The sequence below is a fragment of the Urocitellus parryii genome, chromosome 7, assembly GCF_045843805.1.
Source record: "Urocitellus parryii isolate mUroPar1 chromosome 7, mUroPar1.hap1, whole genome shotgun sequence".
Lineage (NCBI taxonomy): Eukaryota > Metazoa > Chordata > Mammalia > Rodentia > Sciuridae > Urocitellus > Urocitellus parryii.
Window position 1 is genome coordinate 137,278,645 of NC_135537.1, and position 287,375 is coordinate 137,566,019.

Sequence of the window (287,375 nt, forward strand, 5' to 3'; positions counted from 1 at the left end):
CAAACTCATTCTATGAGGCCAATAATCACCTTGATCCCAAAACCAGGCAAAGACACATCAAAGAAAGAAAACTTCAGACCAGTATCTCTAATGAACATAGATGCAAAAGTTCTCAATAAAATTTTGGCAAATCAAATACAAAAACATATCAAAAAGATTGTGCACCATGAAAGTGGGATTCATCCCAGGGATGCAAGGTTAGTTCAACATACAGAAATCAATAAAAGTAATTCATTACATCAATAGATTTAAAGATAAGAATCATATTATCATCTCAATAGATGCAGAAAAAGCATTTGACAAAATATAGCACCACTTTTTGTTCAAAACACTAGAAAAACTAGGGATAACAGGAACATATCTCAACAATGTAAAGGCTATCTACACTAAGTGTTAGGCCAACATCATTCTAAATGGAGAAAAATTGAAGGCATTTCCTCTAAAAACTGGAACAAGACAGGGATGCCCTCTTTCACCACTTCTAGTCAACATAGTTCTTGAAACATTGGCCAGAGCAATTAGACAGACAAAAGGAATCAAAGGGATATGTATAGGAAAAGAGGAACTTAAACTAGCACTACTTGCTGATGATATGATTCTATACCTAGAAGACCCAGAACACTCCACCAGAATACTTCTAGAACTAGTAAATGAATTCAGCAAAGTAGCAGGATATAAAATCAACACCCATAAATTAAAGGCATTTCTGTATATCAGTGACAAAGTCTCTGAGAAGGAAATAAGGAAAACTACCTCATTCACAATAACCTCAAAAAAAATAAGATACTTGGGAATCAACTTAATGAAACAGGTGAAAGATCTATACAATGAAAACTACACAACCTTAAAGAGAGAAATCAAAGAATACCTTAGGATATGGAAAGATCTACCTTGCTCTTGGATAGGCAGAATTAAAATTATCAAAATTACCATACTACCAAAAGCACTATACAGATTTAATGAAATTCCAATCAAAATCCCAATGGCATTCCTCATAGAAATAGAAAAAGCAATCATGAAATCCATCTGGAAAAATATGAGACCCAGAATAGCTAAAGCAATCCATAACAGGAAGAGTGAAGCAGGTGACATCACTATACCAGACCTTAAACTATACTACAGAGCAACAGTAACAAAACCAGCATGGTATTGGCACCAAAACAAACTGGTAGACCAATGGAACAGAATAGAGGACACAGAAACTAACCCACAAAATTACAATTATCTTATATTAGACAAAGTTACCAAAAATATACACTGGAGAAAAGATAGCATTTTCAATAAATGGTGATGGGAAAACTTGAAATCCATATGCAACAAAATGAAATTAACCCCATATCTCTCACCATGCACAAAACTTAACTCAAAATGGATCAAGGACCTAGGAATTAAACCAGAGACTCTGCATCTAATAGAAGAAAAAATAGGCCCTCATCTTCATCATATGGGATTAGGCCCCAACTTCCTTAATAAGACTCCTATAGCATAAGAAATAAAACCAAGAATCAATAAATGGGATGGAATCAAACTAAAAAGTTTTTTTTCTCAGCAAAAGAAACGATCTGTGAGGTGAACATACAGCCTACATCCAGGGAGCAAATCTTTACCCCTCACACATCAGATAGAGCACTAGCCTCTAGGGTATATAAAGAACTCAAAAAGCTAAGCACTGAAAAACAAATAACCCAATCAACAAATGGGCCAAGGACCTGAACAGACACTTCTCAGAAGAGGATATACAACCAATCAACAAATATATAAAAAAAATGTTCATCATCTCTAGCAATCAGAGAAATGCAAATCAAAACTACTCTAAGATATCATCTCACTCCAGAAAGAATGGCAGCGATTATGAAGACAGACAATAAGTGTTGGCAAGGATGTGGGGGAAAAGGTACACTCATACATTGCTGGTGGGACTGCAAATGGTGTGGCCAACATGGAAAGAAGTATGGAAATTCCTTGGACATCTGGGAATGGAACCACCATTTGACCCAGCTATCCCTCTCCTTGGACTATACCCAAAGGACTTAAAAACAGCATACTACAGGGACACAGCCACATCAAGGTTTATAGCAGCACAATTCACAATAGCTAAACTGTGGAGACAACCTAGATGCCCTTCAGTGGACGAATGGATAAAAAAAATGTGGCATATATACACAATGGAATTTTACTCAGCAATAAAAAAGAATAAAATCATGGCATTGCAGGTAAACAGATGGCATTGGAGAAGATAATGCTAAGTGAAGTTAGCCAATCCCCAAAAAACAAATGCCGAATGTTTTCTAATATAAGGAAGCTGACTCATGGTGGGGTAGGGAGTGGTAACATGGGAGGAATAGATGAATTCTAGATAGGGAAGAGAGGAGGGAGGGAAAGGGAGGAGGCAGGGGATTAGCAAGGATGGTGGAATGTGATGGACATCATTATCCAAAGTACATGTATGAAGACACCAATTGGGTGTCAACTTACTTTACATACAGAGATATGAAAAATTGTGGTATATATGTGTAATAAGAATTGTAATGAAAAAAAACAACAATAAGTACATATATAAAGGCATTTATTAGCGTGAACATACTTTACACAAAGATGAAAAATTGTGCTTTATATGTGTAATAAGAATTGGAATACATTTTGCTGTCGTGTGTTTAAAAAAATAAAATCAATTTAAAAAAAGGAAAAGAAAACACCATGCTAAGTGAAAATTTTAAAAAAGAGTCTGGAGAGAAAAAAAGAAATAATCAGTGTTTGACAAATTAAATATGTTTAATTTGATCTAAATATTATGCAATGTATGTCTGTTTCAAACATAACATGGGACTCCACTTACACACATGATTTTTATGTTTTTATAGACCACTTCAAAACTTTTAATTTTTAAAAAAATTAATTATTAAAAATATTTATCATGGGATATCATGTATTCATATATGGGATTCCATGTCCTACACACAAGAGCCTTACCTGGACACAGAACAAGTGATAACACAGCCAAAAGGATGGTGTCACCCGAGACATACCTAGAGCACCATGCAACAAATGCTTCAACACCTACCATGTGCAGAGCCTGATAGAAGACACAGAGAGTTGTTACATGACTAGTAGTAAAATGGAGGGGGGGGGGCGGTGTGAAGAGGTATAAGGTACTAGCAGAGTTAGTGTAAAAGTAGTAAAATAACTGAACATTTACAAAGTATGCACTATTCTTAAAACAATAGTTTTAAGAATTTTTCAGATACTAATTCATTCAATTCTTATTACTTTATGAGGATGTCATGAGCATTATTATCATTATTATTATTATGTTGAAGAGTACAGGTATTTTAAACAACAGTCCAGGGTCAGTTAGAGGCAATAAGTGGCAGAGTCAATAAGTGGTAAAGCAGCCAACAATCTTCACTATTGTCCTATGCAAAAGGTGGTGACCCTGCTGAAACAGTGGGTCCTAAAATCAGAGATCAATGATCATTACTCAAGGTTATTCTAAAGATGACTCATGCAAAAAGCAGACCAGAAACATTTAGGCCTTTTCCATCTCAAGAATCCTGAAATTTAGGGATCTAGATTTTTAAAATTACAGCTTCCACCCTAATCTTGTCCAAGTCAAATCCTATGGAAAAGAAGAAATAGAATTCTTTTTCTTTGCCACACTTAACAGCAGAAAGACTTGAGCATCTGATGGAAAAATACTAGGAGTTCAATTGTACCATAGTCCTAGCAGCTCCCAAGGGGACCTTCCAAGTTTAAGCTGAACAGCAGAAGAGAGGAGATCACAAAGAGGGTGGAATAGGTCAGCCCACAGCTCAGACCCTGGAGACACAGTCTCCAAGAAATCTTTTCCTCCATCCTTCCTTCTGGGGAACATTACTATTGGGAGCCACTGTGGGCCCCCAAGGCCCCACTGGAGGAGAGTCAGTGAGTCCCAACAATTACTCTGATTTTGACCTGAATAAAGACCCAAGAGAGTCATGTTTCAAGAGACTTCATAACCTAGTTACTGATTCCCAATCTTCTCTATGCTAAGACCTACCCAGCTTCCTGGAAGGGGAAACTAGACTCTTCAACCTCAGGCTCCATCCAGAACAGCTCTTTCTGCCCCTTCTGCCCCATAGGTCAGAAATTGGGGCCTCCTCTTTCCAAACCATCCTGGTCCTCTTTCCAAACCATCTCCACTTCATCCACAGAGGACCAGGATGCCGCCCTCTAGCATTCCTGACCCCCAGAAGGAAGGCTAGCAGATGCTAGACCAGCTGCATGCAAACTTCCAACTTGTGGAAAAGCAGTGAAGGTCACAGGGCCAGGACACTTCTTGACAGCATCTGAGCTGACTCCCCAGGTGAGGGCTGTGGACGTTGGACTGAGGGTTTATGACAGCAACATCAAGCAGTACAGCACCACCATCTGCACCACGTCCATTCCCTCCCTTGACCCTCAAGAGGTAAGTTGAGTTGTGATGCCATTTTATCAGGTTAAATAAATGGCCAAAAGTTACACTGAGAGGTAGCAGTTAAACCAGGGCACAAACCTTTCTTACTCCAGATTCTAAAGTTCCAAAGATGCAATACCCACTCACTTCACTTCTCCTGGGGTTCCTGTTCATGAACACAAGATCATGAAGAAGTAGCTAAGACAGGCTATCTCACTCTTAGGTCCTATCTGTCTCCAGGGTCACAGTTTGTGTGGCATGTGCTGTACATACACTCTCACACAGTGAGTGGTCTTAAGAGAGGAGATGCTGTCTACTCCCATACTCACTTGTGCCTGGGAATGAGCCTTTCACAAGGTGGTGGTTTCTCCTTGTCAAAGCACTAATAAGAATCTAAAGCACACGAAGGATACCTCCTCAGCCATCTTTGTTGTCCCAGAGGGAAGCACTTGGCCTTGTCTGTCTCTGAAAAATTGTCCTCAGCACCATCCCACTCATGTCACTGACTTCTCGGAGCACACACATGTCCCAGGAAGTGGATATTGGTGGCCAGCAGTGTTTGAGAATCTGACTTCCCTCCAGTGAACTCAAGGCTCTGACTCTGCCTCTAGCTTTCTTGTGGATGCACCTCCCACTCCTCTGCCTGGTGGGCTAAGGGTCTTTTCACCTCCTTCTCCATAGTTTCCAAAGAAATCTTCTCTCCCTGTGACCACACTCTAATATTGAACACTGTGGCATGCCATCCTGAAGTCCCTGTGCTCAGAAACCTCTCTCTGCTGGTTCTCTGATGCTTTAGTTCCTGCACTGATTATACCATCCATCTCTCCTATTTTGGTGCCACTCTTTCTTACTTTCTTGAATTAATTTTTTCTTATCACTGCGAGGTTATCCCTACACTGGACTGTCAGTCAAAATGTTGCCACATTCATAGGTCATTTAATGTACATGCTCAAATACATACATTTACACTGAACCAACCAGAATGGGTTAGTGGACCCCACAGCCTCTCTATTAATCCTTAGTACCTAATGAATAAAATATAAAACTCTTGCATTGGATCAAAATCCTCTACAATATAAAACTCAGACTTCTTTCCAGACTGATATCTTCCCTGGCCTGGCCTGTACCCTCTGCTCCTGATAAAAATGTATAACGTATATTTTGTTCTTTTTTATATAATTTCTATTTGGCAAAAATCTTCCTGCTGCTTTTTCCACAAATTAGGCCAGCACTTCAACCACTTTATTCAGAACTATTAATCAGTAAGTGGATCTATGTCCACATCATATGTGCCAAAAAAGCACAAAAACTCCATACCCTACCCCTGAGAACCTACCTAATTCCTGATTACAAACCCCAGGGGACTAACACAGCCTCACTTATGGCATATAATTCTTGCTCTGAGGTTTCTTTTTCTTTTTCATACTGCAGTCTTCCCATCTTTTCCTTTTAAGCCTGGCTATGTGTTTGATGGGGGTTTTATGTTTATATTGATCTATACTTTCTTGTGTTTTTTAAGAAAGGAAGCTGTCAACATCAGCTTAGTCAGCCATATTGCCAAGAGCCCAACCTCAAATCTTACATTCTATACCATATGAGATGGACATAGTCTCTGAGCCTCCAGGTTTACAGAACCCTTTGAAATCTGAGGCATAGGGATTCTAGATGAAGAGGAGAAAAGACAACATAAAAGACAAACCCAAACTTCTTTAGAGGTAGAGATGAGAAAGCACATCCTGATTAGATATGACAGAGGTAAGTAGACCTCCATCCCCCATGCCTAATATGTAACTCACATATTACTGTAGGAAACACTGAGAATTGGTGAAAGAATTAATTATATATTTAGGGATTTTTTAGTACAATTCTATTAGGAAAAAAATGGTGAATTACTTATGAAAATTCAGACTACCACAATAATTGATCACAAAAATGGCAAAGTAACATTCCATGTGTGTATTCTTGATGGTGGGTGTCTCTCCTGGAGGAGGAGAACTAGGATAGAGTCTCCTCCCTCCCCTGTGACTCTATCATCACATTCAGCATCCTCCATATTTGCATACATTTGGCACAGAGATAGTAGAGGAAGCCCAGTACTGGAACACATAAGCTGATTGGCCAGAAGTTGGTCACATGAACAAATCTCAACCCAAGGGAGCCTGGGAAATGTAGTCTACTTGTGTCCAAGATGAAGAGAAGAGCATGGATTTAGACAAGCAGCTAGTAGTCTGTCATAGATATTATGCCTTAGACTGCAATATGTGTCAAAGAGGAACCTGTGATGGAGCAGTGAAGGAAGAACTAATGATATTTCAGTTAGAAGACTAAGATAGTCTGAGCTGAAGCACCGAAATATTAAGGAAAAAGACTGAGGTATGTAATCACTATTTTAAGTGAAAAAACAACACATCATATGTATAGATAACAGATAAATTGTCTGGTTGTGCTTTGAACATCCCATATGAGGGGAATGCAAAAAAATAAACCAGGATTTTACTAAAGAAATATTAAGGGAAAGGTTATTATTGTATGCAATAAATAATACTCCAAAATTATTAAAATGGAGGAGCCAAAAACATAAAATGGATGTTTTCTTATCCCCCATGTCTTTCAATCTCATTCTAAGTCTGAATGTGCAGTGTGTGGGGTTTGGGCAAACAAGCTGGAAGTTTAGCTGGATTTGGAAATATCAGGCCTGCCAAAATAGACCTGAGAGTTTATTGAGCAGTAGTTGTAGCTACTGTACAGTTGCATAAGTCACCACAAGAAAAAACTAAAAACCAAAAGAGAAGAATAAAAAAGAAATGCATGGTGATTATGCATTCCTCCTATAAGCTCATATTTGAGGGCTTGTCAGATATACAATCTCTTAAAGGAGGTGGCAAAAGTCTACTTTCAAAATTCGACACCGGAGGAGAAAATTCACTGGGTTTATTTTGGTAGAACCTAAACCCAGAGACCCTTGAGATTTACAATTTCCCAATGCCTCATACAAACCTATTACCTTATGGGGTCTGGGATCACTCTGTTTGGTCAATAGAACAATTCCACATTTCAAGGTTAGTCCATCTTCCAATAGAACCTTTGCTCTGGAGAACTTAGTCAAAAACTCCAAAGGCTGTCTGTTCCTTATCATACATAATCAAATCAGTGTGTGATTCTGGCTTTAAATTATCAGGTCCTTGAGAGTAGGGACTATTCCTTATCCACTGAATAAATGAATGAATAAACTGTATTTGGCACATATTTGTGATTTTTTTGCATAAGGTCTAACATGGACTCTAGGCTGTAGAATATGAGATTTAATTATGAAATGATTGAGTCTTGAGAGTTTAGGGGGTGCTGACAGGGGAGGATGAGCACTTCTGATTCACACGTTGCTCACTTCTCAGACATGAGTGATGGAGTGAATGTCAATTAGTCCCAGAGACCAACAGAAATGTTTCTTCAAAGTTTGAATATCTCTGGATTTTATGAAGGCAGGCATTGAGAAAGCAGATCACTGGAGTTAGAAGTGCTGCATACAGAAGATCATAATGCACAGTAATGGCACTAATAATTCTGGACTCTTCTCGCCTTTCATGTTGAAGGAACCATGAGGGAAGGAAACCAGTCTTCTACCATGGAGTTCATCCTCTTGGGAGTCACGGGTCAGCAGGAGCAGGAGGATTTCTTCTTCATCCTCTTCCTGTTCATTTACCCCATCACAGTCGTGGGAAACTTGCTCATCATCCTCGCCATTCTCTCTGACAGTCACCTCCACAACCCCATGTATTTCCTCCTGGCCAACCTCTCCCTTGTCGACATCTTCTTCTCCTCTGTAACCATCCCTAAGATGCTGGCCAATCATCTCCTGGGCAGCAAAGCCATCTCCTTTGGGGGATGCCTGACACAGATGTATTTCATGATAGCCTTGGGTAACACAGACAGCTACTTACTGGCAGCAATGGCATATGACCGAGCCATGGCCATCAGCCGCCCTCTTCATTATACAACCATCATGAGTCCAAGGTCCTGTGTCCTGCTGGTGGTTGCATCCTGGGTGATTGGAAATGCCAATGCCCTTCCTCACACTCTGCTCACAGCTGCTCTGTCCTTCTGTGGCAGCAAGGAAGTGGCCAACTTCTACTGTGACATTTCTCCCTTGCTCAAGCTGTCCTGTTCTGACATACACTTGAACGTGAAGATGATGTACCTAGGGGTTGCTGTTTTCTCTGTGCCATTACTGTGCATCATTGTCTCCTATGTTTGTGTCTTTTCCACAGTCCTCCGAGTTCCTTCCACGAAGGGTGTACGCAAAGCCTTTTCCACCTGTGGGTCTCACCTCACAGTTGTTTCCTTGTACTATGGGACAGTCATGGGCATGTATTTCCGACCTCTGACCAGTTACAGCCTAAAGGATGCTGTGATAACTGTGATGTATATGGCAGTGACCCCGATGTTAAATCCTTTCATCTACAGTCTGAGAAACCAAGACATGAAGGCTGCTCTGAAGAAACTCTTTCACAGAAGAAGCTCTTCATAACCAATGTGAGGTCATACACTGCATACCCATTACCTTATGGGGTCTGGAATCACTCTTTTTTGGTCAATAGAACAATTCCACATTTCAAGGTCAGAGTGCTCACCACTGGGAGGAACTTGGAATTCCACCTCCAATGTTATCTCTTACAAGAAGCTGCCTCTAAACTTTACAGCCATAAATTCCTAGTCTCCAAAGTCTTATAACCATTTAGTGAAACAATTTATGGAAATTATCACTTTGACCACACTGCTATTTCTGTTGGCTGATCAGCAACACAAACTATTGGGTTCACATCCCCTCTTACAAAATTGACTAGCACGGTAAAGTTGAAAAAAGTTTGAGCCTAGGCTTCTACATCTACATATTAAAACAATAATATCTGCCCTGCTGGTGTCACAGAGAGTGGTCATAGTAGCTCATGCTTTGAAGACTACAACTCAGCATTTTTATTTGACTAGTATGCTTAATCCTGCCTGCTAGGCTTGCAAGTCTGAGGGCAGGAGCTGTGAAGATAGATCAACACAAGACTATGGTCACAATCCTGGTCATATAAGGTACATCCAGTAAAAGCTGGCAGAGGTGGAATGGGTGAATGACAATAATGTCTCTGATATGTAATCTGATAATGATTACAGATAATCAGAGTGGACCTGATTTATCCATCCTTAAAATCTTTCAGGAATTTGGGAATATACTTTTGTGCTTCCTTCATATTGATTAAAATAGACTGTCTTTTAAGATCATAGAATTCTCCCTAAAATCTTACTAAAATGATGATAATGTAGGTTTTTCATGGTTTAAAGGAATAATGATTCTGATCTAATAAATGAAATCAATTCGGGTATAATTAATTCTAATACAAAATAAAACTACAATGGTCAAAATCTTAGGTGCCATATAACAAATGAAGAAAAAAGAGCAGTGTTGATAATGACGTAACCGGGTTTCTCCTGAGTGGCGCAAGAAAGGCGAGGCTATGATTCTGGCCATTAATTCTGATTATGTAGGTAACATTCCCAAAACAGAGTTAACCCAGCACATCACTGAATACCCACTAAGGGACCCCACAATCCAAGTTTTGCTCTACTTATGAGAAAATCAGAAGACTTTCTCAAAACATTAATGACATATAAATGATTCCTCATCAATCTTATTTTTCCAAATAAAATGGCTTGAGTATATCTTAGAGAAATACACAGGTTGTCTTATTATTCAGTTTTTTAACTACCAGGTAAAATATTTATTATCTTCCATATATAATTCATGTTGCCAAGAATTTGTCCATGAATTTTTGAAGATGATGGTACTCACATTTTAACATGTTCTGGGACCCTAGAACACCAAGGATGAGAACTATCAAAATTACCATCTTTTGAACCAAAAAGGATTTGATTACAACTTAATATAAACTTGTATGAATGAATGATCACAGGATGCAGTAAATAAAGGTATTTTATCAGGGCATTTTCAAGGTTAGGCAATGAAAATGTCACATATTCTCTGTCTCTCCCAGCCTCAATGTGAAGGTTTGGGATCTGTCTTGTTCCCTGCTCTACTTCAGCACTTAGGACAGTTGACATATAGTTACTGCTTAATAAAATTGTGTTAAATGAATAAATGAATCCTTCAATAATATGTTAAAATATGTATACAAGGTTAATATTTCTGCTATGGGTATAACTCAATAAGGTCAAATGTAACAAAATATTTCAAATATTTTCTATAGAGAAACATTAAGTGCCAAAGAGAACACTATAGAAGAAAACCTGAGAAAATATATATTCTTAGGAGAAGTCCAAACACCTAACTGTTGAAATCAAACTCACATTATTCCTCTGCATTAAGTTAGATAAGGGAAGTTGACCTTCCTTTCTTTATTTCCTACAATAATCATAAGAATCTATATGTACATGTATAGATTCCATTGCAAATAAAAACTACTGCCCCTGTCTTTCAAGTCATTGCCTGAGCCATCTTCCTTTGATTCTGTCAAGCATGCTGTCCTGAAATAATATTAACATAGTAATTTAAGTTACTCTATGTAAGCCCTTAGGATTGACTAAGTTTGGAAAAGCCTTGATAGCTTTTATGTTAATGAAGTTTCCTTAGGATGGTTAAGGAATCAGAAATCACATCTGTTATATTTAAACCAAAAACACTGAATACAAAGAATCTGATACAAAGGTGCATTCTGAAAGACTAATAAAAGGGAAAAGAATGCTGAGGTTGCCCAGTGATTATTAAGTGCAGGAAGTGACTTTCTTCAGAAGGTGGTATCAGAACCTAGGGATGACCACATCTCTGACACTGTAATCTCTGAGGACCACTCAGCTGCCCCTCAGTCTTTACTTGCAGAGGTGACTTCTATTTGGGGGAAATATAAACCCTCAAAAGCACTTTTGGGGGCAAGGGGATCTTATGGAGTTGCTATTTGTTTTATTTGTTGGTCATGGAAATATTAAGAGGCATCCCACACAAAACTCCAGACAGTCCTCTTTGTCCTCTATCATATAGCAACAACGTGATGTCCTTGCTCATTGGGGTTAATCACCCTCACCAACAGAGAAATCTCTTTTTTTTCCCCTGAGTAGCCTACCGAGACACACTATAATTTGTTTGAATCTTAGCAACAAAACATTAAATTTTCAAAATTCAAATTCCCAAAGATTATTATTAATATCCTTTTTATAAGACTGTAAACAATTAAAACAACCAAAAATACATTATTTTCAAGAATATACATACATGCCATAAAAGTTCATTAAAAATAAATGACCACAGGGCTCAGATGAGAGGAAGTTTGAGAGGGGATAGTCAGGGGAATGAAACTAGGGGTACCAAGTGGTTAGATGTAGGATATGAACACAGTCCTAATTTTCAGGCTTGATAGCAAGTTCCAGAGTGTTTATCAAATTATGATAGATAGAAAGATGATATATAGATAAAAGCTCTGCATGAAACAATGATGCTTATCTCTCATCAAGGATTAGGTAGAGACAAAAAAAGTAAGGGAAGAGAGAGACATAATGAGGTCGGGAGTTTAATCAGACATCTCTAAGAGCAATCTGGAAGATTTCAACATATTTCTGTAGCATAGACTAAATAGCACTCCTTTACAGATAAGAGTCATATTTTTGAAATATTAAATGAATTATTCCATGTCTTTTACTAAGAAAGATGCAGAATGTCAAATCAACCATACCATTTGGTCATGCAGAGAATTAAATCTTGTCATTTTCAACAGTATGGATGGGCCTAAGGACATTATGATAAGTGTAATCAGTCAGGCACAAAAAGACAAATACCACATGATCTCACACATGTGTGGAATGAAGATATAAACCCTAAATACAGAGATAATGTGGAAATGGAAACAATTGTGATAGCAGCAGATGTTCAGGGTTTTGAGGTTGAGCCACTAATAGGAAAAGGATGCCTTTAATGACAATAATGAACAAAAGAGTAATTTAAGTCTAATTAGTTCCATCTGGAGTGTGTTTTTAAGAATTCCTGTGGCTGTTGTGGAGGTTTTAAATTAAAATAGTAGAATGAACACTTGAAGCCTGGGAGCAAGAAAGTAACAAAGCATAGGTCAGAGTGGAGTTGATAAGTTATGGAAATACATGTGGGATGGGCAGAAGGTGGTTAATGGGTCCTATGCTGTAGTTAGATGGATCAAGAACTCTGAGTGAGCTATTGCACATGAGGGTGATATAGATCACAGTTATTACTGTACATTTCAAAAGCTAGAAGAAAGGATTTTGAATTTTTTTCAGGTTTTAAAACTTTTTATTTGCATATTTAAAAAATTGTGCATTCCAGTAACTAAAATCATTTGAACAAAAAAAAGAAGGCACTCTGATTAAACTGCATTTTACAGGCTGCAGGACACCTTGGAACAGCTTGGATCTTCCTCTAGAGTCACCATCCTCCCACCCAACATCTTCCTTCACCAACAGGCAAGTTCTTTTCTTTCTCTGCCAGCCAGACAGGCAGATGGGAGAGGCAGGCCTAGCCTTTGTTGTCGGTAGTTCTCGATTTTTTGATGTGAAAAGGAGCAGCACAGTCATTTAAACTTGATCCAACCTCTTTGCATCTTACAAAGTTAAACAGCTAAAAGAAGTAAAATAAGGAGGTAATGCTTGTGGAATAAACCGTGCATATTGGCGGTGCATGCCTCATTACTATTTGCCTGCTTGCTTCTCCTGTTCAATCATTTCTTTTGAAGGCAGAGGATTTTTCTCCCGTGTTTCTGTCTTCTGCAGTTTGGACTTATCAAATTTCTTGATCTCAGCCATATCAGACATGGTCTCAGAGGAAGCAGAGCAAGAAGCATGAACAAGAGAAGTCTGATCTGCTCAGTGACCATGGCCAAGTGGGGATTTTGAAGTTTTAAGATAAAGAAATGATAAATATCTACAGATTTACTAAATTTATTTATTGGTTTCAACAGTTTTTTGGTGGAATCTTCAGGGTTTTCTATGTATAAAATCATGTCATCTGCAAACAGGAACATTTAACTTCTTTTCCAGTTTGGGTGGTCTTTACTTCTTTCTCTTGCTTAACCCTGGTCAAGAGTTTCAGTTCTGCATTCACTAGGAGTACTGAAAGAGGACTTCCTGGGTCTGCTCCAGACCTTAGAAGATACACGTTCAGCTTCTCCACATTTAGCACAATGTTCTACACAGTCTTTATTGTGATGAGGTACGTCACTTCTATACCTAATTTGTTGAGGGTTTAAATCATGAAAAGATGTTGAATTTTACCAAATTTATCAAGGATATCAGTTTGTAGTTTTTTTAAATTAATTTTTAAATGTATATATGATAGTGGAATGAACACAAACAACAATAAGTATTGTCGAGGATGTGGGGGAAAAGGTACACTCATTACATTGCTGGTGGAACTGCAAATTGGTGTATCTAATATGGAAAGCAGTATGGAGATTCCTTGGAAAACTGGGAATGGAACCACCATTTGACCCAGCTATCCCTCTCCTTGGTCTATACCCAAAGGACTTAAAAACAGCATACTACAGGGATACAGCCACATCATTATCTGTAGTTTTCTTTTTATTACCATAATTATTAGCACATTTAATTGTTCAAAATAATGGGTTTCATTGTATGTTTTTATACATATATTAACATGCACATAACATCCTCTGATCATATCCAGTCCCCTTACAAGCTTTCTTTTTTAATTTTTTATTTGTTCTTTTTAGATATACATGTACAGTAGAGTACATTTTGACATATTATATACGTACATGAAGTGTAACTTATTCTAATTAGGATCCCATTTTGTGGTAATTAAACATGATGTAAAGTTACACTAGTCGTGTATTCATATAAGAATATAGGAAACTTAGGTCCTATTCATTCTACGGTCTTTCCTATTCCCATCATCCCTCCCTTCCCTTCATTCCCTTTTGTCTAATCCAATGAACTTCTATTCCCCGCTCACCACCTAGTGTTAGCATCCACATATCAGAGAGAACATTCAGCCTTTGATTGGGGGGGGGGGGATTGGCTTATTTCACTTAGCATCATAGTCTCCAGTTTTGTCCATTACTGGCAAATGCCATAATTTCATTCTTCTTCTTTATGGCTAATATTCCATTGTGTATATGTACCACATTTTCTTTATCCATTCATCTGTTGTATGCCTATCTACTTTCACATTGCAGACACCATGGCTTAGCTATTGTGTATCGTGCCATGATAGTCATTGATATGCTGGGATCCTAATGCATGCTGACTGATTCCTTCTGGTATGTACTCAGGAGTGGTAGAGCTGGGTCACGTAGTAGTTCTATTTTTTTGCTTTTAGAAGCACCTCCATACTGTTATCCAGACTGGTCATACTCATCTACATTCCCACCACCAGTAATGTTCTGTTTTCCCTGAATCATCACTAGCATTTCTTGTTTGGTTTGGTTTGGTTTAGTTTTTTACTTAATATAAAACTAGTCATTCTGACAGGTGAAATGAAATCTCAGTGTGGTTTGATGTTCATTTTTCTGATGACTAAAGATGTTGAGCGTTTTTTCGTGTGTCTATTTGCCATCTGTATACTTGTTCTTTTGAGAAGTGCCTATTCAGCTCATCTGCCCATTTTCTGATTGGATTACTTGTATATTTTCCAAGTTCTTTATTATTTGGGGTACTAATCCTCTGTCAGATGAATAGCTGGCACAGATTTTCTCCCATTTTGTGGGCAATCTGCCTCTTCACCCCATTATTTTCTTGTGCTATGCAGAATTTTATCCATTTCTTCTAAGTTTTCCAATTTGTTCTCATATAATCATTCATAACAGTTTCTAATGATCTTTTTATTTTTGTGGTATCAGTTATAATGTCTCCTTATTCATTTCTTACTTTATTTATTTAAGTTTTCTCTCTCTTTTTCCCCTCTTGGGTGGCCTGGCTAAAGCTTTGTCAGGTTCATCTTTTTAAAAAAAATGTTTAATTGATCTTTTGTATATATTTTTTAAATTCTTCATTTTGTTTACTTCAGTTCTGACTTTTATTTCTTTCCTTCTCTTAATTTGGGTGTGATTTGTTCTTTATTTTCTAATTCTTAAGTAATGAATTATTTTTACCTGTATAAGGCAGTTGTGAATATGAACCATACTAGATATTTGGTGATACAAATAAATTAGTGTTAAATTTTTAGGTGATATAATGGCCTATCGCTTATTTCCTTAAGAAATACATAAATATATAACTCTTAAGAGTTTCTATTTTTATAGATACACATAGAAATTTACCAGTGAAATAATATATAGAATTTGGTTCAAAGTAATCTAAAGGAATAGGGGATGAGGAGGAAATTAGGGATAAAACAAGCAAATCTGGCCATGAGACAGTGACTGTTAAAAAGGTGACAGGTATTTAAATTGACTTCATATTGGCTCACTTTTTTTATTTAGCTAAAAGTGGTACTCAAGAAATCATGAGTTTGATGTATTAGTTTGGGGGAGATTGTTTCAAATATATAACCTTCAAAATAAAATGTAATGGATACAAAATGTGATATGTACTATATCAAAATATAACATAGACATTATACAATATAACAATTGTTAAAGAATAGAGGATGTAGCCAATTAAATTGATATTAATTTAAATTATTCAGTTAATAAGAACAGATATTATACAACAATGAAATATCACCTCACGCCAGTTGGAATGATCATTATCAAAGAAATAAAGGTGTTGGTGAGGATTGAAAAGGGGTGCCGTGAAGGGACATGAAGTTACCCTGGCAGGAACAGTGACTAAAAGGAAATACAGGTTAACTTCTGGAATGCTAGCAGTGTGCCTTTCTTCTAAGTACCCATGACTCTTCCATTTTTAAAAATTCCTCCTTCATTTTCCAGCTTCATTTTATTACCTAAACATAAGCATAAGAATTGCTGTTCAGCCTGTGTCTGATAATTAGATTTGGAGTTCTCTGGGTCAGCTGTCTCCACTTCTCTCCATCCCCCTTTCTCTCCCTCTCACGTCTATTTTGCCTTTCACATCCGGGGGTCCCTACATGATTCCCATGTGTTGGATCTTGCTTTTGAAATCTTATTTCCTCATATATCTACTTATCTTTGTTTATGTGTTGGATATTATCCTTAAAAAATATTGAGAAAAATAATTTGAGGTCTAAGGAACATTGTTTTCCTCCAAGCATGATTTTTTTTTTCAGTTGCTTTTACTTTAGTTTTTGAAACAACTTGAAACCATCTTGAGCCAAGATTAGTGTTTGAGATTTTCCAGATCTCTAATGGCTCAAAGCTGGGTTTCAGAATGTGTCGATTCTTCTTTATTTTTCACTTCTCCTTATTCGTAGGGCAACTTTTAGGACTGCTGCACAGTAATGATTTGTTTACTTCTTGTGAACTAGACTCATTTCCCAAGATCTTTACCTCTAAATATCAACATTGGAGCAATTATCTGTGTTCATCTCAAGAAGCTGTCTTGGGATTGCCTCCCCAAGGCCTCTCCAAAACTGATAAATGGGCCCTGTTCAGCCCCATTCTACATGAAACTGGGATCCAAGCCTCAGTTCTCAGATCCCCCAGACCAACTAGGGCATAGAGAGCCTTAAATTCTGTCTCCCTTTTTATAGGGACCGAGACCCAGGGAAAAGTTCCTGCTCCTCATCTTTAGCTAAAAACACAAGTCATTAAGCCCTGTTCAGAAAATTATGCATTAGAGTCCCTTATGCCCTTTTTATCCTGTAGAGGAGAAAAGTGGAGACAGCTGAACCAGAGAACTCCAAGAACCGCACAGAGCAGTGGGTAAGGTCAGTGGGTAAGGTCTCAGGCTTGCCTTCTCTTCTCTATTCTATTCTCTCCTCTTCTCTCCATCCCCCTTTCTCTCCCTCTCACCTCTATTTTGCCTTTCACATAGTATGTAATCTAACCTCTTGGTGTTTAAAGTAATGTAACAATCCTTCAGATCTTTTAAGTGCTGTATGGTTTTCAAATTACTGCCACATGCCCTGCTGCCTGTGATTCCCACCACCTGCAAGAACAGCTATTCAGGTGAGATGAGGGAGCTCCTGGAGGTTGTGCTCTAGTAGAACGGACAGAATGGAGGAGGTGCCAGAGCCTCTGCGAGTCTGGAGTCCTTTTCCATATTGCCCCTGCAATGTCCCCCTCACAGTTGAGCCACATAATAGAAGGGCTTGTGCCTCCAAGGACCATCTGAGCACACCACGGTCCAGAACCTACTCACTCTTCCAGACTCAGAGCAGAGTTTCCTAAGAATAGAACCACCAGGTGCTTGGTTAAAGAGTCTTGGTTCTCAAAATAGAACCAGGACTTTAAGGGAAAAGGACAGGAGATCAGCATTCTCCTCTGAAGCCCCACAGGTGATCCTGACACTCAGTACTAAGTGTGGGAGACTCTTGCATCCAGCACTAGAAAACAGAGGCTTCAATTCCTCTGAAGGTCCTCTGGCTTTCTCAATGGTGTCATCTGGCCCCGACTGTCCCTCGTGTCATGGAGATGTCCCAGAGAGTCTGAATTTCAGGAGCCATAGTGGAAGGAAGTAGTTTATGCTGGAGTCTAAGGAGGTGAAAGAACTTTCTCCATGGCAGAAATAAGACATGATGGCCCAGGCTACCCAAGACTTTGGTCATCTCAGGGGGAATGAAAGTTCCCCCTTCCATTTGCAAATTCTTTTTGTAGTTGTTGTCATTTAATTTTGGTTTGGGTTTTGGTTGTTTGTGTTCCTGGAGATTGAACCCAGGACATTGCATTTGGCGAGCTATACTGCAGTCCCTTCTGTTGCAATTCTTTTGTGTTTTTTTTTTTGTTGTTGTTTGTTTGTTTGTTTGTTTGTTTTGTCATTGTTGATTTTTCCAATACTGGGGATTGAACTCAGGCGTTCTTGATCGCAGAGATACCCCACCATTTCTTTTTTTTTATGTTATTGTATTTTTATATCTTTATCTTATTTGTTTATATTTATGTAGTACTGAAGATCGAATCCCAGTGCCTCATGCATGCTAGGCAAACATGCTACCACTGAGCTACAGCCCCAGCCCCCAGTTCTTTTTATTTTTGAGAGAAGGTCTCACAAAGTTGCTAAAGCTGGCCTCAAATTTTCAATCCTCCCGTCCCAGAGTAGCCAGGATTACAAGCATGCACCAGCACACCCAGCTACAATTCTTTATTCTTTCTAAGTGGCAAGCAGCCTCCTTTTTGCTGGGCCACAAGTTTCCAGGTTTTCTCCTTCCTCTAGGTGGTGGGCTAACACAAGGCAAACACACAGCTTGGAACTCCTAGCCATCACTCCTCTCCGCCATCAAATCACACTGCGTTGTTGGGCAGATCCTCAGCTCAAAGCTGCACTTCCCCACTGCAAGAAATAAAGCTATAAACCATAGGAGAAGTATATAAGTAACAAATAAAAGATTCAGGATACAATCTCTAGAAGTTCCACTAAATGCCAAAGGACCACCACATCATTACTGCATATTATATAAAGAGACCCCTAATCATTACCTCCTTGCACTGAAAGTATTAATCAGCTCTGAAATAATCTCTCAGCCCACAGGCTCCTGCTGCCTGTCTGCGTGTCCTCTCTGATGGGAAATTTCCCCACTTCCTCCCCAGCAAGCTTTGCTTTCTCAGCACTTAGATCCTCCATATAACAGCCTCACTGTCTTTATCCCTTTCACACCCTCATTCCTGACCTGGATGGCCCACACTCCTTTGTACAGGAAGCCCAGAATGATGAGTTCCCGGGCTCTCCTCTCTCCTGTGCAGGGCCTGACGCAAAAGAATTGCCAGCTCCACATGCTGGGCCCTTCTCTGCAGTCCCAGGGTGGGCTGAGGTTGCTCCTGTCTGAAAGAGGGGCAGAAGCAAGCCCAGGATGGAGAGTAGATATTGGAAAGGGCTGGGAAAATATCATAAATTAGAGGAATTGGTCAATAGGACTCTCTCAGTCATCCCCAGTAGCCCCTCTAATTTATAATAAATCTTTAATGTTCAAAGAGTGTTTCCACATACATCATTTCTTCACAATTCAATGATGTTGCTGAGGCAAACATTATTACTCTCAATATGTGGCAGAGTAGTTAGGATATGGAATTTGGAAGCTAAAGGGGATGCAGTCAAATACCAACTCTATTAGTTACTCATTAACCTCTGAATCTCCGTCACCTCATCTCTAAAATGCAGACTATACTATGGTATAGTATGTATTTATATACTATAGTATAATATATATAAATATCTACAGCACTTAACCCATTATCTGGCCAACTAAAGGGTAACAGTTTGCTCAAAAAAAAATGCTTGTATGTGTTCAAAATGCTTGCATGTGTTCAACTGGGATTTGAATTCAAACCTCTGACTTAAAATCTTCTTCCAGTGTTATGGCCTACAGTGGGTATCTTTATGGGTATACTATTTGAAGTTTTTGAGCTTCCTCTATGTGTAGGTTAGTGGTTTTCCATAAATTGGGGAAGTTTTCAGCCATTTTTCTTTGAATTTTTTTTTATCCTTTCTCTCCTTATACTTCCATAAGATGTTTGTATACTTAAATGGTGTCCCACATTTTTTTCAGTTGTTGTTCATTATTTTTTTCTGTTTTGAGGTTTGTACCATTTGTATCAACCTATCTTCAGAATTGCTAGTCTTTCTTTTGCTAATTTGAAACTAGTATTGACCCTCATTCAAAATTTTAATGTCAATTATTATATATATCAAAACTCCAACATTCTCATTCATTCTTTTTTATACTTTCTTTTTATTCATATTCTCTCTTTCACATGACATTGTCATTAAATGTTTTTGTTTTTGTTTTGTTTTTTATTTTTTTTATTAGTTGTTCAAAACCTTACAAAGCTCTTGACATATCATATTTCAAACATTAGTTTCAAGTGAGTTATGAACTCCCATTTTTACCCCAAATACAGATTGCAGAATCACATCGGTTACACATTCACCTTTTTACATAAATGGAAAGAGACCCTCATTGTTATAAAAAACTACATAAAAGAGGTTGTGAGGGGAATTGGAAGGAAAAACAAGGAGAGAAATGAATTACAGTAGATGGGATAGAAAGAGAAGATGGGGCGGGGGAGGGGGATAGTAGAGGATAGGAAAGGTAGCAGAATACAACATTAAATATGTTTAATCATGCTTTCCTTTAACTTTGTGACCATATTTAATGGCTACTTTGGGGTCTGTTTCTGTTCAACCTGACATCATGTTGTTTTCATAGGCCTGATATCTGTCATGGCTGTCGATCATACATTCCTGTTTCCTTTCATGCCTCATTTTATTGTTTAATTGGAACATTTTACATGACTTCTTATAGCTCTCCTCCTGCGGTTTATTGTTATTTACTTATGTAGTACCCACAGTCACCATGAACTGACAGAGGTGTTGAAAGGACTCTCTGGCTAGCTTTCCCTGCCCACATTCAGCTGTTTAACACCACTCATTGCCAGACTTGGCTATTTCTTCCTTTTTTATATTCTAATTTGTTATACATGACAGAAGAATGCATTTCAACTCATATTACACATATACAGCACAATTTTTCATCTCTCTGGTTGTACACAAAGTAGAGTCACACCATTCGTGTCTTCATACATGTACTTAGGGTAACGATGTCTATTTCATTCAAAAGCATAAATTGCAAAAACAGACTAACTCCATCAAATCTGACTTCTTGGAAGGAATCATTTGTCTTGGGTCAGTGATTGGTACTTGTCCTGGCTCCTGGCTCTTTTCTGCTCACTAGCTTGCTGCATCACTAAATCCATGAATCTTCCCCCAACTGCCTTTCGTCACAACCTCCACCACTCTCTCTTGCAAAGTCAGTTCCATGGAGGAAAATATTAAGAAATGCCTGTTGTAGGGCTGATTCTAAACCAAGGCAAAATCTCTGATTTACAGTTCTTGAGGTGGGTGTGGTGAAACAAGCAATCTTCTGGCGACTCCTCCTTGGGACTGAACACTTGAGAGAAGCAGGGCAGCACCCTGAGGTCCTCTCAGCTTCCCTCTCCTGCCAAGGAACTACAGCTCATTGAGCCTGATCCAGAATGATTAGATCTCTGTATCCGCAGCACTTACACCAAGTTACAGCCCCCTTCCCACAGTGAGGGCTAAACAGAAGTCTCCCTTCTCTTGACTACATAGGACTGAGATTTAACCCCAGCAACAGGTTACAGAGGACAGAATAAGAAATATCAAAGTCGTGCTTCTCTTGGGGAAAAAAAATCCCTCCTGCTGCAGAAAAGGGGAGAGGGAGCTGCATGTTCTGGGTTGCAGCAATCTAGGATCTGAGTTGGGAGATGAGCGGTTCTGGTGCTAATGCCACAGACTAACCCACCTCTGTTTACTTAAATAGATGTTTATTTGTGTTATGCCCTTAGTATCATTTCCAGAGGTTTGAAATCATTCATTTTTTTTACAATTTTACTCAAGAGTGGGTTACTGGAGATCTTCACAGTCATGCTGGAAGTCAACTGCATATTCCATTAGATTTTCAAATTTAATGGTCTTATTCTTTACTCAAAAGCCAGATTCTTGATAGTGAAACAGTCTCTTTTGATAGATGCATTTGATATTCTGCATACTATTAATATTATGCACTTAATTTTTTTTAATTTTCTGTTTTAATTAAGTAAGTCCTTTGCATAAAGGGACAGTTCACCTGATTACTTGGGATAATACCTCTATTTTAGACTATTCAATCTATTCAATGACTATTTTAATCTATCTTTTTGCTTACAGAGAAGCAGACTGGAATTTTCTATCATTTCTGAAGGGTAGTTGGAATAGTCACCAAAATTAAATGTTAATTATATAGGCACAATAGTTACAGTATGAACTCTGAGATACAAGGAAAGAATGAAAGAAAACTGTGAGAAAAACAGACATAATTTTTAGAAAAGACACTGTATCAGAAAATGCAATGAAACATCAAAGAATATAAATGGTACATTTTTAAATCTTAAGAATAAATAAAAAGTTATGCACATTGAAAAACAAGATTACCTGAAGTTGGCAATAAATTTTAATGTTGACTTGGAGAAAGATGCCCTTGCACATTGTTGAGTGACTAAAGATGAAAAAAAATTGAAAGTATGCCCATTAAAATGTTAGAAGTGGTTGACTAGGAAGAATTTAGGATGACTTTCTTATTCCCAATTTACAATTTTCTATATTGCTTGAGTTATTCACAATAGAATTTTTTTTCCTAATCAATAGATTTCAATGCCATAAGAAAGCTATTTTTTGAAAAACAAATTCCAGGGAACTTCTTTTTAAATTTATATCTTACACTAATGCACAAATTTCAACAAATTCCAAACGTTACAAATTGATAATAAATGAATTCTAGTTTAATATGAAACATAATGCAAGTCAAATTATACCAAAAGAATAAAAGAAGCCAACTTCATTTATAAATGTGGGGGACAAAAGGAGGCAGGAGGGTAGGGAAAGAGGAAGTACTGGGGACTGAAATGGAGCAAATTATATTCCATGCATGTATGATTATGTCAAAACAAACCCCAAATATTATGTTTAACTATAATTCATTAACAAAAACACAAAAATGTAATGAGCTGACACAGTAAAAAAATAAAATAAAACAACAGCACTGAGGTTGTGGTGCACGCTTGTAATCCCAGAGGCCTGGGAGGCTGAGCAGGAGGATCACAAGTTCAAAGCCAGCCTCACAATTTAGTAACACTCTAAGCAAATTTGCAAGGCCCTATCTTAAAATTTAAAAATTTGAAAGGGCTGGGGATGTGGCTCTGCTGGTAAGTGGCAGAAATCAAACTTGATTGCAAGTATCCTGAAATTCCATTGTAACTAGTAGTCTTTTAATTGATTGTCTTATTTTTCCTAGATATATCATCATATTAACAAAATAATGATAACTTTCCTTACTCCTTTCAAATATTTTTATTTCCTGATTTCTATTTTTGAATTAAACTATTTCTTATAAATGTATAGGCTTGTATTAAACATCATTTAAAAACCTACACAATATTGGGCTGGAGTTGTGGCTCAGTGGTAGAACACTCGCCTAGCATGTATGAGGCTCTGGGCTCCATCTTTAGCAACACATAAAGATAAATAAATAAAGATATTTTTAAAAAAAACCTATACAATATCATATCATTTAAAAACCTAACAATGTAATAACATACTAATCATTAAACACCTCAAGAGTATTGCTAAGAAGACAGGATTTAATGTGAGACACAGATAAAATTCCTACAATATTGAGCATGTTAAATTAGAAGTTGCTGGAATGATTACATTGCACAAAGACTTTTCGAGTTCTGTTTTTGTGCCATTATTACTTTATTGTTTATATTTTGTAAAAAGTATAAAAATATTTCAAAACTTTTGTGAAATAGTCTGATATGTCATCCAGTTACCCTCAAACTCCTGGACTCAAGTGATCCTTCTGCCTCAGCCTGTCATATAGCTGAGACTACAGGTGTACTTCAACACAACCAGCTCTAAGATTTATATATACATAATGTTTTTCTTGGTTTTTGTGGGGTTTTTTGTACCAGGGATTGAACTCATGGGCACTCAACAACTAGCCACATCCCCAGCCCTATTATTTTATTTAGAGACAGGGTCTCACTGAGTTGCTTAGCACCTCACCTTTGCTGAGGCTGGCTTTAAACTCTTGCTACTACTACCTCAGCCTCCTGAGCTACTGGGATGCAAAGCATGAGCCACCATGCTTGGATCTATAATATTTTTAATATAAGGGAAACAGTTAATTTTTTTTACTTCATGTCCTTATCCAATAGAGAGCATTTGGTAAGCATTTTTTGGTGCTCCTGTTGCAGAGAAGTGGGGAATGGATGGAGGAAACCAGAGTGGGGACTTTGAATTCCTACTCATAGGGCTCTCAGAGATTCCCGAGCAGCAGCAGATCCTGTTCTGGACATTCCTGTCCATGTACCTGGTGGCTGTGGTGGGAAATGTGCTCATCATCCTGGCCATTGGCTCTGACTCCCGCCTGCACACTCCCATGTACTTCTTCCTGGCCAACCTCTCCCTCACTGACCTCTTCTTTGTCACCAACACGATCCCCAAGATGCTGGTGAACCTTCGGTCCCACAACAAAGCCATCTCCTACCCAGGGTGTCTGACACAGCTCTACTTCCTGGTCTCCCTGGTGGCCCTGGACAACCTCATCCTGGCCGTGATGGCATATGACCGCTATGTGGCCATCTGCCACCCCCTCCACTATGTTACATCCATGAGCCCTAAGCTTTGTCTCCTGCTGCTCACTGTATGTTGGAGCCTATCTATTCTCTATGGCCTCATTCACACTCTCCTCATGACCAGAGTGACCTTCTGTGGATCCCGCAAGATCCATTACATCTTCTGTGAGATGTACGTCCTGCTGAGACTCGCGTGTTCCAACACCCAGATCAACCACACAGTGCTGATCGCCACAGGCTGCCTCATCTTCCTCACCCCGCTAGGGTTCATGGTCATGTCATATGTGTGGATCATCAGAGCCATCCTCAGAATACCCTCAGCCTCTAACAAGTACAAAACCTTCTCCACCTGTGCCTCCCATTTGGCTGTGGTCTCCCTCTTCTATGGGACACTTTGTATGGTGTATCTGCAGCCCCTGCATACCTACTCCATGAAGGATTCAGTAGCCACAGTGATGTATGCTGTGGTGACCCCCATGATGAACCCTTTTATCTACAGCCTGAGGAACAAGGACATGCATGGGGCTCTGGGAAGACTCCTAAGGAAACCCTTTCAGCGGTCCACTTGAGTGTAATTTGGAAAAAGGACACCGAGGTTGAGACATGGAGATATATTTATATCCAGATATACCCAAATGTAACTAAGAGGTTTCTCTCATATAGCATACAACTAATATATAGGAAGTGAACAGTAACTGATAAAGAAGGTTGGTCACTGGGCTTTGATGGTCTGAAAGAGAGAGAAATCCTTTAGAGATGAATCAGCAGAACCAGCACTTGACCTAAACTTTGGCAGGTAGAATGAAATATTCATTCAATAATTCATCAACTCATCCTACTGGCGCCCTCACACTGGGTTACAAACATGAATGTGGAGTTCATAGTCTACTAGAGAAGTAGATAATATTTCAGTAAATGTAAATGGATCTAATATATCAGTTTAAATGCACTGTTCACCAGATTGATTAAAAAGTAAAATATAGATATATTTATTTAAGAGAGATGCTGAAAGCATAAAAATATACAAAGCTTGAAGGTAAGGGGGATTCAACAAGTATGTTTGGAGTCTGAGGCAGCAGGATCACAAGTTTGAGGACAGTCACAGCAATTTAGCAAGATCCTGTCTCAGAATAAAAAGAGCTAGGGACAGAGCTCAGTGGTAAAGCACCTCTGGGTAACAACAACAACAACAACAACAACAACAGATGAGAGAGTGATGTCATCAAGATAGTAGAATAGAAGTTTGTATCCTTCATCCCCCAGCACAAAGACTGATTTATCAACCGTCCAAATATAAAAATACCTTCATAAGAGCTCTTAATCCAACTGAGCTTGCAGTAGAGCACAAAAGCAATAAAAGATGTATTGGAAACTGTGAAAAAAACGGTTTCATTTTACCTTCATGACCCCTTCCCAAGCTAGGACAGTTCAGTACAATGAGATACTCTCAGCCCACAACTTCTCCCATGAGAAGACAAAGCATATGTTGAACTTCCCTGTTTTCAGGGTGCTATCAAAGAGGACCATCCTATCATGTCTCACTGGTGGAACTGACATAGCCAGAACCCTGGGCAGGAGCTTCCACCATTCAGTGCACAGATTTCAACAGATGGCCCCCTGTCCCTAGTAGTGGATTTCCCCATGGCCCTCAGCAGTTGACCCACCTCCATACATGCCCATGTGTAGACCCTGCCTGGCCTACCTGGAATCTCTGACTGGGCTGAATGGTGAAGAACTTTTCCCATCAAAGCCAATCTGTAAAGGAAGGAAGAGGTGACTGCTTCTTCAAATGTGCACTTAATAATGCGGGGCTCCAGAGGTCACGAAAAATCAAGGAAACATACCACCACCAAAGAACAAAATAAAGCCCCAATAACCATCCCTAAGGAAATGGAGAACTATGAACCACCTGACAAAGAATTAAAAAAGAGGTTCAGTGATCTACAAGAGAACACATATAAACAACTACACAAAACCAGGAAACCAATTTCACATGAATAAAATGTGAAGTTCAACAAACATAAACTATAAAAAGAACTAAACAGTAATTCTGGAGCTGAACAGTACAATAACTGAAGTGAAATAAATCAATAAAGAGCTTCAAGTACAGGCTGAGTATGGTGGTGCACTCCTGTAGCTACTCAGGAGGCTGATGTAAGAGGATGGTAGGTTTGAGGTCAGCCTGGCCAACTTAACAAGATCTAGTTTCAAATAAAATAAAAAGTGCTAGGAATGTAACTCAGTGGTAACTTACCTAGCATGAACAAGGCACTTGGTTCAATCCCCAGTACCACAAAAGAAGGAGGAGAGGAAGGAGGGGGAGGGGGAAGGAGGGGGAGGGGGAAGGAGGGGGAGGGGAAGGAGGGGGAGGGGGAAGAGGGGGAGGGGAAGAGGGGGAGGGGGAAGCGGGGGAGGGGGAAGAGGGGGAGGGGAAGGAGGGGGAGGGGGGAGGGGAAGGGGAAGGAGGGGGAGGGGGGAGGGGAGAGGAGGGGAGGAGAGGAGGAAGAGGAAAATGAAGAAGAGGAGGAAGAAGAAGAGGAAGCAGCAGCAGCTGTTTCAAGATCAGACCATAAGAAAGAATCAGCTACTCAAAAACAGGTCATTTTAAATCATCCTGTTGGAGGGACAAAAAGAAAATAAGAATGAAGAAAACCTTATGGGTTTCTTGTGGGACACCATCAAGTGGTGATGTCACGTAATACATTATGGAAGTGTTGGAAGGAGAAGAGAAAGGAGCAGAAATCTTATTTTTTTTAAATAATGTGACATCAACAAGATTGTGGACTAGGAAATCTTCATTATATTCCCCCACTACCACAAACAAAGTTCAATTAGCAGCTACCTCCAGATAAGAACACCCAAAACTTGGAAACAAGCCTGAGACATCTGCATGGACCACAGAACCTAGTAAAAACTGCATTAGAAGAGTTAAGTCTAGTCTTACTTTATCTACATCACCCTTGTCCTCCCTCAGGTGGCACAGGGCCATAAAGAGAGGATTCCCCTTGGCCCACCATTCTACAGTAGGAAAAGAGAACTAAAGACAGACATCAGCTTCCCTAGCAATCCATGATCCCTCTCAGGAAGCCCATTTGGTCTCACTTCATGGAGAACACTACAGGTAAAGGTATAATTTGATTGCCTGGAGTTAGACAGAAACAATGATAGGAGGCATTACTCATATTCAATGCTTGGAACTTGGTGGTAGCTCTATGCTGTGGCCAATGGAGGTGCCCAATTAGAGGTGCCAGTGGCATAACCCACCCACAAAGCCAAGCAGGCTGCTCCCAGGGCCAGCCATGGTGAAAAGTTCAATCTGGTTTCAGTCTCTAGACGTTCAACCTCTACACCCTGCATCATACCCCACTCCAAGGCCCACAGGCCCTGCCCTAGAAGAAAAATACCCTCCACAAAGTAATTCAGCAAGGTGCAGAAACATGACTTGTGCCAACTGAGCATTCAAAGAGTAGCTCAGCTCAGCCTTAAAGCTTATCCCAAGACGTTGCCCAGGGAGCTAGATATTTGCCCCAACAACTTTCAACCAATTATAGTGGGTAGATGTGTGCCATTTGGGCATTCATACAATAGTTCAACTTAGCCTCAAAGTTCACCAGAAAACCCCACCCAGGGAAGGAGATGCCTGCCACAAAGCCTTTCTTTTAGCAAAGTGTAGGAAATAGACTTGTACAACCCAGAAATTTAAAAAATAGCTCAGCTCAGCTTCAAAGGCAACCCTTAAGCTTTCACTCAGGCAGGAAGACAATCTTCAGCTGTGCATTTCTTCTGAGACTAGCAGCTGGTCCCAACCATCCTGAGCAGTAACTCGGCCTAAACTTGGAACCAAATCTGCAACTCAGCCCGGCTGCAGAACTCAGATAATACATCTGGTCATGGAATACATCCTTTGTTCCAGCCCAATCAGAGGTGACTGCAGTGTTCAGCTAGCAACTTTGCCTATTGCAGAGCCCAATGGTGGAATTGGAAAGTAGAGCCCAGTCAGCAGCTCAACCTCACAGGAAAGTCTTTAGCCCAGCCAGTGAGAACACCTCACAGCAAGCTCTGCCTGCCCTGGCTCATTACCAGCCAATCCATTAGAATCATAGGCTAGGCATAATAGTGAAGGGGTATCCCTACCAAAGAATGCCTGCAAAGGATGGGATTGGTGGCTATCTCCTCAAATACAGACACCAACATAAGGACACAGGATTATGAAAAATCAGGGAGTCATGACAACTCCAAAAGAAATTAATAAAGATTCAATAGCGAGCCCTAAAGAAAGAAAGACCTATAAAATAACTGACAAGGAATTCAGAATAATTCCCTAATAGAAGTTAGTGAATTACAAAAACATATGGATAGAATATTAAATAAAATTTTAAAAACAATACATTAAAAAAATGAGAAACAAAGAAAGAGAAACCATTTAAAACCCCAGTAGAAACACTAGACATGAATAATATAATGAACTGAAAAATTCAGCAGAAGGTTTCAACAGCAGGCTACTGAGTAAAAGAATCGGTGCGCACCAAGACAGAACACTTGAAATTATCCAGTTGAAGGGTCAAAAGAAAAAGAATGGAAAAAAAAAAGAAAGAAAGAAAGTTCCAAGGATTATGGTACACCATCAAAGAGACCTTCAGGAGTCCCAGAAGGAGAAAAAAGAAGAGCCAGAATGTGTATTTAGAAATAAGGGGGTTCAGTGTAGTATTTTGATACATGTACATAATAGGTACTGTGGGGACAGGTGCATGGAGTACTGCATACGTGGCATACATTAAGGACACCTGAGTGGCAAACCATTCCCCTCGTGCTAGGCGCATTAGTGGCAAACCACTTACCCCATAGGCACAGCCCTGGGCGTGAGGCCACATGTTGCAGTCCCAGAACTTGCTCCACAGTCTGATCCTTGATTAGTCACCACCAAAACAGTTGACCAGGCATTGTATTGGTGGCTGCCTGTAATCTGCTCAGTTATTGCTTGAGTATATATACATGGTAACTACGCAATAAAATCAGACCTGCTTCCTGCTTGGTCTCCGGAAGTCCTGATTTCCTGACTCCACAGCCACACTCTCCTCTACCCTGTTCCATGGACCTCCTCACTGGACAAGAGAGCCCATGCAAGGTACTAATCAAATCAGGGTGATTATCATTTTTATTCCTTATCATTACTTTGTGTTTGGAGCCTTTGGGCTCCTCTCTTCTATTTAGTCATGAAAATCTTAACTTCCCTGATTTGATCACTACACACTCTATACATGTATCAAATTATCACAGTATATTCCACAAATTTGTGTAACTAAAATAATAACTAATAAAATAAAAAATAATGGTGGAAAACCTCCCAAATCTAGAGAGAGATGCCAATGCCCAGAGACAAGGAAACCCAGAGGTCTCCAATCAAATTCCAACCAAAGAGGAGTTCACCAAGACATACTCTCAAATTGTCAAAAATCAAAGTCACAGAAAGAATACTGAAAGCAACAAGAGACACAAAACATATCACACTCAAGGGAACCGTCAAAACAGCTTCCAACAGATTTCTCAGCAGAAACCCTGCAGGCCAGGGAGAATGTGCCAAAGAAAAAAGCCTGCTAACCAGGAACATTTTACCCAGCAAAGTGGTCCCTCAGAAATTAGGAAGAAATAAAAACTCCCCCAGACAAAAGCTAAGGGAGTTCATCACCACTAGGCCTGCTTTATAGTAACTGCCAAAGGGAATTCCTTAAGCTGAAACAAAAGCTGCTAATTAATAACAAGAACATGAAAGTGAGGGCTGGGGTTGTGGCTCAGTGGTAGAGCACTTGCCTAGCATGTGTGAGGTACTAAGTTCAATCCTCAGCACCACATATCAATCAATCAATAAATAAATAAACAAAATAAAGATATTTTTTTAAATGACACCATTTTAAAAAAATACTGAAGAGATCAAAGCCTCCAACAGAGTAATAGGAGATGGAACATTAATTGCTATGATTTGATCAATACATATTTCATACATATATTAAAATATCACACTGTATCCCATAAATATCTATAATTATTACATGTTAATCAAAATTTTTAATTTTAAGGATATATAAATATTAACTACCCTTACCATTACAAACTATAGAATTATAGTATATATAAAATTATCACACTGTACCCCATAAATCTCTACAACTGAAAAAATAAAAATAAAATAATTACAGATGTAGCTCATCAAAATTGTTTATAGTAAGAAGAAATTAGAAGTTTTTATGTCTAATGATAAAGGACTACTTAAAATTATGGGAAAAAACTCCCTAATACTATAACACTGTAAAAGTGATGTGTATAAAACAATTTAATCACTATCAAGAGAGTTAAAAGACAAAATCCCAGACTGGGTACAAAGCTCACTGGTAGAGCACTTGCCTGCCTAGTAGTATGCACAGGGCCTAGAACTCCCAACCAAAAGAAAAAAAAGACAAAATCACAACTATAATTATTTATTAATAGATACAAATTACAAAAACAAATGTAAAATTTTGACATCAAAAGATATAGAATGGCTAAATAGATAAGGGGTGAGTAGAGATCCAACCATATGTGGTCTACAAGAAACTTGCTTTACTGTTAAGGAAATACACAGACAGAAAAGGGATTTAAAAAAATAATAAAAGATATTCCAGGCAGATGGAAACTGAAAGAGAACAGGGATATGTTATTCAAAATAGGGGGCTGGGGATGTGGCTCAAGCGGTAGCTCGCCTAGCATGCGTGCGGCCCGGGTTCGATCCTCAGCAGCACCACATACCAACAAAGATGTTGTGTCTGCCGAGAATTAAGAAAAAATAAATAAATAAATGTTTTTAAAAATTCTCTCTCCCTCTCTCTCTCTCTGTCCCCCTCTCTCTCTCACTCTCTTAAAAAAAAATAGCAAAAACAATGCTGAGCAGGAAGTGTGAATCAGGCGATATAGCGATACCAGACTTCAAACTATACTACAGAGCAATAGTAACAAAAACAGCATGGTACTGGTACCAAAACAGGCAGGTGGACCAATGGTACAGAATAGAGGACACAGTAACCAATCCACAAAACTACAACTATCTTATATTTGATAAAGGGGCTAAAAGCATGCAATGGAGGAAGGATAGCATCTTCAACAAATGGTGCTGGGAAAACTGGAAATCCATTTGCATCAAAAAGAAGCTGAATCCCTATCTCTCGCCATGCACAAAAGTTAACTCAAAATGGATCAAGGAGCTTGATATTAAATCAGAGACACGGCATCTGATAGAAAAAAAAGTTGGTTATGATCTACATACTGTGGGATCGGGCTCCAAATTCCTCAATATGACACCCATAGCGCAAGAGTTAACAACTAGAATCAACAAATGGGACTTACTCAAACTAAAAAGTTTTTTCTCAGCAAAAGAAACAATAAGAGAGATAAACAGGGAGCCTACATCCTGGGAACAAATCTTTACTCCACACACTTCAGATAGAGCCTTAATAACCAGAATATACAAAGAACTCAAAAAATTAGACAATAAGATTACAAATAACCCAATCAATAAATGGGCCAAGGACCTGAACAGACACTTCTCAGAGGAGGACATACAATCAATCAATAAGTACATGAAAAAATGCTCACCATCGCTAGCAGTCAGAGAAATGCAAATCAAAACTACCCTAAGATACCATCTCACTCCAGTAAGATTGGCAGCCATTAGGAAGTCAAACAACAATAAGTGCTGGAGAGGATGCGGGGAAAAGGGCACTCTTGTTCATTGCTGGTGGGACTGCAAATTGGTGCAGCCAATTTGGAAAGCAGTATGGAGATTTCTTGGAAAGCTGGGAATGGAACCACCATTTGACCTAGCTATTCCCCTTCTCGGTCTATTCCCTAAAGACCTAATAAGAGCATGCTACAGGGACACTGCTACATCGATGTTCATAGCAGCACAATTCATGATAGCAAGATTGTGGAATCAGCCTAGATGCCCTTCAATAGATGAATGGATTAAAAAAATGTGGCATTTATACACAATGGAGTATTACTCTGCATTAAAAAATGACAAAATCATAGAATTTGGAGGGAAATGGATGGCATTAGAGCAGATTATGCTAAGTGAAGCTAGTCAATCTTTAAAAAACAAATACCAAATGACCCCTTTGATATAAGGGGAGTAAACAAGGACAGGGTAGGGATGAAGAGCTTGAGAAGAAGATTTACATTATACAGGGATGAGAGGTGGGAGGGAAAGGGAGTGAGAAGGGAAATTGAATGGAAATGGAAGGCGATCCTCAGGGTTATACATAATGACATATAAGAGGAAAGGAGGGGTAAGACAAGATAATACAAATCGAAGAAATGATTTACAGTAGAAGGGGTAGAGAGAGAAAAGGGGAGGGGAGGGGAGGGGAGGGGAGGGGAGGGGGGATAGTAGAGAATAGGACAGACAGCAGAATACATCAGACACTAGAAAGGCAATTTGTCAATCAATGGAAGGGTAACTGATGTGATACAGCAATCTGTATACGGGGTAAAATTGGGAGTTCATAACCCACTTGAATCAAACTGTGAAATATGATGTATTAAGAACTATGTAATGTTTTGAACAACCAACAATTAAAAAAATAGGATTTAGGTCAAAAACTATAAAGACAGACAATTACATAATTAATACAATTAATAATGTAATTATCATTACATAATGATAAAAGGATTAATTCACCAAGAAGACAATTGTAAATGTCTGTGCACCCAACATCATTAAGTGATCTCAATGCTGTGACATTATGGGGCCTCAATGCCTCACTTTCAACAATGAACAGATCATCTAGACAGAATATTAATATAAGCACTGAACTTAAGTTACACCTTAGACTAAATGCACTTACCAGACATAGAACATTCCATCAAGTGCAATTGCAGTCAAGCATATAAGAGCCTTGGCTAACTTTCTTAGTCCATTTTGTGCAGCTATAACAGAATGCCTGAGACTGGGTAATTTATTAAAATAAAATTGTATTTCTCACCATTTTGGATACTAGGAAGTCCAAAATAAAGGGCTATCTAGTGAGGACTGGATTGCCTTGTTGCTGCATCTTTCAGAAGGGGGGAATGCTGCACCCTCACATGGCAAAAGGTGGAAGGGCAAGAGAGCTGAAAGTTAACCTGACACCTCACTTATAAGGGCCTTGACACCATTCAAAGGAGGAACCCTCAAAGCCTAATCACCTCTTAATACTATCACATTGGCCATTGAGTTTCAACACATGAATTTGGGAGGGAATACATTCAAACCATAGCATCAACCCAACAGGGAGATTTGGAGTGAATACTGACCATATAGGCCAAAATGGACAGTCTTTACACACCTGCCTCGCTCAGTCAGCTGTGGGGACAAGTGCAATTAAGGGCATCTGAGTGGCAAACCACTCCCCCATGCTAGTACATGAACAGCAGGCTGCTTACCCCGTAGGCACAGCCCTGGGCATGAGGCCATGTGTTGCAATCCCTGCGCTTGCTCCACAGCCCGCTCCTCAATTGGTTGCTGCAGGGACAGTTGGCCAGAAATTGTATTGGTGGCTGCCTGTAATCTGTTTAGCTACTGCCTGAGTATATATACATGGTAACTGCACAATAAAATCAAGCTTCCTGCTTGGTCTCTAGAGGTCTTGATTAGTGACTCTGCAGACACACTCTCCTCTACCCTGTTCCATGGACCTCCTCGCTGGACAAGAGAAAGGCCATGCAGCTTGTGCCAGAACAGGGACCTGAGGTAAGCCTATAAGACAGGGTGTGGCTCCTCACAGAGTGGTGAGAAAGGGGAAATGGGGAACCTACCAAGTTCCACCAAAGCCTCGTAGCTGCAAGTGCTGTGCACTCTCTTATATACTAGAGGTTTAACCCTGAATAAGAGAGAAGCCCAGAAGTTCTGGGATATAAACAAACACTAACCCATGGGTCAATGCTGCTGATGTTTCTGGTCCTACCATATGGGACAAGATAATGGCTGAAATGAGACAGGAGTATACTTTACCACTACATTTTTTTCTATTGTGGTGGCCATTCAACAAAGTTTAGGGGACCCTGCAACAGACCCTTGCCATATAATAATGGCCCTGAGGGAAGATGAGGCTGTGAAAGACAGGCAAGGGGAAAAAAGCAGGGGTGACCATCTATCCCAAAGCAAGCAACCACAGCAGGCACAGGAAAGCAGGTGTGAGAATCTACTTCAAAGCAAGCAACCACAATAGGAGCAGGAGGGAGAAAGGCAGGAAACAGTACCGCTAGCCTTCATGATGCAGGAAGAGGTGACCACAAATGGTGCAGGTGCACCTTCTACTGACAGGCAAAGGTTATAACCTTCCCCGAGTCAATGGCAGCTGCCTCTTTATGAGGCAATGCCAAAGCCAGCAGGGATTAGGACAGCTTAGAAATGACCAGGCCACCAGACAGGCCCAAGCCATGGCCTCCCAGAAACCCATTCCAGGAGGCCAGAGGTCCTTTTAAAGATCTATGTAGGGGGGCTGGAGTTGTGGCTCACATGTATGAAGCACTGGATTCAATTCTCAGCACCGCATATAAATAAATGAATAAAATAAAGGTCCATCAACACTAAAAAATATTTTTTTAAAAAAAGATCTACGTAGAATAAGAGATGAAAAGTAGGGTAAGGGAATACAAGCCTTCCCAGTCAACACGGCCCCCACACCACAGCACCCTGCCACTTGGTATCCACATTAGTTGGGTACCCTGAAGGAGTTAAAGAAGTAAAAGAGAGGCCCCAGGGGCTGTTTGCAGAGCAAATGCTAGAATCACTCAGTCTTGAACTTAATTGCCCTCAAGACTGGAAAGACCTAGCCAGAGCAGCTGTTGAGCCCATAACATTTTTGAAGTGGAAGGCATTCTTCTATGGTGAATGTGAACAGCAGGGGGATCATAACCACACCACAAATGTTAACTTCCCACTGAATGCTTGCAGGAATCTACAGTTCCCCTGTGGTACAAGCTACAGACCCACCAAATTATTTCAATCAGGTGTGGCTCTATGCTCCAAGAGCCTGGAGGAAGTTGCTAGCTGGGGAGAGACAGTTTCTACACAGGGCTTAAGGCAGAAAGCCACTGAGGACTTGCCACAATTTATTGACAGAGTAAACAAGGTGATAAAAGGGAAGATGTCTCATGAAGGAGCTAGAGTGGCCTTTAGCCAAGGAGTTGATCTGGGACAGACTAAATAAGGAACATAAAGCAGCAGTGGCACCAGTATGCAATGGCACACTGGATGATGGATTTTGGCCATCCAGGATATAGGGACACTAGCAGCTCAAGCCTCAATGCTGGCCTCAATTATGGCAATTGCATAAAAGCAGGACTAAAGAGGCTTGCAAGGCTTGCAGACAGCTATTCAAAGACTGCAAAAAATGTGCACCCTTTCTTCCTGTTGACCCTTTACAACCTGCTGGAGTGAACCCCAAGAGTCAAAATCTAATGCTTTATGGCAAATGGATGTCACTCATTTTGCTCCCTTTTGGAAATTTAAAACATATTCATGTAGTTACTGATATCTATTCAGGCTGTGTAATGGCCATAGCCTCCACAGGAGAAACCACAAAAAGGCCATTTCCCAGTTATTAAAATGTTTGGGAATTGTGGATGTTCCCATATCTATTAAAACTGACAATGGGCCAGCCTGTACTAGCAAGACATTTCAAGTGGTTTGCTATGATTGGCATATATAGCACTTAACTAGGATCACCTACAACCCTTAGACTCAAGGCATCATAGAAAGAACACACAAGTAATTAAAGGCCATGCTACAAAACAGAGGGGGGAAACTAAACCAAGTCCCCTCATGATACCTTGAACAACACCTTATTTGCTTTAAATTTTCTTTCACTTTCAAAATTTTCTACAGGCACAGCAGCACATAAATATGTTCCCTGCCATGGGGCCCTCACAACTACCTATGGTCCCATGGAAGGATTTAATAACAAATGCATAGAATGGTCTGGGGCCACTCTTTGAGCCCAGGGTTTGCATATATTAACAAGGCCAACCATGGGTTGAGGATTTGTATATATTAACAAGAGCCTCATGCCATCTGGGTGCCTGCCAAAACGTCAAGCCCTGGACCCCCAGAGCATCAAGCAAGAGATGAAGGAACTGACTCTGGAGGAAAAACCCCACAAAAGACTCAACAATGAAAATATCCTTGGTGGCCAATATTGGTCACGTAAAGTAACCTGGGGTGATCGTAAAGGTCTTGTTGAACAAGCCACCAGATTGGCCCCTTTGCCTTGTGGCAATCCCATCCCTAGGTCTATGATGATGGTCCTATTGTGTATGGCACTCACTGCTAACAGTGAAGCCTCCCATTAGGTAAACTGAACTTTGGTCATTAGACCACCCCTTCTGGCTGTTGCTAACTGAGAAGGGGCTTTACCTAAGCTCTTTTCCAATAATTTCAGCCTTGTTGATCCTGATTATCCATCCAGGAGGTAACCATACCCTGGAATACCAGCATTTCCATACCTACTCTGCCCATTTGTTTCTCTGTAGTAGATAATGAGGCCTATAATCCAGGCAGTCCCCTCTGTTTTGCTCTTGCCAATGAAACTATTGTAGATAACTATAAATAAGTCATATGTTGGGCTATCTCTCACTGACCTTAGAGTTATAGTTAATGCTACCTTTAGCCATAGATTCCCCCATGGCAAATGCAAGAAACCCTTGCAACAAACATGCCCAATAATGCATTTTGGAAAGCCCCCCCCCCTCAGATAATGATAGCATCCCATGGAATCAATGTGTCATTGACATACCTTATCTCCTTGATAAGAGGAATTTCTCCAGGGAATAACAACATCTATGCACCTGGAATGTAACTGATGTGCCCAAAAACCACTTAGGCTACTGCAGTACCTGCTACATGGGACAAGCTGTTACCAACCATTATTCAGGAAATCAGTATGGCATGATGGATATCACACCAATATTGCTAGCTGCTAGACCCATCAAATGGGCAGCAGCCAGATGGATGAATGGGTCTATATTGAGTCCAGACCCTGACCAGGGATTTGCCTTTGTGCCAAATTATACTCATTCCTACTATGAACAAGCTTGTGTTATGCCACCCTTTGCCATGCTAATAATCAATGATACTGATGGCATAAATATCACTCATACAGAGATCCCTTGTGCAGTCAATATATCCTGCTGGCTCACAAATTGTTTAACCCCTGCTATAAAAGCTAAACATATATTTATCCTCAGAGTGCCCCCGGCAATCTGGCTTCCAGTGAACCTGTCCAGAGAGTAGAGGAGTCCATGGGACATGGAGATGAAGAATCTTCTGAATGAGATCCTACACTGGATAAAGCATGCAATTAGCCTCATCATCGCTGGAATTATTGCCCTGGTAGCCACCATCACCATCACAGCCACTGCCGCTGCTCACTCACTCAAAGTATCCAGACTGCTCAGACTCTGAACAAGTTGTCTACTGCCATGGCAGAAGCCTTTGCTAGTCAAAATGATTTAAATAAATTGTCCTGAGCCTCTATTTTAGTCATTCAGCAAGAATTAGACCTCCACCAGGAACAACTAGATATTCTGGTTATGTTGCAAAGGCTCACTTTGTGAGCCTGAATTTCATAGTATTTGTGTCACCCAATATGCTGTTATCTGAAAATGTAACCTTACACTTCTCCAATTTTTCTCAGTGTATTAAGGGCACTTGGGATGCTTACTATGTTATGACTATGCATAACCTTACTAAGGCAATTGTCAAAATCAATGAGACTAAGGTGTTTATCTTGGTAACCTCTTCTTTCTTCCAGGGATTAACTGAACACTGGAAAAACCTGAAACCAAATTAACTAATCCTTATAATGCTATTATCCTGGCCCTATGTTTATAATAGTGATAAATTTTTCTTGTGTTATGAGACACTTATGTAACCATGTAAAGGCCACCAAATGAAAAACAGCAATGCTGGCTGAAGTCCTTGCAGCACAGTCAGAGGTGGGAGATGTGAGGACAAGTGCATGGAGTATTGCATAGATGGCATATTTTAAGGGCGTCTGAGTGGCAAACCATCCCCACCCCCAGGCATGAGTGGCAAACTGCTTACCCTATAAGCATAGCCCTGAGTGTGAGGCCAGTGTTGTAGTCTTTGTGCTTGCTCCATGGCCACTCCTCAATTGGACAGTTGGCCAGAAATTGCATTGGTGGCTGCCTGTAATCGGCTTAGCTACTGCCTTATTATATAAACATGGTTAGAGCTGGAGCTGGAGCTCAGTGGCAGAGCGCTTGCCTTGCATATGTGAGGTACTGGGTTTGATTCTCAGCACCACATATAAATAGAGGTCCTTTAAACAACTAAAATATATTAAAAATATATATAAAACTATATATAACTAAAGATAACTATATATAACAATATATATATATATATATATATATATATATATATATATATATATATATATATACACACAATAAAATCGGACCTGCTTCCTGCTTGGTCTCCTGGGGTCTTGATTAGCAACTTGCACTGCAGCCACACTCTCCTCTACCCTGTTCTGTGGACCTCCTCACTGGATGAGAGAGAGCCTGCACAGTCAGCAGGTATGGGCTACCCTGTAAAAGCTATGACCTTGGGAAAGGAGACTTTCTGAAGCTAAAGCCAACCCTGGGCGATCTGTTAACCACACTCCCTACAATGAAGGAAAAGTTTGTTCTTGAAAGGAGAACTGTCCTTAAAGTTCATCTTCATGTTTCCACAGACAGGCCGCATGTCACTGAGGATTTCCGTGTGTACAAAAACTAGTAAGGCAGTTTGTCCATACCAACTCAGAGTCTTCTAGACTCTGGATGTTTACTCTGGAGTGTAGCTGCCATTTAATGTGCTTGATTTAAAAAAAAAAAAAATTTCATTGTTTAACATAACGATACATAATAGTAGTATGAATAGCAGAGTTTGGTCTATTTCATTCCCTGGTAGCTCTCCTTCCCCTTCCCCCCCTTCCCCCCTCCTCGCCCTTCCCCTAGTCCTCATCCTGTACTCTAAGGTGTCCCTTCTATTTCAGGAGATCCAATCCCCGCCTCCGCTGCTGCATTTTTCTATCTTCCACATGAGAGGAAACATACGATTCTTGTCTTTCTGAATTGTTTATTTCACTTAGCTTGAGGTCCTCCAGTTCCATCCATGTTTGATATTACGTGGGGTTGGGTCTCCAACAGTGAGCACTTCAGAGGCCCTAGAAGGTCCCTGCTCTGGCTGGGAGCTCCTAGCTGGGGCTGACTCCAGCCCGCCTAGTCGGGGACAGAAAGGTAGGGGCTGCCCATAATGGTCTTCCCTGTCCCCACGCAGAACTCTACCCCAGCCTCAAGCTTGGTCCACTGCACAGCACCCAAGAAGGATCCTTTCGCGACTCTTTTTCCTCTGTGATCCACAGGAGAGTGTGCTGACTCCTCCTGCCCGGCCCAGTTTCAGCTCTGTCCCTGGAAGTTCTCAACCTCGGCCATCCGCTTGCCGCGTGTCTGAAGTCAACAGCGATGTAAAAAAAAAAAAAAATATATATATATATATATATATATATATATATATATATATATATATATATATATATATATATATGCCTTCAGCAGCGGACCTGGACCACAAAAGCCGGCTCCAGAGCTGCGGAGAAACCCAGCGGCTGGGGAAGGCAGACCTGGGTCTACTGCCAGACCCTATGCACGTTGGTGGGCGGGGGGCGGGCCAAAGACGTACACCCACCCTGGACCGATAGCCAATGAGGAGATGGGAAGGGCGGGCCTGCTGAAGAACCAGCTAATGAAAAGCTGGAAAAGGTCGGCGCTCTAATTACCCTTCAGCTCCGCCGCTGGCCCTGGTCCTGCGCTTCCGCAGGTGGCGCGCGCCACCCAGTGGCGGTGGATCAGAACAGAGAGCTTCCTAGAAGGAAAGCTAAGATCCCGCTGTTCTAACCTCGGTAGTGAGTGCTCCCCAGTTTCAGAGGGAAACAGGACCCTGTCAACCCTCTCCTCCCGCCCACTGGGGACAGAAAGCCCTGAACTGCCACCCTTCCTTAAAATTAAGTCATTCTTTCGCATGAAAGGCGCCCGCCCTGCTCGGAGCTCGCCTCTGTAAAAACATTGGATTAAAAGATTCTAAATAAAATGATAGGAGCATAATTCTAGGAGTAAGTTACGAGAACAATACATAACGTCAGTGGTCTATCAGTCTTTAGACGACCAGTCATTTAATAAAGTGCAACATGGATAACTGGTTTTAAAAACAAAAAATAACTTTTCAGAATTAAAATAATTTAGTAAAGACTCCAAACCATGGCGAATCTTGCACTGTGTGGTAGGCGAGAATCATTCCTATTCAAGTCAAGATGAGAACCCAATAACTTACCTCTGTGCTCACGGGTGTTATTTAATATTTTGGAAAGCATGGGCAGGATACAAGACCTTAAAGGGGGCAGAAGCAGTTAAAATGGGGGAATTAGGTGGAAGGGCAGAGGGACAAAATACCATTGCAAGTGAAATGATTTATACTTAGAAATCAAGAAGCATTAAAACCTAGAGAATTCAGTAAGTTATCTGGGGAAAAATATTTATATGTGAAATGTATAAGAGTATACAGGAAAAAAAAGGAAAGAAGGCTATAGCTCTAGTATGTGCTAGCATCAATGACTTAAAAGATTTTGGAGGAAAAAATCCCATTCACTGGAGGAAGGCAGGTATTTTTTTAATATATGTAGATGATATGATTGTATTATTTGCAGCATAGAGTCAAATGAAAGTTATTAGTAGCAGTAAGGGAATAGAATGATTTGGGTAAGTGCAAAATCAATATACTAAAATTAATACATTTTTGTATACAAAAAAACAGGTAGCAAATAACAACCAGGGTAAAAAGGATCTCATGTATAACATCAGGAAAAAACAAACAAGCCTAGGAATAAATCTACTAAGAAAGCATTTTCATCTATAGGAGACTGGAGTATTTTTTTTTAACTTCAAAAAATACAAAGTTATATCCTATGTGCGGACAGGAAGCTTCAATATGGTAAAAATGTCCAATCTCCTTAAATTAAAACTTGAATGTGACCCTCATAAAAATTCTTTTAAAAAAGGCTTTGGGGAATTAGAAAAGCTGTTCTTAAGTTTATATAAAATTATATAGTTTGAAGGACAAGTTGGCAAAAACCTGAAAATATTCAAAGGACATGTGTCCTCTGTCATAGTAGTACCACTTCTAGGCATTTACCTTATGGATATACTTGCCTGTGTGGACAAAGACATTATGGAGGGGAAAGTTCTTTGTAGTACTGCCTGCCATTACAAAAGACTGGATGAAACTGGTTAAATAACCTCTCATACATCCATGCAACTATTGAAGATAATGGGGCAGCTGGGCAGAGTGTTGCATGCCTGTAATCCCAGTGACTCCATATGAGGCAGGAGAATCACAAGTTCAAGGCCAGCCTGGGCAACTTATCGAGACCTTGTCTCTAAATTTTTTAAAAATGTAAATAAAAGGGTGACGAGCTGGGAATATAGTTCAGTGGTAGAGTGTCCCTGGGCTCAACCTCCAGTACTTAAAAGGAAAAGAAAAACAGTAATCAGTAGGAGGCTATATCATCAGTATTGCTTTAGCACCATTAATGGCCCATGTTCATTAAACTTAGGTTATGTGCATAAATCAGTTTCATATGCTGCTTTTATGTTTAATGAGCAGTATTCTATAGTAGGGGGAAAACAATTTTAGGGGAGGAACAGTCTTTTTGAGGGCTCAGGGTTTCAGAGGTCTCAGTCTATAGGCAACTCCATTCCTCAGGGCTCAAGGTGAGGGATGGGTAAGTGCAAAATCAACAGACTAAAAGTGTGTTGAGGGAAAGTGTGATAGAGGGAAGTCGCTCACATGATGATCAAGAAGCAGAAAGAGACTCCACTCGCCAGATTCAAAATATGTATCCCAAAGGCATGTCCCCAATGCCCATCTCCTCCAGCCACACTCTGCCCACCTTCAGTTACCACTCAGTTAACCCCATCAGGGGATTAATTCACTGATTGGGCTAAGGTTCTAATAATCCAGCCATTTATTCTCTAAACCTTCTTATATTGTCTCACACTTGAGCTTTTAGGGAACACCTCACACCCAAACCATAACACAAGGGATTGGCTATTAAATAAGTGAAGAGAATGCTCAAGAATAGAGGAATGACTGAAATAAGAAGTAGCTACTAACCCTAGGGCTGTGATAGAGTGCCACAGAAGAGCTGCACCCGACCCAGGACTAAGATCCATCCCTGATGGCCTCAGTCCACTGGATGGGAAAGTCATTATGGCACCACGTTAGTGGAACTTATGGGAAACCCATCCTCTATTCACAGGTAGATGTCTCACTGGAGGCACTCCACTATAAGGCCACCTGGGTACTGAGAGGTTGGGGTCAAGAAATGGCTGTTGGCAGGAGAAACCACTGGCCCTTTGGTGCTGCCAGCTTCTGAGAGCAGCAGGCACTGTATGCTGGAGGAGCTGAGTGTGCTGTCAGAACCTGGTGCTGAAGGTGCCCAAGAGGCAGGAGCCAGACCTTGAGGTGCAGCATGCACTGCAGGAGCCTGCCAAGGGAGCACAAAGAGCTTGCCAAGCAAGCACAAAAGAACCAGAGAAGCAAGTCTTTCCCTCCTGCAGGGCTTCTCTTGCACCATCTACTGTCAACGCTTAACATCCTGCTGCCTAGCTAAGGGAACACATTTAAAGAGCCTAGATTTTCACATTCTAGGCAGTGATGGGAAAATTTAGGGAAGAGAATAAAGCTAAACAAAAAGCCATCACGACTCTATAAAGAAAAGATCAGCAACCCCACAGAAAGAAAAGAAAGAGAGATGCACAGAGAAAAATTGAAAGCAGAGGCAAGAGATAAGAAAGGAAGGCTGAGACGTGGTATTGTTGGTAGAGCACTTACCTAGTATGTGCAAGGCCCTGGGTTCAATCCCTAGTACTACCAAAAATAAACAAAAAAGACACACAGAGAAACAAGCAAGAGAGCTTTTGTTGTTCTTTGTGTGTTCTTTGACTCTAAAAGACACCCTTGTATCTTTTTAATAAATGCCCCATGTTTTTTTGGCTTAAACTAGTTTGATCTGGTTTCAAGCCCTGCAACAAAACCATCCGACTCCGTACTGGCTGGCAATAACAAAGTTCTTGAGTTAAAAATCTTAGATAATAATTGTTTCATTGCTGAGTCCTTGTAATAGGTTATTGCTGTTTGTATCTGCAAGAGTTTTGACCTTTCCAGGTTTTATAAACTCTTTTTCCTTAGTGTAAAATACTACAGTTGAAAAGTTAAAAATATTTTTTCATCATATTACACTGTTACACTTCAAGTGGCATAGGTGGGTTTCACCTGGACCCCCACTGTCCATTTTCCCTGCAATGTTTCCTCAGATTCCTTATTAGCAATAAGTTCTCATAAAACCTAATAATCAGTATTCTAGAACAAAGTCATAAAGACTCCTTTGATAGTCTTAATTTTTTTTCCTAATGTAATGTCTTGCAGGGGGACTCAGTAAAAATTCCCTCAATTCAATCATTGGAGCAAGTTTTCTAGACCATCTTTCTTACAAAGCACCTGTGCCTTTCCTAAGATGAGCTCACTTGTGTCTGTTTAATCACTCATTTGTATGTGTTCGTGTGGAGCTGATTATAGAGCAGTTTGTTTTTATTAGTTTTTTTCAAATGGGCTGTTTGGTGTTATTATTCCACTGGAGGGAGCCAATTTTTCAACTCGGTCTTTAGTCTTTCTACTGGAGTTACTAGTTGATTCTGCCTTTAACATCATTAGCGATAAGGAACACTTCACCCATGGGTGTGAGCATCAGCTCCTTCCAGCAGCTTTTTTGTTCCTAGGTTGGTGGTAGGTTTCTGCAGTCTCATATAATTTGCTTTGGTTTGAAGAAATATGCTCTAGCTATATTTTAATTTTGATTTAATTTTTGATTATTTCAGTGTCTGGTTTTCCTTCTCACCAGATTCCTTCTGTTTCCTGAGAGATGTTCATCTTTTCTCTGAATGTTCCTTATTATAGGATGTCCCTGTTATTCATGCCCATATCATCCATTTTCATCTCAAACTATTCCTTTCAAGCTTCATGTTTTAAGTATACTTCTCTATTCTCTCCCCTCTACTGATTCCCTTTCATTTTCCTATAAGATCCTGTGTCTTGCTGGGACAGATATTTTCCCATGGTTGTGATCATGGTGCTAAGGATCCCCTTTGGTAAGGGGATGGGCATCTCTCTACCCCTAGTATCCTCACTGAGCCCCACCCCTCTCTCACTGGGCCTGAGGCTACGGTCATAGAAGATACTTATATAGACTGCAACCTGGGTTTCAGTGAAAGACTGCAGCAGAATCCCCCATGTGCTTGTTTAAAATACAGATTCTTGAGCCCCACCCAGATCAGTTGAATTGTAAACTCTAGAGCGGTCCCTGAAATCTGCATTTTTAACAAAATTTCTGGGTGATTTTTATGTACCCTGAAGCTGAACTTCTAGAGAAGAAGGCTTCCCTACATGATGTTCATGCAAAGAACAGTATCAGTTCTGAGAATGACCCAGCCGTAGGTCTGGTCTAAAATTAAAGACAACTTCTACAAATTTCTCCAGACCCTGACTCTCAGGAGGCATCATCTCTACCTGGAGAAATGGAGACTGAAAGTCCCCTTCTCTGATCATTGCTCTTAGATGCTATCACTGTCTTGTATTTTCTCTCTGGAACTTTACTCTGGTTCCCATAAACAGGGCATGTCAAGGTGAACCATTAAATTATTGAGGGGAGACACCATAACAATGATTCACATTCTAAATTCAGAGAACCATCAGGGTCTCTGGAACCAGCCACAGAGATCCAGCAGATGTGCAGAGAGGCACCACTGGATCAGGACCAGCAATGAAACCAACACCCCCCCCCTCATTCCCCAGGCAACACAAGGGGAGGACTGGATCTATGAAGAGGAGCTGCGTCTGACTTGTGTGATGGTTAAGGAGTGCCCAAAGAGCTGGGAAAGCTTTATTTCTGGGTGTGTCTATAAGGGTGCTCCCAGGAGAGGCTGGCATTTGAATCAGTAAACTGAGTAATAATCACCTTCACTAATGCAAGTGGGCATCAGCAATCTGTTGAGGGTCTGAAAAGAACATAAAGTGGCTTGAGGAGGGCAGTTTGCTGTCTCTGCTCAAGCTGCAGAGACACCCATCTTCTCTTGCCCTCAAACAACATTCCTGGTTCTCAGGGCTTCAGACTCAGACCAGGACTTATAACATCAGCCTGCCAGTTCTGGGGCCTTGGGTTTGGACTGGAATTCCACCAAAGCCAGGCTTCCTGCTGCTCCCACCCAATGTGCTGAGCATGGCAGGGGTAGTAATTTTAGTCTCGTCCTAGAATCATTCGGGAATCTTCAGGTGAAGAACTCTGGCTAGAGGACTCCCCAGTGACCTTGCTGAACTCATCTTAGAACTCAGACACCTCAGCCCAACCTTCCATCCTGTATTTCTCCTTCATTCAAGGTCAGACCTGCCTCACAGGAGGCAGCTTTCCACCTTCTCCAGCTCCTTCCTCACTTTCTCAAGGGTCTTTCCCCTAATAAATGTGTCACTCCGGTCTTGGTGTCTGCTTCTCAGAGTATGCAAACTACCCTGTGTCTTTCCAGGGACAGTCCCAAAACAAGAAGTCTCTTTTGCCCTCCTCCTCTCTAATGTGGAAGTGTGGAAGAGTTAGGGAGTGTTGGTGGGAGGGCAGACCAACCACTTAGCAAAGGAAAATTGCACCAGAGTTAAACAGGCAAGGAAGAATTTATTCCAAACCATTGAGATAGAGGTGAGAGATTGAACCCAACTTTGAACATAACAGGGACAAGTGAGGATTTCTAACCAATTTTCAGGGTGACTTTCTAAAGTGTAAAATTACCAAGAGGAACTTGGTTAGGTATCAAGAGTGAAGGGTGAGCACCTGGTTTGTATATCTAGGCTAGGGAACTCTCCAACTGGTTTAGCAGGACTCTTAGCTAAAACTGGGCTTAAGGGTAAGACTGAGCCAAAAAGAGACTCAGGAGCCTGAGTAAACTTCAGTCAACAAGGGAGTCCCAAAGCAAAAGACTGGTCTTACCAGGCCAGCCTACCCCAAAGATTGGTGGGGACAGCTCTGAATTGAATGTGATGTTTAAAACAAACAAGACTGGGCATGAATGAAATGGGATTGGTTTAATAACTGATAGTGCAACATTACAGAAATAGACTATGATGTCATTATTGGACTCAGAAGCCCAGAGGGCAGAGAAAGGCTGATCAGCACACAGCTGGTCAGTAGCATCTTAGGACACAATAGGCACTCAAAAAATAAGACTCGGGGGAAACCTGAGCACAGCCTGACCATACTCCTCAGCAAAGCCTTCCCCTGTGCAGAAGGCAGAATGATCCCCCAACACACACCAATGACTGCTGTAAGCTGTTGGACCCTGAGGTCAATGAACAGATTTTTTAGAGTCCTAAGACTGAGCCCTCAAACTGGAGGATTGCCCACCTTGTGGGAGAGAACATCTGAAGACAGATACCTAGACTAACAGGTGAGCTTTCAGAGCACTAGCAGGGTCTGAAGGTTTGGAGGGACAGTCGTTGGCCCAGCTGAATGGCATCCATGCCCCTACAGCATTTTCTCACACAGACAAGAAGTGTTCAATCTCTACAATCCTCCAGCCATAAGTGACATCTCAGCTTCTGGAAAGAAAGGCTGAACCCAGGAAGCAGCCAAACCATGAGGTACAGACAGACCTGGAGTGTTTGTGTGAAAGACGAGGCTTCACTTGCAGCCATGGTGATAGAACAGCAGGAATCTAAAATGCTGAGAAATAGGAAGCCTTACACTGCAGGCTCAGAGAGGTGCTGCTTAACATGAGTAGAATAGCCCCAGCCCAGAAGGGTACAGACATGGGTTCCAGAACAGGGACTGCCAACTGGGCAGGGAAACCAGAGAAAACTGGTATGCACTCTACCTGGAGCATTTGTATGCATTCAGAACCCCCAACAGTCTAGAACTTACCTTCATGTTGACATCAGCCTACTAGATTTGGGTTCCAAACTGAATTGCTTCTGAGCCCTTACGTTAAATGGAAATAATAACATATGTTCATGGGTTGTTTGGATAAGTAAATGAGAATAGAGTCAGTTCTGTTATGACACTTGTTTTAAGAAGGGGTTTCCCTGAGTGTGATGATGCACACCTGTAATCCCAACTATTCAGGAGGATAACCATGGTACCAGATCTCAAGTTCAAGGAGGATCTCAAGTTCAAGGCCAGCCTGGTCAACTTAGTAAGTCCCTGACTCAAAATAAAAAGGGCTGGAGACATGGTTCAGTGGTAAAGTGCCCTTGGGTTTAATCTCCAATACCACAATAAATAAATAAATACACCAACACAATTGATATAATAGGGAATAACTTGAGTGTAATGCAAATTGTACTTTTGATTTCACAATTCATCCATGAGAAATATGTGAAAGTAGAAAACTGGACCCAGCTAAACTGAACTTTACAGGCACACACAAAACATACATGCACCTCAAACATCTATCACCTACCTCTACATACTGTGTGTGCTACAGCCACACCCATCCATATCTGGTGTTATCATCACCCATCCAATTTCAGAAAAAAATCCCCTCTACATCTTCATAATAATTCGTAAGTGACAACCCTTCTAACACCCACCTCCACAATCAAACTTCAGGCCTTTTTCAAGCTCAAATGCCTTATGTATTATAATATTTATGTATTTCCTAACCATCAACATGTACAAAATTATTACCATTTTTATTAAGTATGGTATAAATATAACCTTTTATGTTTATGTGTCACTGATAAAGTTTTTGAGTATTATGCACCTACCCCCACTTTTTCCCATTAGTCCTGTGGTTGCATGATTTCACGCAGTGTTATTTTTAGGAACTAGAATGTCATAACAAAACTGACTACATATGTAAAACAATTACCACATGGTCAGCTCGCAATAAATGTCATCTGGTACCATGGTTATCATCATTATTATTGAACTTCTGGTGATTAAATAATACTTGCCATTTTTTCAAAGCTCTTCTCCAATTATGAATTCATTTTTATCTTTATGCTTTACACATGGGTTAGATTTATGAATATACATAAAAGAAAATGCAAATCAAGGGAAGTAATTTGCCCAGGATCACAAAAAGAATCCCTGTCAGATATTCAAAGATTTGTTCCTTTTCTTCAGTCTTCTTAAGAAAAAAAAATTGTTTACAGGTATTACTTCTATATCTAGACCCAAACAGTGTAAAGCAGAGTGTATAAAAGAGTATGGCCGGGGCTGGGTCTGTGACTCAGTGATACAGTACTCGCCTGGCATGTGTGAGGCACTGGGTTTGATCCTCAGCACCACATAAAAATAAAATAAACATATTGTGTTCATTCACAACTAAAAATATTTTTTTAAAAAGGGGGGGTGTGACCATTTGGGGGTCAAAGAAGGACAGGAACAGAGGTTTTTTAGTTATGAAAGAATCCTTAAATAAGTGAATCAGTAATTTGAGAAAGTTGGAAAAAGGAAGAAAACTGCAGGATAGAGATAAATCAGTGAATATCAGGGTCTAAACTCATACCTATAGATGCAAACAAATAATGGGAAAGAGTAAAATGGTCCAGAGGTGGACAATAAAGAATGGTGAAAACTGTGGTGTAATCAGGTCCCACCCAAAAAAGATAGACTCCAGTGAGCTCTGATGAATTCACACCTGACAAGTAGATTCAGCATTTGATTTTTTAAGAGAAACAGAAAATTGAGATTTTTATGTGGAAATTTCTAGGTATATTTTTGAAAGTTGTGATTAGTTTTGAAACATTGATGACTCATCTTAAAAAAAAACTTCAACGATTTTCAAGCCAAAGTTAACAGATCCATAGGCCAGCTAATATGCAACCTCCAGTGAACTGAAAGGTGGTACCCAGGCCTGGGGCCACCCGCAAAAGAAGTTGGAACACTGATGGACACAAAATATGTTATTTATTGTCAATTTCTGCAAAGACACATTTAAGCAACAAAATATACATTTGTCAACCTTTTAGAATTTGTTTTATACATTAACAAATACAATATGCTACCATAGCAATAAATTAAATGTACACTATTTACATTACATAGGCAGTCAGGGTCTACAAATCACCTCCTCACTAAGAGGAAAGAAAGAAACGTCATCGTCACAGGGGTCACTTCCAAGCTACACTTCTTAGGTTCTATCACACAGGAATCTCTTCACATGAGGACGTCAGCACTCCCTGAGCTGGAGTGTCGAAGGGTAACACCCATGACAGGGGAGAGTTGGCACACATGCTAAAGAGTGGGAAGGGGGGTTCACCCCTCCAAGCAGAAATATCACAAAATCAAAGACAATGGCAATTAAATTCCAGTCTTCCAGCCAAACATCCTCTCCCCAGGGCTGATAAGGCACAGGACAGAGCCTCTGTCCCAACAGCCTCTCAGTAGGCAGGACTCAGCTGCCTGTGGCCCTAAGTGAGGGTATCTTCTTCCTCACAAAGGGGTACATGGCCCAGCATAAAGGAGAGGGGTGGGAATAGGGGTGGACGAGGGGCTGATGGTAAAACAGACACTGGAACTGGGTAGAGGAATGCCCCCACAGGCCCCCACCAAGCTGCAGGGGCAGCCTTGGCAAACTTCACTGTCCTGCCCTTGACTTTGATAAGGAGTAGCTGGAGTGGGGGAGGAGCCAGAGGGTCCTGAACATGGATGACTGGCCTGGTCCCTTCCAGCCCCTGGAGCTGTAAGATCTACTTGAATCCCCCACCATTCCCCACAACACAGCTGAATCTATAGACTAAGAAACAAATGAAAAAGGTAGTGTTTGAGTTGGCACCTTCTAGGGTCAAGGTAAGGAAAGTGAAATAGGCCATGTCCCGGCTGATCAATTGAACCTAGGTTCCTATTAATCACTTTCCTTTAAGAATCAGAGAGAAATGAGAGAGTTTTCTTTTACCACCTTCTGTCTTAATTTGCAGCAAGGAGGCTGAGGGTGGTGAACTGCATCTGTGCCCTGGCCTCCGCCACCTTACAGACTGGAGCTGAAGAGCAGAGGTCACTGAGGAGCAGTTCCCTGGAATCCTTTTTCCTCTCCATTCTCTTTGCTCAAATCAAATCCCGGGGTCCTCACTGACCAATCCAAGAGAAGAGTCCTCCTGACAGAAAATAGCAGAGACCAAGGACCCACCAGGTGCTGCACCTCCCAACTTGGCTTCCCCCAAACCTGGAAGGTCCAGCCACTTTCTCTATGAGTCGCACAGCTGGTGCAGAGGACAGAACCCTGGGCTGCAAGTTCTAGTCTCAGCTTTGCCACTAGCTGGCTATGGGTTCACTGGGGCTAAGGTTTCACATGTGGGTCATGACATGGTTGAATGAGCCGGTAAAAGAAGACGGAAGGCTTGGGCTTAAAGACTATGCCCAAAAAAACTGAACCACATATTTTCTAAGAAACACCATTTGACATTCATTAGCATAGGCTGAAACTCCACCTAAGACCTTCTATCTCAAGTTTTTCTGCAGCTGTTTTCAAGCATCAGTGGAGCTAGAGACATCTGGGTGCCCAACAGCACCTGCAAAGTGTAGTTTCCTCTGTGAATCAGGTGGTCCCCAGAGACAGAGATGTGACAGGGAGAACCTCTCAGGGAGGTCATATTTGGAAATGCCCCAAATACCAACATAAGCACCATCTACACAAATTCAGTCATAAGGGCTTAGGGGGCTTCAGCAAGTCTCTGAGCCCCAGACTGAGTGTAGCAATAAAAGGACAGTCATGGTGGATCAGAATGTGGGGTCAGGTGGGGGACAGCCCTCCAAGAACCTGAGCTGCTGCCCATGGTCCAGGAGAGTGAGGGGAGACTGGGCCACATTCCCATCCACTTCTTCCCTGTCTCCACTAGGACCTCAGGTAGGTAGATAATGCACACTCTGGAAGCCAATAAGTGGACTTTCTAAAGATAGACAGGCATGACCTAGAGGAAGGTGGCAGCTCAGATACTACCCAGAATACCCCAACAGCAAGCTGAGGGTGAAGACCACCTCCCATGTCTGTACTTCTTCAGGAGCAAACCTGTGTCTGTTTTTCTGAACACACCCAGCCATCCTGCCTAACCGTCCCAGAGCCAGGGGCAAAGCCCAGCAGGGACACAGTGGCTGCAGAGGGAGCAGTAAGAGCAGTAGAGACAGGGAGGTATGACATTCCCATACAGGACAGCATGGGGACAATCTGGAAACCTCAGAGGACCCCAGAATGCAATATAACATGGCACAACCAACTGTACATACTAGCTACCCAGAGAGGCGAGCCAGAAGCCTGTAATCATTTTCAAAGAAATGCAGTTTGACCTTTCAAGCTCCTTCAGAAACCCGGCCAACAGAAAGCCGCCAGACCTGCAGGCCTCGTTCCAGCAGTGGGTGCCGCTACACTGACTTTCAGCTAAACAGATCTTTTGTTGACCTTCTAACTAGAATAAATCTTACCAGACTAGTACTTTATGTAAGCACATGTCCCACTCAGGGTAAGGGGTGCAGTCACTCCCAGTCTGCAGACAGGATCCAACAAGAGAGTGGGAAATGAAATATCAAAATTTTGCGCTAATGGCAAAAGTAAGGAGGAAATATCAGTCCAAAAAAAATGTGTTGCATTTCTATGCTTTGACTTGGGATTGGGTCCAGATCCTTGTATAGATAAAGCACTCAATTAGAAATCTTGTCATCTGCTCGTTAAAATGGGGAGCCCAGCCAGCAACACCCCAGTAGCACTGTACCACCTATGCCAGAGGCCCTGTGCGCTTCAAGCTGCAGCACCACCCAGGGTCTGCTGTTCAGACTGTGTTTGACTCGGAGGGTGCCTCACCCTAAACCCAGCAGCAAAAACACCCTGAAGACTAAGACAGGTGAGAGGCCAGGGGGCTGTCCCTCAGGACAGCTGGCTCATCCCAGAGAAAGTGGCTCTGATTGGAAAGGGTAAGAGGCTTGGGGGATGGAGCCCCAGACATGTCCAGAGGGCACGGTACATGGAAGCAGCTCCCAAGGCTACACTAGACACTCCACAGATGCCAAGGACATGCAGGGTCTGAGGGACACTGCATTCCTTTCCTACACTTAAGTTCAACCCCCACACATTGGCCTGACCAGAATCTGCCACATCATACCCCCAGCTCACCTCTTCCCCTCTCACCCATGGCGGGGATTGAAATAACTATGGCTGGCTGAGCCCTCAGGCCCTGTGGTTTTCCTCAAATGCCCAGCATTGGCCTGTTCCCTCTCTCAGAACTCCTTCTCATTCCTGGCTTCCCAGCTGTTCCTAGGGAAACAAAATGTCTGGTCAAAGGGGCAAGATTTTCTGGGGCTTCTCCCACAATAAGGATAGTCAGGAATCTGCATAAAATTAGTGGGAAAAAGTTTCAGCTACAATCAAGGAAGTGTGCAGCCCAGGTCTCAGAGATATCCAGCTCAGTCTCTGTGCTTCCACAAGCCCAAGCCCCTAGCAACAGGGATGACAGCATCCCTGGACCTGTCCCTGGGACTAGATCAGAAATGTTTAGCACAAAAGCAAGTATATGTTTGGAGTTCCAGAGATCTGGGACCAATGTAGGGTTTTTTTGGTGGGGTAGGTGGGGCGCGATGGGGATTGAACCCAAAGTTGCTTTATCACTGAGCTACATCCCCAGTGCTTTTAATTTTTTAATTTGAGAAAAAGTCCCATTAAGTGCTAAGGCTGGTCCTGAACTTGCAATCTTCCTGCCTCCAGAGTTGCTGAAATTACAGGTATGCACCCAGCTGGGAGCCTATTTTTATCAGGACAACCTCCAAGATGTTGCTAGTCTTGGCTACTGGGAAAGCAGCCCCTCTACCTCCACTACGTCACTAAATGCACTGGTGGTGGTGAAGCTTCTGCCTGCCAATCCAGGAAGGCACTGCACTGTGACAAAGGACAGACAGGGCCCACCTTATGTTCTGCTATCACCTCTGCTCTCCACCTCATCACCTTTTGCCTCTGAAGCAAATGAGCTCCCCAGTCTCTGACTGAGCTCCCATACCTAGATCCCCTCTTGCCCAACTCTCTCTCTTACAGACAAAGCAAGATGATGACAAATGACCCAGACAGACATCACAGCTGGAGGTCAAGAGCAGAGGAGCCTCCAGGAATGAAGCCTTGTCCAGAAATGGGAAGATTCTTGCAGGGTATGTTGATAAAGGAGCCAGCAGGGCCGTGGTCAGGTTGGGACATGGCACAGGAAGCCGGTCTGATGGGCAGGTGGCCAGTAGGGCAACAGGCCTGTGATGGTCAGAGTAGCAGATGGCACCCCCAAACTGCTGGAACAGGAGCCTTCTACAGGACAGAGCTGGGCTTCCCTGCAGAAGACAAGGGGAGAGCGAGAAGATGAGTGAGCATTCCATAAAAGCAGGAAAGATAAATACACCGTTACGTAGCCACAGCCCACCAGCTGCACTCAGGACAAGGAGGGTGTCCAACATAAGGGTCCCTGACTTCATTTACACAGCCCTGGAAGTTGGGTATGAACATTACTTTGGTAAAGAGAAGCATCTGAAGCCCATGATAGATGTTAGAGGTGAATGTTGACATTCCCATTTTCTCTTCTGTTTTCTCATAAACAGGCTTAATGTGCCCTTTTCCATGGTCCCTAAGGTGACTCAGTCCACCTGCGATTCCAGGTGGGGGAGGGTCAGGAGTTCAGATGGGTTCTGGTATCTTCACTAGTAGGAGCTGAAACTTAATCGTGGAGGACTCCTGCTCTGCTCTGCTCTGCTGGAACCACATGAACCCCTGGGCAGAGGCTGAGAGCAGAAGTCTCCCTGAAGCTGTCCCTTACACTTTTTCCTGAGCAAGGGCATCTCTTGGCATGAAGGAAGGACACATTCTAGCCTAGAGCCTTGGCCAAAGACACAAGGAGGGAAAGGCTACCTAAGATCAGGGAAGCAACAGGTGAGCTGAGAAACTCCTCCCTCCGGGAAAGGAAATGGGCTCTGGCCTTGACCCCTTCCACCTGCTGCAATCAGACTCTCACCAGTTTGGGGGAGACCTTTGCAGTGAACTGCACCAATCCCACTGGGTAACCCCTCCCTTCCACACCTAAGGCATCCTCCCTTTTATCCCTTCATAGACTTGGGGAAGTCCATCATGGATGTTTGGAGATAAGGCCACTGTGTGGACCTCCCCAGCTGGTAGCATCTCTATGACCCTTCTCAGGTCATAAGGTCACCAACACCCTGATCTTTTTTTCTGATGGGGGTTGCTCCTGGGGATTAAACCCAGGGGTACTCAACCACTGAGCAACTTTCCCAGCCCTTATTATTTTTCATTCTGAGACAGGGTCTTGCTGAGTTGCTGAAGGTCTCACTAAGTTGCTGAACCTGGCCTTGAATTTGTGATCTTCCTGCCTCAGCCTCCCAGGTCGTTGACATTACAGGCGTGTGCCACTACACCTAGCTGGTACCCTGATCTGAAAGGAATACACAACTCTCCTTGTGGCCACTGCAAAACAAATACTTACCTTGGACAGGCAAAGGACTCCACTTTCCATTAGTGACCCTGTTTCAAGAAACATTCATACAAGAGTTTTAAATAACAAAATAGCAATCTGCTCCGCCTGCAGCCTCTGCACACTCTCCTCTCAACAATCTGGTGAGCTTAGGAAGGGACAGGGGCCCCAGGAGACAGTGGTTCACATTGCAGATCTGGACACAGCTGTGTGTGTCCAATGGTGGCTCAAATGTGAAAGGTATGGCAAAGGTAGCTGATGAACCCCTGGTTGATGCCTACACCATGGGGGGACAGGTGGTATCACCCCCAGATCTGACAAGAACCCCCCTTCCCCTCTCAGGGAACCACCATGTGATATCTGAGACATGCTCCCCTTCCAGCCCACAGGAAAGAAAGCTGGCTTTTGGAGGAGGCTGGAATCGGGGGTGGTCCTCACACGCAGATCCTTACCGCACTGGAGCTGGCATGGCTGAGCTTATCAAAGCGGAATTTCAGGTTTGATCTTGGGGAGTTTCTGCTTTTGCCATCTAAGAAAAGAAGAATGTCCATGAAAAGGAGATGGAACGGCAGAGGTCACGTGAACTGAATGGAGAGATAGACTGTCTGGGGAAGCCAGGAGAAAGGGGCCTCCCTGCCTTGCCTCAAGGCATAGTAGCCCATGTGAACATGCACCAGAGCCAACTCTTAAACTTGTAGAGATGGTGTGAGCTGGTTGTTAAACACAAGAGAGTTTTAAAAATTAAATGATAAAAGCTTTTGAGTAAATAAATTATATTCAACAAAAAGGAATAAATACTCAAAATTCATCATGTCCTCACTATTTTACTAGATTTTACTATTGTCTATACTTTTGCATCCATTGTATCCATGACAGAAACACCCCACGGGAGTGAATTGTACTTCTTCCCAGGCCATGTTCAAGGACATCATGGAGATAGCTTGAGATCAACTGGCAAATGCTACAAATCAGGCATGATTTATTGTTTTGTTGTCTAGACTTAAGAAACTAATGAAGAAAGTAATCATGTGGATTATATTTGAAAATGTGCTGTGCCTACAGCCATTTCATTGTGAATAGTGCCAAAAGACTGGGTAAATACTCTTCTGATATTTGAAACTTATTATCTGACTCAGTAAAAACGTTGCTCATGACCTTAACAAATGGCTGAAGTTCTCTTAATATAAAGTACTGGTTAATATAAATGATAATATCAGTCAATATTCACGTCAGAACCATATTTTTTCATCACCGGAAGGTGCAATAAGCACTAGACAAGAGTTACCAGACGTGATCCAGGTTCCCTTTTGCCCTGAGTGACCTTCAATATGTCGTAGACTCTCCATAAGCTTCTCTTACTCCACATATTATTCATTTTGATATTTGTTTAGTGCCACATAGGCACTGGGTTTGGCTATAGATTCTTTCATTCATTCCATCAACATTTAACTAACTAACCCTTAAAAATCCAGGAATGTGTATAACTATTCCATTTTAGAGAGGAGGAAATGGAGGTTCAGAAAGGTGGGCCTGTCTGATTAGAACCCAGCTTCAGACGGGAGGTGAATGAGAGGAAGGCATGAACTGCTCCATTAACTGGGAAACACTAAGATAAAAGATCACTTGCTCTTGACCATGATCTTCCCTATATCTTCCCTTTGACATTGCTGACCCTCTCACCAACACACCTTCGCCATGAGAACCCCAGATGTATTTTTGGCTGAAACCACTGTAACAGCCCACTGACCCTGTGTCCCTAATGTTTAGATAGAATTTCTCAAACTATTCCATTTTGAGCAAGATAACCCTTTGTTGGGGGTTGGGTACATTGTACAGCAGCATCCCTAACTACCTAGTTATCATAGGGTCCCCCCTTCCACAATCATGAAAACCAAAAATGTGTCCAGACATTGCCAAAGGTTCCCTGGGGAGCAAATCTGACCCCACCTAAGACAACTGATCACATTACTGTTCTATCCCAATCGTTTAAAACACACTTGGCTTAATAGTTCTATGTCCCTTATAAGCATAAATCTAGTGACTTGCCCAATGTCACATCACCAGCGAGTGGCAGATAAAGGCTTTGCATGAAAGCTCCAGAGTCCTTTGCGTTCCCCATGCTGTGCTGCCTGCCTCAAAGACTTTGATTTCTGGGCACCCACAATACCCACCTGGATAGACAGTGCCTATCACACAGGGCCACTTAGATAGCTCTCAGAGCCTGCTCTTTCCCCTGTTCCAGAGCTGGGGCCTCTTACTCTGCCCAACTGCAGGGATCCCAAAACCTCAAAAGGCCTGTTCTCCCACAATTCCCACTACTAAGCCTAGTAGATTTTACCTCCTTGAAATCCTCTCCCATCCTCTCTGGGGCCTCATCTCCTTCCACCGCCCTACTGTGCTCCTTCTGTTCCCCCTCCCTGCTCGAGCTCCCTGTCAACCTTTCCATACTCAGCATGCAGCAGCCAAAATGCTCTTTCTCAACTCCAGATGGCACTTTTCTACTTAAGACCTTCAAGGCTTGAGACCCCTCCAGGAGTGACAGCACTACAATTCCCACCAGAATCTCCTGGCAGCCCACCTGTGACTTCTGCATGCAGCCTGTCTCTCCTCTCTCACACCTCCCCATGAATTCCAGCTGCACTGAATCACATAAGGTTCTACAATGCCAAGTCTCTCATTTCCTCTAGCCTTCTCACATGCTGCTCCTCCCTCTTAGCCTTGTATCATCAGGATCAAAGCCATGACAGAGGGGCCCGGGATGGCTGATGGGGTAGCATCAAAGGTAGGGAGCACACTCAGCTTTCTAACCCCATAATCCTAGCTCCTCAATTATGGATTCTCCCGCAGATCACTGAACTCTTGGAGCCTCAGTTTCCATACATAAAAAGAAAATAAGAACACAGGCTACTTAAGGTTGATGGACAGATTAAAAGAGCTGGTAGGCTGAAGGGCTGACATCTCAGAGGTGGACAGGAACTGGCCAGACCAGCATGCCTGGGGCACATACCACATGAATAGTGATCAAGGCACATCCTGCCCTCCCAGCCACATTACACACACAACCCCTCCAGCCACATTGCAAACACCACCAAAAGCCACTGACCCGTTGGACTCCGGCTCATGATGATGGGGGTGGCAGCTGCCCCCAGGCTGGGGTTCTCGCTGCTCGCGGACGGGCTGTAGACAAACACCTCCTGCTTGAAAGGTGAGGTTGTGGACGGCTGGCTGCTCTGGGGAGAGAGAGACTGGGTGAGAGAGGTCGGTGCACCCTCAGAAGCCCCACAGGGTCCCGTGCCCAGAGAGGCCTGAGATAGGACCCCCACAAGTCCAGAGCCTCCTACACCTGTGGACCTGCTCTTTCCTTTCTGCTGTCTCAGTCCCGGGACGACCTCCACAGGTTGGAATGGGCACACTTACCCCACTGTCACACTCCTCCATGGCTTCGCCCTCTCCTGCAGTGCTGCTGAAGCTGCTGGTGCTGGAGGAGGAGCGGGAGATGTTGGCCCGGCCGTTCTCCTTCAACTTTATGAAGGGCCTGCAGGGAACAGGAAGTGAGGCCAGCCCCAGTCACCAAGGACACCAAGACCCTGTTCAGCCCTCAGGCCCTTCCCAGATGGAGAATGGAACAGGCCCAGCTGAGACTTGAACTTGCCCACAATAATTCCTGTGCCCCCCTCCCCCGCCAATCTTTGTGTTCCAGAAAGTTCCAGAGGAAACAGACTCTCAGCTTGCCTAGAGGCAGAAGCCCATGTACCGGGACTCCAAATGAGGAAAGCCAGCCTTTCCTTCACCCTCACTTTCTTACTTCTCTTTATTGGGGCATATTTCCGGAGAGCTGGGATTGGATGAGGTCTCAGACTTTATCTCCTGAGAAGAGTGTCCGCCATCTGGGGTCTTGGGGGTGCTGGATGCACTGTCACTGAGGGAATGAGAATGAAGAGAGTGATACCATGGAGCCAGCTCCCAACATGCCAGTCCACCCCCAAGTCCGAGACAGAGTTCTAACTGTGGGGTTCAGCAGACTCCTACCTTTAAAGCATGGCTACCAGGACTTCCTTTCTCACCTGAGCCCCTGAGACTACAACAGCCAACAGGGTTTTGTGTTCCCTTACAGAAAAGCCCACTCTAGGTTCATGGGTAAGAGTCCAGGCCCATCAAACAGGAACCCTGGCTCCAGCCCAAGTCTACCCCTCACCCAAGCTGGCTGTCCCACCAGGCAAAGCTATGAGTTGAGAAAGGGCCCCACAGGAAACAGAGTAGAGTCTATACAGGAAACAATCCAATATGCATGGATTCCTGGAAGGTTCCAGGGGGACCATCTGTTGTGTGACTCTGGGGGACACCCTGTATACACACTATAATATGAGGCCCCTGGATCTATGTGAGATAGTAGGTCTGGGTATTAGAGAGCAAAGGGCTACTCTTGGCCCAAGAGTCCAGAAGTTCCCTTATCTCAAAGTTTAGTAGAGACCATTTACCCTGTGCCAGCTGTTAAGTACACAATACACAATAGCTTTGTTCTCAATGAACCTTTTTTTTTTTAAGGGGAAGGAGGAAAGGGGACTGGAGATTGAACCCAGGGGGACTTTACCACTGAGCTACATCCTCAGCCCTTTTTATTTTTTTATTTTGAGAAAGGGTCTCATTAAGTTGCTGATGGCCATGCTAAGTTGCTAAGGCTGACCTCGAACTTGCAATTCTCCTGCCTCAGCCTCCTAATCACTGGGCATATAGGCATGCACCATCATGACCAGCAATGCACTTTTTTTTAATAACAGTATCATTGAGGGCTGGGGTTGTGGCTCAGTGGCAGAGCGCCCACCTCACACATGTGAGGCACTGGGTTCGATCCTCAGCACCACATAAAAAAATAAAAATAAACAAAATAAAGATATTGTGTCCATCTATAACTTAAAAAATATATTTAAAAAATAGTATCATTGAGACACAATACACATACCATACAACTCATTTAAAGTAGACAATTAAATGGTTTTTAGTATATTCACAGAATTGTGTAATCATTACCAATGATTAAGAGGTCTAATTCTTAGACCTCCCAAAAGAAACCTTGGCTCCATTTGCAGTCACTGTCTATCTCTCTTGCCCCCACTCTCCTCCAACCACTAACTTACTTTCTGTCTATGGATTTGCTAATCTGGACATTTCATATAAATGAAATCATATAATGCGGTATGGTCTTTATGTCTAGCTTCTTTCACTGAGCATAATGTTTTCAAAAGTTCACTATGTGATAGCCTGCATCAGAATTTTAGTTGTTTTCATTGGAAAATAATATCCCCATTTTATTTATCTAGTTATCAAGTGATGGACATTTGGATTGTTTCCACCTTGGGCTATTTCGAATAAGGCTGCAATGAACATTTGTGTACTGAGTGGTGCTGGTGTATTCGTTTTTTTATGGGCAATTGTTTTCAATTCTCTTGAGTAGATAACTAAGGGTGGCATTACTGGGTAACTCTAGTTTAGCCTTCCAAGGAACTGCAGGCTGTTTCCCAAAGCTGTCAAACTGTTTCATATTCCAACAGCAATGAATAAGGGCTTGATTTCTTCACATCCTAACACTTATTATTATCTGCCTTTTTATTTTTATTTTTTAGTTGTAAATGGACACAATAACTGTATTTTATTTATTTATTTTTATGTGGTGCTGAGGATCGAACCCAGTGCCTCACACATGCTAGGCGAGCCCTCTACCACCAAGCTACAACCCAGGCCCTATTATCTGTCTTTTTGATCACAGCCATGCGAGTGGTGGTAAGTGCCTCAATGTACTTCTGATGGCCTCGCTGCCACACTCAGGGGTTCAGACCACTGTGCTAGACTTGCCTGCACATCCAACACTAATGAAATCTCCCCCCTCCTGGCTTCACTGATCCCAACCTCCACAGCCTCTCCTCTCTTTTCCTCCTGTCATGTTCACTGGCTCTCTGTCCTCCATGTGCCCTTGAACACTGGTGCTCCACATACCCTCCTGGGACACTCATATTGACTCATTAACATGTCTTTAACCAGCCTCTCTATTCCAGGGTCACCCAACTCCTTCCTCTCCAGTCAGGTCTTCTCTCCAAAACTCAAGAATTGGACATCTCTCCTGAGTGGCCCATGACACTCACATGTGCAGGTTCCAAACAGAGCCTTTTGTCCTCCTCCATAAACCTGTCCCTTGTCCAGCATGACCTAGCTTGGGGGATGGTACCATCACCCGGGGCTACAGGCCAACAACCAGAAATCTGGAAATGAATCTAAATGTCTTCCTCCCAGTACTGTGTGCTGCAGAGGGCAGGCCTGGGTGTCCAACTGCACCTGTCTCAGCACTCAGCACCAGGCCCAGCATAAGGCAGGCACTCAATAAATGCTGCTTGCTGAATTAAAGAACAAATGGGTTCATCAATTAAAGGATCAGAAAGATGATTAATAAGAACAGGTTAAATATGCTGCAATATGAGAGCTACTTTTAAAAAATAGAACATTCTAGAAGTCCAAAAGAAGGTTCAATGAACTCTGCCTGGCACAATCAGGGAAAGTTTCCATTGGAGGGGACATTTGGAGCCCTCAGTGGTAGAGTGCATGTCTAGCATGTACAAGGCCCTGAGTTCAATCCCCAGTGACGTAAAAAGGTGCAGGGGTGGGGGTGTACACTGGACCAAGCATTGTAAGACGAGAACCCAGGAAATGTTTCTAGCCTGGATCAAAATGCTACAAAAACAACTTTGGAGATCCATGGAGAGAATGGCCAAATGACTCAGTAGATAGAAAGCTGAGTGAGTGAGTGACCAGGCAGGAGCCTGAGCAGAGCCAGGGTTAAAGAGAAGCCTCCTCCCCAATCTGAGCTAAGCTCTTCCCAAGGTGGGGTATCAGACAGCTATCAAGGTGGAGAAGGCTGACAGATCCCACAGCTGGGCTGGAGCTGGGGGCCCCTGACAGTTACCATCGTGTCCGGCCATCCCCCTGGCCTTCAGAGCCCGTGTGCAGACGGGGAAAGAGCCCTGACCGCCGCTTGATGGGGCTCCTTGACTGGTTCTTCACTGTCGCAGCTGCTGCTGGAGGCTGCGGAGAAAACTGCCAGAGTGAGTGCACCCACCCCAGACTCGAGTCTCCTTCCCTTCCCTCTCTCTGGTCTACAAATTTTGCCTGGTCTGGAGGGGACCCTGGAAGATAGCGATGCAGCTAGGAAAGATGGGATCTCTATAACAAGAGCTGAGACCCCACGGCTCAGGCCTCTCAACAGTCTTTTTCTGTGTTCTTAAGACAAGTCACTGGCCCCAAGCAATGCCCCAAGGAAGACCAGAATTCCTGGTGGGGTCACGGCCACCACAGCAAAGCTCCACATATTGAGAAAGTCAGGATGACTCATGGGATCACAGACTGAGAACCTCAAAGCTCAAGAACCCTGGTTCAACCCTTGATTTCACCAGGGAGGAAGCCAAGGACCAGAAGGTGAAGCGATTTCATTGAGGTCAGCCAGCACATCACTAGAAGGATGAGGACAAGAACCCAAGGGCTCCTGACCCTCCCTCCACTGCTCAGGAGTACACGGAGCCTGGGAGGAGTCACAATAACCAGATGGAAGGGGAGCTGTGGAGCCAGCAGAGGTTTCTGATTCAGGACAGTTGCTGAGCCTCACAGGGTGAAAATGAGGAAGGAGAAATGGGAACCTGGAGCCAACCTTTAGAGCTTCTAAGCCAGGCCCCAACTTCTGCCAATCATGTGTGAGCAACCCTGGGCTAATAGCAAAACTCTCTGAGCCTCAGTCTCAATCAGAGAAAGCTCACTTCATAGACCTTCTCAAAGGAACATGACAATAGGTGTGGTAAATTAAACTAACTGTGCAAAGCCATTTATAATTAGAATCATGAATACTATGGTAACTTTGTTCTACTATCAGAAAAAGAACAAGAAAAGAAAATCCTAGAACATACAATTCCAAAACCATTTTGCCTTACACAAATGGACTGGAAATATGGTTCCCTCGCCTGCCCAGCCCTGGAGTAAGTCAATTGGGCCTGAGCTCACAGACCAAAGCCAAAGGGCCCTCTCTCCTTTGTCACTGTATATACAGTGATGAAAAAGATAAACTTTGAATCAGGAAGACTTGCATTCAAATCCCAGTTCCTCAGCTTAGCTGGGTGACTTGCAGCAATTGCTTAACCTCTCTGAGCCTCCGTTTCCTCAAATGTGGAACAGAAATGGCTTCAGGACCTGCCTCAGGCAGCTCTAACAGGAATCAGGAAAGACCTTGTCTATGGATTACTTAGCCTGGAGTCTAGCACACAGCAAGCTGGGTTGGCGACTGCTATCATTAACAATAACGAAGGAAGGACACCCCTCTCCAAGTCATGGGCCCCAATCCCCTGGGCAGGGAAACACACCCTAGGACCATTATGTAGGGTTGGCCCAAAGGAGGAGATCCAGCTGTCAAAGAAACTCAGAGAACAAGACAAGGGGACTTCTAGTCCAGGCCAATTCCAGATACCACCTGGGACTGAAGGCTCCAAGCAACCATTATCAGAGGGCAGAGACTGAGTCACCCCCAAGTGGACTCAGTTTCCTTCCATCATCCAGCTTGCCCTGCTCAAGTTGTCTAGCCCAAGCCTGGGCAGGGGCACCCTTCCTGCATAGGTTTAGTGAGGAGCCTCTCCTGGTCCACATGCTGGCCTAGGGCCGGCCACACTTACCGAGAAGGTAGTCTTGGTGACCTCCATGCTGTTGTGGACAATGCCCCCACTGAGACTTCCAGGAATGCCTCCACTGTGCAGCTTCCTCTGGCTGCCCACCATGGTCTCCATGGAGTGGCTGCGTACACGGATGGCCCTCTGCAAGGAGAAGGATGACAGAGGTTTGCAGGTCAGCACCTGGCCCTTCTGCCCTTGGCATAGTCGCCTGTGTGCCCACAGACACAGAGGCCCATGCCACAGTCACCAGAGGTGACACAGTGCTTTCCCACATTCTGTCCCATGCTCTGGCAAAGCACCAGACAGCAGGCCATGGGAGTCAGTGCCCCAGCTCCCTGCAAGGTGGGCCAAGGTTGTTATCCTCATCTTCTAGGTAAAGGAAATGAGGCTCGGGGCTCGGGAATCCTGTGTGACACCAGACCAGTTACCAACCTCTCTAAACGACGTACCGCTTCCTCACTTGGAAAACTGGAATTACACATTCCACACAGGATCGAGGCGGGGATTAAATACATTAAATCAGATGCTGGCTGCAGGTTGATTCTTTGTACAGAAAACTAACCTTCCATTCACTTGTCTACACTGGGCTTTCTGCTGTCATTCCCAAGGGTGCTTTGTGCAACTGGGACTCCACCCATCCTTGGTAGAACTGTGAGGAAGTCCTGCTCATCTGCTCAAACCTCACATCGAGCCCTCCTCATGCCTGCGGGGCTGAAGGCACACCTGCTTTCCAAGCCCACGGTTGATGGCTGCTGGAAGAGGAGATGTGTGTTTACACCCAGCACATGCTGAAGGGCATGGGGCTACTCAGGTCACTGGAGCCTCGTGCCCACCTAGGGCCACCAAAGAGCCAGGGACACACTGGAAAACAGTGCAGTACTCAGGAAAGGATAAGCGGGATGGTCAGGTTTGTCAGAGTGTGTGTGAGGATGAGAACAGCTAAATCAGCAAGACCACAGGGGGATGGACCTGGGGTGACAGCCACCCCTCAGGCTGCCCCACGGGGCAGCGTTGCTCTGTATGAGACCAGAGAGGAGAAATGATGGAGAAATGATGGGTCATTTCCCAACAAGTGAAGTCCTGGTGGATTCTGGCTACCCCATAGATGATGTCCTCATTAGTCCAGAAGCCTTCAAAGATGATATGAGAATTCTAGGAAGAGGAGGTTCTCTCCAGTGACTCCAAAGCTCTGAGTCACCTCCCTTTGATCACTCACCCAGTCGCTGAATAATACAGCCAGTCGGCAATGCAACTTAGCATGAAAAAAAGCATGAAAGCCTCAGGGTTGCACCACCAGGATTTCTACTTGGACTCTCTACTCCACCACTCATGAACTGGGTACCCTACTCGAGTAACTTGGCTTATACGTAAGGCTTATCAGTGAAAAGGGATGGAGGCTACCTACCCCATGGAGTTACTGGGAGAAAACACATAAGGCTCCTAGAACAGCCTGGGGCATCACAATTACCTCCTAAGTGTGGCTATTCTTATTGTTAAGAAGAAAAAATTGTCCCATGCTTCCTGTGTGCCCAGTACCATTCCAGGAACTAAGAGAACTGTAGTCCAGAGGCTAAAGGAGTATAAGACATGGGCCCTGTCACCAAGAAGTACCTAAGACATATTCCTAAATTTGGGGCAGTGTTACAAGACTCAGCATTTATGGGGTACTACAATTAGCTGCCCAGGGACCTCAAGGACAAGGACTTCTGTGTGTGGATATTATTAATGACTCAAGTACAGTCCCCCAGTTCCCCTTGCTGACAGAACCACAACCTGGCCCGATATCTCCTCCTCCTCTGTGGGGCACAGGACTAAGTCATGATCCGTCTGAAGCAGTCGCTTAACCCCTTTACCCATCCCCTTGTCAGTGGAGCATGAGGGACCTTTACTGGGGACATTAGAGAAAGGCTTCCTCAGTGATTCCCAAATGAGATGTGACATGTCTGCACCTGAGACATGTGGCAGCCACCTTGGGGCCCAGGCTGAGGGACAAAGCTGATGAACCAGACATGCAGAAGTGAAAGAGAGGAAGAACCTGGACACCTCTGACCAACTGAGGCCCGAGTCACCTGAGTCTTCTTGGTACGCGCGTAAATGGACTTAGCATGTGAGCCTTCCTACTTAGGTAGGGAGTTCCCAACTCCAGCTCCAGAAAACCAATGCAGAAAGGTGAAGCTCCCTTCCTCTATGGGCTTCAGACCTGTGTATGCACCTCAAGTGCCAACTTAGAGGTCTTAAGTAAAAGAACAAACCCCTTCCCTCCTCTGAAGTACCCAGAGAAGAGCTCAGTCTATGGCAAGAAGAATGCCCCCAAGCCAAATAGCAGGTCTCCTGGGAACCTCTCAGTCCAGGAATTCTCCAAGCTTGGCAACTGCAGAGAACCCCAGCCTGCCTGCCTTTCTATCCTGACAAGGGAAGCAGACCCAGGAAAGCTGGTGGTAAAGATGACAGCCCCCCAGATGAGCTACCGAGAACAAGGCACGGAACCCACAGTCTCATACTCCTGATGTCATATGGCTTCTCAGGTCTGAGTCAAAGATGCCCCTTAAGAGACATCATCTCTCTCCCTCTCTAGACTACAGAACAGAGTCGCCTAGCAACAGTGTCTCTGAGACACGGCTGAAACAGTCAGCGTGTTCTATTCACTCCATCACCCAAGCAATGTAAAGTCCCTGGGGAAACCCCTGGGGAAACTGAGGGCAGGAAAGGTGAGGCATATCCAGGAATGAACAGTGGGTTTCCTTCAATGAGGTGACTGCTCCATAAATCTCAGCATCTTTATGTTCCTTGTGCCCTCTTGTGTTGTTACCACCACCACCACTACCAGCATTATTAAAGTCACTTCAAACTGATATATTCCTCACTGTCTCTTTCCCAGAAAGGATTTGATGTGGGGAATAAGCCCTGTGTGATGGGATCCGGTCTAACCAGCTTCACGTATGTGATCTTATTGAACTCTTATAGTGCTAAGGTGCGGGGAGGGCAGACATTGGCTAGAAAAGGTTTGGAAAAGTGAATGTGCCCAAGCCACAGAGTGGGTAAGAGATGGAGCCAGGAGCCAAGGCTTCCAGATTGAAAAATAATTCAACTGGCTGATGAACTAAGGATGACTAGAAATCAGGAGGTTTCAGGGTGCCACCTCCCCACCACTGAAAAAACAAACCTCAGAAGCTGCTGTCGGGAGGATATTGTCTCCTCAAGTGTCCCTGATGCTGCTGTCAGTCAGAGAGGTAAGTCTGAGGAAAGGATGGGCTGATGGTGGTCTGCTGCTTGCAGCCATGGGAAGGGGCGAGGACCTGGTCCTCCCTAGGACCCAGTCCTCCCTTTGCTCTGCATGTGTACCTCCTTGAGATGCTTTCTCTACACAACAAGGCTCTTCCTGTGACAGGAGGGCAGGAAAGCTGTGTGCCCAATCCTGGCATGAGTCCTGACACTCAGGATCAGCTCTCCTGTCCCAATCTTAGTGAGAGAGAGGTGACAGTTTACCTCAAAGCCCTAAAATAAAGCTTGCTTTGAATGAAACTGCTCGGGGACATGATCTTAAGAACTTCACATTTCAATCTAATGGACAACTGATCAACACACTGGCCTTCCAAACTGGCCAGAAGAGTCTGAGAAATGGGAAGAAGAGAAAGGAGAGTGGCAGCTATGGAAAGAGGAAGGCAGGTGAGGGGCAAGGCACATGAAGCCTTTGCACATCTTTAGGAGGGCTCCAGGGACCAGGAGGACTGTCTCCCACTCAGCCCCTCATCCCACTCTGGCAAAGCTCCTGAACCCTCCACTTGCATCTTCCAGGGACAGCTGCTCACTGCCTTCAAAGCTGCCTGTATTAGTGGGGGATGGCCTGACCTTTGGAAAGTGCCAAGCTGAAATCTTACATAAGTTCCTAGACGTTAGAGTCTTGGACCAGCCTATTGGTTATTTCACACCATTGCCCCTTGCTGTCCTCAAACTGCTATCCTCCCAGCTAGTCATCTCCAATTCCATCAATTTCCCGAGGTCACTGTGATATCCCTGCCCTTCTCACCTTTGGGCAAGTTCTCCTTTGGGGAGTAAGATTAGGGAGTCAGCATCGCTTTCTCATTGCCCATTATATCACTTTATCTCAGCCCCGAGCTTGAGAGCCAGTTCGCTTCACAGAGGGATCAGTTTCCTTCCCTGCCAACCACACTCCTCACCTCCTTGCAAGTGGGTTTTATGAATCATTTCCATTTAACAAACTTAAGGGGAAAAAATCAAGGAAATGAACACCAAGAGGGACACACCTATCAGAACCAGACAAGTACAGAGACAGAGCCCCTGGAGACAAACTTCCTGCCTGCCGAGATGGCTCCAATGTCGAGTATTCTTAGGTCTGGCACAGGGCCTTCTGCCCCTCTAGCAGGGCAGGAACAGGGCAGAAGCTGACAGCTCTACTCACACAGACATGGTTCCAAGCCATGAGCTGAACAGGGCCACGTGCAAAGCCTGAGCTCTCTGTTACTGGACCCCCACAAAGGCAGTGGGACCATCCTGACTCCACAGCTTCCTGTCTCATGAGGGAAAGGATGGGGTAGAGATGCCAAAGGCTGGGGATTCTGCCTGGGCTCTTCTGGGCTCCATCTCCTATCACTGGTACTGCCTGGACCCCATAGAGACATGGCCAGGAATATGTGTGGCCTCTCCTGCCACTAGGGGTCAGGTCAGACCCATGCATTAACAATCCCAGTCCCTCAAAGGCTGGGAGAAATTAACCTGACAACTTCCAGCTTGCCGTGGTCCCAGTTCTGTCCTCTCTTGTCCTCTGGTTCTATATGATGAGGTCAGTGGAGGGCTGGGCCAGTTCGGTGCTTCTCCCCAAATATGGCACACACGTGATTTATGCCCATGTCACATGAATACATCAAGCATCATCCCTTTTTCTTTTCATTATATTACAGACCACAAAACCTTGTTGTCAACAGCTGGCATGGGCTGAGAATGGCATTTGAGAACAATACTCTGGAGATCAATATCTTTCAAAGGTGAATGATGTACAGCTTCTTTATAGAGAAAAAATGTTCTTGCAAGATTCCCAGGAATCTGTCCCCAGACCACCTCGGGCTACGATGTGCCATTCTATGTTCCTTGTCTTATTCCATAGAAACATCTTTTCATTGTGAGTCATTGCTGCAAAAGCTTAGTCTTTATCACTGGAAATCACCTAAGTTAAATAAAGAATTTAAAAGAGTTGGTAGAACTGGCAGGGTCCTGAGAAGACCTCCAGGCAGCTCAATTTGAAAAGCAGGTCTAGAGGTCCATAAACCAACAAGTCTGAGTACTGTGGAGGAAAAGCCTCAATCACAGCCAGGGGAACTGAATCAAGATGTAAAGAACCACTCCCCCTGGCACAAGGTGCCAGGCAGCACAACCCAGGGTCATGGTGGGTTTGCATCTTGGAGCACAGACCAGGCCAAGCCCCTCTAAGGTGAGGAAGAGCAGCCTCGGGACAGGTGAAGGGATAAATGATCGAGGCAGCTTTCAGCCCTGAAAATTCTCAATTATGTTCCCATTTCTCAATTGAGTTACATCTGCCAATAAGACGAGGCATTTGACAGGAAGGAGATTTAACATCCAAGTTTTCTTCCTAGAATCATTTTCAGGTACCACTTCATTCAAGAGGGATCCTGTGGAGGTTGAAGGGAACTTGATGAGGAATGCCAACAATTCTAACACCATAGCCCTGCCTAATGCACCCATGAAGGAAAAAAAAAAAAGCAAAACTAGAAACAGTTTCTAGAGTCAGAGGCTGAGGACTGATGAAATGGCCTCCTCAGGCCACTGTCCTATACACCTGTCACTTATATTTAGCTCCTGGGCCATCTCATTCATTGGATGCCATGGGCAGTGGCCACAACCTACAAGCTTCCCCGGGTTACAAAAATACTTAAATCATGAATAAACAATCGTTAACTATAATATAGAAAAAGAATCTTGCAAAAATTAAAGCAACAAATGTTTCATTGAATGTGTACAAAACACAACATTATGTTCGAAAATCAGCCTCAGCTCGATTCTGTTAGTCCTACGTAAATTACATTTACTGTGTGTTTTGATCTGGAATGTCTCCCAAAGGCTCATGTGTTAAGGGCTTGGTCCCCAAAGTGGCTATGATCCAAGGTGGGGCTTTGAGGGAAGTGACCAGATCATAAGGGCTCTGATCTCATCAATAACTTAATCCACGGATGGGTTCATAACTGAAGGGATTACTGTAGGAGATGGGGCTCAGTTCAAGAAAGTAGATCCCTAGGGGTGTGCATGCCCTGGAAGGGTATATCTTGTCCCCTGCCTCTTTATTCTCCCTCCCCCTGTCTGTCTCCTTTCTCTCCCTCTCCATCCTCACATCTTCCCATCAGGCTTCCTGGTAGCCATGAGGTGAGCAGTTTTATTCCTCCACATCCTCTCCTCCATGCCCACCCCAACACTGGCCTTGAATCAACAGAGCCAGGTGACTGTGGGCCGAAATCTCTAAAACCATGAACCAAAATAAATCTTTTCTCCTTTAAGTTGATTTTCTCAGGTATTTTGTCACAGTGACACAAAGCTGACTAACACCCTATATAATACAGACCATTTCGACATGCTTAATATGAAGGAGGGCAGAGCTTCTAGAAGAGTCCAGAGCCTTGAAAACATCTCTAAATGGCCCTGCTTATCTGCCTTTCCAGATCCAAGCTCGTTTTCCTGTTACCTGGTTGCACATTCACCCCTCCCTCAGCTGGGCTATCCAACCCAGCTCCCTCTTTCCTCCCCTATTCCTTTTCTCTCTCACCCTTCTTGCATCCCGATCCCCCCAATTTCTCCTGTTTTGCCCTGGCTGCCACTGTCCATCAGGACTAAAACAGATGCCCCAGGAATCTCCCACCAGCCTAGGCAAGCAACTTGGCTCCTTCCCCCACCCTTATGAGGAATCTCAGCAGCTGGTTCCAGTGAGGGCCAGCAGAGCCATGCCCTGCCCTCAGCAGTCAAGCCAGGCAGTGAGGGATTGACCCCAGGCCTGCCTGGGCCCAGGCAGCGTCGGTGGAATCTTAACAGTCGGAAACTAGGAGGGAGTATCTCTTAGCTGTTAAGAGCACAAGGCTTTGGAATCTAGGAGACCTGAATTCAACTGTCTCCAGATGACTTGGGACAAATCAATTAGCCTCTCTGAGCCTTGGTTTCCTTATATATAAAACTGTACCTGTAATTATTAAAATTGAGTCTGAATTATTATACCAAAATTATTACACCCATAATAATAGCCTTCCCTACAGGGAACAGAGGGCAGTTGGAGGTTTAAGATAGGATCATGTGTATTAAGCTTTCACTTCATATAATAATAACAGCTCACACTTGTGAGCACTTACAGTGTTGTAGTCAGTGTTTCTGTGAATTCTCATACAACTCTGACAGTGACCCAATTTATCATCCCTTTATCATTGACAAGAAAACTATAGCTCAGAGACTTTAAAGATCTCACCCAGAACCACGTAGAGCTAAGATCTGAAAGCAGGCAGGTCTAACCTTAACCTAGACAAAATTCCCCCAAAATGGTAGCTTTATGAAACACTCTCTGTTGGGCAATCCAGCAGGACCTTGACCTAAGAATCTGAAAACTTGGTTTGAAACAAGGGTCTGTCTATCCCATGGCCTCTCTCAGGCTGTCCCCATGTGTGTTAGTGGAAATAATAAGAAATAACCATCCAGCTAACCACAAAGGATTCCAGCCAGGCTCAAATCACATGTTGGTTGTGTGTGTGTGTGTGTGCTGTATGGACCGAGAAGGGCTCATCCAGTACATGATGAGCCTTGTCTGCCCTGTGTGCCAGTTCTGTGGCTGCACAGGCTCCACTTGAATAAGCTCAGCGACTCAGAGCTTACTGCTTCCTTTAGCAGCTTGTTCTGGTTAAAGAGTTCTTCCCTTTGCAGGGTCCAAAGGGATTTGCCTGTATCTCCATCCCACCAGCCCAGCTAGGTCCCCAGGGCCTTGCCAGCTGGAAAGAATCGCTGCAACACCCCACATCAGCTACAGGAGACCACTAAGGTTTGTGTTTGTATCCTTGCTTCTGCCATCCTGCCCTGGGCACCCTGACCCCAAAAGGAGACCGATGAAAGTGGGAATGTTCTCTATTTCTGCTGGCTCTGGATCTTCTCTGACTACTCTCTACCTATCCTGCTTATCAGACTCCTGGGCCAGGAGGAGATGATCCAGGCCAATAGAGGGTGGAGAAGATGCTGGAGACACTGTTGGCTTCCCTGACCCCTCACACTCCTGTTATCCCTTCTCTGTGTAAACATCTAGGATACCCCCCTGGTCCTGTCTCTTCTAGCTGGTCCTAAGGCTTTGGGGCTAAAATCTCCATGACTTTAGATGACTTCCTTTCTTTGCCTCACCTCTCCCTGTCATAGCAAGCCCCAGATACCCCTGTTTCCATACCTTAAAAGACTCCAGGAATCCTCCATGTCCTCCATTCTCAAACTTGTCCTCCTCTGGACCCAGTCCTAGCATGACCTGTGTGTGAGCATGGAGTTCATCATGAAGGTTGTCCAGGAGGGCGGCCCTTGTCCGGTCCTAGGAGAGAAGAGGGTGAGGGTGGAGGAGCTGGGGCTGACGACAGAGGTGTACCCTCTCATGTGGGCTACAGACACCCAGCCTGAGGGCTGTTACTGTGCCACTGCATCCTGGCCAGTGTGGACCTACAGCCAAGCTAGGCTCCATGCTCACAATCACTGCTGTAACAGCAAATGCTCTGGGCGTGCCCCCCCTCCCATCTCATTGCTTTGCCCCCTTCTCCCAGGGTCATCCCACTGCTTCCCCGGCTCTATCCTGGAGACTCCCAGCCCAGACATCTCTACCCTGGTGACTCCCAAGCTCCACACCCATGAACCCACCTGCCCAAGGCTCTTCTCCCGTCAGATGTTCACACCAGGACTGTGCATGCAGCCTCCAGGGGGCGCCTTAGCACAGATGGTGACAAGCTCTTTCAGCAACTCAGCCTTGACAGGCACCCCAGAGCAACAGGTCCTAACAGAACAGTCTCCCAGTCTTCCCCATGTCACCACAGAGCCCAAGCTAAGGGCCTGAGAGACCCTACCATTCCATTTCCCTCCACCTGCACTTCCGGCAAGCCTTCATGTCTTCCTGACCCTGACTCTGAACCACTTCCTCTTATGGGGTATAAGCCTCCTTCATCTCAGACTCCTGGAATTGCTTCTAACTGACGACCCTTCCTGTTCCTTGCCCCCTTCAGCCTGTCCTTCTCACCACTGGCAAAGAATCCCTCGAATAAGCAAATCAAATGTGCCATAAGAACGTTCTAGTACCCATCGCCTCTAGCTCTCAGCCCTTCTGGATCTGACCCAACCACATCTGCAGCTGAGCCCCCACCACTCCAGCCCCAGGGGAAGCCTCTTTCAGTGCACGACAGACCCCCCCAGGGGCTGCCTCCCCGAGTCATGCTCTTTCTCTGAGTGGCCTTCACTCAGAAGTTCCCCATACCTGGAATAATAACCTTTCCTACTCTTGCCTCCTGGCCAAGGATTCATCAGATATTGAGATCCAGAGGCTTCAGAGCTACCCGCTCCAGGAAGCCTTCCCTGAACACACACTCCCAGTGCCCCCCAAGGCGGAAGTAGTTACTGTCCTCTAAGCAGTGCTGGCTCCTCATGGCCTAGGGCTGACACATTGTATTAAACTGCCTCCCTCCAACCTGTGAGCTCTGTAAGGCAAAAACTGTCTTGCTTATCCCTGTCTTCCAAGGACCAGAACAAGGCCTGGCATACAGTAAGTACTCAATAAAAGACGGGTGAATGATTGACAGAGCTGGCGTATCCACCAGAAGAAAGTATTCCCGTGATGAACCCAGGGCTGAGGGCTTAGAAGGGCAAAGATGCTCCCCAACTTGAACAGGCCCAAGATGAGAGCCCCAAGGGAAGCTGGTTAAGAGCAGGCCAGGAAGACGACCTTTGGAAACTGTGCTCTCACCTCCAACTTGGCAAATTTGTCCGACTTGCAGCAAGCATTCTCGGCGTTCGTGAGCTTGGTGAGCAGGAACTCTCTGAACTCTGGGCCCTGGAACAGACAAGATGGTCCAGAACTCTCCTACCCTCAGCCACTGCCAGAGGGCTTCAGTTAGAGTCTTAAGCAGGCAGTAAAGGGGATCTGGAAAAGTCCAAGAAGGGGCCCTTCTGACATCTGATCATTTCTAGCCCATGCCAAGCCACCTGCTCATATGCCACTCTGGAAACCAGCTGGTCCTGAGAAAGCAGCCCTCCATGGGACACTTCCACAAGGAAAGGCAATTCTCACCCAAGGCTCCCTGGACAGAAGCATGGCATAAAAACCCCTCCCTAAACCACTAGTAGAGTGAAGAATGGGAATCAAGGAGAGGTACTGGGTCATAATATCAACCAAAGTATGTTATACGCACGTACAAATATATCACAATGAATCCTGCTCTTTTGTATAATTATAATGCACCCATAAAAAATTAAAATTAAATCCCTCCTCTGGCAGGCAACCCCAGTGTCACACACCCTGACAAACGGCCACCCTAATGTTCCCAGCCCAAATTCTTCCCATTCCAACATTGCTAGGCAGGTCTGGCAACCTGGACTCTTAAATGTGAGAGAAGTAGAAGAGTTTCCTACCTTCTGGAAAACAGGAGGGCTGGGCAAAGGCGGGCCAAAGGCAGGCACATCTTCCCGTGCAGTGACGGAGACCTGAATGAAAGAGTCACATGTGAGCCAGGAGGGAAGAGGTCAGAGCTGCCTTTCAGGGAGCCACATTTTGGGGGTGGGGGGGTGGGGAGGGTGACCAGGGATTGAACCCAGGGGCAGTCAACCACTGAGCCACATCCCAGCCCTTTTATTATTATTTATTTAGAGACAGGATCTGGCCAAGTTGCTTAGGACCTTGCTAAGGCTTGCTGAGGCTGGCTTTGAACTCACAATCCTACTGCCTCACCTCCAGAGCTGCTAGGATTAACAGGTGTGTCACCACGCCCAGCTGAGCCAATCCACTCACCCTCTCCCCGCTCCCCTTCCCAGAATTCAAATGAAGTCCAGGCCCTGAGTCATTGCTCCTAGAAGTGGGGCTGGACAGTGAGGAGCCATCCGCATCCTCTCCCCTGCCTTCCTAGGGGGCAGACCCAAGTGGGGCAGAATGACTGGACAGGGCTGAGGAGCAGCAGGGACCCCAATTACAACACAGTGTGAGTGTCTGGGAGGTGTCATGACTTCATTCAGTTGTGATGTTCTTCCCATGGAGAAGATGCAGGGAGAGTTATTAACCCCGTTTTCATGATGAGGAAACAGAAAGCCAGAGACATGAAGTGAGCCCCACAAAGTCACACAGGTGATTAGTCACAGAGAGAAATAAAGGTTCCAGATCTCTCCTGACCAGGTCTCTAGTTCTTCCCCACCATACTGTCTCCCAAACCCAGCCATACATCAGACTCACTTCCAGTGTTTACAAAGTAAATGCAGATTATATGAGAAGCTCAGGATTCCTGGGAGCCTTTGTAGAGCCAGTGGACCTGTGTCTGGGAGCCCTGGCCCCATACACAGGGTCAGCCATTCTGGCTGAGGCTTGTCCTAACAGATCTCCATGACCCAGGCTGAGAATTAGAAGTGGGGGATGTCCAGGCTTGGGCCAGCCTCGGTGATATCTAACTGCAGAGCAAGAGTATTCAGGTGCTCCACCTGGAGGGTGCCCATGCTCGGGGCAGGTCCCCTACCTCACCCCCTCTGAGTGGAGGTGCCCTGGTTTCACCTGCTCTAAGCCCCAGAGGCTGCAGGGCTCTCGGGACACTGCCTGCTCCTTTGCCTCAGCAGCCACTGACGTGAGCAGACCCTGGCCTGCCGCCAGCCCCCCTGGCCTGTGAACTAGGGCAGATGCAAAGAGCCTGCCAGACCGGGCGAGCAGGCAGCCCGGAGCAGAGCCAAGGAAAGGCCCTGCCAGGGTCCAGAGGGGTGGAAGCAGAGAGGGTAGGTCAATAGCGGCTTTCTCTCCCCAAACTCAAGTCTGTCTGCACAGCCCAAATTTCTGAGTCAGGAAATGGTCTGTGTTCACCAACATGATTTCTGGCTGAGCTCCAAATACAGTTCCCTACTACTACCCACCATGCACTGGTGGCCCAAGTCAAGAATTCTACCCACAGAGCCAGAATCTGGACTGGGCTACACACATCCGGGATACCTGGGACAAAGGAAAGAAGCAGGTCCAGTGGCCCCCACCCCACCTGGTCCCCCTTCCTTCTAGGGCCTGTATTAGAGTGGTCTGTGCCGACAGGGTGTTTTCAGATATGCCTTAAATCCAGATGTCCTTAAATCTTCTCCTGACAGAGAAGCCCACTGCAATAGTGGTCAGAAACACAGGGGACAGGGGGAGGAGCCTGCCTGGTGACATCCATTCATCTTTCATTCTCAGCCTGTCCCCCTCCTGACCCCATTCCAATGAGACAGCCTGGTCTCTGTGGTTCCCTCCTCTTGGGGATGTTGCTTCTGAAAGCAGAAGTTGCCTGAACACAGCTCCTCCTCCCCTTCCTGTTTCTAAATCCAGAGGTCACAGTGGCAGCAGGTGCCCTGGGGAAGAGCATCTTCAAGGCTGGAAAGCGGAAGGAGCTCAGGCGTAGAGGTCAAGAGGATGCACCAGGGAGGTGCCGGTCTGAGCACTGGAAACCTGACAAAGTCCCCATGCCCAGGTGTGGCCTGCCGCCTTAGAGGGCTGTTTAAGCAACAAGAGTTGGGATGGGAAGGGGAGGGCTTCCCCAGTGGTCTGCTCCACAGAAGATTCCTAAAACCCTTGTTGGACTTCAGGAAGGGGGAGGTGACCCTAAAGAGAAGGTAGGAGTCCTACTGATGGCTGAGCTAGAGTTTCCTTCTAATCTGGTGAGATGGGAACTAAATTCCTACCTAAAAATATTCCCATGTGACTTTTGCACACCTGAATTTGTGGAATCAATTTCCCACCGGCTCTGATGGCTTCAGACAGACTGAGCAGAAATTTCAGCTCCGTGGCACCCTGGCTCTGTGGCCTCAGCCTTAAATGGCCTAAGCTCTGAGCCTCAATCTTCTCTCTAAAACATCAGACTAATAAGAGAAAGCGCTGGAAGGAGCTCATAAGGCACCTAGTCCAACTTCCTCGTTTCACACGGATAGAAACTGAGGCCCAGAGAGGGAAGGAACTGACCCAAAGTCACACAGTAATCAGAGTCAGGGCCAGAACAAGAACCCCAGTCTACTTTGATTGGGGACCTTCCTTGCACACTTCCACTTCCATCCTTCCCACCTCTTCTTTCCTGTAGCTCATCCTTCTCAGTAGAGGCCTCCTGGGCATTGCTCAGTCCCTAAGGAATTCCCCCCTCCTTAGGAAAGCCCCTAAGCCTTCAGGGGTCAGCTAGGGTCCCATTTCACCTGGACACCCTGAGGGGTCCAACCAGGTTTTCCTCATAGCCCACATATCACCCAGGCTGCTGCTGGGGTGCAGGTAGGCAGCATGCTGGGGAGGGCCTTGGAAGGCTGGTCTCTCTCCTGCCCCCTGCCTCTCTGGCTCCATTCCCACCAGCAAATCCAGCAGGCAGATGAAATACAAGGTGAAGATTCCCTGTCCCAAGGGCTTGGCCCTGCTCCTCTGCAACTCTGCACTTTTCTGAAGACAATGCTTTGCCCTGGATCCCAAACTTGAAACTTGAAAAACTGGGTAAAGACTCCCAGTACTGAAGCTAGAGGAGAGTGGTGGCTTCTGGATCTCTGGTTTTTCTCTGTATGGATGCACCCCTACACTAAGCTCTTGGGAAAGTGGAGCAGCCAGGAACTACGGGTGTAGCTTAGTGGCAGAGCACTTGCCTAGCATGTGTGAGGCACTGGGTTCAATCCTCAGCACCACTTAAAAATAAAAGTATTGTGTCCATCTATAACTTTTTAAAAAAAAAATTTTAAGAAAATATAGAGAAGCCAGTTATCTGAGCTCCATCTCCTATAAGGAATAAAAAGCAAATATTAAACATCCACAAGAAGCCATCAGACAAGCCACATCCAGATGACTTTCTTTCAAGGCTTTCTTTCTCCACAGCTCTTCCACCTTGGTGGGCTGTTAAAAGAACCAGTTGGTTATTTGAGCTGTCCAGTGTCTGAACTACACTCACTGGCTCCTCCATCCCTTGTCTAGGGTCAGCCAGGACCTGCAGGGCAATTCTGCATGTCACTTCCTTGTTCCCCACCCCAGCATGATGCCAATGGCACATGATGGCACCCGGTAGGGCACTGAATGAGTAAATTCACTTTCCCTGACAAATTCATCAAGCAGCTGTGACAAGAATGCCCATTTCAGTCAAAGCAGGTGACCCCACAGCTTTCTAGGAAATGGCCACACCACGGCTGCTCCAACCTTGCAGCTAAGATTGCTCAACGCCCGAGAAACACAAACATGCCCACGTAAGGAAATCAGCTCATCACAACGGGAGGGATTTGGTTTTGTTTTGTTTTTTTTTTTTAGCTTTTTCTTTTCTTTGTTTATTTTTTTTTTAAGTCTCACATTTGATTTTAAATTTCAATGGGAATTTTGCACTCAATACATCTATGTTTGCACTGATGTAAGAGTAACATAACCGTACCTACCAAAATTAATATTTATAAAGATGGCCATAAGGTGCTATGGCAGAGAACCCAAGGAATCAGCACTGACCTAAGTTATTGTCTAGGAAATATTTCCAGGCTCATTATCTCCCGTTAGCAATGACAGGCTCATTTCTTTTCCTCTTCCAGAGAATGGTGGTTCCCAACATTTTTTGGAGCAGGGAGCCCTGTGAGAATTTGATCTGGGGCTTCTCTTCCCAGAAAATGCAGAAAAGTGCACCAATAGCAGTTGATGCCAAGGCACTGAGAAGGGAAGGCGGGTGGCCAGGAGTGGGGAGGGCATGTCATGCCAACACAACCTGACACCTTAAAAACCCTGCCTCAGCCTCTCTCCCTCAGGTTCCATACCCCCGGAACCACCATGACAGGGTGAAAATGCTGTCCAGGAGGTCAGGATTGTTACTCATGGACAGGAGGAAGGCAGCCATCAGGAGTGGGCAGATGAGGGATGTCAGAACAATGGGTTGCTCTGTGTCTGCCCCATTCCCACTAGTGAAGACCATGAGTCCATCTTCCCTGCCACTCACTAGCCAGGACACTTAACAGGGGTCTTTTTTTTTAATTTTATTTTTTTTATTGGTTGTTCACAACATTATAAAGCTCTTGACATATCATATTTCATACATTAGATTGAAGTGGGTTATGAACTCCCAATTTTACCCCAAATGCAGATTGCAGAATCACGTCGGTTACACATCCACAATTTTACATAATGCCCAATTAGTAATTGTTGTATTCTGCTACCTTTCCTATCCCCTACTATCCCCCCTCCCCTCCCCTCCCATCTTCTCTCTCTACCCCATCTACTGTAATTCATTTCTCTCCTTGTTTATTTTCCCATTCCCCTCACAACCTCTTATATGTAATTTTGTATAGCAATGAGGGTCTCCCTTCATTTCCATGCAATTTCCCTTTTCTCTCCCTTTCCCTCCCATCTCATGTCTCTGTTTAATGTTAATCTTTTCTTCCTCCCTGCTCTTCCTCCCTGCTCTGTTCATAGTTGCTCTCATTATATCAAAGAAGACATTTGGTATTTGTTTTTTAGGGATTGACTAGCTTCACTAAGCATAATCTGCTCTAGTGCCATCCATTTCCCTTAACAGGGGTCTTGCATCCCTGCCTCCCTAAAGTCTTCAAGTTGAGATCACCCATGGGTCTAGAATGGCCAGACCAGAGGGCCAGGGTCTACCACGCCCATGCCCCCTTTCTCTTTCTTCCCTCTGTTTGCTACTACCTTTCCCTTTTCCTGACGTCCTCTCCACTCTCACCTTCTCCCCTCACGTTCTGCCATATTCTAGCACAGGACATCACTGCATTCTAAATTGACATTCTGGGCTTCTGGACCCTCAAGTTGGAAGCTGTAGAGCCTGCAGCCAGCAAAACGGGTGGAATAACCTGGAAGGTGCTTGCCACCAAGAGTCTAGCTTCAGACCCCAGCAACCTGGCAACTCACGGAACTCCAACACTGTTGACAACTCGTGACTTTTGATGTCGTGAGTCCACAAAATGCGGGGAGGCATCTGGGCAGTGACTGTCTCCAGCCAGGCCTACCCTTACCTTGTATGATGGGGTCTCTGTGCCTGGGCTCTCGACCTGCACAACAATGTAGGCGTGTAAGAAATTGGAGGCAATCATATCTGGGACAAATGGTGTATTTTCTTCTTGGAAGATGATGGCCACAATGTCGTTCCCAATGTGTCTCTTTCTCTGGAGCTAAACAAAAAGTATTCCATCATTACAAGCCAGTAAGGAACATCCTGAAAACAGAAAAATCTGTATAAGAAATTCCCCATAAGTTTTCCCTTGGTATGTAAACCCTACAGCTCTGAGACCTAGCTCTCCAGGGAGCTTCTTTCAATCCTTAGAAGCCACCAGGAAGAAAAGAACGGGGAAGATGCCCAAGTTGTTAGGTAGCAGCCAGTAAGCACGTTTCGGAGCTTGACGGTGTGCCCAGCCCTAACTCAGGACCCAGGGAAAATATTTAAAAGGTGAGGCAGGAGCCCGGTGCAGTGGAACATGCCTACAATCCAGTTATTCAGGAGACCGAGGCAGTAAGATCACAAATTTGAGGCCATCTTTGGAGACCTACCCCTACCCCACAAAAAAAGGAGGGGGTCAGAAGGTGGAGGCTGGTGATGTAGCTCAGAGGTAGAGCAACCCTGGGTTCAGTACCACACACAAAAGAAGAAAAATGGTGAGGCTGGGTCTGGCCCCAGGAGAGCTGTAATTGATCTGGGCAGAACCACCTGAGAACTCTAACAAAGCTGCCAGTCAGCAAGTGCTAAGTTGGCTGCTGCACATGAAGTGCCTCACAGCTCTGGGGATAGAGAGGTGGGATAATCTAAGGGCCTGGTAGCATCCTGAGAAGACTTCCTGGAAGAGGAGATGGTGTGAGGAGTCTGGATAGAAATGTGGATGGGAGGTGGGGCCGGATGAGTGGGTGGTGCATTCTACCAGAAGAGAGCTGGCCATGCTTAAAGGGGCTCTGGTCACCTGGGTGTAAGAGGGGAGTAGAGGACAGAAACCCAAACCTGTCTTGGTTTCCTAAATGGTGCCAGGTGCTTTTGGTCACTAAGCACCTACTGTGGGTCAAGAACTGTGTTGGGCTATTCACATGCATGATTTCAAATGCTAAAGTTCTCCTGTACACCTACACATTTGTTCCTTTATTAGGCACCTACTATATGCAGGCCCTATGCTCATCCCTTTTATATGGAGTTTCTCATTTTCTGAACATCTGCCATATCCCGGGCACTCTGCTGGGCACTTTTATGCAAATTATCTCATTCCACACATACCCTCCCATTTCTTAGGGAGAGAAAACTAATATTTATTCAGTCCCTGCCAAGAGTCAAGCTCCCATGCCAAGGTACACTTCCCAATTAACATATGTCAGACTGAAGTGGCCTGCGAGAAAAAGTCCCAGGCTGGGGCAGCAGGTGAGGGGAACCAGGAGGGAGCAGAGACTGAAGGTGACACCGAGAGAAAGCCCACTGTGGATACAAAAGGAATCCTGCTCCCATTTGTTTCTGGAACATTCAGTCGTTATTTGAGAGCCAAATCATAATTTCATTTGCCAATTTCCTTTTTCTCCTAAGAAGCCAGCACGATGTTTACAATTTTACCTCTCTGCTCCCTCTCAGTTCCCTGCTCAGAAACAAATAGGTCAGAGTTTGGGCAAAGACCCATCTGCCCTTCTTGTTTTCCCAGAGACAGAAAAGGGACCCAAAAGGGCTGGGGCGTTGCGACCTCCAAGATCAGCTGCTTTTCAGAGGGAAGGCTCTCCCCAGGGACGTGTGGCTGTCGAAACAGCAAACATGAATGAGCACCGGCTGAATTCCTGCCCACAGGCAGGTGGGCAGAGCGAGAAGGGATGTGGGGAGGTCCTCATGCAGTAAGAGCTCCAGGGCAGCAGGGAGGCAAAAAGACTAGTGGCCTGGGCAAGAAACGGCTGTTATATAGAGAGCAGCCACATGCCAAGCATCCACTGCAGCAGCCTTATAATCAGTAACTGTTATGTGACCCCATAACAGCTCTCTGACATAGAGCTGCTGTCCCCAGTCTACAGAGAAGAAAAGTGGGGCAAAAGGTAACCAGTTGCCCAGAGTCACACACCTCTAAGTGGCTCAGCTGGTTTCAAGACTCCACCTGCAGATGGGGTCATGCACCCTTTATCTCCACCCTAGATGATCAGGGTCATAGGCTCTGCTCCCAGCTCAGCCCCTCCCTGACTGTGAAACCTTAAGGAGGTGTTTTTTTTTTTTTTTTCTGTTAATGCTGGGAACGGAACCCTGGACCTCTTCATAAGTTCCCACTCTAGAACTGAGCTACCTCCTCAGCCCTCAAGAAAGTCTCTTAAGGGTCTGCCCTTGGACTGCAGTTTTTCCCGCTGTCAAAGAGGGAATCACCAGGAGCATTGGCCTGCCTCCTGCACTGGATTGCTGAGGTGCCACCCTGGTGAGACAACACAAGAAAACAGGCTGTGACCCGAGATGCTGAACAGATTGTCCTCTTAGTTACACAAATGAAAGCCCCCTGACCATCCCCCGGGCAGGTCAGCCCAGGAGCTGGGCCTTCGAGGGGCATACCCAAGCGCCCAGAGTCCTCCAAAAACAGGCTACCTGTTGAGCATCACCCTCGGTGAATGGCAGCTTTGTGGAGACGTGAAACATGATCTCCCGGTCCCGGAAGGTTGTGTACACTGACTCCACCCCAGTCTGTCCGTGGGTCACATCCAGGCCTCCTCGGAAACTGTCAGTAAAACAGGGCAGGAGCAGGAGAGAAAGAGTGAGGGGAAGCAGGCAACGTGGTGCAAACTCCCCTAAGGTTATGAGGCAGCTGGAGGGCAGATGGAAGAGTTGAGGGAGGAGGTGAGGGCAAAGGAGAGAACAAGGTGGGGAGAGCAGGGAAGGGTGTTCTTCTGAGCAGACTAGCCTGGAGTTCTAACCAGACATCTGTTGTCTAACTAAAAAGGCAGAACCTCCAACCCAAGCCTTGTTGTGTCCCCCATGCACCACTGGTCATGTGGGGAAGGGAGGCCTGTTGTCCAAGATCCCAGACAAATGTCCATCCCAGCTGCCAGTGGCCCCCAAGGCTGGGCACGGCCTTTTGCTCTCTGCAAGGCTATATCCAAATCATCTTCCCAGAGCCAGGGCAACCAGCCACCCTGCTGGATGATGGTGAGCCCCACAATGGCATCCGGAGTCAGCCAGGAGAGATGACAGATGCTTGGCTTGTACCTAGCTAGCCCCTGATATGGAGGCCCAGCTGCAGCAGTACCCAGCTTAGGATATCCTGGAAGGTCCCTTCTCAGGCTGCATATTCTTAGGCAGGAAAAAAAAAAAAGCATGGAGGAACTAGGTGGGCTTCCAAGATCTGTCCCTTCTGCCTCTACAGAATAATAGCTGCTAGCCCTGGACCACATTCTTCAGCAAGGGGAAGAAAATGCAGATGCAAGTTCCTTAAAGAAAATGAAATAAGATGGTCCCTGGACGTCAATATCCCAGTACTTACTACCAGGCAGAAAATGTGCTCAGCCCAATGTGGCAGAAAGGATGCTGGGATGGGCTGGTGGACATTTCAGGTTCTAAATCTGCTTCTGGCGCTAAATCAGCTTATGACCTTGGGCATATCACTTAATCTTTCCAGGTCTCAGTTTCCTTTTTCTATAACATGAAGGGCGAGTATTACCTATCTCTGTATCTTTCTGGGATTAGTATAATGTATTTCATCCATTCTATGACCCATGATTTTAGCATTTTAACATCACCAAAATCAGGATACCTCTTATAGTGATGCTATCTCAAAGTCCACAAAAGTCAGCAAAATCAGAACAGTAACAATAATGATGACCAGTGTGTGGCACTAGCCTGTTTCAAATGCATTAACTATTTTAATCCCCCAACATCCTTGTGGGGTCAGTATTTTATTTCCCTTCTTACAGATGAGGTAACTGAAGCTTGCCAAGGTAAAGTCACTTGCCCAAAGTCTTAGAGCTAGTGGGTGACAGAGCTGGGATTTTAACGCAGGTGTGATTGACCCTAGAAAGCAGTGGTGACTTCGAAGAAGAAAAAATATGAAGAAAAGGGAGAAAGGGAAAAGAAGAAGGAAGCAGAGGAAGAAAGCAATTGATGAACACCTACTGCATGCCAGGCAATTGGGCTAGGTGTTTTTACATATGATGTTTGTAGCGCCCGCTATTTTCACTCCTGAGGTGGGAGAGGGGTGTGAATTCTAGGACCCACAGCCACACACCAAGTTCGTGGCTGGCCAGGTCTGAAATATTCCCAAATGTTGCTTTTGCCAAGGAAAATCAAGAGCCAGAATCTTCCAAGCAATAGCACCAATATTTAATCTTTCTGTCCACTTAAAGACCCATATACTGATGCATAGACGCCTCCTGGGATGGGGAGATTATATTTACATGGATTCTTAATTACCCACTCTTTATGTATTATCTGAAAGGGGACATTTCCTTCCAAATTGCACAGGGAACTCTTGCCTGGCGGGTGAGAGGTAGGAAAGATGGATTCATTTCATTCACAGTCTGAGTCAAATGCAATTAGGAAGGAAAATCTCAGAGGAAGCATTCCCAGCACACATCCTAAAGCCAAATGGCAATGCCTTTCAGATAACCTGCCATGTTAATTATCCCTTGGACCACTGATTCTTTAGGAATGCAGATAAGTGAGGGTTCATCAGATGCTGAAAACAGTCTCATCTTCCTTGGGTGTGGTTTTAACTCTCACATGAGCTCCTTGAGGACTGAGCTGTCTGCCCCTGGCTCTTCTGCTAGGGCCTCACCAATGGGACTACAGCAATCCCTTGGCTAAAACTCACCCTTTAAAGTCCTGCAGCGTGATTGTGTCCCCTAGCAGATCCAAGAACTCCTTGAAAGCAGGACTCTCTTCGTTGTTCCCAAATAGTTCCTCCTCCAGGGTCTTAAAGAGAAACAGGAACAGGAGTTTAAAAACACCATCTTGGTGCCAAAAGAAGGGCTGCCACATACCCGGTCCTTTTATTTCTTCTTCCCTCTCTCCCAATACATTTCACCACAGCCATCCTCCACTGAAGGATGGGCTAATGGAGAATTCATCCACTCCACAGAGCTGGATCCCAGCAGCTAGTTAACGAGACCTTTCTATTTGAGCAAAAGTTAGTACAAAAGCAAAACTGACGCAAAGCGTTCTTAGATTGATACCAAAAACATGATCCATTAATAAAAATTTGGTAATTGGACTCCCAACAAAGAGCTAGTATCAAAAACATAGAAAAAAACAATCATAACACTACAGTACTCAAAACCACAATAAGATACCACTTCACACCCACTAGGATGGCTATGATTAAAAAGGAAAGACAACAAGTGTTGGTAAGGATGTAGAGAAATCAGAACCCACATAAATAGACAATGGGAAGAGAAAATGGTGCAACTACTTTGGAAAACCGTCTGGCAGTTCCTCAAAAGGCTAAACATAGAGGTACTATATGACCACAATTCCACTCCTAGGTGAGTAACCAAGAGAAATGAAAACATATGGCCACACAAAAATTTGTGTGTCAATGTTAATAGTAGTGGTATGTAAAATGTCCCCAAAGTGGAAATAACCCAAATGTCTATCAATATATGGATTTAAAAATGTGATATATTCATACCATGGAATATCCAGCCATAAAAAAGAAACTCTTAATTGCCAAGATCATTGTAATGTCATGTGTAGCTAATAAAAAAAAAGATTATCTAAGACCAAAAAAAAAGAATAAAAGATGTTTTTCTTTAAAAAAAAAAAATAAGAAATTCTTACAAAAGGTACAGACTCTTACAAAAGGTACTTTCTATTCACAGGGATAGAAAGTAGATTAGTGGCTGCCAGGAGCTAAAGGTAACAAGGTGGGAGAGTCACTTTGGAGAGTGATGAAAATATCCCGGAATTAGAGTGCCATACTACTGTGTGATTACACTATAAATCACTTGATGAAAATACAACTCACACGCTTCTGTGAATTACATGGCATGAGAATTACATCTTAATAAAGCTATTATAAAGAAAATTTAAAACTCAACAGTATGAGAAAATGGTCAAAAGAACAGACATTTCACCTAAGAGGATGCACAGATGGCAAACAAGCACATGAAAAGATGTTCAACATAGTTAGCCTCTAGAGAAATGCAAATTAAAACTATAATGAGATATCACAACACACCTATCATAATGGCTCAAATTAATAAAAAATAGTGAAAACACCATATCTGGCAAAGATATAGAGAAACTGGATCACTCATACATTTTTTTGGTGGGAACAGCCACTCAAGAAGAGCTTGGCAGTTTCCTACAAACTAAACATATAATTACCATATACAACCAGCAATTGTGCTCCTAGGCATTTATTCCAGAGAAATGAAAACTTGCATTCAAATAAAACCAAAAGCTGTATACAAATGTTCATAGTAGCTTTATTCATCATAGCCAACACCTGGCAACAACCCAGATGTCCTTCAATGAATGAATGGTTAAACAAACCCTAATACAGCCAGACATGGAAAACTACTCAGCAATAAGAAGGGACAAACTAGTGACACACTCAAGAACTTGGACAAATGCTACTGAGCAGAGAAAAGCAACCCCAAAAGGCTATGTACTGTATGATTCCATTTGTGTAATTTTTTGGAATACAATTTTTGAAGCTGGAGAACAGATCAATGCTCTACAGATGGCTAGGGGTTAGGGACTGGAGTGAGGGAGGAGAAGTGAGAAGGAGGTGAGCATGGTGATAAAGGAAAACAGGAGGGAGCCTTGTGGTGACAAAATTCTTGTTTCTTGACTATGGAACCTACAGGTGGATAAAATGACACAGAACAAAACAGATCAAATACTCGCCCGCACGCGCATGCACACACACAAAGGAGTACCTGTAAACTGGGATATCTGAATACTATCTGTGGATATCTGAATAATATCTGAGAATTGTGTCAATGTCACCATGGTTGTGATCTTGTGCTGTAGTTGTGTAAGATATGACTGTGGGGAAAACTGGGTAAAAGATACATGAGCTCTTTCTTCCAACTACATGTGAACCCACAAATATCTAAAATTAAGAAGTGTAACAATTGCTGGGTACAGTGGTGCACGCCTGTAATCCCAGTGGCTCGGGAGGCTGAGACGGGAGGATCTAGAGTTCAAAGCCAGTCTCAGCAATGGCGAGGCACTAAGCAACTCAGTGAGACCCTGTCTCTAATAAAATATAAAACTGAGCTGGGGATGTGGTTCAGTGGTTGAGTGCCCCTGAGTTCAATCCCCGGTACCCTCCCCCCAAAAAAGAAGTTTAACAATTAAAGAATACATTATAAAAAAGGCAAAGCTGAAAACAGTAGCAAGCTTTGCAAATGGTGTTAGGCTTTAACAACTGACTAACCCTATCTGATGAGCAACTTGTTACTACTGTTTTCTGCCTACAGCAGCAGGACCTGCAAACAGCTGAAGGCTCTGCAAACATCCATGGACTCCAATGAATGGCTTCATATAAAAAAAAAAAATTCAGTGTGTCCAGTCACTTCAAGGACAGTCTCCCATAGGCAATTCTTTAATATTTCCTTAATGTCCCCTATTTTGGGGGGCAGTGCTTGAGATTGAACCCAGGTCCTTGATCATGCTAAACACGTGCTGTACCACTGAGCTACACTCCCAGCCCCACTTAGGCCTGCATTGTAACTAATAAAAGCAAACCTCAGATTCCAAGTCTTCAACAGGCAACAGAATCTAGTAGATTTCAGTAACTCTACTTGTTTGTTAATACTATTTCCTCTTAGAATTACTTTGATTTCATGGCAAGTGATACTGGTTTTCCAATTAGAGGAGGGTGATCTAGAATTTCCTTTTAAAAAAATAAATGCACTAAGGGCTGGGAGTACAGCTCAGTGGTAAAGCATTTGCCTAGCTTGAGCAATGTCCAGAGTTCAATCCTTGGCACCACCAAAAACAAATAAAAACACTTTAGTTTTTTTAAAAAAACATTTTTTAAGAAAAAAATTTAGTGGTTAATAGTAGGAGTGTGTTAAAAATTTTAACAGTGGCCACTGGTGAAATAAGTGCCATAATACAGATCCTAAATGTGGTCTGTGAAAATCGGAACTTTTGGAAACACAGCTTTCTAGCAGGTGTCAGCAAACTATGGCCCATGGACCAAGCCTGGCCCACTTCTTTTTTTTAATCAATAAAATTTTATTGGAACATGGCCAGGCCAACTCATTTACATATTGTCTTTGGCTAATTTTGCACAATAAAAGCAGTAGGGTGGTAGTAACAGAGACTCCAAGGCCCATAAAGTTTAAAAAATCTATTATCTGGATCTTTAATGAAAAGTTTTTTGTTCACCAGTCTTTAGCATGGCATGAAGACATTGCAGTTCCTGCCAAGCATCCTGTTTGTCCTGGGTCATGGGGTCTGAGTGTGAGAGCTGCTGCTTCAGGGAAATCTACAACTCCTACCAAGAAAACAACTCATTATAGGTTCTGGGGCATGCACCTCTTGTCCAGGATTCACACTTTGTCTGGTATTATTAGCATTGTCATTATTTTTATACTGGCCTTGAGCTTGACCATGTACTCAAGGAGGGGGTCTTAGTCATCGCCATGTCTCCCACAGTGCTTAGCACAGTACATGACACACAGCAGAGTTGGGTGAAGCTTATTTATATCCAAAGACCAGCACAGGGTTTTTATGCAACAAATGTTCATATTAAATGTCCCCCAGCTGTAGGTTTGCAAAACAACAATCTGCCTAGATTTTTTTTAAAAAAAAAAAAAAAGAATTTTATCTTCCTGGCTTTTTCCCCCGCAGCAGCAGCAGCAGCAGCAGCAGCAGATACACAAATAATACAGAGGCTCCTTCTCAGAGGTGGATGGTTAATGTTCAGTAATTATAACTTTGCTGGAACATTGGGTTATAATCACCTTAAGATCTGTTTTGGTAAATTTCACAAGCAAAGAACTTTAATTAGGGGGGTTACATTAGCCAAGTTGTAAGAAATAAAAATGTAATATGTGAAAATAATGAGAGTGGCTACCTGAATAATCTCCCTTAAATTATAAGATTCATCAGTGTTGGTCTTTCAGATCCTAACTCTTCACATAATTATAGTGTTTTGAAGCAAACACATGTCTCTTGTGTCTAATATCTTTAGATGAGGAAATCAGCCATCATCCGGCCAAGAAAGATTGATATGCAAAAAAAAAAAAAAAACAGATAAAAATCAGAGGACACTATAGAGCTGCCATTAGCAGCACCAAAATTTTCATTTGTTCATTAATTCATATAACAACTGAGTGTATTTATATAAAGTCACCATCTAGTCTCTTGGATGATACAAAGATAAGATGGGTGCAGAAGCTTCTTCTCATAGAACCTAGGTGAGGAGACCAGCATGTCCATCTGACTGTCTTGCCAGGATGTTAGTAAATGTTCATGGTAAAAAAAAAAAAAAAAAAAAAAAAAACAGGAAATATGGGAAGTTCGTGGTCAAATAAGCATGGGAAGTAATGGGCTCAAGAAAATTAAAAAAAGAATTTTTTACCTTGGGGGTTCTGAGAGCCTTTAAAATGTTCCTACATCCAGATACCCCTTGCTCCAAGACATTTGCTCACAGAATACTTAACCAGTGTCTCATGGAATCACCCTCTGAGAAACATTATTTAACTCCAAAGCTATAAGTGAGTGCTACAAAAGACAGAGGAGGGTAGCAGTGGTGTGCCGGCTTTCCAAAGGAAGTAATTAAAATTCTGGGGCTTGCTAATTTCCATGGTGTAAATACTTCCATGGCTGATTTCAAGCTACCAACATGATGTCATTGAACACAGAGTTGGGAAGAGATGCCCACAATTGATTCCAGCACAAAGCTGAAGTTTATCGAGAAAAAGCTAATTCCCAGCTGGAAGAATAGTGAGCAAGAAGAGGTAAGATTATGCTAATCTGTTCACTCTACCTAATTTGGTTTTTCTGGTGACTGACAGCCCATAGATAAACACAAACTGAGATCAACACAAATTCAGCCAGGAAGAATCAGACTTCACTGTGTGAAAACCTACACCATGACTTAAAAGACTTGCAGGCCTTTTTGTAAGAAGTAGCATTACTTGAAGATTCTGATACCCTCAGTCCAATTCACACTTTAAATATGATAGTTGTATTCAGAATGCTTTAAGAACTTAGTTCAGGGATCCTGCATTTAGATTAGGAGATGAACAGAGAAACCATAGGAGATAATGACCAGTATGGATTCATGGTGCTTACCTGTCTGGCTTTTTGATAAATGACTCCAAATTTGAATGTGTTGTTGACATCATGTTCATCATAAGACACAATCATTTGGGAGGCCTGGAAAAGGTAGGAAGGAAAAAATCAACTTTATTCATGTGGAAGTAAGTGAAGATGCAAATGGAAGGGGAAGCACTCATTTTGGTAGAGAATATGCCCCCTGCTAAAAAAAGCAGATGATCAGGATGCAACTCCAAAGGTCTCAGCTAGCTCCCAACACCTGAGTTTCCCCAGTAGTAACCAATCCTCTGTATCATCCATTCCATTCTATCCAGGTGTGCCAGCTACAGCTTGGGCAATTAAGTAGCCAGTGGGACTCAGGATAAAATACCCCAGTATTTTATCTGTGGTGTAAAAGTGAAGCCAGAACCCCCAAAACTCTTCAGGAAGGATGGCTCTAGCTCTAATTCCACCTTTTCTCAGCAGCATAATTTTGAGCAAGTCCCTGCTTCTGTCCAGGCTTCAATCCTTTTCTTCATAAAATGAGTAGTGTAGAGGAACACGCTCTAATAAAAAGCAAACAGAAGAGAAAAAGGAAATCCTGACCATAAGTTCTATTAGATTTTCTATTTTTCCTCCTTGAAATACTCAACTCTAGTTCTGAATTTCCTGCTTTTATCCATGTAGCTTTGAGAGTGTCACTTCACTTCTCTGGACTTCAGTTTCTCTTCCGATAAAGGGAGATGTGTAGTTATGATGAAGATTCAAAGAGACCAGGCACATAAAGTGCTGAGCACAGAGCAGCTACAACATCATCATCATCACCATCAACAACATCATCATCATCATCATCATCATCATCAGAATCACCATCATCTGTGCAACACCCCTGAAAGAGTTGGACCAGCTTGTCAGGAAAGAGAAGTATATTTGGGCGCTACTGGGATATCTTCTGCAAAAAGAAAGGATTCATCCATGTGTTGTGCTAACGGAAGAACAAAGCAGGCATAACTTGTTGGCTGGAATATATAGCCAGTGTTAGGTGGCCACTCACTGTGTATCTCTGTGAGGTTCTCAGCTGCCTGAGGAAATAGACACTTCTCAGCTCCCCCAGTGAGAGCCCTGTTGGCCTGACCCTTGTGGGAACCCACCATTCCTGCCTGGGATGAGTCAAAGGAGAACAGCTGCCCTCTCAGGGAGAGGCACTAGGCCATGGAGACCTTCCAATAAACGTTCTAAACTGCAAATTTTAAACACAAACATCTCAGCCAGACTAACATCCCAGTTGAACTTCAGCAATCCTTCCAATACAAAAAAAAATGAAAATACAGCTGCTTTTCAATCATTACTAGGGCTGGAGGCTTTCCAAGTTATAAAGAGAACTGTGTAAATGTACATCACTGGGCTCTCACAGCGGATATGATCTGACAACAAAAATTACCCAACCAGTAGTTCAGTTAGGCCTTTATGATGGGGTTTTAATGTGTGGTTAAACCTCACTAATTCAGCTTTAATCATAAAGGGAGGTCAGTCTGAATGACAGAAAATGTTCAGTGGAGCACAGCATATTACTGGTAAGTTTCTACAGACTGTAAAAAGAGGCATCTAGAAGAAGGGCTGGTGAGACAGAGGACTCTGCCACTAGCTCAGCCACTGCAGATGAATAAATAAATAGATACTTCTAAGAGTGTCCAGTTGTGAACATTTAGGGCATTTATTCCAGGAGGTTGACAAGTTAAAAAATGCCTTAAATTCTCTGGTCCTACCAGGATGGGGTCCTCTCTTCTCCACACACACACACTCCCCCCCCATCCCCAGACATTTCATTTCATGGCTCCTGGTTTTCAGAGTTGGGACTCAGGGACTGGACAGAGCCAGCCCCAGCAAGGCTCAGCTGTCACCACGTTGGCCACAGCGGAAGCTCAGATCACAGCTCCACTTCCACTCTCTCCCTCAAGGCCCGACTGGCTCACAAAGAAGGCAGTTGGTGCCCGAGGTCTTTTCCTGTGGCCAATTTTAAGCAATTCTCTGTTCGTGGCTGATTTAAGTCCTGTCATGCCATAATCGTTCTTGAGTGAGTTTGTTGTTCGTTTTGTTATTATTGCTCCTCTCTCGACTCACACCACCATAACAAAACTGGGGTCAAGATCAGGCCAATCCTAAGAAACTGATAACAGAGAACCAGCTGGCTTATTAACTAAGGCCAAGAGGGGCTTGTAAGACCTCAGAGCTCACAGAGTAACGTGGGCGATGGGGAGTCAGGGTCTGGCCTTTTATTTCTTAGTGAGATTCTGCCCTTTGTATCCCCCACCCCTCCATGATGGCAATTTGGATCTGTACCAGCCCCTGAGTCTCACCCTGGCACTGACCTCAGGAAGGTACAACCGGAGTGCCGTGGGAAACCTATTAAACTGCTACCTCTGCCACCTTCTTAGCTGGAGACCTATTCAGCTGGGCTGGAGACCCAGGCCTGCCTAAGGATGTGTTCCCAGGGGACCAGTGTGTGAAGGAGTAAGCAGGGAGAGAGGGAGTCGTGGAGGTTTATCATGGAGACCCCACCATGATGCAGAGAACTCCTCAGGGTCATAGGTGTGCAAATCCATGCCGAGCTACACAGCCCTGGATAACAGGCAAGGGGGAGAATAGAGTTCCTCACCTTGGGGTACAGGACAGGGTTGAATTTCAGTCCCACTGCATCATCACAGAAAGCCTGAGCAGGGAAAGAAACACAGTGGTCAGAGACCAAGCCCACAAAGCACACCCAGCTCCTGCACCCACTGAGAGAAGACAGCGTGGCAAGAAAGGACCCCAGGGTTGGGAACATGTGTGCCCTGACATTTCCAGGGCTTCCTGACAAATTGATGAGAGAAACCAGGTAAAGCCTGAGACTCATCCCCACTCTGACCTAAGGATAAGACAAAAAAAAAACCATCTGCCCCCCAACTCCCACCAAAGTTATTCGGCCTCATTCTGCCATATCCCTGCTCCCAGATTGAGGGCCCAATACAACCCCACCCTCTTTGCTGACTCAGTTCCCAAATCCCCTATATTCCAAAGTGACATGGCACCTCTGCCAGCTGGCTCCTTACACAAGGTGGTCCTGGGTCTGAATCACCTTTCAGCAGGCCCAGGCCTCTCCTCTGTGTGAAGGCTCCCCGACCTCCCCTCCACACCCCGATTCTGAAGTCCCATAGCTCTTGCCATAGCCAGCCCTGTCTTCCCCTATATTTTGTCTCCTGAACTGGCTGTGAACTGTCTAGAGCAGAGACGAAGGATTACACTCTCTCCTGAGCAGCCTCAGCATTGATGGAAGCAGCTACCAACAGGCCCCCAGTCCCATCCATGCATTCAAGGACCAGAGAAAAGAGGCCTCCCCCTCCCCAAGGGCAGACCCTCCATTCCCCAGAGGCCAGCTCTGGTTGGAAAGAAGTCACCTTCTCCGGAGGGTTGGTTTTTACCTTTGCAATCTGAGGAACACTGGGCAATTTGCTCAGTCCAGCCAAGGGGATCCGCTCATGCACTGTCTTCAGTTTGGACCTGCACATGAGGACAGGGTGAGGCAAGGGCACCCACAAGGAATTGAGTCAACAAGGAAGGTGGCTGAGGTCACACCAGACAGGGCACTTGTTTCAGGTCTCCCTGGGGGCAGGTGTGCCTCTTTCCCCCCCAACCCATGTGTGGGACAACACACTCAAATGGTGGGAAAATGGAACCTACTGAGGTACCCCAGGGGAAGTGGACACTTCAAAGAACATGCCTGATAAAGCTGTCTGCCATGAAAATATGGGAAATAATTATATTTCCACCCTCTAGGTCACCATTATTATTTTTTGTTTGTTTCTTTCTTTGTGAGTTTTTTGTGTTCTCCCAAAGAACTGGACCCGGCTTCTGTGTATATTTGGATTTTGACATGCAAATGAACCTGTCGTTAAAGATAATCTAATTTTTGAAAATCTGGATTTACTCAAAATATAAATGGAATGGAATCTGCTTTATAAGGGATTCACCATAAGACTCTAAATTTAGCCTGTTCCCCTGATTCATTTAGCACATTATGAAAGTGTTGGGATTTTCCTGAATGCTGTTCTGCATCTGCTGAGATAATCATATGGCTTTGTATCTGTTAACCTGGTAGATTACATTTCTGTGAAGCCATCTTTTCATCCCATGGGTAAAACTCCAGTTGCTTATGATGTATTATTTTTAATATCCTACTGAATTTCATTGGTTAATAGTTTATTTAGTTGTTCACATTGATGTTCAAAAGCACTGGCCTTTTATTTCTTATATTCTCCTTGCCAGGTTTTAATATCAAGGTGTTATTTCCAGCCACATAAAGTTGTGAGATAACTTCTTGCCCTCTGAAATATCTTGAATAATATAGGGATTTTACATTCCTTAAAGCCTTGCTAAATTTCATCTGTGCCATGGCTGAGCCTACTGTTTTTATAATCAGATACTTGCTTCATAGTTCTTTAGTGGTGAGTATTTAGATTTTCTACTCCTTCTTGAGTCAACTTGGGTAACTTAAGTTTTTCTATAAAAGTATCCAACAAACACATTGATACACTTGCATCAGATACTGTTAGTAACTGCTCCATTGCTGTAATATTACTTGTTTGTGTCTTTTCTCTGTTTTCTTTGATCAGTCTTAGCAGGAGGTTTACCTATTTCATTAGACTTTTCAAAGAGACAGCTCCTGGCTTTCATGATCATCTCTGTTCTTTTTCATTTCTTTCAACTTCACCAGTTTGTTCTTTCCTTTCTTCTATTTCCTTCAGGGTTTTTCCTACTATTCTTGTTCTAACTTCCTGGCCTGCACGCTTACCCATGTAATCTTCCTTCTTGTTTATTACAAGTGCACTTAGAACTATACATCTCTCTGTAAGTACCACTTTAACTACATCCCACACATTTTGATAGGTAGTATTTTTACTGTCATTTAGTTCTAAATATTTTGTCAGTTCTTTTGTGATTTTCTCTTTAACCAAGGAGTCATTTTTAAAAGGGTTTTTTATATATTTTTTTCCTTTTCTTTCTTATTTATTTGTTTTTCAGTGATGGGGATTGAACACAGAGTCTCACACATGCTAGGTAAGTGCTCTACCACTGAGCCACATCCCCAGCTAAAAGGATTTAAAAAAAAAAAACTTTCCAAATAAGGAAGATTTATCCTCCAGTATCTTAATTGTTGGTTAATAAATTCTCCTTATTTTCAGGGAACATAATCTATATGATATTCATTATTTAAAATTTGCTGACTTAGTACATGAAATATTTTATTTCTTTTTCTTTTTAACCATACTGAAAAGGATGTTATTTTTTTTTTTTGGGGGAGAAAAGGAATAGACATTACCAGATCAAGTTTGTTCATTGAATTGTTTAAATCTTCTTTATCCTCACAATTTTTTTTATCTACTTGATCCACTGTCTTCTGAGAGATGTTATCAAAATTTCCCACTATGAGGATTTGTCTACCCCTCCCTATATTTCTGTCTGTTTTTACTTTTTAAATCCAAGCCTCTGTTATCAAGGACACACCCATGACTTTCGGGCCTGGGAGACCTGTCCTCTCCATCCTCATATGGATGGAGGCCTCAGAGGGGACCCTGCAGAGGCGATCTTTCCCTGCCCAGGTTCTGAACAAATTCAGACACAAAATAATACCAAAGAGTAAGGCAGTGAAGAGTCAAATAGCTCTTTGTTACTGAAAAAGACCAAGTGAGAACACAGCTTAGTATAAAGGAAGATGAAATGAGGCTTTCTAAAATCCAGAATTAGCCAAACGTCTCCATCCAGTCACAGGTAGTGCTGGACAGGGGTTAAGACACCCCCCTCCCCCACGGGGGAAGTGCTCAGGAGAGAACTCCAAGAGGAAAGGGTAGAAAAATGTTCTTGCTCCTAAATGAACCTGTCAGAGGGCAGAGAGAACCAGGGGTGTTATACAAAAGTGGTCCCTCCACAAAGTAGGAAACACGAGGAGTCGGGAAAAAGTATTCCCAGGTTACAAAGGAGTACTTCCTTTATCCTTAATGCTTTTTACCTGAAATTCTATTTTGTCTGATTTTTTTAAAAAAATATTTTTTTAGGTGTTGGTTGACCTTTATTTTATTCATTTATTTATATGTGGTGCTGAGAATTGAATCCAGGGCCTCATACATGCTAGGCAAGCATTCTACCGCTGAGCCCACAACTCGAGCCCCTATTTTGTATGATTAAAATATTGTTATGCCAGCTTTCTTGGTTAGTATTTTCCCAGTGTGTCTTTTTCCATTTCTTTCTTTTAAATCTTTCCATGTCACTCTTCCTTAAGTATGTCTCTTATAATCATAATATACTTCCATTTTTAAATTCAATTTAATAGTCTGATATCTTAGTACGTTAATCTAATCTATTTTTACTTACTGTAACTACTAATATATTAGAAATTATTTCTACTCTATGTCATTTTATATCTTCTATTCCCTGTGGGGTTTTTTTCCTTTCCTGTCTTCAATTGAATAAAGTTATAATTTTTTTTTGTTATTCTCTTTTTATATGTTTGCTAGTTTCGGAGATACAGATTGTATTTCTATGTATTCCAACATAGATACTTATATTTTTTCCAACAAACCCTAAAATTGTTATGTTTTTCCTATAGAGGAAAGCAAATTAAAAAAAAAATAAAGTATGCTTTAAACACTGAATTATTCCTCTCCCATTGTCCTTGCTACTTTTGTTTATAAATTTCGTTCAAGTCTCCTTTTAAAGATGCCAAAAAATCACTTCTTTTTCCAGTCAGTAATTAAATTTATCAACATGGTTTACCTATATCTTGTGACTTTTTAACTGCATCTTTTCTTCTGAGTTCTCTTTCTTCTAGCTGAAGTACATCCTTTAGTAATTCTTTCAGGGAGACTCTGTGAGTGGTACACTCCCATTTGTTTATATTTGAAAACAGTTTTATCTTGTCTTTGCTGTTTTCTGGGCATATAACATTGGGTTAAGAGTGTTTCTTCTTTAATTTCTTTCCTTTTTTCTCACTTGCTTGCTCTCTACACTTTAAAGATACTGTCCCCATCGTCTTTTGACAACTATTATGGCTTAGGAAAAATCTATTCTCAGCCTAGTTGTCCCTACCTCAAAGACTGTCTGGCTTTATCCTCAGGTAGTCTTAAAATTTCTTTAATCTTTGATTTCTGATGTTTCACATCAACATATCTAAAAGTATTGTTTTGTTTTAAAATTGCTCTCAGCCGTAGGTTATGTACTTTCTTCAATTCTGAAATATTCTCAGATAGTCCCTCTGGGTATTTGTTCACTAATCTCTCGAGTATTTCCTTCTGGAACTCCTTTGAAACAAATTCTGAGGCCTCTCAGTCTATTTTCCACATCTTATCTTCTTTTTTGTATACTTTATTTCTTTATCTGTGCTGTGTTCTGGATGAATTCCTTGAGACTCTCTTCTGATTCACAAATTCACTCTTTGAACAAACTAGATTTTATCCTATATGTTAAGCTTATTTCAACAACTATTTTTTTTATTCCTCAAAATTCTAATCATTTTCTTTACATGCCTACATGTTCTTAATTCATTTCCTTGTTTTACAATCTATCCATTTTATAGATGCTATTCATTCTTTGTCTTTTTAAGATGTTAAATATATTTATTTTAAGTCATTTTGAAAGACTACCATTATTTGCAATTCATCAGCAGTAAATCCATCTCCCATTTGTTGACATTTCGGCTGTCTTTCTTAATGTCAGTTTTCCCCAGGTGCCTGGAATTTTCCATCCACTTTTCTCTATTCTCAGTTCAGTCCCCATCCTGGCTGTTAGTCTGTACCACTCTGGGGGCACCATTCACGTTATACAATCTGGTGGCCTGGATCATCACCTAGCTCACGTCACCTGGCTCACTGCAGCTGCCTCCTGATTCACCTTCCTTCTCTTGGCCTTGACATTCCTCCAAGTCATTGCCCGTACTCTAGCCAGAATGACCTTTCTACAGATCTTTTTGTAACATTCTCCCTTCTGTAGCTCTCCTCTTGCTCCTACGATAAAAATCTAAGCTCCTAAAGATGATCTGTACATGAACTAGATTTCCCACATCTCTCCAACAGTCTTTCAACCCCACACACACATAGACACACTTTCCACAATCAAACCATCCTGAACTTCTTTCAGTTCTCTGTCAACATCTATCTTTTGCACCACCCCCACTAGCCTACAATGATTCAGGTCCATAAGAAGAAGATGAGTAAAGCTAAGGGTATATAGCTCAGTGGTAGAGCCCTTACCTACCATGCACAAGGCCCTGAGTTCAATACTTGGCATTTGGGGAAGGAAGGAAGGAAGGAAGGGAGGGAGGGAGGGAGGAAGGAGAGCAAGAAAAAAAGAATATATAAAATGTACTGAATGCTTTCTATAGTCAAATACACAAGTTAAGAGCTTATTCCTCATAGGATTCCCTACCACTAAACAAAGTCTGGCACATAGTAAGCCTTGGTTAAACAAACACTGAATAAATCATGTAGTTCTTCATATTAACCATCCTTGCATTGCTATAATAATTATTTCTTGACTATAGTAAACTTTTATTAATAGACTGCTTGAATTTGAGTTTCTCAGACTAAACATTTTTCTATATTAATAAGGAATAATGGGCCATGTTTTTTCTTTTTTAACTTACATTTCATTTGCCTGTCTTATTTTCCACGAGGATCCTTTAAACATTATCAAATGAATTGGGAAGCTTTCCATATTTTTCTATTCTTTTGAACAGTTTAAATAACACAAATCTGTTCCTTTAAAGTTTAAAATACTTACTCACAAAACCATTCAGACCTAGGAGCATTTGGAGGGATAATTCTTTTGAGAATGTTTCTAATTTATTGGTGCATTTGGGTTTTTTTTAACCTCATCCTGAGTTACATTTGGTGATGTATACTTCCTTGAAAGGCATCTGTTTCAACTAACATTTCCAGTTTAATGGCGTAAATTGCACACAGCATCCATTAATAATTATTTAACCTTCACTTCTGTGCTTATGTGTCTTTTTATGCCTAATTTTGTGTGTTTTTATTTTCTCTTTTTATCTACATTTAACTAGCTAGTTGCCTCTCTTGTTTTGTTTCCCCTAAAAGAAGCCCATATTTATCAAGTCTTGTACTCTTTTTATTTCTAACTTTATTTATTTCTGCTTTAATCTTTTTTGTTTCTCTCACTTTCCTTAGATAATCATATCAATGATGAAAAGAGCAGTAGCTACCATTATTACATTATTGAGTAGCTACAATATGATGAGCTCTGACTCACCAGGGCACATAAACACCCAAGAATTTTAACATAGATACTATCGCTGCCATTTCACAGATGAGGAAACTGAGGCAGAGAGAGGTTACTAACAATAATAACACATGTAAACATCACTCTTTCTTATTTAATAGGAGACTGTTTAAGGCAATATACTTTCTTCTAAGTGTAGCTATGAAGACAGCCCAAATTCTTTATGTGGAATATTGTAAATGTCATTTCTCTATAAATATTCTTTAACTATATCCTTGACTTTTTCTTTGTCCTATAAGTTACTTAGGAAACTATTGAGACTATTTACTTCTAAGTGGCAAAAAACGTGGATTTTCCAAAACATTTTTTTGTTATTAATTTCTAGTTTTATTGTCAATGTATAAGCGAATAGATCCAGAAGAGAATTTGCTTTTTGAAATGTATTTAGATTTATTTTGTGGTTCCAAAGTTCCTAAATCTACCTGCAAAAGCCACCTACAAGATTTTTAAAAGCAGAAATTTCAAATCACAATCCAGTTTTTAAAAAAGAACAAAGCTTATGAACAGACAGTTCACAGGAAATAAACACAAGTGATCCTTAAGTGTATGAAACGATGTTTCCAAACGATGGGTAGATCCCACTTGGCTACTCTCATGCACACACAGAGGTTGTCAGAAGGCTATTCTCAGATTTTAGGCTAGAGTGCTGGTTGTGATAAATTTGGGACATCAGTTAAATAATCCAGAACTCTATGGGGAATGAGGAAGAAGTGGGGACAGTAGTTACTGCCAGCAAGGGAATTTCATCTCTGGATAAGTACTTCTTTGTGTCTGGTAAAGCTGCTAAGCCATCGAGCCAATTTTTCATGCCTGGTTTTCAATTTGGCCTGGCAATCACTCCAAGTACATGATGTGATTGTCCAACTTCCTAGCTGATACATGGCTTCTCTCTGTCACCCTGCCCACTGGCTTTCTTTTGGGGAGAGCCACATTTGAGCTTATTCTTGAGCTCTCCCTGGTATTGATTTCAAATACTGCTGGCCCAAAGTAACAAAAGTGGTTCAATGCAGAAAGACCCCTCACCATTCAGGGCTCCCTCTCACTCCTAAAGAGAACAGTTTTCTTCCAGAATCTTCAGTTGCATATAGTCCCACACTATATTGCTTTCTTAGGAAGGGGATCTAGGGTTCAACTCCATATCACCTACATTTGGGTCCTAACTATCCTATAAATGACAATTTTAAAATATCAAAGCGTGAGTTGTGTCTGGCACCTTCTCCAACTTTCAGTCCTGATACAATGTTTCAGATAGGATGTAGCATGAGGAAAGAGGGCTGAGATCCCACTGTCATCTGACTCAAAAGTCCCAAACCATCTTGGTCTAATTTTTATTAAGAAAGAAAATACTTTTCTTCAGAGAGGTTCCTCTAGCTAGAAATTCTATTTACAGCTAGGGATCCAGGTATTACCCACTCTTGAGATTTTTCTGTCGTTATTTAATTGACTTTCCATGTTCCGCAAATACGATGTCCACCCAGGTGAACTTTTGTAAATGTAACTGCTTCCTTTCTACATCAGAAGCAAATCAGGGTTGGATGGGGGCTAATCATTTATTCAAAACATACGGTCTCCTACCTCTCCCAAAGCAGAGTTAAATGTCCTTCTTCCTTCCCATGTTTATCTCAAAATTTAGACAGAATTTTTTAAAAAAAAACTGTTATTGCTCCCTTCCAAATACCTTTAAGAACTTACAATTAGATTCAATAAACATGATTTGAGAGCTTGACATGTTCATAGAAGTCTACTAAGCTCCAGCCCCTTGGACTTCCTGGCTTCTGTACCCTCCAGCCAGGGACAGATAAATAAGGCACACACTCCTCTGGGCTCTCATAACATTCTGTGCATATGACTAAAATAATACTTGTGACACATCTTAAAATTCTATTTTTCTCACTTGCTAGACCATAAATCTTTAGGGAACAGGGACCAAATCTCAGTTATCTTTGTACCCCCCAGAACTTCTCCTACCTCCTGGTATAAGAAAGGTTTTACAAAACACGTTACTTGAACCAAACAGAAGCCAGTTCCAGTTCCTGTCCTTTCGGGAAGTCACAATCCAGGGAGAGGTGCCCTGGCTTCACCTATAAATCAGTGTTCCTGTTTTAAAGATCACTCCAGCTCCATGAACCCAGAACACACAACAGAGGCTTTGGGATCCACCTTCCCTGACTCAGTGGTCACCAGAGGCAGCATTTTGGACAACCCTTTCCCAGGACATAAAGCTGCGTCTCAGCTTGATAAAACACACCAAGCCATCCCTACTCTTTGTTTCCATTCCTTCTCAGGGCTAGGTCCCTTATAAGAAAGAGAGGCGTGTTGGGGGTCTGGTCTTGGTGACCTTGAGAATCAGTCAGCTGGGGCCACCTGGTCCTACTGCCTGGCAACTTCAAATACAGCCCCAAGATGCCAGCAGTTCTTTTCTTCCAGCACACCCAGATCAGACCTGGTCAGACTGGTATTTCTGCCCCACCAACCCCCCCCCCCCCACACACACACACACACACACACACACACACGGCAGACCCACCCAGAAGAGGTGTGGCAACCAATACAACAGGCCCACCCACCTGAGAATGATCCTGAGGTACTCAATCCCTTCCACTTCCTCACACTTGATGGACAGAATCAAGTTCCCGAGGCTGCTGCCGGTACAGTAGAAGTTCAGATGATCCTAGAAACAGAAATCAGGTGTGAGTGGAGGGGAGGCAAGCCTCCAGACGTGTCACCCCAAACCACCTTCTTCACCAGGAAGGAGAAGCCCCACAGAAATGAGGAAGCTAAGGATGTCACTGCTAACGGGACATGCCAAGCACCGTGCTGTGGGTTTAATACCTACTATCTTCTTTAATCCTGACCACAGCTTTAGGCAAGAGATCATCCCCATTCCACAGACACAGACACCAACATTCAAACTCAGATCTGTCTCAACTTGCTGAAGCTCTTCACCACCAGATGTTCCCAGGGGAGCAGCCCTCACCACCCTAGACTCTCCGTGGGAGAAAGCTAAGAGGCACTCAACACCTCCACCCAAGGGGAGGTGAGAGGTCCTCTGAATCCGGGAGTCTGGGCTACAAACATCGCTTCCTGGAGCCCACGCCAGGTCCACCAAGTCAGGGTGAGGTGTGGAATCTACATTTTAACCTCCTGGGGTTTGGAGGCCTGGGTACAGCTTCCTCCAAGTGAGTCTCTGCAAAGCTGTCTCCGGCTTGAGATATCCAGAATCTGCCCTGGGGACTTGGGGAATCTAGCAAACTTGAAGGGCAGAATATATTTAAAGATATATAACTTTGTCACTTTTAAGTAATCAGAGGGTCACAGCAAGCACACTGTGCTCAGGGAAACGGCACACAGGACATGAGACATGTGCACTAAGAATATGGTAATGTAGACTTCCAAGATGTGAGGATGCGTTTTTTTTCTGAAGAAGTCAAAACTCTGCCCACTCTCCTGCACCCCCAAACATTACCCATCTCATCAACTCCTGGAACCCTTGCTGGGGGTGACCCCCAAAGGACCCATCATGGGAATTCTGCACTGCTCCCCTGCCCCTGCCCCAGAACACTGCCAGTCAAACTTCTCCTATTTATACAAATGCAGACAGGCAGGAAGGGGACAGATCTGGGAAGGAGAAATGGCAGGGAGAACAGAGGGGGCACTGGAGAGAGGACCCCCTACCCACCCAGGGCACTCCACCCTCTGGCAGCCCTTTTCTCCCAGGGCCCCTGAACCTCACCTTCCCTAGGAAATGCCTGCGGTAGGCCCTGGCTTCACCCTTGCACTCGAGCTTGTAGCCAAATGTGTTGGGGCTGAGGTTGTCCTCTTCCTCCTCCTCACAGATGCTGCTGCCCAGTGACGTCGGTGTCCCCACATTCTCCGGGTCCTCGATCCAATAGCCCCCAAACTGGGGCAGGATGATCAGAGGGTATGGGCCGCCCTTCTCCACAACCTGGAGGCAGAGGGAGGATCTTGTCCTGCAAGCCTACTCTGGGACTGCAGGAGGAGGTGCCTCTGGTGTCCCCACCCACCTCTGAGCTGCTCCAGGGAAGGGAGTCTGGTATTTTTAAGGCCAAAGTCAGTAACATGAATCCCTCCTCTGTGACCCACTGGCATCTCCAGCTTTACCAGCTGACCCTGTGCCTGTGGGTTGCAAGGCCCAGATGGGAACCCCCAAATAAAACACGGAAAAGCCAAGGTCACAGAGGCAAATATGGAAAGAGGCCTCAGGCCCTCAAATCCCAGGCCTGAGGTTCTTTCCCATGTGGGGCTGGGAAGGGCCATGATCTCTCCAGGGACAGGACCCAGATAGGGCTGCAGTGCAGACAGGGGGGCTCCTACCTCATCAATGCTGGGATATGGGATATAGTCATCCTGCAAGACAAACCAGAGAACAGAACTGTTAGTCCTCGCAGTGGTGATAAAGTCAGATCATTGTTTCCATGTCCCTCTCCTGGATCATGGGAGGGGATGCACTGGGAGGCTTAGCAGGTTGCACCAGGGCTTTGGGAGAAACACATGAGATGGAAGAACAGCCTAGAGGCAGCTGCGGGATCTGATATCTTACATAAGTTGTGCTAGTCTTCAAAGTGACCACACCTGAACGCAAACTCAGCTGAGCCAAAGACTCAGCATACAGAGGTGCTGACCCTGTCACCTCTAGTGAGACCAGCTTCTCAGCCTAGGGTGCCAACACAGGGCGATGGCCCCTAGTCTCACCCAGTAGCCTTCTCCAGGTAACAGGGCTGAACTCTAAGGTACCCTCAGGCATTGGGAAAAAAAAAAAAAAACAAAGCTAAGAGCTGGTGGTCCTCTGAAACCGAGTCTGACAATCCCAAACACTGTACAGGTGCAGAGACAGGTGCCAACTAGGTGGGGGCGGGAGCGGCCAGGCCCAGCCACCAATCCTGGGTCTCCTTCAAGGCTCCCATCCCCACCCCAGCCTGCTCTGAAGTTACTTTAAAGGCATGGAGCCAGGTCCCCCTTTGCTGCCTACCAGGCACAATGTAACCAGGCTTCAGTCACTTCAGTGGCTCTTGGTGGAAACCAAAGGGAGACAGGAGGGAGACAGAGGAACCCTGTCTCCTCGCCCTCGTCCCACTCATGCCTCCTCACTGGGCCCTCCCAACAAGCACCTCAGCCACCCAGCCCACCTTGTTCTTCTGGGGTCCTGGCTTCTGCTCTTCAAGCTTGATCCCCTGTGGAAAAAAAAAGGAAAAGAGGACCCATGGAAGCAAAGGTCACGAAAGAGTGACCAAAGAGAGGAGTCTCTGGGCAACTGTCCTTGCTGGGGGTTAATGATGGTGACAGCAGCAACAGCTGGCAGCTCTCACTGCCTTGTCACTGTCAGTCCTCACAGCAGCCCCAGACGAGACAGCTAGTAGCTCAGTTAATAGCCCAGATTGGAGCCAGATGCCCTGGGTTCAAATCCCTGCACTGCTAGTTACTAGCCTCATGACCGTGACCATGTCACAGAAACTGCCCTGTGACTGAAATGCGAATGATGACAGCACCTACCATTGTGTTGAAGATCAAAGGTTAACAATGGGTGAAGCCCTTGGAATACTGACTGGTAACTGGTTATCAGTCCCATAGGCTGGCAATACCACTGTTATCATCCTAGAGCTGAAATATATTCCCTAGGGCTACAAGGTCAGCAGGTGAGGGGCTAAGATGGGAATCCATGTCCGTGGCACCATCAGCTGCACCCTCTCCCTGATGGGAGGGCCTATGCATCCACAGGTCCTCCTTCTGCTGCAAGCCTCCTCTATGTGACCCTTGGAGCTGCATCTATAAAATGAGAATGAGACACATTCCCTACCACCCCCGTGCCAAAAAAAAAAAAAAAAAAAACTTCATAGATACATGGAGTCTCTATTTGAGGATCAGATTTGAGGACTGGGATTAGACTGGGGGAATTAACCTGCAGGTGTCTGGAAAATTCACTTCCGAGAGCAGTGCCTTTTCCAGCAGTCCTATAATTGGGTTCTGACTTAACTGGGTTGTGTGGGAGGGAAACACATGGTGTCCCAAGACTGAATAAATCAGGTGAGGGTCTGAGCTGGTGGGACAAGCTAGGAGAAAGTTCCCCTCCGAAGAGAAGAGAGCCCAGAAGCAGTCCCAATCTGGCCAGAGCAACTGACACGGGAGGGGGGGGGGGGGGACATGTGCCTAAGGACACACAACTAGTGACTGACAAGGCTTGGATTTGAAGCCAGGTCACCTATCCACATGACCACACCCCCCACTTCCTGGACACCAGGGCTCCTGCTAACTGAGTAGATGTAGATGCGGCTTCCCCTTCCCTGGACTTCTCTGGGCTGAGTCACCCTGCAGCATTGTTCAGGAGGGTGTGGGAGGGCCCCTCCCACAAGACAGGTGCTCCTCCTGCACACAGGCAGAAAACCACCTGGGTGGCCCTGCAGACCCTGTCCGGGTTGGCCAACTGGGTAAGTGGGGGTGAGGGAGTGATGTCAGGAGTTCACTTTGTTTGTCCTGCATTAGTCATCCCTGTCTGGGAACAGTCCCTGAGGCAGGAGAGAAAACCTCCTCCCAGCCTCCCAGATACCCCACTCCCTGCCCCACAACAGAGCCACTGCCCAAGCAGGGCCGCCTCTTCCCTGAGTACAACAGGTACTATCACTAGCTGCCTCACCACCCACCCCCCGCCATGAAGAAATGGAGGCTCAGAGGAGAAAGATACTCAACTAGAAGGCATGCAGGTTAAACCTGAGCCCAAGACTGAAGCTTCCAAAGCACGTGCACTAAACTCCCTTTGCTTCATGGGGGTTGTGCCCTTCTTCAAATCCCTAGACTCCTGGGCTGGAATCAGGGATCCTCGAGCCTAGTTTCAGCTCTTCACAACTAGCAGAGTGACCCGGGCACTTAATTGCTCTGAGGCTCTGTTTTCACAACTGCAAGATGATCAGGGAAGAAGCCCACGCCCAAGAACAGAATCCCCCCACACCAGGCACTGCCTGACCACCATCAGTTCCCCACATGCAAGTTTCCTATCAGCAGAGTAGCTAGGGACTGTGAACCCTCCACCGCTGGCACCCACTGACACGTGGTAGAGTCTTACACACTGGGAAGTTTGGCTCCCGCGCCTCAACTGAGACAGAAATGGCAAACCACCATGGGTGCTGGGTGTCGGTTGTCATAGAAATACAGAGGGAGGGGAAAAACAAGCCCCTGCCCTGGAGAAGCTCCCAGTCTAGCTGAAAAGCAAACCCAACCGACAGCCTCTAAAAACGGAACAATATGAGGCCAGTTAAGTGGGGCCAAATTGTATGCCCTGTGGGGGAGGGAGGGACTCCAGCTGGGGGGGGGATGAGGACAGGTGGAAGGCAGAAGCCACCAGGGAGTAGGAAGGTGGAGTCTCTGGTTCCCCACCAGCTTGCCAGGATGAAGGGATCCCGTCGGCTTGAAGGGAAAATCCCAGTTCTGCTCCAAGCAGTTGAGCACTTAATTATACCCTGTCCCCACCGCTCGCGCAGAGCACATGCCAGCCCTGTTTCCACAACTTGATTAGAAGTTCCCTAAATGAATGTAAAATGAGTTTTCAGTCCACACACTGTCAGGTATGGAGCAGAATCTTAATAACTGACTCGTGGTCATGACACAAATACTATCTTTCCCTCCAACCATCCCTCTCCTCACCTCCCCTCAGGAGACTTGCATCTCAGGACTGCCCTGGGCCCCATATTGCCCCTCCTCCTGGAACTTCCAGAACCTTATTACAGGATCTGTCTCTTCTACTTAGGGTAAAAAGTATCATGGTACAATGGCTAAGCCCTCTGGCTCTCAAGCTACTTACTTGCTTGCCATGTGTCCTAGAGTGCTTAATTTAATAGCTCAATGCCTCAGTTTCCTCACCTGTGATTTGGGGATGGTAATAGGATCATACCTACTTCCCAGGACCTTGCCAGGACAAAATAACACTTGTCCAATCCCTGAGCCCAAGAGAAGTGCTTGAAACGTGTGTCATTATCAACTTCTTCCCATTCTCTTCACCCACATCAATTCCACCTGGACCTCTGCTCATATTCCCTAGGGCAACCTTCTTACCTGACAGCCTGACCTCAGAAGCATTAGTTCCAGGACCCGTAGGGATACAAAAATCCACAAATGCTCAGGTCCCTTATTTAAAATGGCATGGTGTTTGGAACCTACCCCACCTCCCATATACTTCAAATCATCTCTAGCTTACTTATATTACCTAATACAACATAAATGTCATGTAAATAGGTGTTATCTACATTGTTTAGAGAAGTGATAAGAAAAAAAGTATGTGCATGTTCAATACAGATGTAAATTTTTCTAAAATGTTTTCCATCCACATGAAACCAAATTTTCCACAGTTGGTTTAATCCATAGATTTGGAATCTGCAGATAAGGACTGTGCTTATAAAAAGTCCCTCGAATCCACATTGAACATTGACTTTCACAGAGTGCCTACCAATTATTTACATATATTCTCTTATTGCAGCTCAGTGAGCATTTTTATTATTGTTTACTTAGAGGCGTGGAAATGGTAAGGAACTCGCACAACCAAGTGTCCAATGCAAGATTTGAACTTGGATCTGCCTCCCGTGCTGCAGCTCTCCCTCCCCGACCCAAGATGACACCCCTCAGATGGGGCTTGCTTTTTCAAGCTTTCTTTCCAACCCATTCCAGGAACAACGGCCCCTTTCCAGCCCTCCCCACTTCCGTGGAATTTATGGATCCCCAGCTGGTCCTTCCTGTCCTCAGGCTGGAGTCTTCCCAAGTGCTTTGCTGCCCGATAGCAAAATGGCCTCAGGTTGTCAGGGCTGTGGGGACCTGTCCCTCCAAGGTAGCTCCTGCTACTGAGACCCCCAAGGTCCCAGCAGCAACTGCACCCATGGCTTGGCTGCTTCCCCACTTTGGGGGTGCTCACCTGCATTTTCTCCAGCATCTCGAAGAACTCCGCCGACTGAAAGACACAAAGTGGGGAGGGAGAGAAAGACGGGAGTCAGAGCCTCCTCCTCACCAACTGCCTGGAAGCTAAGCCCAGGGCGTCCCCAGGGAGGACATTCATTTGAGTCCAGAGAGAAGATAATTTGATTTTGCTTGCAGAACTGGAGGGCCAGAACACCCCATTCAACAAAAGAGAAAATTAAACAGGCCTGGGCTGGCCACTGGCCCCGAGGAGAGAGCAGACACTCCGTCTCTGTGGGGGAAGGGGCAGTGGGACCCCTGGGAAAAGCCACATTCCCCCAAACACCAATGGAGACTCGGCCTCCAGCAGGATTCATGTTTGGGAGGTTTTCAACCCAACAGTAAAGCCAAAATGTCCAACACACATAGTTTTCTGACATCTGTGGCAACAAAGACTCTCTGTCTCCTACAAAATCTCACTCAGTACCCCAACAGAGAGCCAGTATATACAGCCATTCCGGTCAGGGCAGCCAAAGAGGCTGAAGCCTCTTTGTGCCCCCTGGGCCACCCTGGCCCCTGCCACCCGGCACTGTTTTGGGACCCTAGAGCTTGTGAAATGCCGCCTGAAACCCACTCATCTGAGCCTCCAGCTCATGGATGGATTATTTTAAAAATATCAAACTGCAGCTGTTCAAACCTTTAACCTCCTCCACTGACCCCTCTGTAAACTCCAGGTAAAGGCGTAAAGGAGAACAAGGAGGTGGAATGCACAGCTGAGTGCTGGAAGCTTCACCCTGATGAAAAACATGTTCCTGTCCCTCCAAAGACCTCCACTTCCCACCCCAGAAAAACAATCCTAATTTCTTTCTTTTTTTTTTTTAAGTTGTTAATGGACCCTTATTTTATTCATTTGTATGTGGTGCTGAGAATCGAACCCAGTGCCTCGTGCATGCTAGGCAAGCGCGCTACCGCTGAGCCACAAACCCCGACCCCCTAATTTCTTATACTAACATCATTACACAAATCTGAGCGCTGGCAAGCCATGAGTCGAGGTGCCCGGACAGACAGTGCCCAAAGAATGCAGTGACAAGGAAGAAGGAACTGTCCTCAACTCTTTTTCATGCAGAATCAGTACCTCCCCAAATCTCCCTTCCTCTGTAGGCACCAAAGAGGCAGAACTGCCTGGGTGTGGGTGACCCATTCACATGTGGGGTCTACAGACCTAGATCCTGAACTGCTGTCAGTTCAGGTCAGAGGCTTTCTGCCTCTAACAGGCCAAGCTAGGCCTGACTGAGGTGCTTTGGATTTTAGGGCAGGAAAGGGCCCCTCCAGGTGACTGCTCTCAGAATTCCTCAGAAGGGAGAGACCTCCAAATAGTCAGGATCTAGGTCTAGAGACCCCACATGTGAATGTACAGGAGTAGGCTTGGGGCACCCACACCCAATGTCCTTGACCAGAGCAGCTGACAAACACCCAAGCCTACCCTTCCCACTTCTCTAGGTATAAAAGCACCAACTAATACTGTGCATTCTTACCAACTCCATCTCCAGAAGACCAGGATTGCCAGATATAAAGAGCTCACACCAATCAATAAAGATGCGCAGAAAGAGGACAGGGGACAGAAACAACCAACATTTTAAAGACACAGACACCCGACCCACCAATTGCACTTCTAGTAATCTATAGTCTAACATTCACAGGTACACAGAGATACATACTCTCAAAATGTTCATTGCTGCATTGTTTGTAACATTTACATATTTTTTTTGGAACAACTTAAATGCCAATCTATTCGGAAACTGGTTAGAGTAAGCTACATTCATAGAATAAAAAAATAAATACTACAAATAGCTTCATGTCAACAAATTAGATAATGTAGATGAAATGGACAAATCTCCTAGAAAACCACAAACTATCAAAACTGACTCAGAAAGAAACACAAAATTGAAAAAGACATATAAGAAATAAGGAGATTGAATTAGTGATGCAAAAATTCACCCTCAAGAAAAACCTAGGCCCAGATGGCTTCATTTGTAAATTCTGTCTAATATTTTTTAATGTTCATTTGTTTCTTTTTTATTGTTTTTTTTATTGAACTATTATAGCTATACATAATAGTTGGGTTCATTTTGACAAAATCACACATGCATGGAATTTGATTTACTCCATTTCAGTCGTTGGTGTCCATCCCCTTTCCCTCCCTGTCTCCCTCTCCTTCTTCTTCCTCTGTTCTGCTTAACTTTCTTTCACTAATTTATTTATTTATTCATTTATTTATTTATTTTGGTGTACCGGGGATTAAACTCAGGGGCACTCAACCACTGAGCCACATCCCTAGCCCTATTTTGCATTTTATTTAGAGACAGGGTCTCACTGAGTTGCTTAGTGCTTCACAAAACTGCTGAGGCTGGCTTTGAACTCCCGATCCTCCTACCTCAGCCTCCCAGCCACTGGGATTACAGGCATGCACCACCGCACCCGACCTGCTTATTTATTTTTTACTGGTGTTTTATACATATACATGAAGGTAGAATTCACTGTGGTATATTTATACATGCATATAGCATGATTTTGTTAAATCCACACTGCATTCACCCCCCCTTTCCTGTTCCTCCTCCCTTCCCCTCTCTCTCCTTCTTCAATGCCATCTGCCAAATATTTAAAGAAGAATTAACACTAAATCCTCATATTCACTCTCGAGAAAGTAAAAAGACAACCCACAGACTAGGAGAAAATGTTTGCAAACCATATATCTGATAAGAGACTTATAGCTAGAATACATAAAAAAAACTCCAACAACTCAATAATAAAAACAAACTTCTTTTAAAAATGGGAAAAGGATCCAAATAGACATTTCCCCTTGAGAAGATAAACAAATTGATAATAAGCACGTAAAAAGATACTCAATCGACACCATTAGTCATCAGGAAATACACATCCAAACCACAATGATATTCCACTAAGATAACTATTATCAAAAAGCAGAAAATAAGTGCAGGCAAGAATGTAAAGAAATTGGAACCTTCATATATTACTGATAGGAATGTAAAATGGCATAGTTGCTGTGAAAAATAATTTTGCACAAGAACACAAATATAAGGGTATGTGTCACCTCAAAAAGCTAAACATAGAGTTGCCAGGTGACCCAGAAATTCCACTCCAATGTATATACCCAAAAGAACTGAAAACAGGGACTCAAACAAATACCTATAGCTAGAATACATAAAAAACTCCAACAACTCAATATTCATACAGAATATTGAGAATTATGTTCATACAGAATGCTCCAGCAGCACTTTTCGTGTGTGCCAAAAGACGGAAACGACTCAGATGTCCATCAAGTGGTGAGTAGGTTACAAATGTGGTATACCTACACAATGGAATAGTATTCAGCCACAAAAGGAATAAAGTACTGTACATGCTACAATAAGGATAAACTTTGAAAATAGTATACTAAGTGAAAGAAGGCAGACATAAAAGATTACATGTTATATGATCCACTTATATAGTAAATCCATACAGACAGAAAGCAGATTAGTGTTTGCTTAGGGCTGAGAGGGTCAGGAGGTTGGATGGCGAGAGCTAAAAGATCCTGGGTTTCTTTCTGAAGTGGTGAAACTGTTCTAAAATTGATTGTGGCGAGGCAATGGTTGCAAAACTCCATGCATATGCCAAAACCACTAAATTGTACACTTTAAATGGGTGACTTTACGGTCTGTGAATTATATCAATAGGGCTGTTCAAGAAAGCTATGCAACTGTTCAAAAACAAAGCAATCAATTTCTATTGCTTAAATAAGCCACTCTCCAAGGAACACTGAGGGAAAGTTGGGGAGAAAGAGAAAATCAGCGCACACCTCATTGAATATGATCCCACTTACATAAATACGACCTTAAAAACAAAATCTAAAGCGTGGCGTAGAAAACTATTTGGAAAAAATATAACTCAAACTACCAAAAGTTATTTTATCAAGAAGGGAAGATGAGAGCAGTAAGAGAAGTTAAGCTTTGTATTTGGCCTATCTCACAAACACACCCACCCACCCATGTGACTTTCGTAATTAAACTTTAAATAAATAAATAAGCTTTGTAAGGGAAACAAAAATGTGCAAACGACATGAATAAACTGCTAAAGGAGAAATTATAAAATGACCAATAAGCACAAAGAAATATGCCCAACCTCCCTTGTTATTAAAGAAATTTATAGTAAATAATAAGAACATATTTTTTCTATCAGACTGGACAATTTTGTCTCTAAATAAAATATTAAGATGGGCTTGGGAAAAAAATGGGGATGTTGCTCAGTGGTTTTTGGTACTGAGTTCATTCCCCGGTACAAAAAAAAAGAACACACCTGGTACAATCTTTCTTTCTTGTTTTTGGGTCCTGGGGATAGACCCAGGGGTGCTTAACTACTGATTTACATCCCAGCCTTTTTTTATTTTTTTTATTTTGAGACAGGGTCTCACTAAGTTGCTTAGGGCCTCGCTAAATTGCCTAAGTGGCTTTGAACTTGCAATCTCTCCTGCCTCAGCCTCCCAAACCACTGGACTGGTACAATCTTTCTAAGGAGCACTTTGGTGCTCTGTGTTCTAAGTTTTAAAAATGTTCAAATCCTTTGGTCCAAAAAAATTAACTTTAGGGAATTTGCCCTAGAGCAATATTTGAGCAACTGCACAAGAACTCAAATATAAGGGTGTGTGTCACCGCATTGTTTATAGGCAAAAAAGCAGAAATACAGTAGCCACCAGTGACGAGAGAAACAAATAATGCATGAGAGTATGCCCAGACGAGAAAATACCAAGAGAGGAGACTTGTGTTAAATTATACTAGCACATAGATTCACAATGCATTTCTAAGTGAGAAAAATACTGTTGACAACAAGATGATCCTATTTTTTCAATTAAACCCCAAAAGACATTTGTGTATATACTGTACACATCTGATTATACGTATATGTATCATCCCTGCAAAGAAAAATATCTTGCAGGATACATGGCAATATGAGATGTTGGTTAAGGATGTTTCATTTTTCTCTGTGTGTGTGTGTGTGTGTGTGTATGCACACGCACATATGATCCATGTTTTGAAGACTCAGACACCTAAGTGGAGACTCTTTTTTTTTATTCACTCAAAAGCAATTTATTTTTTTATTATTATTTAATTAATTATACAAGTGGAGACTCTTAACAGCCCTTTCTTTACTTCCCCAACTCTAGCTCCAGGCCCTTCCCACAACTTCATGATAAAGAATATCCAGGGACCCAGTATCAACCTTCAGTGCCTGCAAAAACACCCTAAATTCAGGCCAATTCATTCTCAAACTGATCCTTGGCTCTGTGTATTATAGACTAAAATGCCCAAATTACCCCCAAATCCAGTTCACTCTGTTATCCACATAAGCTGGCAATCAAAAATTTTTTCAGCTGTGTTCTTCAACAATTGCCCTTCTATTGATCAGTCAGTTAACCCCAACTGATTAAGTACCTCCAAGGCATGGACAGGATACTGGAAGTACCTGTCCATGGCAAGGGCCCAACTTCCAAGATACGTGATCTTAAATTATGAGACAACACTTTCCAGGGTAATGTATCTGAAGAGCAGCCCCGTGGTTCATGGGCAGCACAAAGCACTTCTTACTGGGATGTCAAACGTAGTTCTCTGCTGCTTTGTAACAAATTATTCCAAACTTTAGTGGCTCAAAACAGTTTCTGAGGAAGGAATTCAAAAGCAGCTTAGTTGTATAGTTCCAGTTCTAGGCTTCTCATGTGGCTGCAGTCAAAATGACCGCAGGGGTTGTGGTCATCTGAAGGCCTAACTGCAGCTAGAGCCTCTTGTTCTCATATGGCACACTTGTGTGGATACTGGCAGAAGGTCTCAGTTCCCCATCACGTGAGCTTCTCCATCAGCTGCTTGAGCATCCTTGAAACATGGCAGCTAACTTCCCCCAGAATGAGTGTTCCAGCAGAGAGATCCCAGAGAAAGTCAACCTGAAATCACACACCCTCACTTCCACTTATCCTATGCATTAGAAGCAAGTGTCCAGCCCAGACTCAGCAGGAGGAAAATTAGGTTCCACATCTTGAGAACTATCAATAAATGTGTGGACATATTTTAAACCAACACATCAAAGAAGGCTTCTGGTAAGCCATGAGAGCCTAGGCCCCCTTAAAGAATAAAGAGAAATCACTTGATAGAGAGGGACAAAGAGAACATGGTACCCAAGCAGCAGGAATTATGTTGAAAAAGGTGGAAAAATGAAGAATTGTGTGTATGTGATGAACAACGAGCAGATCAGCCCAGCTGGACTGGTCTCTGGGTAAAATATCCTGAAGTTCAGATAAGAAAGGAGAGCTGGGGTCTAGACCTGAGAGTCTCTGACTGCAGAACTCAGGTTAAATCTGCAAGGCAGAGCAGAGCTGCTTAGATTTAGGTGCAGTAGGAAGACAGGAGGGAGCTGAACCCTGTTGTCAAAGCCTGGGTCTGGGGAATGGCCAGTCTGATGCTGCCCAGCTGTGTGGCATAATGCAGGTTAATATCTCTCAATTCTCTTAATTTCCTCACCTGAAAACTGAACCAAATAGTCCTTGACTTTTGGAGGCTCTTACATGGATGAAGTGATAATGCATATAGGAAATGCCCAGCCAGTACCCCTGGTCCATGGAGAATGCTCAGTAAACAGCAGCTACTGAAAGTAACTATGAGAATGCTCACTATGGAAATAGCTTGGACCTGTTGGAAAGAGGGACCGGCAGCTTCAGGATACTTTTCTTGACTTTCTGGGTCTACCCAGAGCTGGTTATGTTTGGATTCCTATTAAAAATGAGCGTGCGTTTCCTGAATGAAGATAAACACCGTGGCCTTGGGGCTGGCGCAGATGGTGAGAAGGGCCGTGATTCATCCTCAGATGTGAGGAATGCTCTGGGGGACGATTCCTACATGGACAGTGCCCAGGAGCAGAAATCAGCCAGTGGAAGTTGGCTTTAGCTGAGTTGGCCTCACTTCTTGGTGACTCGTTGAACTTTCCAATGCGACAGTTCCAGTCTTGGCAAAGAGCGGGTCTCCTTTTCCACCCAGAAGCAGGGTGACTCAGGGCAGGCTGGAAGAGTAGCTGTAGCCTTTCAGATCCACCCTCATCCACACACCCCGAGAATACGTCACGCAGCCAAGCCACCCTGCAGGCACTCAATAAATACTCACGGAGCCGCTGTCCCAGTGGGACAGGCTGAAGTCCTGCCCAGGGCATCCTTAGGAAGGGGATCTCCCTCCTTCAGGAAGCCAGCCCCTGGATTTTTTCATAGAGGAATGTAATTCGGCCTCTTCATCAACAGCAGCGTGAGCTCAGCTGTCTAATTTATTATTAGCAACCGCGGTTGCCACCCAAATGAGAGCGACGGCCAGCATTTCCCCTGGGCTCTGCTTTAATAGCCAGTCAAGTAGGCCGTGAAATAATCACAGAGCCAGCTCAGCCAAGGAAGTCACAGGCTGGGCCCCGGGGTTCAGTCAGGTTCAGTCCCTGTCCTCTCCACCTCCCAATATAGAAACCGCCTGGTCCTCCCTCCTGAGGGTAAAGCCAGTCTTTGGGGAAGAGACTGTTGGAGGAGGTTCCAAGTAGGAGGAGCAGGCGTGACCAGGAACTGCATGGAGCCATTTAGGTTTGAAAAATCTCAAGAAATCTTCCCCAGTGCGCCCCCTTTCTGGCTCTGGTGCCAGTGCACTGCTTGGGTAATGACAAAGATGAGCAATGGAAAGAATACGGATTTGTGTGAGACGATTTTCTTCTTTTTTAAAATATTTTTTTCTTGTAGATGGATATAATAACTTTATCTTATTTATTTATATTATTATGTGGTGCTGAGGATCAAATCCAGTGCCTCACACATGCTAGGCAAGCGCTCTACCACTGAGCTACAACCCCAGCCCAACAATTTTCCTTTGATATCTGCTAGGGATTGGTTCCAGGAACCTCAACAGACATCAAAACCTCAAGTCCCTTAATATAAAATGCCATAGGGTTTGCACATAATCTACACACATCCTCCTGTGTGCTTTATATCATCCAGACTAATACCTAATACAATGTAAATGCTATGTCAACAGTTGTTATACTATATTGTTTAGGGACTAGTGACAAGGGAGAAAAAAGCCTATACATGATCAGTATAGACACAACTTGGTGTTCGGATATTTTCAGTCTGAGGTTAGTAGAATCAGTGGATGCAGAACCCACAGATATGAAGGTCCAACTGTTCAGGACAGCTATAGCAGCCTGTCTACTCCTTGTGCTCTTCCTGCAAGCAGAAGCAGCCCCACCTATCCCCCCTCTGCTTCAGTGGCAGCTCTACACATTGACGTGGCTTCTCCCTGCAACATACTCCCCTTTCACTCCTCCTCCTCCTCTGTGACCCTCCTTGTTGAAGAGACACCCACTGCCACCCACCTGCAGCTCACCATGTCCCTGCAGTGAGTAACTAAATACTCTGCCCCAGCTCCAGGCTCTACTCCTCCACTATTGGAGGGTGTGTTTATGTGTGAGCAGCCTTGTTATGCCCCACTCCCAAGAGGTAGGACACACCCACAGATCACAGCAGGATGACAGCTATCTGGGCACCCTGCATGTTGGAATGAGCCAGCATGTGCACAGCCTGGCACAGCACCCAACACACAACACACTCCATGCTCATCAGCAATCGCCTCACTCATTATCCCTGCCCACCCCAATCCAGGGCACACACTGAGGGACCAAAGGCACATTAACAGCAGAAACAAATTCATAGCTAGACAAGAATGAAGGAGAAGGTGTTTTCCACTCACATGGATCCCTGGAAAATAAGGTGAAGATGCAGAAAAAGAAGAAAACCATGGTCATAGAAAGTCTCTGGTCCTCAAGGAAATACCGAGAGATGTGTGTGTGTGTGTGTGTGTGTGTGTGAGAGAGAGAGAGAGAGAGAGAGAGAGGTGTGTATACGCAAGACCCAGAGCATACACTCTATTAGGAACCAAATCAGACGTGCTGCCCAGCTACCTGACCATGGAGCACACCAAGTTGCCTGGCTGCTGCCTCGGAGGTCCTGGAGGGTGGGCAGCTGCCCACCCTCCAGAGAAACACCAGAACAGAAGGTTTCCTTAAGGACACCAGGTTCTTGGTCTATAGTGTTCATGCTGTCTCCCTCTGCCTAGAAGTGTCCAGCCCATAGCAAAGGCTCAAGAAACATTTGCCAGTGAGTAACTAAATACTCTGCTGAGAAGGATGAGAATGAAGCAAGCAGTGGAAACTGAGTCTTAGGCCTGCAAATGACCAGGGCTGGCTCCTTGGGATGGCTAGAGGCAGGACTGGACAGGCCAATATGCCTACTAATAAGAGTTATCTAAGTTCTAGCCACGGACTGCACCCTCACCCAATCCTACCTAGCCCAATCCTATCTCTAATGGGTGCCCTCAATGATTAGTTGTCTTATCAAGTCCTATTCCAACCAAGTCCTGTTCCAACAAAGTCTCCCTCCTCCACCACCACGAAATCACCTGCATGCTTCTCTTTTCTTTCTTTGGCCTCCCCTCCCAGCTACTTATGCTTCACAGAGCTCCTCTATTGCTGGAGTATTTCACAGATGCCCCCTCACTATATCACCTGGGCTCAGGAACCCGCAATGCCTCTCTATTACCTATCGCAGTGCTAATGCGATAGAATCACCTGGAAGGCTTGCGAAAACACAGCTTCCTGGGCCCACCCCTAGTGTTTCTGATTCCTAGCCAGAGAATTTGCATTTCTAACCAGTTCCCAGGTGACCACCCTTTGAGAAGCACTGACCTACGGACTTGTGTTTAATGCAGGTGGGGTATATGAAAGGGACTCTCAGGGCAGAGATGTCGGAGCAGAGATGGAGTCAGGAGGGGAAGGGTGGGAAGATGGCAGGTCTAATAGGATATCTTAAAAATCAGGCAGATATATTTATATCTCTAAGATAGGACTGGAGGGTGCAAATAACTAGACAGGCAGACAATGAAAGAGAAAAGGGATTAAAAAAAAGAGAGAGATTGTGTCAGTAATTAAAAGCTTCCCAAACAAGGAAGATTCAGGACCCAATCATATGGCTTCATAGTGAATTCTACCAAACATTTAAAGAATTAATACAAATCCTCTGAAACTCTTCCAAAAAGTTGAAGAGTTGAGGAAATACTTCCTGACCCATCCTATGAGGTCAATATTACCATACAAAGGAACCCCAAGAAAACTACAGATCGATATCTCTTTAATGGACACAGAGGCAAAAATTCTCAACAAAACATAGGCATATTATACACCATGACCAAATAAGATTTTACCCCAGGAATGCAAACTTGGTTCAAGATAAGAAAATCAATGTAACATTATCACATTAATAGAACAAGAAAGGAAAGACATATGATAATCTCAATTGATGCAGAAGAAACACTTGACAAAAATCAATAACCCTTCTTGATTAAAAAAAAAAACTCTGAAAACTAGAAATAAAAGAGAACTTCCTCGACATGATAAAAAACATTTTAAAAAATAAATGAAACCAGTCTGATGTGTTAAGGAAGTTGTCTATAGGCTGTAGGAATAGGGACAATTCTCACATTTTCTCTAATTTGTCAGTCTCTATCATAAGCAGCTATTACATTGGCAACAAAGAGTTAATTTTAAAAATGAAAAAAAAAACATAGCTAACAGCATATTCAATGGTGAAATTTCTTCCCTCGAAATTAGGAACAAGATAAAGATGCCTGCTTTCACCAACACTATTCAGTATACCCTCATAGCCAAAGTAAAGAAATAAAAACCAACCACCACAAAGAAAGGAGTATAATTTTTTTCTGTTTTCAGATGACATGATCCTATATAGGCAGCCTTAAAACTTTTACCCCCCGCCAAAAAAAAATGACTTAAGCTAATAATCAGGAAAACCACCGAATACAAAAATCAATTGTGTTTCTGAACACCAGCCACAAACATCAAAAAAGGAAAACAAGAAAACAATTCCATTTACAAATAGCATAAAAATGAAATGAATAAGAACAAATTTAACCAAAAGACTTATACACTGAAAATATAAAACATTATTGGAAGAAATTAAAGACAACCTAAATAAATGGAATGACATCCCATGTTCATGGATTGGAAGATTTAATATTATTAAGAGGCCAACACCAAACAAAGCAATCTACGTATTTAATAAAATCCATCAGAATCCTAGATGTCCTAGATGAGTTTTTGTTTAGTTTTTGTAGAAATTGAAAAGCTGACACTAAGTTTGATATAAGAACTCAAGGAATCCAGAATAGCCAAAACATTATTGAAAAGAAGGAACAAAGTTAAGGGACTCACACTTCCCAATTTCAAAACTTACAACAAAGCTACAGTATCAAAACAGTGTGGTGGCGGCCTAAGGATAGACATATAAAACAAAGGCATAAAATTAAGAGTCCAGAGATAAATCCACACACCTATGACTAACTGATTCTTTTTGTACTAGGTACTGAACCCAGGGACATTTAACCATTAAGCCACATCCCCAGACCTTTTTTACATATTTTATTTTGAGACAGGGTCTCCTTAAGTTGCTTAGGGGCCTCACTAATTTGCTAAGGGTGGCTTTGAACTCACAATCCTCCTGCCTCAGCCTCAAGCTGTTGGGATTACTGGGGTATGCCACCATGCCCAGCTGGTTAATTGATTCTTTTTTTTTAATATTTATTTTTTAGTTTTTGTCGGACACAACATCTTTGTTTGTATGTGGTGCTGAGGATTGAACCCGGGCCGCACGCATGCCAGGCAAGCGTGCTACCACTTGAGCCACATCCCCAGCCCTTAATTGATTCTTGACAAGGATACCAAGACTTATCAATAGGGAAATAATAGATTTTTCAACAAATAGTTGGAAAAAAATATCCACATGCAAAAAAATGAAGTTGGCTATTTTCTCTGTTTAATTTTTAAGTAGACTCTGTGTAGTTTTCATATAGCAGCTGCACCATTCTGCTTTCCCACTAACAGAGTTACACGAGGTCCAGTTTCTCCACATCCTCACCAACACTTGTCATACTTTGGGTTTTTTATTTTTAATACTAACCATACTAACAGTACTACCTCATTGTAATTTTGATTTACTTTCCCTAATGATTAATAGTATTGAGCATTTTTTTTCACATTCTTATTCACCATTTGTATGTCTTTTGAGAGAAATGTCTATCCATGTCTTGAGCCCATTTTTAAATCACATTATTAGTTTTTCTGCTATTGAGTTCTGGGAGTTCCTTATATATTTTGGAGATTAGCCCCCATCGGATATATGGTTTGCAAATATTTTCTCCCACTCCATTGGATATTTTTTCACTCTGCAAATTGTTGTTTCTGCTGTAAAGAAGCATAAGAATCCCATTTCTTTAGAATATCCCATTTCTCTAGAAAGACAGAAAACAAACTAATGTTTGCCAGGGGCTGGGGGTGGAGAGAGGAAAGGATGGAGAGTAACTGTTAATGGGGTTTTATTTGAGGATGATGAAAACAAAATATTTTGGAACTAGATAGAGGTGGTGATTGCACAACATTTTGAATGTACTAAATGCCACTGAACTGTTTACTTTAAAGTGATTAATTTTATGTTACATAAATTTCACCTCAATTTAAAAAAAAATAAATCAATAAATCAAAAGAGTGGAGGAGTAAGACAATGTTAAATGCCCAAAAGGGACAGTCACTATTTATCTGTAACCAAGCTGCCAAGTTAGAAACGCAAGCTCAATGCAGCTGGAGTTTTCAAAATAAGCTAGAAATCCAAATTTTTATGTGAACTCTTATCAGTTCTTATACATTGATAATCAATTCATTGTTAATCAACTCAATGTTAGAAATCTCTATGCAGATCAAACATAATAAGTCTGTGAACCAAATCAGCCCACAAGACACAAGAATAAAGCTCTGCTCTGGTCAACAGGAAACCACTGGATATTCCTCAGTTGTAAAAATGATAGAAACAAAAGTTTTAGGAAGTCCCAGGTGTCCTCAGTTTGGGGACTCTGTGATGTGCCAGGCATTGGGCACTGAATCAGGCACTTTACAAATGCTACCCCATAAGCCTCACAAGCATCCAGAGAGGGTTAGAGTTAGAAGGCTGGAGGCTTAGAGTGGTCAAGCAACTTGCCCACAGTGAACACACTTAGGAAATGCAGAACCAGGTTCAAGTCCAGCTTCATCTGGGTTTGTCAACTCCACATCTCACACACGTCTGATGGGCATCTCAAATTCAACGAGGCCAAAACAGAACTCCCATTAAATTAAAAACTTACTCTGCACCAACCAGCTTTCCACTTCAATGCATAGTATCTCCTCCCATCCTAAGCTCAGGACAAAGCCCTAAGAGTCCTCATGGATTGTTCCAATCCCACTCCCAATCCTCCTCCAAGTCTACCATCAAAGTGGGTTCCATTTTGTGTCTCATTACCTCCATCATGTCACTGTCCCTCAATGGTCCATTCAACAGTCTCCTATCAGATTTCCTGCCTCTCACCACCACCCCCACCAGTTCTCTATACAACAGCCACGTGGTCCTTTGGAAGATTAATATGATGCATCGGTCTCCAGCTTAAAGCCCTCCAAATAACCACAAGCCACTCCCTGCCATGACTCAGAGGGGTCAGGCCAGTTCTGTTTGATAACAAGGTCATAAGCTCCACAAAACCCTTCCTGAGATTAGGGAACTCCTTGGCTCAACTCCCCAAATATAGTATCCTGCCACTCCTCACACTGTCACTCATCCCTAGACTGTGACTCTCAGCTTCCTGAAGAAAAGGGATGGCACAGTCAAGGAGGGGGAAGAAAGGCAAGAAAATATCCAATCCCCAGCCAGCAGCAGGAAGGCGTGTGGATGAGGGAGCCCAGTAGCCCCAGTGGGGCAGCACCAGCCTGGGCCCCATGTCCACCAGGAGTACAAAGAGGCTGGCAGAGCCGAAACAAGGTCCAGGAACCTCCAGGGACCATCTGGCTGGGCAGGACTAGATGTGCTCACTCCCCACCCGAAGTCTCACATCGACCACATCCTAAGGCTCAGTGACAGAGTGTCATTGCCAGGTGACAGTAGGAGGGACTATGCCCCTCAACCCCTCCAGGCAGCAGGACCTGGATGGGCATTCCTCTTGCAGCCTGGAGACACCCTCCTACGATGGCTACCCCGAGACCACAGAACAAAGAAGCGAGGGGCTAGGCTCCCAGGGCTGAGCTGGCCAGCTCCACAGCAGACGCCCCATGGAAGAGTCCCTCTCTCCCTCTCATCCTGTAAACTCCCACCTGTGGCGCGACCTGTAGCTGGCAATGGGTCCCCTTGGGCCCTGGCATTGGGCCAAGAAGATCTCTTAGAAAAGCACACAAGTGAGCTCTGTCCAACCCCATACCAAGACCCCACCTCAAATAACAGGCCGGGGAGGCAAGGCCTGGCCCCTGACTTTGTCCCCATCCACTCCCCCACCCCCACCACTCGTGTGCACACACACACACACACACACACACACACACACACACACAGAGTCCCCATTGTCCGCAATCTCTGCTCCTCCTTCCCCAGAGTGACAGGAGGCTTCCATGCCCCATGGTGAGCAAACAGCCACTTGGGGCTTCCTGCCAGGTGACAGGAGGAGGGACTGTGCCCCTCAATCCCTCCAGGCAGAAGGACCTGGATGGGCATTCCTCTTGCAGCCCAGAGACACTCACCAAAATGTTCTTGAAGAAATCCATCATCTTCCTCCCCTGCCCGTCCCCTGTGAGTCAGGGGCCCTGTCTGCCTTAGCACCACTGCTGTGGCTGCTGCTCTGCTGCTGCTGCTGCTGCTGCTGCTGCTACCACCACGGTGGCAGCAAGGGTGGCTGCTGACGTTGGACAACTTCCTTAAGATCAAACAAGGAACTGCAGGATTTGGGTGTCTGCCCGGAGCTGTTAGTCCACATTGACTCGCTTTGACCTTCAACCCCTCTTCTGCCTGGGCTGTTTTTCTGGGGATTCCAGGACCGGTGGAGCGGCCACCCATCATACGTCATAAGAGCAAGGGGTCCCTCCCAAGGGAGGGGTGCCATGCCGGAAAGTTAGAAGAGGACACCCATCTGGGCCTGAGAAAGTCAAAGGTAAGAAGCACTTGTCCCCTTCCATCCCTGCGAGAGGAGTTCCCAATGCCGCTGGCCTGCGCCAGGCCACAGGGAGGAATGGGGCACAGGAGGCCAGTGACGGTGCCAGGATGAAAGAAGAATAGTGTTGGGTGTCTTGTGGGGCTCAGGGCGGACCCCACTTGCCGGGCCTCAGAGTTCCTGTCTGTGAGCTGGGAAGTTCTATGCACAAGGAAAATAAAAACAAAGTAAAAGATCAGCACCTGTGCCTCTGAGTTTGTGTTTTCGTTTTTAGAGTACTGGGGACTGAAGTGCCTGCCTCTTTGAAGGCTTCTCCTGTGGACCCTACAGAGCCTGGAACACCACTCATCAGAGATGTGAAGATACAGTTGGGAGGTTGCTTTAGGAGTCCCGGGGAGGGGAAAAGAGGGCTTCTGAGAAGGGGTGCAGAGGCATAGGGAACTGTTTTCTTTCAGGAAGAGGCTGAATTTTTTTTAAAATCTATTGCATGTACTACTCTGTTTTTAAAATATTTTTAAAAGCACTTTAAGAGAGCAGTCCTCATGTCCTGTGGCTATCCCTTGAGAAAAATTAAAAATAAATAAGATGAATGGCCTGGGGAGACTCAGGCTGTATCCATGGCTTGGGGCCAGAGGTGTCCACGAGCTGTGCTTTTAGGAGCTAAGTGTGGGGAGCAGAGAGCCAGGCCCTCTCCTGGGTCTCGGAGTCTCTTTCCAACACTAATAAACACGTCATACTTCATACCCATTGGGGGGCCCTCAGTCCTGTTCCAGCTTTAGGAGGAAAGCAATGTCCCCAGCTCAAAAGGATGGGCATGAATTTTTAAATCCCTCTAAAAAGCAGTGTGGTAGAAATAGCTCTGGATTTAGTGTGCGACATACAAGCTTTCCACTCATGGTTCTGCTGATGGTACGCCATGTGGACAGGCTACTTGGCCTCTGAGCCTCGGTTTTCCTATCTGTAAAATGAAGGTGTTTGGCCCACCAGCATGTGGAGCATGTACTGGGTCCACTGCAAGAGGAGGCACGAATCATCCTCCACAAATACAACCATGATGATCCCAGACCTTCCCTCCCAGCTCCACTTCCTGAGTGTGAAAAGAAGCCCACCCAGAAGACCAGTCTTTCTCTGCTTTCCCTCACTCATGCCCAGCTGGCATCTGGACACCCAGCCCACTTCACCTCTCCAGCCCTGCACGGCCTGTGCCTGCTCCAGAAACCCCACCAGCATCCCCTGGGAGGAGAGAGGCCAGGAAATGTCCCCAGGGGCTGGGGGAGGGCATAGCTCACTTGAGGCCAGGCCAGGTCTTTGCATGGGTCCATCCCTGGGGGCTTGGAACTGCACTGGAGGCCAGAAGAGATGGGAAGGAAAGGGCAGAGTTCTAGACATAAACTGGGCACCTTATTCATTCAGAGGAACCACCTGTGAGAGGGAGTCCTGGCTGCAGAGAAAGCTGGCAATGTCCCTTCCAATTCCTCAAATGCTGATGCAAAGACCATCTTGGGAAAAGCAATGAGGTCAAATTTCATGGGCCTCCCTGTCCCTACTGAGCCCAGGAATCCACTACAGTGTTCCTGCATCCTCAACATCCACCCAAGCCTGCCTCTGGCTCCTCTCCATTCCTGCTCAGTGCCCAGGAGCCCCACCCCAGCCTGCCAAGCCCATTCCCGCAGCCCTGGCCCCAGGAACGGTCATGCCCTAGGCTGCAGGACACACCATAGTTGGAATCCTTTCACCACCCCTTGACCACAGCACCCTTATTGTCCAAGCCCCTGCCTCTGTGCAGGAATGTATTAAGAGACAGGGAGGGAAGTGGGAGACCTCTTCTTATGGATCTCCTCCGGGCCAGGCACTGGCTGGGGCTGGGGGACCCAGGGAAGACCAGCCTCCCTCCTACCCACTCCACTTTATTGAGTGGACTCCTCCCTTAGAACTTCGTTTGGAGATCACCTCCTCCGGGAAGACTTCCTGGTCTCCCTCCCCCAAGTGGCTCCCCTCCTACACATGCCCTGTGGAATCCGTGTCTCTCTGTAATTTCTTGTTTGTTTCTCCCACTTGGTCCATAACCTTGGCACCTGGCGCACAGGCTCTGAATAAATACTTGACGGATGAATAACTGAATAAAGGGACTGGCTTCAGGCTAGTGACTAAGACAATCATAGGAGCAAATAATTACAACCCCATAAGAGAACAGCAGGACCTGGCTCCACCACAGCCCGCACGGACGGACGCTCAGAGGAGCAGGCAAGGGCTAGGCCATGACGGAAGGGGAGCAGGGAGGAGTTCTCTGGAGAGAATTATTCTCCCCATAATTTGCTGATAAGACTGTAGAGTTATCAGTCCAGGATCTAAGGATACATAGTACAGACCAGGCCCAGGATGCATCCCTAATATTTCCCACTTGACGCTCATGATGACCCAGTTGCAGGGGGAAGGGGTAACTAAAGCTCAGAGAAGTTAAATGGCCCGCTAAAAGTCACACAGCCTGTCAGCAGCAGAGCCAAGTACTCTAGGTGAAAGGGGAATGGGGGGGGGGGGCGGGGAGATAGAAAGGAAGAAGGAAGAGGGGTAAGGAGAAAAGGTAAATATGTTTGTGTTCAACTTAGACAGCAGGAAGGCCACTCCTGGCTGGCTGAGGTGATCCTTGGTCCCTGCAGAGGCTTGGGCAGAGGTGGCAGCATGGGCACATGCTGAGAGCCTCTCCAGGGTACAGGGATCAGAAGGATGGCCAAGCACAGAAGGAATGAGGGTCAGGGACACAAGAAGCAAACCTGCCCCCTGGCTCCAGAGGAGGAGAGGAGAGGAGATTAAGTTCAGTTCAGATTGTCCTTGTGTTAGATTAGCCTCCTGTGGCTCTGAATGAGACCCTCTTCCTTCTGTTGTGCCCCTCCACCCCCCAGTACCAGGGATCAAACCCAGGGCCTCCTGCATGCTAGGCAAGTGCTCTACCCCTGAGCCACACTCCCAGCCCGACCCCACCATTGAGGACACCCAACAGTAATGACGGGATGACCAAATGCCCTGGCTGGGAAGAGGCCACTGGATCAGCAGGGTTTCTCACCAGCAGCTGTACTCCAGGAAAAAGAGCCCCAGACTGAGACCAGCCATGTGACCTTGGGCCACGTTTTCTTTATTTGCAAAATTGGAGTAACGATTCCCCACCCCATGCCTGGGTGTTTCTGAAGATGAAACGAGATGACAGACGTGAATGTGCCTCACACCCGGAACAGAAGTCGGTTCAATAAATGTCTGTCGGCTCTAAATTTGTTGAATTCACAGAATTAATTTCACTGGTCGGGGTCTAACATTTATTGCGCTCTCACTATATGCGCCAGACCCTTGACTAAATATTTTATATGTGTTCTCTTGTCTGATCTTATGACCCCCTGGGCAGCGAGCACGCTTACTGTGCCCACTCTACAGTTGAAGAAACTGAGGCAGAAAGTTAAATAGCTAGGCAAACAAGCCACCACGCAAAGCCACAGTCCGCCACCAGGGTGCAAATTCTGAACCAGTCTGCTAACGGGGCGTGGGTGTGTGCAGATGAGCTGGCTGATACAGAGGGAAAGCGCTCAGGGTCTGATCCCACCCAACTCCCCTAAGCCTTCAGAAAGCCCCTCAGTCGCCATTCCCATGGCACTTGACCTGGTCTGGGTAAACATCATATTCTGTTTTATGTTAATGGCTGCAACCATCTCATCCTTCTTCTAAACCATTAACATCTTGCAGAAAGAAGGTGTGTCTACACACACACACCAGATTTCATCAAATCTAAGCAGCATCCATTGTAAGGTGCACATTCTAGGTACCACTAATCAAACAAAAAGACTGGGAATTACAAACCATGGCAAGCCACTGCTTGTGAGATGCTCGTGATCCCAGGGTAGTTAAATAAGGGGTAGGGAAAGGGGGGGGGGTCTCAGAAGCAATAAAATACAGTAGCAGATACGCAGTAATTATTTGTAGTCAGTAATTATTTCTTGGAGTAATGGAAAGAATACTGAACTTGAAATCACAAGTCGCAGGTTTGTGTCTTACCAGCTGGCTAAGGAAAGGGCTTCATTTATCTCTCTAAGCCTCCATTTCCTCATCTGAAAAGTGGGAGTATAATTCTTCTCTTGCAACACGGCAATGAGATCCAGAAGACTTCAAAAATGTGATTTTATAAACTGTAAAGCACCATTCCAACCAAAAGTACAAAATACAAAGGGGATGAAGATACAGGTGAACGATGGATACTGCCCTCCATCTTGGACCTCCAGAAGACCGAGCCAAAATAAACCTCTTTTCTTGATAAAGTTACCTGGCTTCAGGTGTTTTGTTATAGTAATAAAACACAGACTAATGCAGACACCCTCTGTGGTTATGAGGGAAGCCAGATGGGTGTTCACAGGGGTCACTGTAAGTCTGAGGCTGCCTTGGGGCAACTAGCCCCATTTTCCAGAAAACGACTAGGGCTCCAGTTTCCAAGCTGCTCAGCACTGGTTAAGGTACAGGCATCTGCACCCTGGAGCCTCTCCAAGCCTGGCTTTGTGGTGTCAACTGGCAGAGCTCCTGGTCTTGATCTAGTGTGTAGCCTGAAACTTTCAGTCTTCCCCACACAAAGTGGGACTCAGCTTCAGGACTGAGCCTCCGGGTGGGAGAATTGGAAAAACAACTCTGGAAATCTCATCAGGTTATTTGAGACAAACCTCGCTAGGCCCGTGGTAGGGCAAACAGGAAGGTTTGGCATTCCAGGTATGGCAGCAGCCTAAATGAGGGTCAGAGCAGAAAGGAGGAGAGGCGGCTAGTTTGGCTTTGGTATCACCACTGGCCACATCTGTGGCCCCGTCTTCTCTGTGTCTTTCCCTGAAGAGTGACAAAGAGAGTCCCTGAGGCTGAAAGGGTGGAGGCAAGGGTGGTATTGACCTCCCAGAAAACCTCTGCTTCCCTCCAAGCTTCCTTGCAACTGGAACATGCATAGGGTGGTGGACGGTCTCATAATTGGCCCCGGTGGGTGAGCGTCTGGCGTCCTCCCTGCCTTCTCCATGGTGGTCTCTGCTCCCAGGCAAGGTTCCTGCATAAGCCTGGGTGCCTTCCAACGGGATCACCCTCTCACATATTATTAGACTTCCTTCCCCTCTCCCTTCTTCCCCGCCTCCTGCCCACTTTCCTGCTGGCTCTCTGAAAATGGAAAAAGCAGCCGCGCCCTGCTGCACACTTGGCCTGGGTTTGGAGGGGGGACACAGAAGCCCTCTGAGTCCTGCCATTTCCTGTCCTCCTCCCCTCCACAGGCAGATCTGGAGAACCAGGCACTGTGGATCCTGGTAGCAATCGGCCTCCTTCCCTAGTCCTGGCGTGGACTGGCACCTGGGGGAGAAGCGGGGGAAGAAGCTCATCACAGGCCACATGTGGAACCTGCTCCTCTTCATATATATATATTTAGTTGTAGATGGACACAATACCTTTCTTTTATTTATTTATTTTTATATGGTGCTGAGGATCGAACCCTGTGCCTTACAAGTACCAGGCAAACGCTCTACCACTGAGCCACAACCCCAGCCCCTGCTCTCCTTTCTTTATCTCAGAAGCTGTCCCCTGCCACAGCCCACTTTCTTCTCCTCTACCCCCTCTATAGCACCATCTTGGGGAACCTTGAACTCAGGTGCCACCTGGGAAGGGGTTCCAGGGCCAGCAAGTACCTTGGCTGTGATCCACCACACAGTTCACTGGTCTCCAACATCAATTTCCATTCCACCACCAGATCCACACCCAGGGCTGCCTGGGGAAGACTGAGTCCAAGGATGTAACCTCACACCGTGTCTAAACCAGGAGATGCTGTAATCCAGGCCACACAACCTTCCCAAGGGGCTTTCCTTCTCTGTGCCTCGGTTTCCATACTCTTATGGAATATACAGTTGGCCACTTTCCCATTCCCTCCATTGGGCTGCAGCTGCCCCCTAGAAGAACACACCCCTATCACCAGCAGCAGGCCATGAGCTGCCCCAGACTTTTGCTGCCCAGCACCCTCCTGCCTCAGAGATGTTCCCAGCCCTGCCTGCTCCGCCTTGAGGCAAAGAAGAAAAACAGCACCCCATTTCCCATGCCCACATGGGCACTGTTAACGAGTGTTAGTGATCTGGGCTCTTCCTGTTAATACCTTCCTGCACCCAGGATCTAGATTGCTGATGATTTCACTAAAGCTCATCTCTTACCGAGCACTTGGTAGGAGCTCCTCCAATGTGCTGGGTTCTCTGAGAACCAAATAAGTCTATAAGCCACTAGGTTTGGTTGAACAAAGAGGTGGTGTTGGAAAAAGGTGATGGGAAACATGACTTTGAGGGATCATACTGCCATTGTGCCTGAGAGGTGCCATCTGAGTCATCCCAACTCAGCCCTGACTGTCCCCAAAAGACCCCAACCTTCCCCTCACCACACAGGGATGGCAGGAGGAGCCCCAGTCTCCCCCCTGGCTGAGAGTCTCATTTGGAGTTAACCTGCAGGAAGGAGGGATGTCTGCAAATTGCATGTTCCTTTCCTTCCCCATCTTCTAGTTAATGATTACCTAAATAAGTGCTTCAGTCCCCAAGCTCCAACAGCCTAATTATACATGTACAAGCGCATGGGGACTTTGACGCTAAACAGCTCTCTTCTCCATAAACCATATGTCAAATAACACAACTGCCCCACCCCCTTCCAGCTGGGTCTGATGAATGGGGTTCCAGGGTCCATGGAGACCCTAATAAGGTTTATGGTACGGACACCCAGCTACCCATCCCAGGCCCAGCTGTCCTGGGTGGGGGAGCCATCGACTGCAAAAATCATTCCCATCGATGTGGAGCCCCAAAATATCCACCCCCAAACAGACACCCAAAGCACACGATGATACAACAAAGAGCTCCCCAAAATGTCTGCATTCATATCCACCCTCCTACACACACACACACACACACACACAACACACACCCCAGACAATAAACACTCACTCCCCACACACACACAAGCCTAGTGCTCACCCAAAGGTGAGGCCCATTAACCAGCTGCACCCACCCTCCTGCTATAAAAAGTCATCACCTGCTCCTTTCAGGACGCCGCCCCGTGGTCCTCTACTCAAACACACACACAACAAAGGAGGGAGGCAGAGTAGAGAAGCACCGAATTAGAGACCTCAGCCTTTTTTCTCATGATCCGCTTCCTTTTCTACCAAAAGAGATCGATGCAGCCTGGCATGTTTTTGAAGTGGTGCTGGGGCCTGGCCCCCAAGGCCAGTGCCACCTTCCAGACCTGGGACTGAAGCTAAAAACTGGGCAAGACTGAAACAGCAGTGGAGCCTGCAAAGTCGAGAACATGGGACACGCCAGCAGAAGTCCTTATTCTGAGTGCAGAGGCTGCTGTGGACCCCATTCAGGCGGGGCCTAAGTAGGTCTGGGGGGGGGGGGCTCCAGAGTAGCGAGGCTGACAGTGGACAATGGCGGAGCTCCACCTCCTGGCAGCCTGATCCCCTGGGTCTACCAACTGGCATAGCAGGCAGTTTGGTGGGCTTGTCTCCCTCCCCAGTCTCCCCCAGACATGGGCTACCATCTGGTATTGGCCACAAGAGGGCCTGGTGAGTCGTGAGGAAGGTCCAGACCCACAGCTGGGGCAACCAGCTCTCCAAATTACCTCCCAGCAAAGTGGTGGATGAGGCTGGGACGGCTGATTGCAAAGCAGATCCATCCAGAGAGAGCTCTGGCCTCTTATGGTCCCAGACATGCTTCCCGGATCCATTTAGCTCCCCCAAAGGGCCAGCCCTATGCCCTAGTCCAAAGGAACAGACCCATTTTCACTAAATGAGGGGTTCCTTTGGTCATACTGGTGTCCAGAAGGAAGGGTGAGCTGGTTCCCTGGGAATGGCCAGTCTGACAGGGCCACCAGAAATGTGAAATCATGACCCTATTCTCCCAGGCCTGAAGGGCAGGACCTATTACTGGAGAAGGGAGGGGCACAGATGACTGGGGCTGCAGCTACTGGGCTCAGCTGGGCACGCACCCTCAGGAGCACCGTCTCCTGGAACTCTCAAGCACTGCCTGGACTGTGAAAGGAGCCCACTGCCCTCATGGGCAGGGCAGTCAGAGGAGCTCGCTACTAGGGATAGCCTAGCCTTGAATGTGGGAGACCCTCCTGCTGGAGTGGATGGAGTCTCAGGCTTCCACCAGCTTGGCCACCTTGCTCAGCTCTGTGGAATGCTGCACAGCTTCAGTGACAGGGTCTCCTTACCTCTCTGATCAATCAATCTGGCCCCAGAGCTCCCTGAAACTGCCCTTGTCAAGATTGCCAGTGACCTCCCTGAGGCACTTTGGTCCTTGTCATCTCTCAGCACCACCCACACTTTGCAGCATTTTCTCCCAGAGCTTTCACGACAGCTCAGCTTTCCTGGTTTTCCTTCAGCCCTCCTTGCAACCTCCTTCATGTGACCTCTAAAGGGTAGAAATCCCCATGCCCAGCCTGGGCCCTCCTCTTGTCTCTCTCTGCTGACCTCCCAAGCTGCCCATCCATTCCCACGGATTTAATGCCATCTCTCTGCTAATTCCCCACATGGATAACTTCAATGGTGACCTCTTCTTGGATCTCCAAAATAGCATCTCCAAATGCATACCTGATGCTTCCACTTAGCCGGCGCCATGCGTATCTCAAACTTAGATGACCTGCCCCGCCCCAGGATTCTCTCAGAAAAATGGGCCTGAAACCCAACCATTGTTCAAGCCCTGTTCCAGAATGACTAAACATCTGGATTCCTCCCTCTCCTAATGATGCATCAGCCCACTCCACCGACTTGACCTCGCCAGCTTACTCTCAATCCATCCATTCCTTGCCACCTCCACTGTCCACACCCAGGTCCCCATCCCCTCCACCTTCTGCCCAGTCTCCAGCAACAGCCTCCTACAGGGTCTCCCTCCTCCCACATCTGCTGATTTATAATCTCTTCACGTGCCCGCCAGATGCAAATCACATCGCTCTGTTGATTAAAATCTAAACTGCCCTCCCAAGCCGCACAAGGCCAGCGTGTCCGGGCCCCCGCATCCTGCATTTGTCCATGTCACCACAGCCACACAGCCCTCCTTTCTATCATCAAGGTGCAGGTTCCTTCCTGCCCTGAGGCCTGTGCACTTTCCCAGGTCCAGACATACTCCCTGCTCTTCCCACAGCCCTTCCTTTCCACCCTTCAAGGACACAGTTTAGTCTCCCCTCTTCTGGGGGGGTCTTCCCTGGCCCCCCAATATTCTCAAGTAGTATCCTTGAAGCCACGAGCACCGAAACGCCCTGTTTGTGTCTCTCCTTCAAAGTACCTGTCAGAAGCTGCTGTCCGATTCGATTTCGTCTGTCTCACTGGAAGGTAAGCTCCACCAAGGCAGAAACGATGTCTACCCCGTGCTCTGCTGTGGCCCCAGGCCCTCAGCAGAACCTAAAGCATGGTGGACATTCTGCAAGTCCTTCAAAGTGAGTGAAGAGGGTATCTTAGCATGCTGAGGCATGAGGGGCTGTGGGCAGGACAGCAGCCAAAACAAGCTCCTACCAGAGTGTAGGGAAGGCTTCCGGGGGGAGGTGGCTCCCAGCAGTGCCTTTGAGATCAGAGAGGAGGGAGGCTATGGGGTGTGGGGATGGGGTTGGGGAGAGAATCTATGCTATAGAAGAGGGGCATGCAGGGAAAACAATCAACACACATGTTATCAAATGAACCCCTCCCAAGAATGTCCTTTCCAGGACACCATCCCTTCAAGTATCCAGGACAGCCCCCAAGCAGCCATTTGTGTCCCTCCAGTTAAGAGGAGGCTGGCCTACTTTCCCACCCCATACAGGTGAAGTGGGTCTGCCACCTCCCCTTCTTCTCCACTGGCTGCTAGGACCCCGGCTCTACCTCAGGAGGCAATGAGACTGCCTGAGAACAGCCGCGTGCCACTTGATATCCTGTAGGCGGTCTTGAGGATTCCACCAACTTGGCAGGTTTCCATTTCACAGGACCAAGCCCAGCCTATGAGGCACCTTTGTGTGAATGGAAACGAACACCTCTCTCATGGGTCAATTAGAAAAAGTGCCCCTTCCTCTAGACAGAGGCTGCCCTACAGGGGACACACCGTAGCTGGACTGCATCTCGCATTCTTCGTCTGGGCTAGGTGCCCCATGCCTGCCCTTCTCGGGGTGGGCTCCACACAGCCATCTGCAGTCCAAGGCAGACCGGAGTCTGGTGAGCCACCCCTGGACGACCCTGTCTTAGAAGTTCCATTCAGTTTAGAGTCCAGGCCAGCCCCGGGGAATCTGCTCAGAGTGATTAGGGTGACAGTCCCCATGGGGCCCAGGCTGTGACTGGCCCACCCCCACACCGTCCCTCATAACAGCTGATGGCCAGTTCCCAGAAGAGACCATCTGGGACTTGAGGCACAGTCCCCACGCACATAGAGCGAGAATTAGAGATTATCGGTGGGCTAGAAGGCCTGCCGGAGTGTTTGCTAGGCAGTGATATTGAATTTTAAACATGTGTGCCTGTTTACTCTCCCTGCCGGAGCCTCCCCGTAGCCAGGCAACGCTATCTGACCTGGGGGACAAGCAGGGGGACTTTCCATGCCAGGCAGGTCACCTGGGGAGGGTTATCTAAGTACAGCTAGTCTGAGCAGAATGAAGCGTTTCCCTCCCCTCCCAACACTCCCCACACTCAACCCCAATGACCCTAGACCAGATTCTGGCAGGGAGCAGCAGAGGGAGGTCCTGGTCCTTGAAAAAGAAGTAGTGGCATTATTAGAACATGATAGAAGCAGATCACTGGGATTAGGTGTCATCATTGACACCTAATTCACTGTTTCCCTGCCAGCCAAACAGAGAGCCAGCAGGCTGAAACTGAAGCAAGAAGGATTCAGATTAAATTGGAGGAAGACAACAAGGCATGATTTGAGGCAGGCGATGGCACCTTCTTTGAAGAAAGGATTGCACAAGTTTGAATTGGGGCTGGCAAATGAAGCTCACATGTCTCTTTTTTTTTACCCCTTACTACTTTTTCCACCTGGATGGGGATCTGCAAGTGGCTGACTGAAGGTTACAAAAACAACTTCAGGTCTCAACTCTAAACTGTGTGGCCATGGAAAAACTAAGGGATATTTAACATGCCTCAAACCTGATGGCTGTGAGATCAGGGTGTGGACACAAGCAATCAGATAATTAGTCACACGCTCACAAAGCAACGAAATCAGGTAGAAGGAGAAACAGTCTCAGGACCATGGAATCCCATAGAAGAAAGATCTATTATGCACTGGGCACTCTGGATACAGATAAGGATCCCCCATTTTACAGATGAGGACCCAGGCCAGAACAAGGCCCAGCCTCTCGCACTGAACCACAAAGGTGACCTGACCTTGGATTAGGCTGAATAATGATCCACCTGCCTGCCTCTCCCCCAAGATGCCCTTGTGAACAAAAGAGGTTACACAGCAACCAGGACTGAGGTTGCAGATAGAATTAAGGTTGCCAACCAGCTGGCCCTGAGATGGGAGAAGTAACGAGGTAATCCAGGTGGGCCGGGATAATAAGTAGGAGGAAGAGGCAGCAGAGAGAATCAGAGAATGAGGAGGATTTGGCTCCGTGTTGCTGGTTTTGAAGACAGAGGAATGGGGCAAGGAGCCAAGGAATACAGGTGGCTGTATTCTAGAAGCTGAAAAAGGCAAGGGAATCAATTCTCTGAGAGCCCCTAGCGGGAACCCAGCCTTGCTGATACCTTGATTTTAGCCTAATAAGATGCACTTCAGACTGACCTCCAGAAATGTATGGTGATAAGTTTGTGTTGTCTTAAGCCCCTAAGCTTTCGGTCATTTGTTTCAGCAGCCATAAGAAGCTAAAAGAGACCTGACAGGTACAAGTCCAATCTGGCTTTGTGGGGAGGGAGGACCTATGACACTTCAGCATTGTATCTCTTAACTGATAACCTTTCCATCCTCCTCAAAACTGAACACTCAGCCAGATGCTGTGTGAACACATTAATCCCAGTAACTCAGGGTGAGGCAGGAGCACCACAAGTTCAAGTCCAGCCTTGGCAATTTGACAAGGTCTTATCTTAAAACACAATGGAAAGGGCTGGGGTATAGCTCAGTGATACAGCACCCCCAGGTTGAAGCCTCAATACTTAAAAAAAAAAAACTGAAAACTGAAATGCTCTATGACATGTTGTTATAGTCTGGGGTGAACTTTATTTTGAGAACTGACTTGGAGCGCTGAGCTGCTAACAAGGTGCTCCTCAAGAAACAACTCCTGACCTCCAATGAGCCCAGAATTCATGCACCAGGATCCCAAATAGGTGATAGAAGACCACGCCAGGCCAACAGGACTTGAAACTTGCACACAGGAGGTAGAGCTGTCCACAGCAAGTCAGGCTGGGCTGGAAGCCTAGAGGCCTGGCTTCTGCCTCCTACTCAGCCACCGGCATTAGCCTCAGGTGCCTCTAGATGCCTGACTCAGCCTGGCTCTTTTGCAACAAGGTTCCTAATCCTGGCCCAGCCCCCAACTCTTACTGGATCCTCCCCAGGCATTGCAAACCCACTTCCCGCTCCCGAGAACTAATTCAGCTCTTGATCTATTTTCTACCCTGTCCATCTTGTGTTTGAGGGACTTACTCTAAGTCTGGAATTTCCCCTGCAGACTCCAGAAACAATCCTCTCTTGGAAAAATGACAAGGAAGGCATCACCTAAGGACTTCCTGATTTGTTGAGCTCATTCAAGCCTCCCTTGCCTCAACACCCAAGAAGAGACCACTTAGTAGAGGCCACATGCCATCCTGAGTCACTTTCAGAGAGTGGTTTCTGGGTCCTTGCTGCCTCCCATCCATTATACCCTCAAAGCATCAAGATCATATCTTCAAGACCAGAAGCCATCAAGCGGGAGGCCTGGCATCCATCACCCACAGCTGCTGCCTCCTGTCTCCCAAGGCCCAGCTCTGCTGACCACACAAGGGACATTCCAAATAGGAACTCAAGTTCAGTCCTGAGCCCCACATGAACATCCACAGTGGGATGAGGCCAGTGGTCCAGGAGAGGATCTGACCTCATTCCCAGAATCATCCTGGTCCTCAGGGGGGTATCTCTGTGGGAGATGACATTCTGGTCACCTGGAAGGCCAGACCACCCACCAGGACCAGCCCCTGGGAAGAAAGAGCTCCAAAAACAGCAGCTGGTCATCTCGAAAAGGGCTGGATGGAGCACATTCTCCCAAATGGTATTGAGGTGCATTTTTTTTTAAACTTCATGTTGTGAAAACAAAGCCTATTGAAGGATAAATGCAGCCCATGACCCTTGATGACATGAACCTAGCTTCTCCACCTCTCCTCTCTCATTCCCTCCCTCTTCACCTTCTCCATCGCCCCTGGCCTCTCTGCTCCCTTCTTCTACCTTCTTTCCCTCCTTGCCTCTGCTTCCCCCTACCCTTTTCCTTTCTCCCAAAATTCCTCCTCTACAGCAAAAGGATCCACCCCCCTCTTCTGGCTTCCCATGTAGAGCCAGTCAGCCATCATATTAACATCTGACATTTCAGAAACTTCTCGGTCCTGCTGCCAAATTAAATCAGATCAGCCCATGCCATTTGCTCACAAACCCAATTGCCTCCCGAGATGGGCTCAGCTTGATTTCCACGTGTAACTGAGCCTGGGCTCTGGAAGGCTCCCTCCATGCACCTGGAGAGGCAAACCCCGTTTTACCCAGGCTCCTGTTCTGAGAACAGCAGGCTCCCTCAAAAGGAGCACACCATGTGAGGACCACATTCACAGACTGCCCTGTCTTCCCTCCAAAACCACCTGGTTCTCAAATTCCAAAGCAGAAAGCCAGCCACAACACAGAGAGCTGAGATTATCTCTTAAAAAATTAATTATCTCTACCTTCAAAGGTTTGGTACTTTTTTATAATAATTTTTCCCCTGATCTTTGGAGAACTCATAAAAATTACTATCTCTTATAGAGGTAACACCTCTTTAAACTTTAGCAATTCCTTCTGAGCCACTTGTTTTTCTTTTTTCTTTTTTTTTTCCATCATTGGAAAATCAAATTGAACTTCATTTACTACAAAGGAGCACAGAGTGATCTCATTTATGGATGCCTGTGTATTCGATGCCAAGATAGCTGGATGTTTAACAAGTGGTAAGAAAAGATATTTCTGGATGGCAAGATTATTAGTGCATTATTAATTTTTTAATAATGCACTTCTTTGTACTTTACTTTCTACAATAAGCATTTATCATTTTATTAAAAAATTGCTTCAAGGGTGTTTTGCTGTTTACTTGTTAAAAAAAAACATGGAGTCTTATGAAAATTCTCTAATAAAATTCTGGGGTTTTTGTCTGGTTTTTGTTAAGTGCCATATTCTCAAGGTGGATCCACTAATGAGGATTCATCAATCATCTATTATATTTACTAAGCACCTACTGTGGGTTCATTTATATCAGATTATGTGGTGGAAAGAAGGGGAAGGACAGGCCAGGCCTGTCTGTGTGAGCTACAGTTGCACAGGGCGGGTTCCTCCTGGCCCTGCAATGCCCAGTGCCAGTGGTCTTGTAGTCCACACTTCATGTCCAACTATATAAGGAGGAGAGGTGCTATCTGGGTCTCACCAAGCTCCCACCAGGAGCTCCCAGGCCCTGTAGTGGGTTAAAGATATGTTCACATTCAAAAGTCTGTAAATACAACCTTATTTGCAAAGAAGGTCTTGGTAGATGCTATAGTTCAAATGCATATGCCCCTCCAAAATTCACATGTTGAAACTTAAAACCCCAAAGTAATGGCATTGGAAGGCAGGGTCCTTCAGAGGTGATCAGTTCACGAAGGTTCCATACTTGTAAATGGGATTCGGGTCCTTATAAAAGAGCTGGAGGGCAGTGGCTCATGCCTGTAATCCCAGTGACTCTAGGGCTGAGGCAGGAGGATCACAAGTTCAAGGACAGCCTCAGCAGATACAGTTTAGTGAGGCCCTAAGCAACTTAGGGAGACCCTGTCTCAAAATAAAAAATTTTAAAAAGTAGGCTGGGGATGTGGCTTGGTGATTAAGCGCCACTGGATCCAATTCCTGGTATCAAAAACAAAAAGGGGAGGTGGGGCTAGAGGTGAGAACTTATTAGGCCCTTCTGCCTTTCCACCTTCCACCAGGCACCATCTTGGAAGCAGGGAGAAAGCTGTCACCAGATCTTCCAGCACCCTGATCTTGGGTTTCCCAGCTTCCAAAACTTGGAAAAATAAATTTCTGATGTTTATAAGCACTAAGAGACTGAGATAGCAGATATAATTAAGAATATCATCACCCTAGATTGCTCAGGTGGATCTATATCCAATGACAAGTATCCTTATAAAGAGTCACACAAAGTAGAGACACTCAGGGAGAAGAGAGACCTCATAAGATGCAGAGAATAGAGTCACATACCCCACAACCAAAGGAATGCCCTGAGCCACTCGAAGCTGGGAAGATTCTTTCCTAGAGCCTTTGGTGGGAGCAAGACACTGCAAACACCTTGATTTCTGACTTCAGGCCTTCAGGACTGTGAGAGGATAAATGTCTGTTGCTTTAAGATACCACGCACGTCTATGATCATTCATTACAGTAGCCCTAGTAACAAATCAAACCCAAGGCCTGAACCTCCACTTCCACACTCAGCCAAGAGCCAAATGTCTGCCAGGGGCCCTTGGGGGGGAAAGTCAACAGGAAGGAAACACATAAGAGCTACCTACTGGGACTCAGAGTGCACAGGTGACATCCCTTCAGAACCACTGGCCTGTGGCCCCCAAAGCCCCAGATACCAGGCTTGAACTTCCTCCTTAAATTCTCACAGCAACCCCGTGGGATGAACTCGGCTCTGCAAATGTAAGAGCTGAGGTCCACGAAACATTACTGAACTACATGAGTTCACGCAGTTGATTATTAAATACCAGGACCAGGACCAGGACCAGGACTTTGTGCAAACCCAGGACAATCCACAGGGGGAGACAGTCTCCGAAACAAGCAGGGATGTTGTAGAGGATGATGGCCTCACAGGTTCTTCCTGCCACCATGGGGACCACATGGCCTGTGGCTCCTGTTTAGGTACTGAGCCAGGATGGCTGGTCAGGCCTCCAAGGCAAAAGTGATGGAGTTGGGGCTACAGCAGCCCAAAAAGGATCAGAGACGCCCAGAATGCCACCTGCTCTGTCAGGGTCAGGTAGAGGCTTGATGGACAAGCCTGAAGACCAAGAGAGGGACTTAAGAAGGGATAGGCCTGAGGAAAGAGGGTCTGTGAATCAAATACCTTTGCTAGTCATCCCAAGACCCCAGATAACAGAATTCTCAGGTCAAGAGGGTGGCTGTACCCCAGGGGCCTCCTAATGCTATTAGGCCCTGCACCCTGCTGTCCAATATTCCCCACAAAGTGAGCATCTGTCCCAGAAATACAAGGTTATTTTAGTATTAGCCATAGTCAAAAGGAATTAGGAAGGAAACTTCTGGTGGGGACAAACAGATGATAAAATATGTTCCAAGGCCCACCCCAGAACTCTACCATAGCCCTGAATTATCCAAGTCTCTACACAGTCCAATCCCACCAACCTTTGGGAGGATGATAGCCTCACAGGTTCTTCCTGCCACCATGGGGACCACATGGCCTGTGGCTCCAGTTTAGGTCAGGGCAGCTGGACTCAGAAAGCAAGAGTTGGAAGTAGAACCCAGAAAGATGCTCCCCACTCCAGGTCTGTCTTAGTTTGCAGGGTGGGATCCTTTTTTCTGGTCTCATGGCCATCCACACTGGTCAAGCATGGTTTTGCATCTGATACACAGAATCACATGGGACCACTCACAGAAATGCAATTTCAATTCATGTTCACTGTACCCAAAGGCCCCTTAGCTGTGGGGACTTGGCAGGGAAGAAATCAAGGAGTTCTAAGAGAAACTATTAACAACAGAAAAATCATAGTGTGCTTCCTTCCAGACTTTCTGTAAGCATTGCTAGCTTAGAAACAAAGTTTCATCTTTCAGAAACAAAGATTTTTTTGTTTTTTGATGAATAAGAACAACTAATATTTACATACAACAGGCTTATGCTTATATTCTGAGTGATAATGGCATATTATCTCAATTAATCCTCAATACAACTACACAAGGCAGGAACTCTTCTTATCCCTGTTCCATAAATGAGGAATGTGGGGGAACAGAGAAGTCACCCAGCTAAGAAGTGGAGAAGGCCCTGATCTTAGGCCAGCTAGCTCCAGAAACTGTGTCTTTAACCATTGGTCTGTATGGCTTCATCTCTTTAAAGAAGCACCTCACAGGAATCCAGGACCAGGTCAAAGGAACTGGAGTAGTCTCCTGGCCGGGGAGATCATGTGGCCAGGGAGGTTAAGGATATGGGCTGGAGAATCCAAAGAGAGAGGAAGAAGGTTCCCAGAGAGAAGAGAAATCTGAGATCCCAGCTGGCCTGTTCCCCCCATACAGAGGAGCAGAAGAACAAGGTTCAGGAGACATGGGTGCCTAGGCCAAGACCTGTGGCTTGGGCGCTATGAGCAATTTCTAGGAAGCAGGGCTCCCCTCTGGGGCCTCCAGCTCAAAAGGCCAGGGGCCCAAAGATACACTGGAACAGGCAAGGGACTCTCAAGAGCTGGCAGCTCCAAAGAAGAAGCTCTGAAGGACTGTTTCTCAAACAAGAACCTCATTCAAATCCCCATGGCACCATCACCATTGACACCACCAATTACTGAGCGTTCACCGTGTTAGGCACTCCACTAGGTACTTCATGGATTACTCCACTACGGCTCAATCCACTTCGGCCACTGTCCCTGTTATACAGGGGAAGAGACTGGAAGTCAGGGAGACTAGTTGGCTTGCTCCAAAGAGTCAAGCAGGCAAAGCAGTGTGGAGCAGTGGTTACCACGGCATAGGCTTCAGATCACACAAGGAGCGGGGTCCCATTCCTGGCTCTGCCACTCACCAGCTGTGGGACCTAGAACCAATATCCCATCCTCTTGGGGCAATTTCAGTCAGAGATGCCAGAAGCAATTCATCTCCAATTACAACTCCAAATAACTGTGAGGGGCTGCCAGCAGTGCTTTCTTGGATAGGATTCCAAGATGGGTCTAAGCTCTTGGAAAAGAGGGTCGCAATCAATTTCTAATATCTGCCATAGGAGCAGAACGGGGAGTGACGGCACCAAAGTCATGTATTTTCATGGGTTTTTTTAAAATATTTTTTTAGTTGTAGTTGGACACAATACCTTTATTTTATTTATTTATTTTTATGTGGCAACGAGGATCGAACCCAGTGCCTCACACATGCTAGGCAAGCACTCTACCGCTGAGCCACAACCCCAGCCCCAAAAGTCATGTATTTTCTATCCCTAATCTAGTGAAATGCTGTGGTTTGTAGGGACACCATATGAGTGCACAGGTGCACTTCTAAAATCAGCAGATTTTTTTTTTTTTGGTCCCAGGGTTTGAACCTGGGGTGCTTTACCACCAAGCCACATCCCCATCCCTTTTTTATATTTTATTTTGAGACAGGGTTGCACTGAGTTGTTTAGGACCTTGCTAAATTGCTGAGGCTGGCTTTGAACTCCCGATCCTCCTGCCTCAGCCTCAGGAGCTGCTGGGATTACAGGCATGTGCCATGGTGCCCAGTGGCCAGCAAAGACACCAAAGCCAATTCAATGGGGAAAGAAATGTCACACCAACAAATTATGTTGAAAAAAACGGGACTTTCCATACAGGAATAAACAGACTTAACCCTTTACCTCATGCAATGCATAATCAAATAAAATGGAGATGGATATCAATTGGTTCAACACCACCAGTCATCAGAAAAATGAAAATTAAAACCACAATGAGAGCAGCTAAAATTAAAAAGACAATGGCAAACTTTGGGAGGCTGTGGAGCAGCCTGATTTCTAATGGTGTTGCCGGTGGCAATGTAAAGTGGTACGACTATTGGTGAATAGTTTGGCAGTTCTATAGAAAGTTACACATTCACCTATTCTTTCACCACGCAATTTTATTCCTAGGTACTTACCTCAGAGAAATGAAAACACATGACCAAATAAACAAAATTTCTGCCAGAATGTTCACAGCATTTAGCTATTCATTATAGCCCAAATTGGAAACAATTCAAACGTTCCTAAATGGAAGAACAAACAAACTGAGGTATCTTCATACAATGGAATATTACTCAGCAATAAAAAGGAACAAATTACCAATACATTCAGCTGTGTGGGCAATCTCACAAAGATTATGCTGAGCCGGACATAAGAGTTATATGTACCAGTTCCATTTAAATTAAGTTCTAAAATGGGAAAAAATAATTTATGGTTTTAAAAGAATCAGAACACTGGTACTGAGTAGGAAGGGACTGGGAGAACTTCCTTGGTTGACAGAAATATCCTACATCTTAATCAGGGTATGGCTCACACTGGTATATACATTAATAAAAAATAAACAGATAAGATGCAGAAATTTATACTATGTAAATTTTCAAATCCAATTACATCAAAAATAATCTGCAAGAATTATAAGATAGTTGGCCTTAAAACATGAACAAAACCAGGGAAAATATACGGATGCCCAGATGTGCACACAGATGGAGATGGATCATGCAGGCAGGTGCTCCTACAGACATCTCCTCGCTCTAAAGCCGCCAAGAAGCACCTCCGCCCTCAGCAGGTGACTGAATCTTTCCTCCCGTCTGCCTTAAATCAGACTTGCCCTGCCCTTGGGCTCCCCTGTGGGAAATCAAAGGGCTGCTGGGAAGTGGCTCCTGGGCAGGTGTTTGACTCAGCCACGTCTGAAACTGGTGACCTGAATAGGGTCTCTGCAGAGACCAAAGGCAGCTCTCCCAGGGCCCACAGAGCCTCGGCAAGAGCTCCAGTTGAGCAGCCCCCTGACCATGGTAAAGAAGGGAGTGAATGAGGCTGGGCTGTATGTAACTCAGTGGCAGAGCGCTTGCCTCGCCTGTGTGAGGCACCAGGTTAGATCCTCAGCACCGCATAAAAATAAATAATTAAAATAAAGAAATGGTGTCCATCTACAACTACAAAAAAAAATGAAGGGAGCAAATATCTGTCCCCTCATGTCCTCTTTCAAGGTTTTGGGTTTTGCTTTCTTTTCTTTTCTTTTTCTCCTTTTGGTGCTAAGGATTGAACCCAGGGCTTCATGCATGGAAGGCAAGCACTCCAAGGCTTTCTGGAGAGGGGAACTCTACTGATATCCCTCACCCTTCCTGGCCCAGCCCAAGAATCCCTCCACAAATGCCTTCCCACATCTGCATTTAGGTCGCCTGGTGTGGCCAGGATACACGCAGCCCTCTGATTCCCTGCAGGCCAGTGGGCAGGGGAGCCCCAGGACAGTGCACCGGAGAGCGGGGCCAGGAACCAGAAGCAAAGAGAAGAGATGATTCCACCCTGGGCAGTGCAACAAGGGAGGAAGGGAGAATGAATGGCTTATGTGCAATTTGTGAACTAGAGCGAGGGGAGGAGGTGCCCAGGCACGGGTCTGCACAAAAGGACAAAGAAGGCAAAGAGAAGGTCCCCAGATCTCCATTTCCTTCCCAGATATGTGAAGCAAGCACCCTTACCTCCTCTACCTCTGAGGGCTTCTGGAGGCATTGGCTAGCCATGGAGGGATCATACAGATGGTCTGGGTGGAATGTTTGCCTAGCATGCAGGAAGCCCTGGGCTCCATTCCCAGTAAAAACACACACACACACACACACACACACACACACACACACACCCCTACCCACAAAGAGCAATGTGGGAAGAAGACTTTTGTTCTTCCCCACAGAAGGAACTAAGCCTCCATTTCCCTGTTCTGGAAAGAAGGTCGAACTTGGGGCTGCCCTAGAACTTTCATAAAGATAGAAGCAGAAGCTGAGACAGCGGGTCATCTCCCAACTGACCCAGCCAGCCCAGGGCCTGGTGGGGCTCCAGAAACAAGTCTGAAAGTTCAGGTCAAGGTCAGATCAAGTCTCAGCACAGTTAACTTGAACAAAAGGCCCTGATTCAAGAGCCTCCAAAGGGTCCATCCCAACTCCTTTTTTTTGTCAGAGACCAGAAAAATTGTGGCCTATCGTCACAGGGTGTTAGCCCAACCTCCATGCTCCCCAATAGGGCCCCTCCTGACTCCCTCACCCCACCAAGAAGCCGGCCACCTTTCACATGTGAGCCTGGTCACATGCTGAGCCATACGGTTCCTTCTGCTCAGTGAAGGCCCCCTGTAGACAGCAGGCTCTTTGAGGGTCAAGGACTGCTGCTTCAGCATGACCCCAGGGACATGACATGATGCTGGGCACACGATCTGCCCTTCTCAATGCCTGTTGATCCATTTGGCCATGAAACCAGATTCATGAAAAACGTGGCCCTGGAAACCTTCCCACAGCATTCCCAGAAAGACAGCTCCCCAGCCCTCTCCGAGCCCACCCTGCCCCATCCTTGATTTGAGCTCTGGCTGGGAACTGGGCTCCCGTTCAGCCCATCTGCTCAGCATCTCTTTGGTTGCTTTTTCTCAGCTTCCTATTAGGAAAAAAAAAAAAACTGAAAAACACAAACAGCGATGAGGTGGGGGAGGGCGGTGAAGGGCCATTTACCATAGCAGGCCTATTAGTGAAGGCCAGGGGCCGGGCGCCGTGGGGAGAGTCTGGAGCTGCAGACAGCTAGTGCTCCAGCAGTCCCCTCATCATGGAAGGAGCAATTAGAAGAGGGACTGTCCCTGGGTATTCGAGGTGGGATGAGAACACTTCACCAAAAATGGTTTGGGTCTCAGAATTTAACTGTCTTTTTTTTTTTTAAGAGAGAGAGAGAATATTTTTTAATATTTATTTTTTAGTTTTTGGCGGACACAACATCTTTGTTTTATGTGGTGCTGAGGATCGAACCCGGGTCGCACGCATGCCAGGCGAGCACACTACCACTTGAGCCACATCCCCAGCCCCTTAACTGTCTTTTGATGATGGGAGGTACACGACCACCTTCAGTGGGACTTGATGAATCGTTTCCCACTTGTGGGACTCTGGACTTCTTATCTATAAAAGAAATGGATTGCCCACCCCCAACATCCTGACTCCCAAGCTAAGCAATCAGAAGGGTATCCTTGATTTCCCCACCCTGGACCCCTATTCCCAAGGGAACTGGATGAGACCTTACTGGATGAAGCCATCTCCCACTGCCCAGGTGCTCAGGGGCTAGAGAATCAATTCGTGAACCTCTCAGAGCCAGAGATGAAAGAGAGTATATCCAGCCACCATCCATGGTGTCTCAAGCCTCAGTGAACAAAAATAACCCGGGGAGGTTGGGAGGTGTCAACAAAGCAGAGGCCTGATCCCACCCTTAGAGACCAGGGAACCAGGTATGATGAGACAGAAGACTCAGGCAAAAACCAGGGCAGAACAAGTTCCTCCCACTTGGATGTCTTCTACAGTCAAGAGACATCTCCCAGGCACCTTCCACAAGCCAGGGCCTGGGGAATCCAAAAACCAGGACACAGTGACTACACTCAAGGAACTCAGTACAGGAGGAGAATCAACGTTTCGGTAATGGGAAACTGTGATGTTATTTGGTGTGGTCACAAAGGGACAATCACGCTGTTGTGAGCAGGCTGGAGTGAGGTGGGGACTATGGTTTTAAATCCCTGATGAGCAGTTAACTTTACACAAAGAGGAAAAAGTCCTAGCCTCAGAAAAACTCCTAACTGTAGCCACAGGCTGGCAGAGCCACAAAATAAACCCACCTGACAGTCACAAAGAGCACATACAACTCACACTCTGACCCCAACACCAACCACAAAGGGTCCCAACCCAGACTGGAGCCTCAGGATGAGCCTCGATCTTCCTCCATTCCCAGTGCTGACTCTGATCTTGGGGTCAGGACAGAAAAGTCATAAGCTGGGAAATTCCTGAACTGAGTTAAACAGGAAAAGGACAGAGCACTTGGGGAAGGAGAGGTCCTCTGACTGTGGGTCATGGAGCTTTCCCTGAAGATTACTGATCCACTCTGGGCCCCCCCTCCCTGATCACCCCTGGTCCCGGATGGCCAGAGCAGAGCAGATTCCTGACCACTCCTCTGGCTCCTCATCTCCACCTACCCTCTAACTCCTTCCTTTCAACACGTCCGCACACTTGGGTCTGTATCCTCTCACATTTTCACCACCTCCACTCACTCCTCAGCATTATGCCATCTGCTGTCACCTCCACCCCTCTCTAGGACTGGTCTCAGTTACACCCCAGCAACCGTCAGGCCACTCTACCCAGCGGCCACTGTGCATTCCAAGTCATACTTGGCCTTTCCACAGCAGTGGGCCCAGCTGCCCATCCCTTCCCTCGAAATGCCCCTCCTACCATGCCAGTGTCCGGCCTTGTTGGCAGAAGCCCCAGCACCAGTTTCCACCTGGGGGTGCTCCTTAAGCTGCCTCCCCAGGAACCTCTCTTCTCACTCCCCTTCCCCCTGGAAAATTCACCCACCCCAGAGCTTCAGTTCTCTCCTCCATGAGAACCACTCCCAGAGTCTGACCTCCAGGCCACACCCTTCCTCCAAGCCTGGCTCCAAATACCCAGCTGCTCACTGACATGCCCATTCCTGTCTCAGGCATGTCCAACTCAGAACTTCCAACCTGACCCTCATCCTCCCTCCTGGGTCATTCCTGTCTTAAAGAATGGCTATACCAAGTCTAGTTGCTCCAAACCTGGGGGTCATTCTTGCCTCCTATCTCTCCTCAAATCCGCTCACGTCACCCAGCTACCATGCAGGAAATCCAAGATCTGACCACTTTCAAATAAGCCCACTGGCTCCTTGGAGTCAGTCCCCATCCTCTCCCTAGGACTCCTGCAGTAGCCTCTGGATCATCTCCTAATCTCTACTCTGCTCCCTCCCACACATTCCCTTCACAACATCCAGGGTGATTGTTCAAAAGTCCCATCATCTGAATCTTCTAGCCAAACTCTTCAATTACTGCAATACGGAAAACTTCCAAATCCTCTGCCAAACTTCCAGGTGTCTGTTTGACCCTGTCTTCTGCCTATAGTTATCAACCTCTTTATCCCTAATTTGGGATGCTCACCATCCTGGGATGTATGTGTGTGTGTGTGTGTGTGTGTGTGTGTGTGTTGTTTTGAGGGTTTTTTTGTTTTTGTTTTTTTGAAGTAGGGGGAATTGAACCCAGAGCCTGGTGCGTGTTATGCAAGTGCTTTACCACTGAGCCACATCCCCGACCCTACATAACCTTTTCTCTCCTTGAAGCATTTCCCAAGTCTAAACACTGCTGCTCAAGCTGTCACGTGCATTAAAATCACCTGGAAATGTAGGTAAAATTCAAATTCTGAATAAATGGCCTTGGATGGGGCCTGAGAGATTCTGCCTTTTAAAAAAAAAAAAGTATCAGGATGAATTCGGGGTCTCACATGCTAAGCAAACACTCTACCACTGAGCTGCACCCCCCAGCCCTAAGTTTCTGCTCATCTAAGGATCTCCCAAACAATTCAGGTGTTGCTGGTCCTCTGGCCTCAGAATAACAAGGATCTAGAACACTATGCTTCACTCTGACTCCACCTTTGCCTAAGTCCTGTTAAACTCTCAGGGCTCAGTTTAAATACCATTCCCTCCAGGAAGCTCTACCAGTCATCAAAGCCCCTCAGGCACCAGCCTCATATTTTCCCTGAGCCAACTGCACCTCTCCTTGGAACATCTACCATACCTAACCATCCCTCTCTCATTCTTCACTTTACAGCTTTTGACTCCCTAGAGAGACTACAATCTCTAAGACAACAGGAACCACAATATCTAGTTCACTCCTAGGTCCTCAGCACCCAGCACTGGGCTGGCACATCATCAGCACCTGATAGGAAGCTGTTGGTCTAGCCTGCCCTGCCTTCATCTCTGTTCACACTAGCATTTCAATTTCCTTTGAGGAGCCACCCCTCCTCCATTCCAAGTTATTACAGTTTAAGTCATGAGACCACGCCTAGTCAATCAGAGCCTTCCATCTCTCTGGCCACAATGATTGGTTCAGGTATAGACATGTGACCTCAGCCAGGCCAATGAGCTTCCTCCCTGGCACTTTTGTTGGAACTAATGGGAAAAAGATACTCTTTCTTTTCCATGGTGGTTACTTAGCCAAGATATTGTCATTATCTCACCACCACAGAGACAAAGCTTGACAAAGGATGAAACTAACACACAATGCAGAGGGAAAGAGACAAAGACCATGGATATATACTTGCCTGGCATCTATACTTGTTGTGACAAAGGCAAGAAAAGTTCCCTTTTATGCCTTAGATGAAGTGAGTTGTTTCTGTCACTTGCAACCAAGAGTCCTGACTAATACAACATTCAAATAAATATTGGGTGTTGAGTGAATTAAACGAGCGTGTGAGTAAAGGCTGCCAAGAGTACTCAGGGACTCCTCCCAGGCTTTCCAAGCTCTCCTTACAAACTAACCATCCATAAGCAGAGACAAGCTTCCCACGCCCAGCTCTGCAGACCAAGGGGATGAAACTCAGAAGAATGCATGTTCCTTGGCTTTACCTGGTGCAAGCAAACCACCCCAGCATCTGGGTCAGATACCAGCCCTAGAACTAGGCTGGTGGAGATGGCCTGGCTTTTGGTAGGTCCTGGTATTCCACCAGGAGGGGAGTAGAGCTGTCTTCTGTCAGCCCTCTGTCCTGTTCCATCCCCTTCCCACCCCCCACTGAACACCTAACCCAACCAGGGCAGGCTTTACTGCCATTGCATATATTCTCCCTTAGTGTATACCAAGTGGCTCTGTACAAGGCAGGTATCTGATATGTGATGATAACAGGAAGATGGACAGTTTTTATCTGCTTCCTTTGGGGGTATCACACTACAAAAGATTAAGTCAGGGAGAGGGGGAGCAAGACAGATCAGTAGGGAAAAGATGCCTAGTTATTTCCCTGTGAGTCACCTCAGAGCAGAGGCCTGGGACAGGGATACAGGCTGGCCTAGGTGTCCCTTCAGATGACTCAGGAGGAAGGTGACTTCTTCAGAGCCAGTCCTCACCCAAAAAAAGTGTTAAGGCAGGAGGGAGGGGAGAGGATGTACAGCAGCCCAGGCAGGAGCAGTGGCTGAGCAGCAAGCCCCCCTGAAGGCCAGTGCAGGCCCAAGGAGCCATCCTGCAGGGGGTGGGAGCAGGAGTAGTGAAAGGTGAAAGGGGAAGAAGATTGTGGGGGTGGGGGTGGCAGGGAAGATAGGCTCCTCTTTCCAGGAAGAGGATAGCCCTAGGCCTGGGGTCCTGGGATGTGATCTCCCAGGAAAGAGGCTTCTGAATAAAGTGCTGATACACCACTGCCCCCCTCCCAGCCTTCAGGGCAACTCTCACGTAGGAATTGGAGTAATAGGGCCATCCCAAGGAGACCAGAGAGAGGCAGGTAGGCCAGCATGCAGATGCCACCCAAGTCCCAGGAACATCCACTCCCAGCCCCAAACAGTCCCCGGCAGCTGCCCCTTAAGACACCCAACTACATTCTGTCTCTTCTACCTCCTCCAGCCTGGGCCCCTTGTTCCCAAACCCCACCCCTCCACAAGGCCTCTCGCTAATAACCAAGCATCCTGCCAAACCCATTTCAGTCCCAGTCTATTTCCTCACTGCCCCTTGACACAAACACCCCTGAGTCTCCATCACACTTTCCTCCTGCTCTGGAAAGCTTAATTGGATGCTGGTTCCAGAGGCAACAGGCACTCCATGGCCCCCAGTGGGACAAGGGCAGCTGGCCTGGAGCCAAAGCCACAGTCAGGCCTCAAGACTCTCCCCCACACTCCCTCCCTCACTGCTTCCCAGCCAGGAGCTTCTTACCTTCATGGTGGGGGGCGCAGTGAGAGGAGGGGACAGTGGCCGGTCTGGGAGGGTCACATCTGAGCTGTTGGCCAGCTCCTGCTTCCTGTGAAGAGACCAAAAAAAAAAAAAAAAACAGAAGTGGTGAGCAAGGCCCTGCCCATGCCTTCCCTTTCTGCTCTAAGAGTGGCTGGGCTTGGGAGGCAGCCTGATAGACAATGCAGAAAACCAGAGTTGACTGTCTTCCTTTATTGTGACGTACTAACATCTAAAGACGTGGTTCCTGGGGGATCCCTGGACCACCAGCAGCCCCTGGGAGCTTCTTAGAAAGGTGAGTCCTCAGGTGCAGGCCAGAACCTCCAGGGATGGGGCCCAAGAATCTGTGTTTTAATAAGTTCTCCAGGTGATTCTGATGTACCTGAGGTCTCAGACCCACAGACTAGGCTGGGGAAGGGGATGGGAGCAGGGGTCAATGTGCGGGATTCATTCTCCTTTGGGCCCCTCTATACATATACACACACACACACACACACACACACACACAGGCCCAGGCAGGACAGCTGACCTTGGGAAGCCAGGGAGCTGCAGGTTAAACTTATTTTAGTCCATGTGGGCTAGGACCAGAGAGAGGCAGCTAAACAGAGTTGTGTCACCATGGCAACATGATTGCGACAAGTTCGCGGCTCTCACACACTCCCCACTTCCCATCTGGCCCTTGCCAGTGACCAGGGAGAGCTTGTTTGCTGTCCCATCACCAGGCAGACTGGGGTGGGAAAAGGCTTCGGAGAGAATTACGAAACAGGGCCAGCTGGGCAGAACCTGGGGCGTCCCAGAGAGAGAGAGACTCTGGTGTCCAGGACATGCCCTGGCTAAAGAAAGCATAACAGTACTGAGAGCCTAAGACCCACAGAGCCATCCAAATGCCCAGCTTTACCAGAAGCAGCCAAGAGAATCAGCCCAACACACATGTCTCACTAAAATGATCAATGGGCCTCCAACTGCCACCTGGGGAGAATGCTTCTGCACCTCTTTCCAGCCAGCAGGGATGACAGCTCCCACCCAAGCCTTCATGAGAGAAGCACACATTCCCTATTCCTGAGCCTAGAATCCCACCCAGCATTCTAGGGTGAAGCACTGTCTGGCTCTGGGGCTCAGTCACCAACACCTCTTAGCCCATGTGACAGGCCCAATCTAACACCTCCTGAGACATCAGGCTGGGCTACAGGACCATGCTACCCTGGCACAACAACCCTTGCCCGCCCAGAAGCCAGCCACCCTTCTCTGTCCTCTGGCCAGAGGACAGTGGTGAACATCTGGCTTGGCACAGGATTCACATGACTCCATTAACCTCAACCTTGGCCATGCCCCCTTTCTGCTCCTCCACCTGCCTTCATCTTAATTTCTTCCTGGACCTTGGTGATGTGACCTATGAGAGTTGGAGAGGGGGTTCTCCCCCCTCCTAATCCAAACTGTAACTGGCTCAAGAAACAAGCAGGGCCAAGATTCAGAACATGAACACACACATGAACATGCACACCCATTCACACTCACATAAAGAAATGCATCAGCTCCTTCTATCTTGCAGCCACCAGCCTCCCCTTCCATACTTGACCTCAGACATGACCTCCATGGGTCCTGTCTGTGGACTCAACAGAGCTGGTCCAGCACAGGCTCCACTCTCCTCAGCCCACTCTCAAGCAGCCACTGCTCCTCCTCCATGGGCCTGGCCCCTGAGACGCAGGAGCTGGGAGGGGAAGGGAGGAAGGATGATGGAGTATAGGGAGCACCATCCTCAAGTCCCTTAAAGTGATGACAGGGTAGCTCCCCTTGGGGCTGGAAGGCTGGCAGGGAAAATCAAGCAAGAGCAGAGGGCAAGCAAGACCCCCACTGAGCACTGGGGTTGTGGCTCAGTGGTAGAGCGCTTGCCTAGCACGTGTGAGGCACTGGGTTCGATCCTCAGCCCCACAAAAAAAAAAAAATAAATACCATAATTAGTCGTAGTTGTGTCCATCTACAACTAAAAAAAAACTTTTTTAATACTTAAAAAAAAAATCCCCACCCAGCAGCCACCAGGATGCTCTGAGCTTAGAAGGATCACTGGCCCACTCCCCTGGAGATAGCTTGTAAACACCTTGATCAACAGCAGCCCAGGCTCTCCAGGAACACAAACCCTAGACAAGGGCAATGCTGGCAGGTTGTTAACATCACTGGCCAAGGGTTCTATGTCCACATCCATAGATCCAGAACCAATATGATTATTGTCCAGAGTCTCTGAGTCCCAAGCAAACGGCCCCCAACACCAACCCTCCCTGGACTGAGCCCTCTCCCCTGAATCAGCCTGTTTCCCCTGAATGTTGGAAAAACTCCTGGAAGCAGTGAGTGGTAAAGACCATCAAGTGGGAACATAGGGCAGTTTCTGCCAGAAGGGTTTTCCAAGTGACACCTGGGAGCAGGAATGAACACTTGTGGCTAACAACTTCCTGCCAGCTCCAGGGCTGTGTCCAAGTCCCCAGAAAGGAGACCAGGGTGGGCAGAAGACATGGCTGCTGCCTTCAGAAAGATCAGAACTCAGAGTATGCACAGGTTTTTGGCTACAAATTAAAGTCCACCTTGCCTTGGTATCTGAATGGCTTTGAGGGGCACCTGTGGGCTAGTGTGGGCCACACTGCACCATTCCCACTCTTGGCTGCAGCCCTCCCCACTACTTTAGAGTTAACTGCCTGTTAAGGGTTGAAATTGTTCCCCAAAAAGATATGGTGACATCCTCATCCGCAGTACCCATGACGAGGGCCTTATTTGGAAATAAGATCTTTGCATATATAATCAAGATGAGTTCACAGGGGAAGCCTTCAATATGACCAATGTCCCTATAAGAAGGGAAGGCAACCAGTAAAGGCAAGGACATGTGGAGTGGAGGCAGAAACTGGAGTGAAGCAGCCGCAAGCTGGGAATGCCAAGGATTGGCAGTCACCACCAGAAGCTACAAGAAGCAGCGGGAAGCCAGGCACAATGGCATCCCATTGTAATCCCAGTGTCGCAGGAGGATCGTGAGTTCAAAGATAGCCTCAGCAATTTAGCAAGGCCCTACGCAACTTAGTAAGACCCTTTCTCTAAATAAAATGTTTCAAAAGGGCTGGAGATGTGGCTCAATGGCTAAGTGCCCCTGGGTTCAATCCCCAGTACCATTAAAAAAAAAAAAAAAAAAAAGAGGAAGAAGCAGCAAGGGAGGACACTGCCCTAGAGTTGTCAGAGGGAGCACAGCAGTGCATGGTAATGACAGCCTTAACAGGAACAATACACAGCCCATGTCCCCAGTTAGTTCTAGCCTTGGTCTCGTGACTGGTACAAAAACAAGAAGGTGAAATCCATTGCTATGGTTTAGATATGAGGTGCCTCCCAAAAGCTCCTGCATAAGACAGTGTCTGAACACTCAGAGGTGAAACAATTGGGTCATGATAACTTTAATCCAATCAGTGAATTAATCCCTGACTGGATTAACTGACTGGCAACTGAAGGTGGGCAGGGTGTGGCTGGAGGAGGTGGGCACTGGGGGTGCACCTTTGGGGTATATATTTTGTATCTCTCTGCTTCCTGACCGTCAGGTGAGCTGCTTCCCTCCGCCACACTCTTCAGCCCCAATGTCCTGCCTCAACTCGAGCCCCGAGGAATGGAACCATCTATGGACTAAGACCTCTGAAACCGTGAGCCCTGAAATAAACTTTTCCTCCCCTAAAATTGTTCTTGTCAGGTCTTCCTGTCACAGAGGCAAAAAAAAGCTGACTAAAACAACCATGCTTCTGCCCCACCTCTCTGCTCTGATCTGCTGTGCTCGACCTTGTCCTGCCCCAGTCCTCATGACAATGACATTTGCATGTGAGCCACCCTGCTCCCAGGACAGCCAGGCCAGACCTGGCCACCAGCTGGTACAAAGATAAGATAGAGTAAGAGCTGCATGCTCAGGGAAGGGGCAGCCCTTTCTCTCCCACTCAGGCAAACATATCACACACAAGAAAGGGAAATGGTGTGATTATATCAAGGTATAACCTTGAATCTGCTCTCCTTGATGATGAGCAAAAGGTAAATGATTAGCAGAGGGGACAACTTTCGTGTAAGCCACAGTGATCCTGCCATGTGTCATGACCCCGAGACTGAAAACCGCCGGTGACCAACCCAGACAGAACTCACACGGGCTCTAAGGACATAGGGTCCCAGATCCAACTAAGGACCCAGAGGGACCCAAAGAGGAGAGGAAGCCAGAGGAAGAGGAAATTTGTACACTCAGCTGAAAGAGAGGGCTATGCAGGTGGCTGAATGGGCAGATCAGGGGTCCTGGAGACCCTGAGCTCCTCACTCAGCATCTCTGCCACCCCAGGGCCAGGTGGCGCTGATGCATCCCACTCTGGGATTCTTTCCCTAAAGTATGAAAGATCCTGAGCCCATGGGAGGGCTCAGAGAGGTCAGCAGCGGCCCTGGCCTTTAGCCAAAGGCACTCACGAGAAAAGAACCAAAGGGACCTGGAGAAGAAGCTGTGAGAGTCCCTGTGACTACACCTAGGCTTCCAGGGTCCTCACCTCACCCTAGGTGGCTCTGCCCCAGACGCCTGAGGTCATTACAACAGTTCACCATCTTGTACAAGATGCTACACTAGGAATCAAGAGACTCCTAGCATTCAAGTCTGGCTTTCCCTGAGAGTCTACTGTGTGACCTTGGTTAAGTTACCTCATCTCTCTTTGTCTAAGTCCCTTCGCCTGCAAAGATGCAGGTAATAACGTTCTGAGGAATTAAAAGTAATGGCTATAAAATAAAACACAAAGTCCTACATACAAATATAGGCGATGATGATGATGATGATGATGATGATGATTCATAAAATGTATTTCATAAAATGGCGATCTGGTCTCCAAGTGAAAACAAAGAACCAAGGGTTCAGGGCTGTTTAAATGTCTCACAAAAACATTCCTGGCATCTCAATAAGCTCCAGTTCTAGCCCTAGGGATCTACTCCCAGGATTACAATTATTGGTTAATAATCAACAGCAGGAAAAATCCCCACCTAACAGCTCTGGGTCCAGGTGTGAGGCCTCCCTGCAGCAGGGGGTTCCTACAAACCTCCAAACCTCCAAACTCCCCTTTTCTGCAGCTTTCACCAACACAGCTCCCCAGCCACCCCATCACACACAGCTACTCTATCCCTGGCCTCCCAAATAGCCAATAGAGGAATATGGGCAACCGGACCACTGGGAAGAGCTTCTCGGGAAAACCAAGTGAAAAGGAGAAATAGGATTCACAGAAGCAACCCGAATGTCCATCAACCAATGAATAAATAAGCAAAATACAGTCGATCCCCACAATGAAATATTATCCAGTAATTAAAAGGAATAAAGAAAATCAAGTGCAGCGGCGCACACCTATAATCCCAGCGGCTCAGGAGGCTAAAGCAGGAAGATAACAAGTTTGAGGCCAACCTCAGTCATTTAGCAAGGCCCTAAGCAACTGAGCAAGACCCTGTCTCTAAATAAAAAATAAAAAGGGCTGGGGTTGTGGTTCAGTGGTTAAGCACTCTTGGGTTCAATCTCTGATACCAAAAATTAAAAAAAAAAAAAAAGAATGAAGGGCTTACATATGCTATACTATGGCTGAATCTTGAAAATTCATGGTAAGTGAAAGAAGCCGATCCCAAAGGGCCACATTACTGTATGGTCTCATTTCTATGAAAAATCTGGATTGGGCAAATCCAGAAACAAAATAGATCTGTGGTTGCCAGGAGCTTGGGGGAGGAGGGCCTAGGGAGCAACTCCTAGTGGAGACAGAGTTTCTCGAGGTGATAAAAATGTTCTGGAACCAGACTGTGGTGATGGTTGTACAACTCTGTGAATAACTTGAAACCTACTGAATTATGTACACTTCAAATGGATGAATTTTATATATATATGAATTATATCTCAATTTTAGAAAAAGGAATAAGAAATGGCTGAATGAGCTCCATCTCTGTCATTCCTGCTGCTTAATTTCCTCTCCAGCTGCCTTCTGGTGCCCCCAGGGCCTTGAATGGTGTGGACGGTCCTGCTTTGTGGTCATGGTAGTGTGGGGGCGGGGAAACAGAACTCAGGAGAGAAGGGCTCTGGCAGGTGGAGGGGGTGGGTCCCAATGCCCTGTTTGATGAGCTTCCTGGGAAAAAGCAGGTGTTGCTCACCTGTTGGCACCTGGCAGGATTGACCTGGGTGTTCCCTCCCACCCCAGTGCAGACTCTAAAACCTCCCCAGAGATTCAAAGCACAATGTGAGACCTTTGGTGATTCAAAACTTCCCAAATGACAACCCCCACCCCCAATTCAATCCCAGGGCACAGAGATCAGCAGACCCTGGGAGAAACCCTGAGATGCTGTCCAATAGCCTAATTACACAGACAGGCCTGGAGAGCCATGGGAGTTGCCCAAAACTGTGCCTCCCTCCTCCTCTCCAAGGAGGCACAGTTTACAAACCAGTTTACACACTCAGGCCAAGCGTGCTGGAAGTGAGAGATCACAGCTCCAGAAGAACTTGTCAGGAAGCACGACTCCTTTATGGACATTTACAGCACTTACTGAGTGTTGGGGCCCTTGTGTAAAGGAAGAGGAGAGAGGGAGCTAAAGGGGTCTATGGATCTCCATAAGGAGTGGACAGATAGCAGAAGCCTGGGCTGAGGAGCCAGGAGGTGTGCCAGGCGGATCAGGTGTGGACTCTGCTGCTGGTCTCACCCTGAGCAGCAAGATGCAGCTGCATGTGGGGACCTAGTAGAGGCCTGGGTGAGGTTCTGTGGCTGTAGCATCAAAGAATACGCTGGCTTTGTGTATACTGGGTACAGGGACACTGCCCTTCCCTGGAGGACCCTGAAGCCCTTAACTGGGCCAGAGGTAGGAGGAAAAAGGGCAGTAGCTAAGAGAAGCAGACAAAACAGACCCAATCAGCCTCAGAGAACCAGCCATGACCCTCAGAGGCCCCTGGAAGAGGATGGCTGGGCCTCGTTCTCCATTATATCTTGGGCAGTGGACCAACCTACCCATGTGGGCAAGCCATCCCTCCTTAGGGGGAAAAAAAAAAGTCTTTGCTGAACAAGCAACTACTAGAGCTGACTAATGCTTTAATGTTCACACATGAGCAGGTGGTGACTCCAGGGGTTCAGTGTGGGCCCAAAGTCACAGTCAGAAAATGCAAGAGGCAGACCTTACCCTCCAGATTTCTGACCCCGATTCCATTGCTCTTTCCATCACCATTAGAAAGCCAGCTCTGTGCAGCCTGCATGCCACTGCAGGGTGTGAGAGGACACAGGTCAGCAACCCTCTTGGGTCCTCTAAGCTCAAGTTCTTGGGAGACCCGAGGTGGGCTGTGTCTCATCATGGGTGGTGATGTCTGTATTACTGACAAGCATCTGGGAATATGATCCAAGCAGGAGCAGTGAAATGCAGAAACCATCCTGAAAGCACCGCATACCCACACGAAGACCCCACTGACCAGACGTTATTGTGTTAAAAGACATAGAATAAAGTGCCACGGGACAGAGGGAAGAGAGGCCCAGACCTCCTGGGGGAATCAACTAAGGCACCCAGAGGAGGTAACAGCTGCTCCAGGCCCGGAGGGAAAGGCATTTACTGGGAGAGAAATAGCAAAGGGAGAGGTACAGGGCACAGGTGTACAGAGGAAAGCAAATGGCACTGTGGACAGCGGCATCACTTACACAGAGGAAGCACGTGCCTAGCACATGGCAGGCTCTTGAGAGGCCACTGCCATCAAATAGTCTGCAAGGACTTCTCATGTCCTAAGTACTATTCAAAGAGATCCACATATACATCTCATTTCCTACGCACCACAATCCTTTAGAGGACATATTATTGATCCTGAAACTGAGGCTCATTGTTGCTGAAGCAAGAGATTAAGTAACTTGCACAAGAACATGTCTCTGGAAAGTAGCAGAGAAGACTTGCATCCAGGCAGTCTGACTCCAGAGTACATGACCTTAACCACCATGCTGCAATGCCTCTGAGAAAGAGAAAGGTATCAGCTCGAGAGCGGTTTCCACATCATACCACTTTACTGAGCAGGACACCTGGAGGCCAGGAGAGGAGAGGAGGCCCCTAGAAAAACTTGTAGGGTTAAGAAAGCCAAAAGATAAAGGACAGAAGGGCCAGTGCCCAGGAGGGGTGGTGGGCAAGTCCCCTGCTGTACAAGAGGCTTCATTACTAAGTGCTAAAGAATCCCCTAAGCTGCTGTGTCTGTGCCCTCCAGCCTTCACGGCGCACTGCATCATCTGGAAATTGCCAACTGAGCAGCTTTGCTCACGTGCTCAGCGATTCTGCTTGGCGCTACCTGGCCTCGGTTGAGGGAGCTACATCATGGTCAGAGCAAAGGCAGCCAGCTCCCAAGGTCACAGACAGCATCAGAATCCAACACGAAAGCCCAGAGTCACAAAGATACAGCATATATTGGCACTTTCCCAGCCTGTGAGCCTTTCTTAACCTGGATGTGGAGGGCATGGGTGCTTATTTTATGATTCACTCAGTTTGGGCATATGACATTTATCACAATAAAACATCATTTGTAAGTAGGGATAAGTATGTCCTTTCAAATTGTTTTAGGAAATAAAGATAGTTGGGCAGGGGAATGCTGCTCAGTGGCACAGTGCTTGCTTAACATGTGTAAGGCCCTGGGCTGATCCCATATGAGAAAAGAAAAGAAAAAGGAAATAGAGATATTCTTAAGGTTGTCGAGATTTCCCACAACAAACGTCAGACTGACCACATGAATTTATTTCACTTCTTCTGATATAAACAAATATAAATAAATATTTCCCTTAAAATAATAGTAGCAGGAAAAGTGTGAACTGACAAACATAATAGAAGAGAAAAACAGCCCACAGGAGATTATAGGTACTTGGAGGATGGGCAATGGATAGCGCATGGTAACTGCCCTGGCAGAGTGGTGTCCACAGAGGATAATGTAGTTGAAAAGAGGAGGCTTCACCCTGGAGAACCCCAGGAAGCCTCAAGGTCCCACATCTGACATGCAGCACCAAAAGCTTGGTGGAGAGGAATTGATAGACACTTGAGATGCTAAGCCTTTGGACTCCCATATTACTTCCCTAGCAGTCAAATGATGCTCCCCGCCACCATGATAAATAGAACAAGCTAGGTTCCTCCAATGGAAAGAGAGGCTTCTACCAACCACTGACCACTGCCCCATCACCCCTGCATGGAAGCCCACAGGCAGCAAGTCAGCCCACCCACACAGAGCTCACAATCCACTTCCTAGAGTCTCGTTCTTGGGTACAGAGAGAAAAACCAAGGTGCAGACATTTGACAACCAAGGCTCCGACGTGAAGAAGAGACACCAAAGTAAACAAGAGGACCCTGAAGGAAACAGCCAATGCAATGAATCCATGGAAACTTCAAAACACAGCAGAAACTAATATCATCAGAGAGATGAAACAAAATTTTACATCCATGACACAAGGAAAGAATGTTATAAAACCAGAATGGTGGGTTGGGGTCGTGGCTCAGTGGTAGAGGGTTTGCCTAGCACATGTGAAGCACTGGATTCGATTCTCAGCACTGCATATAAATAAACTTTTTTAAAAAACAGAATGGTCAGGATACAAGAAAGAGATGTTAGGAATTGAAACTATGACTGGAAGACTTAGTTGAGGAAGTCTACCAATAAAAGACAGAAATGGGGGGCTGAGGATATAGCTCAGTGGCCGAGGTTGGATTCAATCTCCAAGACTGCACAACATAAATAAAAGAAATTTGGAAAATAAAAATATCAGAGGATCCAATATCTGACCAACGAAAGTTCCAGAAAGAGGTAATAGAGAAAAGGGAGGGAAGCTGTAGTAGCTAGTATCCAAAGTTGGCCTTCTGATGAGCCATGTGTCTTGATATTGATGTCCTGTGTGGTCCCCTTCCCCTGAATCTGGGCTAGCCCTGCGACTTCAGTTTTGATCAACAGAAGGGGATGGAAATATCATTACTTAACTTCCATGGCTGAGTCATAAGAACTTTTGCAACTTCCACTTGATCTCTAGGAACATTTGCTCTAGGGGAAACAAGCCAGCATATATAAAAAAAAAAATCTGAGATTACCATGTCACATGGAGAAGCTGCATAGAGAGAGATGCTCAGCCAACTCCCAGATGTTCCAGACATCCCAGTTCCTGCACATGAGGAAAGCATCTTGGCCATTTCAGGCCCAACAGATGCCACAAAGAGAACCTGGGAATCAAGCCAGAGCCCAGGCCACCGACATATGGCCCCAGTAGAGCATCCCAGCCATCTCTAACCATCTGAGCCACACGAGATGAGGTCCCAGACATTGTGAAAGCATCCATCTTCAGTGTACCCTTGCTGAATTCCTAACCCAAGGAATTTTGGCATAAAATTTCACTATAACAGAAGCAAATTATCAGAAAAACAGTACAAGAACATTTTCCAAAACTGAAGGTCTTGAGTCTTTCAAATCACCAAGTACTCAGCACAATAAATGACATAAGATCCACCTGAAACATTGTCATGGAATTTCAGAACATGTGGGTAAATGAAAACTCTTCAGCAACTCCAAAGAACAAGTACAAATTACACACCATATACATAGGAATGGAAAGGTACACATCACTAGACTTTCCAACAGCAATTCTAGGATCTAGTATGCAATAATGTAATAACCTTCAAAATTATTTAAACCTAAAATTCTATACCCAGGCAAACTATCAACCAAGTGTGAGAGTAGAATAAAGATATTCTGAAATATTCAAGAACTCAAACACTTTGCCCTCTTGTACCCTTTAGTGGGAGGCAACTATTAAAAAATAACCACTACAGAAAGTTCTGGTAGTGAGGTCTCCTGGTGGAAAGAATGGAATGGACAAGATTTCTACCAGGTACAAGCTTTGCTTTTTGTTTGGCTTTGTTTTGTTACTATGGATTGAATCCAGGGGCCCTCTATCACTAAGCTACATTCCCAGACCCACCTCTGTTTTTGAGACAGTCTTGCTAAGTTGCCCATGCTGGCCTGGAACTTTTGATCCTCCTGCCTCAACCTCCCAAATTGCTGGGATTACAGACATGTGCCACTGTTGCAAGCAGATGCCAGCTTTGGGGTCAGGGAAAACTATTTAAGGAATTATGGAAGGATACATATAAATAATTTAAAAAAGAAAAAAGAAAGATATGTACATAGAAAACCTTGTTATGTTGGAAACACCAGTTAATCATTAACTCCAAAAAAAAGTGAAAAGTAAACATAATTATAGCATGCTCCATGACTCTACAATAAAAAATATTTACACAGTCACAATAAGAAACATTGACTACTGAATTGAACCAAAAAATGGTGCCATTAGGAGGATATAGTGCACACTAAGGGGTCCATGTCTTGGCTGAATTCCTGGTTAAACCCAAAGAGAAAGGAGCCACCCTGCAAAGGGCCCAGCACACGGGTATGTTCAACCATCCATGCTTAGAAATCACTCGTCAGTCCGTTAGTCACTCTATCACTGGGCCGACTGGCTCTTCTAGCTAAGCCACCACTCCACTCCACTCTCTCTCTCTCAACTCTTCTGAATAAGTTAGAACTCAGTGACATACCAGATGAGGGGGCTTTGTTAATTGGTTCAAACTAAATAACATCCTCAGTAGAAGAGATCAAAGCATTTCAAGGTGAATGTGTCTGGTCTAGTCCATTAATCGTGTTATTCCCTATCTAAGAAAAACAAACACTGGGCGTGTCGCTCGGGAGTAGAGTACTTGCCTAACGTGAGCAAAGCCCTGGGTTTAATCTCCAGCACTGCAGAAGAAAAAAAAAAAAAGAAGACAAACACTCAAACACTTGGAACCGTTTTTCCAGTACTGAGACAGGGCATGTGGCCCATCCTCATTCTTGCCCTTCTTGCCTGGGACCATGCTTTATATTGGAAGGTAAATGTTAAGGATAAGGGGTTCCAACTGTGGCCAAGCAACAAAGCACAGCTGACTGGGTCCACAGGGACTAGGCCTGCCATCTCATCTCAATGACACTCTAATCTGACATACAAAATGAGTCAAATCTAGTGATGTCAAAACTCTGTTTCCTCCCAATGTTGGCCTCTTTCTTGAGGACTTCAAGAAAGGAAGGATACAATAACTGTGAGAGCCTCCAGGACCACACTGGAAGCTGGGCCTGACACTGTGCTACTACACGGCTGCAGGGTTCAGAAGAGGGGCTTGGCAGGCTGGAGGATCACTGGCTAAGCAAGATCTCCAGCTGATGAGCAGAAACCTAATGGCCCAGCCAGGCTGACCTCTGACCCAGTGAGAGCAGAGGCTCCTGCCTCACTCTTTGGCAGGTCTCTCATGTGCACCCTGACCACTGGCTGGCCCAGCACAGTGCCTAGCACTGAATGAACTGGAAAATGAAAAATCAAATGGAAATTTATAGATTATAAGAGATAGAGGGCTAAACTGAGATGCTGCCTCCACTGCAATTGGTCTGTTTACTGTTGCTTCTTTGGCTGACCTCAACTCTCTGATCAAGAGTGAGACAACTGACCCATGTCCCCACCAGTTTGATGTTACTGAAGTCACATGATTTCTCACCTTTGATTTCTCCTCTGGATAATAGATGGTAGAGGTAATATACTTCATCATCATATCATCATCATCATATAGTTAATATTTATTTAGTACTAAACTCAAATTTATTTCACTTAATCTTCTCCACAACCCTATGCAGTACATACAGAATTATTCTCCCATTTTCTCCCATTACAAGCTCAGTGGCTCATGCCTGTAATCCCAGGAGATTGAAGTAAGGGGATCATAAGTTTGAGGCAAACCTGGACAATTTAGCAAAAGCCTGTCTCAAAATAAAAAAAAACAGTCTGGGATGTATTTCAGCGATAAAATGCCTCTGGGTCCAATCCCCAGTGCAAAAAAAAAAAAAAAAGAAAAAGAAAAAAAGAAAGAATTATTCTCAGATTTTATAGATGAAGAAACTGAAGTACAGAGATTCCGACTTGTGAATGTTTCCACAGCAAGTAAGCGTCAGAGCTGGCATTCTAAGGGGCCCTGGAGAGTGAGTTCTGCAGAGCTCTCCTCTGATGTGGTCTGCTGAGGCACTGGGGTCATTCACTAACCTCTCTGTGTCAAAAAGGGTAGTTCAAGGACCTCAGGTGCATCTTCCTGGACAATCCTGAGGTCCAAAAGCAACACGGCTTGGGAAAGCACCTGAGGTGGACACTGTTTTGTTTTGTTCTTGTTTTTTAAGAAAAAAAAATATTTTTTCATTTGCTAAATGCCTACCAAAAAAAAATCTTTTCAAATACAAATAACCTATTCTTGAAATGTTTCAAAAGATACCATCAAGTAAGAGGCTACCATTCTTTTTCTGATTTTTAAATCTTCCTTGTCAATATTAATAGATACTCATTGGGGGAAAAATCTTCAGAGAATCCAGAGGCATCAAATGAAGTGCTCTGGGTGTGAGGAGGGGCCCTGCCACAGCTGCCTTCTGCTCTTCTAGGGTGGCACATTAAACCACAGCACTAGACCCCGGGGAGCAGCCCCTGCACCTGCCACAGGGAGTCAGGGATGGGAAGAGGCTGGTGTTTTGGGCTTCGCGCTCGATCGTTTCCAGCTGCCCTGGCCATTTAAGTAACTAGATGATGCATCAACGTCAATAATTCTGGATGGGTCTGTCCACGAACACAGCATTGTTCTCCCTAGGGGCCCCAAAGTCAACCTCAGCAGGCAGCTGGAGCCACTAAGAATTAAGAGCCTCGGCCCAGGCCGCAGCCTTCCCCTCCCAGATCCATTCCCTGCCCCAGTTTGCAAGACTCAATGTTGACAAAAAGAGGCCACTCCTAGGACAGCCAAAAAATCATCCAAGGCCGCTTAAGCCCATGGACGTGAAACTTTGTGCATGCAATGGATCGGAAGCAGCCAAAGGGGGAGAACACAGAGCCTCTTCCTGCTGAAGGAACCTCACTACAGCCTCAAGACTCAGTGGGGCACCTAGCTTCACGTTTGTTGACCTTCATCCAACATGCTCCAAGCACACCGGTCCAGCCCCCTGCACATCACCTGGCTCCTGTGGACTTTTGGTGACTATTTGCTTAAAAAAAAAAAAAAAAAAACTTAAAAGAGCTTGGGTCAGTGTCCCATGAGAAAGTATAATGAGAACCTTTTAGCCAGATCCTTCCAGAAATGTGTCTATTTGCACTACTCAGAGGGCATGGACTGTCTTACCCTTCTCTATACAGCACACATCATTCAAGACAGCACCCTATCCTGTGGGCCCTCAAAATGTTCATACACAGACTATATTTGTGCAACTGTCCCTTGTCCCTGAGTATCTGTAAGGACTTGGAACCAGGGCTCCTCCCCCTCCAAAATCTACAGATACTCAAGTCCCTTATCTAAAATGGCAAATTAAGGCAGGGATGTAGCTCAACGGTACAGTGCTTGTTTAGCATGCACAAGACCCTGGGTTCAATCCCCAGGATCAAAAAGAAAAATACAGAATTTGGGGTGGGGGTGAAGCTTAATGGTAGAGTGTGTGCTCAGCATGTTTGAGGCCCAGAGTTCAATCCTCAACATAAAAAAGCATATTATTTGCCTATTAACCTATATACATCCTCCCAAATACTTTAAACCATCTCTAGTTTACTTATACAATATACATATACAATGTAAATGCTACATAAATAGTTGTTGTTGAATTGTTTAAGGACTAATGAGAAGAAAAAAACCTATACGTGATCAGAACAATTTTTTTCTGAATATTTTTGATCCATGGTTGGCCGAATCCAGGGATGCAGTACCCACAGATTTGGGGGGGGCCAAGGTACAATTTGCATGCAGTGACAACAGGACTGACAGTTTCTTCTCCTATAAACATGAGTCAGCTGAGGCTCAACAAAGGTCCAATGATTGGCTAAAGGAAGCACGGTTAGTCCACAGAGGAACTAGTCTTCAAATTCAAGAACTCTGATTCCAAACTGTGGCTGAGCCATCCTGCTTACAGAGGGAGAGAGGGAGGGAGGGAGGGAAGGAAGGAAGGAAGGAAGGAAGGGAGGGAGGGAGGGAGGGAGGGACTAATGGCCCCCTCTGGCCCCCTCCTCTGCATTCTCTCAGCCCTACAGCAAGCCCTGGAATTCATTACACTTAGTGTTCTCTGTCCCATTGAGTCTTGCCAAGTGAGGGTGGTTCTCAGTTGCAATGGTTCAAACTAGACACCTCGGGAGGACCTCATCCTGTGCTTCTCCTAACCCTACCCCACACACACACCTCTAACAGAATTGAATAATCAATTCCTGACTGGCCAAGCAAAGGACACGTCCATTCTTGCTGGAGGGAGGAGAGTAGCAGAGATTGAGTCCAACAGGAGCCCACAGTCCACCTAGGCCAGGGGCTGCCCACAGTGGCCCTTCCAGTTCTTACTGTTGCCCAGAGGTTGATTGAAGTCTCCCAGCCCCCTGTTGGTCTCTTCTGCATCTCTTTGGACAAGAGGGTGAGCAGAAACCAGACAGAAAGGGCCACCCACCCACCTTTCTGGGTCAGAAACTCAGAGGCCACGTTGGTGAGGCCCCAGGCCACAAGGCAGCCACACCGGGATTCTATGCCAAAATTCCTGCAGCCGCCAGCATCAGGGCTGACTAATGCCCAAAGCTCAAAAGCCAGCTCCAAAAGGAAGCAACATTTTTATCCTGCTCTGAGCTGCAGATGAGCTATATACATGGGATTTTTAAAAATATTTTTGTTTTGCAGATTGACAGAACAGAGGGGAGTGGGGGAAAAACAAAGAAAACCAGAGCAGAGGGCAGAAAGGGAGAGAGGAGAAAGAGAGAATCTGGATGGAGTGGGAAATGGAGGAAAAGACAGATTTTGGAAGCTTTTAGATGGAAGACACTTCGCTCCCCATCAGGGCCAAAATACATCAATTAAAAGGCTGCCCAGCTGGAGAAGGCCCAGCAGGCAGGCGGCACACGGGGAACAGAGGCCCGAGGGAGGAACGGCAATAAGAACCACACAAGGGGCTGAGCCAGGTCTCTGGCTCCTTCCAGAACCCTGATGAAAATGTCAAGAACAGAGGAAAGCCCTGAATGTTCCCTGGGTGTCCCCTTGAGGGGACTGTGCACAGGGTCCATACAGGAAGTGCTTTCATGCCACTGTTAGGAGACTCAGAACGGGCCCCACTACTCCCTCACAGCTGGCAGGTCAGCCCTTGAGTGCCCCTCCCCAAATAAGGCCATCAGAGCCCCCACCCAAAGGGCCATTCCCTCAAGCTCTCAGCCCCTCCCACATGGCCTCCCCAGGCCACAGATCTTGAAATAGAGAGAGAACAGGCCAGGGCCACACCTGTAACCCCAGCAACTCAGGGGGCTGAGGCCGGAGGATCACAAGTTCTAGGTCAGCCTCAGCAACTTAGTGAGACGCTGTCTCAACATAAAGTAAAAGGAAGTTAAGGATGTGGCTAGGTGGTAGAGCACTTGGCTAGCATGTGTGACACCCTGCCTAGCATGTGTGAAGCCCTGGGCTCAATCCCAAGTACTGCAAAAATAAAGAAGCTAAATTAAAAGGGCTGGGGGCTGTAATTCTCTGGTAGAGTGTCTGCCCAGAATGCATTAGGCCCTGGGTTCCATCCCAGCACCACAAAAGAAAAAAGAGGATAGAGGTGATCCTTCTAGGATGCTTCATTCAAGCTTGTTTCTTGTCCATTTTTTACCTCCTGATCCATATGAGCTCAATAGAGGAAGAGGGTTCAAGCCACTTTAACATACACTGACCAAGTCACCCCCATAAGACAAGCTGCCCGAGGCCTCCCTTCACCCCACCTCTCAAGACACTATTAGGGACAGTTGTGGTAGGGACCTTCATTAAGAGCCCAAAGAGCAACAAAGTCCCGCATTTCTTCCCCTTGAGTGTCTGGCATTCACTCAGTGAATACTTATAAAACGCCCACTCACAGTGTTAACCTCTGGGGACATGACCTGATAAGTCATGTTAGAGCACCCACTTCCCTCATCCAAGGCCTCCAGGTCATCACTAAGTCCTCACCCCCTCCCTAGTCTCCTCCCACTGCTACACCCCCCCCCATGCCACTCATCACTCACTTGGACAATGGAATCTGCATCCTAACCCATCTCCATCCCTTGCACACCCCTCAATCCATTCTCCAAGGAAGGAGACACGGTGACCATTCTAAAATGAAAAGCTGATCACACCCACTGGGATGACCATAATTGAAAACAAAAATAGAAAATAACAAGTGTTGGCAAGGATATGGAGAAACTGGAACACTCACACATGGCTGTGGGAATGTAAAATGGTGCCATCTCTCTGGAAAACAGTTGGGCAGCTCCTCAAAAAGTTGAACCTAGTTACCAAGTGAGCCAGCAACTCCACTCCAAAAGAACTGAAAACAGGTGTTCAAACAAACATGTGTACATGAACGTTCTCGGCAACACTCTTCACAGTAGCCAAAAGGTGGAAACAGCCCAAATGTCCACTGATGGGTGAATGAACAAACAAAATGTGGGGTAGCCACACAATGAAATAGTATTCAGCCTTAAAAAGGCACAAAGTGCTGATACACACTACAACGTGAATAAACCTTGAAAATATCACACTAAGGGAACAAAGTCAGACACAAAAGATCGTATGTTGTATGATTCCATTAGTATGAAATACCCAGAAAAGGCATATCCATAGAGACAGAAAATAGAGAGGTGATTGCCTGTGGGTAGGGAAAATGCCTGCTAATAGGTATAGCATCCCTGTTTGGATAATGAAAAAGTTCTGAGATGAGTGGGTGGTAGGTGGGTCATGTGACATCATGAATGTATTGATTGCTACTGAATTATACATTTTAAAATGGGAAGTTATATGTTATGTTTCACCAAAATTTTGAGAGAGACAGAAGGTGCAAAATAATTGTAAAGTGGATCATGCCATTATCCTTTCAATGGCTCCTACCACCCTTATGATCGGACTCATCTCTTTGACATGTCCTCAAGGCTCCTGTGTCCCAGTGGCCCCATCCAGCCTCCTCTCCCACCCCTCCTGCTTCCTCTCCTCTCCTGCCACAACCAGCCTGCACGGAGTATCCATTCCTCCCATAAGCCGCTCTCGCATTCACATCAGGGCCTCACCTCATGCCTCTCCTTATCCACACAGCCACCACACTCCAGACTTTGTCCACTTGTGTCCTACTCACCCCCAGTCTGTCTAAACATCCTTGCTCAAAATGTCGTGTGCTGAGTCCATTCTGGACTAGGAGCCTGGTGCTGTCTGCCACCCTGTTACAGACTCTCCATGGGAATGACTATATTATATTGCACGCCTGTCTTCCCCGCAATACTGTGAGCTCCAGAAAGGCAAACAGCAGGACTGCCTGGATCCTCAGCACTGACCCAGCCTCAAGGACCTCAAAGTCTCAGGAGGGATGTGGACAAACATGATGACACTGTCCCCAGGCTTACCATCAGGCTCAGGGGAGGAGAAAATGAATGAGCTGGTGGGGACTGAGCTCAATAGAGGAAGAGGGTTCGAGCCAAGGAGCGGGACCAAGGAGCAAGTAGGGACCTTCAGTGTAAGAAGGGTTTGGAGGTGGGGTCAGGCCGGATACATAGAACAGGCAGAGAAGGGAAGGAGTAGGCAAGCCAGTGCCCATGTGACTGTGCCACACTCTGCAGAGAGGATGATAATCCACTGGCTGAGCACCAACCAGCACCAGCCCCTGTGCTCAAGGTGTTAGACACATCATCTTCATGGCCCTCACAACCACCGCATGAAGAGGGCACTATCATTACTCCACCAAACACATGGGAAGATAGAAGCCCAGAGAAATGAAGTTCCTTGCCCCAGGTTACCCAACTACCAGGTGGCTAAGTGGGATCTGCACCCAGGTTTGCCTGAATCCCCAGTGGGGCTCCTGGGTGGCAGGAACACCCAAATCCTCCAGCACAGGTCTGCAAAGACAGTTGTGCCCACACATAAGAGTGCTCCACCTCCTCCTAAGGAACCCAGAGTTGTCCGGCTCCCCTCAAGGAACTGCTGCAGGGAAAGACTCCTGCTCATTTGCTTAGTTAAGCTGTCAAAGTGGCAGGAGCAAGCCTAGTGCTCAATGAGCCAGTGGAGCATCCTAACCAAGCCTTAGCAATGGATGGTTCATGCTAGTGACAGGACTTACAGAGAGAAAGGGGTAAAAGGGAGCACCCCCTCCACTCCCCTGGCCCCCTACACTCCCCCTCCCATCCTAGAACAACTCCCCCTTTTCACCTCCAGTCCAGGCCCCTCCACTGAGTTTTGGATGGAATGTCACTGCCACCTGGACACCTCCCCCTTGGAGTATCACAAACACCTCTGAGGTGGGCATAGAGAGTAACTGCTAATGGGAACAAAGCATTTCTGAAAAGTGTGCAGAAATGACCTCATCATTTCTGCCAACCTGCTCTACCTCCCAGGTTACCTCTCTCAATTAAAGGCAGGAAGCATCTAACCTCTTCCTACACAAAGTACATCTCTGGACCAGTGGAGGATATAGGAGCTTTATCCTCCTACGTCCAGCTAACCCAACATCGTTATGAATTTTTTCTAAAATTCCAACATTCCCTGCTTGGAGTCATGAATGGTTTTGGTCTTCAAGAGTGTCTCGTTTAAGCGCAAATGTCCAATTAGCCAGAGGAGAGGGAGCCTGGCCAGAGTGGCCATTATCACCATTGCACTCATAACGATTTTCCAACTCCAGAGAGGACTGGCCTTCCCCAGGAACTCGGCTCTTGTTCTGAACCCCACTGGTATTCATTCAGGCTTGTTTCTTGTCCATTTTTACCTCCTGATCCTTATGATAAGCCCTGGGGACAGGGCTTTCCCTCTCATTTCATCCTCAGAATCCATATTCTTTTATGATCTGCACTGGGCAAACAAGTATACTGATTCTCTGAAAAATGAGCTAACTTATCCATAAGCTAGAAAACCAGAATTTGAACCCAGGCCACCTGATTCCCCCGGCTCACACACCCACTGTTTTTTTTCAACTTCTTTTTTTTTTCTGGTCTGTGGGCTTTTTAAAAATGTTTTATTTTTAGATATTCATGACAGTAGAGTGTATTTTGACATATTACACATACATGGAGTATAACTTAATTCTAATTAGGATCCCATACTTTTTTCAGTTGTAGAAGGACACAATCTCTTTATTTATTTATTTTTTTAATGTAGTGCTGAGACTCGAACCCAGTGCCTCACACATGCTAGGCAAGCGCTCTACCACTGAGCCACAACCTCAGCCCCAAGATTCCATTCTTACAGTTGTATATAATGTGGAGTTTTACTGATTGTGTATTCATATATAAACACAGGAAGGTCATATCCAATGCATTCTATTGTCTTTCCTATTCCCATTCTCCTTTCCCTTCCTTCATACCCCCTTTGTCTATTTCTATTCTTCCCTCCCCCATCCTTATTTATGTGTTGGTCTGTAGGGTGTTTTTCACTTTTTAAAAAAAATATGAGGAAACACACATAACAAAATTTGCCATCTTTTTTTAAATATCTTTTTAGTTGTTTATAGACCTTTATTTATTTATATGTGATGCTGAGAATCAAACCCAGTGCCTCACTCAAGCCAGGCAAGTGTGCTACCGCTGAGCCTCAACCTCAGCCCCAAAACTTGCCATCTTAACCATTTTAAAGTGTACAATTCAGTGACATTAAGTAGAGTCACAATATAGTAAGTTGGGCAATTATCCCCACTATCTGATTCCATCTCACTATCCAGTTCCCACTTGGCCCACGATCTATAGACAAAAACAAATGTTGACATGATATAAAATACACGGGTGTGCACAAATATACATAAAGACTGATAGGAAACAAAGATTTTAGAGATTTTCCTTGAATAATGGACCTCTGAAAATAAAAAGCAGGAAAAACCAAATAGAGGGCTAAAAAAAATTTCAGTTACACAAAACAAGACTAATCAGAACAAAATATATCCATTTAGTTGCACAGGATCAAAGGTGAATTCACTAGGCAAACCATGAACTCAAAAAAAAAGAAAAAAAAGAAGTTCTGGAAAAAAAAATGAAAATGACACAGCTGTAATTCCTCTAGTGAAGGAGAACACGGAACATCTATATCAGACCAGAGTGCATTTTTTGAATCAGATTAGTCAGTCCAGATATTTAAAGAATGTGGGAGCTCATGAGGTCCTCGGCAAGAAGTTCTCAATGTAAAGAAGACATGTACATATTGGATCTTTCCATTTTCACTTCCCTGTGCCCACTGGAGAAAAGAGGAAACCCCACGGGAAGCAGAGCACCCCCTGACATTCCCAGGCCTGTCCGATCCTGAAGCGGTGTCTCTGTGACTTGGGGTAATGCCTGCCTGCATTATTCCCAAAATAGAAAGTAAACTTCTTAAGTGTCTTCAAAAAGTCCAGGATCTGGCCTAGTCAGGCTTCCCAGGTCCCCTTGGTCTGTCTCTCCTATTCTCTAGCATTTAGGGAGGAACTGACTGAGAGGGCAGAATCCCAGAGTCCAAGAACAGATAAAACAGCCATTTATGTCCCACTTGGATTTAAAAGTAGCATTTCTCCTCTGATGTTAAACCAGTTTTGGACAATTGCCTGGCATCTTACATTCCAGATGCAAGCCTCAAGAGATATCTGGCAGAAAGCTAAGGAAGGAAGGAAAGCTGGCATTTTCGGTATGAGAGGCAAAGGGCGTTAAATATGGCATCCTGGCCCAAAGAGATGGAAGGTACCTTAGGCATGAATTAGGAGCCTCAAGTGAGGTCCCAAGGTTTTCTGTTGGTCCAGGTTCCAATCAAGAAAACTTTATACTAGAGTGTGCCCTAGCCAAAAGAGATCGATTATTTCAAGAGTTTTCCTCCAGCCACCAGAAACAGGTGGAGAATAGAGATTCAGGAAAAAAGGCTGAAAAAATAAAGCAACCAGGAAAGGACTGAGATAACCAAATATAACTAATAACTGATAATAATTGGACTGAAACACCAAATGTAATAGCACTGGGGCCTTCCAGGAAACTAAGGCAGTGTAACTCCCACCTTCCAAATCCCAATTCTTGTGAGCAAGTCAGAAAGATTTCAGACATGTTACTCATGTTACCAGGCATGAGTTTATCAAAGGGAAAAGGGACACTCTCAAGGCAGAGGGTGGGTCCTCTCAGAGAGGAGAGGGACAGCATACCTCTCCTGCACTCCAGTTTTATTGGGGATCCCAGAGAAGTTTTCCAGAGTCTTTCCCAGATCTACCTCTTGATTTTTGACTGACAGTAAGATGACATATGACTTTCAAGTGCCCAGTGCCAAGACAACTCTAGGTCACTTTGGCCCAGGCTAATCAGTTCCAAATGTATTTTAATCACAAATTCTTAGATTAGAAGGAATTATTCTTATCTCTCTGAGTTTCGGTATCTGGTCTATGAAAAGGGTCACAAAAGTCTCCCGCCTTCAGGATAACTTGGGGTCCTCTTATCAACATTATTTTGGGCCCACATTTCTCCTGCAGATAACAGATAGTTTGCTGAAGAATGTGGCATGTCCTGTCCAGGTAGGGCTGCGGGTAAATTGATTCTTGATAAAGAAAGCATGTGGCCCCGGGGGTCAGCACAGTAGGCCCATTTTATAGAATCATTCCCTTAACCTCATGTTCCCACCATTCTTGTCTATCTGTTCCCTATTATTAGGCAAGGAAGAACTGTGGCTTCCCTGGGGTCCCTAAGGCACTCTGACTCCTGGCACAAGTGTTCCTAAGACCAGGCTAAGCCACTCCATCATGCCCACCCCCCCCATCCTCAATCACAAAGGATTTCTGTTCTGAATAAAGTTGTTTGGGTTTTTAGGTTTTGGTTTTACTGTTTTAACCATTTTTAAGTGTGCAATTCAGTGGCAGTCATGGTTCTTCCAGAACTCTTCCATCATCCAAAACAGAAACTCTCTACGCATTAAGCAATCATTCTCCCTCCCACCAGATGCAGAAGCCCAAGCCTGAAATCCCAGCTACTCAAGAGGCTGAGACAGGAGGATGGCAAGTTCAAGTCCATCCTGGGAAACTTAGCAAGATCCTCTCTCAAAACAAAAAATAAAAAGAGTTGGGGATATATGTAAGTCAGTAGTAATGCATCCCTGGGTTCAATCCCCCGTACTGGAATAATAATAATTGTGATTATTATTCTCCTTCCCTCTAGCCCTGGTATCCTCCATTCTACTTTGTCTCTATGAATTTGCCTGTTGTAGGTACCTCACATAAGTGTGTTATAGACTGAATGGTTATATACCTTGCCCAAATTCATACGTTGAAATCCTATCCCTGATGTAACAGTTAGTAGGAGAAGGGGTCCCCGGGAGGTGGTTAGGGATCATAAAAGAGGCTTACAGAGTCACCTCACCACTTCTGCAATGTAAGGACACAGGAAGAAGAACCCAGAAGCAGGCCACCACCAGATACCACATCTGCCAGAGCCTTGATCCTAGACTTTCCAGCCTCCAAATGGTAAGAAATAAATGTCTGTGGGCTGGGGATATAGCTCAGTTGATAGAGTGCTGGCCTTGCATGCATGAGGTCCTGGGTTCAATCCCCAGCACCACAAAATAAATAAACCAATAAATATCTGTTGCTTTAGCCACCCAGTCCATGGCACTTTTTTAGAGCAGAGTAAGACAAGGTGGAACTAAGTTCTTTGGCTTATTTCACTTAGCATAAAGCCCCAGAGTTTCATACGTGTTGTCACAGAATTTTATTCTAATTTATGGCTGAAAATTTTTCCACTTTATGGATCAACCACATTTTGCTTATTCATTCTTTGCTGAAGAACACTCGGGTTGCTTCCACTTTAGGCTATGATCATTGGTGTACGTGTATTCTTTGAGTTCCTGTTTTTGATTCTTTAGGGTACATACCTAGGAGTAGAATTGCTGAATACGCTCTTATTTACATGAATAATTCCATGAAAGAACAAGTTAAAAGCATTCATTCGTCCTAACCCCATATCACAGAAAGGGAAACTGAGGACCACAGATGAGCACCATATACATCCTGGATTATTTTGTGTTTTTCCTTGAGACTTCAGGCTGCTCCTCTGTCCTTCTGCAGTCTTATTTTTGCTATTTAGGAGTCCCTATCTCTCAGACCTCTGAGGCTTCTGCTGGGCCCGGCCCTCCAGGAGGGGGATGGATCACACGAGAGCCAACCTCACCCAGCCAGGATCTTGGGATCAAGACGCCCATTGACCAGGTGGCTAGAAGGAATGGCAACCTGTATTCAAAGGATCTAGACTTTCTGGGTTGAAGGACAACTGGATGTCCACGATGCATCAGCAAAAGAGGGTGGGGAAGCATTAATCAACCCCAGAACTGAGGCCAACCCTGACCAAGGCCAGACTGTTCTCTGAGATGAGGTTCAGCACTGTCACATGTCTGACAACCTTAACATTCAAGGACTCAGGGGAAAAGCAGACCAACGAGTGTGCTTATTGCTGAAGGCTTCAGCCTACTGAAGAAGGAACACCTCACTCAGCAGAGGCAGAGAAGGCATCTGGAGAAGACCAGCAGCTCAGCCACCAGCCAAATAGCAATGCTGAGTTTAAGTCCAGGACCAGCTAAATTGCCAGGGCCAGTACAGTGAGGCACTGTTGGTTTTTTTCTGCCCAGCTTCTATCTTCTGGCCCTTCTGAAAGCAACACACCAAATTTCCTTAGGTGACTTGGAACTCCTATGCCCTCAGCCAAGCAACTCTATCCCTTGAATCAGGAATGAGCACAAAACCCAGATGTGGTTAATGGGTATAACCCATCTCTCCGGCCAAAACTCAGGGATGGGTATATGCCCACTAAGTTCAACATGAGCCATTCCTGGGACTTCTGCTGAACTTACTGAGAAACATCTATGCTCTTCTTGTTGGTGTCTCTAAATGTAGAATGTAAGTCTGGAACAGCCATTGCCCATCTTTGTGGATAACCTATCTGAGGAGTAAGCCAATCCAAATGAAAGTACAGCCTAGAGAGGAGAAGAGAAAACCCAGTGTCAAAGGACACCATTCAAAAGCTAGATCCAGGCAGGCCTGAATCTGTCCCCCTTGAACTTTGCAGTTACTTTAAAAAAGTAACATGGTGGCACATGCCTATAATCCCAGCAGCTCTGAAGGCTGAGACAGGAGGATTGTGAGTTCAAAGCTGCCTCAACAATTTAGTGAGGTCTCAAGCAACTCAGCAAGACCCTGTCTTTAAATAAAATATTAAAAAGGGCTTGGGATGTGGTTTAGTAGCTGAGCACCCCTGGGTTCAATCCCTAGTTTAAAAAAAAAAAAACTTTTTTTCTTTACATTAATTTGAACTGGGATCTGTCACTTATAACCATATGCTTCCCGACTAATTCAGCTAAATTACCAATCAGAAACAGAACTGATTTGAGGGTCAAAAAGACCATCTGACCTCATACTTCTGTTTGATATAACTGCAATAAAACAAACCTGATAAAATTCTCTTTCAAGTGTAAACACTGGTTTTGCTTTGGCATGCTAACTGGTGTACCAAACCGCCCTGTACATTTCGGGGAGTCAGAGAAGCTTCCTGTCCTTTTTCTGGAATTCAACACCAACAACAAATTAGCCCCGAGCCACCCTGACAGCCTTGTCTCCCACTATTCCCCAGTGTGAAATCCACACCACAGTCAAACTGGGATCTGAAGGTGTCCTCTGCATTCCCTACCTCCATTCCTCTGCTTATGCTGTCTCATTTAACTAGAGTGTACTTCACGGCTCCATCTCTCCCTTCGGAAATCCTGTCCAGGTCCCCATGGCCCACCTCAAATGCCACCAACTTCACACAGCCTTCCCTGGGTGTTCCCTTTCTTTTGACCTCCTGAGTACCCTGCACCCCTTCTTCAGCATCCAGCTGCTTCAGTCTTGGGTTCACAGGACACAGCTGGTCTCTCCCTCTGCAGGGCAGGCTGTTTGGGGCAGGGAGAGGGATCTTATTTTCCCCTGAGGCCCACTGCCCAGGAGTGCCTGGTACACACCTGCACCCCATTTATATGCGAGACCGCTGCCTGCATTTGCATTTATGAAGGGGAAAGAGAGGATCAATGCTGCAGAGGGGACTGGCAGCACTTTCCAGAAAAGTAGGGGGAGGGACTAAGATGTGAATGCCAGGTGTCTCTGTTCCCGTCACTTACACCACAGCCCAATGTCCTGCCTATGGCCATGTCCTTGGGAGACCTTCTCAGCTATCAGTAATTGGCCTTTGTTGATGTCACACTCAAAGCCCTTCCCAGCACATTTGTGGATCTAGTTTTCAAACAGCCTGTTTCAGTTACCTCTTGATTTATACAGTGTTTCTGCCTTTGCATCTTGAATTAAATATCTTATTAAAATAAATGTTCTGTTAAAATGCAGATGGGCACAGGTAACCTGGACCTTCCTGATCACACAGAGAAGCTAGAATTTCTGTTCTAATTAGTGAGGACAGCAGCCTGAGAAGCCACCTTGCAGAATACCCGAAGCCTGATGGACACACCCTTCCCCAACTCAAGGATCCACCAACCCCCTTCCCCGACCAAGATTTCAAAGAAAAAAGGTCAGATGCCTGGACGCCTGTCTCATCTCTTCCTTAAAAAAGAACTAGGTGCCCCAGCTCTTAAAGTTTTGAAGTTCCTCCAGACTGCATTACAATACCCTTCACAGTAAAAGTCAAGTGCAATGAGGTAACCACCTTGGCCAGAATCACCATGCACCGGGTAGGGGAAGAAAAGACAAAGAATTTGGCATCTGAGGGAGCTGGGTTGTAATCTGTGCTGCTGTACCAACTAAGTGACATTGGATATACTGCCATTTTTGAACCTCAGCTTTCTTCTCTGCAGAGAATGGAAATGATAATAATAAGTTCTGTGCAGGGAATGAAATGAACCATATGAGGTTTAGGTACCAGCCCAGGGAATGCCCAGAGGGGGCTCTATGTGTCTTCCTACTTCTCTTCCTTCTCTCATTATTCCTGGGGTTTTGTACTGTAATATATGGCCTCCCATAATTTTTATCATTTTATTTGAAGATAATTCAGAAAGGTAAAGGAAGAAGAACATCCAAAGACAAGCTCACAGAAACTATTCTGCAGCCCAGTTCCTGCAGGGAGCCCATGATGCTGACAGGACCCTGCAGGCCAAACAATGGACCTATCCCACACCAAAGGAGCCCAAGGGGCATGCAGGGCCAGGTCACAACCCCCAGCCTCTGTGTTCAGTTACCCCAAGAGCTTCCCACCCCTGGGCCTCCTGCCTCCCACTACTCTCATCCATCGGGGCTAAGGCAGGTGGGACAGGTGTGGCCCAGGTACAGCCAGGTATAGCCAGGTGTGGATTGTTGCAGTGAGCAGGCAGCTGGCACTTCAAGTGCAATGGGGGTAGACAATGGGGGTAGGCCCAGCCAACACTGCCAGAGTTGCTGATTTCTCAAGACCAAAAAACAGGTTTGTAATGGGGAATGTTCCAATTTTAAAATATCAGCTTCAAAAGGAAAAGCCCCCTGAGAAAGGAAGTCCCAACAGGGCAGGGCTTTGTCACTGCTGAATCCCCAGCACCTGCAACCATGTCTGGCCCAGAGCAGAGGCTTCCTAAAAATGTGAGGAATGTGCAGGGACCAGTTGCTAACCTCTGCCTCAGACTGCAAACACCTACATGGGAGAGGTGCTCCCACCCCTGCTCTCGGCTCTCGGAGACAGGACATTGTGGGGCTGCAGGACAGGACAGTGAAAAACAAGGGATCTTGCCTCCTATCCTGAGACTCTGTCTCCCAGGCTGCAAACCACGGAGAGGAGATGTGCCTCCCTCATGAGGCTGTCTCAAGTTGCTCTGCACCCAGGAGTAAGCTTCATGACCATAGCTGCCCCTACAGTGGCCTGATTCCACCGTGCAGCCTTCTACATGATTGGTAGAGACGTTTATGGCAAAGAAACGGGAAAAGAGGAAGGGGAAAGGACAAGGGAGGGAGGGGAGGGTCTGACCCATGGGCCTGCTTCCTCCTGCCTTCAGAAACACAGGTCAACAGAGGCCTGGCAGGGCCAGCTGTCTCAGGACACATATGGAACCACATGTTTCCAGGGATGTCCTCAGCTCCTGGAGGACTCCAGGAAGGACTTGGCTAGTGCTCCAACTTCCATGAAACAAAGGGTTCACAATTGGTAAGCTCAAAAGCAAGTGACAATGTTTCAATCCATTCTTGCTCCAAGGGCAATGAATGATCACAGCGTGGTCTGGGGTTGTGGCTCAGGGGTAGATCGCTCGCCTCACACATGTGAGACCCTGGGTTCGATCCTCAGCACCACATAAAAATGAATAAACAAAAGAAAGATATTGTGCCCATGTATAACCAAAAAAAAAAAAATTTTTTTAAAACATCCCAGCAGGTTGCCCTAAGGATGCCTGGAAGTAGAAAAGAAGGTCAAACCCAGTTCACTCACCACCAGTGAGTTTGATTCTTGACACCATGCTCTTCAGGGCTGAATCAGGCCTCCCCACTGAGAAATCCCAACTTGGGGGCTGGGGTGTAGCGCAGTGGTAGAGCACTTGCCTGGCATATATGAAGCACTGGGTTTGATTCTCAGCACCACATATAAATAAATAAAATAAAGGTCTATAACAACTAAAAAAATTAATTTAAAAAATAAATTAAATAAAGGTATTGTTTTATTTTACAAATAGAAATCAAAAAAGAATAAAGAAATACCAACTTGAGAAACAGGCCTGCTCAGCCATTAGTATGGGTTTGAGAGCTGCTCAGACATCACCCAGGTCACCTAGAGGAAAGCCCAAGGTAATGGCCTAGACTTGACTTTGTAAAGGTGTAAGGAATTCTGCTGGAGTCTGGACAATTCTATACTTGATTTAGCTACGGGTGAATAGCTATGGGCAAATTCACGGAGCTGCATCCTTAAAATATAAACACGTCAGGCTGGGGCTGTAGCTCTGTGGTAAAGCGCTTGCCTCACATGTGTGAGGCACTAGGTTCGATCCTCAGCTCCACATAAAAATAAATAAAGATATTGGGTGTCCATCTACAACTAAAAAAAATTTAAAAAGATACGCACACTTCATACACACACACACACATACACATACATTGCACTTGGATGCATTAATGATAGCAGCAGCAGCTGGCCCTAAACACTTCCAGCTAGGTACTGCACAGGTGCTTATCTTGTGAATCAGGTAACAGTTCCAAGCACAGCCTCTAGAGCCAGGTTAAAATCCCAGCTCCTAACCTCCGATTGTGTCCCAGCACCCTCCTCCACCTCTGCACCTGTTTCCTCAGCTGGGAAACAAAGATAGTAACTGGAAGAACTAAGGGGCTGAGAGTGTGGCTCAGTGATAGAGAGCTTGCCTAGGGTGAGGCCCTGGGTTGGATCCCCAGCACCACAAACATAATTAATTAATTAATTAACTGGTAGAATTAAGACAGATATACATGTAAGCCCTTAGCAGAGGGCCTAGCAAATAGTAATTATCAAAACGTGCTGGCTTGTTGCAACCACCATTCAACCCTCAATGACCCCAGGGCACTGGTGCTGTGGGGCCCATTTTAACATATAGGAAATGGGTCCCTCCTTCCAACAAACCTCAGGCATCTTCACATCATCGTCCCAATTTTCCTCAAATGACAGTGCCACCTGACGATTATGTCTCTTAGCACTTTTCTTTAAATTGACTCGCAATTTTTGATTTAAACAAATTTGCTTTTTTAAAATGTTATGTAACTGTCACTCGTGGAAAACCAGCATCACTTGCCAGGATTCATTTTGTAATAAAGCTATTAAAATAAAAAGCATTTGTCCACCTGAAATCATCTTGCCTACCTCTTTTACTTTTTATGGATGCAGCAGGAAAGGAACTCAGTTGGTGGCGGGTGGAGGGTGTGGGGGACAGAAAGGGGGCCTCATCTGCTTAAAATGACTGAGAAACTTCCTGGGCCCTTCAGCAGCCCCCATTTGCACAGATTTTTGCTGGTTTAACCGAACAGGCCTGGCAAGGCCTCTATTTGGCAACATCCTGGTAGCAGCCGTCTGTGCACCACACCAGCTTCAAAGAGATAAAATTGCATTTAGAAGGAAAAAAAATTTATATATATATATGGGCTAATGGCGACTGTTAACTAATTCAGATGCTTACTGGCTCCTCTCTGGCATAAATGAAGGGAACCTGCCTCTGCCTATCAGGCAGCAGCCTCAGGATCCAAGATCTAGGAACCCAAAGCCAAGGACAACCTTACTGTCTGCTCCAGGTTCAGGACAGCCAGCCCTGTCATTATTCCTGTCATTTCAAGAATAATGGGAAACTTATGGAGAGCTCTCCCCAGGAAAGAGAACTCCCAAAGCTATGCAGAGGAAGGGGAGGGGTCAGAGGAATAACAACAGAACTGCACACATTCAAATGATCATTTGCATTTCTCCCTCAAATCTCAAGGAAGGAATGGGAAGGGGAGAGAGATGCCCTGATTTCAGGTAAGGAAAAGGTACCTTGAAACTTGCATCGGAGAGCACTACACCATTAAAAGGACGACCTTGGGGACACAAGCAAAGGGGACATTTTACTTGAGAGAGCCACTAAGTCTCTTTGAGCATCCCTGCTTTCATTCAACAGGTATTGACTGAAAACATCCTGTTCTGGGCAATGAGGACCCAGAGGTGACAAAAAGCAAAGCCCCAGTTCACTTTTCTAGGGGAGGGAACAGCCAAAAAGCTGTGTATTACATACACTAGATCATACCAATAAACAATAAGTGCCATGAAGAAAATAAATCAGGATAAAGCAATAACAACTAGAATGAGCTATGTAGATTAGATGGTCACGGGGGTCCTTTTGGAAGATGACACTTGAGTTAGGAGTCCAATAATGAGGAAGCACCAACCAATTAAGCCACTGTTGACAGCAGGTGCAAAAGGCCTGGGGCAGGAACACACTTGGCATATTCCAAGAACAGAAGGAAACCCTCTGCAGCAGAAGCACAAGGATCATGGTGAGTGAGGAATGAAGTGGTAGGAGGTAAGATCACTGGATTTCATTTCAAATATAATGGGAAACTCAGGGAGAGCTCTCCCCTCTATCCTGTACTGAGATTCAACCCAGGTAATTTCACAGGCTAGGCAAGCACTCTACCACTGAGATACATCCCCAGCCCTTTTTATTTTTTATTTTGAGACAACTTCTCATTAAGTTGCCCAGTTTGGCTTCAAACTTGTAATCCCCCTCAAGAACCTTGGCTTTATTTGAATTTTTTAAATTCCATTCTGTCCTCCATACGGAGAATAGATAAAGAGGACACCAGACAGATTAAAATAGTGGCATGGCTCAGGAAGAATCGACTAAAATCATTTATACCTCAAATTCTATCCCCTAAACTCCAAGGGTCTGACTCCTCAGACTCTCAGGGAGGTTAGGAATGGGAAGCTAGTAAAAGGGAGATGCTTGTTCTTTAAAGCACAGACAGCCAACTGCGTGGCATTCAAGCATCAGACAAGAGAGAGCCGGAGACAGGCCCTTCAGAAAGGGCAGGACCCAGCAACCTCCTAAGAAGAGAACAAGCCGCCATCTGTTCTGGCGACAGGGAGTGGATCGGTTCCCACCCAGTGCCTCTTCCAGGTCTTTGACTCTGGCCAGGACTCCGGACAACCCACAGGCTCAGACCCCACATCCAGCCAGCTCACAGGGCTGTCTCCCACCGCAGAACACAAGTCGTCTCTCTGACACCAGATACAAACCCCAGGACCCAATCAACCCATGACTGCCAACGTCACAAAACCAGACCGCCAGGCAACCAATAGATGGTCTTGCAAGAAAGAAAGGAAAGAGAGAAAGAGAGAAAGAGAGAAAGAGAGAGAGAGAGAGAGAGAGAGAGAGAGAGAGAGAGAGAGAAAGAAAGAAAGAAAGAAAGAAAGAAAGAAAGAAAGAAAGAAAGAAAGAAAGAAAGAAAGAAAGAAAGACATCAAACCCAAAGCTGATGGTGCTTCTAGAACCAACTATCAACTTACAGGTAATACAGGGGACAGTAGAACAAGAGAAACACCTCCAGGGGACACTATACACAAAATCCTTAGTGGAAAACTCCTTAAGAGAATCCAGAGACTGGGGATGTAGCTCAGTGGTAGAGTACTTGCCTCGCATGTGTGAGGCCCTAAGTCTGATTCCTAGAATCACAAAAAGTTAATAAATTAAAAAAAATCTGTTTATTCAATAAGTTGTAAGGAAAACAAAAAAAGAGCTGGAGAAGAAAAGTTAAAAATTAAGATATATACACCAACCACACTTGGTTGTTTCCACCCTGACTTAGAAAAACTTTGAAAAACTTGTATGAGACCACAAAGGAAATTTGAACACTGACTGGATATGATATGAAGAAATTATTAGCCTTGCACGGTGGGGCACACCTGTAATCCCAGTGACTCAGGAGTCTGAGGCAGGAGGATCGCAACTTTCAGACCAGCCTGGGCAAATCTGAAACTGGCCTCATCAATTTAGCAAGACACTGTCTCAAAATTTTAAAAAAGGGGGGGGGGACTATGCATGTAGCTCAGTGGTAAAACACTCCAGGTCCAATCCCTAGTACCCACTCCCCCCCAAAAAAAATTGTTAATTTTGTTTTGTTTTTTTCAGTACTAGGGATTAAACTCAGGAGTGCTCTTCCATGAGCCACATCCCTAGTTTTTTATTTTTTTATTTTGAGACAGTCTCACTAAGTTTCTGAAGTAGGCCTCAAATTTGCCAAACTCCTGTCTCAGCCTCCAGAGTCACTGGGATTATAGGAATGTGCCACCACACCCGGCTTCCTTTTTGAGACAAAGTCTCAGTAAACTGCTGAAGCTAGCCTCAAACCTGCAATTTTTAAAATAAATAAATAAATAAAGGGCTGGGGATGTAGCTTCTAGGTAGAGCTCCCCTAGGTTCAATCTCCAGTATGAAAGAAAAAAATGGCCCTAGGGACAGGTGTTCTGTAAGAACCCACACAGGAACAGCCCACTAGCTAGTACACTGTACGACAGCGGGATCACAGGATCACACTCAGCAGATCCACCATCCTTCGCTGCATCACCTGCAGAGCCTCCAGAGAGTATTCGCTGAAGAATGGAAGAATCCATATTTTTCTTTCTATAATCCCTCCAACTGGAGTTACCCCAAACTCACGACATCCTGTAAGGAGTAGATTTCTTTTTCCTTTATGCTAACTGACCTCAGGTTCAAAATGTCACACTAAGGCCACACTGACTTTATCCACATCTTTCAGAACACACATATTCTGATTATGTTCCTGTCCTTCCTGCCCAAGTGTCCACTTCCTCAATGGGGACGGAGCTCTCCACCACCCACTTTTATTTCCATGAAAGAGGCACGTGGACCTCACCCTCATTCACAAAGTCTAGAAGAAAGTAGGCTCTTCTCAATCAAAGTGTGTTAAAGGAACTTTCCACTACAGTGGTTTCCAAACTGCAGTCTCTGGGAAAACTTCATTTTGGTACCTCCTGGGAACCATGCTCAAAAGCCTCTCAAACACAACATTACTCTTGCAATATCCCATGTAACAGCAACCCTGGAGGTGGTCGGAAAGGAGAAGGACCTCCAAGCTGTCCCACATCTCTGGCAAAGAACTATCAAACCAAAGCCGATAAGCACCACACCCATTTCTCCAACAGCTAAACAGAGGCTGGAGCTTTGGGCGCAATCCCACCAAAAGTGCCTGGGAGTCTCTCTGAGCTCTAGGCCTGTATGGGATACCTGTCTCATTACCATCTTCCCTAGATAAAGGACCTGCTTCCTAATAGGTGATATTTTCAAGTGGCTTCAAGAGAGAAGAAAGATGACAAGGACCACCAGGATATTACTGCCAGCCACGTGTGACCATTTCAACTCTGAAGGCAAGGAGCCAAAAGTGCTATCTGTACAAGCCTGTCAATTAGAGGTGCTGGGAAGATAGATGGATGGATCAAGCCTCCTAGAAGAATGAGGAGGGGCTCAGGTCTGAACTGACCCTGTGACAAGAGGGGAAGAAGAACTGAGCAAATTTAACACCCAGCATGGAGTTTGGGGAAGGCTTAAGAGAGGCTGGCAGCTGCAGCCCGCTCCAGGCCCCCCGTAGCCAGCTGGCGCCCGCAGAGCAAGGGTCAATAGCTGCATTGCACTGACTTGAGATGCTTAAAGACAAAGAAACCCCAGATTACAGCAAGGAAGGCAAAGGTCATTTAGCACCAAGATGAAAACAATCCCTCTCTCCTAGGGTAGGTTAAGCCCATGAGCAGAGTCACCAGAATGGCTGGAGCAACAGAAGAGTGGGATGAAGGCAGGTGCTAGGAGGGCCCTAGTGTCTGCCTGCATTGCAGGGAAGATCACAGTACATCCAGAAGAGAGACAGGATACCATGGTCCTGGGGCATCCAGGCCCCAGCCAAACCCTCCCTGTGCCCTGTTCAGATCTTCCCTGTGCCTCACTGTATCCCCCCCAGACTATCTCTGCCCAGGCCCAGGCCCATCTGGCTGCCTCCTAGGTCTGTGCATGGCTTGTTTTGACCACTCCTGGTGGGATTATCACCATTAGACAGCTTTCACTGGTCACCAGAGGCATGGGGCCAGCAAGAGAAAAATGAGAACAGTTATGATTATACCCCTTTCATCTTTGTACAACACTTGAGAGTTTTCACTGGCATCTTCACCCACATTAGTGCATTTAAGTCTCAAAAACCCTTTGTGTGCAGGCAGAAATGGAGGGCCAGAGCATTTAAGTCTATATTATAAATTCATAGTCAATGGAGGAATCAAGCCTGGGAGTTTTAGCTCACTGTGCAAGGGCTTATACACACACACACACACACACACACACTCATTCACTCTATCCTCAGAGTCAGGAACTGGTCTGATGGATGTGCCTTTCTATCAAGCACATTTTCCATTTCATTTCCCAAAGCAGCCCCAGGTTGTCTCAGACCAGTCATCCCCAACATCATTCTGACTCTACAAGGTTGGCCTGTTCACTTCTATTCTATAGATTAGAAGTTGAAGGGCAGCGAGTGGCCAGGGACAAATAGGGCCTAGACCTGAAACACTGGTCTCCAGAGTCCTAATGAGGGCCTTTTCTGCCAGGCATATATGACCCCAACATCAGCCACCCCTAGATCATCTGCAGGATTTCTGCCATATTCAATACCACTTGTACTTTTTTTTTTAATTATTGATGGTCCTTTGTTTTATTTATTTACTTGTTTGTTTATTTAAATGCAGTGCTGAGAATCAAACCCAGTGCCTCACACATGCTAGGCAAGCGCTCTACCACTGAGCCACAACCCCAGCCCCCAATTGCACTTTTATTACTACTATTCCTATTAAATAGAATCATTCTTGTGACTGCATATATTTAAAGTGATACTTTATCAGGCAGAGTGGGGCACACCTGCAGTCTCAGCTACTTGAGTGGCTGAGGCAGAAAGATTGCTTGAGCTCATGAGCTCAAAACCAGCCTAGGCAAAAATGAGGGACCCCCCATGTCAAAATACATATATAAACAAAGTAAGGCTTTATATTACTGCCACAAATGGAAAAATCAGTACCATCAGCAATAACTAATGGGGATTCCTAAAAATAAATAGTACTAAAACAAGATGATCTCCATTCTAGTCAGGCACCCTTTACTACTTAAAGAGTCTGGGCCAATGGAGGCTCTCTCCGCATTTCGAAAGACACACTAGCAAGTGTTTAAAAGATGTTAAAGCCAGACTAGCACCAACCTTAAACTTTCCCCTTGAAGAAATCACGAGGATTGGTAGAGAACTGAAAAGAGAAGAACTTTCTCACTAGGTGACTCGATGTTATTTCATGCTTTAACCACCTTAAGTCATTTCACTGCAGTTTCATCCTATGCAGTGGGAAACATCTCATTATATTTTGGGAAAGGAGACAAGACCGCTAACAGACAACCCACCACAAGGGTAACCAATGCCATAGTCTCAAAGTCCCTCCCATCTATTGCCCAGAGCCAGCCAGCTTCTGGGCAAGCCCAGGGTCTGCCAGTCACCATGTTTCTGGCTCCAATGCCTTTGTCTTAGCTTGTGTCTTATGCAGAGTGCAGTACTGACCACTCCAAAACTCCTCTGGGAATTAGGATCCAGCAGGCCACTGAAAGTTGCAGCAGTGGCTCCCATACCCCTCAGTGGCCAGGAAGCCTTGCCAGGCACCCTAGCAAAAAAGGGAGACTTGGGCCAACAACATAGGCACTTCCCCAGGTCTAGTACACCTCAAGTCTGCAGCTGGGGGCTGGAACCCGGGAAACTGCCCCAGAACCTCCTTCCTCACCTCAAATCCTACACCTCTCAACCACGGGTTGTCCAAAGTATCTCTGAAAATAGCCTAAGAAAACGATTTTCAAGCAAACCCAAGAACCAAGAGTCAAAGAGGGGGGAAAAAATAGATACAACGCGGGGCGGGGGTAAAAAGACCTCCAAACTTGGTCCTTGACTGCCAGCACCGAGAGCAGAACAAGGAAAGCTTGGCCAGGTGGGCACCTCGCGTGCTCAGCCAAGTTGCAAAGCAGCAAATGGCAACATCGGCGCATCAAGCTACTCTGGCTGAGCCAGAGACAGTCGGCAGGGATGGATCAATGCTACCCGTGCTGCGGGCTTCGGGATAGACTCTGCGATCGCGAAATACGAGGTCTGGGGACGAAGGACTTGATATCCCCTGGCGGTGAATGAACCCAGATGGGCCCTCCCAGCCGCCCTCCGACTCAGCCAATGTCCTGCCTGGGACCAGTGTCTGGGGTGAAGCTCTCTGAGACCACGAACTCGCTCCCTGAGACTACGCCTGGAGAGGAGTCTTTTTTTTTTTAATCTAACACCGAGCCGAACACCCGTTGGAAAAGTCAACCCCGAAGAAAATTGGGATTTAGCACAAAAGCGGAGGGCAGGGGAGGAGACGCTGCCAGCTTTACCTTTTCTCTTTATTCTGTTTTCGGGATTTGTGCAGGAGTCCGATGAGCACCACGGCGGCACGGATCCCCGCCTTTCGGCAATGCATCCTCCCTGCCGGCTGGGACATGGCGAGGCCGCCGGCGGTGCCCGGCCGCGCCCTCGCCCGCCCGTCGCGCGTCCCCGCCGCCCCGGCTCCGCGCGCTCCAAGCTGCCCGCGCCGGCCCCAGCGCCCGCGCCCCGGCCCCCGGCCTCCAGTCTCGCATGGGCCCCGCCCCGCCTAGGTGCGCCCCAGAGGTCAGGTGACTGGGCGCTCACTTCCTGGCGACCTTCAGCGTCTCCTCGGGACCCGCGGGGCGGCCGGCGTCCGCTCTCCGCGCGCGGGCATTTCCGAGGCTCGCTCCGAGCGCGGTACGGGCCGGCGGCTCCCCGGTTCTCGCTCAGACGCGCCGCCTGCTCCCGGCCCCGCCCCGCACCCCGGCTGCAGCCAGCTCCGGCTGCCGGGTCGCCGGCGAAGGGAGGTAGCCCGCTCACGGCCGGCGGTCCCTGGGCTCAAGCGCCCGTGTCCGCTCCGAGCCCAGCGCCCGCAATCTCCCCTAAGCCCGGCCACCCGGCCCCTGCTTTCTCTCGCCCCCGCCCCGCGCGTCCCAGCCCGCTGGCCCTGGGCTCCCTCCCCAGGCAGAGCCGCTGACGCGCTCTCGCTGCCCGGCCCGCCGGGATACTTCTCTGATGCTGTCACTGTCTTTAAAACAAGGAGAAAAAACATGCACCGAAAGGAAACGCGTGTCCTCCGTCCAAGCGAAACTGCCTTCACTTGCGGCCAACCGAAGGCCTCCCCTGCCCCCGGGGCCAGGCTTCGGGCAATTAGAGGGGGGGGGGGTCCTCGGCCAGGTCGCGAGTTGGGGGGAGGGGGCGTTTCGATTAAACAGACGGCTACCTCCCCTGGCTACCTCCCCTCGCAGCGCGCAAAAGGATTGTCTTGAGGGGTTGGAGGGACCGGCTCGGGTCAGCTCCCTTTAACATTTGCTTTCCCGGCCTGCCGTGGGAGTTTGACACAACACAGTGTGGTCAACTTCACATTGAGCACCAGGTTGCCGGGAAGATGCAGGTCAGGCGTCCCACCCCACCCTCCTGGCCCCTCCACCCACGCGGCGTCGACCCTCCCCACACCGAGGGCAAACTCCATCTTCACTTTGGAACCCAAGCACACAAGGTCACGTTAGCTCCTGTGGAAGAGTTCACCGCCAGTCCCTGCTATAAGCTCCGGGCCTCCCTGATAAGTCTTCCTCGACCACTTCCATTTGCTGCGGGACTTCACAGACCCCCTCCCATCCTTGAAGCAGAACTAACCGCTTTGCCCCCTAGAGGAAAGGAATTGGGCAGGAAGGTGGAGGGAATTAAAACAAGCCAATTAGTCCATCTTTGGAAACAGTCCTGTTGGGGCCAAGGAGTTCCCTGAGGCAATTTTCCTTGTTTTTTATACAGTCTGGTGTTCAAACAGAAAATCCAACAGGGAAGGGGGTCATCCTGAAGAGGGGAAGGGGCTGCAAATGAATTCCAGAGCCAGAGGCTCAGCCCTGCCTTTCCTATGGCCACAGCTTCTTGCTGGCACTGGGATGGAGGGGACAGAATCCCAGAGTGTTTCCAAAAGGCACCCAGTTTTTTTATGAAGCATCCATTAGCAATGGCCTTGAGCCCTCCTGAGCCACCTGTGTGGTGGGGGATCACAGATAAAGCCATGGATATCTATTTATAACCAGATTAAAGTGACCCCAGGCCCATCCCTGGGATTAGCAGCTAGGCAAGCTGCAAGAACTACACCAGCAGTGACTTCAAAATCACTGAGAGAAGAATAGGGAAATGAGTGTCCTAGGTGGGGAAGAGGGAAGAGTCCCAACACAGGTCTTCTCCAGCCCCAGTATCACATAATACCTACAGGTTAACTGATGGGCAGCTTCAGCTGGATGGCAGCGAGGGCAATGAGGGACATAGGTTTAGTCCAGCACAGGGTGTATTTTATCCATTACAGGGCAAGGCTGCATCCCTGTGGAAAGCTGGTCTTCCTCCCCCACAGGTGAGAGTGAGGATGGCTCCCACCCATTCCCAGCTGCCTGGGAACCTGTCCAGGCCAAGTGCACAGCAAGGGAGCAGGGCACTGAGATGAAGATGCAAAATGTTTCCACCAAGCAGGTTCCATTATTCACTTTTGTTCTGGGATTCCAGGTCCTTTCAGCTCCTCCACCACCCCAACATGGCTAAAAACACAAAGCTATCTCCAAAGACTATCATTTCTCAGATCCTGATGCCTGAGGTTCTAAGAGGTACACATTTTCTGGGTGTGTGAGAGCTCTTCCTCCCTGCCCTCAAGCCTTCCATCTTTGGGACATAGACAGGATTCCCTTGCCAAACTCCTGTTCCAGCCCCCAAGCCCCCCCACACACACACCACAGAGGAAACACCAAAACACAAGGAAATCCATCAATGGCGGAGAATGCAATGCTCATCTATGCTAGGCTTGTCTATTCTACCAACATTTATTAACACAAGCCATCCCGCTTCGTGCAAGATTATGGCAAGAAACAAATAGAAGACCATTCTCACCCAGAATAAGCCTGGCTAACACACACCCCATTGCAAAGCAATACCATAGTATGTGCAGTGCATCCCAGCCAATGGTTCCCCAAATCAGGCCACCCGCAAGCAATGTTCACCATTTTTGACCTTGATGTCATACTGCTTGATTATTTACTTATTACTTTGATTTCCTAAATCAGCTCGCTTTTTTATTTAATGTTCAATCAAAATATTGTTACCACTCTAAATGAAAATCCATGATCACTATCAAGACCATGAAAGCAAATACAGAAAAACACTTAAAAGAAAGAAAAGAAATACAGTTTTGTTAAATTCTACCTCAATGCTGTTTCCTGATGAAGGCTCTGAGCATAAAGCACCTTCTTTAAAGAAAGAAAAATAGGCCAGTGAGAGGTGTAAGCGAGATACTTGCACCAAACTAAGACACTGTCCTTGAAGAAATCACAGTTCAGAAGATATCTGAAAGGGAACAATTTTCACATTAGTGACTCGAAGAGGTTCTAAGGCCACATCCCTGGGCACTTTGGGATGGACCACAAAAATTGCACATCTTCAGGTCACAGAAAATCAAGGTCAGCGAGGACTACAGCAGTCAGAGAAGGGATCTTCTTCCAGGTCCGAGGCCACCCCGCAGTTTATCCCCACAGTGTCCCCACTCACAACCCCAAGATCCCACAATCCCCAAGAACAAAGTGCCAGCCAGCTGCCAGCCTGGGTCTCTGCCCCAGTGCAGGGGAAACCCAAAGGATTGTGGCGGCCTGGGTGGGAGTCAGGGGTGGGAGCAGGAACAGGAAAGTTAATCATGAACAGAGGGCAGACAGCTGCACAGCCCGTGCCTAAGGGGCCAGTGGGTTGAGACAGACAGACACGCATGCTTGGTCCTGAAGAAAAGGGCCTTCTGTGCCTGAGAATCCGCTCCAAGAGACACATCCATGTGAAACTGGGAATCAACCCTGCTGCCAGTGCCCCTGGTCTCAGACAGAGCCTGCAGCAAATGCTCCCTCCCTGTCCCACCCGACCTTGGACTCCGGATTCCTCCACTGCTCTGCACCAAAATGACTTGCAACCTTTCTTGGCTGGGACTGAGATAGATGTGAGCAAGAGGGGCTTTGGAGCAGAGAGGGTAGGCCCTTTGATAAAAAACAGATGTCTTCAGATGCCTTGCCCCTCCCCTTCTGCAGGGTCTCCAGCCAGTCTCTGGAGCACACAAGCTTTGGAGCAAGGCAAGAGTTATAAACTCAGGACAGGAAAGCACACCCACTCTCTTCTACTTTGGGGGACAAAAATATATTAACACACATGCTGGGGGAAATCACTCAGAAGCCCCCTCTCAATTCAGACCTCACACTTACTTGTCAGAAAACTGACATTCACACCTGCACTTATCAAGAAACTGACATTCACTCTAAGCAGGTACACTAGCGCCCCCTGCTGGGACGCAGCACAGTTGCATCTCCTGGAGATTAAGGTATGGAGAGTGGGAAGGGATAGAGGGAAAAAGAGGGCAGAGAGGGAGATGGAAAAGGTGGGGAAAAAAGAAAAATTGAGAAGCTCATTGGAAGTGTGGGAGAAGTCTCTGTTTTGAAAAGAGAGAGACACAGGAAGAGTCTTTGCCAACACAACGACTCTCCTCCCAGCTCCTAACATTCCCTACCAGAGCTCATAACCAGCACCCAAGAGGCCCACCCCACAGTGACTCCCACAGGAGGCCTCCACATTGCCAGGAGGGCTGGAAGGCACCAAAGACAAGCTGTAGGGACCATAGTTCAGGCCTACTGTCCTAGAGCCAGACATCTATTAAGCAGAGGATCGGATAATAAATTGGCTTGGGTTTTAAAACAGATCTTGATGACTTGTATGGCATTTCCAAGCCCAGGAAAGAAATCCCACTGAGGAAACCCACAGTTCCCACTCAACAATGAGTGTCCAGCCCTGGGGCTGCCCGTCAGGTGGTACCTGCAGTCATCAAGAGAAGCCAGTATTGTGTGCTATTGGCTATTGATCAGGACTTTGTTGGTTTTCTATTGAGGAGTTACAAAAAGCTGGTAGAGAAAGAAAAAAGGAGTTGTTTTTGTTTTGGGTTTTGGTTTCTTTGTTTTGTTTTGTTTTTTCATATATTGCTTTGGTTACTGGAGGTATTTAAAATCTCTCTCTCTTTGTCTCTCCCCCCACCCAGGGCTTTGTACATGCCAGGCCAGTGCTCTACTACCACTGAGCTACACCTTTTTTTTTTTTTTTGAGACAGGTTCTCAATAAGTTGTCCAGGCTAGCCTCAAACTTGGAATCCTCCTGCTCAGCCCCCTGAGTAGCTGGAATTACATGTGTACACCTGGTGTCTCTCTCTCTCTCTCTCTCTCTCTCTCTCCCCCCCCTTTCTCTCATTTTATGAATTTTTAAATTTCTATAAAGCTACATGACAGTGGAAACATTTGAAAGGATTTTAAAGGATTCTTCTGAGTGTAACATTTCTGAAGAACATGAAGAAATGTTCTACCCAGGGGCCACTCCAGAAAATTAGGAGCTCAGGCTGTCTGCAGCACAGTCTGTCTCACAACCAGTGTCCCCTGGCCTCCGTCTCACTGATTAACCAAAACTCCAAGCTACTGCTACCCGCAAAGCCACTTCCAGTGCTAGGGTCTCTGGGCCTGAGTGGGAAGCCGGAAGGGATGCTGTCTTTCCATAATATTAGCAACATTGCTTAGCAACAGCATCCTTCAAAGCAAGAACCAGCAGACTCTCCAAAAGTCTATTCTGTTTGGCTCTACAAAGAACAGAGTGGTTTCTTTATGCATGTATTATTTATATACTGTTTTATATGCCCAGTAACGCAGTCTGTGCCTGGCTTCTTTGGGAGATGACGAATTACGCTTAAATGAAATTTCCAGTCAACTAGAGCTCTGAGGAGCAAAACTTTGTGTTTGCTTGCTTGCTTGCTAGTTTGCTGTTATTGTAATGACCTTGCCTAGAAATTTCTCTAAAATGTCTTATGTACTGTTGTCCTTTTCAAAGACATGTTTAGGAAGCTTTTCAAGGTGACTCAGAATCACTATCAATATCAACTACTCTAGTGAACTGAAACGCAGTTTTGAACTGACAAGTCATTGAAGTGAGAGACCCATTTGGCCCCCGCACTTAGTGTCCCCAAATAGCTGTGGAGCAAAGACACCACAGTGAGGAAATAAAACCACAGACCTTGCCAATAAAAAAGCCTGAGTTGGAATCCCACCTTCAGTTTTTACTATCTACGTGGCCTCTGGCTAACCATTAACCTCTCTGTGCCTCAGTCTCTTCATCTGTAAAATGGGAGTACACACAGTGCCCTCCTCCTAGGGTTATCTCAAGGACTCCAGTGAATATATAAGGTCCACACAAAGATTTGTATGAAAATGTACAGGGCTGGGGATGTGGCTCAAACGGTAGCGCGCTCGCCTGGCATGCGTGCAGCCCGGGTTCGATCCTCAGCACCACATACCAACAAAGATGTTGTGTCCGCCGAGAACTAAAAAATAAATATTAAAAATTCTCTCTCTCTCTCTCTCTCTCTCTCTCTCTCTCTCTCTCTCTCTCTCTCCTCTCTCACTCTCTCTTTAAAAAAAAATGTACACAGCAGTTTTTATTCAAAATAGACAAAGTCTGAAAATAGCCCAGGTATCTAAACAAATTGTGGTCCATCCACCCAGTAGAAAACCATTCAACAATAAAATGATACACACAATCCCATGTATGAATTTCAGAAACATCATGCTGAGTGAAAGAAACCAGACATAAAATGCACTTCCTATAGGATTCCATTTATAAGAAATTTTAAAACAGACCATCTAAAGTGCAAAAAAAAAAATAAATAAGAATGGTGGCTGCCTCATATTGTGTGAGATTTTTCTGGATAGATGGAAGTCTTCTGTATCGGAATGGCACGGAGGGTCCATTTGCCCAAATGTAGGATTATGTTTTGTGCATTTCAATGCATGTAAATTTTACTTCAAAAAAAATAGTCAAAACCGATACTAACAGTAATAACGAGAATAGAGTGGGGATGTAGACCGAGGAGAGGAGACAAGATGAAACAAAAATGGCAGAGGAGACTGGGGATGTAGGCCTGTGGTAGGACACATGCTTAGCACGTGCAAGGCACTGAGTTTGATTCCCAGCACTCCCCCAAAAAAGGCAGATTGTTGGTGATTGTTGAAATTGATGGGGGTGGGGCAAGGAGCTCGTGATACTTTACTGTTGCTATTTTCTATTTACTTCTTTAATATTTTTACTATTTTCTGTTTACTTTGTAAGCCACACAATTTCCACCTTAAAAGATAATGCTCATAATGGGGGGGAAACAGACAATAATGAACAGCTTAAAATATTATTTTTTTCTGTTCATGATTTTTGGGGGGGTACTGGGGATTGAACCCAGGGGTGCTTAACCACTAACCCATATCCCCAGTCTTTTTTTATATATATTTTATTTAGAGACAGGGTCTCGCTGAGTTGCTAAGTGCCTCGCTAATTTGCTGAGACTGGCTTTGAACTCACGATTTCCCTGCCTCATCCTCCCGAGCTGCTGGGATTATAGGCATGCACCACTGCACCCAACTATTCATGAATTTTGTGTAAGGTCTATTTTAATTTTGCAAATAAAATGAAAAGATAGGGGCCGGGTGTTTAACTCAGTGGCAGAGCACTTGCCTAGCATGTGTGAGGCCCTGGGTTCAATCCCCAGCAGTGAAAAAAAAATTCATCATAATAATAAAATAATAAACTTATCAAAAATGCTAAATAAGAGTGCCTGTGAAAGCACCCTCCAGCGCTTTGTAACTGGCCCAGCTCCCTGTGCTGCGCTGCATCCTTGTGCTCCCAGGGACTGCTGTGTCTGTCCCTGCCATTCACTGGGAATCCAAATAACAAAGCTTGATAGAAATGAGAAGCAAGCACCAAAGGGGTTTCTGACCCCAACTGCAGAACCCCTCTTTGCTTTCCCTCTCCCCTCCTGACTTGGATATATTTGCAATGTACACGAGTTTTAGGAAACACTGGGGCGCTGCTATGTGTGAGAGTGTGGGTTTCCCACGGTTCAAGCGAGGGGCCGCTGCAGTGAGCCAGGTGCTCAGGGATGGGGGTGCCAGGCAGTGTACAAGCCGAGACCAGAAGAATAGGGCCTCTGGTCACCTTTGATTCAACCACATGGGGATCATCACGTGGACCGCAGACACTACTCACACATCTGGTCAACCAAAAAAGGCACAGGTTGGGGGGTTGGAGATGTGGCTCAGTGGCAGAGCATTTACCTAGCAAGCAGGAGGCCCTAGCTTCAATCCCAAACAACACACACACACACACACACACACACACACACACACACACACACCCCATAGATTAGGGGCCCATCTACTCAAATCCTGGTAAATTCTCATTTGTTTCCCTGTCACCTGAACTAATCTCTTTCTTCCATCGGTCCCTGAATAACTGTGGATTGAATAGTTTTTCCAGTGTGAGGGGGAGGGGGAAGGAGACTGCCACTACTGAGGGGTGTAATCAAATCCTCTCTGCTTAGCCCACAAGGATTTCCTCCACAACAGACTCTGGACTCTAACTCATTGATGTGTTAATGGATCTTTCCCACCCTGACATTAAGTCCTTTTAGCCTAAAAGACAAACACAAAGCTCATCTTCTCTGTTGACACAGACTCCCAGAGCTTTTGGCCTGCTGGGAGTTGAGCTCTGAGCCTCCCACTGAGCAGCTGCAGGTCTGCCAATTGCAAGTTTTCTCCCAAGCCTTCTTTCCTAGGCCCTTCCACCAAAAGAAAGTTCTTCCAGCTATCTAGCCTGCACATCACTCCTGCTGTAGTCTAAGCTCCCTAGTGCGCCAGCCCCCCTCACTCTGTAAGCAACTCCCTCTGCAATCTTTGTGGGGGATGTGGGGCTGTGTTTTTAGTTCCTATTATTCCAACCCACCCAAGTCCCAAAGCAACTTCAGAAACTACACTGGCTGGATTCCTTTCACCCCACGACTCCAAACTCTCTGCTTCCATCCACGGTCACCCCTGCCCAGGGCCCCTCACTCACTGAGTGTCACAAGACAGGATCAGGGACCCTACAGAAGAATAAAACATCCAACCCAAATAGATTCTTTGGGCGTATTTCAAATTGGCTTTTCAGAGAAATCGCAGGCCTCTGGAGACACTGGAGTAGACAGAAAGTTGTCCTTTTATAAAAATGAAGTTTATTGGGCTGGGGTTGTGGCTCAGCGGTAGAGCGCTCGCCTAGCACATGCGAGCACATCATGCGAGGCCCTGGGTTCGATCCTCAGCACCACATAAAAATAAATAAATAAATAAATAAAATTTTAAAAAAATGAAATTTATTACTAATTTTCACATCAGTAAACAGCAAATGCATACAGGCTCCTCCATCTGACATCCCCCTCTTCTGAGAAAGATTTCCATAGGAAGAAGAAATTGGGGGTCAGACACCTGGCCCAGAGATGACCATAGGTGGCTATTACCTAGAAGACATCATCCTCATCACAAGACAGCCCTCAGAAGCCCAAGGCCACATTCCTGGGTTAAATTCTATGTGAGCTTCAGCCCTCTTGCCCTCTTTGAGTCTCAAACTGAATGTGCAGCTCCCGTATTTAGTTAGACATCTAATAAAATTTGTATGATTTTAGCTGGGCTCGGTGATGCATATATGTAATCCCAGCCAGCCACTCGGGAGGCTGAGGAAGGAGGATCATGAGTTCAACGCAGCCTCAACAATGGCAAGGCACTAAGCAACTCAGCGAGACTCTGTCTCTAAAATAAAATACAAAATAGGGCTGAACATGTGGGTCAGTGGTTGTATGCCCCTGAGTTCAATCCCTGGTACTAAAAAAAAAAAAAAAAAAAAAAAAAAAAAAAAGTATGTTCTTTTTTCTGTTATCTTGTCTCTCATCAGTTTATTTGATAGACTATTATCAAGTCTTCAGAGGCCTTCTCTTCAGCTTCATGGGTCACAAATGATGGGTCACAGCTAATAACTAAAAAAGAAAGTTTGCACAAACTTTCCTTCTATTGAATATATTCGATCAGTTTCAAGGTCACAGGGAGCTGGTGGGGGGTAATCTGTCCTGTGCACCCCCATCCATCATACATTTTGTGGCAGAGGGACATGTGGAGAAGGGTGTTCCAATACAGTGTCCAGGCAAGGCAAGCAGTGACCTTCATGTGTCCCCTAGTCAGCGATGAAACTGTTCTCTTCGTGATCTCGAGAGCCTGGGCATTGTAGCTCAGTGGTAGAGTATGTGCCTAGTATGCACAAGGCCCTGGTTCCATCCCCAGCACCATGAGTAAAGGAAAGAGTAAAGGAAAGTGAAAGCAAAGCTCTTAACTCTCTCAATGCACCTGGAGCCTGAGCAATCTCAACCTGCCCTTCTGTCCCTAAGGCGGTGAAATGCCAGAGAGTAAGTGCCCGCAGGGAACCCCATCGTCAATGTAATATAGTCAAACCATCCAGTGGGGAAAGTTCTTGATTTCCTTTTTGTTTTTAGAGATGAGCTCTCACTGAGGAAGAATGGAAGGAAAAAAAGATAGAAAAAGTAAAAAAATAAATAAAGCCAGGCGTGGTGGTGCACACCTGTAATGCCAGCCACTTGAGAGGCTGAGGCAGGAGGATCACATGTTAGAGGGCAGCCTGGGCCCAACTTAGCAAAGCCCTGTCTTAAAATAAAAATAAATAAAAAATAAAAAAGTCTGGGAATCTAGCTCAGTGGTGGAGCACCCCTGGGTTCAACTTTAATCTAAAAGGCTTGTGCGGAAGTTCCTCAGACCTCTTCTCCCCATGCCAGTTTTTCTTCCGTGCTTATCCTTCTCAAACTCTTGAAAAATCTGTAAATCTTAAAGCTACTGGAAATCCACTTAAAAGTTACTATAAATTCACTTGCTTATGAGAACTGCCCTGTGCACTGCTAATTAGCCTTGGCAATACACGAACACATATATTTTTAGAATCGAGTGAACAAAGGGAGGTATGTATGACATTTAGGAAACCTGTAACATAGAGTGCATTCCAAACATTAGCTTTGGGCCAGCTAAAGCAGACGCCCGTCAACTCAAAGATGCCGAGAATGACCAGACCACCAAAAAACATCTAATCATCACCATCCCCACATGCCTTCCCAAACATCTGCCCCTCACAGCATTTCCTTTATGAGAAGAACCTAAATCTCCTTCTCACTCCTGGAAGCCCCCATTCTGCTCTGAGAGCGCTTATCTTCACCTTTCAGTCTCCAATAAAGCTCTTCCTCTTTGCTAAAACCTGATGCATCCTTAAATTCTGTGTCCATCACTTAGAAGATTGGAGGAGAGGTCTCCTCTGCCTGTGGAAAGATCTCCCCAAAACCCCTTTCCTGTGACATCACTGTGTGGCTCCAGCTGGCCTTGAACTCCTGGGCTCAAAGGACCCTCCTGCCTCAGCCTTCCAAGTGGTTGAGACTCTAGACACACACCCCTGTGGCCAGTTTCCAGTGGGGAAATTAACCGACCTGCTCTCTTGGCTAAAAGAATATCCCCCAAAAAATGTCACCTTCCCAGAGAGATGTTCCCTGACCATTCACCTAACATACACCACCTTGATTATTCTGCACCTGGCCCCTGGCTTCTTTCCTTCATGACAATAACTCCAGCTTGAGCTTTTGAGAGATTTGTTGTTTGGTTGGTTTGATCTGGTTTGGTTTTGGTTTCTGTCTGTTTGCCCCAGTGGAAACCATGGAATAGATACCATTTATGTTTTGTTTTGTTTTGTTTTAATTAATTAACTAATTGGGTTTTTTACATAAATGAAGCACAATTTTTCATTTATCTGTTTGCACATGATGTAGAGTCACACCATTCATGGCAATCATACCCATACATAGGGGGTAATAATATCCATCTCATTCCACCATCTTATACACACACACCCTCTCCTCCCCTCCCTCCCCTCGGCTCAATCCTAAATTCCTCCATTCTTCCCTTGCCAATTATGGATAAGCATCCACTTATCAGAGAAAATATTCGGCCTTTGGTTTTTTTGGGATTGGCTTACTTCACTGAGCATGATACTTTCCAACTCCATTCATTTACCCATAAATGCCATGACTTCATTCTTGGTTAAGGCTGAGTAATATTCCACTGTGTGTATATATACCACAGTTTTTTTTTTTTTATCAATTCATCTATTGAAGGGCATCTAGGCTGTTTCCAAGTATAGCTATTGTGAATTGAGCTGCCACAAACATTGAGGTGGCTGCATCATTCTAGTGAGCCGAATAAATGGGCTAAGGAAATGAGCAAACACTTCACAAAAGATATACAATCGATCAACAATTTCATTTAAAAAAAAAAAGGTTCAACATCTCTAGCAATTAGAGAAATGCAAATCAAAACCACTCTAAGATTTCATCTCACTCCAGTCAGAATGGCAATCATCAAGAATTCAAACAACAATGAGTGCTAGTGAGGATGTGGGGGGAAAGGCACACCCATATATTGCTGGTGGGACTTAAAATTGGTGCGATCCATCTGGAGAGCAGTATGGAGATTCCTTAGAAAACTTGACCCAGCTCTCCCACTCCTTGGTCTATACCCAAAGGACTTAAAGCCAGCACACTATAGTGATGCAGCCACCTCAATGTTTGCAGCAGCTCAATTCACAATATCCATGTGTGTTTTAGCGATCACCATCATCTGCCCCAATCCACCCCTAGTTTAGAATGGTGCCGGACACTCTCTAATCCTCAATAAATGTTGAGAGAAAGAAGGAAGCAATGGAGAGAAAGAAGAGAGATGGCCTCTCTCCCCTGCAGGAGGAGTCTGAGCTTCCTTTGCCCCAGAAAAACTGTCCTAGGCTTTTGACTTGATGGAACTGAACTGGCCAAAGGGGAGCGGAGGACAGAACTAGTCTCAGAGATGGAGACCCCCCTCTACCCTCTCACAGGGTGGGAAGACTCCAATGGGGGTGTCTAAAAGGATGCATATGTTAAAACCCCTGACCCCATCGGCTCCACCCCATGAGCCTGCCAAGGAGAAACCTCCAAGCGGTGGCTTAGGACATCCCTTATTCCACTCCCTGGCTATTAAATAACCCTGGGAGGGGGAGGATTCTAAAACCAGTGCCTTCCATGCCATCCCTAGAGAGTAGGGCCAAGCCTTACTTTCAAGACAATGTTTAGGAAAATAGAAAGCTGGGGGTGTGGCTCAAGATTAGAGTGCTGGCCTGGCATGCACAGTGCTCCGGGTTCCACCCCTTTGCACCATAAGAGGAGAAAAGACTGAATCTTGATTCACATCCAAGGCTGGGAGGTCCGATCCCTGCCTTTTACCCAAGAATGGGAACTTAGAACTTTTTAAGGTGGAACCTGATCAACTGGTGACCTGGTCAGCTCTCTTGCCCCCACCTGTGGAAATGAAAAAGTGACTGACGCTGCCCCAGGTCCTGAGGTAAACCAGACAACATGCCTGTAGGGGCCCCATGTAGCATGGCTTTCCCAACCTCTGCAGAGAGGTTCCAGGCTCAGACCTCCACAGAGGCTCCCCTCGCAGGTCTCCTGCCCCACCTCCTAGAAACTTGCCTGTTGGACAGGCTGTGGGGCTGGAGGCCCAGGAGAGGAGGGAGAGGGGAAAGGTCATGACCTCAGGAAGTCGGCACACCTATCCCCAGAACGATGACAGCTCTTCTGGGATGTGTTTGGGACTTCTCAGTGACTACGTCTGTCACTCCTGTTCTGTCTTAAGAGGTTTGGGGACCAGGGCAGGATGTGAGCTTGAGGTCCATATTCTCAACATCCTCCCACCTTCAGAATTTCTAGCATTCCTGGATGGCTTTCCTGGTTTTTAAAAAATGTTCACACACCTTTGGTAAGTTTTATCCACTTAATGATTTTCTGAAGTGAACTTTTAAGCTTTGTTTTACTTCTTTATTTATGGTGCTTGGGATTGAACCTAAGCCTTCCTTGTTCATGCTAAGCACACGCTCCACCAATGGACACCCCTAGCCCCAGATTAATTTAATACCTAAATATATGTGTTTTTATAAGGCTGTATATTCACACCGTAAGCGGATAGCACTATTTCCCACAAGGTCACTATAAAAATAAATACAGTGTCCTGCTCCTTTGGTATGGGGCTGTGCCTGGTGACTCCCTTCCAGAGACTATGAAGAGGGCAAAATAAAAAAATAACTTGAAGCCAGGTGGAGTGGCACACACCTATAATCCCAGAGACTCAGGAGGCCGAGATAGGAGGATTGCAAGTTCAAGGCCAGCCTGAGTAACTTAGTGAACCCTGTCTCAAAAAAAAAAAAAAAAGCAAAATAAATAAATAACATGACTGTAGAGAAACCTGACAAAACGCACCTTGGCCAGGTAATCAAGGTGAACATCCGCAGGGATCAGTCATGTTGACAGGATGCACCCTCGGTAGGATAAGAGGAAAATAGCATTTAAACCCTGGGGTCTCCTACCCCAAAGCCACAAACATAGTCTCATCATGATAAAGACATCAGACAGTTCCTCTGAGGGACATTCTCCAATATACCTGAAACTGTCACGGTCATCAAAAACAAGCAAGTCGGAGAAACTGCCACAGCGGAGAGGACCCCAAGGACACATGATAATTACATGGGAGGTGGAACCCTGGATGAGATCCTCAAACATGAAAAGGACAGTACAGAAAAACTATGATGATTATTCCCCAATAATCATAACATATCTGAATTGGTTCATTAATTGAAGCAAGCGTCGCACACTAACGGGAACAATCTCTAAGATCTGGGTTTTTCCTGTGTATCCAAATCTGTCCTAAAACAAAATAAGTCTACTAAAAAAAAAAAAAAAAGATAAATAAAATGAAAGTTAAATGACGTATTACACTCTAGCTAATGGAACACCGTTGCCAGCCCATGACCTGGCTGGGCCCAGCTCTCTCTATTCTGAATATTCTTCTCTATTCTTTATTCTTCTTAGGGAGATGAGCAAGGGGTAGGTGTGAAAGATCTATTAGCACCTAACAGATGTTCTCCTTGAGGCTGAGAAAAGCAGGGCAAGAAAACTGAAAAGGAAGTAAATAGCTTTCTCTGACCGTCAGTGTCAGGCAATGCTGCATCCTGGTGTCATCTCATGTCACCTCTCCCAGTTTCAATTTGGGAATTGTGGTGCCAGCCCAACTACCTGCACTTACTTCCCTTCCTCCCTTCTTCATCCGGAGTTCAGACAATGAAAGGCTCAGATAGTCCCTTTGTCAGCTGTGGCCATGGGTGGAGAAAGGGCCCCACATATCCCAAGGGGTCTGTATGGTCCACAGGTCTCTATTCCAGCTGCCCCAGGAGCAAGGGCAGGCCCTGCTCACCTTGAAGCAGGAGAAGCACCCTGCAGGGCACCATCACCACCCATTCAGAATTTTCCACTGCACAAGCACTTTTCTTCTATGATGCCACTGGGTACACACAGCTCTCTAAGGAAGGAATTTAAATCTCATCCCCATTTGCTAGAGGACTAAACAGAGACCTCCTGTCCAGGATCTCACACCCTCTACAAAGCAGAGTTGAGACCCAGACACAAATGGTCCCCACAGGCTGAGGCCCACAAAATTCAAAATGAAGAGGACTGGGACCCCAAGGGAAGAGAAGTAGACTCAGCAGGTCAGAGACTCATCATGCCTGTCACCAGATGTAGTGAACTCTGATTTTCTGCCCCTCCTCTGGTTGACAGTGCCTTGACTTTCCCTTGGGGAGCACTATGACATCACTGTTGTTTTTTGTGGTCGAGGCAGGTTTGTCCCTCTCTCAACCCACCCATTCTGAGCTCTACAATGGCTTATATAGTTCAGGCCTGGCCCATCATATAGAGTATTCACCAGGCAACTGTGTTTGCTTTAGAGATAAGCACATAGACCTAACTGGTCCAAATATAGCAAACACCTCATTTTTACTGACACCATAGAAAGAACTTCAAATGAAAACCACTGAGGTTTTCCAAAGTGGCAGTCTGGAGCTGTGGGTGGCTGCCTTGAAACATGAGAGGAGAGGTGCCTGTGAATGAATTGAATGCAGAGGAAAGTGGAGCCAAGAGATCAGGACAGATTGTTTGATGATACTGTCTGACCCACCTGGATCCAGCCATTCCTGAATGTCATTTTTTTTTCAACTTTTCACCTACAAGAGTTACCAGTTTCCTTGGATGTCATTTTTCATTTTGTTATCGTTTTTTTTTTTCTTAAGTTGGTATGATGTCCACTTCTGTCCTTAGTAACCTAGTTAATTAATACAGCACACTTCTACCCCGTGGACAAAGAAGCATATGGAAGAGCAAAATAATAGCTTTAGGTAAGTAAGAAGGCCACGCCCACGTTCCCCTGAGGTGTGCATCCCCCAAAGAGGGCCATGGGGAAGCCTTCCCAGAGGAACCCCTAGAGCTGGTTCCCCACCCAAACACAGCCAGATGCACCCATGCACCCCAAGAGTGACAGACACAGGGACAGTCTTTGTAGTCCTCTCAGCCCGACAGGGGTGGCATAAAACAGAAACTTCTCCCTTTCTCCTCCCTATCAGCAAGCAGGCCATTCATTTCATCTTTTTTCTGTAAAATCAAGGACAATTCAAGGAAGACGTTTGGAAAAAAAAAAAAAAAAGGAACATTCAGACAAATCCAAAAAGTGGTGCATTCTACAAACACTGCTGCCAGGTCAATGTTGCTGTTCTATTTAAAGAAATGAAAGAGATGTGACAACCAAGTGCAATGAGGGGACATTAGCAAAAAGATAACAGTGCAGCCTAATATACAGTCCATTGTCAAACTTGGGGACATATGGAGGCATCTGGATATAAACTATATATCAGGTTATATTATTAAATTAGTATGAATTTTTTTGGCAAAACTGGGAATCAAACCCAAGGTCACACAGGCTAGGCAAGCACTTCACTGCTGAGATCTACACCAAGCCCATTAATTTTTAAAAATGTGATAACAGTAATGCAATTATGTCTGACAAGGACATTATTTTGAGGACACCCACTGAAATGTATAAGTGTGACACGTCATGGTGACCATATCTTACTTTATCTAACTACCATTCTACAGAGAAAGTGAGAATGGACCAAGCACAGTGGCACCGGTCTGTAATCCCAGCAATTTGGGAGGCTAAGGGAGAAGGATCTCAAGTTCAAAGCCAGCCTCAGTGGCTTATCAAGACCCTGTCTCAAATTTAAAACGACCAGGAATGAGTGGACACTTAGGATAAAATGGGAAACCTGGTGATTCTAGGTAAACCCAGGTGACCCTAGGTGAACACTATTCTTCTAAGATTTGTACAGATGGGTAATTTTCAAAACAAACAAAAAAAAATAATTTAAAGCCCATTATCCTTACCTATATCTTCTTCCAACTCTGCACACGCATGTACCCGTGCAGGACCACACATGTACACACACATTCTGCAAAATAGCAGATGTCTAGTCAAAGAACACTGGGCCAGGAGTCAGCAGAACCAGCTCCTTCCTAGCCCAGACATGTCCTCTTCATCATCAGTATGTCCCTTTCCTAGTCTGTCTTCTTAGTTGGAGAATGTGGGCTGCTATTCCAGCTCCTATAAACACGTACCAGATGTGATGTGTAGGTTTGGATAGATGAGGAAGGATTTAGTGGAACAGGAAGGGGTTAAGAATAGAAGGTAGAAGCCTAAACCAGATGGTCCTCTCTATCTTAAGGTTCTTTCTCGGGGGAGGGGAGGTGGTGTAAGTAACAGAAACTCTCTCTAAGGTCAACCCCCCTCCCACCCAACTGCCTGATTTTAGGCCTCTCAGGAACCCAGTCCCTACAACTTGACCCTGAGCTTGAGATTGATAGGCAACACCCCTGGACTAGCCAAGTGAGAACTGGCTGGCTCCTTTCCATCAGCAAAGGAAATGCATTTGGGCTGCAAACCGTGGCTTCCTCAAGGGGCCCTGAGAACAGAACTTGTGTTAAGTGTGTTATTTGCATGTACCAATATGCCACAGTGAAACCCATTGTTCTGTAATATTAAAAATGCATTAATAAAAAATAAAAATGAAATGAAATAGGGGTCATTAAAAAAAAAAGATAAATAACCATGATCGGATAAAATGCCACCCATCTAAATTTGTCTAGGGAAGTCAGTGTCATCAGCCCAGTGTCCTCTCCAGCCCCCTCTCTGGTTGGGAGAGCTCTCTAGGGTCCCAGGGCTTCTGAAAAGGAGAAAGTAGAGGATATTCTCAGCCAGAGACCATCCTGCAAAAACCCTGGGCAGGCAGCACAAGGACTTCAGAGGCCACAGTCCATCTCACTCACAGAGGGCAGGGTGGGCTGCAAAGTCAGGGAAGCGCAATTCCAGAGGAGGGAAATGTACACTCTCGCCAGTGGGCACAGAACTCGGAGGGTGACTCAACGGGACTGTTAAAGCAGATAGTCACTCCCCTCTGACCCCATGATCTCCTCTCCAAGATTTAAACAGGCCCAGAGAAACACATGTGTGTAGAGACTCTGCCGCACTTGTGTGATTTAACTTTACATTTAACTAGAAACATCGTTTAGAGGAGAAAAAGACAACGAGGGTATGATCTGTTCCCAGGCTGGACTCAAGACGGCAGTAGAAGGAATGAGGCGAGTCTCTGTATATGGCCATCCATACATAGAGATGCACATAAAACTATTTTTTTAAAGGCTAGAAAAAATATGTACCTGGGGGCTGGGGATGTGGCTCAAGCGGTAGCGCGCTCACCTGGCATGCGTGCGGCCCGGGTTCGATCCTCAGCACCACATACAAACAAAGATGTTGTGTCCACCATAACTAAAATATAAATATTAAAATTCTCTCTCACTCTCTCTTAAAAAAAACCGACTAAGGGAGCCCAAGAAAATTAAAAAAAAATAATATGTACCAAACTTTGAACATGGCTACTCTGGGGAGTAGAGAACGGGACTAGCATTTACTGAGCACAGGTGAATTTATCTTTATGGGCCTGATTCTTTTAAAGGAAAATGTATTTTTATTTTATTTACCTATTTTGGTGGTACTTGGGATCAAACCCAGGGGTACTCCATCACTGAGCCACATCCAAGCCCTTTTTATTTTATCTTGAGATAGGGTCTCACTAAGTTGCCCAGAAAGGCCTCAACCTTGCAGTCTTCCTGCCTCTGCCTCCCGAGTAGCTGGGATTACAGGGATACATGTGGCTTGTTTTGTTTACTTTTTTGAGACAGGATTGCTATATATCCCAAGCTAGTTTCAAGTTCCTAGGCTCAAGCAAACCTCCTGTCTTAACCTCCCTAGTAGATGGGACTACAGGTACACACTACCACACCTGGCCAGGAAAATGTATTTTATATGACCTGTGAAATGTAAAGTTAAATTTTTTTTTCTTTTTCTTTTTTGAGTACCGGGAATTGAACTCACGGAAATTCAACCACTGAGCCACATCCCCAGCTCTAATTCTATTTTATTTAGAGACGGTCTCACTGAGTTGCTTAATGCCTTGCTGTTGCTGAGGCTGGCTTTGAACTAGCAATCCTCCTATCTCAGCCTCTAGAGCCAGTCTAAATTTCTCAAAAGAAATCAATCTCTAAAGATAAATCCACTCAGTGTTACACTACATATTTGTTTTGTTTTATTGCAGGACTAGGAATTGAACCCAAAGCCACTCCATCACTAAACTATAGCCACAGGACTTCTTATTTTTTATTTTAAGAGAGGGTCTCAATAAATTGCTGAGGCTGGCTTCAAACTTGCAATCCTCCTGCCTCAGCATCCTGAGCTGCTGGGATATAGGTGTGCACCACCACATCCAGCCTACACAGTTATTTTTAAAAGAAGGTGGTGGGATTGGTGGCAGCAGCTCTCTAAGGACAAATATGAAAAGATCTGCAAGATATATTTATGTTCTCTGGTGAAAAAAAGCAAGATATAAAACAGTGTTGCGTAGGATATTACCTTGTATGTAAGAAAAGGAGATAAGAATATATGTCATATTTTTTACAAATAAAGAAGCACTGGAAAAAACTTCATAAGACTTAAGAAGGCAGGGACAGGGTGCATTGGAGTAGAAGCAAATCTTTCTATATCTATTCACCATATCTATTTTTATGTCATTTTGGTTTTTGAGCCATGTAAATATATTGACTATTCAATTTAAATTGTAAATAAATAAATACCACCATTTAGAAGAATGACCACAGAGAGCACTGTGGAAACATTTCGCAATAGTTCTAAAAGAAGTCCATGTCCTTTGGGCCGGTTATCGAAATCTCCACATATATCCTCAAGGAAATAAATTCATGCAAGAAGCTACATGCACCACAGAGTCCTCCTAATCCCACTTCAGTCTGGGGCAAAGGCCAGGAATCTTGAGTTTTAACAAATCCCTCACAAGGCCCACTTCAAAACCCACTGGCTTATGTCAATGCAAAGGTGCAAGTAGCTTCTGTAGTAGGGAGAGAAGATCAATTATAAGAGCTTATAATTCACTTTTCTTTTTTGTGGTACTGGGAATTAAACTCAGGGGTGCTCTACCACTAAGCTATATCCCCAGCCCTTTTTTAAACTCTGTCTTGAGACAGGGTTTTGCTAAGTTTCCCAGACTGACCTAGAACTTGCTGTCCTCCTGCCTTAACTTCCCGAGTAGCTGGGAGTAAAGAAGGGCTCCACCACACCCAGGGATAGTTCATATTTCTCATGAAAAACTTAACAATTGTGTTAAGTTATCTTTGCAGTGAGCAGAGCCCTGGTTCTGGCCAATTCAGTCTCCACTGACAATTCAGAGTGCAAGTGTAGTACAGCCCATGCACACAGACCTGAGTTCAAACCCACACACATACACATACACACACACAGAAACATATATACATGTATGTGTATGGGCATCCGGGGTTGAGATGCACATAAAATTATGTATATATGTTTGTGAGTGTGTGTGTGTGTGTGTGTGTGTGTGTGTATTCAAAATTCATGAGGTAATAGGGCAAAATTTTTTATTTTTGTCAACTAAAACATATTATTGTCCACAGTGAGCTCTTTTGCTGTTTTATGCCATCTTTTTTGCTGTCTAGTTCTCCCTTCTCTATTTAAGCCATCGTTGCCACCAATATGGACAACCAGCAGCTAGGGCTGCTTGTTGGAGGTACTGACGGTGAGCTGGCCACGACACTGGGAGGTGGGCAGGGTCTTGCAGTGAGGGTCCCAGGAACATTGTCTGCTGACAGGGGTAAGTACATAGCCCCAGGCTTTCGCTGGAGAACTGAAGCCACAGGAAGGCAGGTCAGGCACTGAGATGACACTGATCCCTTCCTCACTTGCCTAGTATGTGAGAGGTCCTGGGTTCAATCCCCAGCACCACACACATACACACACACACACAAAAAAAAAAAAAAAAAAAAAAACCGACAAAACCAGTCCCTTCTTCACCTGCCTAGGGAGGGAGGGAGGGAGGGAAGGAGGGAAAGAAACTGAAAGCAAGACCCAGTGGGGAAAGTAGAAAAGTCAGTGCACCATGACGTGCTCTTCTGCCCCCGCCAGGGCTTTCATACTTGTCACTCCCCAGAATGTGGAGCAGGCTAGGATGAACCCAGGCCATTACAAACCTGAGGTCAAGACACCTACTATAGTCCCAGCAGCCCTCCTGGCCAGGCCCAAGAGCAAGTAGTCCTGGGACAACATTGCCACCTGCTGGCACCGGGGAGAACTGTCGGTGTTCCCAGCTACCCTCCACCAGGGCAGCCTTCTGCCTCATTTTCCTTTATACCTGCCAGGCCTGTTTCCACCCCAGGGCCTTTTACATGCTGTTCCCACTGCCTGAAATGCTCTTCCCCCAGACATCCTCCCAGCTGGCTCCTTCTCTTCCCTTTAGTCCCCTCCAAAGTCATTTCTGTGATATCCTTGACCACCCCTCCTCTTAAATTCACTATTCTTTTCCCTTCCCAGGGCTGGACTTGATCTGAAACCATCTAGACTCTGTATTCTGTTCCTGTATACTTTGCACCCCTAGAAAGTACCATGAAGCCCAGTACTAGAAAGCCCAGAGGGTCTGAGTCATCCACTTCCACACCACGTGCTCTGGCAATGAGTCTTGTTGAATGAATGGTTCCATCATAGTCATCCAGCTGAGCTCTCCTGAGATCAAGGACCCAACTATAGACTCCACAGAGACAACCCACAGCTCCTCAAACGCACACATTCAAGGCCAAGGAATGGCCTTTGTATGACTTTTTGTATGTTTCCCTTTGTATGACCCCTGAGCCTAAAACCCCAGTCTCCATGGGATTCCTCCTTCCACACTCCATGTGGACCACACAGCTCTGAGGATCCCACCTTCACGTAGCCCTAGCCCATCTGCAGCCCAGTCCACCGGCATTGCAATGGCATCCTCGTCTCCTTGATCCATCCCCAGGGCTCCCGAAGCTGCTTTTCCAAATCACTAAGGAGACAGGTGGCTCCCATCCCACTCTTCCCCAGCACCACACTCACACACACACACACACACACACACACACACACGCGCCGCCCCACCCCGCCCAGCAGCCTCTGTGCTGTTTTCTGCCACATCCTTCCATCCGTTTCCAGAGCCTGGCTTGCTATTTCTCAAACAGCTCCACACACTTCCCCACCCAAGCCTTTGCCCTTCCTGTGCCCTCAGTCTAGAATGCCCCCCTGAAGCCCTGTCCTCCTAGGGGATTCCCTTTTAACTTTCCATGCCACCTTCTCCAGGAAGCCTCCCTGATTCCACCAGGAATTCCCTGCTCCTCTCATGTCTCTAAGGGCCTCGCTTCATACATTGTGATTAATTGCTAAATGTCTGTCTCCTGCATGGATTTCTTGAATGCCAGGACCAGACCCCAGTCACACCTGACCACTCTCTGCCTTCGATAGCAGCAACAATCATAGCACTAAATCTGTGCCAAGGACTGTGCCAAGCGCATTTCGTGTGTGAGCTCATTTAATTCTCAAATATTTATATGCAGAAGGGACTCACAATCTTCGATTTCCAGATGGAGAAACAGGCTCAGAAAGATTCAGGGCTTTGCCCCCAGGTAACCTCCATAGTGACTGACAGATCCAGGATTCAACAAAGGGATCCCAGCACCTCAAAGAGCACTGGCTTCAAGTAGGTGCTCAATGAATATTCATTAGATAAATACACAGTTTCATTTCTCCTGCCTCCAATCTCAGCGATGACAGCTCAAAGACCTGAGCACCGGTGTCCTTGTTTTCTCTGTTCCAGTTCTGACCCACTTAAAGCCAAGTTTCTTCTCCCTTCTTCTCCCTCCTCCTATTCCAACTGTGAGCCAAGATAACCCTGCTCTGACAGTTGGGGAAAAAATGCTATCAATAAGCCCATGTTGAAGAAGAAAGGCGGCATGAGAAATTTTTAGGTGAGACTGGACACTCTACGAGGCATCCCTCAAAGACCCCAAGTGTTCCCTGCCGAATCAACACGAGCATCTCCACCTTCCTCCTCCTGCTCCTCTTCTTTCTCTCTGGCCAAGTCTGCTTATTTCTGCTCAGCCAAGAAAATTCACATATGAAACACTACTTCCCATTCAATGTTGTTGTTTGCCCATTCTGTTTAGTCAGTCATTTCTCCACAATTAGTTTTGGCTCTCTTTCCAACTGCCTGATTGGTTACAGGACCATTTAGGCAGAGGTCCACCTCTTTTGATTCAATGAGAACGTGAGCCTGTGAGTCCTGGACGGCTATCCCAGAGAGAAAGGTGCAGGGCAGAGCCCCTGGGAAGGAGCAGATGGCCCACAATATTCTGTATGCCCCAGGGCCCCCTCTACCACAGAGACCATAGCATAGACTCAATACTTGCTGTGCACTAAGAATGGATTGTGAGATGCCAACCAAACAATAAAAGCAAAATGATTCTCAAATGAATTAGAGTCCTTCTCAGACACTTACAAATTTCCTTCTCAGACACTTAAAATTTCCTCAGCCTACACCGTGCAGGCCGAGTACTAATATTGCTGGGGCTCCCCTGAAGAGACCGAGACCCAGTTCACTCCAAGCAAATAGGCCCCAGGACAGGAGACCAAAACCACATAAGACACAGAGATACAGCTCTCTGAACACAGTCCTCCCAGTCTCTGTACTGCAAACTAACCTGGTCCAAGAGAAAGTGGTAGAACCTCCAACCCGCGGGTTGATAGGGCTTCAAGAATAGCACTTAGAAGTCCTGGGTTCTGAGCGTTTCATACTCTATCAGTAGATTTTTCTTCCATACATCTGTGCCTCACACCCCTGGGGGGCAGCAACCATGACTCTCTTGGTTTTACTCCCTTTTTGTGCCCCTCTCCCAGCATCATCCGGCCTCAGAGGGACCAGCAGCCTCAACACGTCTGGGAAATGTGGAGCAGCAGTCAGGCCTTCACACCTGAAATGGTGTGTCTGAGCAAGGTGACGTGGCTCCACTGTATGGAGTGCGAGGAAGAAGCCTGGGAGGCGAACGGCCTGGGGAACTCCGACACCATCTCCTACCAGCATGGAACCGAACCTTGGTTTCTTCCATCTTAAAATGGGAGGAGTAAGAGGAGGCACAGCAAGTACTGGGGAACTGCAGCTTTATGTTGCTGTTATGATGGATGTGGCATGTCTGTGCCTTTTGGGGACCGTGTTTATGAGAGAAGATGTCAGAGTGTGTGTGTGTGTGTGTGTGTGTGTGTGTGTACTTGCATTCAGATGTGACCTTGTGTGGTCACATCTGAATGCAAGTACCTGAGTGCATGTCCGAGTCAGAAGGTGTCTGCAGGAGATGTCAGGGCCCACAACACGTTACACTTGAAATGGATGTCACGCCGAAGGTGATAGTTTTCCCTGTCCCTGGCCTCAGGCCTGAGGAGGCAGGGAGCTGTATGTGAGTTCCCAGCTGCCAGATGCCAGCTTGAAGCCACTTCCTTGGCGCCACCTAGTGGTACTGAATCTGCGCAGCTCAGACACTTTGCCTTGGGGGTCTAGAAGCACTTCTGCAGCAGGTGACGCTCACAGACTGGGTAGGACATCTGGGCTTGTCCAGCCCTTGGAAGACCTCCAGGAGTGTCTGGTTTTCAGTCTAAACCAATGCTGTCCTATGGAACTTTCTGTGATGACAGAAATATTCTGGAATATTCTGTATCTGTGCTGTCCAATACAGTAGCCATTAGCCATTAGCCACAATGTGACTACTGAGCACTTGAAATGTGACCGGTGCAACTGAGAAACTGAATTTCTAATTATACTTAAGTAATTTAAATTAAAATTGCTAGACAAATCCAGTGGCTGATGCTGCATTGGGGGAATTGTTTTGTTTGTTGAACCCAGGAATACTCTATCACTGATCTACATTCCCAGTTCTTAGCCTCCCACCCCCACCCCAAAACAGGGTCTCACTAAGTTACTGAAGCTGGCCTTGAACTTGCAAACCTCCTTCCTCTGCCTCCTAAAATGCTGGGATTACAGGTGTGGGCCACCACACCCAACTTGTCTAGAGCACTGTTTGAGTCCTGAGCCCCAGTTATGCCTCAAACCAGATGGACCAACCCTTAGACCTCCCAGCCACAGAAACCAAAATACCCTCATTTTACTCAGACTAGTTTGAACTGGGTTCTGGACACTTCCACAGTCTGGATCAATCAGACCATGATAGTTCAGATCCTCTTCTAGGGCATATGAATACAAAATGCAATAAAAGAAGGCAGTAAGCAGCAATGGACACCTGCTACTGAGAGACAAGAGGGACCAGGCCACTGGAATTGTCACCACATCCCAGGCACTGAGCTGATTTCCCAGATGCTGTATACCCCAACCCTGAAAGAGTAGGGACGCAGCATGACTGAAGGTTATCAAGGACATCTCTGTACCTCCTTCCTATAGCACAAGCCCAGATATAGAGACAGAAAAACTGCTCACTTCCCAGATTACCAGTTGTATGACATTAAGTAAGTGACAACCTCTGTAAGCCATATTTTCCTCATCTGTAAAATAGGAGTTGGGGCAAATATCTCATAAGGATACAGTGAGGATCAAGAGGGAGCAGATGAAAGCATTTCACACCCCTCAGTGGCACAAAGTAAGCAATGTGTGTTGGCTGAAATTATTATTAGACCAAGATTTTACAATCTGAAAAAAAAATCCTGATTAAAGGAATAATTATCTGGGTCACCCAGATGCCAGGCTGGAGAATACTTGCTTCCTCCCTTGTCTCCAAGTCTAGGCAGGCTCCACATTTTGCAAGTTCTTCCTGTAGCATCTTGTAGCCATCTGCTTTTCCACCCTAGGCCAGAAACCACATTCATCTCTCTCCTGGGCAGCTACTGGCCCACATCCCTCTGTGTCTAATAGAGATCCACTGGGTTCCCCCTGCAGCCCCAGGGACCTTCCTTGGAAGTTCAGCTGGAGTCCCTCCACACCTTTACTCAAAACCTCCAAATATCTCCCCATAGCTCAACAAATAAAACAGCACTCTGAGCCAAAGCCTCAAGGCCCACTACCAGAGGGGACCCGATTCCTCACTCTTCCCAGATCCAGCCTTACTCTGTTTCCTGAGAACACCTTGCTCTTTTCACCTCTCTGATCTTGTAAAAATTCAACAATTGACCAATGGAATCAAACAGAAACCCAAAAATACACCTTAGAATATATAAATATGCAGCAGGGAAAATGGAAAAATTTGTTGAAGTCTATTACTGGAACAAATGGATGATTAGTTGGAAAAAAACAAAATTATAATTTGATCTCTCATCTTAACTCAAAGTAAATTTCAGGTGGATTAAACAAGGAAACATAAAAAAATCAAATTGTTAAGGGAAAATAAAACACATAGGCAATCATTAACTTTCTGGATAGGGAACTCTTTCAAGTATAAAAGTAATTTTAAAAAAGTAACAAATGAAAAGATCAATAGATTTTACTATCTATAATTTTAAAACTTTAACACTAAAAAAAACAGTCAATCTTATGGGCAAAGAGCAAACTGAGAAAATTATTGGGACAAAATATGAACAACAAAAGGCTAACAGAAATTGGGTGTGATGGCACAGGCCTGTACTAACAGCAACTCAGGAGACTGAAGCAAGAGGATCACAAGTTTAAGGCCAGCCACAGCAACTTAGTGAGACTGTATTGCAAAACAACAAATTAAAAGGTCTGAGACCATAGCTCAGTGGTAGAGTGCCCCTGGGTTGAATTCCCAGAATATCCACCCCAAAACAAAACAAAAAACAAAACAAAATAACCTGTAATATTTTAAGACAAGAACTCTAAGGAATCAATAAGAAAAACATGAACACCCCCAACAGAAAAATGAGTAAGAGTAAACAAGACATATTTTCTTAAAAAAAAAAAAAAGAAAGAAAGAAGACATTTTCTTTAAACAAGTGACAACTCTGTAAGCTGTATTGAGCTAAGAGTATAGCTCAATGGTAGAGCATTTGCCTACCATGTGCAAGGTCCTGAGTTGGATCACTAGCACTGGAAAAAAGGAAAGAAGAAAAGAAAAGAAACAGAAAAAAAAGAGGAAAGAAAGAAAATTAAAATATTTACCTTAAATGGTAGCTAGCCAAAAGAAATAATCAAAGACACTTAGAAAGGTTTATATTCAAGGGTTTTTTGCAGCATTAATTGTTAATAGTTAGAAATTGAAAATAACCTTAATATCTAAAAATAAAGCAATGGATAAATAAATTATGGAGCATCATAAGGATAGGTTGGTATGTGACATTTTAAATCACGTTTTTAAAGAATACTTAACACTGAAAAGTGTCATTATGTAATAAATTTTTAAAGGAAATTAAAAACATAAAAGACTGTAAAGAAACATTAAAATGAAAACTTTGAGGTGGTGGGTCATAAGTTATTTTTATTTTTTTATCCTAATATTTGTACATATTTTCTAATTCTTCTAAAATGAGCTTGTTCTATTTTTATAAACAGGAAAAAAAGTGCTATTTTTAAAAAGGGAAAAAAAGACTGTACCAGTATGGGGAAATCTTGTGATCCAGCTCGGGGGGAGGAAAAAAGGGAGAATATAAGAACATTCCCCGGCCCCAGGCCCTGGGAAGAGGAACTAAAAGGAGGCACAGACTGTGATCTGATAGTTGGGCCAGGGCCATTTTAATTCATTTATTCAAAATTATATTAATGTTTGTAGAACAAATAAAATAAAAAGTGCTCTTGTCAGTCCAAATGATGTGAACATTAAATATTGGTGAGGGGCAGGAGATGTAGCTCAGTGATGGAGGGAGGGCTTGTGTAGCACAAGGGAGGCCCAGGGTTCAATCCCCAGCACCACCGAGGAAAGGAAAGAACAGGAAGGGAAGGAAATCTCAGTGAGGATGTAGGGCATAAGACTCTCATGGAGCCCTCGTGGACCCTTAGGAGGACTGTGAGTGGTAAAATCCCTCCTGGGGACAATCTGCCAACATTTCATAAACCTGCAACCCAGCTGCCTCATTCCTGGGTCCTTCCCTGGGAGATCTCTCACCAATGCACAGAGTTCAAGTGGGGACAGTCACCTTGGCACTGTTTGCCACATCAGGAAATGACACAACCTAAGATCCAGAAATACAAGTACAATAAGGAATACCAAAAAGGGATATGTTTGTAAAAAAATAAGCATTACATGGAAATTCTAAAAAAAAAAGGAATCCAGCCAGATGTAGTGGTGCAGGCTTATAATTTCAGTGGCTCTGGAGGCTGAGATAGGAGGATTGCGAGTTCAAAGCTAGCCTCAGCAAAAGCAAGGCGCTAAGCAATTCACTGAGACCCTGTTTTAAATAAAATACAAAATAGGTCTGGGGGATGTGGGTCAGTGGTTGAGTGCCCCTGAGTTTCTTCCCTAGTACCAAAAATAAAAAGAAGGAATATAGATAGAGTCCAAAAAGCAGGTAGGCAGGCACAAATGCAGAACTCTAATGGAAACGGCAGCTGTCACGTCTGGTGCACATCGCATCCCTCCACTGGTCTAAGCACTGGGCATATGTAAGTGCACTTAATCCCCCTAGTAACCCGAGAAGCTCGTTTTGCATTTTATTACTAGTTCCATTTTTAACAAAAGAAACTGAGACAGAGAGAGATTGAGTAACCTGGCCAAAGTCATAAAGCCAGTAAGTGGCAGAACCAAGGTCTGAATCCAGGCAGTCTTGTGTCAGAACCTCATATCAAACATATTCAAAAGAAGATGTCATGCATGTAAATTCTTAATATAGTCAACCCTTGGTCTCTATCAGAGATCGGTTCCAGGACCCCACACAAATATCAAAGTCCACAGACACTCAAGCCTGTGCTCAGATAAGAGGGCGTAGTATTTGCATACAACCCATGCACATTCTCCCATAGAGTGCAAATCATCTCTAGACGACTGGCAATGCCTCATACGATGTAAACCCTAGGCAAATAGTTGTTAAACTGTATCATTTAGGGAATCATCACAAAAGGATTATTCTGTACATATTCAGTACAGAAACAATTCTAAAAATATTTTCAATCTCAGTTTGGTTGAATACATAGATTTGGAACCCAAGGATGAGTGGGTCAACTGCATACACCAAAAAACTAACTACACAGTGTTTTCTAGATACTGTGGATATGAACATCAGAAAAACACCAACCGAGAGAAAACACAGCGAATTATTTGTTTTTCCTCATAGTATTCACCTCTGTGGGTGGAAGAGACAGAATTGGGCCAAAAAGAAGAGAGACTACAGGCACTTAACTTTATCTCTGATGGCGTTTTCCTTTAATTTAGCAAAAGTTATACACAGCATTACCATATGTGTCATCCTTAGAGAAAAGGATGACAGCAAAACACCAAGTCCCTGAAGTGCCCCCTGCACTCCCAAGAACCTAGCCAAGTTAAGGGAACAACAAAAGCGAGTCTGGTCCAAGAACATCCAGATAAATATCTCAAAGGACACTGAACTTCCCCAGCATATGCTGGGAATTAAGGCAAGTCAGTGTCATCTGTAGGAAGCTACTTTCTTGAATGCATGACAAGTTCTTTGGGATGCTGGTCAAACAATGGGATGAAATAAGCTAAGCTGATGATGTCCCTGCTGCTGAACCTAACTTATGAAAGTCCCCTCCCTATGATGACCAGTGCAGACCAGATCACCGTGGAGAGGGCAAGTGCTCATCCAATCAGCCACCACCAGACAAAGCATCATGAGGGAAAGAGGCACTACTTTCTGGTGAAGCATAAGAGGTACTGTGAGAAACAGGTGCTACTGGTCCAACGTGGAGCGTTCCCATATTTCCCAATAAACCTTATGTCTCATATCCCATCTCCAGGCATCTTCTTTGGTCTCTCTGCAACCTATCCCACTGCCCTATCACAACTGGGCTATGGACAGTACACCATACAATCCAGTAACTCCACTCCTATCAAAAGCAGGGAGCCAAACAGATATTTGCATGCTAGTATTCATAGCAGCATTATTCACAAAAGCCAAAAAGTAGAAACAACCCAGGTGTCCATTGACAGGTGAGTAGATAAACAAAATGCGGTACAGATATAAAGCTGAATATTATTCAGCCTTGAAAAGGAAGGAAATTGTGACACATGCTGCAAAATAAATGAATCTGAAAACATTGTACTAAGTGAAATAAGCCAGACACCAAAGTACCAAAAAAAAAAAAATGCACGATTTCACTTATATGAGGTTTGCAGAGTAGTCACATTCACAGAGGCAGACAGCAGAATGGTGGTTGCAGGACAGGAAGGAAGAGAAATGGAGAGTCAGTGTTTGATGGGCACAGTTTCTGTTTGGGGTGATGAAAGGTTCTAGATATGAACAGCAGTGATGGCTGAACAACAATGAGACTGTACTTAATGCCAACGACCATTAAAAATGGTTAAGGTGATGAATTTTCTATTATGTATATTTTATCATAATAAAAACAATTAGTGGAAATGAGAAAAACTACTGACAACTGTCAGTGGTTCAGCGGTCAAGCACTGGTCTGGCATGAGGGAAGGCCTCAGAGTTCTATGCCTTGAACCTCAGGAAAAAAATAAATAATCCCGGGTGAAGTGGCACACACCTGTAATCCCAGTGACTTGGTAGGCTAAGGCAGAGGATCAGAAGTTCAACATCAGCCTCAGCAACTTAGCAAGACCCTGTCTCAAAGTAAAACTAAAAATGGCTGGGGATGTAACGCAGTAGTAGAGCATCCTTGGGTTTGATCCGGGGGTGGGGGAGGGGGCGCAGGGGGGGAGGAAAAAGAAAAGAAAATGTTAGCAACTATAAATTCTGGATCTGAAGTTTGTCATGTCATTATCTTTTAAAAAGGGGAAAAGAAAGAAAGAAAGAGGCTTCGTGTGATGAGGATGTGGGAACGAGTTCCCCAGCAGGCAGCATAGGATGCCCCTGGAAGCTAGCTCTGGTTTCTCCATCTCTTCCCTCCTCCTCCTGTTTTTACTGTAAGGTGGTTGCTATAGAAACAAGGGGGCACCTTGGGCTCCCAGAGCTCCGCCCAGGTGCTGCTAACTCCAGAATAATGTCAGCACGTGAATAAAAGAAAAATCCCATTGGTCCGGGCCCGGCGTACACACAGGTCTGCCCCCATGACCCCATCTACCCAGTGACTGTGTATGTCCCCTACGCACACCTCCATCCTCAGCAGGTAGGTTCAGATCTGGGTGCACATCGGTTCAGTTTACCCCCATGGGTATAGGTGGGTGCACCTGCAGGCATGTGGGCACGTCACATGGTTATGTGTGTTCGGTGATCGCACAGCCCAAATCCATTATTAATAATATCAGAACTATTAAGGCCAGGAGCATTTGTCAAGCATGTACTAAACCCTGTGCTCCATGTTCCACAGCAACAGCGTCCATATACAGGCACTAAGATTATCCCTAGGTAAAGAAAATAGGCACGAAAATAGGCTTGCAGAAGGTCACCCAGGGGCCTCGAGCCTAACCGCTGAATCTGCATGGTGGGGAAGAGTGCTTTAAATGGACGGTTTTCCCACAAAGCTGCAACCAGACTGCATCGTCAGCTCCACCTCTGGCCCTGACAACTCAGGTTTCCTGGACCCCACCCAGGCCTAATGAAAAAGAATGTCCTAGGTGGGGCCCGCAGAAGCTGCATTTTAACCTTTTCCCCTGGAGAGTTCTGCCGTGCCACTGGGGTAGGCAGCCACTGATCCATCCTGGGCTCCCCTGGCTGATGAGATTGATCAGGATGGGGACCAGGCTGTACCTCCAAAATCCTAAGCCCAGAAATGGGCCCAAGAAAGTCCACAGCACAGAGCTCCTCTATTCCACACAGCATCTTCTAGCAGCAAACCACCCAAGAAAGGGCCAGTGGCTGTCATCACACACCTCCCTTTTAGGGCAGGGCCCCCAAAGTCAGTTATGTGGCTTTGTGGCCTGCCAGGCACGGATTTCCGCCCACTCCACCCTCTCAGAATGAGCTGGGCTGGGGTGGAGGGTTCACACTGTGGTAACCTGCTGGTTCACAGCTCGGCTGGAGGAGACAGCCACCTCACCTGAGCCGTAAACAATGTGGGGACCTGGAAGAAATAAACAGTGTGGGAGGTCAGGCTGAGCACCCAACCAGGCTCCCACAGGCCCAGGCCGCCAGGGGAGAGGGACGCAGACAGAAACCACCTGACCGCCACTCCCAGGAAGAGCTAACTGCAAGCCCTGACTTTCTGCTCCAGGAAGGGGCCACTGGGTGTGTGTGGAGGAGGCCCATCTAGGCTGGCCCTGGACAAACAGGTACGATCTCAATATGGCCTGAGGCTGATGTGGGAGAAAGAAGTAAAGGTGTTTCGTGCTGACCAGCAAGGAGGACAGTGACCTATCGCTATAGCTAAAGGTCAAGAGGAGAAACAGCTTGCAAGAAAACAAAACTAGAAATAACGGAGACACAGAGAGGTTAAATAACTTGATTAAGATCACCCAGCTGGTGGAGTCATGATTCCAACAGAGGCTGCCTGACTCCAAAGCCCACAAACTATCCACTAAGATGGGGCTCGGTGGTTGATATTCTTTTCTTCTGCACATATTTGAGAATGCTATAAAGGATCGGATACCATTGCCCCCAGAAGTTCAGCAACATCTGGAGACATTTTTCATTGTCCCAACTAGGAGGTGAGTTGCTGGCATCTAGTGGGTAGAGGCCAAAGATGCTGCTAAACATCCTGCAGTGCCCAGGAATGCCACAAGGAATCATCCAGCTCAAAACGATACTATAAACCCTGGCTGGGGTGACTCACCCTCCTGGAGTCCATTTGATCCTCCAGCCTGATGTGACCCATCACATTTGTTTACCCCTTGGGACAGCAGTTACCAAACTTCACTGCATATTGAAATCACCTGGGGAATCTTTAAAAACTACAGATGCTGAGTTCTACCCAGACATTCTGATTTCACTGGAATTAGGTACAACCTGGGCATCATAATTAAAAAAAAAAAAATCCTCCTCCCCACAGGTGACACTAAAATGCAGAAATATGTGGAGACCACTGTGTCAAGGAAATGAGCAGGGATCAAATGTGCTATGGATTCAAAGATAGGGGATGCTCATGTCATAAAGAGAAGTCTCTGGGGGATACACACAACCACAACTGCCCAGCCCCCCACAGCAGGGGTGGGGACCATTCCTGTACCAGCTTCCTGGAGACCACAAGTCAGTGTGGAATCAGCACCCACAAGGTCTGCCATGGATCAGGCTCCGCAAGCACAGGCCAGAGCTACAGCTGGCTTTGGGGATGATGAATTAGTCAGAGCTGGCAGAGACCGGAGAAGGAGGTTAATTAGAGACAGCCTTTGTCACTGTCTGGGCAGGAGATAATGGGCCTGAACTGGGAGGCAGGAAGACCAACCCCCCATGACTCAGAGGCTTCTCAACCCAGTGATAGAAGAAGAACTGGATCTGAAAGAGAGAAAAGGTTAATTGAGAGGGAGCACAGTCTGGGAATGCAGCCAGAAATGACCAGGCAGTGGCAAAGGAGGGGTGAGAATAGAGAGAGGGAAAGGCAACCTGGGGAAAGGGTTTTGGGAATCAGTCACAGAGAAATAGGAAATGAGACCTAGGGGCACAGGTGGCATGCAGGCTACCTGACAGGCTGAACTGGCCTGCAAGAAAGGGCACAAATAACTATTTCTTTTTCTTTTTCTTTTTTTTTTTTTTTTTTTTTTTTTTTTTTTGGTGCTAGAGATCAAACCAAGGGCCTCATGCATGCTAAGCAAACATTTTACCATTCCACAGAGACACACCCCAAGCCCCACATATCTGCTTTTTAAATTCTCAAGGTGGTTGTCAAAATTTTGCCTAAAACTCCAGATTTCTGGAAACTCCTATAAAGTGGATGATCTGCTGAGGTAGACCAGCATTCCAGATGCATGCACGGGCCAGGCCCTACAGGGGCTGCCAGGTTCTTCTAGACAAGGCATCTGCTCACCAGGGCCCCTAGGCCCCTCCCCATGGTTGAATTCCTGCCAGCATCTGGGTCTCTCTTCAGAAAGAGATGAAGTCCTGAATCAAAAAGCTGCAAAATGGAGCTGGGCACAATGGCCCACACCTATAATCCCAGTGGCTCTGGAGGCTGAGGCAGGAAGATTGTGAGTTCAAAGCCAGCCTCAGCAAAGGCAAGGCACTAAGCAACTCAGTGAGACCCTGTCTCTAAATAAGATACAAAATAGGGCAGGGGATGTGGCTCAGTAAGTCCAGTGCTCCTGAGTTCAATCCCCAGTACCAAAAAAAAAAAAAAAAGCTGCAAAATAGAACTGATGGAAACAAGCTAGAGCCAATGTGTCAAGACAGAAAGCTGGACTCTCATGTTCTGATGCCACATTCACCACCTTCCTACCTATAAATCAGCTAGGAACATCCCCACTCGGGGTATCAGGTTGCTGACCTCTAATGAAGGAGGTTAAAACCCATGACCTCTAGCTGTCCATCCTCGTATCCCTGCGGCTCCTGCAGGCTGCCTGGAAAACCTAAACTCCTGTCAGCCCAGACACAGAGGGATTATGAAAACAGCCAAAGAATCTAGGGATGATCACCTAAACAGAGAGAAAAGAAGATCAGGGCACAAGAGCCACCTTCCAAAATCTGAAGGGCTCTCAGGTGAAAGAAGGATTAGCTTCCTTAGGAACCAGGTTTGGGAAACCAAGGGATAAAACTGAATTAAGAAATGGTGGTTAGATTCAGATGAAAATAATGGTCAGCTTTGAACAAGCAAAGCAGCATTACAATGGAATAGGCATCCTTACCAGGTAATGTGCTCCCCATCCCTAGAGGTTACAAAGTTCAAGCTGAGTAACTAGTTTCAGAGGCAAAGGAAATTCACATAGTGGCTAATTTGAATTTTTTAATTTCAAACCCTAAGGCTTCAGAGATCTGAGGGTTTCTCCTGAAGGCTCCCCTACCCCTCTCTCAATATGCCCAAGCATTAAACTCTGGACTCTGCCTCCCAGGAAGGCTTAAATGGTCCAGACAAAGCACAGAACATGTCCTTGCTCCTCTTGGCTTCACTAGGACCACAGTCCCATAGCCAGACCCAACAATTCCCGCTGCGTGACCAGCTGTCCCAGCAGAGCCTCACAGAGTTCCATAGAGGACCCCTGGGGGAGGGACCTCCCAGCACAATCTGGAGGCCCTCTATGTGCCCTCCTGATACTCCCAGAGAGCCATTAGAAGAAGGCAGGCACCACCTGTTCCCAGACACCAAATACACCCAGGGTCCACACAGTATGGACAAAAAGCACAAAGGATACATAGTTTGGGGAGTCAAAGGCCTTTCTCTAAACCCCAGTGGGAGCAATTCTTCTTCCCCAGCCCTAGCCAAATCCAGGCTCTGGTAAGCCCAACCGAGTCCAGGACTGCTCAGGGCTCTGAGCTGGGACACCTGTGAGAAAGCCCAAGAGGACAGCCAGAAACAGGAGCCATGCAAGGATTCGGGGAGCTGAATGGGGTCAGGGAGGCCCCCAGGGCTGGCTGAGCTGGCAGGACATAGGCTGCCCCATAGGCATTCTCTCCCACCTCTCTATCCTTGCCCCCCACACTAACACAGTTAACCATGTCCCATTCTTTTTCTTTTTCTTTAGGTACTAGGGCTTGAACTCAGGGGCACTTAACCACTGAGCTACATCCCCAGCCCTTTCTACATGTTTTTTTTTTTTCTTTTTTTGAGACAGAGTTTTGTACATTGCTTAAGGCCTTGCTAAATTACTGAGGCTGGCTTAAAACTTGTGATCCTCCTGCCTCAGCCTCCTGAGCCACTGGGATTACAGGTATGCGCCCATATGCCCAGCAGTCATGTCCCATTCTGCTCCACCAACCACATGGAGAATACCCTCACAGGGCTCCAGGTAGAAGCAGAGCCCTTCCTGCCTACCAACCCACACCCATCTCACAGAAGCACCAATCCTCAGGACCTACTGGCCAGGGCTACCAGTCACTCCCTGCCTGCCCATTAGCAGACACCCACCAGACCTGGTCAAGTTCTGGGAAGCTGTCTGTCCACCCAGAAACCAGAACAGGGACTCACCAAGGCTTTCTGGGCATGGTGGGGACTGACCAGGATGAGCACCAGAAGCACACAGGTCCCTGAGTTTGCAGACCTTGCTACCTGGCAATTGGCACCTCCAGGTATGTCCCCAGTGCCTAGCAATGAAATCAGGCCACAGCCCAATTGCCAGCTAAGCACCCACCCGCCTTGTTTCTCTCTGTAGCCAGCCACTCACGCCCCAGACTCTAAATCCCAAAACAGACATGTTAGTGGTTACCATAGGAACTTGCTAAAGACAAAAAAGGCACCACGCAGCACCCACATGGGCCCTCAAAGCTCATGTCCACTTTCACGAGCAAGTGCACACACAGGCTCACACACTGCTCTCAGGTTTAGGGCCCATCCTGAGGAAAATGATGACCGAGGGTCTGATGCTGCACACAGAAACAGACACGCTTCCCTCAGCACCACCCGGAACACTTGGAACATGCCGAGCTGTCAGTCACAGGACAGCAGGGCTCACCTGGAGCTCACCTGGAGCTCACCTGCCTAAGGTACTCCAGAAGCTGAGCAGGGTGGAGACCAGACCAGGCCCACCAGCTGCAGGACCAGGGAAAGGGCACTACCCACCACCACAGACCACACACAGGCTCTCCCAACCCCCCAGAGGCAACTCCTCTCCTCTGTCCCACCAAGGGTCAGGATCCAAGACAGGTACATGGGAGGGAGAGTGGAGATGGGAGTTTTTATATTCACAGCCTTACTTCCACCCCTCCCACTCCCGCAAACTGCCCCAACTCCATAGTTTCCTGTCTTCAAAATGGTACCTGCATCCACCTAGGGCTCACCTGGAAATCTGAGAGTCGTCACCTTGATCACCTCCAATGCCCTCAGTCTCCATTTCCAAACCAGTTCCAGCTGGAAAGTCCACCACCTCCACAGCTCTCTCCAGCCCCACTGCCCCCACCCCAGCCTCAGCACCTCCACTCTAACCCCTACAGTGACTCCTCCCCTGGCTGAAAACCCACCTAGCAACCCAGCCCTCTGCACAGCCCAATGACAACCCTAGACCCGGTCCAGCCTGCCCCCGACTCCACCCCTGTTTTCTGTCTCTTAAGAATAACAGCTCCCAGGTCCTCCCACCGGAGATGCTTCACCCATGGCCTGCACGCTGCAGTTCCCTAGAGCCCCTCCCTTCTCCCGCTGACCTTACACACCCCTGGAGACAGCTCAGGCATCCCCAGGTCTCCAAGAGGAGAGGGCATCATAGCACTTACTATGTCAACTGTCCGTGTCTGTACCCGAGTGGGGTTGTAAGTCGTTGAGGGCAGAGACTGTCTTTTTCATCTGTGTCCTCACCCCTCCCCCAGCCCCTGGCACTGGGCTTGGAATGTATGTGCCCAGTAAATGTTAGTTGAACTGACTCAGCTTTCTCCCCCAAAAAAACATCGAGCTCCCCATGTCCTTGACAATCCCAGCAAACTCTCTCTTAGCAGATGCCCTAGGTATGTAGGAGAGGAGTTAAGATGAGTCAGTCCCAGGAGATTCTAGAACATCTTGGCCATGCCTGAGGATTCTTGTAAACTGCAGTGAACAAAGAGTCCTGATGGCCAAAGGTAAAATAACTGAATTGGTGATCATGGCCCAATGCATAAAAAGAGCCATCATATTGAAATCAAGGGGAGACCTACAGAAGAAAGGGATTTCTTAAGCTGGAGACAGTCAGTGCCCAGACGCCTGAGTTTTGACTCTGCTTTCACCCCTCATGTGAGAATGTGGCTGGCTAACACCAAGACAGCCAGGAGAGGGGATGTCACAAGAATAATTTCAATTTTGCTTGTGATTCTCACAGACTGGTGACAGAAGCCCTGAGTTTAGAAGGCTGAAGCAGAGCAAGACACTGAGCTCCCTAAATGTGGCAACCCCTGTGCTGCATGGACAGTGTCTCCAGCAGCTGCCCTTGGGGACTCTAGAGGTCAAGGGAAGCTACACTGAAACACACTGCCTGCTCCTGCCCTGTGCGGCCACCTCGGCTTAAACAGGATTTTGAATTCATAGCTGGTTTGATCAGATAATTTAGGAGTGGCTATGTGCTGTCTTCTGGCCAAAGCATGATACAGCTGAATGGCTGCCCCCAGCCAGGCTATTGACTCCTCCAGGCTTCCTCCTCCCTCCCCTAAGGACGACACAGTCACACCTTGGTCCCACTGCATGCCTTCTCCCTACAAGGGATGCCATTTCCAGGGAAGAGCCAGGGCCATCAATCAAAAAGTTGGATTCTTTTTCCTACAAGGCAATGAATTATAAGTCCCTCCCTACTTCCAGGTGTGTGCATGATACTGTGTCCCTGGGAGTGGAGACACGCTGCCCTGAACCATCCCCAAGGCTGGCCCCAGCACACAACAATCATCTCTGGTGGCTGGAGCCATGCATCAGTCAGACAGACATTAACATGCGTGTGCCTACACATGCGTGCACGCACATTCACACACCTCCTTCTTTAAGTAGGGGTCTCTGAGGAGGGAGGGCAGGGGGTGGAGGAAAGTATCTGAAGCTCCCAGCTTGGCTTCTCACCTTCTGGGTGTTGCTTTAGAGCTATCCCCAAGAAAGCCTCAGACACCTGGCCCTGCCAGCCTGGGCTCTTCTCTGGGCAAAATTAATCTATGACTCAATTACTGCAGACAGGGACCTTGTCCCAAGCAGAACCCCAGAGCAGGACAGAGAAAGGAAAAAGAGCCCCATATGCTGATCCTGCCTCTTTCCCTCCACCTGCCACTGCCTTTTTCTCTCCATTCTTCTACCAGCACATGATGGGCTAAGCATGGTGGCTCGTGCTTCACTCAGCAAATATAGACTGAGAACCTGTTTCGTGCCAGCACTGTGTTAGGCCTTAGGGAGCCAGAGATGAAGGGTGCAGAGTCCCGGCTCTAGGAGACTTTCATGGCCTGCTTTCACTTATCCTGCAGTGAGGACCTACCATCTCAGCCAAGGTTTAGCTGTGCACGTAAACCAGTATGTTAAAGCTAGAGAGCAGGTTGTTCGCTAGCCCAATCCTCCCATTTTACAGATGAGGAAACTGAGACCCAGAGAAGTTAATGATTCACCCATTTGTTAGCCTGGAGCTATAACCTGGGCCTGCCAACCTACAATTCTCTCTCCTGCATGGCATGGCCACCACCCCCCTTTCCGTGTTCCTGTGTGGCTCTGTGCCACCTGGGCCCCAGTGCAGTTATGTAAGTCCTTGCCCTCTAGGAGTCTTCCTCATTCAGGCATCACAGGCCCCTCTAAATCTGGGCCTGGAGCAGGGGGACTGGCCCAAAGCCAGTGTTGAGGCAGAGGTGCATTCTGTTAGCAAAGACTACACATTCCACTCCTAGGCACATAAGGAAGAGAGCAGGAACGCAGGGTGGGGAAGTAGGTGCTAAGAACCACTCAGCTCCACCCAAGACAGAGCAAAGTACAGACCTGGTTCAAATCCTAATTCCCTAACTTAACTTGCTGAGGAGCTTGAACAAGTTTCCTAACCTCTCCAAGTCTCTATTTTCTCATTTCTAAAATGCAGAAAGCAAGGGTGTCTGCTCTGTGAAGTGGTTGCAAACCTTCAGAAGTCAGTGCAATGAAATCTAAGCACATAGTCAGTGCCTAATTATGGTGGGGTCAGACTCTCATCTTCAGAGCCACATGCCTTAGGGACAGGTTCAAGAGTTACATGGCTGACTTGAAGTCACGGACACTGGGTCCCTAGATAGGAAGCCAAAGCTCATGGAGCAAGGACCACAGCCCAGAAATATCCTTTGCTCAGCAGCGAACGCAAAAGACTGCATCTACAGGAGCTACTGGCAATGCCCGGAAAGAAGGAGGTGGGAGCTGATCTTTTTCACCCCCAGGGAAGTGAAGATACAACCTCCTACCGCATCTGCACAGCCCACAGCCCATCCTTCTACTCTAAGAACTAACCCCTCCCACAAAGAGTGGCTGCCATAGCAGCCATGTTTGAGTCCCCTTCTCTCCAGCTAAACTGACTGGATCACAACTACACAACTGACAAGGCCTGAGCCAATCAGACTCTTTTTAAGTTTTACTGAGATGTAATTTACATAACACTTTTAAGTGTATGCACTTTCTCAAAGGTTCTGTGCAACCATAACCACTGTCATTACCATCCAAGGGCCTAAGCTCTCAGACAGTTCCCCAGGTGCCCAAAGACCTGACGGGGCCCCAAACCTAAAATTGGTACTCCTGAACTTTCTAGTTCAAAATATTTTCATCACCCCAAAAAGAAGCCTGTATCATTTAGGTTTCACTTCCCTTTTCCCTTCCCCACAAACCCCCAAGCCCTATGCAATCATTTATCTACTTTGTCTCTTGGGATCTGCCTACTCTAGACATTTTATGTAAATGGAATCATTCAATATGTGGTTTTTAGCATCTGGCTTCTTCTATGTAGAGTTTTCAAATTTTATCCATGCTACACTATGTATGTATCAGGACTTCATTTCTTCTTTTGGTCAAATATTATTCCACATTTCATTTATCTATTCATCTGTGGATAGATTTTGGGTCATTTCTACTTTTGGTTATTATTAATAACTATGAACATTTGTTTACAAATTATTTGGTGGGCCTAAGACTGGCATTGCTGGCCATATGGTAACTCCACATTTTAACATTTTGAGGAACTGCCAGATTGTTTTCCAAAGGAGTTCCACCACTTTACATTCCCACTAGCAATGTATGAAGGTTCCAATTTCTCCATATCCTCAACAACACTGATGACTCTTTTTTATTACAGCCATCCTGTTGTTTGTGAAGTGATATCTTATTGTGTCTTTCATTTGCATTTCCCTGGTGGCTAATAATGTGTTTGAGCATCTATTCATGTGATTGTTGCCCACTTACATATTTTCTTTGGAGAAATATCTATAAGAATCTTGGCTTTTGTTTTAATGGTGCTAGGGATCAAACCCAGGGCCTCTGGGTGGAGTAGAAGTGTTTCTTTGGGGGTGGTCTTGGGAAATCCAGTGCAAATGCACAAGCATTTATTGAAAGTCTGTGTGTTTTAACTGGCAAATAAAATATTTATAACATGGAGGGGTTTCTGAACTCCAAATTTTATTCCATTAATCTGTATGTCTACCATTCTGCCAAGACCGCACCATCCACAGCTTTGCAATAAGTTTTTTTTTTAAAGAGAGTGTGAGAGAGAGAGAGAGAGAGGGGGAGAGGGAGAGAGAGAGAGAATTTTTTTTTAATTTTTTTTAATTTTTTTTTTTTTTTTTTTTAGTTCTCGGCGGACCCAACATCTTTGTTGGTATGTGGTGCTGAGGATCGAACCCGGGCCGCATGCATGCCAGGCGAGCGCGCTACCGCTTGAGCCACATCCCCAGCCCTAGAGAGAATTTTTTTTAAAGAGAGAGTGAGAGAGGAGAGAGAGAGAGGAGAGAGAGAGAGAGAATTTTAATATTTATTTTTTTTAGTTATCGGCGGACACAACATCTTTGTTTGTACGTGGTGCAGAGAATCGAACCCGGGCCACACGCATGCCAGGCAAGTGCGCTACCACTTGAGCCACATCCCCAGCCCCAAGAGAGAGAGAATTTTTTAATATTTATTTTTTAGTATTTGGCGGACACAACATCTTTGTTTGTGTGTGGTGCTGAGGATCGAACCCGGACCGCACGCATGCCAGGCAAGCGCTACCGCTTGAGCCACATCCCCAGCCCTGCAATAAGTTTTAAAATCAGCAGTACAGTCCTCTAACCTTGTTCTTCTTTTTCAAGATTGTCCTTGAGTTTCCATATGAATTTCAGGATTGGTTTACCAATTTCTGCAAAGAAACTAACTTGGATTCTGATAAATAGGGAACTAGATAGTTCCTGGTTGAATCCCTCCTGGGCAGTAGCTCCACTTTCTCTCTTGGGGTTCCCTAAGGCACCCTGGCAACTTTTCCATAAATATACCTTTAGCTTAATCAGAATATACCAGGTTTTTGTTTCTTACAATCAAAAGAGTCTTACAACTAGAAATTCAGTCCTACAACTTGTCCCAAACCAGGCTGGGGATATAGCTCAGTTGGTAGAGTGCTTGTCTCGAATACACAAAGCCCTGTGTTCAATCCCCAGCACCAAAAAAAAAAAAAAAAAAAAAAGTCCCAAACCACCATCTCAATATCACTTCCTAAGGGCCTAAGCTCTCGGACAGATACCCAGATACCCAGAGACCTGACAGGGTCCCAACCCAACACTGGCCCATGCCTCCAGCCCTTCACTCTACCTTACACCTAGTTCCCCTCCATGTTATAAATATTTTATTTACCAGTCACCAGGCACAGTGGCTCATGCCTGTAATCCCAGCAGCTTGGGAGGCCGAGACAGGGAATTGTGAGTTCAAAGCCAGCCTCAGCAACTGCAAGGCACTAAGCAACTCAGTGAGACCTTGTCTCTAAATAAACTACAAAATAGGGCTGGGGATGTGGCTCAGTGGTCGAGTGCCCCTGAGTTCAATCCCTGATACCAAAAAATAAATAAATAAATATTTTATTTACCAGTTAAAACACACAGACCTTCAATAAATGCTTATGCATTTAAATAGATTCCCAAGACTACCCCCAATGAAACACTTCTACTCCACCCCAAAGCATCTCTGAATGAGATGTCTCACATCTCATTCAATATGCAGATATGCCCTGGGAAGCTCTTGGAAGGCCAGATATTGCTGTGTCAGGGGGACAAAAGATATGGAAACTGAAGCCCAGAGATGTTCAGTGTCCTGGCCTGAGGTGATGCATCCTGAACCCTGGACTGCACAAATGTATACACCCTGCCAACCCAGGCACAGGGGGCCCCACTGTCTTGCTGCAGCTTTAGACACTACCTCCTCCCAGCAATCTTCCAGGACTGCTCCACAGCACCCCTAGTATAATACCTACAAAGAGACTGAAAGCCCTCAAAGGGCAGGAACATTCTGTGTTCCATCCCAGCCCTGCTAACTGCCCACTGTCACCTTTCTGAGTAAAACAGACCACAGTGAGAAGCCCCTTGTTTTGATCACTTTATATGTCAACCCTCAAGACTGGCTATACCTTGCCCAGGAACCTATATCCAAGGAGACACAATCAGTGCTGGCAACTGAATCGGAAACTTTTCTGCAGAGATGAGCAGTGACAACCCAGAATAGCTACCTCTGACAAGGCAACTCACTGGAGGAATTTTCTTTTAGGGTTAATTCACAGGTAGCAGGGGAATATTTTGAGTTAGTGACCAATACTTTTTCCCTCCTAGAATTTTCCTCCTTTTCAATTCACTCCATTTGAGCAGGTGGTTATTATGTCTTCATTGACCCCACGAGAAGGATGCAGAAGTTTCTTAAACTTGAGTTAAGTCTCAAAAAAAAAAAAAAATAGGGGCTGGGTATGTGGCTCAAGAGGTAGTGCGCTCGCCTGGCATGCGTGCGGCCCGGGTTCAATCCTCAGCACCACATACAAACAAAGATGTTGTGTCCGCCGAAAACTAAAAAATAAATAAAATATTTAAAAAAATAGAGGATCAAGATGCAGACAAGATGGTTTGCAGAAGCATAGAGGGAAAAGAACAAGGTGATAAGGAAGGGAAGAGACAACAGAGAATCTAAGAAAGAGAGGTACTAAATAGGGCTTCCCCAGACAGACAAGCAGACACATGGTAACCCAAGGCAGATAATTCCCAAGCCTGAGCAGGACTTCTGCCATGGAAGCCTCAGAGGTGCCTAGGTAACAGGTGAATCAATGACCAGCTGATCCCACACACACGCACACCAAGTGTGTTTTATGAGGCTCTGGAACTGTGTGGCACAATTATTCAAGGAGACGAGAAACGTCCGAAAGACAACCTGATGGAACTGGGTCTTCACATAAAAATTAAAGTGATAGAAAAGGACAATTATCTTTCTTACTACTAAGTGTGTGGCTTCAAAGTCACACCCTCTGTACCCATTCCCACCTCGCTGGTCCCTCCTGCTTCCATCCCCAACTCTGCCTTCCCAGGAATCAAGAGTCTTCTCCAGCCTCCTCCAACAGGGAAGCCACCTCCACTGAGACTGGGATCGGACCATGCAACAGCCCCACTGTGTTTCACACAATATGGGGGGAACCGCAGCACCCTGGGAGGGCATGGTTGGCTGCCATCTCTGACTCTATAGAATAAGAAGTGGCTACTTACTTGACCTTCAGACTCGCCAGCATGTTCTTGTCGATCCTGCCAAGAGAAAAAAAACAGAGCTTCAATCTGTGCTGGGTTGAAGTCTCTCACCCAGTATCTGCAGTGGAAGGGTCCCCGGGTGGGCCTAGCTCACTAGACTGCAGGGCCCTGTAGCAGACAGCTCCAGAGCCAATTCTCCTCCAGCCCGGGGAGAGAGGACTGTGTGCTTTGGAAGGCCTGGGGCTACACAGGTAGTATAAGATGGGTACTTTTATTCTTCCCATTTTAATAATGAAGAAACAGGCTCAGAAAGGTGAAGTCTCTGACCCAGTCTGACTCCAGATAATATCTGCATTAAGGGGGTCTTAAGCACTTTGTATGTAGCCTGTCCCTTTATTATTCCTACCCCCACAAGGGACCTGTGCAACCCAGCTGGATCCCTCATTGGTAAGAGGACAACCAACACATCCACATTTCCTGGCCTTCAGCTTTGGGGAGATATGAGCACTTTCTAGTAACTGGGACCCTCCTGCTCTAGGAGCTGCCTGTCCATCTGGGCAAGCAGACTCCCCTCCTGGGACAAAACCCAATGGCAGGCTCCAGGGAGAACCAGCAAGGGTGTTCCATCAGGCGCTGGAGTTGGGAGCAGGGAAGATCACGTTTGCTGCAGACTGTCCTGGCAGCCGCTCCTCCACCCCAGCCTGCGCCCGCCCTCGCTGGCAGAGGAGGCAGTGCTGGGAGCTTCTATTTTTACCCCCTGCATATGCCAGCCCTTATGGCTGGCAAAGGGAGTTTCCTTCCCCCTCTCCAGAGACAGAGAGGTGGGCAATATTCCCACTGTCTGAGTCTCCTGCGGCTTACAGATCACGATCACCAGGGTCATCACCCATGTCACCATCACTATCAGTATCACAAACACTGTCGGTGTCACATCACTATCAGTGCCACCCCAAGTGTGCCCATCATTATCAGAGTCACCAAAATCACCATCACTTCCAAGAGGCTGGAAACCCTGGAAAGTTCTTTTGGGTACCACTATCTAGCCAGCTTAGCTCTGCCTCAAGCTTCCCATACACATGAAGAGGAAGAGAGAAGGCCACACGATGAGGACACAGTTCCCCACACACACCTCAGGTTAGCAGAGACTTTGAGCTGGGAGTAGGATCCTCTCTCTCTGAATAAGCTCCCAGCACCCTGTTCTCAGTGCCCAACAGCAAAACAATCTGTACCCTGAGTGTCCTTGGCCCACATCCTTCCCAGTTTCTTCCCCTCACTCTGCCCTGGGGCCCCATCCTCTTGGATGAAGACCTCCTCCTCTCCCATTTAATCTGCCAGATCCCAGATCTGCCCAGAAGTCAGAACCCCACACCTACTGGAATATTCCTCCCATAATTACCCAATCACCACCCTAATAATAAGCTCTCACATCTTATGTTTTGTCTTTTTGTTTTGTCTTTTAATTATATATATATATATATATATATATATATATATATATATATATTTAAAAATCTGTGCAGGGTTGAAGTTATATATATATAATTATTATATATGTATATAATTTTTTGGTTGTATATAGACATAATATCTTTATTTCATTTATATATTTTTATGTGGTGCTGAGGATCGAACCAGTGCCTCACACATGCAAGGCAAGCACTCTACCACTGAGCCACCACCCCAGCCCCTCTCGTTTAATTTTTACAACAGCCCTGTGCTGTGGGGAAGGAAGAAATCTTCACTGACATTTGGGGAAACTGAGACCCAAAGAGAGGAAGTGTCCCACTGGAGTTCCTCAATAGTCAAAGTGGAGCCAGTACAAGATCCTGGACTCCTGGTAGGTGCCCTCCTGGCTTCTGTCTGGTCAGCCTGACCTCTGCTGCCCACCAGCTCTCAGGGCCACAGCAGGCCCTGTCCCTGAGCCCACCACCTAGTCTATCTGGCAACAGTCTGTCCACCAGGGTTCTCACGCTGATGTGTGGCCCCAGAACAGCAGGGCGTGTGGTTTGGGCAGGGCTAGGAGAGGAGATGGGGCACCGGCTTTGGGGAAGGAAGCCAAGTCCCTAACCCTCCTCCCTCCACTGACTCACTCTCACACTTAATTCTGCCTGAGGCCAATGGCTATGGACTGGTGATGGATGGAACTTTTAAAACATGCCCCCAAGATTCTCTTCACTGACTAGAGGGACCAGAACTCCAAGAATTCTGTCATTAGCTCCCCAAAAGCTGTGACATCCCCTCTTAGTTGACTATCATCCTCAGGCGATGCCCACACACTGCTGCCCTACCCTTCCACCTCACCAGGAGGCCCTACCATCCCCTCAGACTTAGTGGGCCCCAACCCCCCACCTGAAGCATGCAAAAACACCTCACCTAGTCAGCTCACAAGCACTTACTGAGCAGGTGTGCCGTGCCAAGTGTCCAAGAGACCATGAATAAGATGGAGTTGGGTCCACCCTCATGGAACCCAGCCTAGTAGTCACTGTAATCAGCACGTGGGGTCTCCCGGACATACTAGGTCTCTTCCCCAACCTTCCTCTTTGCCTTCAAGGCAGCCCTGGGTGGCCACATTCATATCTCCCCCTCACCTAGCCAGGTTCATACCACAGGCTGAGATTTGCCTCAGGACTCTGGAACACTGGGTCTCAATGCCCAGCACTGCGACATAGGAATGAGGGATTCACTGGGACAAAACCAGATTGAGACCTGAATCTTGCAAAAGGAGCTTGCCAATGACAGTCCCTCTGTGTGTGTGTCACACCTCGCAAAGAATGTTAGGCCTGGGAAGACATGATTCCATTGCCCAGGCAGGAATCCCAGCCCAGCCTCCCACATCCATCCCAGAGCAGAAAGCAGACTGTGTGATTCAAACCCAGACCCCACCATCAGGACCACAGCCTTTGGTCGAGGTGTCAAGGAGAACCCATGAGCAAGCAAGCCACACTGCACCACCTATCTCATCCTCCTAACCCATCTGCCAAACATGGATGCCCATAACCCCTGCCTGCAGGAGGATGGATGGTGAAAGGGGAAGAAAAAGCCACACATATATGGAAGCATATAATTAATTAGGGGGACAGAGACCCTCCCTTCTCAGCTCTCCTGTGCCTCCCTACCATCTTCTCCACCAGGACACCCCAGTCACCCTGCCCTAGCACCCTCCCCCAGGACCAGAAGCTGAAAGGAAACTGATAACAAAAACCACTAGGCTCTTTTCCCCAGCTGAGGAGAAGCTGTCAGCAGCTGGTAACCAGAGACAAGCCTTTGACCTCAGTCTCCCCACTTTCTGGCCCTCTGGAAAGGAAAGTGAAGCGCTCATGTTCCAGACAAAAGCTTAAAGGCAAAAGGTGTTCAGGCAGGAGGCTGGACACAGACCTGGCTTCTTAGATTAGATGGAGTGAGAGTCAGGGGAGCGAGGCCTGTCCCCTCCTCTCACAGCTGACCCCCAGAGAGGAAGAAGCCCAGAGGAGGCCCTATTGTGGGGTTACAACACAGCACAGCAGGAGCACACACACACACACACACACACACACACACACACAAGAGACCAGCGATGCAGGCAGGCACCTGCTCCAAAACACACAGTACCCACGTGGTCACAGAGAGACATCCATCTAGCCAGGCACAAACCTCACTCACAACCACACGGAGTAGCAGCCAGGGTCACACATGCACACCTGCAAACACACACACACACACACACACACACACACATTCAGAAATAATCACAGACACGCACCTACATGGATGAGAACATACTGACAGAGACATGCGTGTTCAACTAGTCACACACCCAAGCTGATGGCCAGCTCTGACCCGGATCCGCGGCAGAGTGTGCCCCTGGGACAGGGAGGAAAAGCTTACAGTCTCTGATGCCTCCAAGATCAACCATGCCTATTCCACCCAGACTTCTGAAAGTGCCCCCTGCAGACGCAGGTCTAGGCACAACCTGATCCCCTGTTCCTCATAGGCAGCCAAGGCGCTCAATAGGACTCCACCTTCAAGTTCACTCCCAACCTTTCAACTGCCCTTTCCTCTGTCACCCACCATCCGAAGCCCCCAAAGGAGACGCTGCGTTTCCTGCCAAACATGGTGGTGGCTTCAGGGCTCCAGGTTCCCAGCGATGTCCCCGGGGCTGTAAGAAAGAGGGCCACAGCCGTGGTGCTGCTACAGGGTCAGAGGCCACAGCACAGGGCGGGGCACCGGGCATGGCACCTCCCTCCTCGCCTGCCCCCAACCAGAGTTTCCTGTGGGTGAGGCTGCAGGGCCGGGAGGTGTGTCCTGCCCTCCTGGAGGCACCAAAGCTGTCAAGGGAGGTCACAAAGGGCAGCTTCCCCACGCCCAGAGGAACCCACAGCTCCGGAAGGGGCTCAGCTGGCAGATTGCACCACTGCCACATTCGGCAGTGGGGCCCACACAGCCTCGGTTTCCCGGAACCCAAAGGAGGCCCAAGTGTTCCCACAACCACGCCTGGGAGGGACGGAGGGACCCAGCTGGAAGCCAGGAGCCCTGATGACTGGGGCCTCTCACACTCCCTGGGCCTTCCTGATTCAGGGACCTTCACCTGCTGCTCCACTGTGGCTCAGCACATCTCACTGCACCAGCCACACACACAGACATAAGTACACACATGGGTACATCGGCATATGGGCACGCACACATGTGCATATATGTGCACAGGATGAAAAGGTACATATGGGCACACACACTCGAGTTCAATCACGGCACACTCACATGTGCACAAATGCACGCTCACATGTAGGCCCACACAGACTTCAGTGGAGACAGCTACATGCTCCTCCCATTATTTACAAATCCCCACATAGACTTATGCACACACAAACACAGAGAGAGGTGCTCACAGGTACACATCAACATACACATGCACACACTCGAGTGCACATGTGCCTGTGAGCTGCCTTCACATGCGCACACACACACACACACACACACACGTGTTCTCAGGCTCCTTTAAGCATGTAGTCAGAGGCCAGAGCATTGCCCAGCTTCTTACTAATTTGGGAACCACAGTGCTAGTCCTCATTGCTGCATGCACCAGTGCTATCCATGTCAGCGACACAGTAGGTGCTCACCGATGACAGGCCCTCAGGGGGTATGGCACAGATACTACAGCAGAGAACAGGAAAGGTGGGCACTGATGGGATGCCAGGACCCAGCCTGTTTTGCAGCAGTGGGGAGAAGGAAATGAAGCAGCTGGAGCTGCTGCCACAGGCCTCTCCCTCTGGCCCACCCTGCCTGCAGTGTCCTGTTGGGGGCCAGCTGCCACTCTGGGAATCAAAGCCTCCGTGCTAAGGTACCAGGGGTCATCCCCAGGTCATGGAAAAAGGGCACAAGGATTTCAATTTTCTTGACTCCCCCACAACAGGGGACACCACAGTGGCCTCAAACTGCACTCCAGATAGGCTGAGGGGACAGTTTAAGGGGCCCAGCCCAGGGCAGAGCTGGGGACTGGCTTCCTTCTCCAAGGCAACTGGTTCCCAGCAGAAGCCCAAAGGTTGTGGGTTCAGTTGTTTCCCACACCCACCTATGCCCCAGAAAAGGAAGGTTCACAGTCTGGGTGGCTTTAGACCCCTGAGCGCCTAGTGAATGTCTACTCCCAAGTCACCAGTGCATCTCACCCCTGCTGTGCTCATCCCATGCCCAGGAAATGTTCAACAAATCCCACAGACACTTCAGGTCCTGCCTGTCCTGCCTCCCTTTGGCCTCCCTCAGAGAAACACCTCTGCACTCAATTCATCCCCAGGTTAGGAGGGATTCCTGGGGTCAACCAATGCATCCACTCTCTTGGTCCCAGTGCAGGTTCAGAAGACCTAAGCAGACCACTAATACTGCCAGGAGGCTCCCCCCAGCTTTCCCCATGGTTGCTAAACCACAGGACAGAAGCCTGGGGCTGTGAGGAATGCAGGAAAATTAAGCCAACCCCTAGGAGGGCATGGGAGAAAACAGGCAGACAGAGAAACACAAGAAAGATCCAGTCTTAAAGCATCATCTGAGCTCCTGAATCCAGTGGTGCTGGAAGCCAGTTGACCCCTGAGTTCACAAGAACCAGCAATCCATCCCTAGCCAGAAGAGCTAGATTCCTCTCTCCCTCTACTGAGGAAGTTCTCACCAGGAGCAGTGGCCAATAATCCCAGCAACTCAGAAGGCTAAGGCAGGAAGATCATGATCACAAGTTCAAAGCCAACTTGGGCAACCTCATGCAACCCTGTCCTTAAAATAAAATTAAACAGGGTGTGGTGGCACACACTTATAATAGTGGCTCGGGAGATTGAGGCAGGAGGATCATGAATTCAAAGCCAGCCTCAGCAACTTAGCAAGGCTCTAAGTGACTCAGTGAGACCTTGTCTCTAAATAAAATACCAAAAAAAAAAAAAAAGGCTAAAGATGTGGCTCAACGATTAAAAACCCCTGGGTTCAATCCCTGGTACCAAAATTAATTAATTAATTAATTAATTTAATTAAAAATGGTATTGGGATGTAGCTCAGTGATAGAGTGGGTTTAATCCCCAATACCAAAACGTAAAGAAGGAAGGAAGGAAGGACATATAGACAGACAGACAAGAAGAAAAAGCTTTACAAGTGAGAGTGGAGGTAATAATGAATAGCTACCTGGTCACTCTGCCTGCTCCCTCTGCCAACTCCAATACCTCCTCCAGATTTTACAGGGCACTAGGTGAAGAAACACCAGGGTGAGCCAGATACAGCTCATGGCTGTGGCCAGGGGTTATTGCAGTGACATGGGTTACTGAACTCAGAATCCCTTCTGCAATTCCTTACTCTTTACTAATTAGAGGGACTTGGTGATGAGCCCATCTTTGGAGTGTCTGTTGATGAGGTTTCTTGTGTGAGGGAAAGAGGTAGGATTACACTTGCCCCAGGCTGAGGCACAGCCCCCACCACACTGACCATGTGTGAACAATGTCCATCACACCTATTCCGGGGAAGAGGTGGCTGATAGATGCCCTCACACAGGGCCTCACAGTCTATGGAGACACTCAGGTATAAGGACACCCAGACCAATTGCTCCCCAAGGCCAGGAAGGATCCAGGCCCAAACATCTGGAAGGCATCAGGACAGCCTTGGGAGAAGGCAGGGGGTGCATTTCAAGGCCTTAGAAGCTGCCATCCTGAAACTCATTTCTGCCACCTGGGATTCTGGTCCATGGAAGTCACAAAGGACACTCGGGGAGGGAACAGAACTCTCACCTCCACTCTTCACCTGAACTTCCCCAATGCCACTGGGATCAGAAATAGGAAAGGCCAGATGGACCCAGAGTCCCTTCAACCCTAGGGTGAGGGTCTGGAGAGGGAGAAAGGAGGTTCCCACAAGGCTTTTCATTCTACTCCATGAGCTCCGGAAGTGGATGAGAATCTGCTAGAGATTCTGCCTTGCTCAGCTCTAGTCTCTCAAGCTTTGAGGCTGTGTGACCTCCAGCAAGTTATTGAACCTCTGTAGGTCTTGGATATGGGTGGTTGCCGCCAATTTCACAGGGTTATCAATGAACGTAAGCACTTGGCACAGGGCTGCGGAAGCTGTTACAGTTACTCTGTATTATGATTCCGCCTCCGGCCTCAGTCCTGCTCAGCTTCCTGTCTGTCACCCCTTACTCTGCCTCTTCCGCATGGGGGTGGGTGAGGAGGGGGCTGTAGTTCTCTGGGATGGACTGTGAGCCAAGAGAAAAGGGAAGCACTCTGTGAGCCAGCGCAGCTTCCTCCCAGATCTCAGCTGACTCAACAGCAAGCCCATTGGAGTGGAGGTGAGGATGAACTAAGGTGACAGGGAACTCAGGGGCAGCACCCATATCTGTGAGCTCAGAGCAGGTCAGCAGTGACCTAACCTGTTAGCTCATTTCAGCCACCCATCTGCCACATTGAGATGTTGTCTCCTGTTATCCCCATGTTACAGATAGGGACAGGGAGGCTCAGGGAGGTCTGGGTATCCTTTTACCTGAGTGTCTCCCTGCCAGTCCACATAATCAGCCCACCCCATGGTGACAGGGCTGACTTCAGCCACTGCTGCAGGATAATCTATACAGGTAGGTATCAGCCACATTATCAAGCCCACCCCACTGATTCTGAAACCTACACAAATGCATAATTTATGCAATGCCCACTTCACAGGTGGGAAAGCTAAGGCTCTGAAAGCAAAGCTCAAGAGAGAGGACAGAACAATTACAAAGTGAGCCACGGGAAGTGCCAAATCCCCCTAACATCTACCCAGTGGGTTCCTTCTCCCCCAAAGTTGCTCTTTAACCCAGCCCAGAGCCTGCTCTGGGTCACCAGTCACAAGGCCCAGCTCTCCTGGTGGAACCCGCAGGTGTTCCTGGAGGACCAGCCTAGGGCACAAGTTCCAGCCAAGGCCCCTGCCCCAGCCCCAGTCCCAGAGCAGGGCTCCATGCAACCATACTGCTTTAAAAAAGAGAAAAAAAGGAAAGAAACTTTTAAAATAGTCTTTTACTATGAAATATAAAATATTTGAAATGATTTTTTAAAATTTCAGTTACAGTGTCTATGGGCTTTTGAGACAGATGGAGCTAGGAAAGCTGGCTGCCATCAGAGAAGAGGTAGCCTCGGTGTCCAGTCCCCTAGGGCAGGAAGGGACATTGTGGTTTCCTCTGCTTGGGCAGCTCAGACCTCATAGCCACCAGTGAGAGTCAAAAGATGAGACAAGCTCCTTTTCCAGGCATGGGGATGAGACATTTACAGGAAGTTCAGGAAACAGACGCCCCTAGAAAAGTGGGCACTGGATCATTCAGTCTAGATATTCCTCCATCCACACAGCATGATGGTACCAGAGCTGACCCTGTGGAGCTCAGCACTCATCCCTGCTCCACTTTGAGCATGTCACCTACTCTTTTGAGGTTTCAGTCTACCATTCATCAAAGGGGAGACTTAGATTGGCCTCTACTCCCTGTATAAGCCAGGTGAGGATAAGGACAAAGGCACAAAAAGCCACTGTGATCTCCAGGGAAACAAGGGCACAGTGGGCATGCAAAGCAGCAACCCCAACTCTGTTAGGAATCCACACCTCGGAGTCAAGACAAAATAGCACCACGCATTGGCACAGTGCTTTCCAGTCCATGGGTCACTTCTGTGTACCCTTCTTGGAGGCCAGAATGAATGGTCCAATACATAAGTTCTGGAAAGCAAGATGATGACAAAAAATAATAATCATAACTGCAAAAAAAATGCTTGTGAAAACTGGGTTCTAAGAGCAGAACCCAGACACTCCAGGATTGCACAATTCCTTCTTATCTATTCAGTATAGCCAGTCTACCAAGTCACTAGCAATGCATGGCTGTGGGCTAAAAAGGTGACAATTGTTACCACAATTTATTTTTTTTTTTTAATATTTATTTTTTAGCTTTCGGCGGACACAACATCTTTATTTGTATGTGGTGCTGAGGATTGAACCTGGGCCGCACGCATGCCAGGCGAGCGAGCTACCGCTTGAGCCACATCTCCAGCTGGTTACCACAATTTAAAATTTTTAAATAACAATAATAAGGTATTATCATTTTTACCCACCAGATAATAAAAGTTAAAGAAAACCAACCTTGAGGATATAAGGAAACAGGCAAATCATTAGAGTATAGGATGGGTAATTTTATGTGTTAACTTGACTGGACTAAGAGATGTCCAGAGAGCTGGTAAAGCAGTATGTCAAGGTGTGCCCATGAGGGTATTTCTAGGTGAGGTTAGCATTTGAATTGGTAGAATAAGATCACTTTCAGCAATGTGGGTGGGCATCATCCAATCCATCAATGAGGGCCTGAACAGAATTAAAAGGTGGAGGAAGAGAACATTCACTGTCTGCTTGAGCAGAGACATTGATCTTCTCCTTTGACATCAGCACTCCTAGGCTGGACCTCAGGACTTAGACTGGAACAATATAATGGCTTTCCTGGGTCTCGGACTTGCAGAGGACAGATCTTGGGACTTCTCAACCTCCATAATCACATGAGCCAATCCCTCACAAATCTCTTTCTATAAACATGTATGTGTATATATGGATAGATAGATACAGATATATATAGATATGGATATATAGGTATAGATAGCCTATTTATTCTGTTTCTTTGGAGAACTCTTACTCAGAATCTATTAGAATGTTATGTCCCCACACCTTTGTGTCCACAATTTTGTTTTTAGAAATTTATCACACAGGTTAACTGACAGAAGCTAACAAGATGTATGCATACATATTTTAATCATTTAATCATCATATTTTAGTTACAGCATTGTTTGTAATAGCAATACCAAAAATAAGCTAAATAGCCATTTTCCGGGCATTAATTACATTGTGAAATAAACATACAATGGAATACCAGTAACCATGGAAAATAATACATAGAACTTATATATGTTAATATAGAAAGATATCCTAAAAATTCAAATTTTAAAAAAGATCCAGAATTGGGCTGGGGATGTGGCTCAAGTGGTAGCGCGCTCACCTGGTATGTGTGCGGCCCGGGTTCGATCCTCGGCACCACATACAAACAAAGATGTTGTGTCTGCTGAAAATCTAAAAAAAAATAAATAAAATTCTCATTCTCTCTCTCTTTCTCTTTCTCTCTCTCTCTCTCTCTCTCTCTCTCTCTCTTTAAAAAAAAAGACCCAGCATAGCCCTATAGTTTAAATAAATCCCATTAGTTTAAATAAATATGTAACTTCTTATAGATGACTAGACAATTTATGGAAAGAAACATAAGTAATGGTCCAAGCTTGGTTACCTCTAAAGAGTAGGACTGGAACTGCAAATCCAGAGAGAATGAACTTTTCACAGTGTGTCCTTTTATGCTGCCTTTTTTAAACCATGGGTATTTTATAGTTTGGGAAAAAATATTAAATAAATGGATGGATATATCTTTAAAAAAGAAAAAAAGAAGCTACAAAGGTTCATTTCTTTCAAACCTTCTTAAAGTTAAGGTTTAGAGCTCAAACTGACCACTGACCCCAGTCCTGATTCCACCTCTGTACCCTAGATGGAGTCTGTATTTACCCCGAAAGGAAGGACAAACCTCTCTCACTGATTCCAGATGGTTCTGCCATCTACTCTACTTTCAAGTAAAGAGTTTGTTTCAACCCTAAATAAGAAAACTAGAAGGGGACCAGAATATGACTTTGCTAGATAGAATAGAAGATATGAATCAGAATCCTTAAAAAGGTGTATGTCAAGCCAGGTGTTGTGGCATGTGCCTATAGTCCCAGCTGCCTGAAAGGCTGAGGTAGGAGGATCACTTGAGCACAGGAGTTCAAGGCCAATCTGGATATCATAGTAAGACACCACCTTGGGGGAAAAAATGTACATGCTAACAGGGCTTTTAGAATATAAGTCATGGCCTGTTTTTTTAGTTTGGATGTTACTTTTATATAAATATGTCAAGTTTGTGGAAATCCATCAACCTGTACACTTAAAATGTGTATACTTCTCTATAGGTATATTATGCTTCAATAAAAAAGTTTTTAAAAATATGCATGCCTTTTGACCTAGCAATTCCATTTCCAATTCTACTTCATCCTAAGGGGGGAAACTCAAAGATAAATGCAAAGTCATACTTTCCAGTTCTCCATCACATTGTTGTCAAAACTGTGAAGGAATGGAAACAAGATTTAAAGGGCAGGCTGAAGAATTACAACACCGTACATGTCAGCCAATATAAAGTAGGTGCAGAAGTACTATATATGCAATGACATGGGGAAATAGTAAAGGTCAATTTCAGGGTGAAATAAAATAAGCTAAATCACATGGTCTGGACCATAGTGTTAAGCAGGTGGGATTATGGATCATGACTTTTTTTTTCTTCTGTTTTGTTTTTCCCATAAGCTTTCTGAAATGAGCAAGCCTTACTTTTAATTACTTTTGTAATTAGAAAAATAATAATAAGGTTGTAGCTCAGTAGTACAGTGTTTGCCTAGCATGCGTGAGGCACTGGGTTATATATATATAACTTTATATATATATATATAAATGGTAAAAAAAAGAGAAAGAAAGAAAGGAAAATTAATAATAATAAATACTCTTTAATGGCAAATAAAAGAAAGCATAAGATAAGAAAGGGGACAGGCCCAGAGTTATAAAATAGGTTCTTAAATATCCTGGGGGATTGGGAATGTAGCTCTGTGATACAGCATATGTTTGTTTGGCATGTAATAAGCTGTAGGTTCAATCTCCAGCACCCATCAATGTTTCAAAAGCACTGGAAAAATTCTTTGGGGCTTGAAGAGCATGGGTTCACACACCGGCCCTGCAGCTTGCCAGTGGTGTGATCTTGGGCAAGGTCCTTAACCTATCTGTACCTTAAACATCCCATCTATAAAGTGGGGATAATTAATGATAGTACCTCCTTCATAGAGTAATTAGTAGGAAAATCAGTTAAGACATGCTAAGCCTTCAAAGTCGTGCCTGGCACAAACCTGTAAAGTGTCAGCAAATGTGACTGCTAAAATTCTGATTCCATTATTCTGAGATGGCACCAGGGACTCATCCTGATGATTCTTATCTAGTAAGAAATACTGGAATGAAATACACTATGATATTCCAGTTATCATTTCCTATAGTTATCCAAAGGAAGGCTTGGACACTTGGGACTGCTTGAAAGGATTCTCACTAAAGGGGATCACAGGGCCAGCTCTTTGCCCTCCCTCTCTCTATTTGCCCACCCCCATCCAGCTAGGTCACTCCCAACCTTCCTCTACCCTAGCAGGGTACTTCCCTCATAGGATGGGACAGAAGGTGTGCATTAGCTCCCTCTACAGGCAAGTTTGGGTAGTGCAAGAAGAAAAAATTTTCCATTTCTATTTCTAGGATGGCAGCCATATTGCCCTCTGGATAAAGGAATTGAGATATGAGGGAAATTCTCCCTGTTGCAAAAAATAAGCAACAACCACCTGGTGTTGGAACCAGCCTTAGTTCTGACACTAAATGTCACTGTGAGGAAACCACTGAAACTCTCTCAACCTCCAATTTTTCATCTGTGCAGAATAACTTAATTTTTGGAGAGCCTCCCATGAATCAGAGAGGCCATACTTTCTATTTCATTTGACCCTTCCCACGACCATATTCACTTTCCTGTTGAGGAACTGGAGCTTCAGAGGTCACAGGACTTGTGGGTGTCAGTAGCAGAATTCAAACCTAGAGCACCTTCTTTGAACCCTTTTGCCATTCTTATAGGGAAGACTCCTAGCAGAGAAGGGATTGGAGGTGAAACACTAATAGGCTGGACTCCATCATACCCCAAGATTCTCCATGGGACCCCATCAATGCCCAGTTGAAGAGTGGCCCCAATCTGGGCTAGGATAAGCAAACCCTGAGATTCCTCTCCAAAGTCTGGCAAACTGGCTGAGGGCTCATGCATCTGACAGATGAAAGGGACTCAGGTGGAGGCAGGCAGTGGGAACAGAAGGAGAGGCAAGGAGCTCCCCAGACATTTGGGGAAAAAAAAAAAGGCTCGCAACTCAAAAACAGAATGTTCATGATTCATTCATCTGATCTGATTTCCCTGGATAAAGATGAGGGAGCTAGTAGGGCTTACCCCAGCCCCAGACCAGAATAGTTCTGCTAGAGCCCCAGCCTCGAGACATCTGTATCAACACCTGAATCTTGTCCATAGGAAGCGAACAGGGCTAACTTGGAATGAGACAATAAATTGAGACAGAAAAGGCCTTTTCCATTCAGGCTCTCCCTTCCCTCCCCATTACAGGTATCAGACTTGGGAGGGTTCTGTACAGTAAAGTGCCTCCCATTGTTATACAACAATAAGAGAGGAACTGGGGCAGACCTTATAGTTTGATGAAAACCTGGACCAAGGGAAAAGTTTCATTTCCCATTATTCAAATGCAAAAACTAAACTTGAAATGTGTGGAAAAAAAACAGAAGAAAAGAAAACCTGGCCAAAGGCTCCCCCATGGCCAGGGGTATCTGTGGATAAAAAGTACTACTGATAAAGGAAGAGCTTTATGGGGTAAAAATCACATACTGATAGTGTCCCCATTTCACAGATGACTTAGTAATATCCTAAAGATCACAATCCAAGTAAATGACTTAAACTGTATTTTCCAAAGATTGTATTTTTCATGCCATCCATACTTTATCTCTCATCCCATGTGCTCTTCTTATCATGTGATGTTGACACCCCTCCACTGAGAGATGGAGTCTCTTTGTTCCCCTTGGATCTATGAGGGTCTGTGAGTATGACAGAAGTGAGGCTGCACTATTTCCAAGGCTAAATAAGAACATAAAATAACCAGGCACACCTGTAATCCCAACAACTCAGGAGGTTGAGGCGGGAGGATCACAAGTTCAAGGCCAGCCTTGGCCACTTAGTGAAGCCCTATGCAATTTAGTGAGATCCTGTCTCAAAGGGTCTGGGATTTAACAGCTCAGTGGTAAAGCAGCCCTGGGTTCAATCTTCAGTATTGGAAAGAAAGAAAGAAAGAAAGAGAGAGAGAGAGAGAGAGAGAGAGAGAGAGAGAGAGAGAGAGAGAGAGAGAAAGAGAGAAAGAAGACAAGAAAGCATGAAATAGTTTCTGCCTGCCTCTCTCTCTCTCTCTCTCTCTCTCTCTCTCTCTCTCTCTCTCTCTCTCTCTCTCTCTCTCTGTTTCTCGGAATATTTATCCCTTTTCCCAGTCATCATGATGAGAGGAAGCCCACACTAACATACAGGTGGAACACATAAAGGGGCCCACATGGAGAGGAACCAAGACCCTAAGCCAAGAGCTAGCTTCAAATGCCAGACCTGAATAACAGCCTTTGGCTGATTCTACCTGAACAACCCAGGATTACACTGAATGGAGAAGATACTAGTTATACCCACCAAGCCCTGTTCAGACTGCAAATTCATGAGCAAAATAAATGTTCCTATAGTTATAAGACATAAGTTTCTGGGTGGTTTATTATGCAGCATTAGCTACCTGGAACAGTGACAGAGCCAGGACTTGAACCAAGCAAGAACCTATGCCTCTGGCCCTTCTGCAGTGATTCCTGCTATGAGAGACAGTACAGAAGAAGGGTCTGGAGTCCAATCTATCTTCATCTATTAATTCATCAAATCTTTATTACATCTCTACTATGTTCTAGGCTCCCTGTTCATTCTGAGGATATTTAAATGAACAGACAGGCAGACTCTGGCTGAGGGATGAGGAGGCAAGAGATAAAAGAGGGATAATATTAGGCATATATTCACAGTAAGGAGATATGACCCAAAGGGGATCAGATTGAGAAGCCCTGCTTAGAGGGGACAGTCTGTCTGAGGAAGAGATGGCAAGGACAAGATGGATGCAAATAGGGAAGAGGGGAGGGAATAACAGCAAGTATCAGAAACAGATCTGGGTTAATTTTCTGGCTCTATCACTTATTAGCTTTGTGGCCTTGTGGAAGTAACCTCCACTCACTTGTAATATAGGGATTTCCCCCCTTTTTTTTTACTGGGGATTTAATCCAGGGATGCTCAACTACTCAGCCACATCCCACCCCTTTTTTATTTTGAGACAGGACCTCTCTAAGTTGCTTAGGACCTCTCTGATTGCTGAGGCTGGCCTTGAACTTGAAATCCTCCTGCCTCAGCCTCCAAAGCTTCTGGGATTACAGGCATGCACCACTACACCCAGCTGTGGACAATATATATATATTGGGGCACTCTACTATCCCAGCCATTTTCATTCTTTGTGACAAGGTCTAGCTAAGTTGCTGAAGCTGGCCTCGAACTTGCAATCATCCTGCCCCAGCACCCCTGAATCACTGGAATTCCACACATGCATCACCACACCTGGCAAAAATAGGGATGGTTTTAGAACCCACCTCATAGCATTGTTATTCTCATAAGCGAGGGGTGTTCTGCAGAGTAAGTGAGCTAATACATGTATAGTATGTGGTCCAGAGCCTGGCATGGGGATTGCTGCATAAATATCAATGATATGCATAGCTGAGTTCAGGGAGTCTTCCTCCAGCAGCATTGGTGCCCAGGCCACTAAGGGTAGGTCAAGTGGATGGGTGGCAGGAGCAACAGTTCTCTGAAGCATGTTTCTGCCCAGCCCCTGTAGCCACCCCTGACTTATCCCCTTAACACGGGGCTCACATCCATCCCCCTCAAAGCTCAGGAGCATGGGGCTGAAGGTTGGATGGGTAGTCCCTCCTCAGTCCCCACCCCAAAAGCAATGGACACCCACACATTCAAGAGAGAGAAGTGGCTTCCTCAAGGCGGAGGAAGGGACAGGGTTAAAAAGCCTGGAGAGAGAGCAGAACTGGGCAGGGCAAAAGACTCAGAGAGCCTCAGGGAGCCAGTAACCCTGCTAGGATAAAGTAGCACCTGCCATGCACACAGGCATACTCTCCAGGACCCTGGAGAGCGCCAAGCTGGTGGTGAACACTTGCATCCAGAAAAAAAAGGTACCTACGAACATGCCAGAGAGCACAACAGTGCACAAACAGAAACGTGTTCTGTGGGACCACTCAGAGATGTACAGAGAGCAATCGAGCAGCATGACCTCCAGGAACACACATGTGTGTCAAGCACAGATGTGCTCACACCCACAGGCACACCTTGGTCGGCCTGACTTGCTGCCACTCCCCTTCTGCTCTTACTCTGGGTCACCTGACCATCAGGGCCCTGGATGTACCAAGGTCCTCCAGGTGCTGACACCTGCTGTCATCTGCTGACCCAGACCAAGCAAGGCCCAGCCAGCCAGCCAGCATGATCCAGGAAGGAGACTGGCAATCCTGGATCTGAATTAAGGAAGGAGATGAGATGCAATCTGGCCTGAAGAGCAACATCCAAGGTAGAATCCAAGCCTAGGCAGGACTGGGGGGGGCTCTTCACAGCCTCCATTTCAGGCCGGGTCTCTCATAGCACAATCCTTGCCTTGGCATCCCACCTGTCTTGGGAGGATGCTATGGCTGCTTTGCATGGTGAGCAGATGGGCAGAAATCTTTTTATCCCCATCTGGAAGCCCTGAAGAGTGGTAGCAAACAGAGAAAGACAAAAACTCAAAACACATACACACATACACACACACATGCACACAAAGTGCAGATGGCAGGATGAGATCAGGTATGAGGTAGGATTTCCCACCGGAGACACACCAAAGCTCTGAAAGAGGTGTGGGCAAGAAGAGCATATCATCTACTAGATACTACTTTAAAAAGGGAATAGACTGAAAGGGTGGTATTATTACTTTTTAAACTAAACTTGTTGTTGTTGTTGTTGTTATTATTTGGAACTGGAGATTGAACCTAGGGGCACTCAACCACTGAGCCACATCCCCAGCCCTTTTTATATTTTATTTAGAAACAAGATCTCACTAAGTTGCTTAGAGCCTCACTAAGTTGCTGAGGCTGACTCTGAACTCACAATCCTCCTGCCTCAGCCTCTGGGAAGGAGGAAGGGAATAACAGCAAGTATCAGAAACAGATCTCGGTTAATTTTCTGGCTCTATCACTTATTAGCTTTGTGGCCTTGTGAAAGTAACCTGCCACTGGGATTGCAGGCATGAGCCACCATGCCCGGCACTAAACTTACTAAGAACAAAAAGCACCCCAAGTTGCAGAGGCCAGAATACTCTTTAAATAGCAATAAATGAAGACCACACCTCCCCAGCCTCAGTGGGATATGACCCTGTCTACGGGCAGAGGGATGGATACAGTGACCTTTGTATTGCCAGCTTGAACCACCTGTGCGTGAGCAAAAAGAAGCTGGATACCTTCCCTACTGTGTGATCTCTCCTGAGGGGGTGGCATGTTGCTCAGAGATAGGAGAGGGTAGAGAGACAAGGGCCACCTGGTACCATGGCAACAGGCCTTGGCTGAGGCGACTTTTCCTGTCGCTGCTCATAACAGGACCTAAGTGTTTGCAGACAGATTGCATCTCCCCTGTCAAAGAAGGTGGTAGCCCAGGAGGAGCAGGTGAACACACTGGAAAAACAAATGAGGAGGGCTGGGGATGTGGCTCAAGCGGTAGCGCGCTTGCCTGGCATGCGTGTGGCCCGGGTTCGATCCTCAGCACCACATACCAAGATGTTGTGTCCGCCGAAAACTAAAAAATAAATACTAAAATTCCCTCTCTCTCTCTCTCTCTCTCTCTCTCTCTCTCTCTCTCTCTCTCTCTCTCTCTCTCTCTCTCTTAAAAAAAAAAAAAAAACAAATGAGGAAGCTTGTGGGTGCTGGACCTTGAATATGAAGTCTGTTCTGGCTTATATCCCAGGACCCCTCAACTAACCCTCAACCACTGCTTCCCTTCCCTTCCCTCCTGCACCCTGTCACTCTCCCTCAGACCGAGACACCACTAATCCAGGCACCAAGGCAGCCACCTCACCCCTGAGCCCCGCTTCCTCCATCATTCTTGAGCATCTTCTGCCGACCGGCTCTCCTCTCCCTTCCTGCTCGGTATTTTCTCCATCCCTCCCCCACCTCCCTGCCCTGTCCTTCCCACTGACTGTAGCCCAGACCAGTGCCCACGACCATCTGCCAGCTCCAAAAGCCAGCATCCACCCTCCCTCTGCTCCTCCTTCAAGCACCTGCTTCTGAGCTGCCTTCTCCCTTCATGCTCCTCTGCCAACTGCTGGGCTCCTGTGTCCTCCAGGAACTGACCAGGTTATGAGTCTAGTCCTTGAGCTCCCGATTCTACAAACAGGAGGGGTCTTTAGAGGTTATCTTATCCTATATTCTCCTCGACTTGAGTGAATGAATATCCGCTCCACTAGAACCTGTCATCTTCCCAGCTACACAGAAATGCTTCATTAGGGAGCCCTTCACTAAACACCCACCCATTACCACCATGTTCAAAAAGTCTTAGTTCACACTCACAACACCCACATAAGGATCAGGAGAAGTTAGGTAACTTGCCCAAGGTTACGCAGTGTTTTGGACACTTCAGTGTGCCACTTCCAACCTTCTCAGTCCCTCCAGCTACTTTCTGCAATGACCAGTCCCCCACAGGCTCTGAATGGCATCTTACAAATAAAATACAACATAGCTTCATGTATCCTGAACCAGGCCTTCTTTGAAGTTTGCAGATTGCACAGAAAGCCACTTCAGTCACCCACGTGTGCAATCTGGAAGCACATGAGAGTTCACATCCTTGGAACCACTTCTGTCCAGCAGGGAACACTATTAACAGATAAATGCCTCCCTGCTTCTCTCCCTGACAGAGCTCCTCAGGAGCCCACCGGGATCAAGTGTGGTGATAATTAAAATTGTACCTCCTTGTTTTACTCTTCTTTCTCTCTTTGCCCCTGCCCCTTGCTTCCTGAGATGACTTCTCAAATAAACTCACACAAGCCTTTCTCCAAGAGAATGCAAGTGGACACAGTGAGGAAGTAGTGCAGCTGGGATTCAAACCCAGTTCTCAGTGACAACACACTGTCACCAGGAGAGCGGTTAAGCCTTCATGCTTACCATTGTGCCATGCTGCCACCATCACCATCCATGTCAGGGCTCCTTTCCCTCAAGGTTTAAATCATTCTGGGCCACTGTGGCTATGCCACACTGATCAGAGTGGGTCACGGGGAAAAAGGGAAAAAAGACTGTGAGTGTGCCTCCCTCAAGAGGATCCTCTTCTCTGAAATTGAAGCCCAGTCCTGCCAAATTATCTCAATATCCTGGGCTGAGCAGGAGTCCCATTGGACATGCCCTGGCCCTACCCAATCTTAGCATCTGCCTCCACCCAGAAGCAACAACCACAGAAGGTCTTCAGCTCCAGTCCCCCATCCCCCCCCCCAATCAGGCCCTTCAAGGCCCATCCGTCCCCCAGTTCTCAACATCTGGCAAAGAAGGGACCTCCAGCAGTTTCCCAAAGCCCATGCAGCCAGATTTAGCAGATACCCTTTGCCACCCATGGACCGAGGAAACCTAGCACCCTTGCTAGGAGGCGAGGGCAGTGCCTTTCTCAACTCCTGTCCAAGTCACAAAGATGTGCTAGGACTTTCCTGAGGAAAATCACAACCCAGGACCTCACAGGCCCTGAGTCACTCCCTGTCTCCCAGCCCCAGACAGCTGTGTGAGCTTTCTGTTTACTCCTCTCCTGCCCGTGCCCCCTCCCCCACGCTCCCCCCTCATGCACAGCAGAAAGAACAGGAGGGCGAGAGGACAGAGCCTCCTGTCTCTCCATGGGAAACTGAGGCCTTTGGGGTTCAAGGAACAGCCTCAGGGTTACAAGGCATGAAAAGGAACCAAGAGCTCTGATGCTTGACCCAGGACAACCCTCTTAATCCCCATGGAGGCTGCTCCAGTGGTGCTCATATCAAAAGCAGATCCCCGAATTCAGAGCCCAAATCCCACTTGCATGTAAATGCCCTTCAGGTTTGTTAAGAAGGGTGAAGGGGGAGTTTTAGAGGAAAGAAGGGTACCCCTCAATCAGCTCCCAGATCCAGACACACAGCATCTAGTGGTGGTAAAGCCAAAGTGGAGTCTACACAGACTCCCAAAGTCCCCTAAACACCTGCCCTGGACCCCCACCCAGGATGGCACCCACCACACCCACCTATTCAAGGCCTCTGAATATGAGAATCAGGCTGGAGACTGGCCTTGCCCCAAAGGTCCATGAAGGCCTCTCAGTCAGCAACCCCCATCCTGGTTCCCTTCCCTGCAACAGGCACAGGTTGGAGTGAGGATGGGCTGGGGCTGGTACCCTTTCCAGTCCTCCTGGGGTTCCTGGCTTTTTTCCTTCTACCGCCACCTGTAAACACCCACGTCTGACCTCCATCTCGGTCAGCTTCTCTAGCCAGACTCTGACGCGGGCTAACCAACATCTCACTCGCGCACACACACCCCTCTGCATTGATGTATGTGGGGTGCCCCACCCGGCAGGGATTTCTGAGGACAGTCACCCCACCTCCCAAACATAACCCCGTACACTGAATTGCTCTTTGGGATCACAACACAGAGCTCACACCGGCCATACGTGCTGGATATTGCTTTGCAATACACGCATCCACACTCACAGCGTACACTCCTATTCCACGCTTGATCACACCCAGGACTCTCAGTCCAGATCCAGGCTGACTATGGAATTACAACCCAGCCCGGAAGCCACTGACCTCGCTCCCCGACGTGGACGGAATGTCAACAGTCAGTCCTGGCTGCTCACCCAGCCAGCGCGCAAAGAACGGCGCGTCTAGCCCTCTCCATCCGGACCCAAGCCCCCTCCTTCTCGCCGCCGGGGTTCCCTCGCAGCCCGCCCAGTCGCGTGCACCGTCACCGCGGCGCGCACACGCGCACACCCGGCCGGCGGCTGGGAACGCACAAAGCTGCGCCCTCCTCCCGCCTGCAGCCGCTCGCACACCTGGCTTCCGGAGACGCGCACTCGCATCCACTGTCTGCTCTGGTGGGACCCCAGGGTCCTCCGGCTACCGCCGCTGCCCATGCCTATTTCGCGCTCCAGGTCCTCGAGGCAACACCCCCCGGATTCGCGCCCTGGTCCGGGTGGTGCCCACTCCGGCTTTCCCAGCGTGGCTGCCGGGCTGCTACCGGAGAGGGGCAGGGAGGCGGGCGCCGGAGGCGGCGAGGGCATAGGGTCGGGGTGCAGTGGGTCCTGAGCCCCGCGCGCGCCATGGGGACGCTGCTGTCTCGGCCACAAGGGGACTACCCGAGGCAGCTCCTCAGGAACAAAGGCGTGGGGCGGGGCAGGCGCGCCCAGGGGGCCTAGGGAAAAGAAGGAAAAAGAAGCCCACCTGCCCACAGAGGTTGCTGGAGGATGGGACGCTGGACGGTGGGAATCAGAGGTGCGGAGTTCCTGGTCTATTGAGGAAGACACTCTGGGGCTCTCCTGGGAACCCCTCCTGGGGATACAGAGCTATAGGAACTTGGAAGTGGGGAAGGGGGGCTCAAGAACTGCCAGAACCCCTGAAGTTTACCCCTGCTGTGGACCTGGCAGCCTGAAGCTCTCATTCACTCACTCCACAGACACCTGCCCAGATTCTGCCAAACCAAAGATACTCCTGAACTTGAAGGGGTTGAAAAGACGAAGGGTCCTCTAGCCAACCTTTGGGATGCTTAGGTCTCTTCCACAGTAACTCCCCGCGGTGGGCATCCTCCATGACTTGCACACCTCTAGTGATTGAGCACCTCACTCCCTCAGGGGACAGCACACGGTCCTTATGCAGCTGTAAACATTGGAAAGCCCTTCCTTTGATTGAAGGGAAATCTTCCTTACTTCAGTCTGCTGGTCATGACCTCACTTTATGCTGACCACAGTGACTTTCTGCCTCTAGAATATACCTAGGGCCTTGCTATCCCCACTGCTGGGATACCTTTCCACCCCACATCCTGTGCTCCTCCAGCCCTATTCTGCACTTCTCACCAGCACCTTCTCCATATGGCTGCCCTCCAGGACTCAGCTCACATGTCACTTTCCCAGAGAAGCATTCCTCCTCTTCCAAAGTCCCCACACACCCACTGGTCACTCCTTATCTTGGTGCTCTGTTTTAGTTTTTTTGAGCCATCTGATCCTCTTGGGAATGATGAGAATCTGGTCCTCTCACTTGTTTTCATGTTTACGTGTTGGTGATCTGTCTCCCACTGGAATATGTCCCATACAGGCAGTACCCTTGTCTGTTTTGAGGATCATATAACCTCAAGGCCCGACCAGGATTACAATGGACAGTTGCAGAAGGAAGTGAGGCAGAGAAGAATGTGGGGTGGGGGGCAGGAAAGAAAGGAGGGAGGGAGGAATAGTCAGCCCACAAGCTGAGTTCTTTCAGCAACTGTTCTTGAAATGCAAAGTGCCCAGCCATTCTAAGCTCCAGGCACTGGGTCTAGCAGAGGAAAGGTGCTCAATCACTACTCACCAAAAATAATAATAATAAAATAGGGATAAGGAGTTCTTTGTCTTCTGAGCCTCAGAAGAGCAGGACCTTTCCTTCCTCACTCTGGACTCTGCCCTGAGCACTTCAACCCCAAGATTCCAGTGTTTTCTTTGGTAAGCCCCTAAAACATAGGGCCATACCCAAGCTTTTACTCAATCAGAACTCCTCAGACAACTCTGATTCTCTAGTCCTTCTGCCTAGATGCAGACTGGATTAGAGGCCAACTTTGATTTCTTTTTCTCTCTGTTAAGGTGTATCTACTGTAGTCCCCTTTTTCCTTGGAGGTATGTTTCAAGGCCCCCATGCCCAGTGGATTCCTAAAACCAGGTATGTTAGCAAACCCTATAGATGCTATGGTTTGTCCTGTAAAGACAGTACCTGAATTAATGATGGATCCACTTACAAGTTGTCAATATTAGGTTAGGAGAGCATGAAAATGATAAACATTCAGTAGACACTAAACTGATTTCTGATTTTTGATTTTTTTCCCCCAAATTGGCAATATTCCATAAGATACACTCTTGAGATTCTGGACAGCAGCAGTGACACATAACTCCCAGTGGGCTACACAATCACAAGGATTCATACAGTGGACAGTGTTGCTAGCATTTTTAAATATATTTTAGTTGTCAGTAGACATTTTTTTTTATTTATATGTGGTGCTGAGAATCAAACTCAGTGCCTCACACATGCTAGGCAAGCTCTCTACTACTGAACCACAACCCAATCCCTGCTAGCATTTTTTAATATAGGCATTCATAAATTACATAAGATAGTCAACACTTTATAGGCTTTGTATCAGAGGACTTTGTCCAACTGTAGGAAAATATAAGTTGTTTTGTTTTGTTACTAGAGATTGAACCAAGAGGCACTTTACTACTGAGCCTCATCCCCAGCCCTTTCTTTTTTTGAGACAGTGACTCACTCAGTTGCTTTGGGCCCTGCTAAATTGCTGAAGCTGGCCTCAAACTTGGGATCCTCCTGCCTCAGCCTCCAGAGTCACTGGGATTACAGGTGTGTGCCACCAACCCCAGCAGATATAAGTATTTTGAGATAAGTAAGCTATGATATTTAGTAGGTTAGGTGCATTAAATGCATTTTCAACTAATGATGAGTTTAATCAGATTAACCCCCTCATAGGTTGAGGAGCACCTGTATATACATAACAACGATGACATTGGTCACTTTTATCTTTTCACTTAAAGGAAGCACATTAAGACTTCACTTTGTCATATCCAAATTGCCAACATCACTACTTTGGCACTTTCAAGCTATTATTAAGTAAAATAAGGATTACCTAAACACAAGCACTGAAATAGTGAGACAGTTGATCAGATAACCAAAATAGTTACAAATAGGCAGGTAGCGAATACATTGTGGATACACTAGACAAGAGATAATTCACATCCCAAGTGGGGCAGAGTGGAATGAGGTGACAATTCATCAGGCTACTCAAAATAGCACACAATTTAAAATTTATGAATTGATTGCTTCTGGAATTTTCCATTTAATATTTTCAGACTGTTTAGCTGTGAGTAACTAAAACTGTGGAAAGTGACACCACAGATAAGGGGAACCTACAGTTCTAGACTTGAACCCCAAATCCAGCTTCTAGGGTATCTGGGGTCCCAATCCTGCCACCTTGCCTTGGTATGCTGCTCAGTTTCCAGCCATCAACAATATCACTAGCAGGCCATACACAGCCTTCCTCAAGCACTGATAAACACACTGAGCAGGATCTAGCTGCCCACTCATCAACCTCCTCAGCAGTGCCATCCCCCAGCCCACATTCCTCTGTGTCACCTGCAGTGCTTTGACAGGAATAAAAGAACAATTTTTTTTGCAGAAACTCATAACCACTATCTCCTGCTGCACCACACCCAATCCAATTTCAAGTCTAGAAAATTAATCAGAAAAGCACATAAGCTTCCCCAGCAGGGCAGATTCTCAGGGAATTCACATGATGCTAATGATCATCTACCTCTTCCCTAAGTATTCCCAAACCATCTCTTTATTTTATTTTATTTTATGTTTTGGTACCAGGGGTTGAACCCAGGGACACTTAACCACTGGGCCACATTCCCCAGACCTTTCTTATATTTTATTTTGAGACAGGGTCTCACTAAGTTGCTTAAGGCCTCACTAAGTTACTGAGGCTGGCTTTGAACTGGTGATCCTCCTGCCTCAGCCTCCTGAACCACTAGGATTACTGATGTGCACAACTGTGCCTAGCTCAAACCATCTCTTAATAATAGGCTCTGAAACTTGATCAGAAATGATACTCAGCCCTCTTATTCATGGTTTTTGGATGGCATCTTCTCCTTCGTGGAGACAGAAATTATCTTCTCCATCTCCCACCTTCAGGCACACAGTTTATGCTCCAAGCCAGCATGTGTAGGGGTTGCAAGCACTGCCGCTTACTAGCTGTCACTTAACCTGTTTCTCACTTTCATCATCAGAAAAATAGGGAGAACAATAGTACCCAGATGGTATTGTTGCTATAAAGATTAAACCAACTTATTCCTGCAAAGAATTTACAACATGACACATAATAAGCATTTTAAAAAATCACAAAATTTTATCAAAAAATAAGTACTGTCACTGAGCGGACACCTCATCCTGTCCCCAGGGATGCAGCCTTCCCAAGAATGCAATTTGAAATTATTTCAAATGATTCCAGCCTGTTTTCTGACTGTTCTCTGGCTCATAAAACACAGCAGCTCGGTTAGCCTCAGACTGCCTTCATGGGCAGCCGGTCCCACCCTCCTCCTTGTCCCTTACTATCACCTTGGGCAGTTTTAAAGAGCCCACCTTACCTCCTACCAGCCTTCCTTCAAGTTCAAAGCCAACATTCTGTCTGTGTGTAGTTCATTCAGTAACTACTTAATGAGCTCCTTCCTTGGGCCACACACTGTGCTAGAGCACAGGGAAGAACAAGATAGAAAAGTCCCTGCCCCAGAGAGCTTACAATCCAGCGGGTGACACAGACAATGAATAAATGGACAAATAAGATAGTTGCACAGTCACTAGAGCTTTGAAGGGAAGTCAGATGGCAATCGGCATGCCTCAAGTCAGATGGCAATCAGCATGCAGAAAGGCTTTGCAGGTTGCCTGAAACTAAATCAAATTGCATACCAATCATGTCCACATCTCTCCAGAGTGCTCCCAGGCAGCTACAAGCCTTTTTCTCCTTCCCTGCAAGCAGTCACAACTATACACTGGGAATTTTATTTTTGTATACTTCCAAATACTCTTGCCTCAAGCTTTTGGGTTTTTTCTGTCTTTACAGTATTTGAAATCTGCTCTCTGGAGTCTAGGGGACTTCTATAAATAATAAAAAATTCTGAGGTGGCCTGAGTCACCTCTTCCAGGGTTCCTGTCACTTCTGCGTCTTCATTTGACTAATTCTTCCTCACTGGTCAGAACCAGGTCCAGGGTGGCCACCTACCTTACTGCTTCCAGAATCTTCTGAAACTGTCAATGAGACAAGAGAGAGTAGATGCACTGTGCTTTGTTATAAAAGACTCCTGACAGATGGTAGGAGAGATGACATCTCTCACCACTGCTAAACCTTATTCCTGGGTCCAGTTTGAGAAGCTGCAGTAAGAGCATGTGCCCTCTAAGTCACATCCCTTCCTTTCCTCTTTTATTCAACCATTCCTGGAAGAGAAGCTTCTGTCAAGACTGCTAACACTGGTCACACCTGTCCACAGTGGTAGAAGAATAGTGAGCAGGAACCTGGAAGCTAGAATCTGAGTAGGGAAAGGCCCTCACCTCCCAGCCCTCCACCCAGACTCAAGATCCCAGCTGGATTCTCTGGCAAAATGGAGAAGGCACGCAAGAAAAGCAGGACTGGGCTGGGGATGTGGCTCAGGCGGTGGCGCGCTCCCCTGGCATGCGCGCGGCCCGGGTTCGATCCTCAGCACCACATACAGACAAGGATGTTGTGTCCGCCGAGAACTAAAAAATAAATATTTAAAAAAAAAAAAAAAGAAAAGCAGGACTGGATTTACCAAGGTCAAATTGAGGGCTACCCAGCAAATTTCCCAACTACCCTTTCTCTTAAAGAGGTCCAGCCAGGCACGATAGTGCATGCCTGTAATCCCAGTGGCTTGGGAAGCTGAGGCAGGAGGATCACGAGTTCAAAGCCAGCCTCAGCAAAAGCAAGGCACTAAGCAACTCAGTGAGACTATGTCTCTAAATTAAAAAAAAAAAAAAAAAAAAGCTGGAAATGTGGCTCAGTGGTCAAGTGCCCCTGAGTTCAATCCCTGATACCCCCTACCAAAAAAAAAAAAAAAAAAGGGTCCAGCTGATCCACAGGCATGAGAAATCTCTGGAGGCACCATTCACTGGAGACTCATGATCTCCCACTTTACAGAATAGAAATCAGAGGCAGTAAGTTGCCTCTAATCACTTAGTGGTTGGACCAGCACCCTGGACCTTTGGAAGCCTCTCCATCAATAAGGGCAAAGTTTACCACTGTAGATTTAAGGACCAGTGTTAGCTGGCTGTGTAAACACCAGCTGGGGTAGAATGGGGGCTAGACCCAAGCCACTGAATGAAGAGAAGGGCAGAAGTTCCTTTACCTGGAGGGAGACTCAAGGTCGGCACGGCTGAGGATGCGGTGCTGCTGTGGGCTGTAGAGCCACTGGAAGGCTGTCAGTGTCCTTTCCTCAATTCGAAACCGCCCTTCCTGCACGTACCTGTAAACAAGACACAAAAGAGTGAGGAGGTGGGCAGGATTCTGCAGAGTTCCTTTGGGGAGTCAGCCCTGCTTGCTGGAGAAGGAAAGCCGACAGGTACCTGTCTCCAAATCCTCCTCCCCACTGCTGATCTGAAAAGCTATCCAAAAGCTGTTGTCTAAAGTTGAGTCACTTGGAGGGGTAAGTTCCCTGTCACTTGAGGTATGTAAACAAGAGAGCAGGCAGGGGATTCCAGCATCAGATGAGGGTTCAAATTCCAAGACCAAGACCCTAGACTTCATCCCACAAAGGGAGAAGGGTAGCCCTGGAGTGGGGCTCAGGAATCAGCAATGGTCAGGTCTTCCAGATCTCCAGAATCTCTTACAAGGTCCTGGCTGCTCTCCAGAAGGATCAGGGAAGCTGGACTGGGCAAAGTAAATACAAAGGGAAGGTGGCCTCTCTTTTCCTTTATTCCCTGACCCCTGGCCAACCCCTCTGATAGAATCATGAATCCATTCATTCATTTAGCATTTATTGAGCGCCCACACTGATAAGCAAAACAGACCCAGACCTTGCCCTCCTGGGGCTTATAGTCCTCTGTGCAGAGAAACCATCCAATAATCACAGAAATGGATACATCATTATGACAGGCACTCCCCTACATTCCCAGTAGGAGTGTCAATTCACACAACCCCTCTGGAGGACCCAACATCTGTCTGCATTACCAATGCATTATTTCCCTTTTAATCCAGTGAAGCTCCCTTTGGAGAATCCATCTTCCGATTCTGGCATGTGTTTACCAGGTTATCTGTGGGATTGTTTTTAACAGAAAAAGACTGGGGGTGACCCAAGCACCCATCAGTTGGGGACTGGTTAAATAAATCATGGTTAATCTATGCAGTAAAACTATGTGCAGCTATAAGAAATGTTTTAAATAAGGGTGTTTCTGTGCACTATCATACCAGGACCTCCAAACTACATCATTAGGAGAAAAAAAAATCAAGGGCAGAGCAGTATGTATTACTGATGTTAAAAGGAAGAGGGGAGGGAATAAAGTAGGAAATCATGCTTGCTTATCTTTACATATATAAACTCTGGAGACATAAAAGGTAATAAAAGTCATTTCCTGGGTGGGAGGATGAGAAAACAGGGTAGCTGCAGGCATGGGAAAGTGATCTTTTAACAATGTAATTTCTCATGCAGGAGAGCTATTACCTATCCCCAAAGAGGTGTGTATGTATAATTACAAACTGGGTAAAGTGCTATGAAAAAAAAAATGGTGCAGCTGCTGTATTGCCCAGTGGGGCACAGACTATCTGCTGAGGGAGGGAATTTCCCAGCAGTCCTTGCTGGGGAATCAGGCAGAACTGAGTTCTAAAGGAAAAGGCCTGTCTTGTTTCGGTTCAGCCTGCTAAAACAGAATACTGAGGACTGGGTAGCCTGAAAAACAGAAATTTATTTCTCAAAGTTCTGGAGGTGAGAAGTGCAAGATCAAGTTGTCAGTGTCTGGAGAGAGCCCTCTTCCTAGTTTGCAGAAGGCCGTTTTCTCATCGTAACCTCATGGCAGAGAGAACTCCTGTATCTCGTGTCTCATAAAGGCACAAATCCCATTCACCAGAGACCACTCTCAGGACCTAATCACTTCCTAAAGGCCCCACCTCCCAACACCATCACGTTGAGGGTTGGGATCTCAACCGATGAATTTGGTGGGGGGACACAGAGTCAGTCGTTGACAAGGATTTCCTAGGAGAAAGAATCAGGGGAGAATGCTCCAGCAGAGGAGCACACCTAAGCAAAGCCCCAGAGTCAGGAGGCAGCAGGTGCCTTTGAGGATCTGAAAAAAGGCAGGGGTATTGGAGAGCAGGGGCTCCAGTTGCCCCTGTGTTCTTGCGTTCTCCCAGACCAGCGTGCCTGGCCCCAGCCAGTCTCTTTTCACTGTTCTCCATATCATCTGATGGGCATTTCAGGAAGGTCATCCAGCCTTGATGGGAATGGCAAGCAGCCAGTTAGATGTTCTCAACAGAGTCCATGTGGAATGGCTCAGAAAGGACAATACTGGAGATGGAGAGAAATGGGAGGACTCGTGAGTGAGCTAAGGAGGAAATGTGGCAGGACCTGGTACTAGAGTGGATATGAATGGGGGGAAGATAAGGCAGTAAGGTTGTTCTTCAGGTCCTAGTTGGTGCAGATGGCTGGATGCAATGCCATTCATGCCAGACAGTGACAGCTTTGGGAAGGAAGCTTGTGACCTCTGTTTGGGACATGACCTTTCTCTATGACTTGCTCTCACCCCTAAGACAGCTGTCTGCTTGTAAAACCTTGTTTGAAGACTTCCTTCCTCCAGGAAGCCTACTCTGATCAATCCCATTCTGTCCCCCATAACGTTTCCCTATCTTCCCCGATCTTGGCCTCCTGAGTGACATGCTCTTGCCATTTCTGTGGGGAAATAGATTGTGCTAACCAACTGGTGTTCTAGGCTGCATCCGTGGAGGGGAGTGAGTGGCTGGGGAGCACTGTAACTGATTTGGTCCCTTTTGAATATGAACCAGGTGATTATAGTATGCTTTTTGTAAAAAAGTGGGAAAAAAATTAAGACCTCTACTCATCACAAAGTCATAGATTGTTAGAGCAGAAAAATGCCAGGAGGTCATCCATCTGATCCAACAACCTTATTATTTTTTGTAAAGAGAGAGAGAGAATGTTTAATATTTATTTTTTTAGTTTTCGGTGGACACAAATCTTTATTTTATTTTTATGTGGTGCTGAGGATCGAACCCAGAGCCCCACCATGCCAGGTGAGCACGCTACCACTTGAGCTACATCCCCAGCCCCCCAACAACTTTATTTTATAGACGAGGATGGGAGTCCCAGAGTGGGCAAAGAGCCACTTCTGGGCAGACAGACCATGTACAAGGCTGCGCTGGACCCATCCAGGCATACATAGTCCCCCAGGCTGAAGGAACAGGGGGGTCCCTACTCCAACCTTCTCCTCACCCAACACTCAGTCCTGGCCCAGAACACAACCTCAGCCACAGTGCCACCCCCATCTACCTCCTTGCTCCACCCCAAACTCAGCCACCTTTCCTTCCCTTCTCCCTGCACCCCATCTTTCAGACGTTGGTGGAAGAGACTGTCCTCCACTTAATAAAGTGGCTACCTGGTTTTGCAGATACCCCAACGTGGATTCCAGCTGTGAGTGAGGGCTTTTTCCCATCTGTAAGAGTAATAATAACCCTTGAAGGGTTGTCGCCAGGATCGAATAATGCATAGGCATCCCTTGCCACATGTTCATTGTTGTCATCTTCCCTTCCTATCATCCTTGGTCTCTTCCAGGCATATGCCTTCCATGCTTCACTCATGACAAAGCCACCCCCTACACTATCTCCTGTAAGCCTCACATCAAACCCTGTGGAACTGACCAACCCCATTTTAGAGATGAGGAAGGAAAGGCTCAGGGGAAGAAGTGCATTTGAGGAAACAGCAGAGGCCAGGCCTTCCTTGCACCTTGAACTCCTATGGCATCCAGTTTCCTTCTAATCAATCCCTCCAGCTCTACCATCCTCTCCCTCCTCTGTGCCAGCCTCCACTTTCCAACACAAATCTTATCAGCTCCTCCCCTGACCCAAAAGTTCAGTGGCTTCCCAATTTATACAAAATGGCATCCATGCTGCTCACCTTAGATGGCCATTTCTTTCTCTCTTGGTTCCATTCCAGCCTTTCTCTCCACTACATGCTGCCTCCTCCTCATTCACACACAGACCCCTGCATTCCTGCTCCGTTTATCTCTCTCCAACATACCCTGGCCTCTCTTACCTCAGAACTTTGGTTCAGGCTGTGTCCCCAGATGAACCCACCCTGCTGAACCCAGACCTGCCCATCCTGCTCCACTTTCCCAAACCACACTGCCTCAAAGTCTGTCCTGTCTCCCAGCCAGAATCTAAGTCAGCGCTAAGGTTCCTGGGATGCTTTGCTCAGCCTTGATCACAGCATTGCAATCCCTCTGCTGGCTGTTCATGAGTTATTTATGTGCTCGTCTGTCTCCCCGCTAGAGTGCAAAAACCAGGTCTGATCCAGCTCTGAAATCCCTGCAACGTCCTCACACAGCCCTTCGAGCCAGCCTGCTGTAAAAATCACAACAGCAACAGAGATCAACTCATTACATCCTTGGGAATGCTCTGCCACAGATGATCTCCATTCATGAATCCAACTTACTAACTTAGTAAATGTGCTTGTTGAATTGGAATGCACTGAATATAAGGGAAAACAGACCACTCACCCCCAAATATCTTTCCTATTAAGCTGCTGGGTATCTGAAATTCCACTGAACAGTACACTGAGGGAAATTAAATGCTGCATAGGGCCAAACTTTTAAGCTTTTTCAGCATTAAAACTTTAGCAAGGGGCTGGGGATGTGGCTCAAGCAGTAGCTCGCTCGCCTGGCATGCGTGCGGCCCGGGTTCAATCCTCAGCACCACATAGATTTTGTGTCCACCAATAACTTAAAAAATAAATAAATAAATATTTAAAAAAAAAACTTTAGCAAGAACTGATTTCTCAGATTATCCCCCAAAAAAATGAAAATCAAGAGAACCAGGGATATAGTCTCAATATTTGTGCATCCCTCCACCTCCCCTTCATATCTTGAAATACTAACCCCAAGATGGTATTAGGAGGTGAACCTTATGAGAGGTGAAAATCACAGGGAATGGGATTGTAGAGGGTTAGCTAGCACCTTCCACCAAAGAAGGACCCAGCAAGAAGGCACCATTTATGAATCAAGACATGGACCTCTACAAGACAATGAATCTGCAGCCATCTTGACCTTGGACTTCCCAGCCTCTCAAACTGTAAGAAATATATATCTATTCTTTATTTTATATTTATGTGGTGCTGAGGATCGAACCCAGTGCCTCACACATGCTAGGCGAGCACTCTACCTCTGAGCCACAATCTCAGCCCCATATCTATTCTTTATAAGCCACTCAGTCTATGGTATTTTGTTTGAGCAGCCTGAACAGACTACCGTACCTGGCATAGTCAGAGAGATCTGACAGGAATGAGAAGGGAAAGAGAAGGGTAGGAGCTGCTCAAATACACAGGCCCCAGATTGTAGGGTGAGGTGGCACCTCCTGGAGAATGCAACCCTTCACCAAAAGAGAACAGTGTTGGGCACTTTACAGGCCATACCTGTTTATTTGGGTGAACACTGTGAGAAGTCAGAAAGACATAATGCTCCCTTCAACAGATGAGGAAACTGAGACTTCCCCAAGAGGGGAAGTAATTTGACCCAGATTGCAAACCCTTAAGTGACAGAGTCAGGATTCTTACTCTCAGGTTAGTGCTCTTTTCAGAGTGCAATTTCCAAACACCAAAAAAGATTTATCCAAAAGGTACACAATAAAAGCAGCAGATAGCCAAGGTTCCCACAGTCCCACTGAGCTATACCTTGAAAATTCTGAACAGTGTCCCGAAGAACTTCCCTGAAGTTCTTTCAAGGAGTTATTTAGGAGATGGTGCCAAGCTAAAAGATGTAGAGCCTGGAAGACAGTTTCTGGATTGGGCCATGCCTGAAATCATTACTCTTAGGGCCGTTCAGTAAAAGGAACCAATACTTATTGGTTTGGGGTTTTGATTTGTTTGTTTGTTGCTTTAGCCAGTTTGAATGCATGTTTCTTTCACTTATAAACAAAGTAATTCAAATTTATATAGCGAACTTGAAGTCAATACTTTTCTTACAGGGACACTGCTACATCGATGTTCATAGCAGCTCAATTCACAATAGCAAGACTGTGGAACCAGCCTAGATGCCCTTCAATAGATGAATGGATAAAAAAAATGTGGCATTTATATACTATGGAGTATTATTCTGCATTAAAAAATGACAAAATCATAGAATTTGGAGGGAAATGGATGGCATTAGAGCAGATTATGCTAAGTGAAGCTAGTCAATCTTTAAAAAACAAATACCAAATGACTCCTTTGATATAAGGGGAGTAAATAAGGACAGGGTAGGGACGAAGAGCTTGAGAAGAAGATTTACATTAAACAGGGATGAGAGGTGGGAGGGAAAGGGAGTGAGAAGGGAAATTGCATGGAAATGGAAGGCGATCCTCAGGGTTATACAAAATGTCATATAAGAGGAAAGGAGGGGTAAGACAAGTTAATACAAATGGAAGAAATGATTTACAGTAGAAGGGGTAGAGAGAGAAAAGGGGAGGGGAGGGGAGGGGAGGGGGGATAGTAGAGAATAGGACAGACAGCAGAATACATCAGAATCTAGAAAGGCAATATGTCAATCAATGGAAGGGAAACTGATGTGATACAGCAATCTGTATACGGGGTAAAAGCGGGAGTTCATAATCCACTTGAATCAAACCGTGTAATATGATGTATTAAGAACTATGTAATGTTATGAACGACCAATAAAAATAAAAAAATAAAAAAAATAAAAAAAATAAAAAAAAATACTTTTCTTGCCTTTTTTTTTTCTTTTGGCACTGGGGATTGGGGATTGAACTCAGGTGCTCTACCACTAAACAACATCTCCAGCCCCTTTTTAATTTTATTTTAAGACAGCTAAATTTCTCAAACTAGCAATCCTACCACCTCAACCTCTCAAATCACTAGGATTGCAGGCACTAGCACTCCCAGATTAAAGTCAATAGTCTATCAAATAGGAGAGTCAGGTACCTAGTAAAAGTGAGAAAGCTCCTTATTACCCACAACAATTTTGATGAGGGTTTGTCAAGAATATTCATGGTTAGGGTAGCAGCTGAGTGGTAGAGCACTTGCCTAGCATGTTCAAGGCCTTGGGTTCAATCCCAGCACCACGAAAAAAAAAAAATTCAATGCTAAAGAACATTCAGTGACTCATATTGCTCAAATTAAATCTAAACTCTTTGGTTGGTATTCAAGCCCTATACCACCTAACTCTGCTCTCTCCAGTTCTATTTCATACCCTTCTCTTCCATAGGTCTAAATCTCCCATTCAATCCCATGAGCTCTCATTGTTCCAAACACATCCTTCACTTTTCAGCAAGGATGTTTCTTCTCTGCCTTGGAATGTCCCCTTCCACCCCATCTCTGCAGAAGTATTATCTTTCCAGATTTTAAATACAGTATAAATAACACACATACCCGTGCACAGTGTATGCATGTGTGTGTTGACAAATTTGGAGAAGATACTTGCAACATAAAAACCAAAGGACTGGGGCTTGGGTTTGTGGCTCAGCGGTAGAGTGCTCGCCTCACACGAGCGAGACCCTGGGTTCTATCCTCAGCACCACATAAAAAAATAAAAAATAAACAAGTGAAATAAAGGTGTTGGTTCCAACTACAACTAAAAAATAAATATAAAAAAACCCAAAGGACTGATCATAAATTGCATTCAAATCTTAGTTTCTCATATCATTCTCCAATGTAAAAAGGCTCTTTGGAGAAATGGTTGATTCTGGAATTGGGGCAGGAAATACACAAGAGGAGCACATGATAGTGTCAAAAATGCCTTTCGAGTCTCCTCTTGCCTTTTGGGAGCTCTCTTTTTCTCTTATTTAAATAAATCCTACTCTTTTGTCATTAAAAAAAAGTAAGGAAATCCCCAAAACAAAAAGACAAGAATGATAGGTGTATATTGAAAGGAAATAGTAACCAACCGAAAGTATTCCCAATAGGTAAAGCTGGAACAACATAACAAAGTGTTTTGGGATTATAATGCAAACTTTAAAATAAATATCTATGAGCAAGGAGAACAAAGTTGGAGAACTCACCCATCCCAATTTCAAGTCAGTATACTTTTTTTTTAAAAAATATTTATTTTTTAGTTGTAGCTGGACATAATACCTTTATTTCACTTATTTATTTTTATGTGGTGGTGAGAATCAAACCCAGGGTCTTGCATGTGCCAGGTGAGCGCTGTACTGCTGAGCCACAACCCCAGCCCCAAGTTTGAATACTTAATCAATAAAACGTGGTACAGGAGAAAGGATAGATGTCTACATCAATGGAATTGAATTTGAGAGTATTTAAATAAACTAACATTTACAGTCAATTGATTTCCAACAAGAGTACCAAGATAATTCAGAAGGGGAAAAAAAAATAGACTTTTCAATAAATGATTCTGGGCCATTGGGATACCCACATACAAAAGCTAAACTTGGGCCCCTCTCACACATCCTACACAAAATTTAATTCAAACAGATCAAAGACTTAAATGTAAGAGTTGATACTATAAAACTCTTAGAAGAAAACAGCGGTAAATCTTCATAACCTTGGATTAGGCAATATTTTTTTAGATGTGATACAAAAGCAAAAGAAAAAATCAATAAACCGGGCATCATCAAAATTTAAAAGTTGTATGCTTCCAAGGACACCACCAAGAAAAGATGAAGCTTGGAGTGGGAAACACACCTGTAGTCCTAGCTACTCAGAAGAATGAGGCAGGAGGATCACTGAGTCCAGGAGTTTGAGGCCAACATGGGCAACAGAGTGAGACTCCATCTCAAGATAAATAAATATATAAATTAAAAAAGGAAGAAAGAAAAGGAAATTATGTATTTTTAAAAATGTTCACTGTACTTACACAAACCCAGAGGGTAGATACTACTACATACTACATACATAGGCTACAGGATATATACATACACATGCATGTGTGTGGTACAGCCTGTGGCTCCTAGGGTCATGATGAACAAAACAACACAATATTAAACCAAGCATAAGAGAAGATGATGCCATCAAAAGAAGAGGTAGATGGGGGCAGTGGCACATAACCTATAATGCCAACAGCTCATGAGGCTGAGGCAGGAAGATCACAAGTTCGAGGCCAGTCTGAGCAACTTAGAGGGACCCTGCCTCAAAATAAAAAATAAAAAGGACTGGGAATGAGTTCAGTGGTAAAGCACCCTGTGTTCTATCCCTAGTTTAAAACAAAACAAAACAAAACATGGGGTTTAGGATGTAGCTCAGTGATGGAGTGCATGACACCTGTCTAGTATGCACAAGGCCATGGGTTTAATCTCCAGTACTGCAAAAACACACACACACACACACACACACACACACACATATATATATATATATATATATATATATATATATATATATATATATGGTTTTTTTACTGTATAATGCTAGCAGCAGCAGCCTCATAATCAAGTGTTTACCTTACCTCTCCTTTCCTCTCTCTTTCTTTTTTGGGGGGCAGGGGGTACATTACTGGGGATTGAACCCAGGAGTGCTCTCCCAGTGAGCTACGTCCCCAGTCTTTCTTTCTTTTTTTTTTTTTTTTTTAATACATGGAGGGCCTAGCTAAATTACCCAGGATGGCCTCAAACTTGGGATCCTCCTGCTTTAGCCTCCCAAGATGCTAGGATTATAGGTGTGTACTACCACAATCAGCTACATTGAACCCAGGGGCGCTTAATCACTGAGCCACATCCCAAGCCCTTTTTATTTTTTATCTGGAGACAGGGTCTCACTAAGTTACTTAGGGACTAAGTCACTGAGGCTGGCCTTAAACTTGTGATTCTCCTTCCTCAGCCTCCAGAGTTGCTGGGATTATAGGCATATGTCACTGCATTGAGTTATACCTTGTCTCTTATGCTTGATTTAATCTTGTGTTGTTGTTGTTTTTCGTCATGGCCTTAGGAGCAATAAGCTATACCACACACACATACATATTATACCATATAGCCTAGGTATGTAGTAGACTATACCCCTCTGGATTTGTGTAAGTACACTCTAAAAGGTGTAGATGATGACAAATTATCTAACCATGTATTTCCCTGTTAGTAAGCAGCACATGGCTATATTCGAAATACTCTAAAAGTCCTGGAAAGTGCCAGGTGTGATGGCGCACACCTGTGATTCCAGTGGTTTGGGAGGCAGAGACAGGAGAATCATGAGTTCAAAGCCAGCCTCAGCAACTGCAAGGTGCTAAGCAACTCAGTGAGACCCTGTCTCTAAATAAAACACAAAATAGGGCTGGGGATGTGGCTCAGTGGCTGAATACCCCTGAGTTTAATCCCTGATGCCAAAAAAAAAAAAAAAAAAAAAAAAAGTCCAGGAAAGTGGTGAACACCTGTAATCCCAGCTATTTGGGAGTCTAAGGCAGGAGGATCACAAGCTGGAGAACATCCCAGGCAACTGAGCAAGAACCCAGCTCAAAATTTTAAAAATTAAAAAAAAATAAATTTAAAATTTAAAAAGGGCTGGGCAAGTAGCTCTATGGTAGAATACCCCTGGGTTCAATCCCCAATTAAAAAAAAAAAAAAGTATGTGACCCAGGTCAGTCCAATGAGATGCCATCCTGTGGTTAGTCTTTGAGAAATAAAAGCTCTCTTTAGAAGGCCTCATATGGCTGCTGACGGCCACCCTGTTTCTGCAAGAAATAAAACGAGAACAGGAGAAAGCAGAGTGATAAAGAGAGCAGAGCACTATTTGGGCACCTGAATCTGTTGTCCCTGAAAAATTCCTGGAATTTTCCTTTGTGAGCCAATAAGTTCCCTTTTTTTTTTTTTTTTTTTTTTTTTCAAAATGGTTTGAGCTGATTTTCTACAATTGTAAGTGAAAGAATCCTGACTCATCTAAAGGGAAAGAAAACTGACTCCAGGGCTGGGGATGTGGCTCAAGCAGTATCGCGCTCGCCTGGCATGCGTGCGGCCTGGGTTCGATCCTCAGCACCACATACCAACAAAGAGGTTGTGTCCGCCGAGAACTAAAAAATAAATATTAAAAATTCTCTCTCTCTCTCTCTCCTCTCTCACTCTCTCTTAAAAAAAAAAAGAAAAAAGAAAAAAGAAAACTGACTCCATGTGAAGTCCAGGAACTAGGGACCCTGGCATAGGTTTATATGGGTATTTTGCCCTCAAAAGTATTCCCTGCCAAGCTGCCCAGGCGCTCAGATCACATTCTCAGGACCTTCTCAGAAGATGGGCTTTTACCTGAGTGTCAGGATGACAAGCCCAGTTAGGGTACTAAGAAAGATTCTTGCATCTTCAGGTCCAACCCAAGATCCCACCCAACCAGACTGCCAGAAGCAAGGGGTAGGACTGAGATGAGGTGAGTCAGAGCAGGTAACCATGCACTACCCCTTTAACAATGAAGTGAGAGAACTGCTCTGGAAAATCTTGGGATCCTGGGTGGTGCCTCCTTTTGAGGAAGGGGGCACTAAGTAACTGTTTGGTCTCCATTCTTCAAACAGATTAATTCTACTTTTATATGATTTATACACTGGAGTTTCATTTGAAGACTGATTCTGCTGCTAAATAATAAACTTGAGAATACATTTATCCCTCCTGCTCTGACATGCTGGGATCCTCCAACAATGTGAACTTGAGTGTGTGGCCAGGCTGGGGTTGTGGGACAATCCAGGAAACAAGAAGCAAAATAGGAAGAGTTAAGCTCCAGAAACAATACCCAGGTTCAAACTCTGATTCTGTGAAAGTGTGACCTTGAAAAATCATTTTCCCTCTTTGACTCTCAATTTCATCATCTGAAAAGTGGGGGGTGCTAATATCTTCCTCTGAGTATTACTGTGAAGAGTAATCCTGAATTACTCTGAATCCTGATTACTGCAGAGTCACAGAGGTTCTCAGGAAGCCCATGTTGCTATTATTGAAGATATTAGTATTGTTATTTGTAGTTCAGCTAGAGGCAAAATGTGTACAGAAATGCTACTTCAAGGAGGTCCCCTGTCTCTGGTGTGGGCCGGATGATTTGGGATGGGGTAGGGTCCCAGACAGACATTCTCTTTTAGATCTTGGAGTCTTCCCAGGGCCACGGTGGGCTGCTCATGCTGCCCTGCATTCTAGGAGTCCTGAATATTCGGACACTTGCACAAGAAGGACATAGGTTCTAGGGACCCAGCGCAGGTGACTTGGCTGTAAGCATCTGAAAATCCTCTCTAGCCCGCAATCCCGTAACCTGACACCGACAAGTTCTGATTTCCTGGGCAGGACTGTGGTGGGGGAAGGGGCAACTGCCCACCTACTCAAGGATGCCTCCCCCTTCTCCTACTTCCTAGGTTCCCTTCTCTGAAGCCCACACCCTCAAAGTGCGCACCCCCAGAGGTTCCTGTGGAGGTGAGCTGGGCATCTCTTCGAGCACAGCGGGTGGGGGCTCTAGGGTTGTGCCCTGTTAGGGGCCCAGGTTCATGACCCTACTCTGAATAGCAGACGGAAAGGAGACAGATGGGGACCCTCCTCCATGGCAAAATGGAAAAGCTAAAGTGGGGTGACAGGAGAGGAGGGAGCCCGCCCTCTGTGGAAGAAGAAACCAGGTCCTCCGAAGCCTGACGTCATGAATAGGGTCCTGGGTCCCAGCGCTTATGTGTCCGGACAACCTTAAAGACCCGGTGTGGGGACCCCGGTGTTTGATCAGGTAGCCCAACCCTCTCCGTCAACCCCGCCCGGCATCTTCTCACTCGGGAAGAAACTTTGGGCCAGCGCCTTGGCTCCTTCCCGGGCAGGCCGGGCTCGGGCTTAGGGCGCACGAGTTAGCGTCCTCACCAGGCCCCGCGGCCGCCCGCTGCCCACTCACCAGCGCACCAGCTGCCAGCGCTTCTCCCCCGGAGCCCGGCGGCCCGCCATGCCTCGCCCAACTGGCCGCTCCCTGCCCGTCGTGGGCCTCACGGCGGAGGTGGCTCCGGCTGCCGCAGGGCCAGTGCTGAGGGCGCGCTCGCGGAGGCTGGGTGCGGCGCGGGGCCGGGCGGGGCGGGCGGCGGGCGCGAGGCTACTGGGGCCGGAGCGCGGGCTGTGCGGAGCGTGCGGCGCTCATCCCTGTGCGGCAGCGGCCGCCCCGCCCCCCGAGCGGACCGGGTCTGGGCCACTGCACTCCTCCGCAGCAGCGCGCGGGACGGAGCCTGTCCCCTTCGCATCCTTCTCCCTGTCCCGGCTGGTCCAGCCACGCAGAACAGCAGGGTTTCTCTGGAGCACTAGGCAAAGAGTGAGACTCTAAGTCCTACTAAGGAAATTTTGCTGAGTGAGGAAGCGGCTCATTCAATTCTTCTGTACCATCTTCGCTTGTAACAGTTATTACCTACCCAGAAAATAATGCATAAAAATTAAACTAAAAGCCTAAAACAAGCCGATGTGACCTACAAACAAAGATTTGTAAAATGACAGTAATTAAAAGAATATAGCATTCGCCTAGCACACTGCCCAAAGGTCTTCCTAGAACTCCACCCAGGCGGTCAATCTCCCATGCACCTCAGAATCTCTTCTTTCCTGGAGGGGAGAAGAAACCGGCCTGGCCACCGATATCAAGGAGGCATGCATCTCAAGCCTGGCGTGAAGAAGATAAATCAGAAATGTTTGTAAATATGGAGGTTGTCTGCACTTTGCAAGGTGCCCTCCCAATTCACTTGCCTCTCCCTATCAAGACAACCCACATCATTTGCAGGAGAAAAAATTCCAAAAAAAAAAGGGAACAATTCTAGCTCCTAATGTGAGATCCTGGGAACTTACCTTCCTTGCAGACTGTAGACTCATGCTCTGGAACCCTGATAACATTTTCAGGGGAATCCAGCTGCTACTGACTTTTGTCATTGTATCCATAGGTGCTCACCCAAGTGTTCAATAAAAACAAGATTAAAATTGGATGCAGAGGCAGCCTACCTGTAATCCCAGCTACAGGGGGATTCTGAAGCAGAAGGATTGCAAATTCAAGGGCAGCCTCAGGCAATTTAGGAAGACCCTGTCTCGGGGAAAAAATAAATAAAAGACTGGCTGGGCAGGATGGTAACTCCTGTGAGCCCAGCAGCTGAGGAGACTGAGGATCCGGGGTTCAAAGCCAGCCCCAGCAACTTAGGGAGGCCCTAAGCAACTCAGTGAGACGCTGTCTCTAATAAAATATTTTTTTAAAAAAAGGAGAAGAAGAAGAAGAAAGAAAGAAAAAGACCTTGGAATGTGGCTCACTGGTAGAGCACCCCACTACCAAAAAGAAAGGAGGAGAAAGAAATTTAAAAATCATTTTACAAAATAATAGTGTATTCAAGAAAATAAAAGGCAACAACACAGAGGCTGGGGTTATGGCTCAGCGGAAAAGGCTTGCCTTGCACTTGCAAGGCCCTGGGTTCAATGCTCAGCACCACATATTAATTAATTAATTAATTAATTAATTAATGGTTATTGTGTCCAACTACCAAAAAATAAATATTTTTAATAAAAAGACAACAACACAAACAGCCAACTTTCTTTAAGATAATACAGGAATCATAAAGACTATATAGAAACATGGGGGGAAGTTATGATGCAATATGGGTGAAAAAAAGTCACATAATTCTGACATGGAAAGTAGGTAAATCATCATGTGCATGAAAACACTAGAAAAATAATACACAAAAATAACAATAGCTGCATTAGGGCGATGGGATTACATGTACATTTTTTGTAACTGAATGTCCCAATATTTCTGAGTTTTATTTTAATACTAGTCTAACAGGGCTGGGGATGTAACTCAAGCGGTAGCGCACTCGACTGGCATGCATGCGGCCCGGGTTCGATCCTCAGCACCACATACAAACAAAGATGTTGTGTCCGCAGAAAACTAAAAAATAAATATTAAAAAAAAATACTAGTCTAACAAATGATAATATTAAAGAGAATTGGGTATATGAAATGGTGTGTTTAAGGCAAAATATGTGCCATAATATGTAACAAAGCTAGCACACTGCCCAAAGGTCTTCCTAGAATCAACTCCACCCAGGCGATCAACCTCCCATCCAAAGGGACTAAAGGTACACCAGATCACCAAAGTTAGGGAACCAGTTGCCAAAGATCATGGACAATTATCTGTAATGGAGGAATTCTGCTGCACAGACAGCAGAACTTCTTAGGATCTGTTAATTGATACCTGTCAGTTGAGTGCCTGAGTCCTCTTCCCTAGGTAGTCAAGAGCAGGAGCATGTGGGAAATTTGAGGCCCAGTTATGGCCTAGTACACACACATACTTCATTTCCTGTTGCCACACCAGTGGTAAATGTAGGATTGCACAAAGACTCTGCAAATCAGAACTGTGATGTTTTCAAGTCCTTACACACTTTGGCCCTCAATTTCCTTTAAAGCTCATGACCTCTGTGGATGCTGTTGGCCACAACTAGATTCATCTCTCTGAGAGACTTGATGATACTATGGTTACAAGCTAACCTCTGGCCTAGGCTGGGTAAGGGTTTGTTTTGTTTTGCCTTTTGGTACCAGAGATTAAACCCAGGGACGCTTACATCCCCAGCCCTTTTTTTATTATTATTATTTTGAGATGGGGTCTTGCTAAGTTGCTTAGGGCCTCACTAAATTGCTGAGATTGGCTTTGATCTTGCAATCTTCCTGCCTCAGCCTCCCAAACCACTGAGATTACAGGTATATGCCACCATGCCCAGCTGGGTAAGGGTTTGAATTGTGGCTCTGCTGCTCCCCAGATATTTGGTGCTACATATGACCTCTCTTGAGTCTCATTTTATCCACTTGCAATGGGAATAAACCTTTCCAATAGAAATTCTCAGCAGTTTAAATGAGGCTGCATGTGTAGCTGGGCACAGTGGTACATGCCTGTAATCCCAGCAGCTCAGGAGGCTGAGGCAGGAGGAGAGCGAGTTCAAAGCCAGCCTCAGCAAAAGCAAGGCCCTAAGCAACTCAGTGAAACCCTGTTTCTAAATAAAATACAAAAAAAGGCTGGGGATGTAGGTCTGTGGTCCAGTGCCCCTGAGTTCAATACCAGGCAACCCCTCCCTCCCACACACACACAAAAGAGAGAGACTGCATAGGTAAAGCACTTGGCTCAAAATAATGTTTCTTAAGCAAGATGTACACATTCCATATACTTTTCCTTTTACATTCTTATAAGCTTAATTTTGAAAATAGAAAAAGAAAGATTTTTAAAGGGCATTTATGAGTGATTTGGCACACACAAAATGCTTTAAATTTTTTTTATTATTATTGTCAACATTATCTCTAATGTCCCATTTCATGATATGTTTCTGGATCTCCCATAATCTCAGGTACATTGCATTCAATCAACTTTGCTCAATATTATTCTATATATTTACTGACTAATTTCTTTCTCTTTTTTCCCCCTAGCACTGGGGATCAAACCCAGGGGTACTTTACCACTGAGCTACATGTTAGCCCTTTTTTTTTTTTAGTTTTTAGTTTTGGATAGGGTCTTGTTAAGTTGCCCAAGGTGGCCTAGAATTTGCAATCTTACTCCTTCAGCCTCCCAAGTCACTGGAATTATAGGTGTGCACCACCATGCCCAGCACAACTCACTAATTTCTAAAGCTCTTCCCTAAGAAGCATCCCTAACTCCCCTGACCTCCAAGTCCAGGCCCCTGCTCTGCTTTCACATGGTGATCTCTCAACTCTGCTGGCTGTCACTTTCAGATGTTACTTGGGTACCTTATATATGTCATTTTTATTTCACATATAGATTTTTTCCACCCAAATATGTTGCAGGTTTCTGAGGGCAGCCTCAGAGGGCTTTTATGTCCATCCAGAAACTTGGTCAAGTACAGGATTTTGCAAGAAGCACAGTGGGATCCCCTGGTGAGCAAGCAGGGCCATCTCTCAAACAGGTGTCTGGGACTATTTGCTTTAGCTGGTGAAAAGTCAGAGTTTCAGGATTCATTTTGATACAGGACAAGGAGAAAAATATTTGGGACTTGGTTATAACAATCCTATCCACATGCACTTCACACACACACACACACACACACACATAAACACTTCACTTGTACTTCATGACAGGTTTACAAGGATCCTGTCGACAGACTAGATGTTGTGCTTCCCACTTTACTTACGTGGAACTAGAACTCAGAGACACTAAGACTTGCCTAGAATTAGAGCTGGAGTCAGAACCCAGATTTTCAGGATCCTTCATACCACAAAACATACCTTTTCTCATTCTTACTGATAACTCATAAAATTAAGAGAATAGAGATGGTTCATCAGAACCCATACTTCTGCTGGAAACACTCAAACACACAGGGCCAGGGAGTTGCACAGTCCAGGAAGGAGTTGGACCCTCTGGGAAGGCCAGTAAAAATAAATAAATAAGTAAATAAGGAGCAGAATTAGGTTGGCCTTTCTGCTCCTTTCCCAGGAATTTTCTCACACTAAATAAAGAGGAGCCACCCACAAGGCAGTTACTTCCTACAGGGTGGGATTTGAGAAACCTGAGCAAAATACAAACCCCACTGCCTGTTAGGCCACTTAAGATAGTTATCCCTTTAACTCTTTGAAGTGTAGAGTCTGCCAGGAGCTGGTGAAACGTTTACTCATTGAAACCTAAACCCAGTTAAGCCTTGGAAATTAACTGGTGAGGACAGGAGGAGAGGGATCCCTGAGAAAGCAGGATGCTTTTGTGGCCAATGAGTTGCTGGAACCCTCCTCAAGGTTCTAGAGACATAGCAGTTCTAGAGACAAAAGTAAAGAATTTCTCTGGAAATTTGGCTCAGGAGGAACAGTCAGGGAGTATTTGTTTGGCAATAGAGTGAGAAAGGCCAGGTTAGTTCTTTAGTCTGAATCGGTTCAGTCCCTTCCTCCAATCTCTCAAGGCAGGGATGGAAATGAGTTACCCAAAGGGATCTCTGAGCCACCTGCCACTCACACAACGAACCTAGTCCTTTGCCATCATCCATCAATGAGCACCAATGCCTAATGAGCATTCAGCACTATCCTAAACATTTCACACGTATTAATTCATTTAATCCTCACAAAAACTCAAAGATCTTACGAGCTACATAGTCAACATTATCCCCATTTAACAGATAAGGACATAAAAGCCCAGGAAGGAGGAAGATATTGGTGGAGTTAGAATTATAAGCCAAACAGTGGGACTCCAGAAACCTCCCATGTGCAGCAAAAACAGATCAATACCAATGTCTTGCACCTGTTCTGTACAAGAGTTTATAAAGGACCTTCCCTTGACTCTTGAAACCCTCACATAGAGGGGAAAGGGGATATCTAATCAACCAGGACCCAGAGAGATGATGTGGCTCACCCAAGGTCACAAAGCTAGTGAGAGGTCTGGGCAGCTCTCCTGCCGCCAAAAAAACTGGGCAGATTTCTAGACCCGTGGTCAGCTCGCCCGCACCCCAGCCCTTCCCTCGGCGGGGGCCGGCATGGCCTCTTCTCTCTAGCCGAGGGCAGCAGAGGGGCGGAGCGGATCGCGGCCTGTGAGCCTGGGCGCTGTCCGCGGTGCTGATGGGTTGCCGCGCCCTCGCTCGCCAAGTCGCTGGAGGGTTTCCCGGGTTCCCCTTCCAGCTGCCAACCAAAGCCAGCTCCGCGAGTTCGGCTGCCCTCCGGGGTCCTTAGGCCCGGCTCCCCCCCCGGCTCTCAGGGCTCCCCGGGTTCCCCCTCCCCCGATCGCGCGCCGCCAGGCTCCCCTCCCCCCCGCCCCGCCCACGGCCCCTCCCCGCTCGTCTCAGGTCCCTCCCTTCCCCCCTTATCTCTCCCGCCCCCCCCACCATCCTCCAGCTCGTTCGCCAGTTCCGGTCACGTTGCTGGGTGTTTACGCCTCGAGCCCGCCCCAGACCCCCCGCCTCGGCGCCCCGGAGCCCCCCGGAGCCCCGGCCCAACCTCCCGCAGCTTCGCAGCAGCTGATGGCGCCGCAGCCGGGGCCGGCGCTGCAGAACCCCGGGCGCAGCTAGCGCGGGGGAGACAGCGTCTCCCCCACTCCCAGCCCGGCCCGGACCCGGGGCCCGCCGGCCGGTCGCTCCCTCAGGTCCCGAAGGTGAGGAGGCCGGTCGGTGGGTGTCTGGGTGGGAGCCGGCCGGGATGGCCCCGGGTGGGGAGCGACATCGCCAAGCACCAGTCTCCCCTAGAGGGCTGGCGCGCGGCTGGACACCGCAGCGCGGGAGGCGAACAAGACCGCGGGGCTGCTGGCAGAAGTTGTCCTCTACCGTCCAGAACTGGGCCCTCCAGACTCTGGCCACGAGTCCAGAGGGGTCTGAGATGGGGCCCCCCACCACCTTTTGCCGCCTCCCACCACACGTGCCTTTCTTTTTGCCTGCCTTTCCTGCCCTCTGATACCCCTCTTCCTTGTCCTCCTTAGTCTCTACATTCCCCATCCCCTGCCTTCTCTGGGAGTCATTCGAGGCACAATCAGGGCAAAACATCAAGATCGAAGGGGGTGGGAGACTCCAGTTTCCTCATACACCCCACTCCCACTCCTATGTTACTGAATTCTAAGCTTTGCTGAGATTGAGTGTCCTGGGATCTTCAAGAAAGGAATCAAGGGGTCAAGAGGATGGGTACTGGAGTGGAGAGGACCACAAGGTCCCTAGGGAATGTAGCTCTGCCTCTGGCCAGGTGGCTCCACCTTGCAGGCAGAGCCCCAGTCATTTGTCAAAGTCCAAATCCTTGCTCCAGACTCAAGTCCCCAGAAGAGTCAAGTACTTGGGGGTGGGGGGGGGCTGGGTAATTGTTTTTTAATCCGTGTACTTACTTGGCCTGGTGATTCCTAGTAAGACTCAACGCAATCTCTGTTTCACCAACATTCGGATGTATATTTCTTCTTTGCAAGGTATGCCCAGAGACAAAGTTCTGCCTGCAGGAAGCTTATGACTTCGAACAGAAGACAGGTGTACACACACACACACACACACACACACACATACACACATACACACACATATCCTGGGATGGGGGTGGATGTAGAGCATCTATGGCAGAATGTGGTGCTTAGTTACCACCCAGATTCCAACAAATTGCCTGAGAAACACAGAGGCAGGAGAGAGTAATTTCAGCTTGATGAGGTAGCCCTGAAGCAAGGCCCTGAAAGAGAGATCAGGTATCCGGAGGCAAAGATAGGGTGGGGTTTAATAAGTGGGAGAGTTTGTCATGAGAGCAGCAGAGGTAGAATAGGAAGGAGATCAGCCTGCAAAAGTAGGCTACTTTTGTACTGGGAGGGTCCTAAATTCTGGAGGAGAGGGAGTGTTCCTAGGTGCCAGTCACTGGAGTTGTATATATTGAAAAAACTACTTTACCTCTCTGAACCTGTTTCTTCATTTATGAAGTGCATATGCTTAATAAGATTTAATAGAACCTTCAGTTTAGAGTTGTCAAGATACGTTAATACATGTAATATGCTAAGAACGTTGCTGACCCTTATTTTTGATACTAGTATGATTGCCTGTGCATTGTTACCATGTCCCAGAAACAGTTCTTGAGTTCCTGTTCTCCTCCTGCCCTAGGCCTCTGAGTCAGGTAGTGAAGAGGAATAATGACTAAGAAAATGAAGAACATATTGATTCATTTATTTACTCATTTATTGCCATTCCTGTCCTAGCTAATATACTTGCCCTGGTGATAAGAATGATAAAAAGGGGGATGGGGTTGTGGCTCAGAGGTAGAGCGCTCAGCTACCATGCATGAAGCACTGGGTTTGATCCCCAGCATCACATAAAAATAAATAAATAAATAAAGATATTGTATCCACCTATAACTAAAAAATAAATATTTTTTTTGAGAGAGAGAATTTTCAATATTTATTTTTCAGTTCTCGGTGGACACAACATCTTTGTTGGTATGTGGTGCTGAGGATCGAACCCGGGCTGCACGCATGCCAGGCGAGCACGCTACCGCTTGAGCCACATCCCCAGCCCATAAAAAATAAATATTAAAAAAATGATAAAAAAGAAAAAAATAGGTTTAACATTCTCCTTGGGAAAAAAGGTAGTCAGATTACATGCCTGTAATCCCAGCAGTTCAAAAGAAGGCTGAGGCAGGAGGATTTCAAATTCAAAGCCAGCCTTGGCAACTCAGTGAGATCCTGTCTTACAATTAAAAAAAAAAAATTAAAGTAAAACCTAAATTAATTAGTTAAAAGCTGGGAATGTAGCTCAGTGATAGAGTACTCCTGGGTTTAATCCCCAGCACTTGAAGCAAAAAGGCCTACACCCTTAAAGAACTCCAACAAAATGTAGGTTTTCAGTGTTCAGAGTAGTACAAAGATATTTGTTGACATGATAAATATCTTCAACCCAAAGAGAAAAGAAGCACTAAAGATGAAATTGAAACTGGGGCAAGAGAATTGGTCAGGAAGCAAGGTATGGTATACAATGAAAGTTCCTTGTAGAGAACAAGAAGTCTGGGTGCTGGTTCCTCTGCCAGCCTGCCTGAGAGAGAGATGGGGACAGAAGTGGCCAGGGAGACATTGAGTGGAGTAAAGGATGGGATGTGGGATTTAGACATCTAAGGAAAGATTAAACTATAAAAGTCGTTTTCAGAGGCTGGGGATATAATCCAGTGATAGAGCACTTGCCTGCCTAGCATGTGTGAAGCCCTGGGTTGGATCCCCAGCACTGCAAAAAAAAAAAAAAAAAAAAAAAGAATTACAATAAATACACACACAGACGGTTTTCAGATTGTTAGTTAGCAAAAGCTTTATCTCCAATGAATTCCCATGCATAAGCTCATCATGTAAAAGAAGATTAAAAAGCACAACCCCCAACCCTGCATTTTGTCCCCAATCCTTTTTACAGTATCTCCCCTCTGCAGAATTCTGGAACTCTGTGGGGAAAAAAAAAAAATTGAAAATCATTGGCTAATATAACTCTGAAGGCCCTCTGGGTCCTGGGTTCCATGGTTCTGTGCTTTTTGTTTCTTTCAACCCAAAGAGATGTAAAAACTGAAGAGAGAGAGAACAGAGTTTCTCCCTTGCCAATTCAGTTATAAGCAGACAGCTGGGAAGGAAAAATAGGGACCCAGGAACTCCAGAGACAAGCAGAAAAACAGGTTATTTTCAGGGATGAGGAGCCTCAGAGCCAACATTGCACAAGGGTCAAAGGGTCAAAGGGTTGCTGAGCTTGGCACCTTGTCTATAGTTGAGAGCTTGAGCAGAGAAGGCTTCTTTCATTAGCTTCCCTAAGGGGAAATATTTGCAGCTTTCAGTCACTTTAGAGATGCCTCAGAAGTATTTGGAATTAACTATAAATTGTGAACCCTATCATAGGTCCTTTTTTTATTCTTGGTGACACTTTTTTTAAATGAACATTATTTTTCATCAAGCTAGAAAATGAACACAAAAAGAAAAAGGAGTAGCAGTAAAAGGGAAGCAGAAGCAAGGCAGGCCCTGAAATGGTCAGGACAGTGGACAGAGGTGAGGGGGCCCTCTTCACCTTTCACTTGTGAGGCTGGGCATCTAGGGCTGGGAGTGGGGAGGAGATGGAGCTGAGAACTCTAACCCTTCAGCTGCTGCCACTGGCCTGAACCACATCTTGGGCACAAATACTTATTAAGCCCAGACGTTCTAGGACTGCATTTGTGTTGTGAAAACCTAACATTTTCCTCGCTGGGGCCTTATGATGTGCTTGTGATTCTTTGGTTCCATAAAGATATTTGTGCTTTCCCTCGTTCCCCCTTCCCTCCTCCATCTCCCACCCTCCCCCAGACAAACTACACAATAACATCTAAGAAAGAATATTTGCCAAGATCATTTGTGACCCAAATTTTCTGCCCTGGGAAGAGCAGCCTGCCTAGTTGGAAGCAAAAACTCAAGTCCTTCTGGGAAAGCACTGAAACAGCTGGTTGGCTCAGCCTCTCACTGTGGCTAGGGTCCAGTCCCCAGAGCTGTCTGGGAAAGGCTTTTACCCTTCAGAATCATTTACATTCTAGTGGCTAGGATCAGACATTTCTCTCCTCACCCTAGTACAGGCCCACACAGCTTCATCCTGCAGTGTTCACAGAACATACAGACAGAGATGCAAGACAATCGAGAAACACACACATGGGCCTAGAAGTGTAGCTCAGTGGTAGAGTGTTAGCACTCATGAGGCCCTGAGTTTGATGTCTAGCAGGCACTCCACACACAGGCACTCAGGCACAGGTGCAGACACACAGGCACACACATCTCAACACAGATATGCAATTGCAAAGACATACAGCTCACCAGACTCTTCTGAATTATATCCCAGTATATTTGATGGCCTATTTGACACAAAAATTTTTTTTTGTTTGAAGACTTTGGGACATGTCAGACTTGACATGTGTCCATCTTGATCTTAACTTCTCTGTAAGTCTGCCCTGCCATCAGTCTAACATTCCTACAGATTCACTCACTTGTGTCTTCTGCAAATATTTACTGAGCACTTTGCCAGATACTGTGCTAGGTACTAGCAAAACAAAAGTCTTTCATCTTCTGTTTTTGACAATCTGGTAGGGGAAACAGAAAGTATGCAAAAATTCTATATATTCATGCGGGAATAATTCATGGAAGAAAAATAACTCAGATTAAGGGAATGGAGAATGACAGAAGATTCTTTTTAGGTTGAGTGATCAGAGAAAGGCCCTGAGGAGATGACATTTGAACAGAGCCCTGAAAGAAAGAAGGGAATGGGCCATGAGGCGATCTTGGTGAAGGGTATTCCTGGCAGAGGAGACAGCACATACAAAGTCCTTGAGGAGAATATTCAAGAATAGCAAGGAGACCAGAGTGGCTGGGGTGGAGCCAGCAGCAGGGAGAACAGAAGATAAGGTACAAGAGAGCTGGAGTAGGTTGTATAGGATCTGATGAGAACTTTGGGTTTGGTTCTAAGAGGAATCCCAAGCCACTGGAGAGTTCTGAGTCAGGGACAGAGAGACATGACCTGTATTTGTTAAAAGAACTCTTGCTCTTGCAGGGAAAACATGGCGGGCAGGGGGGGTGGTGGAAGTAAGGAGGTAGGAGGCTACTGCAATGAGTTGGAGACTGACTAGGGTGACAATGAGAACTGATTGGATAGAGGATACTTTTTTGAAAGCAGAACCATTATGATTTGCAGATGGATTGGCCATGGGATATAAAGACAGGGATCAAAGATGACTCCCAAATGTTTGGTGCCAGCAGCTGAGTAAGTAGGCAAACGGCAGTGCCATTCATCAAGATAGCAAACAGTGAGCCAGGCATGGTGGTGCATGCCTGCAATCTCAATGACTCTGGAAGCTGAGGCAGTAGGATTACAAGTTTGAGGCCAACCTCAGCTTAGCAAGACCTTATCTTGCTAAGGTCAACTTAGCAAGACCAACTTAGGCCACCTTAGCAAGACCCTATCTCAAAACATAAAGGGCTAGAGATGTAGCTCCAGTGGTAGGGTATCCCTTGGTTCACTCCCTGGTATGGAAAAAAAAATTAAATGATGGCAAAGAGTGGGCAGGAGCAGATTTGTAGATGGGAGCACAGGAGTTCAGTATTTGGACTTGTAAGTTTCAGAGACCTAATATCCAAATGGAAATGTTAGGTATTCACTGTAGCATTCAGGAAAGCATTATTTTAAGGGTCAGCACCATATAAATAGTATTTACAGTCCTGGGACTGAACAAGTTCAGTTAGGGAGTTGTTATAGATAAAGAAGACGTTAAGTGTGAAAGATGAGGCAATAGGGAAGGACCCATATACACAAGAACGAATACACAGGGTCTTTCTCAATAGGAAGGACCCTATGTATTCATTCTTGAGATGCTCAAATCAAAAAATGACAGGCATTCTGGGGGCTGGGGCTATAGCTGGGTGGCAGAGTGCAACATGAGGTACTGGGTTCAATCCTCTCAGCACCACATAAAAATTTTTTAAAAAATGAAATAAAGGCATTCTGTCCTTCTACAACTACCAAAAAAAAATCTTTTTTTAAATGGGAGGCATTCTGGACATCCCTTCTGCATCGTCACAATTCAGTTCAGTCCATCTCCAAGTCCTGCCAATTCTACCTCCAAATTACGCCTGGATCCAGCAGAGTGGCACATGCCTGTAATCCCAGCAACTCGGGAGGCAAGAGGATCACAAGTTTAAGGTCAGCCTGAGCAACTAACGAGACTCCTGTTTCTAAATAAAAAGGGTTGGGGATGTAGCTCAGTGGCTAAGCACCACTGGGTTCAATCCCCAGTGCCAAAAAAATGAAAGCCAAAACACACCATCTTTACCTTCACCATCTAGGCCAAGACCACCATCATCTCTTATCATGTCTTTTTCCCAGCTGACCTCCCTCCATCCATTCCGCTGGCTCTAGTCTGCTCTCCTCACAACAAACAGCCAGAGTGTTTTTTTAAAAATGAAAATCTTGGACTGGGGAGTTAGCTCTTTGGTAGAGCACTTGTCTACCATGAGCAAGGCCCTGGATTGAATTCTCAGCACCGCAAAAAAAGAAAGAAAATCTTATCATGTACTACTTAAGATTCTTTAATAACTTCCAAAGTCACTTAATAATTGTTTCTTCACAGTGCTGGGGATCAAACCCAAGGCCTTATACATGTTAGGCAAGTGGTTTATCACTAAGCCACACCTCAACCCCAACACACTAAATATTTATATAAAAAAAAATCTTATTATTTACCAGACCCTGTATGCTCCTCCCCTTACTAACCTCACTTACTGTGACCTTCCCCAATACCTTACACTTTAGCCCTCATTACAGTGGCAATGTCCTAGTTCCTCAAACAGACCATAGAAGAATTTAGCACAAAGCCTGATAAGCAGCAGGCGTTCAATAAATGCAAGCTCTTGTTATTATCACTTAGTTCTTCTCTACCTCTAAGTCTTCACAGATGCTATTCCTTGTTTCAGGTATTCTTCTCTTTACTCTTCTAACTTTCTAACTAACTTTTTCTCCTTCTTTAAGTCTTTATTTGTTTTTATTGCTATATAACAAATGATCACAAATATAGTGCCTTAAAACAATGTAAAGTTAGGAGTCGGAATGTAGCTCAGTGATAGAATGCTAGCATATGTGAGGCCCAGGGTTTGATCTCCAGCACTGCAAGAAAAAAAAAAAAAAGGACAAAAGAAAAAAAAAGCATAAATGTATTATTTTACAGTTTCTAAGGGTCAGGAGTCTGGCACATTTTAGCTGGGTCCTCTACGCGGAGTTCTTTTGAATGGCTCACCTGATTAGGTCAGGCCCACACAGAATATTCTCCCCCTTTTTTTTTGGAAGGAGGGTACCCATGATTGAATTTAGGGGTACTTGACCACTGAGCCACATCTCTAGCCTTTTTTTTTTTTTTGTATTTTATTTAGAGACAGGGTCTCACTGAGTTGCTTAGTGCCTCACTTTTGCTGAGGCTGGCTTTGAACTCTCAATCATCCTGTCTCAGCCTCCTGGACCACTGGGATTATAGGTGTGAGCTACTGAACCAGGCCCTTTAAATAAATAAATATATATATATATATATATATATATATATATATATATATATATATATTGTTGATGGATCTTTATTTATATGTGGTGCTGAGGATCGAACCCAGTGCCTCATACATGCTAGACAAGCACTCTACTACTGAGCTACAACTCCAGCCCCAATATTCTCCCTCTTGATTAACTCAAAGTTGTTTAAAGACCTTAGTTACATCTGCAAAAGCCCTTCTCTTTTGTATATAACATACTCATTGGAGTGAAATCCATCATATATGTAGTCCCATCCACATTCAAGAGGAAGGTGTAATAACAGAAGGCATGTATACCAGAGACTGGGAAATTCAGGGACCATTTTAGGATTCTGCCTACCACAAGGTCTCAGCCTAAAAGTTACTTCCTTAAAGAAACCTTTCCTGAATACAAGTGTAAAATAGGTTCTTTAGGCAGTTCAGTGGTAAAGTACTTGCCTTGAATGTGTGAGGCCCTAAGTTTGACTCCCCAGCCCTGTAAAAATAAATATAAAAGTAAAGTAAAATATCTGGGTGTGTGACACATTCCTGTGATTTTATAATCCTACTAACTTGGGAGAGTGAGGAAGGAGGATCCCAAGTTTGAGCCTAGCCTTGGCAACTTAGTGAGACCTTATCTCAAATAAAAATAAAAAGGGCTAGGAGTATAGCTCAGTGGTAGAGTATACAACGTTTTAATCCTCAGTGTGAGAAAGAAAAATTAAAAGTTCCTTGAACATAGATAGTAAATGTACAGTGATTCCTACAGGCCAAAGCCCCTCCTCCCACTGCTAAAATGAAATACCTACTTGATTGGGAATGGTGGGGTGAGAGGAATAGCTCAAAATGGAGCCCAGGGAGAGAAAGCTAACATGTGAGATTCTCAGGTGACCCTACAAATGAAAGTCTCACATAGAAGCCAACCTGGAAAGGATCATTTGCTAAACAGAGCTGTCTTCCTCACCTCCCTCTCTCACCGGCTGTGGAATTCCTGGGGCAGGTGGAGGCAGGTTGTTCAAACCTTAGGAACCCCTCTGACAGAGAAGGTATGCGCTCTGAATCCTGCAACCCAGTGCCCAGGGCCCCATGTTCTTGCCTTCTGCCTTTGCTTTTCCAGGATATAGATCATCATGAAAGAGAGTCATTGGGAAGAGGGCAGGGCCACAGGGAAAGCTGGAAATCTCAGCCAACATTACTGCACATCTCCCTGGCCCATTATAGTGACTTAGGTTCCTGCCATGGGATTTACTGTGTGAGTCTCTGTATCACCCTCTTTCAGTTCTCTTTTACAAAGGGACCCCAGGACTTTCCTTCACTCACAGTAAACATTCATCAGATCTTCCTCTTTGTGGCTAGGAGGAGTATAGGGCCCTGCTTAAGTCAGGGAAATGGAGCTGACTAGCTGAGCATAGTGGCTCATACCTCTAATCCCAGCAACTCAAGAGGGTGAGGCGGGAGGATGGCAAGTTCGGAACCAGCCTCAGAAATTTAACAAGGCCCTAAGCAACTTAGTGAGACCCTGTCTTAAAAAATAAAAAATGTCAGAGAGGTAGCTCAGTGTTAAACTGCCCTTGGGTTCAATCTCCAGTACCTACCCCACCAAAAAAAAAAAAAAAAGAAAAGAAAGAAAGAAAAGAAAAGAAAGAAATGGAGCTGACCTGGGGAGGGTTGTGGCTCCAACAGTCTGGCAGCCCTGCCAGCTGAGCTGAAGTCATCCTGGAGCTGAGATGCTTGTGGGACGCCAGAGCTGGAAGAGACTTCCAGGTTCATCCTGTCCACACTCTCCCATTTTATCCATGGAAAACTGAGAGCCCAATGAGGAAGAGGACTGGCCCTAAGTCACACAGCTTATGAAGAGGCAGCTAGACTCACCCCCCAAGTGGTCTCTTTGCTATTCCATTTGTTTTTTTCTCTCTGAGCAGAAGAATCCAAAGTTACACAGGAACAAAAATAAAGCAAGCTCCTCCTGAGCCTCTGGTTCTTCATATCCTTTTTTTTTTTTTAAGTTGTAGATGGACATAATACCTTTATTTTTATGTGTTGCTGAGGATGGAACCCAGTCAAGGCAAGCACTCAACCCTGAACCACAATCCCAGCCCAATTCTTCATCT

At 45.6% G+C, this 287,375-nt stretch overlaps 4 protein-coding genes across 5 annotated transcripts; 2 read left to right on the top strand and 2 right to left on the bottom strand.

The window, feature by feature from the left end:
- Positions 1-8,027: 8,027 nt before the first annotated feature.
- On the top strand, positions 8,028-8,957 carry LOC144255972 (olfactory receptor 1A1). Its single transcript, XM_077801145.1, has one exon. It carries the CDS (start codon positions 8,028-8,030, stop codon positions 8,955-8,957), a length of 930 nt encoding a protein of 309 aa, XP_077657271.1.
- A 4,184-nt stretch (positions 8,958-13,141) lies between these two features.
- Positions 13,142-13,264, bottom strand: LOC144255951 (thymosin beta-4-like). Its single transcript, XM_077801094.1, has one exon. The coding sequence runs from the start codon at positions 13,262-13,264 to the stop codon at positions 13,142-13,144; it is 123 nt and encodes a 40-aa protein (XP_077657220.1).
- An 11,015-nt stretch (positions 13,265-24,279) lies between these two features.
- Positions 24,280-25,250, top strand: LOC144255967 (olfactory receptor 1D2). Its single transcript, XM_077801136.1, has one exon. It carries the CDS (start codon positions 24,312-24,314, stop codon positions 25,248-25,250), a length of 939 nt encoding a protein of 312 aa, XP_077657262.1. The 5' UTR covers positions 24,280-24,311.
- A 30,462-nt stretch (positions 25,251-55,712) lies between these two features.
- Rap1gap2 (RAP1 GTPase activating protein 2) lies at positions 55,713-235,782 on the bottom strand. 2 transcript variants are annotated; one of them, XM_077800504.1, is made up of 23 exons: positions 235,704-235,782; positions 231,678-231,713; positions 150,507-150,591; positions 108,616-108,651; positions 104,852-104,896; positions 104,040-104,072; positions 103,438-103,650; positions 102,272-102,375; positions 93,836-93,914; positions 93,034-93,087; positions 90,414-90,497; positions 84,967-85,067; positions 82,749-82,878; positions 80,185-80,340; positions 74,641-74,712; positions 73,976-74,062; positions 72,428-72,562; positions 63,997-64,134; positions 62,250-62,368; positions 59,103-59,216; positions 58,715-58,832; positions 58,401-58,527; positions 55,713-55,826 (listed from the first exon to the last, which is right to left on the bottom strand). In XM_077800504.1, the coding sequence occupies exons 1-23, from the start codon at positions 235,745-235,747 to the stop codon at positions 55,732-55,734; spliced, it is 2,205 nt and encodes a 734-aa protein (XP_077656630.1). In that variant the 5' UTR covers positions 235,748-235,782; the 3' UTR covers positions 55,713-55,731. The 2 variants fall into 2 exon arrangements, with proteins under 2 accessions (XP_077656630.1, XP_077656629.1); XM_077800503.1 differs by lacking the exons at positions 231,678-231,713; positions 235,704-235,782 and adding an exon at positions 187,461-187,577.
- Between the last annotated feature and the right edge of the window lie 51,593 nt (positions 235,783-287,375).

What these genes read in the sequence shown, in the direction of transcription:
- Rap1gap2 (XM_077800503.1), bottom strand. Translation starts at nt 187,567, where the DNA reads ATGTCCCAGCCGGCAGGGAGGATGCATTGCCGAAAGGCGGGGATCCGT. An exon ending in GTGTTCCTCAGATTGCAAAG is followed by an intron (nt 93,088 to 93,835) that starts GTAAAAACCAAC and finishes TTCCCTGCTCAG; the next exon opens with GCTTTCTGTGATGATGCAGT. An exon ending in TCACCAAGACTACCTTCTCG is followed by an intron (nt 62,369 to 63,996) that starts GTAAGTGTGGCC and finishes TTTTCTCCGCAG; the next exon opens with CCTCCAGCAGCAGCTGCGAC.
- LOC144255951 (XM_077801094.1), bottom strand. Translation starts at nt 13,264, where the DNA reads ATGTCTGATATGGCTGAGATCAAGAAATTTGATAAGTCCAAACTGCAG.
- LOC144255967 (XM_077801136.1), top strand. Translation starts at nt 24,312, where the DNA reads ATGGATGGAGGAAACCAGAGTGGGGACTTTGAATTCCTACTCATAGGG.
- LOC144255972 (XM_077801145.1), top strand. Translation starts at nt 8,028, where the DNA reads ATGAGGGAAGGAAACCAGTCTTCTACCATGGAGTTCATCCTCTTGGGA.